Source organism: Trachurus trachurus (assembly GCF_905171665.1).
Source record: "Trachurus trachurus genome assembly, chromosome: 24".
Classification (NCBI taxonomy): Eukaryota; Metazoa; Chordata; class Actinopteri; order Carangiformes; family Carangidae; genus Trachurus; species Trachurus trachurus.
Window position 1 is genome coordinate 11382801 of NC_139910.1, and position 279151 is coordinate 11661951.

Genomic DNA, 279151 nt, shown 5'->3' on the forward strand with positions numbered 1-279151 from the left:
CCTCTTGGTCTGCAGGAACACCCCACTCGTGTTTTCCTTGGGTGAGTTCACTCCCAACTGTAATAACTCCTCCTTTTATGGTAACAATTAGATCCTGTCTGTCACTCCACAGTCAGTGAAACCTGAATAACAGGAAACCTGAATAACATAAGTTCATTCATTCATTATAAATACAGAAGCCATACCTTGTCGCCGGGGCGGGTTTTTTTTTTTTTTTTTTTTTTTCCTCACTTGTTGTGAGCTGTGACCTTTTACAGTCTATGGCTGTGACAGATATGCCGCGTGACAAACCGTCAGACCGTCAGTCCGAGGCGACACGGTAAGTTACCTGGCTGCCAAACACACCTGCAGTTAACTACAGGTAATTACCCTCCAGCTGGTGGTGGTGGACCGCTTTCCTCCTCGCTGCTTTCCTATCGCTCCCTCTCTCGGCAACAACACGCACACTCATTCACTATTTCTATTTCTCTGGCCTTTTAAAACGTGACTTTGTGAAAAACACTGCTTCATACCATTTCTATTTAACAACAGTCATGTCGGTGCTAAAACGTGGAGCTGCTGCGCAACCGGTTTATTTCTGCCTTCGCCCTTTGTCGCATTGGATTTAAAGGAGAAGTGTGCGCTGCTGGGAATTGGACTTAACTTATAGATACTGTAATGGTTGTCGGGATGTGCGAGGGAGGGAGAAAACAAATGATTGTCTCTAATCCCAGGCTCCGTGTCCTGCGGTGAATTTTTTGGAGACGGGACTCACAACTCACCCCCCGGCAGCGGAGGAAGTCTGTGCAGAGACCCGGAGAAGGAGCCCGCCGGACGGCTGTGAAGCGAACTGGAAGTCGTCCAGCTGGCAGGCTGAGCAGGTAGGATGAATGAAAATGAAACCGTGGGGTAGCACAGCAGCGATGTGCGCAGTGTGTGGGGTGTGCAATTTTAAACAGCGTGTGTGATATAAAGCCAAACCAGTTAGTATAAGATAAAAATCTACTTGCCTCTGATAGGGCGGTTTATTATGGGGAGGAAAATGAAATAACATGACTTGATTCAAAACTTCATTCACCAAATGGGCGGTTTAAAGTTGCGTGGCTCGTTGAAGACAGCAATGTTTAGCAGCCTATGTTTAAATTTCGATATATTTTTATTTATAGCCTACAGCATACAATTCACCAAGCTGCGCATATAAAAAATAAATAAATAACAGCTCAGACTGCAGATTTAAGTTCTCCTGTTAGCCCAATCCTCAATACTGAGGAAATCTGCGGTGATGACTCAGTGATAAAAAATGAAATCATTATGAAACATCATTGTATCATGGGACATCATGGGTATGCCAGATTTGTCTGGGGGCAACACCGGCGTCTTATCGGTGGGTTAATTATGGCGTGTAATGTTTGTGTGTTATTTATAACCACGTCAACCTTAAATCACTACATTGTCCAATGGGGTTTGGTACTGTAGACAATTGATACCTGGGAATCGGCCATGTGTGATAATAACGTCCCAGCAGCACTGCAGGGGAAGTGTCTGCACCTTCCTTCCTTCTTTCTTTCTTTCTTTCTTTCTTTCTTTCTTTCTTTCTTTCTTTCTTTCTTTCTCTCTCTTTTTTGAATGGATGTTACTATTTTAACAAGTCTACTCTTTTTTAAGACTAATATTTTTGTTACTTCATGTTGTACCTCTGAAAATTGAACAGATGACAGACATAACTGACACTATGATTTTTGTGTTGTATAATTTGTAGTAGTTGTTTTTTAATCAGAACATAAAACCAAATCTTATTCCTCCTGTTTTTTCTGGCTTGTTGTCATATCAGAGCTCATTAAAGACTTCCTGAACAGAGGTCTTGAGGCTCTTTTCTAGACATGTTGCACTCCTTATTTTCTTCAGGAGCAAAAGTTCAGTGGTGGTGGTGAGTCATACTCATTGAGGATGTATGTTTGTCCCCCCTGTCCAGGCAGCAGTGGGCTTCACAAATCAGAGGACACAGTGAAGGACACTGGGGCAGCCAGTCCACACGTCTCCTCCTGTTGGATCATGGGTAACCACACTGGCAAAGACAATCATGGCCCCACAGGTAACACAGCAACACAAACCCTCACACAGGTGTTTTTGTTCTGAATGAATGGCAATGATGGATTTAATATTCTTTTATACTTTTTTTAAACTGTAAAAGCTCTTCTTCAAAGTCCAGGTGACTGACGATATTGTCCTTAGTTTGTTGGACACAGCTCCCGCCCAGTTTTCTCTCACGATCTTCAACTGATACATTTTTTATATACAGTACTGTAGCTACTGTCGACTATTTTTAGGCATCGTCTTCCTGGCGCCAAGATAGAAAAGAGTGGCAGGTTTTTTTTTGTTTGTTTGTTTGCGTGTTTCATTATGTGTAATTCCAAGTGACAACAAACTGACTCACACTTGGATCAAAAGACCTGTGAAGATTTTATTCTTTTGTGATGTGGAAGAGTAGCAGGACATTTTACACGAGGATGGCATCGGCTGAAACTAGTGACTGCAGTAATATCATCCTAGGCTACTTGTAGATGAGAGGGGCAAAAAGAAACTTCCTCCAGTGAGCTTCTGTAGATTTACCCAGTTTGTCCAAATGAGATCCTGGCATGAGGGGCTGTATGATGACAGAAACATCTCTTGGCACATGGGAAGTGTTGAATCAGAGCTTTCAAAGGATTCAGTGAATGTTGAATCAGCTACGTCATATTTTTTTTTGGCTCCTCTCTTGGTTCAAAGCATCGCAGCCCAGCTGTCACTGGTTTAATGTGTGAAATTGCCGCTGTGCAGCATTAGACGGCCTGTTTTCTAACTGGAGACGTTCAGTTCAGTCTTCCGGCCGCTCTGGCTAATTCTCACTTACAGCTGTTTAAAATGCTGCTCCTGCCTTTGATCTCGGGGCTGTCAGTGCACAGGAAGTGGGCTCAAACCGGAGGATGAGAATAGCTCCTCTGCCGTAGCTGAACAGACTACATAATGCTGCTGCTGCTGCTGCTGCTGCTGCTACCGGGGAAATGATGAGGCTGCAGAATCCTGCAGCAAAACACAAGGGCAAGGAGGGGAAGCAGGGAAAAGATCAGAGTGGAAGCAGGTGGAGATCCGTGCAGCCCGCCGAAGTCTGCACGAGTTAATCAGTGCACACCATGAACAGGATCCTGTCGGCATCATACAGGAACCACATCACGCTGACATTAGTTGTCAAGGTGAAACTTTAGAGACTGCATCACAACCTAGAGACCGAGATAAACTCATAATAATAATAACAATAATAATGCAGCAACATTATGCTTAATCTTTGAAAATATATTTAGAAAGATGATGATGGATGTTTTTGCCTGGTGGAAACAGAGAGAGCAGCTGTTGGATAGTAGATCTGGGTAAAATTGCCTTTCTTCCTGGATCTTGCCACATGGGAGCTCTGTGTGTGTGTGTGAGTGTGTGAGTGTGTGTGCCAAGACATTGGCAGGACAGGAGAGGGTTTTTGCTGCATCAGTCAGCCCAGGACAGTAAATAAGGGAGTGGACACTGAGGGCTTACATCTGCATCGAGGGAAAGAAGAAGGGGGGGGGGGGGGCTTTGAACTCAGCACATTTTTCATTTTGTAGTAGATGATCTTTAGAGCTTAGAGCTGTGGTCTTTTTTTTCTTTCACCTTGATGCCTTTCTCTTTCTTCTGCTCCTCTTCTGTTGTACAATTTCCCCCCCTCTCAGGTTCTCCTCTAGATTTCTTTCACACGCCTCCCACCACGCCCTCGGAGGCAGAGCTGAATGCCATGGCCTCCTCTAATAAGCCACAGACGCCATCACCGGCCGACAGCACCACCCCCTCCTCCGCCACTCCGGTCGGAGAGTGGACGCAGAAACCGTCCGCTCCCGCAGAATGGGCCGTGATAAGCGTAGACAGCGCCACGTCCTCGGAGGCGAAGGTGAGCGATGCAGCAGCAGCAGGGAGGCTGGCGAAGGCGGCGGCAGTCAGCCCGGGCAGCCCAGCGTCTCTGCCCCCGTCCAGAGGATCGCCCTCGGAGCAGAGCTGGCAGGAGAGGGACAGCGGACTGGAGCCGCAGCCTGCAGCAGAGAGAGTCGGAGAGGAGATAACTCTGGTGTTACTCAGTCTGATGGAGCACTACAGGGCCTCCGTGGGCCTGACCCCCACCGCCGACGTGGCGACCGGAGCTGTCGGTAGGCCGTCTGTTGTCGTTGGTGTCCTCTGCACCTTTTTAAAAAACTATTGACTTCTTCTGTCTGAGGAAATCAAAAGCAGCACCATCTGTGTCCTGCTCCCACTTAAATATAAATGAACGGTCTCCTCAGAGAGACATGCTTTAAAAAAAATGTTAACTTTTACTTACTTAATGTCCCTTTGCACTCAAAAGTGTATTTAGTTTTTGTCACTTCACTTTGTGTTTGAGCTTCACTGTGCAGAAAGATGTGGAGTTTGACACTAAAAGGCTTTTTTCTATCTATTATCTATTGAAGAAGAAGAGTAGAAGAAGTTTTCTTTGAAGTGTTTTTTAAGTCGCTATTGAGCCGTTAACCCACAGATGAATTTAAAAGCATTAAAAGTCTTTGAATTTTATAGTTTTCATGAACTGGGTGTGTGTGGTTTGCCTCAGGGGTCACTAACAACAACAAAAAACCTGCTAAACCTTCCTGTTGTGAAATGGTGCTACAGTATATGATAGTAATAGTTATTGATATAGTGATTATAGGTGTCAGACTTTGCTTTCATTCATACTTTCTTGCTGTTTTTTTTGTTTGTCAGAGCTGCTCAGGAAGTTGATCACGGAGAGAGATGAGCTGGTTGAGGAGGTGGACACACTGAAGGACACACTGAGGGTGAGATGTTACTCCACATCACATGGTACTTTCACCTCTAGACATAACATTTCTTGAACCTCGTTTTTTTTTCCCCCATGTAGCTTAATATTAGCTTTATTTTAACTTTGAAGATAAAGGACAGTTTTTGTGTTGGAGAAATAATGAAATTTTAAATGTCTAATTCAGTTTAGTTTGCATTTTTAGTCACTGAAGCAGACTTATTCAAGTAGCTGAAAAAAAAAACGTTGATTACTTACTTGTGCTTTTGATCTCTTATTCTATACACATTGTGAAAATGCAACACTCAGAGGTATCAAAAACTACAAAGGACACAAAGAGCCTCTCTGAGAAATATCATCTGTTAAATTCATCTAGCAGTGTTTATTTTCTCCTCCACAGATGGAGAGGCTGGAGTGGCATCAGTTCCAGTGTGACCTGCAGGTCGCCGTGTCTGTGGCCGACCGGCTGCGGGGGGAGGCGGAGCAGGCTCTGGGTTTGCTCCAGCAGAGCCACAGGGCCGTGGAGGAGCAGCTCGCCCAGGCCCTCGGCAGACAGGAGGAGAGCGACAGAGAGCTGGAGAGTCTGCGAGCCGAGCACAGTGACGTCTGCAGAGAGCTAAGTGAACTCACCCTGCAGCAGCAGCAGGAGCGAGCCGAGCTGGACGCCCTGAGGAACGCACGCAGGGTGAAAGACGCGACAGATGGCGATGGTAAACGGGCGGAGAGACGAGACTCTGTGGAGGAGCAGGGGAAGGAAACAATGTGCAATGTTGTGGAGGAAACTGAAGCAGAGACCGAAACTACAAATGTGGAAACACAAGAGGAGCTTGCGGCGAGTACAGACGATGAAACTGAAGGTGCAGGTCAGGACGACCCTGAGGACGGATCAGGGAACATGCAGCTGACGGGGAAGGGGGTCGCAGAGGGATACCTTCGTAGTTTAGCTGCACTGGAGAAAAGGAAAGAGGAGGGACGTGGGCAGAGAGATCCCAGGAGGATTGTGATGCTGTCTGAAAGATCTTGGTGAGTCTACTCTACGTACATGAGCGTTCAGCCTCGCCACTTCACAGCAGCATCTCATCAAACAGGCGCTTTTTTTGTTTTTTTTGGTCTTTCAGGAGTTTGTCTCGTCTTCCGCTGCCCACCGACACCTCCAGTCAAAATGGGACCTTAAAAAACACAAGCACAACACTGCCACTATGCAAGGTGCAACAGCCGCTGCTGAACATGTTTTATTACAACACAACAATAACACGTCATCTTTATACGTATATATACTATAATGTATCTTGTTTCTAAATGACTTTATTCCAGAAAGAGGCGCCAACAAAAGGGAGAAGGATGGACCGGATTTTACAGCGGCAGGACAGTTGGTCCAGCTTTTATACAGGTGAGTTTAAGTCGACCAGTGCACTATTGTGTAAATGTTTTTTTGTTTTTTTACAGCTGAATAAGTTCATATATGTATTTGTGTCCCGCAGGAAAACAGGATGACGACCAAAGTTCAGATTCCTTCAAGTATGTCACTGCTAGCTCCTTTTTATTTATTTATTTACATATCATCAAGTCACATTCAAACCAAGCCACAATCTTAGCACACTTAAATCTGCAGAAAAAGGTTTTTCTTGCAGTTCTTGAGTTTTGATTTGCATTAAACTAACTTGCATGACTCCTTGTCTCCTTATTGTCATTTAAAATGTCATTATATCGGGTTTTACTATGTAATTTTACTACGGTTAATTTCTTTTTTAAGAGTCTGTAGTTGCTGTAAACTGATGCTTAGTTGAAATGTTTTTCTCGTCCCTCAGACCTCAGGATGGTTTCAGTGCTCTGCTGCGGCGACACGGCGGCTCCAGAAGAAACTCCCTGCTGCGCTGGTGCCAAAATCGGACACAAGGTTATAAGGTGAGAAAAGTGTACTTTTTTTAAATCAGTGGGATCTTATTGAGATAAATGTCAAAAATCCATTTTACACATAAAATCTGATCGTCATCAAATGTGTTTTTATAACAGCATATTGAGATCACCAACTTCAGTAGCAGCTGGGAAGACGGTTTGGCGTTCTGCGCTGTTTATCACACATATTTACCAAATCACATCCCGTATGACGGCCTCAACCCAGAAGACAAGGTAAAACTGCTGGTGGCTCTCCAAACAAAAACATGTAATATATGTATAGATCAAAACCATATCAGCAACCCAGGCGTAAATATTGATCGCATCTAAAGTTGTGAAATGAGGCATACAAGTGTAACGAGTTAATCAAACCTCAGATCAGATCATTACCAGGTTATATTATTCAAGCCAGTACAAAACAGAAGTTCAAAACACTGTTAAGGCAGTATCTTATAATATTTTATGAACTGCGATTGGTTTGTGAAATACTGTTAACTTGTATTTTCTTATATATTTTCCTGTGCACTGTATTTGAGAACTTTGTAGGTGAACTGTTGTGTCCATTGTATGTTGTGTAAGTGGTTTGTATTGGACCCCAGGAAGTAAATCCACGCCATTGGGCAAGTGTATAAGAAAGAAAGAAAGAAAGAAAGAAAGAAAGAAAGAAAGAAAGATTAAAAAAAAAAAATCAATAACTCACTGCAAAACTCCTCCAGATGTGTTGGATCCTAAACTCAAAGAATAAAATGAAACATCACACTGTTGATCATTTGTTGAGGACCAAGCACTGTTAACAGAGTGAGAACTGCAGGTTTGTTTGGTTCTTTTACAATAATCTACACCTGAAAGGTACGTCTCCAGAAATGTTAGTCGATACCAAAGCTGCTTCTGACTTAACGTTAACGTTGTTTCTACAGAAGGAAAATTTGGACCTCGCTTTTAGGACAGGAGAGACTGTGGGAATCACAGCCGCACTGGTGAGACTTCGGATTATCTAATTATCTATCATCCGTTCCATATGAACAGAATATTTACTCAGAGTTTTGTGCGCTTTGTTCTTCTGACCTTTTGTCTTTCCGTGTTCACTGTGACAGACAGTGGAGGAGATGCTGAAGGCGGACGGACCGGACTGGCAGAGGGTACTGGGTTATGTTGAAAGCATTTTCCGTCACTTTGAGATGTGAAGTCGACTCCTCTCGTCTTTGCTCTTGGTTCTTTCTTTTTTTTTTTTATAATAATGACTGACTTAACTGGAAGGACTAAACCACTGTTGACCACAAGAGGGAGCTCTCTTCATCTCGAGCTCACCAGCCAGGATTTCCACTGTAGCAGCAATATTATTAGACTTATATGATTTTATGTGTTGATACTGTCTCCTCCTCCACACACACACAGTAATGGCTGTTGTGTAACACTTAGATGAAGGAAGCTGGACTGTGTTTTGGACTTTAAATAATTTTATATTTCTACAAACTGTACATTACAGTCACACTGGATTCAAATGCTGCTGGGTGAATATCCACAGGGGACAAACAACTGTTTTCACATTTGTTACTGGGTGCTGGGTACACTGGTTTTTGCACTTTGCCTTTAGGGGGGAAAAATAGCACTTTATGATGTATATTTAAGTGAATGATTTCATAATCTGGGACACTTGTGTTGTAGCCTATTTATCTTGACTAATAAAATACTTAGTTTTAGTCATTAACCTCTCCTGCCATGATGCAGTGCTGTCATATCCGCATGCACCCAAAGTTAAACAAACAAAACAAACGGAGGGGGAGGACGTGAAACCATGAATTTTTATATGCTGTAATGATATTTTAACCTTAAAACTACAGAATGTGTAAAGAAAGTTGCCTTTGAGTAAATGTATATATTTAAATGTGTGTAATCGCTTCAGTATTTTTTAAAACATATGACGTTGTTGCTGCCAAAGTCTGATTGCAATAATAAAGTTGTGTATACTGTAAAATGTTTTTTTTCCATTAATAACACACAGGTTCACAGAAAATCTTTCAATTTTAATATACAACAAAAATGACATTTGACAACATTTGACAGAATATAAAAATGGTATAAAAGAATGATATAAAAGATGGCATTAAAGGAAATGTTTAATGTTCAATGACAAATGTAACCGTGTTACATAACAAATAAATATTGAAACATTTCAAAGGCAATAATTTAACAAGTTTTACAAGAATGCTTTAAATGAAACCATGGTTTAGATAAAGGTATGTGTTTAATCCTCGCTGGAACGCATTAGTGTGATGAGTTTTCCTAAATCTCTAAGACACGGTAATGGTCACACAGATCCAACGCAATAAAAGAAAGTAACCCTGCAATTGAAACAATGCATGTAAATAGTTTCTATGAAGCTGGAATGGCGCCTCCTATAGGTGGCGTTGACAGAGGAGGCAGGAGGAGAGACTTGAGCTTCACTGACATGGCTGCAATTTCAGGGTCCTGGGTTTCATACATCTTCACCAGTCTGGCAAATTTTAGGACGCCTGGGAGTAAAGCAGAGGCAAGATGATAAACTGTGTTATCTGTCTTTAATGCTGTCCATTTATCAATATTTATTTCACTGTGATACACAAGCTCATAAAGTTATGTGATTGAACTGTACTGCAGTATTTATGACCCACTTCCTAGGGGTAAATAATATTCCCCTTTTCAGAGTGGTGTTTATGCAAAAGGATTTATCTGCATAACACACAATCATATAAATTAATGACTTGGCACCAAAATCTACAGGTCAGAGCTGAGAAACTGCTGCTTTACCCTCTCCCTCGTTGTTGAATCCGTAGGCTTTGATGACCTCCTGCTGAATCTGCGTGGCCACAGGAAGCACGAGCTGCAGCATCTTGCCCATGTCGTTGCAGGCGCTCTCTCGAGCCTCCTCCATCCTCGCAGCGTTTTCTGGCACTGAGAAGGCCTGGATCACCTCACTCAGCACCACTGTGAAGCAAGAACAACATCAGGTACTCTGGGTCTACACTGTTTATATATTATACAGTATAACTGTAAGGCTATTTAAAGGGATAGTTCAACAGTTTGGAAAATTTGCCTATTGCCATAATCCGTATAGTCATAGGAGTCATAGTTCATTACCTTTTATTATCGGTGCAATGGAGGTGAATGGTACAGGTCCCCTGTCTCTCATCAAACTCATCAAATACACAATCCAACAACTCCAAAACGCTCTCATAGAGAAGTTGTGACCTGCACATTCGTCATGCTATGAAAAATTCATGTATAATTACGTAACATTACAACACACGAAGCAAATACGTCTTTGAAATCGCTCCGCTCAGCAGCCATGTTCGAAATGTAGTTCCGGCTACGCATTTGCCTTGAAAACAACTCGTAATGTTACATGATTATCTCATAGCGTGGTGAATGTGCAGGTCACAACTTCTCCACGAGAGCGTTTTGGAGTTGTTGGATTGTGTATTTGATGAGTTTGATGAGGGGCAGAGGACCTGTACCATTCACCTCCATTGTGTTCGCTGAGCAGCTCGAGTCTCTGCCCCGTGGATCTCAAAACACCATGCACCGATAATTAAAGCTAATGAACCTACTGCTATGACTATAGGGATTATGACAATGGGCGAATTTGCCAAAATTCCCTAACCCTAACCCAAAACTATTCCTTTAATATTACATAAGAAACCGACTTGGTGTGCCTTACAATAAATGCATGTGCTAACACCCACCTACACAAAGACAATCATAAACCCACATCATTGCACAAACAGAGGCCTGAACATTTATTCACAATCAAGCACCTCAGAAAGAAAGAAAGAGAAAAAAAGGAAACTTGCTCTTCTTACCTCTGGTCTGCTCAACCGTCAGGGTCGGCTGCTGCGCTGGAGCTGAGGCCATATCTGTAGAGGAACAAGCAACAAAACAACAAGATATTTATACAGTGATCAAAACAAATGAACCCAATCTGCTGCTGTTGGTGGCCAGCTGGATTACTATTCATGTAGAAAATCTCAATAATACTATACAAACATAATACTCGTCATTCTCGGAAAACATTTCCCAAATGTTCACTAGTTCCTTCCTGTTCTTGTACAAATAATTTGCTGCTGAATTCAAACTTAAATTTCAAAATTATCTGTAGGTCTTGTACTTGGACATTATGTTGAGCTCTGACAAACTGTGACTCACATTTTTCAGCTGACTTGTTGATATCTTTGTTAAATTAAGCGATTGATCTGTCAATCCAGAATAACACTGCAGGTTAATCAATAACAAAAATGACTGTAACAAGCTGTATTTTCTATTTTTCAGGTATATAAACAACGCTGGAAACAGTGTGGCACTGGCAACAAGAGTTAAATTAGAGTTAAAGACACTTTGTTGTTACAGCAGCAACAAACAAAAGACCCCATACACACAACATACACAGAATACACAAACACAAACATATTATACGACTCATTCAAAGCATGAATAAATAGATAAAAGCAGTAATAAAGATTAAAAAGGGCAGTGCCACAGATAAAAGGAAACACAGGTTACTGTAAGTTAAAAAACCAAGAGGTGAACCTGGATCAGGTACTGTAATTAAGTAGTAGTACTCCTACGTTACTTCAGTATATTCATCTTCTTAACCAAACGTCAACTAATGATCCACAATAACGAGGCGGCATAAAGGAGACGTGGTGTTGTTGGTGTCAGACGCTGTTTACGAGCTTTCATCGTTTACTTCCCTTATTGATAGATTACAAACTAATCAATCTATTGTTCGCTTAAAAAGACAGATACACACATCGATAAGATCCACGCCCACGTATATTTATGAGATGAATTATCAGCCACTGACAGATTAAAGTGTGAAGGTGAAGAAACTCACCGGTGATGATGAAAACAACCTAGCTTGTAGCACAGCGGTGGGAACCAAACGACGCCTTTTACGACAGCGGAAAGCGGGTTTACGACAGACGAAGCATTTTTTTACGACATGACCTCCCTCCTTCCGGTAAACGCTGACGTAGAAGGTAAACAAGCTAGTAGAGCGTGGAAGTGGTGTAAAATGTAGTAGTTTAAAGTTAAATACAGTCGATATAAGCGTATTGGATGTGTTTTAAATCTCATCTAAAGCGAAGGGGGTTTTATTTTAATGAGCTCTTTTGAACTGACGACAGAGGATATTTATTAGTGTCGATGGAGCAGAAACTTGCAGATTTCAGAGCTCGACGAAAGGCAGAAAATGTTCCTAAAAGGGACGAGGAAGCTGATTCACAGCTCAGTGAACCGACAGGAGCTGCTCAGCCCGAAACAACATTTACAACAACATCGACAGCCGAGAGACAAGAGGCAGAAAACAACCGAGCTGCACCTCCGAGCTCCACAAAACAGGTTAGATCAACAACAACACTGTGAATCAAGTAGGAAGTTGATTATATGATTCATTATTGTAATTTGCTCCAGTGCATCTGTGTGTTCAGATTTTAAACTTGGCAGTGGAGAATCAAGCCATAATTTAAGAACTAATAACTCCACCTACAATATGGATTTGAGAGGTAGCTGTCAACTCAATTGTAACAATGTTATAACTCAAAAAGCACAAGATGTCACTTTCTACGTGTAGTGAAATAGTTAAATAGGTGCTCCAAATTTAAAGTGTTTTAATAACCTTAGTAGATATATAAATATATTCTTATATATGTGTGTTTTGCACCATTCTCATAATCCATGCCCCTGGCATTGTATTTGCCCCTTTTTTAATCATTATTTTATTTATTTATTTATTGTTTATTTGTGTCATTTCCCTTTCTAATGTTATTCCAGCACATTACTAATAATGTCATCTCAGCACTGTTATGATGTTTGTGTACATTTTGTGCAACAAATAACGTTTTTTGGGGAAAAAGTGTAGTATCCTAGACAGTGAAGTATGTTGGAGAAAAAGTAGCCTAACTTTGCTGATTGTTTTGTTTTTTTAATTCGTATTTTCATTTTATTTTCATTTGACATACAACAATAAACACAGAATCAACAACGACACACGACAGCAACAAGAACAACAATCATAACACTGCTGATTCATCAGTTAATCTGATTCATAGAATCATAACTATTTGTTTATTTAACATTTTTTTCTCTATCTCTTTCCTGTCCTCTTAGTTGTTTTTCATATACCTTTAATTACACCATAACACTTCATAGGGGTCCTCATCCCAGGTACTGAGCCGGATCATGAACTTTACATTATTTTTTACATTATTTTCTGCAGGACGGTACCGACTGGCTGCTGGACAGCTCTCTGGGAAGATGGCTGGCATCGAAACAATCTGTGATCTCAAACGTTATCTTGCTCAAAGTGCTGCTGTGGCTGGTCCTGCTTGGCCTGTTTGTTGAGCTGGAGTTCGGCCTGCCCTTCTTCGTCATCTCCCTCTTCTACTGGCTCTACGAAGGCCTCCGCAGCCCAGCGGCCCGGGAGCCCGGAGAGCTGAGCGCTTACTCTGTCTTCAACCCAGACTGTCAGCCACTGCTGGGCGCCCTCACTGCCGAGCAGCTGGAGGGAGAGATGGGATACAGACCTCTGGCAAACAGGAGATGAAGTGCTTGTGATATGGACATTTATATGAAATAATCAGGGATGGTTTTTTTCCTGAATGTTCAACTTGGATTGACTTCAAATGTTAACATCAACTACTCTTTGTATCACATAAAATTTTACACTTACCACTACTCCATGCTTCATCATGAAATATCGGTTTAAATTAAGATTTTTGCACTTAACCCTTCACCCATGTTTCTCTTTTGAAGCAGTCTAATAAAGTCTAATTTGAGGCATGAAAGTTGGAGGTGACAAAACACTGATGATAAGATGCTGTTAATTTAAATGAGAAAATACTGTTGACCTGACAATAAGGCTGTAAATGGTTAATAAATTATTTTTGAAACTGCCAGCATTTGGCTTTAGACTGATTTTTACATTTTTTACGTTTTTACATCTTGTTTGGCACTTCGCAGTGATATTTTCACTTCTCTACTTGTTGAAATTAGTGTTGTGTTAATTAACATGAATTAAACAAACAGAAGTTTCTTAATAAAAATAAAAGATTTGAGCTTCAGATGAAAGTGTTGTAGTAGCTCTTCATCCTTGCCAACCAAACACAGCGGGCGCTTGGACCCGGTTTCACAAAGAGTAACTGTTGAACTGAACGAAGCGAGATGGTTCCCTCCTCTTACTTCCGCATTTGCTTCAAAGCTGCCAGGCCCTATGGCCAGGCCTAACTTTCATATGTCGTCTAAAATTAGTCCAGTTAAATATTAAATGTATCGGTTCTACCAAAGCTAAGACACGATAATAGCGGTTTAAAGTCTAAGTTTGTGTAAAATTTACAGTTTTTTTTAGTATTTCTTAATAAATACCAGAAGAAGCGATCTTATGAGCCAACACTTTAGCTTCGGTAGCGGAGTGAGTGAACTATCTTGTCGGTGCATGTATGATCTTTGGAGGTCGAAGTTTACGTTTCCCACTTCTCCCAATTTCAAGTTGACTGAAGCCGGTGTGTGTGCGTGTTTGTTTCTGTCGCTCAGTAAGTAATGACCACTGGTCACCACTTTATATGACTCTGTAGATGATATTTTGACATGTGTAAAGTAATATTTCTGCTTCAGCTAGCTACCATCAGTAGCATGTGAGCGAATTTGCCAGAGTTGTTGAACGGTTTCAGTTCATTCAGTCTTTACAGGCTGTTTATTTTTTATTCACCTCTGGCCCCATTGCTGTAAAACACAAAGGTATCTACTCCATGCTTATGATGACAATCTCATTAGCGACACATTTTAGTTAAGTTAATATTAAGAAAAGAGAGAGAAGCTAAAATTCTTGTTTTATTTGAGTATTTGCAAAAGAAAGGATGACATTTGTATGTTCAGAACATGCAGTGGCGTTGTTTATGTGATTAATATGTCAGTATACCTACTACAACAAAACTATCTAACTATAGTCTGTGATGTGGTATAGGTATGAACAGTGTACCCACCTAAAAAGCAGTAAACCCACACAACAACATAGCCTACATGATCATGTCAGCTTCATTAACATCCATTACATTGTAGTGCAAAAGAGTATTAGTGATGTGCTTGAATGTGCTGGTTAAATGTCTGTCTCACAGTCATGTCCGGGAGTCCTGCTGCTGTGATGCGGCTGGTGGCCTCTGCCTACTGTGTGGCTGAGAAGGCCGGGGCCATTGTGAGGAGGGTCCTCCACAGTGGAGACCTTGGCATCGTGGAAAAGGTAGTTAAACTCCTCTATGCAGTATGCACACAGCCTGTTGGCCATAGTGCTCTCTGCCTTGTATGTTATTGTATTAACCTTTCTGATTTTCACCATGAACCCATTCTCAGACAGGAGCTAATGACCTGCAGACACTGGCGGACAGACTCGCACAGCAGAGCATCTGTGCCTCACTGTCCAGACGCTTCCCAAAAATCACCATCATTGGAGAGGAGGTGGGTCGAAAGAGGGCACTGGGAATTATTCTGGTTTTTAATGCTGAAGATCAGGGGTGTCTGTGGGCCAAATCCGGCCCCGCAGGATGAATGAGAGACAAGAGATATCATATTGTTTAAATTGTACATAGTTTTCTCAAGGAATTCAAAGTCAAAGTGCCTTTATTGTCATTATATTGTGAACAATACAACAAAATTAAAAGTGCTGCTCTGTTAGGTGCCACAAATAACAGATTCACACATCACAACAATCACATCACACTACTCAAATTTCAGGTTGTTCCCAATGTTTTGTAAAAGGATGGTTCATTAATAATGTACTTGGACTTCTTTGCACTAAAACAAAGGTAAAACATTAAACGTTCTTGTTATTTAAAGGTTAATATGCAGTTGTTTTACTGGTCGGGTACCAACTGGAGATGAAATTGCACTGTATGAGGCCCCTGAACTAAAAATGAGTTTGACACCCCGGCTTTAGATCGGATAGTGAGGATAATGGCAGGTGGTGATTGAACGTGTCATGTTGTTCATGCAGGAGCTTCCGTTTGAGGAGGTGAAGGAGGACATGATTGAGAGTGGCCAGTTGGAGGAAATCCTCCAGAAGAGCTGTCCAGCAGAATACAGTGGACTGAAAGAGGAGGAGGTACGTACCTGTATATCCTCAGGAACAGTCAGAGGGGATATCTGAATACCTTAATTGAATAAACACATTACAAAATGCACATTTTAATGTATCAGTATGATGACTAAACTGGTGTAGCACAGTTGTTTAAGGCATATTGTTGTGTTCACTTTCACTGTGTTTTGCTTCTGAATCTCAGCTCGTGGTGTGGGTCGATCCTCTCGATGGCACGAAGGAGTATACTGAAGGTAGGCTCTCCAATGTGCTACGTGTGTGTGTGTGTGTGTGTGTGTGTGTGTGTGTGTGTGTGTGTGTGTGTGTGTGGGCATTACAACTGCTTGCATCTTGTTTTCTGCACTGTGGGCTGAGGCGAGGCTTCATCGTGAGCTATCCAGATATTTAACTGAATAACAGTATTAACTGAACAAGTATACTGTATGCAAACATCCAGGTTCCTCCACCTGCTTTTCAACTCTGCTGCATGCCGTCGCTGCCACTCCAACTAAACTAATATTTGACCATAGAGGTTAACGCTTAACAGTGTGGTTGTTACAAAGCAATAACCAATAAAAGGTGCATTTACAATCTTTTTCTTAGCATGAATTAAAACCAGAAGCAGCTTCTAATTTAACTCTCTGGCAAAAATCTGTGTCAGAAATGTTATGGCATTGAAACTAGTCTCTATTGCCATGAAAGTATCTTTTCTGGGCAAATTGAATCGTAGGCAACTGGACCTGTATTTGTCCATTTCCCAGACAAATACACGTCCAGTTGCCTACGATTCAATTTGCCCAGAAAAGAACGATGACCTGGAATGAGAATATCCATAGACATGAAAGTATCGTAACTTACTCTAATAATGAGTTGATCATTTTTAGTAACATTCTCTGTTTTTTTGGTATGACTCAGTATTATTACAATATATCATGAAAATCAATGATTAAAGGAAGAGTAAGTTCATTTAGCAAATAAGTACTGGAGCATTACCGTGCACTGTAGATGACCTACGTAATTTTTATTTTTTTATTTTGGAACATCTTGCACATTAATCATTTCTTTGTTTGGCTGATAAAACATAGTTATTATTATAATTATTCCATGTTGTTATTCAGTTGCAAAAAGCTTCCTGTGCATCCGTTTCTTTCTAGCTCTCGTTGCTTCACTGTCACTTTCACCTTTTTTGTGTGTCCCTGCTTCTGCTGCTTCCCTCTCTCTCTCTCTCTCTCTTCCCCTCTTTCACCCTTTCACTCTCTTTCTCTCTCTCTTTCTCGCTCTCTGCTGACCCCAGCGTCGAGGTGTCTCCATCACCAAGCTGAGGTCCAGACACCACACAAAGACTTGACCAGCACAGCTCTGTGTATGGGTGACAGATAAAAGGCAGCAGCAGGAAAATGACAGAAAAAATTGCTCTGTTGAATATTAATTAATCTAAACATCGTTTACACATCAACTCTTGATTGCCCCAGAGCAGTTTAGTTTTTTAATGTTTACTTTGTGAATTAACAGTAAAAGATCTGACTGTGTTAAGCTAACATCCTGCTGTTGTATCGGCTTCAGGGCTCCTGGATAACGTGACGGTGCTCATAGGTATTGCATACGGAGGCAGAGCTATCGCAGGTGTCATCAACCAGCCTTTCTACAACTACCAGGTACAGACCAGGCGACTAAGTGATGACGTCATACAGTACATCTGTGTTGTGTTGCAGTGGAAAACCCCCACTCACTGTCTTAACCTGCATGATATTTAATAAGAGTACAACATTTCGGTCACTGGGACCTTCATCAGGTAATGTTACGGTGTGACAGAGGAAGCATGTTAAATAGACTCCCACACCGTAACACATCACAATCAAAAATACAACACTATCATATAAATATACATAAATGGACAATGAAGGAAATAAGAGTCCATTAAAACAACTGTAAATACAAGAGATGCATATATACAGGTGCATCTCAATAAATTAGAATATCATGGAAAAGTTTATTTATGTCAGTAATTCAATTAAAAAGGTGAAACTAATACATTATATAGATCCATTACACACAGCATGAAATATTTAATGTCTTAATTTATTTGATTTCTCTTATTTGTAACGATTATGGCTTACATTTAAGGAACCTAAAATTTAGTATCTCAAAAAAATTTGAATATTACAAAAAAACAATAAAAAAAGCATTTTTTAACATGGAAATGTTGGCCTTCTGAAAAGTATGTTCATCTATATACACTCAATACTTGGGGCTATTTGACTTGAACTACTGGAAATTGACTTTTCCATGATATTCTAATTTATTGAAATGCAGATGCACCAGCAGTACGTCTTGTATTTACAGTTATTTATAGTTCTGTTGCACGTCGTCGGCTGTTCTGGTCCACTCCCACACACCTGTCTGCCTCTGAGGGTGTGTGCATAAGTTTTGAGTGTTTGATACATCTGTGTGTTAATGGTCGACACTCTGGTTAATCCGGTCTTTTTCAGCTCGGAGCAGAGGCAGACTTGGGGAGAACGATGTGGGGGATGCCGGGACTGGGCGCCTTCGGGTTTCAGCTGAAGGAAGTTCCAGGTGACAGACGGATCGTCACCACCACCCGTTCCCATAGCAACAAGGTGGTAACAGACTGCGTAGACGCCATGGAGCCGCATGAAGTTATTAGAGTGGGCGGCGCTGGAAATAAGGTGAGATGGATTTTGGTTTCAGCGCTGCCTGTGAAAACAGCACGTGGGCTGTTGTTGTTGTTGTTGGTCGTCCAAAAGCTGCGTCATGTGTTTTTGTGATTTGTGCATGAAATATATTTCAGATGCATTTGTTTTATCTGATCCTCACTCGACTGAACCTCAGCACACAATCAGACATGTGGATTTTAGTGCTGCTCTTCGCCTCTTAAGAAGTGAAGAATTGTTGTAAATGTAAATGCTGTGTTTATAGCAACTGACCATGGCATCTTAATGCTTCAAAATGGAAAAAAATCTGTTCATTTGTAATCAGCATTTCTATGGTGATCATGTCGAATTTATTCTCTTTTCATTGCCACATTAATGCAATTTAATACAAGTTTGACACGAGTTTGCACTGTATTGATCTTTTCTGTACTGTACAGCAGAGTGTAGCAATATTTCCTCACAATGTGGATAATTAAATTAGTGCACATAATGTAGCCATATAAGCAGCAGAAAAAAAGTTTAAAAATAAAAAATTGCAAACATCTACATATTACAGCCCACAACCTGATAAAAAAAAATATATTTACCTACTATATTGTAATATTACTGTATAGAGCAGGCGAGGTGACCAAATTCAATGTTTTTCAACACCTGCAGATAATCTGAAAATCATTTTATCTTCCTCGAAGTTACATAACACAACATTTGAGAATTTGATGTCAGCAAACTAACAGATGTTAAGTAGTTTTACAGTAATTTAATTATCTCTGTTAATGGTCCAATCGATTAACTGGAATGATATTGTTTTTATTGGTTTGTTTCAGTTTTATATATATATACGTATTTTATATACAGCAAAGTATTTCTGTAGAGAGACGTGTCTTGAGAGCGAAACTGAGCTGGGAACTTAAATTTTACAATGAAAATGAAGCCATTTTAGCACAAAAACAAGCTGATGTGTGAGGAACAGCTGTTTATCCACTTGTCTCTCTGCAGATAATCCAGCTTGTTGAGGGAAAGGCGTCCGCTTATGTGTTCGCTAGTCCAGGATGCAAGAAGTGGGACACCTGTGCACCTGAAGCCATCCTGCACGCAGTTGGAGGTAACAACTGTCCACTATATCTCGTTAATAAAACTAGCAGAATATTTGGTAACCCTTTCATTTACAGGCCGCCAATTGCGTGATAATTACGAGATAATGTCAAGAAATAACGGTCAATTTCATAGTAATGTCATGTTTTTCATTCTTCTCTGCTATTTTTCTCGACATTGCGATGAAATTGACCGTTATGTCTAGGCTATTTCTTGACATTATAACGCAATTACTTGTTATTTCTTGCCTATCTTGACATTATCACGTAATTAGCGGCCTGTAAATTAAAGGGTTACTGAATATAAACTGGCTGAACACTTAACCTCACTGCTTTCCTCTTTTTCCTCTACAGGTAAACTGACCGACATGTACGGCAATGCATACTGCTACGATGCCAACGTTAAGCACATGAATTCTGCCGGTGTTCTCGCTACGCTTCGCAACCACGAGTACTACGTCGGCAGGGTGCCTCAGTCGGTGCTGCAAGCCCTCAAGTCTGACTGAGGTCTGTGTGTGTATCGGGAAACACTAATGCTCCTCCGCACAAAAACCAGCACATATCAGTTTCAGATCCATCCAAAGACAGGGAGGGTCCTGTTTGTCTGAACACGTCATAAAATCAACTTTTTCTTTTTTACATTGAAGCTACTTTTTTGTACTTCCTTAATACAGGGGTGTGTAATTTCAACCGAGGGTAAATGTTATGTTCATAGACTATGACACTGTGTTTATTGTCCTGTTGGAGATTGAAGATGGCAACTTGAACACACAACAATTAATTTAGCAGAAACAGGCAAGAACCAGGCTCAACAGCACTTCCATTTATTTCACTCGTTTGAAACAAGCTCGTACGAATCTCAAAACGTCTTCACACACCGTTTCCAACTCGAAGACCAAAAGATGTACAAGGCAAAAGGCAAGATCCAAAATAAATAAAAAACACATCGGTTAAATGTTCATTAAGTGGAAATGATTTACTGTACTTCATTCAATAACCACTAAGTCAGAACGGTGTGATATAACTAGCATAATGCCAACAACGAACATTACTGTATTGTATTGATGATGAGTTTGACCTCGTTACAAAGTCATGCGACGACTGGAAGAGCAACATGAGAGAGAGGTCCACGATTACTGATGAGAAGAGCTAACGGGTTTCCAAGTTGTAAAAATGAATTTACTGATAATAATTGGTTTTTAGTCTTCATCACTTCATCTCACTTCCCTCTCTTGCGTCGGCACATATTCATCTCTACGTTTCTACACAACTACTGTACACTAACTCAAAGTTCTCACTGATGTTTGGTTCCCACGTTTCCACATACATTTAATTTACACCAGAACAAATAAAAAAAGAAAGAAAAGAGGAACCTTTTACACTACTGCATTGTTTTTTTCCCCCTACGTCATACCAATAATGGAAACTCTGCTCTTCAACAATCACAAATGCCTGTTCGTAGATGTGAGAGGTAAAAATAAATGTTGAGAGCTGAGGCTGGAAACACTTAATATAATGCAGATAACCTGTTATCTATGAATGCCCTTGTAAAGAAACAGTAAGAATCGTCAGCTGTGACAAGTTTTTAAAGTTCAAATAGGCTTTAACGGCCTTTACAAATGTTTTTTCTTGCCGTAAGCAAGATGCCTGGTGTTATTTATTGCACTTTTATCATCAAAATCTCAGGATTTTAGTGATATCTCCATGTGGAGGAATAACATTCTTAAGTCGAAGCAAAAGCAAATTAGCTTATTTCCCAAAATGTCAAACTATTCATTTTCTCGTGCCGGCCAATATAGTAGAGAACAGTGGCAGTAATTAGGTAAATTACATGGATATTAGACGAGTAAATAGCTTGTTTTTTTGGGAGGAATTTACATTAGCTATGGCAGAGAGCCCATCTCAGTCTCATACATGTGCATGCATTCACAAAATCACAATGGAAGTTGTTAATCTAAAAGGCAGAGAATCATCTTTTCTGAACACCGTGTCCACTCCACAAAGGGTTTGGTTTTAATATCATATGAATGGACGAGAGTAGTAGAAATGAGAGCTGAGTTGATACATACCATGGTGTCAAAAAAATGCAGAAAAAAGAATACCACTTGGTTCATAAAAAACCCACAGAACAAGCAAAATACACTCCTGGAGTTTCTGTTTACATGAACAAGCTTACTGAGAGAAGGCTGGAGTGTTTGAGGCAGCCTGGAGGGGCGAGGGCCAGAGACCAGCCAGCAGGGCGGGGGTGCGGCGGGGGGGAGCAGGAGGGTCTGACCCAGTCGCTCACCTCTTCTTAGGTGCCTGAGCGGTGCGAGGTGGGGTGATGGGGCGTCCTGAAGTCACCCCTCCGTACTGGTACTTTGCTTTTTTTTCTGACGGCTTCAGAATCTGAGCAGACAGGAACGACGGTGGTGATAAAACACACTAGACAGACACATAAATCAGAATTAATGCGCCGCAACGACAAATAACTGAGGCGTGTTACCTGAAAGGAGCACATGAGGGACTCGTCCACACTCATCATGCCGCCTGCGTTGTCAAACTCCCCGCAATAGTTTGGGGCAGAAAACAGCGTCACCAGCTGTCGCTTGGCAAAGAACTCGTATCCGTCTTCTACGACCTGTAGCGGGAAAGATTAGAGCTGAGATGATCAGTGTATCTAGAGAGAATTAATTGACAAAAACTTTAATTAACTGTATTTTTAAGCAAAAATAAACAGAATATCATAGCGATTTGGACTGGATCATAGACCATTTCAGGTCTGGCCTCAGAGCTGACTTCCATATCTTGTTATTTTATCACAATTTGTCTGGAACAGAACTGTGAAAATGAATTTCCCCTCGAGGACAATAAATCATGAACCTGAATCTGAATCTGAATTCCTCATACATCTAAGAGAAATGCATGTGTATTTTAAATGAACAGAAAACTGCCTTCATTGATGTTCCTGTTGAAAACCTGCATTAAAATGTGTGTCTTTTTATCACATGTAATCAAACCCATCAAACCAAACTCAGTCATTATGAACACTATTTCTTCTATATGTTTCTGTATGTGCTGTGAAAGTATTCTTCCAAGTTATTTGCCTTAAAGAAGAAATAATAAAGTTGAATTTTCCACAGTATCATGTTGTCAAGTCAAGTCAAGTCATAGTCTTAATAAATCACGAGGCAGCAGGAGCGTTACCTGATGTGCTCGACAGATGAGATCCAGGTCGTGGCGGTTGAGGAACTTGCTGACCACGTCGGCCCCGAAGGTGAAGGAAACTCCCCGATCGTTCTCCCCCCATCCCTGCACGTCTTTGTCTGGGTCCGACCACAGCAGGTCACACAGCAAGCCTGGAATCAATCAGGCACTGGTGAGCCAAGATACTCATGCTGCGTTCAAAACAACTCGGAGGTCGGAATTCCCAACTCGGAAATTTCCGACTTCCGACATCATTGCGTTCATGCTGCAGGAAAAAAAACATGGATACCTGAAGGAAGTTTGGCATATTGTGGCTCATAGCTGAATACGAAAAATAAATGCAGCAGTAAATTATGTTTATTTTGGAGGAGAGGAGACGCCACAGATGAGTGCACATATAATGTTACAGCCTTGATAACAGTTAAACGTTATTTCCGTCACATACGAGGACCACAATTTCACACCATACAACAATCACAGCTTAATATAAACGTATTTCATATAGGCTACTGCAATAATACACAAAAATATGCATTCAAACCTCAACAAATAACTTAAAATGTATACATTCTAACCGTTTAAGACGAGGGCTGCCATGTTTTGATGTCGTCGTGACGCCAAGTCGGAAAGTCGGAGCTCTGATATGATACCCGAGTTTCCGACCTGTAATTTCCGAGTTTGACGCTGTTCAATTCATTTTTTACAACTCGGAGCTCGTTTTTTTCCGACTTCCGAGTTGTCTTGAATGCAGCATCAATGCTCACTGACCAACTCCAGGTATCCCACTAACACTGATGCATCCAAACAAAAGGCCTCTCAATCTAAAAGCTACCATTCATTGTCATATGCTAGAAACCCCTAAATATACAAATACAAATAATACCAATTCATGTTTTTTTTTCAAAGGACATGTAAAAGAAAGAGACAGAAGAACAGACCTGTGTCAGGAACATCAGTGGGTCTCATAATGCGTCTAATTTGTTCCATGGACTGTAGATCAGGTGAGAGTCCTGAGGAGAACAGATGATTGTATTATTATCAGCGACAACACACTGTAAAATGAAGCAAAGATATAACATTAAATGGCTTTAAAATACATTTTGACAAGCAAAATGACAATGTAGATGATATGTGATAATAACACCTGAAGTACTTTAAACAGATTATGTTTTACTAATGTGAAAAAATATTATTTTAAATCATTCAACATTTTTATTACACAAAACATTACACCCTGTTATCAGCATTGTAAATGGTGATATGTGCGGAGGTAATATCAGATTTTAATCATCAGATTTTTTGGCAGCACACTTCCATCACATAGATAATATACCACATTTTCTGAGCAGTTATAAAACAGAGGTACGTCACAAACCTCCATGGCAGCAGAAGATCTTCTCATCAATAATCGCAGCGATGGGCAGGCAGTTAAAACAATCTGTGAACGTCTTCCAGAGCTTTATGTTGAACCTGCGCTTGCCTGAGGAAAGAGAAATGAAAGGCTATTAAAATATATCAGCAGATTCTCTGTTTCTTGACTAAAGAACAATGTCTAACGTTTGCAGATGATCACAGGTTTTTTCTTTTGTTAAATGCAAAACTAATAAGGACTTCAAGGTGAACTATATACTAAAAAAAAAGGCATGGTTTTCAATTTACACTCGTCGTAGAAGCCATAGATGCGATTGATGGAGGCACACTCATGGTTCCCCCTGAGCAGGAAGAAGTTTTCTGGGTATTTGATCTTGTAGGCGAGCAGCAGGCAGATGGTCTCCAGCGACTGTTTCCCTCTGTCCACATAATCCCCCAGGAACAGATAGTTGGCCTCTGGAGGGAAACCTCCATACTCGAATAACCTCAGCAAGTCTGTGTACTGTCCATGGATATCACCTGCAATTATATGTGCAGGTATCATGTTATAACTACATGTTCAAGTGTCACCATCATTTCAATAACGACTGTATTGTTGCAAATATGTTCTTACCACAGATTTTGAGTGGAGCCTCCAGTTCTAGCAGGATCGGCTGACTTAGGAAAATCTCTCTGGATTTGATGCAGAGCCCCCGCACCTCCGCCTCTGACATCTGTACAATCTTCCCTGGACGGCATCCTCTCACTGCAAGTTAAAGTACAACGAGGTCGAGGTCAGTACCCATTATGCGTTAATCTTTTAACAGGGATGAGTAAGTATTAACCACCAGATTCATGCATGAAATTCAACACACAGTAACAACAAGTCAATCTTCTTATTGCAGGCTAATTCAGCATCTTTTAGACTGTATAAAATGTGTAGTCAAATATATAATCAAGGTTTGTGTTCAGCATTTTGGGCATTTCTCAACATACATACATATCGCAATTATTATGAAAGTGATAGCAGTTTCCAATTGTGTTTTGGTGTTAGCTACCCCTTTGTTTACATTTGCATCGCATTCAAGAGAGCTGACTATTGCATCTGCTTTGCTACCGGCTAGACATGTCATTTACTCCAGTCAACACGAGTTGTTGTGAACTGGCAAGTAAAGGAATGGACAGCTTGTTGGCTCAGCTGGAAGTGTGTGAACATGGGCGGTGGGGTCCAGGAAGGACACAAAGTCTAGAGGACAGATCTATGTATAAAGAATAAACAAGCTTGTCGAGTCATGTGGTAGCTGTGGGCATAACTTCATGCTGCTTATCTTTAGATACTTAGAAACAATTAATTTTCAAATTGTTAGGGTTTCATCATCACAACAGCAATGGTTGCAAAGGAAAAGAAATTAGAACCAAACTAACATTTAATAATTAAAAATGTTACAAAAAAGTTATAAAATAGATTCATACTATTCTAAAAAAAATAGCAACAAATACAGATAAAAAGTCATAATAATGCAAAGTGAATAAAATAACTAGTTCTGCCAAGACAGCAATGTTTTTTATCCTGTTTGTTTAACATGCTATTGATAAAACTATCAATAAGAAAAACATAGAGTACCTCACGTAAAATAACAACAGCCCTACAGTATTTAAATAATTAATTCAATTAAAAATTAAGCACAAAATTCTCAATTTAAATTAAATGTTTCACGATTCAGTTTGTTCAATACATTAAGATTTTCAGCCCATACATTCAGGATATGAAATGTTTAAATTGCGGAGGTTTCAGCAGTGCTCTTCCATATAAGGGGGTGTGTCCGGCCGAGGCACTCTACTAGCAACCTGCCATGCCAACGAGAACAGTTAATGTTACTTAGCAACAAACAGCGTTCCAGAATTCTTTCTCGTTCCATTGCATTTCGTCCTCAACAGAAGAGAGAGAGAGAAAAACTAACGTGCCTTTATTACTCGAAAACTTTCATTGTCACGACGTTACGTTTTTTTTTGTACTACTTAACGTAGTTAGCTCTCTTTGTAGGGAAGCAGTGAGATGATTTTTTTTTGTTGGAGTTGTTTTTCTTCCATTTTTCGACACCATAGGTCGAGAACAACGTTAGAATTCGAACATAAGCCGTGCTCGTTCCTACTGTGACATCACTGTAACGTTTACATCCAGAGTGCAGCGCTTTGAACGCGACGGTTAGCTTCACTGGTCGCTGCTGATAGACACACATACACACACATACATAGCTAGCGATGCAAAAATGGCGAGATTATTTTATTTCAACACGTCGTAAAGTTACTGGTTACATAGAAAGACGCAAAAGTCGGTCGTTCTCTCTACGAAGCAACACACAACAAGACACAAAAACACAAAGCTCTCCAACCTTCAAGTAATCGAGAGATGAGGCTGTCAACGTTCAACTCGCTCTCCGCCATGTTTCTCATACTCGAGCAGGCAGAGACGTTGTGGGCGAAGTTGGCCCCGCTAGTTGACTTGAAGGCTCACAGGAGTGCCAGCCTTCGGGTGTGCACCATACACATAGCAGTGATATTACGAACCATCTGGGTAAACGATGGTGGATATAATCTTTTTTTTTTTCCAATTTCAAAGTATTTGTTTCTTTTTCTTTGCTCGCTCCCTACATTTAAAGAGGAACTAGGAGTTTTAGCTTAAAGGTAGGGTTGGAAATCTTATTCTGGAGCATTTTTTTTTTTTTTGCTTTATTGCTTGAAATCCTCTTAACACTCCAACTGCAACCAATTAATTGAATGCTTTTTTAACAAAAATGAAAAAAGTCAGTCACCTGCGGAACGGACAAACCTGTAAAAACTGCATCCAATCATCTTGAACACCACTTTCAAGTCGATTGGTTCGTGATGTGTCAGTCAAACTGCCATCTCTGTTCCTCCCTCCCTCCTCTGCGTAAACTGCTCTAGAGCACTAATGGCATGCGTATTCAGTGTCTAGAGGAGTTATGACCGCAAAATAGACAATGCCAGTTATCCAATGTACCTCTGAGATGGATGCTGGGTGGTTTATTATGATGTTAGGTGTTTTCTTTCACGTGAATAAGCCATGAGAAAAAGCTGGCGATGGAAAGTTAGTGATGCTGTGCAGTGACACGCGACGCGACAGTATCGCGGATAGCCGCTGAAGTATATTATCCTCTTATTTTGAGTATATTATTCTCATATCTTGTTTGAGAATGTTATCTTGAGTATATTATCTTCTTATCTCCTTTGAGACTGTTGTACTCTGCAAAACCTTCTTTGAACCCATGTTTTAGGGTTACGGTTAGTGTGTATTTTCAGATCTAATTTCTGCGAACCGCGACAGAAACTCGCCCCGTAACCCGTAATCTCTTGTTTATGACAGATAAGACTATATTGTATGATATATATAACGTTATGTACCTCTTTCTATGAATTGATTTCTCCCCAGCTTCCTTGTAAATAAATGCACATGGCTAGGCGGAAAAGCGACCAGACTTGTATAGTTCCCCTTTAATTGTAAAAAATGTTGTTGTTTTTTTACTCTTTGACAGCTATAGTAAACTTTACTATTTTATTTTTAGAAGTTGAAAACGTAAGCAGACTGATTAAAAAAAACAAAACAACACAACCATAATAGTAGAAAAAAGAAAATTCTAATAAAATAATTCATAATAACCATTAAAATATAAATTGAATATTGTAGCAATTTTATTTTTTGTTCATAAATAAAAAATGATTGGAGAGAAATGTACATCATCTATGGATTCACAGACATTGACCAATTACACATAGAACATTTCACAATTTTCACACAGTACAAAAAAGTACAAATATTTTACATAGTTGTGTTGTGTTTTAGAAATATTTTCCTAGAATTTAATTGAGCACCTGCAATGCAGAAAGGTTACTTAGGTCACTGCCAGTCTTGCCAATTATCTCCATCCCAGCCTGAAGCACTTTGCAGATTTTATTATTTCTGTTTTATTGGTGCTTGACCTGGATAATTTAAGTAAGTGCTGGGCTCAAATAAAATTGTGAACAGCTGCTCCTGCTATGCAGACAAGCTGTTTACTGCTTGTCTTGAAACAACAGACAGTCAACAAGCAGCTTGTGAAGAAAGTCAAGCATCAGGCAAAACAAAGGAACCCACATGTGTTTGTTAAGGACTGGTGGACCAAACCCTGGCTACAGAAAGACAGAACACCTGCATTCAACAGGTGGCAAGAAAGAGGACTCTGGGTTGGTTGTTACGTACTTCTTGAGCTTTCTGCTCTCTGCCCTCTAGTGTTCAGATTTTGCCAGATGGGGCTTTAAAGCTTAAATATACTGTTGACAATAAGAACAACTGCATTAAAAATTAGTCCCTTTCATGTTTTCTTCTCCACTCTTTTTCCTACGTTGAGTGCAGGAGAGAAGATACCAGGCGGCGGTAATGCCAACCAGCAGACTGACAACTCCCACGACCACTGGCACCCATACAGGTAAAGGAGTGGGACACTTTGGCACAGGTGTAGGTGTTGTGGGTTTCGTGGTGGAGACTGTGGTGGAGACTGTGGTGGGGAGAGCGGTTACTGGCGGAGCTGGAAGGCTGTTCCCCTTAGTGAAGATGAAGGGACCGACCTGTGGGAAAGATAATATAGTTAGAAATCTAAAAATGTTATTAAAGAAAACATGAGAATATAAATGAGACAAATAATATAACGTGTTTGATATTAAATAGATAAGACATTCTGAAAAAACTGTATAAAAAAAACAGAGAAAATATACAACCAGTATTGTTTTAAATATACCCAATATTTATTCATTGTTATATCGTCCTGTTTTTTTATCCACCAAAAACAAACATTCAATCCAACATGAAATATTAACAAGAAATAATATGGTATATGAGGCAAAGTGGCAAAGCACAAAGCTGGATAGACTAAAGCCTTTGTATTTATTGAAGCAGAAGTAAGCGGAATGTTTGTGTTAAAGGGACAACGAGGAGTTTATATTCGGTTATAAAAAAGTCTCACGTTAATGTGGATGAATCTCCGCTACCCACACTTGTTAATGGTAACATTTTCGATAAATATATCGTTCTGTCTCTATCGTTATTTTGTTATTATTAGTGGTGGCGGAAATGCTGGTCGAGCCGACCAGCGTTTCCTTAATGAGAATAACGCAGCTGAATCGCCGTTTATGGTCGGAACTACGACAGTAACTGAACCTCTTTGAACCTCTGACTTTAATTCTTGATGAATGAAAACATGAGTCCGTCTTGCGCCGGTCAAAGAATTTTACGGTGCGCGCGGAGGCTCATAAATGTAGTGTGAAAACGCTTCGCTTTTCCAAAACTCCTCGTTGTCCCTTTAATATAAGTCTTAAATAGTTATATCTAACGACGGCAATTACTTATATAGAGTGTTTGGTCTGAAACACGGGTCTGTCAGTCACTCTGCTCTGCTGTAAGCCGAGGAGAAAACTTTCCTTGTATCCTACAACCTTTATCCAATGAGGAGAGAGAGCGGCATAAAGGGGCGGTCCTCTCTGTGTGTGCAGCCAAGGGATGCGCGTGAATGTGGTGACGTAGGGACGAGGGCGGGGACTGCTAACTCCATCGGCTGACAAGAAGTTAGCCAAAACGACCGGATCGCTTACTTCTGCTTTAATTGTTGTTTAAAAACAAATAGTTCTAGTTGACTGATCTCCATTCTTACCTCGGGACAGTGAATTTTGGAGCGATCATAGGTGAAGTTGTTGTAGGCCTGTTTCCTGCCCACAGGCTCCAACTGTTCAGAAAGAAAGAAAAAATATATAAGACCAGAAAAAAACTAACAAACCAAAACAACACTTTTGGTCCACTGTTTCCCATTTCTCACCATGTTATTCCAGAGGGCAATAGCCATCTCTGCATGAGTCCGCTCACTGATGTGGAAACAGTCGACAGAGAAGAAACTCGTGTCAGCTTCACCTTCCTGGTTAAAACATCAGAGTTTCAACTTGGTTACATGTCATTATTTGTATACCGATGCTTGGTGCTTTGATACATTTCTGTCTATAACTTACTCCAGTGCGAGGGATAAAAGAGTTGTGTAGAAATGGTTGGAGGACAACAGAAAAATCTTCTTTTCCATCATAACGGTCTCCAGAAATAAGATGCTGGAGCTCAGCCTAAGAAAAAAAATTGACCGGATTAAGAAATAAGACAAATGACAAAGGGAGGGATCAAAGCATCTTTCCAAGTTGGATATTTAGAAAGTCTTTTACCTGATACTCAAGGTTGACTCGTTTTATTTCTTCAAGTTCTGGGGAGTCTTCCGAGGGGTTGATAACACACGGGCATCTGGTCCTGCAAATACAGAATCCCATTGTAAAGGTTATTGAAAATGGAAAACTAGAACTCCAAGTATTAAGATTTGTGCTTTGCCAGATATGATTAGTAGTAGAAGTGTGTAAAAGTCCCATTTCGGTTTTTTAAAGATTACTTAAACATTGTTTTAAAACATTATAACTATACAATACACAGATATATCCCCAATAAACATGTACATGACAAACCTCTGCAGCAGAGAACAGCCTAAAGTGTTCTTCTGAACTGTTTTCAATGGATAGATTTGCATGATCTCCACAACATTGACCAAAACCCGTGGTACCTATAGACACAGAGAAACAGTCAGAAACATATGATCCACCTCTCACAAAGTCAGATTAGATACATTTTTCATACTTTTTTAATATAACTCACCTCTTTGTAAAGCATGTCCAAGCTCAGCATAAGATTGTGACTGTAATTCTTTGGTGACAGGTTGTTCTGCAAAGAGAAGTAAAGCATTTTTTTTTAATTATAATTCTAGTGCATAGAGAAATGTATGTACCGGTATAGTATTTATGACACTTACTTGGTCTGTGCAATAATGGCAAAGATCATTTCCTCCTACAAATATCGTCACAAGTTTCCAATCCTTTTCAAAATTCACCTCCTGTGTAACAGTCATAGAAAACAGCATTAAGATTGAATTGCTGTTTCAGTTAGACACGAAGGGAAAAACATAAATCACATAGATTTGATATTGAAATCTCACCTTATGGTTTTTCATGGCATCGATGAGAGCCTGCGCTTGTGCTGGGATATCTCTGTAGCAGAACAAATCCAGACAGGAGATGTTAGAGAATTAACGGCTGGAGGTTCAAAAGTATTTCTCAGGTGGAGGGACCAAAAAGAAATGTGCACTCACGAGGTCTTAGCTCCAGCTGCAGCCATGTTGAAGCCCTTCTTTTTAAACAGACCATCTGTAGAGAAGCCCTTTAGACCAGAGTTGAACTTCCTCAAGATATCTGCAGAGGTAGAAATGAGAAACAACCAACTTAGAAAGATCACACTGCAGTGGTCTATTAACGCTTCCTGTTGTGATCAATCTACCCTCAGTGGAAAGGAGTCATCATTTCTGTATTTTTTTTTTCTGTATTAGTCTCTAATGCCAGAAATCACTAGCTTAGCTTAGCTTACACCAGGGAACCTGGAACAATAACACAACTGGGAATAAAAAATGTATTTTAAAGCAAAGCAGTCCGTGAATTACAAAAGACAGAGACCTTCACACATTATGTAATAGTAGTAGTAGCAATTAAAGGGCTGGGGTGGAAACAAGGAAGCACTGGGACCATTTTTATGGGTTCTATGATTCCTGTCAGCCCTTTGCTTACTGTAGGGTTAGGGTTATTTTTCCAAAAATAGAGAGGGGCAGACTGTCTTAAAATGATGCAAATTACATGGCTGGATGTTTGTGAACTTGCTTCATGAAAATATGAGGAATTATAGGGACAGTAATGATTCACTTCAGGATGAATCAGCCCCATAAATGGCCCACAATTAAGATAACACATTCCCACAATAGGGTCAAGAACATCTTGCAGATTTCCAGCATCAAATACTAAACTAAAGTGAAAGCTCTTCTGCAGACTTCAAATGGATATTCTGAGTACTTGGCAGGAGAAATTGTAATTTCTGTGAGATATAATGACTCAGATAAATTGGGTTTTGCCAAACAAGCAGCATGAACTCACTTGGTAGTGTTGTGACCTTCTCAAGAACCTTATCCCCTCCGATGCTGCAAGAAAAACCAAGCAAACATTGGTGTCGTTTGCAAAATCTAAGAGTTACTGTAACCTGTACTGATTTCCTCTAAAGGCATGTTTTACCTCCAGGACACTCCTTTATAGTCGCTGAAAAACAACGGATTATTTGTTTTGGCGCCAGTGCCCGTCTGCAAGCAAAGAACAAACAGGCCACATTAGACTATGAAGAATAATACTTATTACAGATAGTTAGACACAGACCAAGATAACTCTCACATCAAAGACCAAATACCAGAACATAAAAGAGGTGACCATTTATCATGCAACTATCTGGCTGATAACAAATTGATTAGAGAGAGTTCATAGTTCAATGACTTCAAATAACTGATAAAAAAAAAACTGGTTCACAGTTGGGCCAAATGCCACAAATGTATCATATTATATGAAAATACATAATTATTACTTGTTATTTACTTTATCTTATTGTTTAGTATAAAGCAGCCATTTATTTATTTATAGATATGTGATTTTCCAGTATCATCTATTCATCTGTACCGTTATGGAGTCTCCCAGTGCCGCCACAACCATGATGTCTGCTGGCCTCAGCTTGTGAACTACAGATAAAAGACATAAAACAGACTCAACTCATTGATAAATTAGAATAAATCACAAACATGCATATTTAACTCTATTTCAGGGAGCATATTATGTTTTTGTCTGTTGGAAATTGAGACAATGCAGGTGACAAATGTCTGATGGCGTACTTTATATAGTTGTGTACCACCTTGTCTAGACTTTGTGTATTTGTTTCTACTTATAGTTTGTAACAACATAGGACACAGAATCTCATCTCTCATCTCATTGTCTGTCTGCTGATAATGAAGTGATGACTGTGGTCTCACCTGATGTTGGCACAGTATTGGATGGACCAAGGTTCACACAGGAGAAGTCACTTCCCCAGTTCTGGAGTAAAAGAGAGTAAAGATAGAAATTGGTAATGAATGGGATTAATCCTATTCTTACGGATACTGCTCAGTATTTTTTTTTCTGTCAGTTACTCCCTCATTAGTAATAATATTACAAAGTGGGTTAAACATTACCTTTGAACCTACTGTTTTAGATTTGGCAATTTTTCTGTGAAAATTTACTGTTAAATGTGTATTATTATCAGCTGATGATTTCTTTGAGTTTCTATGAAATTCTTGCTTTATTCAGATCTTCAGTTGTGAAATGTATATTTTTCTTCGACTGTCACCTCCCAGCTACACACACAGATGTGAGATACTTACTGTAACAGGTGCCGGTGTTGCAGGGGGATCACCATATATGTAGTTGCTGTTGTTATAAGTGCGGATATATGGTGAAGCCTGTGGGAAAAAGAGAAGAACCCACAGCAGTCAGCAACTGCACAGCTTCCGTCCATTTTCAATATTTTCTTTCTTCAAAAATTTAGAGACAATAATATAATTTTCATAGCAGTGATTTTCAATAGGCCTATAATTACCTCGGTTGGACATTTCAGATCGATGTCTTTCATAAAATCCTGTTTGGACGTCTTTTTGCCCAGAGGTTCCAACTGGGAAAACAGAAGTCATAGATGCCATCATTATTGGTAATATAATTTACAGTAATAATTTTACACAAGTGTGATGAGTATTTCCATCACATCGTACCAAAACTTTGTCATTGTCATTCAGTAAAAATTGAGCCGCTGAGCAAGTTGAACATTCTGTTGCCATAGCAACCACTGCCAGCAAAATTCCACAGCTAACTGACAGCAAAGCTAAGCTATTACTATCGGTTTCTACGGTTTCTTACGGTTTCTAAACCGTCTTTGCTGACAGTTACATCCCCCATTTTGTCTGATGATTTGTGTGACTAAGCAAAAATATCACCCTCATTCTGTTATCTGTAGGTCCTCTTTTGTTTCATCCTCTTTTAGTCATTTGCTAATTTAAAAGCTAACAATTATACTAGCCTTTTGAAGCTAATATGATGCTAATACAACATTCTACTACTAGCCTACTACTACTTTACTAGCTGTTCTGTCCTGTTTTGGTCTTTTTTCATGATACAGACCAGTATTTCCAGGGAGAAAGTAGTTTACCGACAAAACATCAAGTTATTAATGTATCCACAAACGATTAAAAAAAACACAGATGCTGAAAACACTGTATAAAATCTTCTTTTGTCTGTCAGACACCACGCACCATGTTGTTCCAGAGTGAGCGAGCCATCTGTGTCTGGGCCCTCTGGCTGAGATGGAAGCAGTCAGCACTGAAGAAGGAGCGATCAGGACGGCCATCCTATGGTAAAGATAAAGTAATCAATCAGGGCATTTAGAGAGAGTTTTAAATCTATTATCTACTATTTTGGCAAATTTATTATGTTTTAGGCTGCAATAGTTGCCACTTGCCAGAGCGTTATAATAGGACAGAAAAAGAACAACTGTAGTTTGTCCTTAGTGGTCATCACTACTGCTGTAAAATGCATTTATTCTAATCAATTCCAAATTACACAGTATTAAACCCTATTCTGGTGATAATCCTTTGGATATGAGTAAGATGACTAATGGCACGGTTTCCCATGGAGCCTTTGTGTAGTGTTTTTATTGTTACTGACCGGCAGCTTGGGTACAACGATATCTCTGAAGAAAGGCTGGACTACCACGGTGAAGTCTGAGCGTGTGTCATATCGGCCTGTCTCCACAAGCTCATGCAGTAAACGCTTAAAGAAAGAAAGCAGAAAGGGTCAGTGCATGACGGTGAATTGAACTGTTACTTTACCCATCACAGTACAGTGCGCTTTCTGTCCGTCCTACCTGATAGTTTCTATTGATGTTCTCAACCATCTGAAGAGCTTTAGACCCGCTCTTCGGCAAGACAACACAAGGACACAGGATACTACCAAAGGAGAGATAACATGGTATGAAATCAGTGTTTATGATTATTTATCAGACAGTAACTGGAGGAACATGGAGTGACATTGCAGCAGCATATGAGCTGGATTTAAACCCAATGACCCCCAATTCCTCTGTAGAAATTACACCACATGTTTCAAGACAGAGTTTAAAGTGTTACTCACTTCACCAGCCAAGTTGGACATTTCAATGAAGGGTCCACATGCATCTCTCTCAGGGGGGTAATATGCAGAGGCTCTATTAAGTTTACCAGAGCTCGAGGCACCTGACAGGGAGAAGCTCAGTTAATGCCAACAAATAATCAACCAAATGATCGTACATCTGATGTAGCAGCCTCTCTGCAGCAGGTTTATTTACTTTACCTCTTTGTGTAGGTAATCCAGGCTTTCACGGACATTACGAACATAATTCGCTTCTGAATAGAGGAGCTGTGAAGAAAATGAAAGGTTTTCACGTTGTATCTCTGATTGTCTTAAAAATAACTTTCAATAACTATGTTTCAGTATTAGTAGACTACTCACAGAGTTGTAGCAGTGGTCACAGATGTCATTTCCACCAATGAACAGTGTGATCATCTTCCAATCTGATTCAAAATTGATTCTCTGCACAAGAAAGACAAATCCATAGACTTAAAATATACAGTATGCTTAAAATTTTGAAAAGGCCATTTTCACAATCAAAACAAGATGTAGCCTAACATATTTAAGTGCTGGAGGTTTTCATAGCCGAATTGGCAGTTTAGAAAATAAATGAAGAACAAATGTCCATAAACTTACAGAGTCGTTCTTCATCCTCGCCACCAGTGCTCGCACCTGTAGTGGTACATTCCTTAAAAGACAGATGAAATTAAAGATTTCATATGGGTGATTGGAAGCCCACATTTCCAAGTTTGTGATTAAAAACTAGTTGTTAAAACTCACATGCTTTTGGCTCCGGCCACAGCCTGGTTGAGGAAAGCCTGAGGAGTGTGTTCTTTGCCCTTACCAACAGAGAAGCCAGTCAGGTTCTGATTGAAATACTTCAAGATGTCTGTGAAAACAAAAACAGGTGCAGTTAGATAATGAAGTGTGTTGTGTTCAAATGTGACCTCACAGTGACAAAAACAACAGTTTTCAACATGAAGTTATGAAGAAGGAGACTCACTGGGCACAGTGGTGACAGTGGTGAGGTTTCCATCTCCACCAACACTGGGAAAAAAACACACGTTTAAATTACTTACTGATTAAATTTGACAGTGCTGCATTAATACCAAGACTATAAGATGTTTAACAGCAGTGGTATCGAGCAACGTTGTGTAATGACTGAGTTGTGTTGAATGGTGTTGAACTCACCTCCAGGATAAACCTCTGTACTGACTCAGGACGTCCAGGACGTTGCTTTGGCTGGATGCAATACCGTTCCCTGCCTGATACAAACAGGACAGTGTTGTAGTTACATGAAGATGCAGCGCTGCAGCTTTGTTACAGTTCATAACATCCCCCCAAATATATAAGTGCTTGTAGTTATTATTCTTAAATGTCCGAGGACAATCCTTCAGCATACTGAACAAAATATAACATTTTAGATTGTACAGTGCGTGTTTTGTTCTAACAGTTATCTCATGTAATCATCTACTTATCTAAAACAAAAAGAAAACAAGGACAAAGCAACTCACTGTCAGAGAGTCTCCCACAGCAGCCACGACTTTGATATCTCCCGGCCTGAGTTCATGGACTGTGAAAATACAGAGGACAGCAGAATTGTATCAGCTCCAGACTTCATTAACGCATCAAAGTCAGAGCAACTAGCAACTATATAATGATGTTAAACTCAGAATACATGTAAATAGCCTGTAATATAGTAACGCAACTTATTAGAAATACTGTAAAGCAAATTTAAAAGTCTTTGGAAAGTTTCTGAAATGTGATAATTGTGTCATTGATTAGGGGATTTAACAGTTTCAAATCAGTTGTTTTGGATGTAAATATGTGGTATGTATTTCATGTGTGCTAATGTGTCTTTTATATTGATATGTGATGTAAATGAGATTTGGGTAACCCTTTAATTTACAGGACGTTAATTACATGATTATGTCAGGAAATAGCCAAGAAATAAGAATGAATTGCGTTGTAATGTCAAGAAATAGCCTAGAAATAACGGTCAATATCATAGTAATCTCATGTTTTTCGTGAAGGCAAAAGATTACACATGCTTTTCATGCTTTGAATTTTTTGGGAAAGGCCAGAATTTTTCTCCACCAGTCCTTGCAATTGAAAGATATTTCTGGGCTATTTCTACACAATCAATCGTTATTTCTTAGCTATATTTTTCGGCTGTATTTCTCAACATTACTATGAAATTGACCATTATTTCAACGCTATTTCTAGACATGATGGCGCAATTTTTTGTTATTTCTTGGCTATTTCTTGACATTATCACATAAGTAATGTCCTGTAAATTAAAAGGTTTGCAGTATCTCATCAATTACATTCAACCAGTTGGTGTTGCAACAATTCTTGCAAAGAAAATGACACATTGATTAAGCGTTATTTGACTGACGAGCCTTTAGTCCTACCTGAGGTGGGTGTGGAGTCGGAGGGGCCGAGGTCCTCGCAGGGCATCTCTGTCCCTGTGAACTGGGTGGACACACAGAGGACATCCACAGTCAGGACTAAACAGGAGGCGAATAAAGCCGCTGCCATCGATTTGACACCGGACAACAATACTCACGAAGGGAAGGGGAGGAGAAACTTTGCTGTGGTGATATGATGGAGAGTTTCCCTCTGTCCTGAGGAAGGGCCGGTCCTTAGGGAGGGACACAGATAAACAGAGGAGGAGGAGGAAGAGGAAGAGGAAGATCCAATTATTCACTACTGAATATTAGTGTGGCACATGATTATTATTAATATTTTCAATTATCACACTGTCACACTGACTTATCTGTTGGTGTTTCCTTTTTAGCAAACTTTCTCACCTCAGTGGGACACGGCAACTTGACGATCTGTCCATTGTCCTGTGTGTTTTCTTGGCCAACTGCGGGCTGCAGCTGAAAGACAGAAACCCCATTGTGTTCATGTTTGCCAGAGAGAGAACAACAACAGCAGCTACTCATGTATGTGCCATGTCTGTGTGTCTGTATTAGAGAGAGACGGAGAGAAGAGAGCGGGAGCTTGCTGTACTAAGGCCTCACCAGGTTCGTCCACATCTGCACCGTCAGTTCATCCGTTTGCTGCGTAGAGAGAGACTTCCCACTCTGTTGGGAAGAAACGGTAACAATATTGTTGTGTATGTTAGATACCAGAAAAAGTACATCTTCACTTTCCTGCACTGTGATAACTAGGACACCGTGTCTGTTACTGTCTCTGGGGATAGCATCACCTCAGGAGAGACAGAAAGCACTAAAACACATAGCCAGTTGTTCAGCAGCTCTGCATCTGTGCACTTTTCTCAGATTATCTGTTTTTTTTACTCACAGTCATGTCATTTATGTAGCATGTGGATGTGGAGTACAGGGTTGATTGTGGTTTGAACAGGGAACAGGTTTTTAATCTGATTAGCCACCAAGGTAACTGCTGTAATCCTGAGTTACCAGTAAATTCAGTATTGCTGCTTTTCTCTGCTGCCCACTTTATTTTATTTCTAATTGTGTTGTTTTGTATTTGAAATCCAGTCGTCTGCTTCTAAGCAAACCTTTAGTTTTCCTTTCAGCACTGTGCACAGTGGCATCGGCTCCTACTATACAACCCCTTTCCCCTTGAAATGATTGCATGTAAGTAAACTGCAAGAGTTTTTTAAAAGGAAATATAATTGGGACTGGATCACCATGACAACTCTTGCTCTGAAAAAACATACTCTCTAGTCTGTAGTCATGTTCACCATGGTGATTTCTCATTAACCAGGAGTCGAAGACCGGCTGCAAGACTTTGACTCATGTTTAAAACGTAGGAAAAAAAATAAGTTCCCATCAATGACCGCTGCAGCACTGATGGAAAATAACTGGCTACCTGAGTCTATTGTGAAAAATAACCAAAGATATATGGATGCAAAATGGTGCAAGTCAAGTGAAGCGATTGTCTGAGAGCTGAATGTAACTCACGGTGACGGACGACAGGTCCGTGATGAAAGGTTTGTCCTGCAGAGTGACAGTGAAGTCGTCTCTGTCTCCGTACCAGTGTCTCTTCACCATGAGCTCGTTCAAGGACTCCTGGTTCATAAGAAGAAAGAGTTAGAGAGTTAGTGCTCCACCATCGCTGGTCAAAATGTCACAGCAGCTGAAGTAATCAAAGGAATCAAATGTAGTATCGCACTACACGTGTACATGTATACATGTGAGGGTGGATAATAACAAACCTGCAGAGCATGAGTCAGCGTGGCCCTCAGAAGTCTGATTTCTCCTTCGCTGTTTGTTTTCATACACGAGCACATCCTGCCAGGAAAATAAGATTCACTATCTGCACTTTACCAGCCAACACAGTGTGAGGGATGATTTTAGGGACGATGTGAAAGAGGCCAACAGCAGAGAACTGCAGGCAGTTTACAGCCTCATAATACACGTCAATGGTAAAAGGTCATTTGTTAAATGTGACATTATCAACCATATAAAATGGAATAAAAGATAACTTAAAATGACAGCTGAATCAAAATAGAAGATAAAAGATAACAGAAAATCAAATATGAGTTGGTCATGGTTCTTGATATGAGAATTAAATGTCACATTTGCAGAATAGTAGCTATCTGTAAAAGTTCATAGTTACATACAGTATTAGTTAGATGTTATGCTACTAAAACTGAACAGGTTTTTCACACACTTTCCAAATCTTGTTTTCAGTTAACTCTCCTTTCCCCCTTCGTGTTAAACTCGAGACATTGTCGAGTATGAACTTACTTGTGCTGGAAAGCGTTGTGCTCTCCATCCCACAATACAACACTGACAATGGTCCGCTTTAGCTGCAGCACAGTGAAGTGAAACAGAGTGTCAAGTTTGTCAGTATACTGCAAAAAAATAGTTGCAATAGTGTAGGAAGAAAAAATACTGTGCGTTATGTGAATTATACCTGAGAGTGCAGTAACTGAAGAGCATCATCCACCTCTTTAACCGCTGCCTGGATGCCAGAGTGAACCTGCACAAACACATCAATCTGAGGCTGCAAATAACCGTCTATTTATCTCTCTAACAGCAGTGTTTCTTATAACTAAATGTCTCCACAAGCAGATACTAAAACACTCGAGCTCTGTAACTTCATAGAGTTTAGAGAAACATAGAAGAACAAGTGAATTTGAGACATAATACCGTCCGATTTCTTTATCTTTCTATATTTGTGACATAATGACATCACATATTTACCTGCTGTTGATCGCAGGCACAGAGTTGATCCACCTGAACAAAGAGAAGCACTAGCTTCCAGTCTCTGTCCATAACCTGGAGAGGGAGAAATAACTTCATATAACCACCACAACTGTTTATTTGACAGGTCTGTAATACCTGTTTTATTTTCTGTTAATTCTGTGATTTTGTTTCCTTTAAAGACCTTTTTAATTAAGTAGCCTACTAATTATAAAGACATTAGAGAGCATTGACTGGTCCAGTTGTAGCTAATTAGGTCCAAGTGTAACATCATCAAGTCTTTTAATCAGTGCACAAGAAATTATTCATTACGTTTAACTGCCCATAATTTAGGGCAGTTAAATGTAATATTAAGACTAAAGTCTCTAGCAATACAATATGGGAATTCGCTGTTGGGTTTTAAAAGAGCAACGATTATTTAGTAGCTACAGGAATGAAGTCAAATATAAAGTGTGATCAAGCTGATTTAAAACCAAAGTTAGTTAGCAGCTGTTTTTCCTAAATCTCATACATGACAATGCCCTGGCCTCCGTGAGCTATTAATGCAATTTAGAGGTAATTTTAGTTCAATTTCAGCACAGAGTTGGACCCAGATGTTACAGTAAAACACCCACCTGACTGTTCTGGAGATGGAGGGAGATCTCCTCCGCCTGCTCCACCAATGTACTGAGAACAGAGAGAAACATGAAAATCACTGGCTGCAGCCTGAGTCGATCGTTAAAAGAGTGAATTTATGTTACATATTTCTGTCGTTACCTCTGCTGACCAAACTGATAAGCGTACAAGTTGGATTCGACTGACTCAGGACTGAGGAGTGCAGGGTTGAACAGGGACATCAGCTCTGCCAGATGCAGATAAACACAAATTTAACTCTTACTCAGTTTGTACATGTCTCCCAGACATAACTGATCAACAGTACTTCCCCATCTCATTCAATTCTGTTGACTTTATTAATTACATAATGCAGGAAATGACCAACTAGAGTTATCAATAATGTGATTTGATATCAGCTGCAGCCCTAACAAGTTGGATTAGACCATGTGAACATTATATTTTTGTGAGCTTCACAATAATTCAGAGCAGTTTCTGCTCATCAAAGCTGCTAATCATCATTAGAAAAATCCAGTTGTTTCTTACACCATTAGATATGCAATAATTTATCATAAGCCACCACCTATTTTATCAATAAAGAAAACCATCATGTGACAAATTAATCTAGTGAATATCTAGATTTAAATCAAGCTAAAGGATGAATATTACTGGATATGACAACAAGGCTACAAACATGGGATTAAATTTTTTAAACCCTTTAATTAACAGGCCGTTAATTACATGATAATGTAAAGAAATAGCCAATAAATAACGAGTAATTGCGTAGTAATGTCAAGAAATAGCCCGGAAATAACAGTCAATTTCATAGTAATGTCATGTTTTTCATAAAGGCAAAAGATTACAAATGCTTTTCATGCTTTGAATTTTTTTGGAAAAGCCAGAATTTTTCTCCACCAAGTCCTTGCAATTCACCAATTTCTACGCAATCAATCGTTATTTCTTGGCTATATTTCTCGACATTACTATGAAATTGACCGTTATTCCTAGGCTATTTAATAATTCATTTAATTTCTAGACATTATAACGCAATTGTTATTTCTGGGCTATTTCTTGACATTATCACATAATTAGCGGCCTGTAAATTAAAGGCTTACCAAATACTTAATCTGGAGAAAATACAAGGTAAATCTCAACTGATCTCAACGCAACCCTGACCTTCCTGCTCCTTGTCTGTTTGAATCACTGACAGTATATTTTTTATTTCATGGATGTCTGGTGTGAGAGAAGTGTATTGGGGTTCATTGTTTCCAGTTATCACAGTTGGTTGAGATATCAACGTAGTAAAGATAGTGCACAGTAGTGTAATAGAAGCTCGTATCAACCTCTTTAGATGATTATTGAGACCCGAGGCCAATTCTAATCAAAGTTAACTTTTTATTAAGCATCAGCAAGGACACTGGAGTTTTTCCCTTTAAGCCTTTTGGAAAAAATTAAGAGGAAGCACAAGGAATATGAGGACACCCCAGGAGTGTAGTATAAAGATCTATTGAAGATAACTAAGCACATTAATTAATAAACGTTTCGCTTTGGGTCCTGTGAACAAAATAAAAGTGTAAAAACGTACCTGTGAGTCTTGATACCACGGAGGACAGTTCGGTGCTGCAGGAAAAGATAAAAACACACACGATGTGAGTTTATTTCTGAGCTGTGAAGCTGCGTGGCTGAAGCTCACCTGCTGACCATGTGCTCACCTGTGCATGTGGAGTCCAACAGAGGAGAGCACGGCCACGTCGGACGGCCTCACACTGTGAACTATAGAGAGAGAGAAAAAACAGTTATAGTAAATGTTTCTCCATGTTTTTTGTTCATTTACTGTCTTTAATGTGAATCTGGTCTCCACCCGACTCACCTGTTGAAGGAGGCGGCTGAGAGGGAAACATCTGGGCACAGGGCAGTCCACTCACTGAAACCACAACAAGATGATAAACTGTAAATTATTATTACATAACTATATAGTATATGTAGTTTAAATTCAAAGGATTGTATGTGAAGCTTATTGTAACAAACTGCACAGAATATTTTGATTTGCATCGTTTCGTTACTAAACACCCAAAAACATCACGTGCCAAATCAAAAAATTATACAAAAGAATTAACATGAGGATATTGGTATTGGTATTGTGAGCATATTGTTTCCTCTTTCATGTCAGTTTGTTCTCATCCAGCTTCATGCTCAAAAACCACCATTAAAGGCTCAGTTTTCAACCCTTTGAATACCTGATCATCAAATAAATAAATAAATATAATAAAATCCCCCCAAAAAACTGTAGCTCTGACAGTGGAGCAGTGAAGGACAGAGACCTGTTGTCCATGTTGTCCCCAGCAGTGTGACGAGAACCAGCCGCAGCAGCATCTTGTCTCTGAATTTGCTTGATTTTGTCGCCCTGGATCAGTTCTTCGTCGCTCCGTGGCGTCTCGTCTGTCTGGCAGTCAGACGTCTGTCCTCGTGATTATCAGCTTTACCTGGCCAGTAAACTATCACATCATGAATATTTACGGAGGGGAGGGGTCGGTGTCTTTGTCCAAAGGACAGGGCCACAACGTTTTATAATGAATCAATGACACTGATAAGATCATAATGACAGGTTACTCCAGGAGATGCTCGTGTTTCTCCAAGTTTGTCCCTTAGAATTAATCATATTTTAAAAAAATTAGGACAACTACAAGTTGCTCATAGAGTTGGAATAATTTTGTTTTCAGACACACTCCTCTTCTTTATTCCTATTTATACACATCAGTAATCACCTTTGACCAGGTGCCATGAGTCCCAGTTACCAGTTTTGAGAATATTTACACGTGACGTTATCTATCAAGAATAAATCATATTGTCACAATCATTTCATCATCACATCATCAAAAATACATTTTATCCCAACTTCATGGGCAACAGTGTATTAATGAGGTGGTTAAGTGATTGAAGGTTGTCAATTTCATGTTGTTCATATTATATATCTGTTAGTACTTTGAAATGTTAGAAAATAAACTTTCACTGGGTGGTTGAATAAATAGTTGGACAAGCAATTTCAAAATTTCCAGAGAATATCTTATGTTCTGTATCAGTGTTATTTAAGTGCATTATTTAAGTTATATCATGCAACAGATACATTAGGGTAAACTAATTCACTTTAACTCTCACATGAAATAAGTCTTATTCCATGTTCTTCGATTGTGAAATATAGTAATTCTTGTCTTAGTGTAGGGATGAGAGTACGAGCTATGCATAAAGACTGGAAACAAAGGGAATCAGTTAGCCTACACACAGTGCAGATGTATCATTACAGGATCAAAAACTAAAATGTGGTTTGATGTTTATTACTTATTAATGACAATTTGACAATTTCACACCATTTCACAAACTTGTCAACTCTTCTCCATGTTAAACAAGTCCTTCACCTGATGATTTGACCTCTCACAATATAAACGTCAGGGATCACGCCACTTTGTTGACTGACTCAGACTGACTGACTGACTGGTTATTATCGGTGTGACAGGTCAAAGCACCACAAGTGCAGGGGAGAAAAGTTCATCTCAGTTATTAGCACAAGAAGTTGACGCCATCTTTATCTTTACAATTTATGGGTAAGGTGAAGAAAAATATCAGTTTCCTTATAACTGTGCTCCTTGTTAGCGCCACATCAAATGAGCCAGTTGGTGAGCGATGCATTAATGTGAAATACAAGTTTGTTTAGGAAAACAGCAACATCACACGCCACTTAGAAGAGCAATGGCAATGTTAAAACGTTTTGGTGCAATGTTGAGAACAGTGTACGGTATGTATGTTACTGTACATTTAATATGTTTGATAAATATAAGTGGAAATTGTGCTTTTTGTTTTTTTTACTTTTAAATCATAAGGTGAATGAAGAAATATTTAAAATCTACATTATGTCACCGCTGCACTAACTTACAGCTAAAGAAAGAGGGGCTTCAGTTATAAACCTTATCATCTCTTATCTCTGCTGATTACAGAGGTGAGGGTCTTCGCTAACACTGTTAAGAAAACAACTAACCAGATGTTCACTACTGTCTTCACTCTCATGGAGGACATAAATTCTGCCTCTCGTCCGGGAAACACTGCAGAGTCAAACCACGTGGAGCGTTTCACACACAATCAAAGATGCTCAAGGTCGATATCCTGAGCGTTTAAACGATCCGTCCAGCTGACAACAAATATACAGTCATGGTCTCTCCTGAACACTCTCACTAACCACCAATCAAGATGACTGTAACACTGATATGAGGTCGTGCTGCCTTTATAGTCCGTTATCTCACCTCAAGGACATTAACTCTGCATGAACCTCCTGCTGAAGCATGGCTTTTATCTCCCTGATCAACACTAATCTTTGAACAGGCTCAGCTGGGCTGAACAATTTGTTCTGTGGTCACACTCCACGGTATGTAACAGCGGAAGGACATTTCCCATGATCCTCCTCTGCACAATTTTAAATTGGCTGACCTACTTTGACCTGGGAACTGAAGCACCATCTTCCTTCTTTGTCCCAAGAAATAACTGTCTTAAAACACCTTCACCATTTCTTTATGTTAGTTCTCTTACCGAGAGAACAAGATGTTTCAGGTGAAGCTGCTGCAGCTCAGAAATCTGCACTTGAATAAATGTCGTACTAATCACAGTTTATTTTCCTTTAGCTTCAAATTCTGTGAATTTCATTTTACTTCAACCCAATTTTCAAATATTTTGGATATTATTTATATTACATTGAACAATAGGCTATGGCAGGTGATCAAGGTTACTTTTGAATTGAGATTGAGATTGAGCACATTTTATGAAGACTCTTTTTCCTTAGTAAAATGTCTTGAGGTTTAGTCAAACCTGGCATTGGGGCAAAAAAAAAAAAAGGCTACACAAGGGAAATGAATAGATATTACAAACTGCAGAACAGACGGATGTCAACGTTTAGGAAAATTGGCCATGGGATCAAATATGGAGATGAGGTGAACAATAATTTGGCCACTTTGAGAAAACCAGGAAAATAAAAACTCATGAAGTTTGATGAGTTTTGTTGTTGTTTTTTACAAAAAGCAAATGACTGTCCCTGATTAGTTTCATGGAGAAACAAAGGGAGGGGCCGGAGGAGACGACAAGAAAAAGTGCCTCCACACATCCCACCAACTGGAGCGACAAACACCAGATGGATGTTACTGATCGCTGCTCCTCTGGCTCCTCAGAGCAGACAAACACGATTTGGCACCAGATGCAGTCAGTCATCCGGGAGGAGAGAAATCTCTGTGTGGTATTCTGGGAATCTGCTAATGCTCTTGGCCCACCGTCATTACAACTTAAGGTGGAAAGCTTTGGGATTTTTTTTTTTTTTTTGAAAGAATCAGTTGAAACTTACTGAGCTGCTGGTTTATTCATCTGTTGTCTGTAAGTTTTCAGGAAGATCACATTATCTTGATTTTGCTGATTGTATAGCCTCAGTTTAATCTGTTATTATCGATTGCAGAATTTTTATAATACATGATGATAACTTGTTCAGCCGGCGATGGCCTTGATCAATGCCAGACTGTCATAATTGCACACCACGTGCACTTCCTTAGAAATGGGTAAAAACGTCACCTGTCTGTCTGCACCTGAACTAGACACAAATGAAAACTAAGCTGACCAAACATGGATTGATCTGAAGCCTTTCTTAAGATTTTTTTTTTATATATCCTCCAGATATAGTTTGTGAATGCAACCAACCAGCTCTGAACTACCTGCACCTGAGTAATGCCATTTTGTGCCACATGTTCCTGTTTGTTTGTGGCTTTAGTGGCTCTTCATTACTCCCAAGATTCACATAATAACTGAGTTTATGATGACTTCAGAAGAGTTATAAAAAAGATTAAAAAAGAAAAAACACACCATGTGAGTTTATCTCTGAGCTGTGAAGCTGCATGGTTGAAGCTCACCTGGTGACCATGTGCTCACCTGTATGAAGTGGTTACTGTAAATAGCTCCACCTTATTTTATCGATGATATATTAAGATACTTATCACTCATTTCTTTTAGTTTGTCAGCCTACCTCTGCAGATTAATTGTTTTATTGCATGTTTTTACTGTACATTACCTGTATCCTATGTAGTTTTATTGTTGTTATATGTTTTACTTGTGTGTTGTACAGCACTTTGGTCAACTTGGGTTGTTTTTTAAAAGTGCTTCATAAATAAATATGTTGTTGTTGTATGCAGGGCTTTCACTTATAATGAATTTTTTTTTTTTTTTTTTTTTTTTTACACTTAACCAAATGCAAGTATACATCTTTATAAATGTCTTGGTGTATATCTGCTGCTCCCCTGTGGTCACTACTCTGAACTGCATCAAGCTGCCACAGTTTCATGGGTAACATAGGGAAGGCATGGCTTTCAAAATAAAAGCATAGACCTTGTTAGGCAGCAGCGTACCTACTCCACCAAAGACTATATTCAGATTTTATATTGTATTTGTCAGAGGTTTGTACCACTGATGCGTACAATATATCAGTCATCGTGGATCCTCTATCCACTGTTGGGGTCTCGTCTGGATTAAAGGCATCATTTGAGTCTAGCTGTTTAAGACCTCCATATTGAGCTTTTAAACTGTGTCTGGTTACTTTGCTTTTTCTGTGTAAAGCAGTTAACAGAAAAAGAAAAACCCTGGGACAGGCAGCATGATAACACAGTGACTGATCTACAATCATGAAAGTACTGTACTGGAAGGCTGCAACCAAATATTTCTATTATTAATCTCTAAATTGGGTCATGATTTATTCAATCTAAATGTCAGAAAGTAATAGCCTATGTAAGTAATAGCCTATGTAAGTAAAGCCTATGTCACATAATGGGCTACTGGTTCACATCCAGGCTTCAAATGCACTGGCATGTTATCCTGACCCTTTTTGTAAATGCTGTCTCATATGTGCTTTATTTATATGCATGGTTTGTGTATATTTATATGAAATGTTTTTTTCATAGCCCTGCTTGGTGACCTCTCCTCTTTATCAACCCCAAAACATCTTCAAACATTCATCCTCATCTCTACAACCATGGCCGAAAATATAATTTTAACTCAATTGGAAAGGCAGAACAAAACTATCACTAAAACACTGGGACAATCTGCTAACCAATCAATTTTGGAAAAACTAACATTCACCATTAAAGATAATATCACCTTGTTCTGTCTTAGTTTGTTTATTCTGTAATTGCCCCTTGTCTCATACTGTTCTGTACTTGTCTAACTGCCCTGTAAGGTGTGCATAAATGTTCAAATACATTTGTATTTTTTTTTTATGGCAATGGTAACTTATGGTTAAGTAGCCTACTGTACAGTGTACTTCCTCCCATTCTTTGTGTTGTATTTTCTTATTTTTTTTTAACTATCATATGGACCACAGAAAACAAAACAAGAGAAAACGTCAAATAAATAAAATTCTCCTATGATGTTTTATTGTTTTCAGTCAGTGGAGGTTTATTTTGAAAGTCCCGAGCGGAAGTCGTCGTCCTCATCTCTTCACATTCACATCAGCTGCTCCGAGTTGGACCACAACAATAACAACAGACGGGAAAAGCGACTTTTTGTTCAATTATTTCGACAATTAAGACCAAACGACGGATAAAAACACTTTGGTGAGAAACGTCGGTGTTTCTTGGTGAAGATCTTCGACCTCAACAAACGTTTGGTGAGAAAATAAGACCTGATTTTAACCCTTTACTATTTGCCCCGGTGGTCGTTAGCTGTTGTCCTCTGTGTGCTCGTGGTGGCGAACCTGTTTAACCTTTATTTATTTTTAATCATCCTTATTGAAACCTTTAGTCGTGTTCGTTTATGACAGGAGGTTAAATAACTGTGTGTTTTTGTCGTGTAGTTTTTTTTTAATCGTTGTTATTAACGCACCAGGCCTGATGATGCGTTCAGGTGCGTCCGAAAGAAAATCCGTTATCCGAGTGCTATCAGTCGTAAATATTTCATTTGCAAGCCAGTGGGAACAAAATGAACCCCTTTTAAATTGTTACAGGAGGTTAGTTGGACTGCAACTACTTGCGATTGCTTTCAGTATCGATTAACCTGACCCTATGGAAATGTAGCCTAATGATATTGATTATTTTTCTCTCTGAATGACAAACCAAAACCACCACATATTAGGATAATCAATTTATAATCATATCAATCAGAAGAAAAGCAGTAAAAAAAAAAATCTTCACATTGAAGAAGCTACAGCTAACAAAGGTTTGGCACAATTTTGATGACTGATTGAATGTTATTTATCAATGTTATTTATCAACAAAGCTGATTTTGATTTTTTTTGTTGTTGTTACTGTTTGTTATTTTTGCTCAGTGTATATGACCAATTAATTGGCCAGCCTAAATGATTGGGCCCTAATGTTCAATTTTGGTGCAGAGTGAGGAGTAATGCAGAGTCATCCAGCATAGCTTAGCTAGGTGTTAAAAATGTGAACACAAAATACAGTAGCTACGTCACTTTGACCACTGATTTCCCACAGAGAGACTGAGACTGAGGTCTCTCATTTTTCCCCATCAAACTCAACCCAACAATGTCAGAGCTTTTAGAAAATACACTGAAAAAAAAAGTCTGAATAAAACTCTTCCTTTTCAAATACAGTTTTATATCATCATGATCATTGTGATACCAAAAAGTGGCATTAATCAGAACAAGTCAGACCTGCTCTTTGATTATGCAACATTACTCTAACTGGGTAAACAAATATAACCAGAAATATTAAAGTTGTCACTGCAACACTAAATAGTCCAGCAAAATCTCTCTGACTAAAAGTTATACAGTCTTATTGTGTACACACCACAGTAATAGAAAATACATCATCAATGCATTATCATCTAGCACAGTGGTGTCAAACTCATTTTAGTTCAGGGGCCACATACAGCGCAATTTGATCTCAAGTGGGCCAGACCACTGAAATAATAGTATAATCACCTATAAACAAGGATAACTCTAAGTATTTCCTTTGTTTTAGAGCAAATGAACCCTCCTTTTACAAAACATGTTATGAGCAAACTAAAATTTCTTGAGAAAAATACTTGCAATTTCAATGATATTATGCCTCTTCTGTCTTATGTGATTTTTAACACAGATTGGACCCTCTGGCGGGCCTTTTGTTTGACGCCTCTGCTTCCTTCCTTTCCTTTGCTGCAGGTTGTTTTTACCTGGTGGTCGGTGAAATGGGGCGTATCTTCTTGGATCACATTGGTGGGACTCGCCTCTTCTCCTGCGCCAACTGTGACACCATCCTGACCAACCGAGCTGAGCTCATCTCCACGCGCTTCACCGGGGCCACGGGCCGAGCTTTCCTGTTCAACAAGGTACCTGAACTCCTTAAACCTGGTGGGGAAAAAAAACCTGTCATCATGTAGTAAAACACTTGATTGTAGTTATTTCCATTGTTGTGGCAGGCTAATCCACAACTTCACCCCAGTCACAGAGATGTACATGCTTTTTAATGTTGTATTTAAACTTGGTTGTTTTAAGTTAAGTTCCTTTGTATATTGTTAAGGAGAAAATTATTCTTTGCTTTGTATATTATCTGTGCAGTTTAAATTTTCTTGCTGGAAATTGTATGGGAAACCTAAAATTTCTACATTAAAATGCTAAGTAACTTAAATTTACAGGCCTCAAATTACGTGAGAATGTCAAATAACACTTTATTGCGTAATAATGTCTAGAAATAGCCTAGAAATTATGGTCAGTTTCATAGTAATGCTGAGAAATTTAGCCAAGAAATAACAATTGATTGCGTAGAAATAGCTCAGAAATATCAATCAATTGCAAAGGCTAACCTCGAACCATGAAAAGCATGTGTAATCTTTTGCCTTAATGAAAAACATGACATAAATATGAAATTGAGCGTTATTTCTAGGCTATTTCTTGACATTACGACGAAATTAATTGTTATTTCTTGGCTATTTCTTGACATTATCACGTAATTAGCGGCCTGTAAATTAAAGGGTTACCATGTGTGCTACCCCCTTCAGGTGGTGAATCTGCAACACAGCGAGGTCCAAGACAGAGTCATGCTGACGGGAAGACACATGGTGCGGGATGTCAGCTGTAAGAACTGCAACAGCAAGCTGGGCTGGATGTATGAGTTCGCCACGGAGGAGAGCCAGCGCTACAAGGAGGGCCGCGTCATCCTGGAGAGGGCGCTGGTGAGGGAGAGCGAAGGCTTTGAGCACGTTCCCTCCGAGAACTCCTGAGTTTCACCTCCGTTGCAGCAGTTGCGATGCTCATTCCATGCAAACTACAGCTTTTCCTCCAGCAGCAGCGCATGGACATGCATAGACAGTGTGCCATTTGTGACTAGAGCTACACCAAAATAATATCACAGGCTGGCTGTTTGTGGGGTATTTAAATTAGAAGTGGTGGATGTTTTTCCCATAAGTTTAAAACGTTTTATCCTAGGAAGGGAAATAACCATTGCTCCTCTACCCATTTAAAACCACCTGCATCTTCCATCTGCGCCCAACAGGCTGTGATGTTTGTCAAATTGTGTTGGTGGTGGGGGGCGGGGGGACTGTGGCCGCGGTCAGAGGCAGAGGATTCGCTCCTGTGTCCCGACAAGAAGCTCAAGACAGATAGATGATTATTATGCAAGTTTTAAGTACCCAAAAAACCACAGCAGTGATGAACGCTGGCGCTGAAGACGGGAATGTTGGGTGTGACTTAATTAAATGAAATTGTTTTTTTCTTAAAGAGAGAGTGTCTGAGCAAATGTGCTGGAAAATATTCTGTTTCCAGAAAGTGTTAAGTGTGATTTTTTAATTTTTTTTATTATTATTATTATTTCAATACTGTATATTAAGTTACCTTTCTTTAATTTTGGCTGCACCTGAATGAAAGAATAGAGACTTGGAAGGGGGTAATTTGTTTTTTGTCAAAAAATAAATACATTCAAACAATATCCATGAAGTGAGTCTGTTTTTCTTATGTCTGTCCATGTTTACATTATCACACAAATTAACTTTAACAAAGGCAATTTTACTTATGAAATACTTATAAGACTGTTGCAATGGATTATATCACAGCTTCGAGATATTTCTTATTTCTCTGATGAGCTGAATTTCCCCTAGGGGACAATAAAGTTGAAGTTGTTACCTGATTTAACTTCTGTGATACTTCTACACATATGCTTTGTGTCTGTAGGTTTCTAAAGTTTTATTATTGCCCTGTTGCTATTTTCTCCTGAAGGACAGGGTTTTCCTTTTTCTCAGACTGTAGTTGTCATTTTAATAACACTCAAAACGAGATTTGTTGTGTGTATCATTAACTACAATAACAGAGAAAGGCTTTCTTGTTAGGGCTGCATGACATGCAAAAATATAATATTGCATACATCGTTATTTGCTAAACTCAACAGTTTAGCCAATAACGATGGCTCCAGTAACAATTTTAGAAAAATTATAAATGTCTGTAAAGGTGATTTTGTAAAATGGTAGCTATTTTATCATTTTAAAGGACAATTCCAGGCAAATTCAACCTGGGGCTATAGCTTCCTAATATTTTAGGTTTAAAAGAATGAATATGAAGATTTTTTATTATCTTTTTAATGTCTCCTGTCTGTCCCCGCATCGCCACAGCACCGTATAATGGGAGCAGACAGATCTTAGGCTGTTTACATCCCACAAAATCACTTTTTTTTGACAGACAATGTAAGATGTCTATTGAAAAATACACCTAGGGGTTTGTTTACTTAAAGAAAGCAGACATGTTTGTAAAAAGAGCTCTAACACAAAGTCTTGTGAAGTCTCGTGCAAAAGTGAGGTTGACGCGATTTCTTGGATGTAAACAACCTAAGCCTAATGCTGCGTTCAAGACAATTCGGAAGTCGGAAAAAAACGAGCTCCGAGTTGTAAAAAATGAATTGAACGGCGTCGAACTCGGAAATTACAGGTCGGGAACTCGGGTATCATATCAGAGCTCCGAGTTTCCGACTTGACGTCACGACAACTTGAAAACATGGCAGCCCTCATCTTAAATGGTTAGAATTTGGACATTTTAAGTTATTTGTTGAGGTTTGAATGCATATTTTTGTGTAATATTGCAGTAGCCTATATGAAATACGTTTATATTAAGCTGTGATTGTTGTATGGTGTGAAATTGTGGTCCTCGTATGTGACGAACGTTTAACTGTTATCAAGGCTATAACATTATATGTGCACTCATCTGCAGCGTCTCCTCTCCTCCAAAATAAACATAATTTAGCCTACTGCTGCATTTATTTTTCGTATTCAGCTATGAGCCACAATATGCCAAACTCCTTCAGGTATCCATGTTTTTTTCTTCCGAGTTCCTGCAGCGTGAACGCAATGATGTCGGAAGTCGGAAATTTCCGAGTTGGAAATCCCGACCTCCGAGTTGTTATGAACGCAGCATAAGATCCAACTCAGAATGTATAAAAAATATTTGCATTACATGAAAAGCAAAAATGCCCTAAAGTTATTTTCTTTGCTGGACTTATTTACTATTGTGGACTGAGACCCTCACGTTCTCTTTTCTTTTTCTTTTTGTTCTCGATTGATCAAGATAGCTGATTCAGCACTGTGAATTTATCCATTACCAATGTGCCTTTAATGTTTGTATTTTGAAGTTACTTCAATTAAAAAAAAAAAAAAAAAAAAAAGCCTAAGATCCGTCCAGTCCCATTATAGCTGCTGTGGCGATGCAGGGACAGACAGAACTACTGCAAAACAGGAGGAATTAAAAAGAAAATCTTCAGATTCCTTCTTTTAGACCTAGAATATTAGGAAATCATAGCTCCAGGTTGAATTTGCCTGGAATTGTCCTTGAAGTACCTACTTGAAATTACACCAAGTACCAGCTAGGGATCCGAGTACCACTGGTTGAGGTGTAGAAAACAAACCCACTCTTTGAGTTCATCGATTCCCGCTGCATTGTGGGAAATGGAGGCGGAATGACGGTGGGGAGGATACTCCAAATCGCACTAGTCGTGTCATTAGTAGTTTCAGGTCCGATCACATTCCTCAGTCATCATCACTAGTGTTTATGCGTGTGTGTGTCTGTGTGTGTGTGTAGGCTTTCATGGCATATAGCGCCAGCGGAATAACAGACTTCTGTGGGACGCGGACGCAAACAAACCGGAGCAACAATGGCCGGTAAGTCAGTCAGTCATCATGGCAACGGCGGCGGCGACACGTTAGCGAGCTAGAAGCGGCTAATAACTGTCTGTTTCTGGCCGTTAAAGAGACCAAACCGTCAGAAAAGAACGACTGAGCATCGTTCGAGAATGCCAAGCAGCTAGTGACGTGTCATTTACATACATAAGACAACGGCAGTTACGTGTCGTTTGTAACCGTTAGATATGGAATCACGTCGCGTGCATGCACATGATGAGCCACCCGTCCAGGGCCGTTATTATTATTATTATCTGACTGTTTTTAAAGGACAATTCCAGGCGAATTCAACTCTGGGGTGTATTTTCATATCATTTTAGGTCTAAAAGAATGAATCTGAAGATTTTCAGTTTAATCGCTCCTGTTTTGCGGTAGTTGCATCTGTCCCCGCATCCCCACGGCAGCAATGAATGGGAGTGGATGTAAGTTCCGCTGTTTAGGCTGTTTCCAGCCCTCAAAGCCGCAATTTTTTTCCACAGACAGCGTCAGATGGCGACTCAAACATGCACCGAGAAGTTTATTTACTTCAAGCAAGCCGACATGTTTGTAAAACTAGATCTAATTCAAAGTCTCCCGGAGTCTCGCGCGAGACCCAGTTGCCGTGCGCGCGTATTCAGGTGCAGTGGGAAAAGCTACCGTTTGTGTCATAAACACAGGAATGTCAACTCTTGACTTGCTTCAAGTAAAAAAAACTTCTCGGCGCATGTTTGAGTAGCCACCTGACGCTGTCTGTGGAAAAAAATGTACACTTCAAGCAAGTAAAGAGTTGATATTCCTGTGTTTATGACACAAGCGGTAGCTCCTACTGCGCCTGAATACACCAGCACTGCAACTTCGGGCTCGCGCGAGACTCCGGGAGACTTTGAATTAGATCTAGTTTTACAAACATGCCGGCTTGCTTGAAGTAAATAAACTTCTCGGTGCATGTTTGAGTAGCCATCTGACGCTGTCTGTGGAAAAAAAATGCGGCTTTGAGGGCTGTAAACAGCCTAAACAGCAGAACTTACATCCACTCCCATTCATTGCTGCCGTGGGGATGCGGGGACAGATGCAACTACCGCAAAACAGGAGCGATTAAACTGAAAATCTTCAGATTCATTCTTTTAGACCTAAAATGATATGAAAATACACCCCAGAGTTGAATTCGCCTGGAATTGTCCTTTAAGTTTTAACTGTGGTCGCCTTTTTTTTTACTTTACTGTACTGCACTGTTGCATTATCATTTATAATATGGTCCCAGTTTAAATAGTATGTATTTGTATTCTGATCTATGGAAGAGATAGGTATTTATTTATACCTGTTCCTAGTGTCATGGCATCTTTGTGTGACAGGATGTACAGTAAATGTTTTGTGATGATTCAATGTAGGAGCTTGATATTTAGTGTTCTTCTCAGGTGTGTATTTGTATTTATTAAGTACTGGTATGTGTCTTTTTATATTTGGTATGTATATCAGACTCCCGGAAGGGGGTCATTCCTATGTTCCCACAGCCCTATGTTCCCTCATTTCTAACTTTTGTTGTCACTGAAAATTAGGCCCTATGTTCCCTCAGCCCTTTGGTCCCACCATTGGTTGGGTTTAGGCAATGAAGAAAGGAGTTGGTTAAGTTAAGTAAAAAGACCAGGTAGAGGCTAGATAGGCCAGATAGGTAGAGTCCAGATAGGTAGAGAGAGTCCAGAGGGAACATAGGGCTGAGGGAACATAGGGCTGTGGGAACATAGGCACGCTCCCCCAGGAAGTATAGCTGCTGCTTTGCAAAAGCTAATGTGGATTTTAATAATAAAACTAATGAACTGAACTAAACTTTTTGTCCCCCCTCACAGAAAACGTGGGTGTGTTTTTCAAGCTGTACTGCCTGACAGTGATGACTCTGGTGGCTGCTACCTACACAGTGGCCCTGCGCTACACGAGGACAATCTCATCCGGAGACCTGTACTTCTCCACCACGGCAGTGTGCATCACCGAGGTCATTAAGTTGATACTGAGTCTGGGGATGCTGGCCAAGTAAGTGCTCTGAACTGGACTGAACTGCGTTTACTGCCATCCCATTGGAAGTAGTAATTTGTTGATTCATTTGAGGAAGCCACAGACAGGGACAAATTGTGTGAAATTATTATCTTCACCACTGATTATTCTGCCTGTTATGATGATTTTGGCCCTCAATCATAAAGTGTATTAATTTAATGTTAGAAAGCAGTACCTATTCATCAAATCTCAATTTGGCATCTTCAAATTCTCTTTGTTTAACTAACTAAAAAAGGCCTGTACATACTCCACAAGAACAGAGAAATTTGTACTGCCTCCCATGGCTGCAAGAAAAGAATGATGTCTTTCTTTTCTTGCAGCTGGTTCTTGACACAACATCTGGGCAGAACTTTTTTTCTTGTATGGTGTCCGACAACTATTGTGTGAACTTCTGCACTTGAGTTTCACGTGAAGTATGAAATGTCCTGGCCAGAACTAACTTTGTTCTTGCCACCTTGAGAAAATGAACTAATTTCTCTGTTCTTGCGGAGTATGTACAGGCCTTAAGAATGTGACCAAATTTGTTGATTCATAATATTTACTTGAGGAAGCTGCAGACAGGGACGGTGTGAAATCATCACCACAGATTATTCTGCCTGTTATGATGATTGTGTCCCTCAGTCATTAAGTGCATTAAAAGTCAGAAACCAGTACCTAATTATCAAATCTCAATGTGGTAAATTCTTTTTGTTTAACTAAAAGCTCCGATGGTAAACTTTTAGTTAGTTGTCACCACAGCAAATCCTTATGATTATGAAATATGATAATTGATGAGGACCATACTTGAACATTTCACAGTAGTTTATTTTATTTACATTTTTATAGCTCAGTGGACTCCCCAGTGTCTGAAGTGACTGACAAGCCGACAGCAAAACAATTGCAGATGGAATTTATATCTATCAGCACTTCCTCTTCTTTATCGGTTTGTTTTTGTCTTCTCTCCCAGAGAAACGGGAAGCCCCACCAGACTGAAGAACGCCATCATGGAACATGTGGTCTTCAGCCCGAAGGAGCTGCTGAAGCTGAGCGTCCCCTCTGTTGTGTATGCAGTGCAAAATAACATGGCCTTTCTTGCCTTGAGTAACCTCGATGCAGCGGTATATCAGGTATGAATCCATGATGCCACGCCCCCACAGACTGTTATGGTGGTGACTGTAAACAGTGTGCATCACGAAGACAAATTAATACTAGATGTTTCACTAATGAATCATAGAAATAAATCATTTTAACTGAGGAACAATCCAAAAACAATTCATCTCCAATGGAATAAAGTAGACAAGACATCAAGTCCTCATATTGGAAAAGCTGAAAAAGCTAAAAAAAAAAAACTAGGATACATTCAGTAAAACACATACCTCCATCATCTGTGTGCTCAGTCCACCTTCTCTTCAGGAGTAGGTGAACACATGAGTAGCTGGTAACCCTGACCTTTGTTCCCTTGTGTAGGTCACCTACCAGCTGAAGATCCCATGCACGGCCTTGTGCACAGTCCTCATGCTGAGCCGCTCTCTCAGCCGCCTGCAGTGGTTCTCCGTCTTCATGCTCTGCGGGGGAGTGACACTCGTACAGTGGAAGCCTGCAGAGGTCACGAAAGTCCAGGTAGAGATGAGATGAGTTGGATTACGGTGATTACCAGTGTCACAGATTTGGCTTTTCAAGGTAGGAGATATTTACCTCTCGTCTTTTTTCTTTTTCTCCCACAGATTGAGCAAAATCCGTTTGTTGGCTTCGTCGCCATTGCTATTGCAGTTATTTGCTCTGGATTTGCAGGTAAAATTATCATTAAAAGTAAACTAAGATTCGTTATTTCGTTATTATTTAACATACGCAGCAAAACATACTTGTACCTAACAGTTTTGTGTCTATATTCTGATTAAGGTGTGTACTTTGAAAAGGTACTGAAGAGCTCGGACACATCTCTGTGGGTAAGGAACATACAGATGTACCTGTCCGGCATCGTGGTCACGCTATTGGGTGTTTACGTGACTGATGGTGAAAAAGTCCTGGAAAAAGGCTTCTTTTTTGGGTACACTCCCTGGGTGTGCTTTGTCGTGTGTAAGTACAATACAACCTGGGATTTTTTTTTTTCTATATTTAATGTCATTTTTTCCACAATATATCAACTGACATTGACCTTTTTTGTGTTGCCAGTTCTAGCCAGCGTGGGAGGTTTGTACACGTCGGTGGTGGTGAAGTACACAGACAATATCATGAAGGGCTTCTCGGCCGCTGCTGCCATTGTTATCTCAACTGTGGCATCTGTCCTTTTGTTTGGGCTACAGATCAGTAAGTTTCTCATCACCTCATTGTCAGTATTGTATTGTGGCTCATGACTTCCGTGTTTGCGCATTTTAAATACAAGAGTCCGTTTACAAATACATAGTGAAAGTTTTAGTGAAGTTTTAGAAAATAGCATTATTATTGCTTTTTCACGATAACATTTACATTTAATTATTTTGTTAGATGCTTTTGTCCAAAGCGACGTACAAGTTGGAAATGCACAAATTCTGAATAGGTTTATAGTGATCTGAAATGAAATGCAATGTATCTGTAAAGCAAAAGCAAAGGATTAGGTGTTACATTTTGAGAACATGAATGGTACTTTGCATTTCCTGATGGCTAACCACGATGCTGATGATGTTTTGCCTTCTACCCCGTCTGTGCAGCAATCACATTTGCCTCTGGCGCGCTCCTCGTGTGCATCTCCATCTACCTATATGGACTTCCAAAGCAGGACACATCAAAACTGAGCCGACAAGACGCAGACAAGGAATTGAAACAGAAACTGATCACTGTGTGAGTGGCGGACCTCTTGGACTACTGTAGGTGTACGTTGAGGTTTTCCAGGGACACAAAAAGAGCTCCTGCACTGGAAGGATTAGGGAGCCAATCTTTTTCAGATGAACTCTCAGTTGGGCTGTGTCTGTGGTTAATCAATCTAGCCCAAACACGGGACTGGTGAGATTAATTTTCTGACTTTTTTTTTTTTTTCCCCATTTAGTAACTGTATGTTTTAAACTGTGCAATGTGAGTGTTATATCCATATCACATGCTGATTCTGAATGTGCCCTAATCTCAGAACATATTTTAAAGGATGACAACTTTTTGCACAATGTGATTATGTTAAAAAAATATCTCTTAAGTGTCTTTTATTATTATTATTTGTATCAGATCTGTGCCAGGTATTGCTTTAAAGGTAATTTTAAATATTTTATTAAATTGAATGGAAATGTGTGACAAACAGAAGTCAGGGTTTTTATTTTTTTCTTACATTATACATCCAACCCTACCAATGCTGTTGAAGGGTTGTGTTCAATGTCTCCCTCAAAAACAGCCTGTCCAATCATAGTTTACTACTTGTAACTAAGCGTAGGCTGTCAAGTTTTGGATTGTTCCACGTGCTTAAGCAGTTTATATGGGGTGGTAAGTAAAAACAAAAAAATGAGAGTATAGCTTGTGCTATTGACAGTTTTCACGTGAGTAGTAAGAAACCTACCTTTGTCTACCTGTGTGTGTGTGAACTGCAGCTGTTTTAAGCACCTGCTGCTCAAGTTTTTTCTGAACAATGGACCCTCACGGCCCAGCCCTAACCATGGGGACACGGCTTATCGAATGTTCAATCGTTGCGTTTGTAAACCACTCGTCACACTGTAGCAACTAAACAATCATCTGACCATTGGCACAGTTGTGTGGTATTGGAAAAATTCAATGTATTTATTTTTGACAGCAGTTGAAGTAGCTTCTTGTCCTGTTGTCTTTAAAGTTGAGACTAAAAATGTACCCTTTTTGGTTTGTTCGTTTGGAAAAGGTCAATTTATGATTTTTCATTATTTCTTTGACCTGTTTTTACACAAAAAACATATATGCCAAATAAATGTTATAGCCTACACTGAAATCGACTAACACGGAGGCGAAAAAAACTGTAGACATTAAAGCAACACAATGTAGTTTCTCTACCTCAAAGTGTTTCTAAACTCATTGAAGTAGTAGAAAAAAGGTTAAAGGGATACTGTATTCAGGCGTAACTTTAACACATGGTCTAACCCATAACACTGAGTAAACCCACCCCCACCTCGAGAGATCAACTTGGACGACCGCAAACTAATCTAATTGTAGCGACTTCAGAACAGACCACACAAAAGCAAAATAGTGCTGTCTATTTCTCCACGAGCCAACCACGATCAAAAAAGCCACTCATAGCCACAAATACTGCTCAGAAGCACCAAACTTTGTCAACTGTGCAAATAGGGTCCCAGCACATAATAATACACACATAAAGGAATTGTTGATGGAGCCGTTGCTGTTACTGGTGCCGTCGTTGTTGCTGATCCTGGTTTGTAACACACAGGCTGCATTAGGCTCTAGTTATGTGTCATGCAAATAAGGGAGAATGGAGCTGTTGGTCAAAAGAGAAGGCAACAACGGCACACTGATGCGTGTGATGTTGGCCTCAGGCTCGGCTGAATCTAGCACGACGTTGGCTGTGGAACTATTCCAATAAAAAAAAAAAGAGTTCAGGTGTGTCGCACAGCATCAGGTAAATTGCACAGCGTTAAGGTGTGCCACACAGCATCAGGTATGCAGCAGGACCAGTGGTACAGCCTGTCCTCCCGCCACATAAAATTTAGGCCGGTTGCTATATCGGAGCAGGGGCGGACTGCGAAAACAAATCAGGCCGGTTACATCGGGTTACACATAGATATAGAAACATTAAACACGATATATCTATGGGGTTACATGCCACCATTTAGACATACCACCATTCCGGAATACTGCTATTCCGACATGCCACCATTTAGACATACCACCATTCCGGAATACTGCTATTCCGACATGCCACCATTTAGACATACCACCATTCCGGAATACTGCTATTCCGACATGCCACCATCCCATAAATATAAACAATAATATCAGCTTCCCTCCACCCACCACGTTATGCTCTGACAATGAAACTAATAGGTCAATTGGAATCTAAATCCCACCAAACCAATGTATAGAACCAAAAACTATGTTTCTATGTTTCATCATAAGTTGTTCCAGTTAGTTTCATGGCGGCCATCTTGCATGCCCCTGTACAACATTTCACACAGCTGTTATAACAATAACAAAAACAATACTTATAACAATGTAATGAAAGACCCATGAACTACTTTTGACTTTTGCTGATTTTGGACATATTGGTACAATACCCGGAAGCCATCTTGAAAAATGGCCACCATATTGAATTTTTTGGAGTGGCCAGCGCTTTTTTCCAAAAAGAGTGACCCTTCAAAAGTATTTAATGCTTGTATCACAAGCAAGTGAACGATTCTTGCCATAATCTGCTCCACCACACTGAGTTACACCAAACCAGTCTTGACTCATTTTGAACAATCTGACCATGACAGCATACCTACCACTGTGGTGTGTTGTTACCCTTATCAACATGCAAAATGAAGAGACGGACAGAAGTAACGTCACACAGTCACAATCTACGCGAGTGGAAACTACCTGAGATAATAGAAGAAAAGGCAAATACTGAATTCAATTAAGGAAGATTATTTTATTTAAAAAAATTAAGGCTCCTTATTTACAATATAAATTAACTATAACTGTATGGTACCTGCAGCAGAGACAAAACAATGATGAACAATCTTTGAGTTTCACATTTTATCAACAGCTGTGATGCCGAGGATCTTCATCCCGTTGGCCAGGACTGAGCAGGCTTTACTGAACAGTCTTAACCTTGCCTGTTGACATTCAGAAAATGAGACGACAATTAATATACATTTGAAAAAATATATATAAACGTATTTTCAAATTACAAACTAGCCATTAGCAACTTACATTTTTAAATACGTAGTGACCATCTGTTAAATGGAAATGTTGCCAGCAAATACAATGAGTTGACCTTGACTACAATATTAAAATACTGCTATGGTCATGCCAGTGTGTGCACCACTATGTATAATAAAATAAACATGCGGGTGTTTTTCTTTTCACCTGTGCGACATCCTGAGGGCTTCCTTTCACTGGCAGCTCCCTGTGTGCCGAAGCAATCAGATGGCTGGGAGAGAGATCGCCATTAACGCACTGTCAAATTACCACCTCTACCAACAGTTCCTGTGAAGTACCAGGTAAACACTGAACCACCCAATCCCTTAGGACAAACATCCTGTTCCTTACCACAACTTCAACAGAAAGTTGACCAGGTGTTTGGGTTGCAGATCCTGAGCCGACTGGTACAACACCTCATCGTAGCTGCGAACAATTAGGGGGAGGAACATATTTTTCCATCTTGCATGAAAAGCAAACATTGATTCAACATGGACATGGTCTCGCATTTCACAACGTATAAAGGAATCATGGGATAACGTCTGAATAAATATTCTGCTTACCGAAGGAGGTGCTGCAGGATGGTGATACTGGACTGCTCAAGAAGAAGGGACGGGTCGAACGCAGCTGCCTCTATGCCCTCGTTCCTCCGCATTAAACTGCAGTAACATTAAGATCTCCATTAACTTCCTAGTAAGACTTGTTGCCTCTCTTCTTTTAATCTTGTTGTGTAAAGAGAGAGTAAAATGCATCTAGTTGTGGTATCTTGTTTATCTAATAATCTAATAATCTTGATTAATGGATGTGTATTCTTTTGTTTTATTGCAAACAAACACTTCACCATCACTGAAGGAGATTTAGTAACTGAAATCAGTGAAGTGAAGTGTTGAAAATAGACATTGGTGATGTAAGATTGTACTCAGTGTTGTTATAACCAGCCCAGCAGCTAACATATTGTATGATAATCTGGTCAACAATAGCTGTGTGGTAATGTGAACACTGAAGCAGGTTCTGCTTGTTCATTCATTGTTGAGAAGAGGGATCATTATCTATGTTTTCTTCCGTTAAAATTCCTGCTCGATGGGGCGGTGTGTGGCGCAGTGGTTAAGGCGCATGTAGAGGCTACAGTCCTCAACGCAGGCGTCCCCGGTTCGAATCCCGCGTCGGGCAGACCTTTCCTGCATGTCATTCCCCCTCTATCTGCCTCCCCCTTTCCTGTCTATCTATATACTGTGTGCTATCAAATAAAGGCAAAAATGCCAAAAAAAAAAAAAAAAAATCCTGCTTGATGTTAGTGTCCTGAGCACAGAAACGCCGACTGGGCTTAAACAAAGAGGGAATTTCATCCTAAAAAGACACGTTTGGTAGAAGTAATACTCATATTAACTCTTGCATTCACTCATTTTGTTCTCAAATTACGGAAACAGATTGAGGAAACATAATTCGTCTCCCAGCAACCAATGTGAACAACAAAAAAACCTGTTTCAGTTTGAACACAAGCACCTCCTTTTGTGAGAGCTTAGAGGAAACACAGGCCTGTCTGTAAAATACTTTACCTTTATCAGACAGGATCTTAACAAGTAAAGAGTTTTTTCTTCTTAACTTTGGTATTTCTGCTTTTAGGGAATCTCAGTAACACTCGCATCAGAGATTTAATGTGGCTGCTATGAACTACTCAATATAATTTAACATCTTATAAAAACTGTCTCTTGAAATCAGAGCTGATAAACATCCCTTCCAATAACAAATAGAAAGTTTGTGCTGTTGTAACATACAAAATAAGACAGAATAATATGCAGAACATTTACCAAATTTTTTCCAATCTTTTTATGAGCTATTGATAATGGAAATAATTTGCTGCCAACATTGCTTAAGTGGCACTACACAACAAAAACACAAACCTGCAGAGTCGAGCGTGTGTGTACTGGAGGAAGACGCCTGTGTCTCCCTGAGCCTGCAGCATCCTGTCCCAGTCAAACTTGTAGTCTGATTGCAGAGGACCTTTGAAGTCCTGAAACAAAGTTAGAGGAGAACATGAATGAGAAACAGATAACCAGCTGAAAAAATGAAAGATGCGAGTAGTTGAATATTAGAGTGTGGCAAAGTTTTAAAAAAAATAGTTGTGATCATTTACCTGGACAATTAGGGCACCAATTCCCACTGTCTCTGCTGTGACCTCTGGGTTGTCCATCTCCTTTGTTGCTGTTGAAAGAGTTAGCACTGGTGTCACTTTCTTCCACACATACAAGCTTATTATTCCCACAGTAGGTCCCTAACATCTGTTGTTCCTTTTAAAATGCAGGATGTGCAGGATGAATTTGTAATGTTACTCAACTAGCTCACTTCTATGATAAATGCTGCACTGGGAAAAGAGCGCCATCTTGCTGTGTTGAGGTGTAATTAGAAAATCCCACTTGGCTCTACAGCAGCAGACTGGCACACTCACACTCTAACTGAACATTATAAACTCTTAGAATAACAAATATATAATATATTTGCATATTGCTTACTAATACTTGTGGCTTAAACAAGGTTTTACACTAAAATGCAAAGGAAAGAGTGGAAAAATCAATGTTTTCGTTTCTTTTATAAACTCGTATAACAATATAGTGTTGAGGTAACTATACTACACTATAATACAATACTATATCGCTTAATAACTGCCTAATATGTGTGACAGACTGTACTTTTTGACTGTTTCATGTTGTCCAACATCCTGGACTGAGCTTCATCCAGCACGTCCTCCAGAAACACCACCTCACCGGTCCGGGTCTTCATACCCTGCACCAGGCCAAACGGCACATGCCGACACCTGCAGCCAGTCAATATATCATTTGCTGAAGTAAAAAATGTCAAACCAAAAAAAAAAAGAAATATATATCCCAGGTACAAGTATTCAAACATTTACTTTAAGTTAGCCGTAAATTGTGTATAAAACATTGTGTGTTGTATATTTCCAGCTACCTGTCGGCCCAAGAGTGTCCCATAGCGAACAGGATCTGGAACAACTGGCTGAAGTGATTTGATTGACCTTTATCCGTCTGAAAATGAAGAACAAATATAGAAACGGAAAACTGATTTTAAAAAGTGTAATGATGAGCAGTGGGAGAGTGTAAATGGAAAAATAAAACATAAAATGGATTTTATGTTTTCTATGACTGTCTCCAAATTCTCATATAAACAAAAGTCTAAAGAGGGTAAAGGAGGATGGCAGGACTGACATCATCATCATCGCCATCGTAGACTCATTGTAGACAAATTTAAATCGATAACACAGACTGTTGGTAAACAATCTCCACATATCCACTTTGCTTTTGTAGAAAATACAAATATCTCATTTTGTGACAAAATTTTCATCATAAAAAAATCTTGTTATATCTTGCAAAATAGGGGTGACTGCAAATGCTACTACTACTGCTGTTAACACTATTACTATTCTTTGTGTTGTGCTTGAATGTGTTTTGTACTTTGTATGCATTAAACTGTCTTTAAAAGATGGTGACAGGTGAATAAGCATTAATGTCCTTACCACATAAATCATCTCATCAAAGTCGTACGTTTGTTGTCGCTCAATTGCTGCAGCAATATCTCTGGAAAGAAAGAGAAAGGCCGATGTTGCCAGGATCACCTCTAAAAGTGTAGGTGCAGCTGTACATTTCTATATTTTGTTACCTGGTGATGTAGAGAGTCGTGCCGTCGCTGCGTAGCACAGTACAGACGCTGCTCATGTCTCCAGCAGGGGAAAGATCCACCACACCTGTTCCTTTCCTGTCAAAACGTCATTGAACTTCAGTGAAGGTAGACTCAGGTCTTTTTTAAGTATTATATGAAGATTTTTTTATAGCAAAAAAAAAAAAAGTTGTATTCTAAAATATTAACACTTAAAAGATAAAAAATAAATCAAGTCGTCTTATCTTGCTAAAAAAAAACATCTACACAACTTTAAATAAACTTCCTAGTCTTGTAAGCTGTAAACTGGGTGTATCTCATAACCATCTCATACTGTCACATACTCAGAGGTTTTCAACAGGCCTCGACTCTGCAGCTGCTGCACCACTTCTTGGGCTTGATCTTGGTGATTAGACTCCCCGGAGTAAACATCAAAGTGAACTCCTAACCGCTGCAAAGATCAGATTTTCAGTCAATGAAGAGTTCAAATGAAAATTGAAATGATATTTCATTTTTTACACGTCAAGTTTGCACTTTAGAGATTTTTCAATCTTGACCACAATGCCGTATTTATCTGGTTGTACCTTGTAAACTTGTTGATACTCGTGCACTGTGATGTCTCTGAACTGTTGCCATAACGACATAGCCTGGCTCTCACGCTGTTCCAGCTGTCTAAAGAAGTCTCTGGCAGCCAGCTTCATGTCCTCATTGTGCTCTGCTTCCTTGTTCACTTGAACATAGACCTGCAAGACATAAATGTATGAATCATTCACAAAAAATGCAGGCTGGCCCGTTTACAGCATTTAGACCATTAAAACTGTACTGAAATTGATATGGGCAGGATGGCACTTAGCCAGCTGTTTTTATATGCAAACTCACCTCAAACAAATGCTGTAATGGATTCTGTTTTAATTTCTCCTGACACCCAAACTGGCCAAATCCTGCTCCAAGTAAGCCTGAAATCCAAGAGGAACAACTAGTGTTTGGGACTTAGTGAAACTGGAAGACATGTGTTGAATATTCTGCATATTATTTACTCACCAAACTGCATACCCCAGTCTCCAAGGTAGTTCATTCGAATTACGTTGTATCCAAGTGACTGCTTTAGGTTGGCAATGAAGTTACCTGGAGATTGAATTTATACTGTTTTACGAGCTTGTGAACAAACAAGTGGTGACACTGTTTCAAATCATATCTTTGGCATTTCAGTACTTTCTTCTTGTCATTTGAATTATATACCAATGGTGATGTTGGCCTAGTTTATTTATAAATAAGGCTCCAATTCATATTAAATGTAAATTATAAATTTACTCAATGCATAACTCACCAATAATTGTAGACCGCAAGTGTCCAGCGTGGAATTTTTTGGCAATATTTGGAGAGCTGCATCATACAAACACATTAAATCCCTCTTTCAAACATCTATAAATTTAGAAGTATAAAGTGATATAACGTGTAAAAGAATACATGAACAAACCTGTATTCTATAAGTGTTGTTCCTCTCTTGAGAGAATTAAAAATTTCACTATTTAACCCAAATCTGTCATCCTCCTGTGTTCCAACAGGCTCCAGGAGTTTCTAAAAACAGTCAAAGCAGAAATATTATGAAAAACAGCAGAAGCAATTTGGACTTTTAGTTTATCACTGTGGGAGTGAACCTTCACGAACCTGCACAAGAAGCTTCCGATTAACAGTAAAGTTGATCGCTCCACGATCAGCAGATACGTCTTCCACCACACTGTCGAGCTTCAACTGCAAGATTCAACATGAATAACCAATTAAAAACAAAGCTTTTGTTTAATGGGGTCACCTCTTAGTGAGTCAGGAATGTGAACACTTAGCACATCTATAAAAATACACTGCATAACCAAACGTATAGTAGACCTGTAGTAGTTACTCAAAAACAGGAGACCCATCAACATAAGCTTAGTTCAATCTGGTAACTCTGCTCTGGTATTAGCCTCTCCAATTTGAAAATTTGGACAAAACGACACATTTGATTATGTCTCCCTGTGGCTGTAGTGTTTCAATTTCCTTGAATTAGAGCGCAGACAACACAAAGCTGTCCAAGACCGACAGTAGACATCAAATACTTCAGAAAAGGAAGATAAAATGTGTGATTATCTGGGTCAAATGCAGTGTGTGTAAGTGTAAACACATGCCAAAGAGTGCATACTTCTACATTATCTGTTGCTGCCTTATATCCAATGTGATCTGTCTCTTACCTGAGAGGCCAGGTTCTCTGTCTGCAGCTGAATGTCCCCACTTGATGGTAAAATCCCTTTGGCTCGTAAAGTGCTGATGGGCAGTTTGAAGTCAGCTGTCTTCCTGAGGAGGAGAACAAGACCAGAGAGCTCTAACAAACTGGTGAAAGACAAACACCAGTGGAGCAATCTGACTCAAAGTAGCAGCAGATTTACTATAAACACACTTAACTGTTTTTTAAAGACTGGAACCGCTGACAAAGCTGGTATCAAGGCATCCTCAGACTGCTGCAGCGTCTTACCTAACTACACATAAACACACACACATGATAAAACATGTCAAACAAGACAAGTTGTTTTGACTTATCCCAGGGTCAAGGTGTATTAGCATTATTAGCAGGCGTCTCTTTAATTTTCAAGACTTCAAGCTTCATTACCTTCGCTGCAATTCTTCTTCTGAAAAAACACGCCATGTTTCCTAAAAGTGCAGACCCAACATAATAATTAAAAATTACACAAAACTAGACATTTCTATCCTACATACGTCCATTCACTCTGATTTTGGCTAACGTGCTTCCTGCTTAGACACGCCGCTTCCGGTCGGTTCGTCCAATCACAGGCCTCATTCCCAAACAACGTCATCCACCAGAAAAGGGTTCGTTTGATTATATTGTTGGCGACTCCCGACGGGGAATATTCGACGTGCGGACAATGAATCACGCGGACATGATCAAACTCTTAAACATTTTCCCCTGATATTGAATATGCACAAATATACAAGCTAGTTAGTTACAAGATACAGTTACTACCAGTCGAAAAACATCATTGTTTATCATTTATTTGGCTTTAACTCTGAAACCCCGCAGTACAAGTGAATGCCGGTTTATGAGGACTGTGATGCGTTTCCCTGGCAACAAGCAGGAACAAAGGGTACCCGGACAACCGTTGTTAGGCACCAAATCTTAAAGTTCTAATTGTTCCAAAAAGTTTGTAAATTCATTTCATACGTGTTGAACACACTTGTGTTCGTAAAAAAAAAAAAAAAAAAAGAAAGAAAAAGAGCTACAAAATACTGAAACACAATTTACTTTGATAATGTGCAATGCTAGAACAGGGTTCATTAACAAATCTAAATTTAAATCATCATGCATTCCCTGCTGTTGATGTCAGAATATTATTCACGAGGACCTTATTTCTTGAACAAGACTTCTATACTTTATAATAGTTTGTCATTTTTGAACACCACAAATTAAAATAGATATATAATATTAAAATAACACTGAACCGACAGCATATCTCATTAACAGATGTTATTATGATGGCAACTGTTACTGTGTGACTGCAACGATATTACCCAAAAAAAAAAGAAAGAAAAGAAAAACGTGGCAAACAAACATTTGCTTAAACACTTTATTCGTTTCACTTTTCTTGAATCATAGCCCCTTGATACCTACAGCAAATAAAAATCAAGAAATTTTGGTACAATAAACAAAAGTCAAGCAAAAAATAAAAAATACAGTGTATACAAATGTAATAGCAGTAATCACCAGTACAGTTTTAAAACAATATTTTAAAAAAAAAAAAGAATTTTGTTTCTCAAGTCCAGTCTGAAGTTGGGCTTGGTTTGCCCACCTCTTAATGTCCAATCCCTTTTTCATAATGTACATAAAGAGAAGCTGCATGACTAACAACCCTCTGTGAAATAACTAAATCGGACTTAAAAACAAAATAAAATCAGAAGGCTAACTGTGTGGTAGCAGTCAGCCTTTTATGAAGGCATCAGAACAAAGCCAAATAAATATTGACACGGCGGTTAAGAGGCCACTGGTAGAGTCACAGAAAGTCCTCATACACGTTGGCAGCAGGAAGCTCTCCTAACTCTGGTAGACACAGCAAACGTGGATGCCACTAACTGATGCCTGAGGCAGTAAGTCCACATAGCGGCGATATGGCACAGCTAGGAGAAAAGTCCAACTAGATCCACTCAGTCCTCGGAGTAGCTTTGCAGCTAACGGTAATCCCCGACATCCAAAGCCAACACTCAGGAAACATCTGTGAAGGAGAACAAAGAATTAATATCAACAATAATACCAGTATCAATACATTTCATGTGAGGGGTTAGCTTTAAAGTGCCCTCCTAAGAAAATAATCTTTCATCTCTCCCATGTTAAAGGGAAAGTCAGCGTTGTAGGATCCCACATTCGAAACAGTGCTCAACTTGATTGGATTAAATAGCTTTATGAATGTAAGTTGGGGCCGCTCTATGAAGATTTCCTCCCAGAGTCCAGGGACATGTATTGCGCTTTTAGAGTATTTTAAATTTACCTTATAGATATGCACTTTACTTATGTATTTTTAAATTACCATTTAGTTTTTATTCTATTGGACTTTAGTTATGTATTTTATGGTATTTTAATAATGGAATTTTTTATTTATCTGTACAGCACTTTGGTCAACTTCGGTTGTTTTTAAAGTGCTTTATAAATAAAGTTTGAGTTGAGTTGAGGAAAGGTTAATTGTCAACTTCTTTGTCTGTCCTCTCTCCTTCGGCCATTTGATGGACTAGCAACCTGTTGACAGCCTCATGACAACGACTAGGTAAAGTGAATACACTGAATTCTTACAGCATACTAAAGAAATGTAGTGTCATATCAGACGGTTAAGTGTCCTCCCACCTCTGACAGCCAGCTACAGGTCTGCTGTGCAAAATGTAAATAAACACACTGACTTCTTCGTAACTGGTGATGTAGCTCGATGAAACACAGGACCCAGCTATGCAAATATTGTCTTTGGCAGTTACTGTGAAAATGTTCCCATGTACATGTTACAACTCATTATAAGGAATGTGTCATAAACCCTGACGACTAAATAGACAAACCTGCGCAGGGTAAATTCATAGACAAAATTAATGGGCAACAAGTGTTTGACATTAATAATATACTCACAACTAGCAGGCTGTTCTCCAAACCTTCGCATCAGTTGGTCATGTGTGAACTTGACGAAAGCATCATACTGCTCTGTTAGAAGAAAAACCAAAAAGAGTTACTCAGCATTAATATTTGTGTGTTACAAATAGTTTTCTCCAATATGTTTTTTTTGTTTGTTTGTTTAACATACCTGCAAGCTTTGTCGTCAGTATCTCGTCGTACTCTTCACGGATTTTGTCCTCTCGCTCCTTCAGTAGTCTGTCACAGATCATTCCAACTTGCTTGAGGGAAAATAAAGGCTGCTCTTTCCTGGTGGGAGAAGAGGCACCTGAGGATGTACCTGTCAGGAAAATAAATACACCACGGTTGATTATTTAAACACAGCAAAAGCAGAGCAAGAAATCCGAATTGCACATAAAGTAGGTTCCTTATGGATGACAGATGGGCTGTGTGTGCTGGAAAATGTCAGTCAAATATTGGAAAAGCAGATGTCTTTGTACTTAAATCTGAACCTAACGTTTTCCCTCTTCACTCTTCACAGTATTAAATCAAATCTCATATTTATATAACCCAGTAGCACAAACATGCCTGGGATCTTTATACTAAAAGCACAGAATACAGTAACCACTGTGGAGAAATCCCTGCAATACCTGACTGTATGAACACGACTACTTTTCCACAAAGTGGGATGAATAAAAAAAAGCTCTATAATAAAAGAAAGTGAAAGCCCAGGGGGATTTTCCATGTCTACTATTCTTCCTTTGTGGCGTTTGGCTAAAGCTCTGGGAATTCCTATGGTTGTGCAATTCAAACATTAAAACAGAAAAATCAGAAAGTCAATACCAGCTTATTGACATCAAAGACGATGGACTAACAAATGACATGTCAAATGATAAGTCACCGTCAGACTGAATAAATAGTGTGTTAAAATAGCCACTCTGAATGTAAATGTGTCTCTTAAAAACATGTGCCATCATTGATTTATAGATGTTACACTGAAGTGAACAAGTCAGTCACAATATGCTTGTGACACAATATGCTTATGACTGATGGTACATGAACCACGTTCTCAAGTTTTGTGATGGTAACCCACTATTACTTATTATAAGCAGATAGCAGCTTACTTTACCCTTTACATTATTAACTTAAATATGAGGTTGAGGAACATTTAAAAACTAGTTAACATCTTCATTTTATGGGGTATGTGATGTTACCTGGATGGACAGATCCACTGTGAATGTTCTGCAGGTCCAGAGGACAGCAGCCGTCCGCCTGCTGGAAAGCACTGTCCAGGTGTCGTCGTTTCTGCAGCCGCTTGTATTCCTGTTTGATGTTGTGTAGAATTTGCTCTGAAACAAAGAAAAACATTTGCTGATTTGAACACCTGACACCTCCAATACAGTTGCTGCACTGGTATGAAAAGAAAACCCACTCCACAACTCAGAGATTTGATCATCTTTGTTGGCCACGCCAATGTATAGTCATGTATGTCATGACTTGTGGCATTTAACAGGATGCGACAAGTCATCGTCCCATTTAGGGAGCATCAAACTCTACAAGCAGCACGATCTCCTCCCATTAATTGCACAACAGTGTCATTAAAAAAAGGGTAATGGTTCCTACGATTCCAACTCTTCACTTCCCCAAACTACCATGCCCGGATAAGAGCCAAAAAATAATTTAATTAATAGGGCCTAACCCAGCAGTGTCCCTGGTCCTGTCCCTCCCTAGTTGATTTCTGGTCCTCCATTTTTGACTAAATCTATGCAACACATTCATAAAACCCAATCCGCTCACTGCTACATTTGGAGTCTCTACTTCAGCTAGCAAAAATGTGTATTTGTTGTGACACATACAGAAGAGTGTTGTTTCCCTTTGTGGAGTATGTGAAGAGAAGTTAAATCTGGAATTAATCATCATGTTATCTCAGTGCTTTCTCTAGTCAGCCTGTCTGACTTGCCCATTGTTACACTTCCGCAGCATTGAATCTTTTTGGTTGTTTGTTTGTTTTGTACTCTTGGTCCCAACGGGGAGGGTTTCTCGTACGGGATTATGTTTACGATAATTGGTATGTTTGCATATAAACTTATGTCTATATAAGGTAAGATGCTAAATCAAGTTTAAAAAAAAATGTTACAGGGCCTGCCGAGTTCACAATTGGTAGTAATAGTATTTCAAATTAGCAATAGTATATGAGTGTAACTTAGAAAAAAAACCATTAACAGCAACATGGCTTATTTAAAGTGGACACATTTTCTATTGATCTTTGTTTGACCCACATGAAAAATTCCGGTACACACTGGGGGGGGAGATGCTAATGCTAGCTCACGGATAAAAAGAAAAACAGCTCACACGATTAAGAAAAACAGGATTTTACACACACATGTGTTAATTTCAAATATGGTTTTAAATCCATTACCTGTGGTGAGTCTGGACGACACTTCCCCGAAAGGTGAGGGCTCCATACGCAGGTACTTCTGTGGGGAAGACACCGGCGACATGACCGCGGCGCACCTCCTCCTCTTGGGAGAAGCCTGGCTCATAAGCGGATCAAAGTCCATGGTCCTCTTCAGAGTAGCCCCGCAAGCCATTACGGTACAAAAAAAATGTCCTAAAAGAAAATCTAAAGAATGAAAACCTTAATAAACTCCCTGTTAAACTGGGAAAGTCACAGACTCGGGGCCCCGGTGTCTGCTGCTAATGCTAATGCTGCTAATGCTATTCCGGGATGTTAACAAATACGCACTTTTTCCCGTCTCTCGTTGTTTTGTGCTGAGAAATCTCACCGGGGTTAAGTTATCGAATATATTGTGAGCTAAATTCAAGGATAAAATGTAAAGTAAAGCCTGTGTAAAATCAGATGATTGCAGATTTCTCCTGCGCTACTTCTTATCGGAAAACCAAACCGCAACGGTTGGAAGGAGTACCTTTAATTCCGACTCGTTACATGTCATCAGTTATTGGGCATGCGCAGCAGAACGATGTCGTGCCGGTAGTTGTAGTTTTTAGTCTCAATCACGTCCATCATTTTATAAGCTTGAGAAACTACATTTCCCAGAAATCCAGAAAAAGTCCCCTCTTTTTAAATTTGTTTTGTGTACAGTAACAAAACGCCCAAAACAACGGCAAAGTTAGGAAGTCTTTTTTTTTTGTAAGCAAACGTATTCGTTTTATGTTAATAGTTTTGTGTTTTGTCTTTTTGGACCAAAAACTACAAAACTTTATTTAAATATTGCACATTACTAAGGTTTTCATTTTCAGGAATACAACTTAGGCTACCTACACATATCAGAGTCAGTGACGGCTAAAATGTAAAATACAAAGGGGTGGGGGGGCAGTATTTGGCTAATTAATGTAATTTCTCTGTTGAAATGTTATTGATGAGGCTACAGGATCAATGCTCTACTCCTGTTATGTATTATGTATAACTCTCTGTAGCTACAGCTTGTTTTTGATCTGAATCAACCCCGCCTCATCCCCAAAAGTCTGAAACATTTAGTAGTAGACCTACCACTCCCTCTACCACCCCAGACATATTTTAAACTGTACGAAACTGGAGGAGGATTCACATAACTAATGAAAACTTGTTCTCAAGACAATCAAGCAAAACACCACATAGCCTATGACAGTACAATAAAAATTGTGTTTTTATGCTCCAGTGTCAAGCTGAACCTATTTGAATTCAGCATAAATAACATGAACATGCTACAGGCTATAGGAAATATCTGCTAGCATTAGTGTTATTCATTGATCTATTTGCTGAATATTTTATCAGTTAATAATTTCCATTATTATCAGAAAATAATTGTTAGCTTTACCAACAGTCCTGAACCCAAAGATCTTAAGTTTACCATCCCATAAGAATGGCTGTAAACAGTTAAATTTTGAGGATCAAGTTAGATACTTGGTCTTTTTTGCTTTAAAAAAAAATCAATTTTCTGTCAGCTCCCAACCCAGCTTCTTTTCTCTTTTTTTTCAAATCTAGGCTCACTCATGTGTAGCTACACTTGAGTATTTGTTAGAAGAAAATCCAGTTGACATCTGTGTGAACAGATGCTGCAATTTTCCCCAATCCCTCTTAGCCAAGGGATGAAAAGAACAGAGCAGATGTTGCTGTGAGAGGATGCTGTGGCCACCGTTTAATCTCACTTTGTCACTTGACGGGTTGCCTACAAGAAATAACCACAGTAATATTAACAAAGCTAAAGTCTGTGTAGAAATGTCCTCTGCATGCCTCCTAAGAAAGGCTGCCAGTATTAACAGTGTTGGATCTTCCACAAGGGGGCACTAAAACATTACTAATGGCCTTGACTCAGTAGCTATCTGTTCCTGTTGAATCAGTGATTGTTGGATGAAGTAAGCAAAATGTGCTGTGCCGTTTTGTCTACCTATCCGTCAAGCAATCAAGCAATCAAATAACTGCAGGCGAAATGACAACCAACTGCAACTTTATTCAAAAGTTTCGATAACAGCAATACTAAAAACACTTGACTGATTGTGATTTTTTAAGTCACAGATTCCTCATTATGCCACCACTGTGCAGAAGCCACTTGACAGTTGACATTTTGATCTTCAATACTCAATAATACAAGAGGCAGCAAAGCATACTGATAAACAGCTGTCTATAGATAACTTTACACCAAGATAAATGATTACAGAACAATTGTGCTGTGAGATTTCTAGATTAAAAGTACTACATCATCATCTATTAGAAAAATCACATCGTCTCAGATTCTTTTGTAAGGTCAGTTGTCGATTCTCCACACGATGCATACCTACACACAGACTTTCACCATTCAGATCGTCAGCCACTTAAAACACCCTTGTGTCTTTGTTTAGGTAAGTAAAATTAACAGCAGACATATTTGTTTTCATTTAGAGTTACGCCAAAAGTACTTCACTATTAGGCCTGTGCATGGGTTGTTTTTTGTTTTCTGAAATTATGCCCCTCTGCAACAGTAGCACTAAAACAACTCACTGCAATGATGAAAAGGCATGATGGGGGGTTTGGAAATATATCACCAAGTCACAAGGTATCACACGCACACACACACACATACACACACACACACACACATACACAAGGCTGAATTCAGTTAAACCATACATTTGATAAAAGCAGCTATTGTCAGAAACCACCCCAGTTTGTTACAGTAGTGACCAGCACACTGTGTTCAAATTCAGTTTTATTGGCCAGAAGGTTGTTGTTGTTGTTGTTGGGTTGTCTGTCTGTGTAGCTGAATGACTTGATTTCAACATTTTATTTAGCAAGAAAACACTGTACAGTTTTGTTAGGTATACATTTGAACAAAGACACATTACGCCAAGGTCTAACAGCTAGCGAGTAAAGAAATGGACAATAGGGGACGATCGTCATTCTGCCACAGAAAATGCCATTTCTGATTTCACATATAAGCTGTGAATTCATTCACTTCAATCTCACGAGAGTTTATTTTGTCATGGTGATACGTTTTTTTTTTCCTTTCTTTTTTTCTCGAGCATGAATCACCTCTCGTTTCTCTTCACACATTTGCCACTCACTGAGTGTTGTCAGAAGTACAAAAGTGACACGTTAGATGACGATTTTGGAAATGAACAATCAGAGTCATTTGTCTTTTTTTTTTACCCCCCTCCATCGGTTCCTTATAGAAATGTCTATACGCAACATGTACATTAAGCCTGTAGAAAGTCAAGGCGCAAGGATTTATTATATTTATGATGCAAGACATACTGTATGTTAAAGTCTAAATGACACAGTAAAACATCTCGAATTAAAAACGTCAGTAGCCCCTTGTCCCATAAATGAAGATATATTCTTTTCAAAACCTGAATTCACAGTACAAAAATATAATATGCCTTCACTAATTGGATATCATGAAGTCTATGGTAAACAGCAGACTTGGGATTGTCTGATAATCCTTTCAAATCATGAGTCCTTTGTATGACCTTGCAATACCATTTGGCACTTTGGCACACTATGTACTTACACACAAACATAAAATAATGCAACCACTTAAGCGTCTATGTGAGGATGTAAGTCGATGCTTTCAGGAGAGCATTTAGCTTTTTTTTCTTTTCTTTTCTTCTCTGGAATATCTAACCTCGGCTTTATTGGATCGAATGGCATTGTTTGGGGAGGATGACATTTACACAGTTCCCTTTGTGATGGCCAATTAGACAGCTTCTGCAGAAGTTTCAGTTGACACAGACATTGTTACTTTGGCTATTTTCACAGTGGTCTTCACGCAGCTCTCTGCAGCCCTGTTGGCAGAAATGTGAGCATTTCTGTTCTGGCAGTCTGACTCGAGGCTATTGTCCAACTGCTGGCCGCTGCCCCTGCAGGCATGGCAGGAGCTGAGGAAAGCGTGCCGCAGGTCCTTGCTCCTCAGGGCGTAAATGATTGGGTTGACAGTGGAGTTGAGCAGGCAGAGCATGCTGCAGAATGCAAATATAGTCTTGATGTCATCATCCATCCTCCAGAAGAGGTCGTAGACCATGATGGCGAGCAGTGGGCCCCAGCAGATCACCAGCACCACCAGGATAAGCACCAGGGTCTTGGCCAGTCGGATGTCCATGCGTGCTTGCTCAGGACGTGTGGTCTGCACTTTAGTGCCGTCTGCTGAGTAAACAACGAGGCTCTTCTGGGAGGTCCGGCTCAGCATGCGCACTGCATGGTGGTGCGCTTTCCACAGGATGTATATGTAGGCGTAGAAGATGAAAAGCACCAGCGCACTGGTTACTCCGATCCAGAACATCAGGTAGTTCTCATCAATCAGAGGGAATATGTCTGAGCAAACAGAATTGAGACGTTTACAGTTCCAGCCCAGCAGAGGTAGCACTGCGATGACGATGGAGATGGTCCACATCACGCAAAAGGCTATGACAGCCTTGGTCCGTGTCACAATGCGCCTGTATGCCAGAGGCCGGTGTATGGAGATGTAGCGGTCGATAGCCGTGAGGAAAAGGCTTCCCACAGAAGCCGTGAAGGACGCTGTGACTCCACCCAGCTTGAAGAGGAAAACATTGGGACTGTCCTTCCTGTGGAAAACATGGAAGTCCAGAAAGCTGTAGACAAAGATGACGCTGCCCAGCAGGTCAGCTATAGCCAGACTGCCGATGAAGTGGTAGGACGGCCTGCAGCGGAGGGTGCGGGACTGCAGGATGACGCAGAGCACCACCAGGTTCTCCAGCACGGTGAAGGTGCCCAGAGTCAGAGACATCACAGCCACAGCCAGCTGCTGGCCGGGGGTCAGGATCATGAAACACTCCATGTCCATAAAGTTCTCCCCACATTGTATCTCAGAGTCATCTCTGAATGTGCTCCTGTTGCCGAACAAGTCTGTGGCATTGGTGGGGAAGAAGGGGATGCCCTTGAGGATGAGCTCCTCGTCTGCAGGTACTTTGTTTGCGAAGGAGTTGCTGCGGAAAGCAGACAAGGGCTTCTGCAGAGAGAAGCTGCCCTTGAAGTCTACATCATTGAGGGGGTCGTCATAGTTAGCGTCGTTGGAGCCCAGATACTGTAAACCAGATGTGATAGTCCGGAAGGTGGTGTCCGCCACACCATCCAGCACAGATTTCATGGCTGTGTCTGAGGGTAATACTGCAGTGTAAGACGCCTGGACAACCTACAAATTAATGAAAAACATTTCAGACATCTTTTCAAATCTGATAAACCTCAACAATCAATCCCATGCAAATTCTCATTAGAAATTTCCTAATATAGGTATTTGCTGCAATGCAATATTTGAGTCTATGCCTCTATGCAACAATGCCTTTAACAGGCATTGCAAATTTAACAAATTAATAAGAAATGCAATCTTTAAAAAAAAAAAAATTGCACAATGTCTGATTTTTTTTTTCTCACACATTACACTGATTTCCTGGAATGGACACAAACCACATCTGCTCCCTAAGAGCCAGTGTACTTATAAATACTGTATCATACACCCTCTTCCTATCAACACATATGAAATTATTTATCATGAGCTTCCTCTGTTCAGAAACAGGAACATAGAAACAAGAAGCATGAGAGTGAAAATGAACACACCTCTGTCTGAAAAACAAAAAGATAAAGAATAAAGGGCAAACAGGCAAAACACTACAGTTCATCTACACCTGTGACCGGAGCACTGTTGCAAAACGAGCCCACAAGATAATTTCAGATTGGGATGGTCCAATTTACTGCAACAGATAATATATTTTTACATAAATAGCGATGGGAAAAACTGAAAAATTGGCTATTTCAGCCTATGTAGATGTAGAATTTGTAAATTCTAATATTAGTTTACTGAGAAAGTCTAATCACCCACTATATGCACAAGTGTAGGTTTTTTTTCCTTTCGCAAGAAATTGGTTCAGCAGTCCGCACATCAACAACGGAGAAAACACTGAGACTTTCATAAGCAAGCAACACAAAGCAAATTAAGAACTGATAGGTGGGGAAACAAAAGTGAGAGCTTAAATGAAACATTTTAAAGAGAAAAAGTGCTTTTTTACCTTACATAATTTTCCCAAGTGCGCAGAACCGCCCTTTATCACCGCGCGTTAATCCAAGTCAGAAGCGCATCATCCAACCAACAGCTCTTACATAAAAGGAGAGTCAACCAGCCTGCGTGTGTTAGAGTAAAGTCACCACTACTGTCATAATCATTAGTTTCTTTTTCTATATGTAACATAAGGTTTTGTTTCTTGTTGTTATTGTTGTTGTTTTTCTCAAATAGTCTGCAGAAGTCTCTCCTCTCGTTTGGAGTGCGCTCCTCCTGCTCCGTGGATGCGCTACAGGCTCCTGCTCCTGCTGCTGCTGCTGCTGCTGCTTCTGCTGCTCCAGTGTCTCTCCAGCGTTTTTCTCTCTGTCTTCACACTTATGAAGCGTCGCTCCTACGAGCCCCGTCACGTGTTTCCATATTGCTTTATCTGCCCAACCCATGAGGCCGTCAGTGCGGTGCATAGGAACAAGGCAGACGACAGTGGTGGCGGAGGCTTATAAAAAAGGATCTGATTTGAATTCCCAAAGCTCCTCTTAGCAGATGATGTGCTCGGACAAAGGAGCGGCACAAAGCACCAAAAACTAGATTAACTACATCTTAGAATAACCGTTTTATCTTCCAAATTCATGAGGTAAAACTGAATTTCTACATTATGCAGGACAAAAAAAAGGTGCGTTTTTTCCCATTGAAGCTTCCAACCTTTTAATGGCACTGATTTGGGCTTTTCTTTCATTTCCACACATTCAGTTCTGGATATCTGCAGAAATGCCTAAAGGCAGAAAGAGGTTGCTCACTCTGGCTAATTGATAGTCAATGCATGTCTGTTTATTGTGTGAATAATTAACCAAAATTGAAAATCTCAAAGCACAGAAAGCACTCTTCCATCATGTTGATAGTGGTGGAGCTGCTAATGTAGAAGCTGCATCAGATACACCACATCTTTTTTTTTTTTTTTTTTTTTTACATGTTGCTTACTAATTGTTTATACTATATGCAAATGAGTCAGTGTTAATGTTGAAAATGAAAGGAAAGGAACATTTCAGGGTAGGCCTATAACATTTCATCAGCTGACATGAAATACATCTATACACGACTGACTGGTGACGTGAAACACCAAATGGTTCCCACACATTTCATTTGCTGTTCGTGCACTTCACTGTCACACCCTGACCTCCAGACAAACCTACTAGTTATCCACACATCCAATCATATTACACACCACCAAATTAACAAGTCTGTTCTGCTGTGAATCACAATGTCACGATGTGGCCTTTGCTTGGCTGTATTAAAAAACAGATTCAATTCACTGATTATGAATGATCTAATTTCCATTTATTCATTTGGCAAACATTTTAGTTGGTGTTTTATTTCCCCCCTCTCCTTCAGACTGTTTTACACAATGGCAAAATCAGTGGTGCAGGCCACAGGAGGCAGGGGTTGAGTGGCTGTATTATCAGATGAAAATCTGAATATTGTGACATTTCGTGGCCACGGATTGCCTCAGCAGACAGAACATTAGAAGTCATTCCCCCCCTACGCCCTGACTGAAATGAAGCCATGGCTCTATAATCAACACAGGTGTAATTATGAATATCACTCAGCCATGGCAGCCATCTATGTCTGAGATGAACAAAATGTTCTCGTTCACAAAATGAGAAGACATTAACGGTCAGGAAATGACTGAAGAATGTCTGAAAGAAAGAAAGAAAAACCCCCACACAGATCTTGTGGAGTTAAAGGCTCATTCTTCTTTGCATTTATTTCTCTTTATTGGCAAAACGGACAGCTGGCAGACTGTCAGTGTGAGCAGTTGATTTGTTTGTAATTCTTGGCCAAGCTGATTCTCATTCATCTTTAAGCAAACGGAGAAGTAACGCTTTGTTTACAATGATGATCTGCTGCACTGGATACAGACAAAAGCCGAGCTCAACGCACTAATTCAGACCTGAGAGCATCCCAAAATAAAAGCTCTCCTCCTCAACTGTTGATAACTGATTAGCTCTAGCAGAGTATAACCGGCAGATAAATGCCTTGTTCAGGGAAACATCAAAGGAAAGAGAGAGAGAGGGTGGAAAAACAGAGCTTCACTTCCTCTGCTCAGGGTTTCTTGGATTGCTCAGAAGCTGGGAGTAATGATCTTCCACTCTCCAGTTTGCCTCTTAAACCCTGGGAGGAAAACATAACCCACAGGTGCACCTTTACTGTCATATCAGGCTGTCACGTAGCAGTGCATTCTGGGGGTTATGGTTTGATCATGTCGTGTAGTTTATTTCTTCTTTGTTTTTGTACTTTCAGTCTTCAGAGTCAACTTCTAGGTTTTGTTTCCTATAGCACTTCTTTCTGTGAACATCTGCCGACAGGTCATGAGGTTGTTTCAGGCAATTAACTTTAAAGGGCTCCATCTTATAGTCTCACTAGGAAACCATGCAAACGAGCAGATATGACTACTGCTGTGTTTATTCAGACATTTATTGATTATATTTATTTATGGGAAAAAAAAAATCCATATCTGCCAGCCACCTATATGATGGATTTCTCTGTGTTGTGAGTTTGTATCCTGAAAAATGTATAAGAAAATATAGGCCTATGTTTGGAAAATCCATAAAGGGACTGTCACCAAAATGTACAATCATAAACAAAGTAGTTATTACTCATGATGATGTTTGGCGGTGAATACCAACAAGACCGAGAGAGCTACAGGTATGTTATGTTGCGCTAAAAGTTAAAGCAGAAGTGAGTGATCCGGTCGTTTTCGCTAATGCTGCGTTCCAGGCAGGCTTTTGAAATCGTAAATTACAGCTTCAAGTCACAACTTACGACTTTGTAGCGTTCCAGGCAACCCACTCGTGTTTTTCCGACCCGTTTTACCGGTGAAAGTCACTATAACTGCCACTCGTAACTTCCGACCGGTGAACTCGTACCAGATCGAACTGGTACCACTTCACGGTTGGAAAAATACGAGTTTCCTTGAACGCACCATAACAGTCCTCGTCGCTACGTCACCACATTCACGGCGTTCCTTGGCTGCACACACAGCCCTGCATGCCGTTCTCTCTCCTCATTGGATAAAAACTGTAGGATACGATAAATGTTTTCTCTTCGGCTCAGAGCAGAGCAGAGGGACTGAGAGACCCGTGTTTCAGACCAAACACTCTATGTAAGTGATTGCTGTCGGAAGATATAACTATTTAAGACTTATATTAACACAAATATATCACTCACTTCTGCTTTAATATCAGCAAACATGTTGGTGTTAAGCAGAAATAACAGTTATTATATTCAATATAGCTTAGCATATTATCATATGCCAATTAGCAGACAGGGGTATTTGGTCATAAATTATAGCATTGACATATTGACCTGATGACGGCATTAGATGAAAGGTCAGGCCGTCATCCTGTGGGAGACTTTAAAGTCTGTATCACTGTTCTGTGGCGATTCATCAAGCAGATGTTGACATATTGGCAGGATAAGTGATTTTATTTTTTACTTGATTTCTGTTAAGCTCGATTTAAATTCCTTGGCAGCACATTCGAATGCGCAGGGGTTGTTTGACATCTGGGTTAGCTACATGTAATTTCTGCAGAATGCACGGTTAAGTAATCACATCCATTTGATGGACAACCAGCAGCAGCAGCTAAATACGTCTCCGTGAGACTGGTGTCCATGCAACATGGATAGCTAAAATCCTCTGTCACCAGGGTGCCGAGCAATTGATTATGTTTTATGTCTTCAACATGCATGCAGCATCTCTAAATATAACACACATCTGCCATAAAACAGTCTCCAGCATGGAGTAGGAAGCACCGGTCCTACTCTGTATATAAAAACACCTGATATAGCCGAAGTACCAAATGTTCCAGCAAAACATGTCGTACATAATTAGAACTTAATCTGCTTTTTATTCTGATTCCAGCAACTTTGTAATATCCACCACATGGAGCATTTAGACTTTAGGCAGCACCGTGTTTTTTTTGTGTGTGTTTTTTTTGCCAAAGTGACTGGTGTACAGTGACAGTTTTCTCTGTCTCGGTTGGCATGCTAACCTGTGAGTGAGCAATGAGTGATGGCTAAAGCAAAGCTCACGGCCATCTGCGTTTCAGTTGTGGCACATAACATTTTGTCCCCCAGTGACTCACACTGAGTCCACGGATCGGAGAAAAGAGCCCAGGGGAACAGAGAGTCTTATGTGAGCTCCATGCCACTTCTTCACAGGCTGTTCGGAGGTTACACTTTACTGCCAGCTGAGCGTAAACAATAGCCTACCCATAAATCAAACAAAACACATTGGAAAACATATCATCATGTCACTGTGTAAGATGTCAACATTAAAAGTTAGGCTATTTAAAAAAGTTTACAAAATGCAGCAGCATTCACGAGGTGTTAGGCTACCTTTAACTAAACGAGCTAAGAGACTAAATTAACGTTAGCCTTCTTTGATCTGCATGTGGCACTAAATGGTCGACATATCTCACCTGACACTTCCCAAGCTTAAAACAAAAAAAACATAGCCATGCAAACTGCTGTATGCAGCTTTTTCAACTCGCTATCTTACAGAATAAGCATTTTCTTCAAATATTGTAATAAACAGTGGAAAATGTTGTAACTGTAACATACCTGACCTAATACTTGATCAGAACACAGTTTAGTGACTGTATTTCACCACCACCCATCTCAATTTTTCTGCTAAATTTTCTGCTAAATTGACTTGACAGAATCAGCCTTAGCTTGTTAGGTTAATCACATTTAGATTTGGGTGGTAGCCTAATTGCAATCTGACACTTAATCAAAACAGAAACAGAAAGTTGAAAGACAATAAATTACATCTCTCAAAAAGAAAAAAGGCCTAAAATTATATATAAAGGTAACTTCCCACATTTGTTCATATTGAGTAAACCATTATTTTCATTTCATTGCTAGTCCAAGGTTTTGGAGAGAAGTTGGTTGACTGCGTGCACACAAACTTGTAGAGAGGATGAATAAATAGCCGGTGGACTCCAGTCCAGCAGTGCAGCTTAAATCCATGAGGCACTAAGTGCTTCTTAGCTTCACATGGTTCACATTACAGAGGTGCTGGGATGAGAAGCAGATAGGAAGTTCACTCAGGACTTGTAATGCATTTTACACCAGTCTAACTGTAATATCCTGACTCCTGCATGTTGTCCCACAGTCAAGGCTTTCTTTTAAATTTATTTCAGGAAACCAGAATTTCTCAGATACCTCACTAATGCATCAGGGACAACCTCATCAATATGAGCGGCCAGGTTGAATAAACAGTATGTGTCTAGGATACCTGCATTCAGCCAAGCTTTGTTTCCCACTGGTATTCCCCTCATCTGAAGCTTGAAACCGCCTCTCTCTGTGAGAAAAGTGAGAGATCAGTTGCTCATGCTGTTAATAAATAGGCAAAACCAGTGATTAAGGTTATCACATGGCCAATGTATGAGTCAACTGCTTCTGAAAATAGGCCACATGTAGCTACTGTGAGCAGATACTTTTGCCAGTAAGCAGTTCAGCTAACTTTGAGCTCATTTTTCAAACCTATATAGCACTTGCTCATAATTCTGTGTGAAATGCTGAGAAAACTATCAAGACAAATGAGCCTTTGTGCAGTGCGCCTCTGCAGCTGCACCATCACTTCATATCAAATTACAGTTTACCCAAGTTCAACACTGAGCCGTGCTGAACTTTTGCTCAATTATATCAAACAATGAATAATCATCAACAATTATGACGCATGGATTTGATTAGTTTCAAAACAGTAGTTAGGCGTTATCTGTCAATGAGTCTCACCTGTGTTTACAGGAGCTGGAGAAGAGGGATTACCATGGTCTGGAGGTTATTGGTAGATAATGATGTTTCCACTGTCAGCCCTTCTTCGCCCTCGGGGGCATCTGTTATTTCAGAAGGAATCATATTGAAATGATGTCAGTCGAATACTGGATTGTATGCGCTTTTATAGATTTCAGTGTGTGTGTACAAATAAAATGACCTCACACCAGAGGCAAAAAAAACAAACAGACGGAACATATTTTGAAGGCTGGCAGAGATGGTAAAAGAAAAGCAGCAGTGAAAGATCAAACAGATAATTTAAATGTTTCCTGAGGGGCAGTTTAATCAGTAGGAACTGCGTCATGCATTCAAACATATTTCTCTTGGTATATGGGTAGATAAAACATTGCCTAAGACAGCACTGCAATGCAGAGTTGCCATCCTGCAGTGTGTTTTGCAGTATGAACTTACATTATCCTCTCTCCTGAAACAGTATCATCAACTTTTTGTCTTCAAAACTGTCTTATTTTAACCACTTTTGCAGCATATGGCTCAAACAATTTGTTTTATGTCATAATAATAAAGAAAACTTCAATTGCGTTGACAGAGTCTCTCACTAACCTGATGTTTTCTGACCTGTGGCGTGCAGCCGATCCCCAACAACACAAATATATGGAACAAATAAACTGTCAACATTTCTGTTGTGTTTTTGTTTTTTAAAACAAATGTATTTGCTCTGCCAAGTATCTCCAGATACAAAATGTCAGTACATTCATGGTACGTGTCTATACGTCAGTATATGGTATCGGTTTGTGAGTAGTCAAAGTAATAAGTCAGAGTGGAGGACAGGGATGATGGTAGTGAAATAAAAAATATATTTTTCGGTCCTAATGGGAAGAGAAAAAAAGCCACATCAGCACTTGTTTATCTCCCTGTTCCTGTTAAACTTATACAAAATGCAATAAAGTCAGAACGTCTCAGTTGAGTGAACACTGCAGCTCTCTGATGATGCTGCTTTCGAAAGCATCCTCATACACTTTTTATGAATCATAAGTCAGGATCATTAATGTGAGTGAACACGCTGAAAATCAGAAATCACCAAAAATAAATAAAAAAATGCACACCTACTTCATTTAATCGAAGAAAAGCTTCCATTGACTGTATGTACATCCTATAATCCTAATGAAAGAATCACATGTTCAACTCATGAACTGCACAGCAAAAGGCAAACAGAGACTGATGCATGTTACAGTACCTCACTTACTTAATTTATCTAAGTTTGCAGCTTTAAGAACAACCGTTTATCTTCTAAGCTGCTTTTTACAAAAGTACATCAATTTCTAGCAGGTTCGGCTTAGAGGCTCAGAGTGGAAAAGGGGTAAATCTGTCTGCAGCACCTTTAAATCCACTTATTCACACATTATGTTTCATTTTTAATACGTTTAACAGCCCCAGTGTAAAAAAAAAATTACACACTGTACTACTTCAGCAGTGGGTAAGCTGAGCTAACTGTCTCCTGACTACAACTTCATATTTCACTGTCTGTTCCTTCAAAAGGAGACGAATATGGATGCAAACAATAAACTGTACATGTTTGCTGGATATGTTTGTGGATCTGTTGAAATTATGATCATATGACATGGTCTTGATCAGCAGACGGAGTTAAAGCAGAAGTAAGCGGAATGTTTGTGTTAATATAAGTCTTAAATAGTTATATCTTCTGACAGCAATCACTTCTATAGAGTGTTTGGTCTGAAACACGGGTCTGTCAGTCACTCTGCTCTGCTGTAAGCCGAGGAGAAAACTTTCCTTGTATCCTACAACCTTTATCCAATGAGGAGAGAGAACGGCATAAAGGGGCGGTCCTCTCTGTGTGTGCAGCCAAGGGATGCGCGTGAATGTGGTGACGTAGGGACGAGGGCGGGGACTGCTAACTCCATCTGCTGACAAGAAGTTAGCCAAAACGACCGGATCGCTTACTTCGGCTTTAAGGAAGACTAAAATTAATGAACTCATGAACATAAATTTGAATATCCACCTTTATGTGACATCTTAAGTGGAAAAATCCATGTGGTGATTAAGATAATTAAATATGATCAACGCCTCAAATTCACCCATCTTGTTTTATTACAACATTGGAGTCTGCACAATGCAGAAGACTCCCGCTGTGAAAACTGTTTATTGTCATCACAAATACCTGCAATTAAAGACATTGTTTTGCATTTGGAGACTGAAGTGTGCAGCTCTTAATGTTTTCGGTCTTCACTCGCCTTCTGTTCAGCGTCTGATTTTATTATTTTCGGTACAGTGCGAGTGCTTTTTCTTCTTTCATGCACTTTCATTTATTCGTGATGTCCTGTCAATAAAATGTAGTAAAGGCTCCTTCTGGCTTCACTGGACCATGATGCTCAGAGTGCACTGAGTCACTAAAGCGTTTTCCAGCTTGATGTAGCGACGGCCACCTCTGAGGCCTGTCCCGTCCAGGTGAGAAACACAGTGAGGATGGCTGCAGGCTGCAGGCTGCAGGCTGAGCAGGGCAGCTGGTGAGCGATGCCTGCTCAGGGCTGCCTCCTGTTTGGAAGTTGTCCAGGTGAGACTGACTGGGAGGAGACCTGAGGGCAGACGCAGGAGGACACACCGGAGAGACACATAGCTCATCTGGACTGATGTTGCCTCAGGCTCCAACTCATTTAATCTTACTACTCACAACAATAGCTGCATGTGAATCAGATTTCATGTTGCATTTAGGTTGTTGAGTCTATCTATGGATATAAATTAACACTAATTAATTAGTAATCGGTGCTTGATTTTGAATATGCATTTATCTTCAACACACAGTGGGTGTATTGGGATCTTTGCTGTAATATATGAAACTAATATTCATGATGTTTGGGTCCAACAAACAGCGCTTACAATCACAGGCTTATACCCAGTGTAATCTCTGAGTGGTGCATTTGCAGGTGATGATAAATCACCCATGAGACTCATCATGGGTCACGACCGACTTTTAATAGCAAAAAAAAAAAAGAAAAAAGTCAGGCTTGAATTGAGTAATTTGAATTAAATAATGGATGAATATCCACAGCTGGTCCTCACGAGGTAACCAGCAGTGATTATAACAACTCTTAGTGGTAATATTACACCCAGCAACTTTTATTGATATGCAATAATATCACCACTAAGACTGAGACTCTATGTTTTGGGACTGTTCCAGGATAAAGCAAGCAGAAAATAATCTATTAAATAATCCAATTTAATTACGTCTAATTTGCATTTAATGCCTGTTTGAAAAGTTTTCAAAATTACCAAACTGAGGCTGCACTAAAATTTTACAGCAGGTTGTGTCTCACACTCTCAACTCCTCATCACGAGTTGAACATAAATTTTGAGCATTTCTCAAACAAGTTTGTTTTCTTTCTCTGTTTAATTTTGATTTTAAATTCTACTGAATGTACCAAGGAAAGCAGATACACTGGGCTGATTTTTTTGTGTGAAAAATAATAACAACTCTCTAACCTTTTAAAAGAAAAAAGAAAAAGTTGGAAGCTGCATGCAAAGCAAATATATTTGACTAGATGTCAGTCAAAATAAACTGAATTTTAAATGTTTCCTCTCTGGTTATTCATCTCCTGACCTCTCTGAAGTGCAGCATCGACAGTAACTTGCCAACTTGTTGCACAAAATAACAAAAAGTACGACTGTGAGGTGAATTACAAACGACCTACTACTGCGTGCACCTGCCTACTTGTCTGTCTGTCTCTCTGTCTGTCTGTCTGTCTGTGAAAGTGCAAGCATCCCAACCCCTCCACTGAACTGGCACGACCGCCTTTAGATATACTGTTGGCATGACAACCGGTGAGGATTGAAATGACTAGTCACATGACACAGCCAAGGTTGAGCACAGACAAAAGCAAAGAGAGAACATAATCATTTTTTCCATGGGGAGAGACTTAACAACAGAGCGCAACCAAATAAAATGAAAAAAAAAGAAGAAAAAAAAGAAGAAGGGGCCAATAACATGATGTTCTGTGCCAATTATCCCAAGGACATCCGGTGGGTGCATGGCTGCCTCCTGTGCAGCTGAAGTGGGTGTATATTCCAGCCCAGCACATCGTGATCTGACAAGTGTTCCTGTGCTGCTCACAATTGGAGCGTTACAGCTCCTCGAGGGGAAGGTGAGGAGACGAAGAACAAAAGAGGAAAAAATGAGTAGAAGACGGTAAACATCTGCTATCTGAGCACAAGGCTATAAGGCTCGGGCCGGGCGTCATGGCAACTGAGTCCCCCCCATCCACCATCATCCCACACCCCCCACACCCCTACCTCACCTCAGTCTGAATGAGATGTTGTTGGTGCCTGTCGCTGCTGCACCGTGCGGCTCGGTGGCAGCGGCCCCTGGACAGATGTGGCCATGTGCAGAGCTGAGCAGCGCTGAGAGGCAACAACAACAACCAGCCAGCCGCCACCACCGCCGCCGCCGCCGTCCCCTGAGAGCTTCACACGGCCGCAGGAATCAATACTGAAAGAAACACAGACAGACCTGAGGCTTCAGTCAATACAAGGTGCAACTTTGTGCACAGCTTTGTTTTTAAAAATGAATATATGAAACACTAGACCACGTCCATCGTAGTGTAATACTGGTTCTATGGTGGGGAAATAATCATTTTTAAAGCTTTACAGAAAAGAAGAATGAATTTGATTCCACTCTGGGTCATAAAATTAGTGTAATAACTCATCTATCAGATGATGTAGGCCAAACTTAATAAATCCGGGATGAAAGTGGGGTAGTTTTTTTCACATTGGATAATGCAGGCGCACAAATTATGCATCACCCTGCTCACGATTCATCAGCCACTGATATTGGATCCGTCATCCATCAATCAAACGTCTGAGACACACACACACCGAACTCGGTCTCGCCCCAAACATTGAATATCCCGCCCGCTCGATAATGACCAATCATATTTGTTTTCCTTACTCAGGTAAACTCGTGTGGAAACTCGTAGAAACTCGCGACAAACAGGACAAACAGGACAAACGGCCATTTCTGAACACCTTTAAATAGTCTATGCATACATACTGTATAAATGATATGTCTTTATTACATTTACCTGATGGTCATGGTTATATTGTTTGGTTTGTTTTCTGTTGTTTTGTGCTCTTTTGTGTTTCTTTTTCTGTTCAGCCTTATTTGTTATGTGCAGGATAGATACATTCTAGTTTTTCTATGTGTACGTTGGGGTATAGGACTAAATAAGCGTTACACTTCCTCCTACTCCTTTCCAGGCTTTTTGTTATTAGGAATCATGTTGTCTGTTCTTTTATTTGGTTTTCAGTTCATGTTGTCTTGTGTCACATCAAATTCATATATAAGCTCAAAATAAAAACAGCTTATTGCTTTTATTGTCGTGGCTGATTGGTTTATTATATCCATTTAATTCTGAATCATTAGTAATTAGATATGACACTTAATTTGTCGTTGATTATTTTCACAGCATTAAAGCCAGCTATATGTCAGGGCTGATCTCGCACATACCACCGAGGAACAAAAATCTAATGTTTCAGGTTGTCTTTTCCATTTCCAGAAACCTTGGACATGATCTCAGCCATGAGCCTCATATGAGCGCTGTAGCTGCCTTAACGTTTGGATTTGTGTGCCTTAATTTTGAAGGTCTCTGTGTCATTGAGTTGAGTTATATATTAATTAATTTTTTTTTACATTCAACACACAGTTCTCTTAACTCTCCTCTTGATGTATATGACATTCGACACTATCACGCCGCGCTTTGCTAAAGTCAGTTGTCCCCTCAAGGTAAAGACAAAGGACACATGACTGTAATGTGGAAGCGGTTGGTTATAACACACACGCACATGAGCTGCAGTGTTTGCTGCTTCGTACGTGATCCTGTCTGAATGTTTAAAGAGAAACACCATCGTCCTGTGCTCATTTTCTTGCCAATATAATTCAACAAACAAACTGACTTCTCTCTCCCTCTAATTCAGCCCCACTGGCACACACTCAAGCTTTCAGGTTTAACACACAGGTGGACATGGTGATTATAAAACCTCTGGCTCTAAACTTTGCCAAACACACACGCACACACATATAAAACCTAGCTTCAGACCTGACAGGGTAATTTTTTTTTTTTTTTTTTGCACTTTGGCAGCTCCAAAATGGTGTAAGAGGGTAATTTTCCCAGAGATCAGTCCCTCTGAACGCTCTCACAGGTCTCTGGAGCTGGAAGACGGTTCGTGTGACTTTTCATTTACCGTCTCTCTCATTGTGCTCCAGAGTCACATTTGAGCAATGTTTAACATGTCAGATATTTGGGATGAGGCGCTTGTCTCACTCTGATGCTGCCCATGCATCTTTGAAGTCAAGGCTGAGTTTTTGTGTTGAATTTTCATCTTCTTTTTTTTTTTTTGCAAAGAGAGAGAGAACAGCCTTTATATCCCGTCTTTGATCCGCACCGCCCTCACGTCAGTAATACAGACAAGAAGAAGCTTATTTCAACATAAGACAAGACGGAGGGACTGGCTGAACCAGGCTCTGCTCAACAGGTCCTCCAAAATAAAAGCCCTTGTCCTTGAGAGCCATGCAAGTGTTTTCTGATCTGAAGCCACTATCTACACACACACTAACACACACACACCTGTAACATCAACAGATTACTTTCTTTGCTCCAGTTGTAGTTATTACAGCTGTGGGTTATAATATACACATCTGGTTTATAATATATATATATATAACCATATCACCTTTCAGCCACACTGAAGCTCAATGATTTATCTGTTTTACAACAGGTGTTTTGTGCCAGGTTGACTCTTTGTCCTGGATTAAACACAGTTGTATAAGTTGTTTTAGTTACTGAGTTTTAAAGGGATAGTTCACCCAAAATTCAAATTGCACTCATTATCTACTCACCCTCATGTCGACCAAGGGCTGGGAGAAGTTTCAGAGTTATCCGTGGCTTCTCTGAGTTACAGGGGGTCTCAGCGTAGCAGTGCATGTCCATATAACGGTTGCAAATGGATACCACTTTTCTTCGTAACAAAAAGACACACCAAAAAACATCCAAATACCTATATAATGTCCCAATCTCGCGCGATTTGCGCCGCCGTCAGTAATCGCACTGACGCCGGCGCAAATCGCGCGAGATTTAGACAGACCAGGAAGAGGAGCTTCCGCTACAAACAAACTTATAATATAGACTTATTTAATGTATTATTTAAAAATGGATACAGTTGGTATCCATTTGCAACCGTTATGTGGACATGCACTGCTACTACACTCTGTAACTCAGAGAAGCCACGGAGGACTCTGAAACTTCTCCCAGCCCTTAGTCAAAATGAGGGTGAGTAGATAATGAGTGCAATTTGAATTTTGGGTGAACTATCCCTTTAAAGGTGCTGGTATTAGACAGAACCAGGCCAGCTGTTCCCCCCCCTGTTTAGAAAGTTTATGCTAAACCAGCTTCAGGGTCTATCCTTAATATTTACCATGCAAAAATAGGTGTAACATCACTTTTCTTATCTAACGAGGCAATGGAGCCGACAGATGTATTTCTCAAAAATGTCAAAAACTATTGCTTTAAATTCATAATTTTTTAGAGCAACTGCGGGGAAACTTTTAAAACACCTCTGTGCTGTGGAGCGGATCAAAAACATTTAGCTTTAAGGTGAAATTTTGAACTTCAGTCAGTGGCACAAAGGCTTGTTTTCTCAGCTGTCGTTAGTATTCACTTTGCATTCTCACAGATTGCAGATGGCAGATTGGGTCTGTCCACATAACAGTAAAATCTGATTCTTCTCTGCTGAAATGCAGCAAAAGATAAGGTAGAAATAAATTAGTCTTTTTATGGGGGTCTTGGGGGCAGAGGAGGAGGAGGATGGAAGAGGAGGAGGGTCCTATGATGCAGCAGCAGTAACTATCACAATAAAAAAGACACAATAAAGAAGAATCTACATATGAATGGATTTCTGAATTTGGACCATCAGAGGAAAACTTCAGCTATGGAGCAAGAAGAAGATGCATAAGGAGCAGCAGCAGAATCTATTGAAAATGAAAGAATAAGAACAAAACATAGAAGAAAATAATGTTGCAGTGATGAAAACACTGGTCGGACGTGAACCTGAGCTTTGATTTAAACCTCCATGTTGTACCTGAATGCAACAGAGCAGTGAAACAGTATGTTGGGGCAAACTTAATCTAAAGGATATGAAGAAAAATGTGTGATGGGAGACGGCCAATGAACACAGGATATGAAAAAAAATATGTATCGTGCTGAGGTGAAACCATCCATAAATAATCGGAGGTGTCTCCTCCGTGTTTGGACGACGCGTCTTCCACATTAGCAGACACCTTCGCAAGAAGTATATTTACATCAGACATTCAAGACTGTACAAAATGTACATAAGATCCCCTGTCCATCATTCTTACACCACAGCGGGAAACGGTGCACAGTGTGAGAAAAACCATGACATGCTGCAAAGTGCATTAGTCTGTTAATAATCAAAATATTAATCAAGCGGGCTACTTTTCACACAGAGACGAGACATGAAACCATAAAAAATCATAGATGAGAGTGAAATAACAGTGAATAACGATTCAACAAATTGAATTAAATCTACAAATCATCTTAGCACCATGTAACACAGTGACACAGATGTTTATAATCCAAGCAATATAGATTGAGGAGATAGAGTCTTCTACTGTCAATACAGTTTTACTGTTGGACTGGATTCTGTGTTTTGTTCAACTTTATGTAAATGATTTAACACATTTTATTAAATCTGCAAATCATTGGTACATATACTTAACATAGAAATTCTGATCTCGCCCCTCCTACTTTACTTTATTTATTTAATTTCTTCCCTTCTTCTTTATCATTCTAACATTTTACTCTGTTTTGTCTATTTACTTATGTTGCTATATGTTGCTATGTAACAATTTGGTTGTTTACTGTGACTACATCTGACCTTGGCTGTCGGGAGGGATAATGGGATTCATGTCGGGGTTTTTTTTCACTCCAATGCAGACACTCTGACGTAAGGTGAAACTGATGTACTTTTCTCTACTGTCTGCAGAAACTGAATAAAGGAATTTGGAAGAAAAAAAAAAAGGTTAGTAGTAACATAAAAAACAACATAATATCTGTGAAACGCACACAGTTTTAGGTTTGCAGTCTGCAGTGACGGTGCAGGTTGGTGCAGCAGGAGAACCTAAACAGACTCGGAGGGTGGGAGGTGTCGTCAGAGACCGAGTTGCAGGCTGAGTGATGCCGGCTGCTGGTGGAGCCTGCTGGTGTGGGAAGAAGAAGAAGGCTGAGGATGTGAGTGATGGACGAGCTGGAGGAGGGGAGAAAGGTCTGTCATCTCCCCCCTTGTGCTGCTATATTTACATCTTTTACTGAATTTGTGCGCACATCACACCAGGTTGTCATGGCACAGTCACTTTTTTCAGTCTTTTCTTTTCTTTTCTTTTTTTTCTTTCTTTTTTTTTTAAACTTTACAAAACAAATGAGGAGGAGGTTTGACACAATTTGCAGAAGCCTTGGCTGAGCTGGCAGGGAGTGAAAAAAATAAAAGTTGAAGGGTGCTCATTTGTCAGATTTCATAAAGAAAGAAACACCAAGGTTATTACTGGGGGGCGAATATTATAAGTCATAAGTTTTTCAAGCACCATGGCTTCTCTTAAGGGTTTAGGAAAGATCAGTGAACAGTGGGAAGCGCCCCAGCATATTGAGGAGGGTCCTAAAAACACTGGGAATAAAAGTTTGTTTTTATCTGTAATTTGGGAATTTCACAGTATTATCACTGTAAGTCAACTTTTACTGTTGCTTGACAGACTAATCCTTCCTAAAAACAATATCGGAGGCTCACAGGAGTGAACATGGATTAGTCCACTCCTGCAGTAAAGAGGACAAATTTACATTTCTTTTTGTGTGGAAGCCAGAGACTCTAAGTAAAGTTTAAAAGAACTATGTAATTTAGAAATAAGAGTCAAATTAAGGGCTAATAAAATGAGATATAAAGACAGGAGGAAAAAAAACTGTGAACATAAATTGCTCATAGTGTTTCACATGGATTAACATTAGTGTTGAGCTGATTAACATATTATCATAATAGCTTGCTGATTAATGAAGCAGAATAACCCTTAGTACGATACCAACCTTGTTCTATAGATAATAAACTGCGTCTTTAAGTTGTATTATGCCACTTTTACTTTCCATTTTCTTGTACTATAGATAAAATACAGTGTTCGGCAGACAGTGGGATGGATTCACACCTTTATCTTAATCTCAGGGTGAAACGAAGACTTGAAAACTGTGGTGGTAAAGATGTTATATAACACTGTGAAATCTTAGCTGTAGTAGTAACACTTTGTAACGCAGCCAAATACTTACATGGTCATTTTGTTGTATGAATCAGGAACAAATTAAAGCCAGAAAAAAAATGTGTTCAGGCCCGAACCGCATCAGCTGCATAACGCATGAACACTCATTAGTATGTAGTTTATAAATACAGTTAGTGCTAATCAATGATGAGTATAACATATAACTGTGTTTATAAACTACATACTAATGAGTATTCATGTGTTATGAATTATGCATTTTGTATTTAATGCTTAACTAATGCTTAATAGTGTGTACTTATTATAAAGTGTTACCTTATAATGTACAAAAGCCAACTGTATGGTTATTTAGCCTGTAACTGTTGCTCTTGTATCCCTGAACAGAAACATCAGTTGTTACAGGAGAGAAGAACAAATGTACCACGACCGATTTCTTCTGAAACGCTCAAAAGCTTCTCTCTTGTTCACTCTCTAGTCTTGTTGTTTTTCCACTGTGTTAACATTTAAATCCCAGTGGGAAACAGTAAGTATTTACGCAGTACATGATTCATACAGTAAAAATGAAACTGTAAATAGCCATCCCACAAATTCAATTTATATACACGACTTGACTGCGATGGTAAATAACATTTTGCAGAGAATTAAAACGTTGGATAATGCTCATGATCATCTTATACTGTTGAATGCATTAATAATAATGAGGCAGAAAATAAACACCATGTTTGATAAGCTCTGTATCAACATATTAACACAATATGTAAATGAACGATATACTCATTAGAAAACATAATCAAGTTGCAAATGCAAAAAAAGATATTTGCAATTACTGTGTTCAACACTACAGATGAACGTGTCTCTGGTTTTGTGCTTCTTTGTGCCGAGGCTCAGACAAAAGGCAGGAGCGAGCAGTCTGTGTCTCTACAGGTGGAGCCATATATACTTCACTGACAGGTTTTCAGCTTTATGTTGGACTAATCAATCAATCAATCAATCAATCAATTTGTTTATTTCGGGCATGTCAATTTAAATCATCATCATCACACTTCATCTTAGTTCAAATAATACAATACACATGGCCAAAAGGGAAAGCGGGAGAAGCAAAAGCTTATCTAGTCCCGCCCCCATTAAACAGCTATAGCTTAAACAGCAGCTCTGAGGCGTTTGTGGTCTCAAACAGTGTCCAACTGAGGAGATAAAGTCTGCCACTGCCAATATCTTTAGAGAATGGAGTCTGTGTTTTGCTCACAGCTTTTAAAACCACTTATAACTCAAAGTAAACGTCTGTTTGGATGTCCCTGAACAAATTCCACCTATTGTTGATTTTTTAAGTGAAAACCTGCAATAATTTAAAAAGTTTTTTCAATTATTTGATTTTTTTTCTCTAAAGGTTGAGGAAATGGATGTGGCCTGTGCCAATGTTTGTAAAGTGCTACTTTCATTAACAGGCTATAACTGATGCATTAGGTCTTGTTACTGTCATAAAGTAGAGCATTCACATTTTAGGACATTTTAAATCATCTGTGCTGTTTAGTATTTTTCCCCTTACACCTTGGGTTACCCGTCCTTTCACCTTCTTTTTTTTCTTATTCTCTCTCTCTATGGAGCCTCAGGGGGTAAAGATGCTGCTATGACAAGTCTAATCAACAAAATGTTGAACCCACCATGACTCTCAACTCCACAGGTTCCTCACAACTTGACTTTCATCTCTTTCTAGATCCACAATTGATTCCTTCCCTCATGTGAGACCCTTATTTCATCTCGTGTCCGGCCTTTCTTTGATCCCTCCACTCAGTTTCCATAAGCTGATCAATACGATAAGTACATTTAAGATAATTAGCCGACAGACATCTATACCCTTAAAGGACAGATTTAGAGCTATTCTATAAGTAATCAAGATCGATAAAGTCCATGAAAAGACAACCAACAACTAGCCTGTTACATCTCAGAGCTCCACTGTTATTCATAAAACTATTAAAAACACATCAGTGAGTCACACCCATGCATGTTTGACACGTTCCTTCATTATGACCACGGACTGTGTGGTTAATTATGAGTCAGTCCCACATACTGCACTTTGTCTCACTTGTGTAAATACTCATTAAGCAAAAAACTGCAGTATTTATTGCTAAAGTAAATTGTTCATCTTTTTTAAAATTACTTTTAATGAACTTTTGCTGCACAACTCCTTGCAGTTATTATAACAATAAACACCAAGGTCCCGTTTCTCTACATAAGCCCCAGTGATGTCCCTCACTTTGGGTAAAAGTGTTGAAATAATGAGTAAATGAAAGTGTGAATAAAGTTTAGTGGATGCAACTTTCCCTTTACCTTTGGATGCTTCTGAAGCCGGGTCGGCCCTGGCAGCGTGAGCGCCTTGGATGACATTCTTGATTGTAACTAAACATTGATAATTCGCACAATCATGATGAGTGTAGCTTCTATATTGTTCTTTCTGTTGATTCTGTCCTTTTTTTTAAAATTAATTTTGCAGCTGCAGACCTCTAGACAACAGTCTCAGATGGTGCATTGTATATATATTACGCTTGTATTTGTATTTGCAGTACAACATGACCGAGGCCAGTGTTTATTATGTTATCAACTCATGACTGACAGTTCAGGGACACAGCATGTCCTTCGTTGTACCAATGATTAATTAAAATATGTTAGAGCAAATTATGCTGTGCAAGAAAACAAAAGTGACACTATTATATTGTCTAACCTCTCTTGTGGTGCCCAGTCTTGGCATTTTGTCCCTAAAGGCGACTGTCTACGTGTCTGTCTATAAGAGCGTCTCCACCGCAGGAACTTTGGGGCAATTTTACAAAGATTACATCGCCTCAATAGTCCAGTCTGTCCTGCTCTGCAGCGGAGACACGGCAGCCGAGAGTGAACAGTTCCTGTAAAGTTCCTGTTGGGTACTTAAAGCAGTGCTTACCAAATTCAGAATTAACTTTGGGCACGTTTAATAAATAAAACTTGTTGGAACATAAGCAGTAATTGCTTTGGGATTTGGAGAAATAATTACATAAATAGAGAGTTGGACCTCTGCGCAAAGTCTTCTCCAGCACATCCCAAAGTTTCTCAATGTGACTCTGTGGTCACATTGGACCGCATTTCTTCCTTGAAGATGATGGTTCCCTTCCCCTTCCAGCTTGCTTGATGCATGCCAATAATTTGACCCTTCTGAAACAAACACTATCTTTTTCACGACCATAGGCATCAGTTAGGTTTAATAAGTTGTTGCCAGCTGAAACATAATCATCCATGCAGTAATCATCCAATGGGAGGCTCTTACCTATTAGCTCAGTTAAATGCAGGTTTGCACTTTGCACTGTTGTGCTTTTTACTTTTACTTTCATGTTTCTGTTTCTTCTCTGTCTGAATGACCTCTGTGTATGATCACGTGCTCTACACATAAATTTGCTTTGCAGAGCTCCCCCAAATCATATGGGATGAAAACATAGATCCATCATCAACCACTATGTTTTATCATCAAACAGTGTGCAGCTGCTACGATCTGAGTGTGACAGAGTGTTGTCGGATCCGAGAGCGTCGCTCAGCTGGAAAAAATCTAGCAGCCTGAGCGTGTACTCGCTTCTTCATCTGAAGGATTTAGTTGTTGTTTTAAGAACGAGGTAATCCCAAGCTGTTCAGATACAGAGAGAGAGACGTTCGTTACTGCTGCCCACTATTAGTTGGAAGCTGTACAACACAGAGCCTGTTATCCCGAGGTAAAAGGGGACTCATTGATGTAGCAGGAGCCAATATTTTCAGGGAATGTCGCCTCTTAAATCCTCACAAAATAACGCCGTAACTCATACTTGGCTGCTTTTTGTGTTGTTGCCTCTGCTTGAAAAGACAAAGAGCCAGTGAGCAGCAGTAGCACAAAAGCTTTTTTCCCCTCTCTTCTGACTGAAGCTCTCATTTCAAAGCTTTTCCCCGAGCTCCATTATATCAATTACATACACCCCCCCTTCATACTAAAATCCTGACTTGATTTTCTGCTCTTGAATTTGAAAAATGCATAATTACAAACAGCAGCTGGGGTGCAATTTCCAACATCAATTTTCTGTGCTGCCTGATGGCCTAATAGGCCGATTTAAGGCAGGGACTTGTCTTTTTTGATGCAACAATTTTGAAATGTAATATATTGGTTCTATTGTGTGAGGTTTCTTTTGAATGAATCGTAATTTACAGCAGGAAAAAGGGGCCTATTATTTGCGTCTCCCTCTGTCCGGAGAGATTACAGTATGAGACACTGTTGTATATTTTCCTTCACATGTCAATCACTCCTTTTCAGGCCTTTTGAAAGTGTCAGAGTCGATAAGCAGAGTGCTGAAAACCATAAAAGCTACTGTTGGCTAAATGAAGCTTGCAGTTTGCCCACTCTAAGCGTCTCATCCTCTGGTATCAAATACTTTGCCAATGACACAGTCATGTCATTAGTGTAGCTGGAAGCCAAGGGGAGGAGGAGCTCTCGGAAATCAAATGGATCCCTGTGGTGACAGCTGGAGAGGCTGAGCAGAGCAGCACCAACCTGCAGCACTTCAGCTACAGTACTACATTAGGAACGGTTTCTATTAAAGCAGCTGCGAGGACGTGCGACAGACTTAGTTAGCCCCCAAATTATCTACTGCTTTGAGTTATAGGGGCCTGTAATTGACATCAGATATAGTATATTCATGATTTTAAATTAGAGGTCGACAAGTTAACGAAGAGGATTCGAGGTTCAGGAGGACTTAAGAGGCAAAGTCGGTCCGATTCATCAGAGGATGTCCTGGTTTAAAGAATAAGATAATAAGACTTCTCTTTTTTGTGTTATTTCTACACTATGTTACTATTTTTTATTCTTCCTTTTCATCTAAAGGAAATAAAATTGAAAATATCTAATTACTATGTGCTATAGAGCTACTTTTGTGGTCAAAAACTATTAAAAACACTTAAGATAGCCACACTTAGCCTTAGCCCTCCACTATGCACATTTCATGTCAGGTCTCCCAGTTCCCTTTTGGATGAAGGGGTTAAGGTTAAGGGGTAACACAACCCTTCACAAATAGATATCTCAGGATCGCACTATACAGATTAATGGGTATGACAAATTTCCCACCAGAAACACCAACAAGATGGCTTCACAAGCAACTAGAGAGACACATAAATGTTGTGTTTTCACCACTGATACAAATCTTAAAACCACATCAACCACTTTATAATCCATTCAACCTTGTGCCCATATTACACAACCTCATTCTTCATAGAAACACTTTTAAAAAATGTTGGTCAACGGAAATGTTTTTACCAGTGCATTATGATGCACATGTAAAGTAATGGTGTCTTACTGTACTGTATTAAGGGAATACTACTGGTGCAACAGGTAGGTGAAGGTAGAGGGGCATGTATGAGCAATGAGATTGGACCTTTCTATAGACTTCACAAAATGATCCTGAGCATTTAAATGTGGGAGTAATTAAACAAGAGTAAATGTAGTAATTGCACTGCCTGCAGGTGTTGTTTCCTGAATATTTTTCTTTTTTTTAATCTGGTGCATCAGAAACTAAAAGTTATACGTTGGTGGAGAAACAATACTTATGATACTTCAGTCTTACTGTACGTGAATTTTGTGTGACAGGAAATGCAATAATTGGAAGCAGGGATGGACTAATCAGAGTGACTTTACATGCTGAAACTGAGTAATAAACACATTTAATCTTGCCACAACTGGCAGTTTTATTGAATTACCAACTTTTTGTTTGTAATTTTGTGTCGTGGCTTATGCAAAACTACGTCTGTTGTCTTTCACAGCTAAAGCAGAATTAACTCAATGAGACAATTTGTCCCGGAAAACTAGACAAGTAACATGATTCAGTAGTACACACTCTTCTTTTTTTATTGTGCGCCAGTGTAATGACTCTGCAGCAGCCACTCGTTGTTTTGTTCATAAAAAAGGAAACATAAAGGGAGATTTGCAGACAGAGATCGGAGGGGTGAGATAAGTCTTGAGAGCATAAGAGACGTATCAATAATGTAAAGATATTTCATCAGCGTGAATTTGTCTTAGGTTGGCAGCCAGAGAGCTACTTCACAGGCGGCACTGCAGCCCAGACGGATCTCTGAAGACAACAAAGTCTTTCTCTTGTGTCAGATTTGTCATCATGACTGCAGTCCAGATCGAGGAGCCTCTGCCGGGTCTATTTCCTTTTACAGCTCCTCATTGGACACACACAAACATTTTCCCATATACTGCTGCTGCTGCCCCCCTGAACATAATGAGGTGTGGCAAAATAAAATTGTACCTTCTGTCGTTTCTTCAATGAAACTTTGTGGTGGAGAAAAGTAAAGTATGTGGTCATGCCCACTGAGGAACGACTGCATCATTAAAATACAACAGTAGCAGAAGCAGCATATGCTCCTGCAGCTATGTCACATGAAAAATGACTTTTTTTTGTGACAAAACCTAACCAGTCCTTTTTCACTTTCACCAAAATCCAATTTACTCGTCACACACACAAACACTCTTCCCGTTCTTTGATTATGATAATCTGGAGATCTGCAAGAACTGGTCGATGAGATAATGTTTGGGACGATTAGATCTGTAAATTGGGGAAAAAAAGCTCCTTGAATGATAAACACGTTTTATTCCTTTACTCTGGCAACAGCAAATTCTGCAGAGATTTAATTAGAGGTAAAAATGAGTCACATCGCTCACAGAAGAAGACGACACACTCCTTATATCCAGAGTATCCGTCTAATAACGGTCTGGTCAACATGGAGCCTCCTAACCCCATTAACTGGATATTAAAGCTGCCACTGGCAACTTGATACGTCAGTTAACCCAAAACAGCAGCAGGTGGTGACTGTATGGCCGAATCTAAAAATGCAGACGTCTCCACACTTGCAGAATTAATGGCCGCCCTCCCAGTGAATCATGGATCTGTCCGGATCTACAATTCATACGAGTGCACGCCTCAGGAGCCTCAGGCCACAGGGCCTCGTGTTGGCTTCCTGTCAGTTCGCCTTGGGGTGTAAGCTTTACAAAATTAACCATAATCAACTGCATTGTGGATGTGAGGGTATTAAAAAAGGAACATAAATAATGTTACGCATGAAACAGCGGAGCAACTAATCTGTAGGCTGTAGTCTATTTCTATTCTCGACTGGCTTCAGTAATCTGATTAGTCAAAAATAAGCAGTTATGTGCATCACTGAATTACAATGACAACGAATGAGCGTCCAACATTATTAGTCAATTATTTCTTCTCCCAGCCCGGTGAAGGATCTTTGTGGAAAATCCTAATTTAAAAAGGAACTATGCTAAATTTTTACCTTAATTAAACAGCTTTGGAGTAATTGTGATGGTTAAATAAATGACACGTTACTTGTTACAGGGAGAATGGAGCCTCTCTGCCTTCCACGTAGCGTCTCTTGGCTGGAAACCAACCTTGCAAGATCAGCGCGTCCGACACGGTGTCCCAGATCTCGTCTCGGCGGCACTGCAACACAAATATACACATCATAACATTGTATACGACAAATAACTTTATCCACTGCTCCGTGGATTGATTTCTCGCCGGCTTTGTTGAAAACAAATGCACATGGCCAGGAGGAGGGTTAGCAAAACAGCAGAAAAGCGATGGGACTTGCATAGTTCCCCTTTAAGACATTTATAACTTCAGTTTACATTGTCCTCATGTTGATAACTTCATAAATATGCCAGAACCAACTAATCCTAATGCTACCTAATCCAGGGATGGGCAACTCATTCCACAACAGGCCGTCGTGTCGTGGCTGCAGGTTTTTGTTCCAACCAAGCAGCCGGCAGCACATCAAACCTAACTCATTCAATCAACTGATCTCAGTCTTCAGACAGTTGATTGGTCAAACTGTTGAACTCTTGATTGGTTAGAATAAAAACCTGCAGCCACCGCGGCCCTTAGTGAAATGAGTTACCCATCCTTGACCTAATCCAATCAGAGCAGCGTCAGCCTTCTCTGTCTTCAAGAAATTTCTTAAAACTCATCTTGTTGGCGAGCACCTCACCTGAGGTCCTTATTTGTTTTTAACTAGCACTTGGCGGCGCACGTCCTTAATGAACCGTTTTGGTTAATTAGGTTGGAGGACTAGTTCACAGAGTACGTCTGAAGCTAGAAACATCAAAATCAAGTTGTGATAAACCACAGCGTGTTGGGTTTGAACAGCCTCAAACAGATCAGCAGCTTTGTCGGACAAAAGGTATCATCACATACACACACACAGCAACAACATTAAAAAGCTTTTATGCCAAGGTGCAGGTGCTGGTGCGGCGTTAACGACTCCATAAGATCTGTATAATGTCATTCACAAAATAAAATTAAAATGACACCCAGTGGCTAAACGCGCTGCTCCACCTCTTGTCCTCCAGTGCTTTCATACATTTCTAACACACACTGAAGTTAATGGCGTATAAAGAAAAAGCATGAATCACTTCCCCATTCTTTAATTTTCTGGGTTTTTAACTCTCTGGTAGCTAGCGGGCAGAAAAAATCATTGACTTTATACAAACTTGGTGGAAGTGCAGAAAAACTTATTGGAAAAGTGATTTGATGTTGATTACAGCGGTTGGTGTGCTGAAGGAACAGCGCTGTGTGTGTGCTATAGTCGCCGGAGACATTGTTGAAGAAGAAAAAAAAAGAGGGTAAATTCAATAAAAAAACTGGCCTGACCTTTTCAGTGTAAATGCAGGCAATCGTTGGCGCTTATTTCCCCGCCGCGCCGCATCCAGTCACCGAAGCTTTAATGGAGCCGGCACTGAGTAAATGATCTGAGCAGGGGGAAGCAGCGATGAATAGCCTTTCAAAAATAAATGTGCAGAGGAAAAAATGTACTCCTCAAAGTCAATTTACTAGTCACAGCTCATATTTCACCACAACAAGTTTTTGTTTAGTTATTGTTTTCACCTTGTGTGTGGGTGTGTGTGTTAAAACTGGAGACCAACACACCAGCCGCAGATCCAATCAACATGTTGATGCTCTGACCCAGTAGTGCTCAGTTCTCATTACTACATTATTACCAGCAGTGACAGCCAGGCTGCTCAAGTGTGTGATGACAGTAAAATGTGGTCCTGGAGGCAAAAACTGTATCTGGATCTACCCCAGAGACGCCTTTGACAAGTTTGGCATGAGTTTATGTGTGTATCTGTGGACAGATCTATCTATCTATCTATCTATCTATCTATCTATCTATCTATCTATCTAGCTATCTATCTATCTATCTAGCTATCTATCTAGCCATCCATCACATATATCTTCTATCTATATCCATTGATCCATAAATCTATCACATAGAGTACAGTAATTACAATGCAGCAAAGGACCATTAGTTGGATTTGAACTGACTGCCTGAGTTTTCTTTCTACTTGTAGAGTCACCATCCGTTTGTTTTCATTTGTTACTGTAATACAGTAAAAAAAATCTAAATTTCTTGAAAAGTTTTAGAAAAGTTGCCTCTTACTTACTTACCTAGTATCAATTACCATTGTTTTTGTTGATGAAACCAAACCGTCTTTGATGAAACTTGATAATTTGCAACATTACAGGTGCTCTCACGTCTTCGTAGGTGTAAAGGAAAACTTCACACATCAAGAAGAGTTAAGAAGTTGTAGTCAGAGAGAAATACTTCTGTTCTGTACTTCTGTTTTTCCATGCGTTGGCCAAACCTATTAAAACAAAACCCAATTAGCGTTAACCTTCAACGGTATTTATAAGTCTGATGTTCTTTCTCTGACTCACCTCTGTCACGATCACGGTGTGTGCTGTGCAGCCTCGTCGCTGTGCTGCCGCTACAAACAACCACCTCCTGATTACTACTACTTGTGATGGAGACAGAGGACCAGCGCTGCGGCTCCATCACCATTCATCCCAAATGGGAGTCATTTGTTGCCACATGGCATCGCGCCTGAGAGGAGCTTATGAGAAGGAGAATCTGCGATAATAGATTTGTGGCGCCGCCATGCCTCCTTGACTCCAGCAGCTGAAAAATTTATGCAATTAAATTTCTAATTTCAGCGGGATAATCAGGTCAGAACTGTCTGACTTCATTATGAAGAGCAAAAGCTTGTTATTAAAACTGGGCTGTGTGAATGATTAAGTCGCCATGTTAGCTCTGTGTACATGTGCGAGAGTCTGTGACTAAAAATCTTTGAAATTAACTAAACTGAGTCATTCAAATCAGTAAAGTGATTAATAATTTATATAATATTGAGTTTAGAGTCACTTAATGACCTGCACACACTTGTTCTTTGGTAAAAATTTCTACAGGATTGGTTTTAAATTTAGCTATTGCTCCATAGCTAGCGTTAGCATGTTGAGAAGAAACTTTTAGCATCAAACTTCATAGTCGCTTTATTTCCTTTTTTCTTTTTCCTCTTCCATTTTTGTTGTTCTTTTCATAGTTGTGAGTGTTGCTATTACATAGAAGTAGGCTATATCAACTGCTTACTTACCAGAGAAGAAGATGTTGCTAGTTTATCAAATTTCATATTTCTCCTTGGCTCCAGCTGTAGAAAACAACACTAATGTTAGTATACCTCCAGCCTGTTATGTCAATTTGCAATAGCATCAACTTTCAATAAGTAGCCTAGCACATTTGGCTACTGACAAAAAAACCATGTTTGGCGGGAAACCTACCCCTTGAACCTCACTCAGCTCATTTGAACTTTAAATTTCTATTAGGCTACAAGCGGAACAAAGTATCTCCCTCCATTAGTTTTCCTTTTCCCCAATTGATTTCAGTTGTTTAAACAGTTAATAAGAAATGCAGCCTATGTTGTAGGTTTTTTTTTATGACTAGCCTATGCAGGTGTAAGAAAAATGGCACATATGGGCAAACCTGAGACTATACGCTGGTGACGTTGTTCTTTTTGCCACTGACAGGCCCTGACTGTCTGATGACAGTACGGAGAGTGTCCCTTCAGGACTCACAATGTTTTAAACCATAAACAGCTGTTATATTGCTCTGTTCAAAGTCACCACACATTCACAAAAACATCATTTTACTTGTCCCCTCAGTCCTTTGGATTTTCAACGGCTGCTCTGATTCTTACGATTGCTCACAATGCCTCGTCTCTCTCCATCTGCTTTTTTATTAGACTTGATTTGAAATCAGCCCGTTTTCTAGTAGCCTACATTTATGTTCGCCAACACAAGACTAGAGCTACTACAGCAGTGTTGCTTGCCAGATTTCTGACACTTTTCTCCCTTTAATTTATTAGCAATATTACAAACTTGTAAAGACCCAAATGCACATGAAAATAGTTGCACATTGTAGCTACGTTGTGATTTTCACGTCACTTAACATGTTTTTACAGCAGCCCATATTTATGTACCTACAACACTTTTGCCAGAGCGCTACTAAACCACAGTGATTAAGAGTACATGTAGGTGTAATGTTTGTACTGAAAATCTTGTCTAGTAACAACGCAGCCTTTTTTGCACATTATGAAATATATGTGTATTAAGGCATTAGTGTGACTTTGATTTCAACTAATGTTTAAAAACATTCAGCACATTGTTTGGTAGAGAGAAATTTCTTGGAGAACATTTTGTAATTTCTTGCCATTACTGAATTTAAAATGTTGTGTAAGAATGGTATTTACTCAGCTTTAGGAAATAAATAAATGGGAATTACACTTGAATGGTTTCAAAATAAAACAACGTACTGATGTGCTTAGTGTTATTATGTCTAGTATGAGACTTTTGGCCTTTTTGTTCTTTCAAGACGATAATAAAAATGTGCAATTTAAGTGGGCACAAACAATGTCAGTAGTGCACAGGCCGACTTGAGCTCCACACTTAAAACACATCCTTGCATCTCTGATTGCAGAGACCAAGACCCACGTAAATGCATTATTCAAAATGCAGATAATACTGAGATGATAACGGCCTTCAAGTCGTCTCTGCTGATTTAATATCCTCGTGGAGCTCCGCCGTCTTCCAGCCTCCAACACCTGAACCAAGAGAGAGATGGAGAGAGAAAGAGAGCGAGCCTTATAATCGTAGCTGCACCACCTGTGCTCATGCAAAGAAACCAACACATCCAGATCTGTACAGTCACAGTGAACCCCCTCACCCACCCACCCAAACACCACCACCACCAGCTTCTTACCTCCAGCAGTCAAGGGCACAAATGCAAGCAGAGAAAACACATTATTGATGTTCTTGGATGTGTCTTTTCATGTGCTTGTGTGTTTTCTCCAGCATCCATCCCAGCGGACTGATGCAGAAAGAAACCCCTGCACAGAGAAGGTGTTTTGCCAAAGGGGCGGTGGGGGTAGGGGTGGGGGTGGGTTTCAGTTAATATTAGACCAGGCGGCCACTATGGCTCAGTTTCAGGAGGATGAAGGATGAATTTAAGTGAATGAAATTTTAAGAAGAGGGAGAAAAATAGGTATAAAAGTGTCTTTTTCTGCTGTTGTGGATCCTGCACCTGCAGCACGAGTCTCGGCGGCAACAACCTTCACGACAAAAAGGCGGGAGAGGCTTTGATGAGAATCAGCGCGGCTTTCATGTGCAGCCAGAGGGGAAGAGAGCTCGGGGAGTACAGCTCATCTATCTCTCCTATAAGAACAGTCGCCTCAGGCACCAACAGACAGGAACTTGAAACACACATGCACACGCACACACACATGAACAGGCTTGATTGTTATACTCCACTGACTTACATTTACTGCCTAACTCCTGATCTAAATTCTCCACTCCGTTATGACGAATCACCGCCGTCACCCCAACCTTAAAAATAAGCTCGGATTCTGACTCCCGAGCCTAAAAATAAACCTTTGTGCTGCAGGGGAGGAGCAGAAACGCAGATTTCAAACAAACTTCCACAACACAATTGTTTCTAAAAACGCACACTTTTAGTCGAAGACAGAAAAAGACGGTTGAATCATCTCATAGCATCATCTTCTTCTCTGGGAGCAGAACTGTTAGAGACATAGTTATTGCTCGGTCTAAAGCAAACCAAGAATTTTTATGCACCGGACAACTCTCTCTCTCTCTCTCTCTCTCTACAAAGTCTGTGCTGCATGTGAAAGCAAAGCAGTGAGTAAATAATTTCTACAAACACTGTAGTGGGTGATAAAACCGTGCAGATGGGCAACACTCCTAGCAACAGGCAACAACGTGGGCACCAGGATAAGAAGATGGGAGAAAGAAAAAAAGAGCTAATGTTCCCTGGCAACAAGGTTTTCCAATGGGATTTAAAAAAGAAAAGAAAAAAAGAAAGAAAGAAAAGATGATGAGTGTGTTTAGAAAATCAGATGGGAAATTATCTTGGTTTTCTGGCCCTTCACTGGGAGGTCAGTGGTTCACGGCGAGAGAGGTGGTGAAGAACTGTTGAAGAAGAGGATCCTTCAGGAGAGCAGGAGCTCGCTGTGACGCAGGTTCATGTGCAAGACGTTTTTTTTTTTGCAAGTGACACGTTTTCTCCTGCACATTTCTGTCAGGAGCTGCAGCTAAAGATCTGTGTGTGTGTGTGTGTGTGTGTGTTTGTGTATGTGAGTGTGGAGGCTGACAGATATTCCACGGTGAAATTCAATTTTACAGATAAAACTTTTGGAGATATCAGCAGTGAGGCTGGTGTTGGTATCCGCCCCCCCACCCAAAAAAAAAAAGAAAAAAGATTTGACTTTTATCCTATAATCCTATAACACAATATGTATCCTCATGAGATAGTCTCCACTCGCGGGCGTTGAAAGGTCACCGACTGTTTTGATCTGCACCACAGACTGTGAATAAAGACTGACGCAGCCTCTGTTACGTCACCCACTGGTTTTCTGAAGAGCGTGTGATGCATGCGATAGACAACCTGTCACTCAAAGAGGCCACGCCCCCTAATCACATAAAATTTTAAGCCTAAATAAAATTTCAAAGGGATGATATATCTAAAAAAATCTCACTTGGACAGTTTTCATGAAGGCGGAAAGTAGAAACCAGGCTGCAAACATGTTTGTTTCTGTTAAATGTATCATTTTAACATGTGCGCCTCCTTCCTACACCCTGGCCATTTGCATTTGTTTTCAACAAACCTGATGGGAAGGCAATCTGTGGAGCAGTGGATAACGTTATATAACATATACGTGTTACGACTTAGTAAGTAGTCTTATCTGTCATAAACAAGAGATTATTGGTTGTGGTGCTGCTGAGACGAGAGCTGGGACACCGGGGCGGAGACTCGCATCTTGCAAGGTTGGTTTCGGTCCCTTCCTCCCGTAACAAGTAATTTAACCATCATAAATACTGCTAAGATGTTTAATGAATTAATAATTTAAACTTAATAAAAGGTAAAAATCTTGCATAGTTCCTCTTTAATTGTTGACTTTCAGCCTTGAAGGTTGTTGCTTGATGATGTTGGACATGGCCCTCCACCACCACCACCATCATCAAACCAATAACATGTCGACACTTTCCCAGAGACAATATTAATCAAGTCATTTTTACGATAATGTATTTTGTTTTTAATTCGTCACCCATCTGTAGTTTAACTTCACTGCTTTCATGCCTTTGTTTGTTGAGACTGTGTAATCGCATCGGCGTTTTTATCTCCCCTCCCACCCAATGTGGCTTTTAAAGACGCAGTCCACACAGATGGACTTCCTCTGGGATAAACTTGATGTGTTCAATGTGATTCCTGAATATGAAAACATACGGACGCCGCTCTGACTGAGCTTTAGAAGAAATATCAAATCTAAACTGACTGGATCCAAAAGCAAAAAAAAAAAAAAACCCATGCGGCTTTGTGCTAATCTAGATGAGATCTCTGATGTTTGAAGTGTTGTTTCCTATTTTAAATGCATCACGACAGGAGGACGAGCTTTGATTATGTTTACTCCGTCAGTACAAATTAAGGAAGTATTCAGCAAAAACACAAACAAGGTCGGTTTTGTCAGGTGTTATTTGTAGCCGTAACAGCGTCCCTGTTGATAAATACCAATTAGCTCAATTTAGAAAACAAATAAATAAATAAAAGATAAATAGGAGAAAAAAAAAACTAAGCGTCATGTTTTTCCATTTTAATAAGAACACCAGCAATTAAAGCTACAAAGAAGTCTACATGATAAATCAATGATGTTGAGGTGGTCAATGAAATCTCTCTCAAGTCCTCACATGTACAGGCTGGTAAAGCAAATGTGCTGAGGGGGGAGGAAAAGCCTTGAAATGTCTCTGTTGTCGGATGTGGCTGGTGAGTGTGGATGTACACAGTGACCGTGGAGCAGTCCGGAGGGGGGAGGGGGTTGGGGAGGGAGGGGTGGGGGCTATGGGATGGCCCGGTTGGGTCTCTTTGGAGGGGGAGGGGGCATTAGCTCAGAGTCCGGGTCCGGCGGGTGTTTCCGGTTCTGGGCTTGGACGGCCTGAGCGCAGCGGTCCACGTACTCCAGCAGGATTTCCTTCGTGACGGGCTCCTGGATGCTTTTACACACAGCTGGGGAGGGAGAGAGAAGAGACACACACACACACACACAGAGGAAGACGGACGTTACTAGGGATACAGACGTGATGGTGAGAGACTCTTTCAGCTGCAGTTTCAACAACACGCGTTTCTCCACATTTTTAACTTCTCAACAGTGACGAGACTTCGGTTAAGAAGGACAACACTTGACTTTACAAGAGTTTCTTCAGACATCTGCAATCTGCATGCATGACTGACTACTTTAATCAGAGAGGCTGAGAGTGTGTCGCCACTTTAAAGGGATCGTTCAACATTTTGGCAAATTGGCCCATAGCCATAATCCCTATAGTCTTAGGAGTAGGTTCGTTACCTTTAATTGTCGGTGCAAGATATTTTTAGAACGGCGGAGCAGAGCCGCGAGCTGCTCAGAGCTACGCTACGGAGGCTAATGGGATTTCTTGGTTTCCCTCATCAAACTCATCAAATACACAATCCAACAACTCTAAAACGCTCTTGTGGACAAGTTGTGACCTGCACATTCACCACGCTATGAGATAATAACAGAACGTTACGAGACAGAGTTGTTTTAGAGGTAAATTCATGCAAAACCGCTGATGCGCGTTCCTGTCGGGGGCAGTTTTTTGGCAAGCAGTCTCTGCACCGACAATTAAACAAACAACCTACTCCTAAAACTATAGGGATTATGGCAATGGGCCAATTTGCCAAAATGTTGAACTATCCCTTTAAGAGACCAGCAGCAACAGGTCTGAGTCTGTTCACTCCAATGGGAGACGTGAACTTGGCCACAGATCATCACTCATTCTTTTGCCCTGTTGTCAATGAAATAAAAATCTTTTTTTTTTCACGAGCCACAGATCCTACGAACATCAGAAAGACATTTTCAGACCCACGGATCAGGAGAATAATTCACTTTTTTGTGTGTGTCTCAGCAGCAAACTCCCATGAGATCTCACAACAGAGCTTTAGGAATTAAAAAACAATGAATTAAAGGTTTAAACTAAAACAACACATGTATATCTTTGGTTTACAATACTTAGAATGATTTAATCTTGTTCTGGGTTGATCAGACATTAAGCAAATGGATAAAAACAAACTGTATCTAGTGACGCCTTATGCCATTATTGCTATTTTCTTTTACATGAACAGGAAGTGTAAACCATTTAATTTCACTGGCGCCGTCTGTGATGATGAGTCATCTTCTGTGTAAAGTATCTTTAATATCCACGTTAGTAACCAACAGACTTCACATTCTGTATGATAACTAATCATTTAAAATTGATCACCTGCTGTTTGTGCATCACATAGAAAATAGTTTATTAGTCGTTATATGTTATGTCATTATGAACAGATTAGTCATGACCTCTCTATATCCATCTATCCATCCCTTTATTTTACGAAAAGCATATGAAAGCTTAATAAATTGAGTGACTGATTGATTGATTGACAGTGGCTGAAGACCTCGTCACGCTGGCGCTTTGCCCTTCTGGTTCAAATTTTGAGAAAAAGCTCTTATTTTTTGTGTCAGTATTGTCGGGGTGGTGAATATTTCAAAGCCCCGTGACGTTCGGTCTCAGTGACTGAGGAGGAGAAGCTGGTCGTAGTTCAAATCAGAGCTCAACGGCCAAAATCAAAATGAGCCGTCGCTGCGGTGCCACAGTCGACGAGAATCCAAAAGCGCAACGACGTGAGCTTCTCCTGCTTCTTCAGCCCCTCAGACAAATCATCTGTAGCCTCCACCGACTGTTTGCAGAGCATGCAAGAGAATTTTAAACTCAGTAATTGGACGTTTCGTGCTGAAATGCTCACTGGGAGTTGTACTTAACTCATCACTTCATGTTTTTTTATGTACGCAGGCTTGTACCCTTGAAAACGGATGAGATGTTTACACTGATGATGCATCCGGGAGAATTTAACTCTCTCTATATACTGTATATGAAAGATCAGAGGGACTTTCTGCAGCAGCAGCCCAGACGTGGCTCTTCCCACTGCAGCGGCTCCATCGCTGCATTCATGACCAAACCATGACACCAGCAACATTTCGATGACTATGTATTACTCTCCAAATGGAGCAGGGTGTTGTTATCAGCTCGGGGAGAAATGCGGTCTGTCTAGATTTTTATATAAAGGGCGTTTTTTGCCATCTGGGCTCCGAGGCTGCAAACAGCCTGCCTCAGGATCCAAAGCTTAATAATTCAGGACTATCTTCTCTATCTTCTTCTATCAATTCAATTCATTCTTTAAATGTGTTTTCTCTCGCTTTGCGCTTCTTGTTTTTATTGCTTCAATTTGTACTTTTATGTCCTTGTACAGCGCTGGAAAGTCAGCATTTAGGTAACTGCTGCACAAACAGGATTTATTACTGTGGCAAACTATTATTTTTTTCGCGCCATTATTCCTACTCCATCTACTTTTGTTTTTCTCCATTCATCTCGAGAAAGCCGTTACGGCTGCACAATTTTCATAAGGCCGGTGTTCGGGATTGAAAAAGAGTTAATCACTCACTCTTTTTTTCTTTTTTCTTTTATTGAACCACGGAACTTAAATTACTCTAAGATGAAACAGCAGCTCGGCAAATACGTTATGAACTTTTACAGAAACTTTGAAAAAACAAAACATTTAATCAGAAATACTTCAACTAATTCATATTTAACTGTAATTTAAACCCATTTTTACAGCACTGCAAAGTAAGCATGCCGATTATGTTCCTACAACTCTGCCCTTTTCCCACTTATTTTACAGTATAATTATTATTATTCATATTCAAAGCAGTGTTAATTACACTTTTTTGCATCCCTGGGGACAAGTGTAAACAAAACACTGACATATCACCACTGTGTGTTTGCCAACTCCTTCTTGTTTAAGCTTTCAGCAGCGATGGAGCAACATCTTCACACATTTGGACTCTCCTTCTCTTTTTTTTATTTGCTGTTGTTTTGTGTCCGTCTGCTGTTTGGTGCTGGGCAGGTTGTGTGCAGCGGGTTTATTAGAGCAGCTCTTTGCTGGAAACAGCTGCTCGCTGAACTGATTAGAGCAGCATTAAAAATAAAACCATTAGAGCTGCAGGTCACAAAGTCAGAACAATAAGCGAGGGAGACTCGGTGCAGCTGAAGGGGAAACGGCGATAACGACACGATAATTATCTCTCACATAGGTGCTATCAATTGATCTATTCTTAATACAAAAATAATAAACAGTGCAGCTTTAAGATAACACATGTACTGTAATGGCTGATGGGAGCTACAGATAAAAACGAGCCATTAATCGCAGGGTTTGTTTCGTTTATTTTTAGAGAAGATGCTGCTGCGATCTTAAAGAGATACTGTAGTTTGGCAAATTGGCCCATTGCCGTAATCCCTATAGTCATAGCAGTAGGTTCGTTACCTTTAATTGTCGGTGCAAGCTATTTTTAGATCGGCGGAGCAGAGCCACGAGCTGCTCGGAGCTACGCTATGGAGGTTCATGGAATTTCTTGGTTTCCCTCATCAAACTCATCAAATACACAATCCAACACAACTCCAAAACGTGTATTTGATTTGAGTTTGATGAGGCAAACCAAGAAATCCCATGAGCCTTCGTAGCATAACTCTGAGCAGCTTGCTGCTCTGCTCCGCCGTTCTAAAAATAGCTTGCACCGACAAGGTAACGCACCTACTGCTATGACCATAGGCATTATACTGTAGCAATGGGCCAATTTGCCAAAATGTTGAACTATCCCTTTAATAAATAACGTTGGTGGACTCACCCATGGCCGTTTCGTAGGAGTTGGGGAAGCTCTTGTCCACCCTCTGCCTCATGAACACCCAGGTGTTGCTGGCGAAGGTGCACTCGATGATCTTGTTGTCGTACTGTTTCAGCTCCTTCGTGGCCTGTGCAGACAAAAGATGAAAGGACACAGAGGGTTTTGTGCTTTTCCAACATGGGAGTCAAAGAAAAACTCTTGTGAGGTTTATTATTTTGTTCCTGTTATTGGTAATCGTGGAGCTAAAACTGTGGCGGTGCTGGCATGTGTAGCTGCAGCTTCAAAAATGCCACAAATAGTATCATTATCTTCACTTTGCCTTTTATGACTTACCAATGGACACTTTTAGTAGCAGATAAAAAGGCAAAATGAAGCTTCAGGCAGCTTGAAAGGAAACATCAGAATCCAATAAATGAAGTTAGGAACAAAGTGGAAATAGTGCAACAGTGACTGATGTTCAAAATCAAAAAGAATAGGACGAAATACTATAAATGTGAATCCCGTTATGATGGTTTTTATCGGTTCTGCCAGCAGCTGCGAATACATTTGCTAGTCTGTCATTTTCGCCCCAAAAAGACAAATGTGACTCTGGTATCCACGTTTATATCGGCAAAGACAATTTTTGTACGTTTTGGCTCCAAATGGAGGCAAGAGGATTCAAAATAAATCAAACTTTGAGGAACCAGAACGGTTTGATTGATTTGTTCCATCAACATGTTCAGATTGAAGATATTAAACGTTATCTGAGAACCTAGAAGCATCATATACTAAAAAAAAGGTGATTTATAATCAAAGTTTTATTTTCTGTTGGTAAATTACGTATTTACTACTTATACTTGTGTATAAACTGTTTATAACCTGTTGTTTTAAGCTTCTTTTGTCTGTAGTAGTTGTTCATAAGTCATGTACAGTTCACATTTTTGAACATCGTACCTCCATTTCTGCTGTTGTGCCACTTGAGCTTCTTTCTGTTGTGTCAATAAAGTTTATTTGATCAAATGTTTCAGCACTACACTATAACAAAAGGGGTATTAAGTATTTACAACTCATTCTGACTTATTAGCTTTTTTCAGAGCTTTCCACCACATCTCAGATTCAGACCACAGAGGAAGACCATGGGTTTTTAAGTGAAATGCCCAGAGGACAGAAAGCCAGTAAGGTGATATTGAGTTAGCATGATTATGTACGACATTTTGCAATCAAAATTAAGATTCAATATAACACGGATATGTATGAACAGCAACACCCAGAAGTGAGTGTAGTGTGACTTTAAGGAGGAGGAAGAAGAAACGCTGAGATTTTAAGGTTGAATAAAAACAACTATTAAAAGAAAGAAGGGTTATTCAAGCAGTTAAATGTATTTCTTTCTTTGGTGCAGTGCTGCTTAAGGATTTAGGCTGAAAGTGATGAAAAACACAGACAGACACTCGCACAGTGCGAGCATCTTCATCTCTTTGATGTAGCCCCCAACAAAGCAGAGCAACAGAAGTTCCTGCTCATCCCACTGAGCTACACGGGATCACTGACTTATTACATCACGCTCTGCTTTGAAAACAAAATCAACTCGACGCACCGAGCTCGCTGCAGCGCCGAGCTCGAGTGTATGAAAATGGCACATGATACCGAAGATCAAGCATGAGTCAAAGAAGACATTTGAGCATCTGTTGTTTATTTGTCGAGGGACTGTGTCTCACCGAGAGGATTCTCAGGACTTGGAAAACGCAAACCCAAAGGGGCTGCTGGGAAGCGAAAAGTGCAGCTGAAATAGGGTAATGGTGGGCTTTCAAACGAGTCAAACAAGGGGGAGTCATTATCCAGTCTGTGATTTTCAGAAGGGGACGAGCGTGGAGGCTCTGTGGGATAAAGCCGGCCACCCTCGACGTGGCCATGTCACCTGCTGCAAAGGTCAGAGTGGAAACGCTGCTGCTGCTGCTGCGGCGAGAGAAAGAGGGAGAGGGAGAGCGTCGGTGTTTGGCATGTTGCAAAGAAAAACACCACAAAGTATAAGAGCTTGTCTGATCCTGGAGTGTGGGGCATCTGGGCTCACAGCAGGAGGTTGGAAATCACACAGGAAGCAAGAAAAGTGTGTGAGAAAGGAAGACAAAAAGGGAGAGAGAGAGAGAGAGAGAAAACACGGCAACGAGAGAAATTCTGGACGTTGGATTTCATGCGACGACCTTGAGGATTCAGCGCTCGCATGTTGATTCGTTGTCATTTGTTAGTTTGATTCGTCTCCAAAACCAACTTCCTTTGATCGTGTTTGCATGTCGATAAAAGACGGTGAATCACACGTTTATTTATTTGGGAAGAAGAGAGCGGACGGACGACGATTGTAAAGCGGCGGCGATGACAGAGTCTCTAAGCAGAAGCTCCACGCCCCCCCCCTCCGCTCGCCGCCACAGAGCCGTGAAAGGGCGGCGCAGGCGGGAGGGACGAGCTGCTACAGTACAGGCTGGGATCTCTTCCTGCTGCCGAGGGGCTGACGTGTTGGCTGCCATTTTTCCATCGCCACTCGGTGCTTTAATCCGTCCAAAATCTACCTCATTATGGCGGCGCACATGTGTCACCAGTTATCGGGGACTTTGTCGGTTGAACTCTTCATCAGCCAGTGTTGCACTAAGGCGACAGAGAATAGTTCAGTCTCTCGGCTTTTCTCTTCCAATATACAAGATTAGAATATATCATAGGGATTACTAATGAGCCGGCTGGTCCTTCAACTTCTTCATTTTCTTTTTCAAAATGCAAAGTGAAACTACTGAAGTGTCACTTTTTGAGAAAAGCCTTTTTAATGTCGACAGTGTCGAACAATATCTACTGACATACACTATTTGTGTGCTTCAATTCACACACTTCACTATGCAAGTCTGGACGTTTTTTTTTCCGTTGTTTTGGTCGCTTTTTTTCTCTCCCCTACAGTTTTTGCATACCGTATTTTCCGGACTATATGTCCCACTGGAGTATTAGTTGCATCTGTCAAGAAATATGTTGCAAAAAGGAAAAATACATATACTGTATAAATCGCATGGGTCTATAAGTCACATTTATTTTTGAAACATTCATTTCATAAGAATTCTGCCGTCTCTTGTGGTCTTACATAGATGAACATGGCGTAAATTTTTGACATATAAATCGCTTCGAATTATAGGTCGCATAACCAGCCAAACTATAAAAAAAGTGTGAGTTTTAGTCCAGAAAAGATGGTACACAGTGCATATTTTCACTGTTGTAAAAACTGACCATGTTCATTTGTTTTCAACGCAGTGGCGGGAAGCAAATCTGTGGAGCAATGTCTACCGAGGTGGGTAACGTTAACAAGAGACTACAGATTACCAGGCGTGTTCGTGTCGTAGTGCCGTATGCAATAATCGTGACAGGCCTAGATGTTATACATTATGATGTCATTATGAGCAGATTACAGAAAACAGTAGTTGTGCGCACATCCAATCCTGTTTTGGGCCAGGTGCCGGATGATCAGGGGATCCAAACAGAGAAAAGAAGGGGACATATTCATCCCTTGTTAAGCACTTTCAATTGCGAGACCTTGTAAGGTTGGTTTTTCGGCCAAGCGTGGAAGGCAAAGAGCCTCCATTCTCCCTGTAACAAGTCATTTAACCATCACAATTACTAGATGTTTAATTAAGGGGCAAATCTCGTATAGTTCCTCTTTAATATAAAAGGGCACAGGAAACATTAAAAAAAAAACTAAAAAAAAACATGTTCTGCAATTAGGGACTTCATTATTGTGCATTAGTTTTGACACACAGGCTCATGTCCCTTCAAACACTAATTGTTCCTGATGTGTTTGTGTCGCTGCAGATGCAGATTCACATTAAAGCACAGACCCACTGATTTATTTCTTCTACTTTAATAATTACCGTCTCTCAGGAAACATTTTTTTTTTAGAGCAATTTTAAGCAGAACTGCATAAAATTAATCCTGAAACAATGTTTATTCAAATTGTCTAAGATTTTTGTGTCACATTTGTCAGATTCTGGGATAAAGTCGACACAACAAAATCCTGAACATAACAAACTACATAATCGTCTGGTACTTACTAGTTTTTTTGGCTTCAAACTGGTTTTAGCAGCAAACGTTTGACTCATCGAGGGAAAAAAGTACAGGTGTAAACAATATCAAGGTCAGACTCTGACGCTGACGCAGCTAAATGCGATTCAGCCGTCATTACTGTTGTTATTATTTACACCAGACCCTTTCTTTTTCTCTCTTTTCTGCTGCTGTCACATGTCAAAGTGTTGTGTGAAAACAGGCCTCGTTGTTGACAGGTTGTTTTTGTGCGCTGACAAACAGGAGGGATGTGACGTTCGCCTGTCGGAGCGCCTCTCGGTACCGACGCTTTTCACACTTTTTCTAAGGAATATGTCACAACACAGCTGGACGAGAGCTGACATTTAGTTACTGGACGGAGACAAAAAAGTACATTTACTTAAATAGTGTAGTTAAATACAAATTTGAGTAACTTGTACTTCACTGGAGCATTCCCACTCTACGCTCCTTTACCTCTACTTTACTACGTTTATAGCTGGAGATACTGGTTTTTGTGTGTAAATATGATTGATCTTCTGAAATGTAATGCGTTTTCTTTGATTAAACTAAAACATTAGTGTTGTTCAGATTAGGTACCTGTTCCTGCTCTGTATATTATATTTATAAAACTGTCTGAATCCTTCTTCCACCACCGGTTATATTAGTGTAACAACATCATTTTAAAGTCTGACAATAACTCCAGCTGCAGCGTTAATGATGTTTGGAGGAGGCATCGTTGTCTCAGCAGAAACAACAGTCTGTGGTGCAGGAACGCTGCCACAGACACACACACAGGCAAACACACACAAACAGACAAACACACACAGACATACTGGGTTTCTACGAGTGTTTTTAAAGATAAGAGGCGAAAGTTTTTGGCGAGCGTTCTTCTCAGACAGAACCGGCATCCAGACGTTACAATTTACCCGAAGACGAGGACGACGAGACCGGCGTACAAAAATACAGCCGTTACATGGAGCAGTGAAGCAGAAACTGGAGCCAAGAAAAAACAAAAAACAAAAAAAACAAACAAGTTACTGAGAATTCATGACATCTGACCCTTTTTCACCAGCCGGAGAAACAACGAGGACACTCAACCTGCTTCTTTATCAAATATTAGAATCTGTGCGGGCTGTTGTAGCCTACGAAGACACTTTATTACAGCGCTCTCGCAGAGAGATGGCGACACGGATGAGTAAACATTCAGAGTTTGCAATTTCCTTGAATAGCTTGATTTGTTTTTTTTTTTTTTTTTTGCGCGGCCTACTCTTTGTTTCATTCTCGACTTAATCAGAGCCGTCCCCGAGGTCTGCGTCGCTGCAACGCTCGGGTCCATTTTAATAACGAGAAACTAGATGAAAGAATATATAAGCATAGAGGAGAGGATGCAAAAACGTACGAACACGGACAGACAACTCCCCTCAGAGGGAGCTGATGCAAAGTATAAAGACTAATGTTCAATCTTTAATATATGCTTTCAAAGAGAATGCATTAGATGTCCTCTGTCCATCTCCATCAGCTCCGACTGAAACATACACATGTCTGCAGAGTGACTCAGCAAACCGTTTATTATAAAAGTGAAAAATAGTCGCCTCACATGCAGCAATATCCGTTATGTAATTACTCCAGATTACAGCTATACGTGGCCTTCAGTAGCTGTGTCACAAAACAAGCAAGCGTGAAGCCAGGCGACTCAGCGGCTCCTCGTGAACCCATTAAGACTCAGGTCTCTGGCGAATATGTATAATACCGATCATTACCCCCACGCGTTCAGATGGGCTGTCACATCAGAGCCGGGGAGATCTCGCAGGAGAAAAACGAGGTAATAACGTGCGACAGAGATAAACGATGGGGAAAGCTGACGTACGTTGTTCAGGTTCTGCCGAGTTTCAAAGTAACAAAGCACAAGAAGAAACGAGCAGAAAAAACAAAACTTCCACCACATGACTCCCTCCAACTTTTAATTGATTTGTTTGTTGTGCAGCTCGATTAAAAGTGTCTTTCTTAAGTTTTCTCTTGGCAGCACATTCAGTTCCTGGCAGGAATTGTAGTGTTTTTCAATCCCACATTTCATTTCATTTCATTTCATATAATGGACAAAAAAAAAGCTGGTGGGAGACAAATACCTTTAAAAAAAAAAAAAAGGAAGTGAATGAACAGAATGAAAACTCACTTAAATATTTTAATTGAACTTCAACGGAGGAAAGTGTCACGGTTGATTACCCGGGAAAAACACTTGGTCTCGCTATCGCTTAATGATGCGCTCGGAGTCGGACAAATTGGGGGAAATCATTGAAGGTGGAAATCAGTCGGAGGCATTTCAGCGCTCGGGAGGTGGAGCGCACGCTGCCAAACTCTCCCCGCTTCATCAAAGCCGGCGGTCTTTGACAGAGAGCTGCTCTTATCTCCGTCTCTGGTGACTGCATCTGTCAGGCACCATTCAGATTATTTATGATTAATGAGCTCGACTTGCAGGCCACATATAGCTCGGCGCAGGAAGCCGACTCCATCAAAGTGTGGGACTAAATCGGCGGGAATCAACAGCCATTACTTAACCCAGGTTAGTCGGTTCAGCTCGTACTCCAAACAGCTGACCCCTGTCATCTGGGATCTGGATATGAATGATAATATAAACTAAGATGACTGTTCACTGTTCACTGTTCACTGCAAAAACTCAAAATCTTTCCAAGAATATTTGTCTTCTTTCTTGTCAAAATGTCTCAGTTTTAGTCTAAACTAATCTCTTTCCACTTAAAATAAGACTCATCACCTAAAAATTAACTTGTTTTTAGACAGTTTTCACTTGTTTCAAACTAATTTTCAATTGAAATAAGTAGAAAAATCTGCCAGTGAAAGCAAGTTTTTTGTGCTTGTAATAAGAAAGAAAAACTTGATCCACTGTCAGATTTTTCTACTTATTTAAAGTGGAAAATTTGCTTGAAAAAAGTAAAAAAGTGTCTGAAAACAAGCTACTTTTTAAATGTGATGAGTCTTATTTTAAGTATAATTAGATTTATTTTGACTAGAAACGACATTTTGACTAGAAATAAGGCAAATATTCTTGGTGAGATATTGAATTTTTGCAGTGTTGTTTGGTTATAGTGTGAGTACAGCTTTTCAAAAAAATCTATTTAACTGCATTCATTTGGAGGAATCTAAAACTCCTCCTCCTGAATGGAAATCATTTACAGACCATCATCACTGGAGTAATGTTTGTGTTGTTTTTCCAGTTCTGGAGTAATGGGTAAAAAATAATGCTGCTCTGAACAGCCTGTGGGCTACAACGCTAACGTCATTATACAAAAACGCCACCGGGGTTCAGTGGAGGGGAACAAAGTATTGACAAAACACTTTAATTTTTTTGGTGCATCCACAAAACGTAATCAACTCATGTCACAAAAATTGATTTGCAGCGTCTGTGAATGGATTCAGTATTAAAGATGATACGAATCTCGACTCTAATGTGAATCGTTTTTCACCCACCTCTCATAATGTCTCTAATCTTAACGCATTGTGTTTATATATTTTATTAAGGCCCAGCACATCCCTGTAGGTGTCTTGGAGGATGTTACAAAACTCTACGGACCAGTAAGAGAGAGATATTTGTCTTCACTGCTGCAACTAAACTTACAGAGGTGAAATCGATTGTCAATCAAGACACTCACACACACACACTAAGAGGAGATCTCATCAGACACTGAGTGAAAACACAGAGGTGAATGGACTGTGGGTGAAACCTTTTGGACTGGGTTACAGATGCACATTAAATACAATCGATACTTTTCCACTTTGTGTGTTTTAATGAGAAATAGTCCTTCACATTACGAGGCTTTTATTATTAAAACTTCAAGTGCTTGTAATGAGTTTCACCATAAGTTAACAAAACTGCACTTTGCAAGACAAAACGTTTAAATGCACAATTACAGCTCGACTAAAGGCCGTTTGATTGGGCTGCTGCTCTTGTCGCAGTAACAAGCAGAGAGAACGGGAATCGAATTATCGACCAAAGTATGTCCGACTCTTTGTATTGAGTCTTTTTTCAAGTTTGTTACTTCACAGACTAAACACCTGACAAACAGATTAGTTAGCAGCAAACTGGTAGCATGTGCAGCAGTGAAAATATGGACAACATTTCGTACATGCTGCACACTTTACGTCTTCTTAGTCTTGTTATGCACTTTGTTCAGCTGTGGAGCATGTGCAGAGTGAGTGCCTTGGTCGTTTTGTGTCCGATTGAGAGAGGGAAAACACATTGTCTGGGTGCATTGGTCCATTTTTGAGATACCGATTGAGTACGAGCTCAGTCGAACTAACATGTCCACATGTATTTTAAAAGTCTGGTTTAATCTGAACTAACACAATGTCATATAAACGTAAGATTTTCAAAACTGAGCACACTTCCATCACATGTTGTGAGTATAAAAGGCAGAAAAATGATGATGATTTATCACACAAAGCTCTCGCAAAACTACAGCGGTAACTGTGTGTCAGACAGAGACGTGATGGATTGTGTCATTATTTCATAAACCTTCAACAGGCAAACTGATTCTACATCGTCATAAAAGAGCTTCACTATGAGAAAAAGACTGAGAGATTGGGCATCAGAAGCAAAACTGGAGGAGAAACAGTCAGATTAGTGAAACATCGGTCCAACAGCAGCAGAGATCAGACAGGTCGTAACCCGCTGATCTTTTAGCCAGCGGAGCTTCAACGTTATTTATAGGAGAAAAAAGTCTTTAGTGTGTTTGATAATCCATCATCACAGCGGAAAACCGAGGCGAGGGGTGTTTACAACAGACCGCCTGGGTCGTTATCCCGACTCTTCGGAACAAGTCTACCAACTAACCAACTAACCTGGGAGACCTTGTGCGCCCGGTCGGAGCGATACGTAGCGATGCTGCTGCTGCGTTTTTTCCAGATCTCACTAATTACTTTGGTGATTACAATGCGATTATAGCCGGTGTAAACTATGGCTGAGTAATGCGGCGGCAGAATGTGCTTCAGCTGCAACATAGCCTACATTATTATGTTATGAGGAGTGATGAACAAGCAGAAAGAGGCTGCACACGCTCACCACGTTTATATGGAGATGCAATGGAGATACAATCAGTGAATCTCTACACCCAACCAGACATGCTTTTCATAATTAAACCATTTTTTGGGAGGGGGGTAAATGCTCATGAAGTCCAGACACTGACCAGACAGCAGAGTCTCACCCAGCCTGCTCTTTCACAATATCTGCTCCCTTTTTCGAAAAAGGCTAAGCCGATAAAGCATCGTGAGAGCTCCCCTGCAAAACTCAGTTTTGCAATTCCCTGTAGGTACCAGCAGTGTAAGAAATACAACAACACGGAGCTAAACTGGACGGATTGAGCCAATAAAAGAGGTTTTCATGAAGATTACAACATCTTTCTAATTACAGGAAAAAAAGTTGGTTTCATTCCGTTATTTTTTCACAGCAGCTGTGAAGCTTTGAGACGAGGCGGCGGCTGAATGTGCCACAGATTGCATCTAATCGACTTCCAGTGATTTCCAACTTGCCCCTGAGCAAGGCAATGAACATCAAAACTCCTCGTGTGGAGAACTGCAGGCCACAAACACACAAACACACAAACACACAACACAACAGCCTGTATACAGAGGTGGCACTACACTACATGTCAGATTTATCGAGAACACATTATATACGCAGGCAGCAAAAAAAACGCAGGTCGCCATGTTCGCACTCGGACCGACTGTAAAACACACGTTTCACACCGAAAATAGCAGCACGAGTGATGAGAGAAGACGACGACCTCGGGGCTGCGGTGTTTCTGCTCCGTCTTCCTCAGATGAGCTCGGAGACCGAAACAACGGAGCCTGAGCCTCCACCACCTTGTTCAGTTATGGAGCCCAGGGCTGAAACATGGGAATCTGGCACAGTGAGAACGGCACCAGAGGGAACAGAAACTCTTATTCACTGTGACCGTGACGGCTGGGAAGCGGGAGAGTCATTTGGTCCAATGTGCCAAATTTAAACAGCATTAAAAGAAAAGCGCATGAGGATGGAAAGAAGTGAAACAAAGTTCTCGTCACTGCCCCCAGACCAGTGGATTTCCATAAACAGCCTCCTGTAACATGGACGAGGTGCTTGTTACTGTGGAGTGTGCTCGACTGTGTATCGCTGTAGGTCAAAAGTCTGATGCATCTACAGTAAGTGTGTGATGACGATCCCAAACAGCACAACTACACACTCAGACAGACAATATGCAGCTCTTGAACTCAGTGTCGTTACAGTAAGAGCAGCAGCTGATGATGACGAATCCCTCTGACGGTGCAGAATACACATTAGCTTGAGGTTAATGTGGTTAATGCATTGATTAGATGCTTGATAGAAAATTACTCGGCTTCTATTTAATAACCAAATAATCACTGTAACCTATTTAAAGCAGAAATTCGCAACTAATTTGCTAGTTGAACCTTCTTAAATGCTTTTTTTAATAATGTCTGATTATTAACTGAATATTGTTTTTGAAGTCTTCGGGCTGTTTCTCAAATAAAAACAAGCGACTATCTGAAGGCATCATGTATCTTGAGCTGTGGGAAATGACAGCGACACTTTTATAGACAAATGATTCATCAATTAATCAAGATAGAAAATAACCGTTTGTTGCCGACCTACAGTAATGACAGTGATTGATCAAGGAATAATTATTACACTGACACGAGTTCAAATGAAGGTGTAAAAAAATAATTGTCTTTGTAAGCAGTACTTACAGCATAATGAATACTTTCTCCAATTTGATAATATAATGGGGGCAAATGTTTTCATAAAATAATTATTTTGTGTTTTTAATCACAGAAAATATCCAATTTAAAACGATGTAAAACAAAGAAACTCCTCACTATTTTTGTCTTAAAACTGTTGTTGACCAGCACAAACTTGTTTCTTTTACGTGCTCGGCGTAGAGGAGGCACCAAACACTTTGCTCTGCTCGTCTCTAAAGGGGAACGAACACTTTCCAGTTCAGCAAACATCTGTGTGAGGAGGTGTTGATTTTTTCACCGACGGAGCTTCAACACCGAACAAAAAAAAAAAGATCAAAGTGCGACAGACCGGCGGGAATCAAAAAAATCCTTCACTTCCGAGAGCTGAGCAGCCTGACTGGAATTAATTAGTAAGCAAAGAGGGTGTTTAAAGGTGCTTAAAGAGATAAATGAAGAGCAGTCGGGTGGAGGGAGGAAGACAGGGTATGAGGACGGTGTCATGCTGACGTCCATTAATCTGAGTTTACCAAATTAATTTAAGGGAATAGGATAAAACGCACCGATAACACAGGAAATAAGGCACCGTGGGGGTTCTCTAATAAAGAGCTAGTTCTCTTGTGTGAGAATTTACATAAAACAATTAATTGGGAGCACAGCTGTTAAATACTGGATCTACATGTCACAACTGCATCTCGTGAACCTGCCTTCAACAAGAGTGAAATCTGGAAACTGGAAAAAGCACAGGAGGGAGGGAGGGAGGAGGAGGGAGGAGGGTGCAGTGGGCCTTCAGCGGCTTGTTGTCATCAGGATGAACTCAACAAAACAACACGTTTAGTTTCTCACCTTCATCTTCGCAAAGGGCCTGTCATAGCTGCCGACGTAGAGCAGGCCGACGGTCTGTGGAAGCAGCCTGCAAAAAGACAAAAAAGACCACGGTTAGTTAACACACACACACACACACACACACACACCTGTGCAACGCGGTGTGTAATGTCTGAGTGGTAACGGCGGACAGACATCACTGCGTCACTTCCATTTTCCATTTTTCCATTTTCCAGCTAGTAACAGAACAGCAGAGATGTGAGATTACACCTCCTATACGAGCCCGTCTGTCTCCGCAGGCGGCGTCGTGCTGCTAAACTTACAGCACGGACGTGTTCAGTGGCCAAGGCAATAATATTAACAACGATAATAACAATGTATAAAGAGACTGAACACAGCGCTGTGGTATTATAAAGGTTATGGAACCAGTTAACATGCTGGCAATAATAAAGGTTTTTATATTGGATACACAAATAACTGTATAATAATGTATGTGCCTTGTGTCTTGTATACTTTTTCATCAGTAATGGGCTGGTGAGACATGGACTGCAAACATTTATGATGATAAAACTTGAATATGGTGCTGAGAAACAAACATATAAACCCAAATATATAGTCTTATGGTTGAAACTGGACAGTATGTATTGTATTGGCTGATATAGAAAAAGAGTTTCATTTTGTTTTCTATCATCCTTTCTACTTAGAAGTGAGCATAGTTTTGTTGGTGAAATAAAAGCAGATATCGTTTCATTACACAAGGAAGACGGACCAAGATTAATTTAGCTATTCACATCTGAAACATGTGGACTAGGTAGTTACCTGGAAACATGGCAGATGAGAAAACAAACCTCTTTATCAAAATAAAATTCATTTGAAATGTGTTTTATCTTCTTATTTTCTCTCTTTTTAAGAATATTGGTCACCGTTTATCTTGCATCTTAATCTATTTTTGTGAACTAACCAATATAGTGTAGCTACTGCATCTCTCTGCACCATGAACATGTGTCTGAGCAGTGGGATCGTGCCCTTGCAGATGTCTTAATCACACACTGTCTGCAGACACGTTGCGAGTGCCAGATAGACCGACGAGCGCACGGCCCCCCGGTTTCATATCAGTCCGCCACTTTTAGAGCGGAAATAAGGGGGGCTATTGAGCCAAATTGATGGCTGAGCTGCAGCGCCTCTACGTAGTCTGAGGCCCCTCATTCAGAGATTTCAATTGGAGCTGAAATCAGAGACAGAGATCTTCCCACCCCCCCCACCACCCCTCCTCAGCCCCCTCCTGTGTAATGATAGCTAGCAACGAGCAGGAAGGAAGCGGCAGTAGACATTAAGAGAGCCAAATAGCCGTGCAGTGATGGACACTGTTCAGACCTTTACAGCACCAACTCCGTTCCCGTCACTGCTTCTATTAATACTGCTGATTTGCAACATTGTGGGGTTAAATACTTGAACGTGCAAGAAGATCATTGCAGCACCAGATGATGATGATGACGCCACAAAACAACTGAACTGTCTGCAGCAACATCAGTGAGATTTCACCAGAGGCGGCCGAGCAGATGAGATGAGGAAAGAGACTCAGAGGGATCAGATATCAGGGTGCTTCAGAGCAACGGGCTCTTTTGTTTGTCTCCTTCTCGACGCTCCGCTCAAAAGCCTGAATGTTTGAGGTTCATGTGTAATTGAGAGACTCCTGCTGTCTTAAATTACATTGCAATCTTCCCTCAGCGTCGAGGTCAGATGAATTGTCTTCAAATGAGCGATCTTAACAGCACAGAGCGCTGATATAAATAAACACTATTTTTTTGGGGTTTGTTTATTTAAAACAATCACGAAGCTGTTAAATGTCACCGTATAGTGTCAGCAGCATCCAGTCAGACCTGTAGCAGCTGTTAAACGATTTGTGAATTCAAAAACATAAAAAAAAAAACACCCCCGTGATGTTAAAAATAGAGAACATGAGGTACTGTCTTCGAAAACGAAATGTTGATTCTCACAGCTTTCATGAAAGTAAGTAGTAAATCACACATTTGTGGAGCTCTGACGTTCACACACTCTCCTGTCAGGCTGGTGACACAAGTCAAAATGATTTTCTCTGGCAGTTAGCAGTCAGTCGTGTCTGTCTCTCTGAGCTCCTCATCATCTCTGACAGCGGTAATTCTTCACTGCTCAACTGAAGACTCGGCGGTTCCCCGGCGTGTTTCTGCACTGAAGTCGCCGTCCGGGGACGCGTTCAGCTCGTCATGAATTTATTCCCTCCACGGCTGTAAAAAGCTTTTACACGAGCCATCAGACGTCTGGTTGAGCTGGGATTCACCGGGGGGACGACGAACTTTAAAAGACAGGGGCTGGCGTCGCAACAATACGGCTGCAGCCAACCAGTGGTGGACAGGAACGGAGTAAATTTACTTGAGTACTGTACGTACTTGAGTACATATCCAGAGGATTTGTACTTTACTTGAGTATTAGCTTTCTTTGGTACTTATTACTCTTACTTGAATACATTTCCAAGACAAATATTTTTACTTTTACTCGAGTTAATTTCTAGGAAGGCTGAAAAGTACTCGTTACTTTCAGGTCTGCTTTATTTATTTATTTTTCTAAAATACTATTGGACACACTTGCTGTGTCCCAATTCAGGGTCTGCATCCTTCGGAGGGTGGATTTGAAGGCCGATTACGTCACAGCGCTGCGCGAAGGCTGTCCCAATTCGTGCATGCATCGCTACTATCCTTCGCGGCCTCCCGTATCCCAAGATGCTTTGCTGCACCGTTGTTGTTATTAGCAACCTAGCCGTTAGCTATCGAACGTAGCAGCTCTGTGCTGTAGCCATGGTAACCCGGCTCTGCGGCCGGCTCGGAGGTGTGGCTGCCCGCTGCTGAGCTCTGCTCTGCTCTGGCTGCACAGGTGAGGAGCGGAGGTGTGTGTGACAACTTTTAATAAGAAAGCTATGAAAACACATTACTTGTGCTCTTTATTCTCTATTCACTTAATAGCCTGAAGCCCCCCCCCCCCCCCGGCTGCTGTTCAATGGTTTGTTTATTAGTATATTAATGATAACTGCCCTTGTATTGATTCTACTTCTTGAAAAAAAAAAAAAAAAAAAAAAAGGAGGAGGAGGAGGAGGAGCGGTAGAGCCGTTACAAGCGGCACTTTTAAATGTTTAACGTCCGGCTGTTGTTTACGTTCGGCCGTTGTTTACGTTCGGATCAGGAAATGCTCTGAAGGCTAGACCGTCCCATTTACCGACCGTTGATGCAGCCGACGGAGGAGCCTCCGAAGCCGTTGCCTCCGGAGACCGCGTAGGCTGGGTCCTCCGAAGGCTGCAGCCCCTGAATTGAGACACAGCTACTGTTTGTCAGAGAAGGAAACCCTAACACTACCCCTAAAAGCAGCACATCAGTGCAGGTGGTTTCAAAGAGTTAATTCTCAGAAACAAGAGTTAAAAGGTCCTGAAATTCATTTAGAAAAAAAATATAGTAATTCATTGATGTGAAAAATAAGAAATTTACTCTTACTCTTACTTAAAGCAGAAGTGAGTGATCCGGTCGTTTTCGCTAATGCTGCGTTCCAGGCAGGCTTTTGAAATCATAAATTACAGCTTCAAGTCACAACTTACGACTTTGTAGCGTTCCAGGCAACCCACTCGTGTTTTTCCGACCTGTTTTACCGGTGAAAGTCACTATAACGGCCACTCGTAACTTCCGACCCGTGAACTCGTACCAGATCGAACTGGTACCACTTCACGGTCGGAAAAATACGAGTTTCCTTGAACGCACCATAACAGTCCTACATAAAAACTGTAGGATACGATAAATGTTTTCTCCTCGGCTCAGAGCAGAGCAGAGGGACTGACAGACCCGTGTTTCAGTCCAAACACTCTATGTAAGTGATTGCTGTCGGAAGATATAACTATTTAAGACTTATATTAACACAAATATATCACTTACTTCTGCTTTAAAGTAAATTTAAAAGCATGTACTTTTGGATACTTACGTACCTTTAAAAGCAAGTACTTTTTACTCTTACTCAAGTCACATGTCGACTGAGCTACTTTTACTTGTAACGGAGTAAATTTTGACCAGTAGTATTTGTACTCTTACTCAAGTACTGGGGTCGAGTACTCTGTCCATCTCTGCAGCCAACCCCCATAATGCAACAGTCTTCACTGAAATATGACTGAACTGTACATACAGTACTGCTCAAATACAAAACAACTTCTTCTTTAACAAATTTTCCTGGATATTTTTTTTTTCTTCTATTGTGTGGCTTCATGTTTTTTTTTTCTTACACAATCCAAACATGCTACATGAAATTAGTGGCAGAATGATCAGTCTGATTAGGAATTGATGAAGTCGTTACTCGTTCTCTTCCCCAGTGCACTCCAGTTTATTTTGACACAATCACCCACACACTGAGTCTCGATGACGTTCGTGCTCAGTAACGTACCATGTGTGTATTAATCAGCCAGGTCGCCAACAACATGTTCAAGATTTTCTGCTGTTTCAGTAACGTTTGCCAACACCCACAAGGCCCAGCTGTTTTAGGACATCACTGCCTCTTTTTTTAGAAATAATTTAGGTACATTGTGAAGTCGTCATCTGCAGAGGGAACAAATGGGCTTGGGGTTGAGTTGCCATGGAGCGAAATACAGTAAGGCGCCGTTTCATTAACCCTATCTGTCCGTTTGGAGGATCAATACGTGGAAGGCTTCACCCACGGAGCTCAAGACGAATCATAAAGCTTTTATAAATGGAAATTAGTTAAGATTTCATGAAGGATCTGGAGCTCTAGGGTTGGTATTTAGTTGTATTGTGTTGTTGGCGATGTTTTCTGCAAGGTTTGGCTGTAACTACTGTGCTGTTCTATCAGTTCATGCTACAAACTTGTAAACGTTCAATAAATATTGAGAGATTGATAAATGGTGGTGGTTGATTTTGGTATTTTTATGCATTTCTTGGCAATAATGAAAATATATTTTTACCAAAAACCATCCTTTAGATATGCTGACTACTATTGGCCAGTGAGGCATGTTGTAAAAGATTAACAACATTAATGACCTATAATTATCCATGCTGCCAACGTGGGTTAAAATAATCATAAGAACCCAGTTTAGCAGCAGAAAATTAGACGCTAAGAACCATAAAATGTGAACGCTGGAGCTCAGCCAACACATTCCCTGTGATATGATGCCAGTTCGATACAGCTGGGCCAACGCCAGAAATCTCTCTCTCCGTCCATACAGAGGCATTTATTGATGGGGTGGCGGAGGTTCAGCCCAAAGACAGGCTGCATGTTTGTTCTGCAGAATCCTTCATGTTTGTGCTGACGGCAGAAACTCTGCGAGGGCTCACTTGACATCTTTGACCCCCCTCCCTTATTGTGAACTTCACTACACAAGTGCAGTGAAATGTCTTCCTCACCCTAAATCCTTCTCTGCAGCTTATAAAATCGGTCTGTGCCAACTGTTTGCATCGAACAATTGAAACTGCAGAAATACTGTATCTTCACGCTTTATAAGACGTTTGGAGTTTCACAGCACAATGCACAGAGAATAAAGTTTGTTACTGACATTTCAAATGGTGTTTGGCAAAATGTGGGAAATTAATTCTTTATTTCACCAAATGTGACAAGTAAAAGTGTCCTTATGGATTAATCCTAATTATCATTTACTTTGTGCACTTTAATATATGTCTTATATGTACTATGTTAATCTATTTCCATATTGATTTCTATTTTTTTGTCCTTGCCACTTCTTCATTTTGCTTTTTCGTCTTTCGTCTCTTTTCTCTGTTCTAATGGATGAATGGAGTAATGTTGTAATCTTTTCCTTCCAGAGTTAATCAGGATTATTTGTGTAATATGTGAAAACAAATTAGAAGATGAAATAACAGTTTCATAGACATCAGGAACGATTTTTGAAAATTAAATATAATTTAAGAGATTAAGAAACTGCGATGGAGTGATACTATGATATTTGTTTCTTACTGTCTCTTACTAAAACCCCACCGACAAAGGGTCAATTGATGAAAATGGGAAAAACTAACACATCCATTCACATTATCCAACCTAAAAGAAGAAGATGACATCATAATGGCGCAGTAATCCAACTAACTGCAGGACTGTATGGATGAATGAATTTCCCCCAAAACCTCTGAATCATATGTTGCACTTAATGTCACTTTGGCTCTTTTACATCGGCGATGAGGAGAGTGAGTACCTGAATTGTGAACAACACTTCACACGGAAAAATGGACTGGGATGCCGTAATGACACTCGAGTCGACAGAGTAGAAGGACCGGTAACAAGGAGCGGCCTCCTGGGAGCTAATCCGAGCCAGACGTACAGTATCGTTCTCCGTTCCCGGGCCCTCGAAGTCACTACACACCTAATGAATGATGATGTAACCATTAGTCACCGCCTCTTCAGAGAGATTCGCTGGCTCGAATTATCCCCTGGTTCAAGCGATCCTAGACAATACTCAGGACTGTTCAACTACCAGATTTGGGAGGGGCGCTACTGTATCGTTGCCTTTCTGGGTTTGCGTCAACTTTCCATTTTCATTCTTCTCTCCTCCTCCTCTCCTCCTCTCCAGCCTCACGATAATCACTGTCTGCCTCTGTTCTCCGTCTTGGAGAAGGTAATAAGACTTGCAAGGCTGTGTGCCTCGGTGGTGCACAAAGACATGCTCAAGGATTGATTGTGTGGGCTGGTGAATAAACAGTTGTTACCTACTTGTCCATCTCTCTCTCTCTCTTATTCTCTCCCTATCACTCACTCTCTCAGTAACTAAGGAGAGATCTGAAAATCTACATCGAGCGAGATCTGGAGAGAGTGCTCCTCTCCCTCAAATTCATCTTTCAGCGAAACGTCTGAACGTTCTCAAATGGCAACAACAATCGCCTGTGCTCTCCCACACAGCAGGGAGGAGGAGGAGGAGGAGGAAGAGGAGGAGGAGGAGGAGGGAGGAGGAGTCCAAGAGCTGTCTAGCTGGCTGCCTGGCTTTGGAGTAGGATGAGTGGCTGTGCCGTGCGGCCGTTGCTCCTCTCAGTCTGTTGCTGCCGGTGGGTGAACGGTGGCTCAGGCTCGTGGCTAAAAAGCTGGGACAGTCAGTCAGTCAGTCAGCAGGGAGGTCACCTGGCTCCCGGGGGGGGAAAAGAGGCGACGTGAGCAGAGAGCCGACAGCTGTGGGTCTTGTTTGTTCGCGGCCAGACAATGCTCACAGTTGAATAGCAGCAAAAGTACACAGATCAAAAAGAAGTGCATTGTGTTGCTGACATAAAAAAACAAAACAAAAACCCAAGGACGCTACTGTAGCATCTCTGTGAGTCTGTACTTTAGTGCAATAATCCTGACATCAGCGAGTGAGCAGGTACAGTAAATGGATGATTGAGTGCTGCTCTATCTTATAATTTTCCTCTTATTCACTCGATGTACATGACAGCAGTTGAGAGACCATGTGAGGCTCTGGCCTCCCCACAGCTCAGTGTCTCGCCCAACTACACTTTGACATGTGGACAGAAGGAGGAAGTCAGTAGTGCATGGGTTGCTCTTCTGTTTTTTTTTTTTTTGAATTTAGCATATTAACTCATTTTTACTTTGCACTGTCTTTGTCGGCACAGTGCTGCTTATTGTGAACTATTGATTGTGGGTTATGTGGCCGGTTTATCAGGTTTTCTTCCTTTTTTACTCTTTTTTCTGTAATGTTTTATCTGTAAAGCACTTTGTGAAATTGCTCGAAAAGTGCTATATAAATAAAACTCATGATTATTATGATTATATTAGCATGCTAATCAGTAGCCTACAATCACACTATGCACTCAAAAAACTTTTTTTAACCCGATGATGTCATTAGATGAAAATTAACACCAAAGGACATCCTATCACAGGATTTCTAACAATTGTGGAGACATTTCACCAAGATGTGAAAATATCAACCTGCTACGGGAGGGAAAAACAATCGCTGCTTCTGATGTGACGTTACTATCAAACAACAAACTTAACTCACTTCCACCTGATTCGAAAAGGGAGAAGTGACTCACAAACTGTACCGCAAATTTAAATTACCAGATATTCCTGTCCCGATGCGATTGTAGAAAAATAGGAGGTTTCACTCTGTCTTATCAACACTGGAGCCGAGATGATGCAACATCCCACTTTGTTGTTTCTTTACTGTGACAACACCGATACACCTGAACATGTCACAATGTCCGAACCTCCATCGCCACCGAAGCAGACATCACTATTACCGCAGCTATCTGTTTGTCCTCATTACTGATCATTACTGGTCTGATGTCTTTTACAAACAGCAGGTAGTCACATAAAGAAAAAGCATTTTTGATGCATCGAGACGTATGGATAATCATTACCAAAGACATTAGGATTCATCCCTTCGGGGGACATGAGTATTTGTGGAAAATGGAGATGGTAATCCAGAGCTGGGATGGAAGTGGGAGCATTTCACAACAGGTTTACTATTACATGACTGCATCTGAAACTCTGAATACTCGTGTCCAAGGCCTCTAATTACCAGCAGGAAATCGATTTGTCTTTTCTAGTATAGAACTGTTTTTCTGCAGATTTGTGATGTGATGTCTACCAGGAGGATGGGGACTACTGTACTGTAGGAGGAGCACTGGGAGATGTGAATAATTTATACTACAGAGGATAAAAAAAACACAAACATAAAACGGGAGAAAAGGGGAAGGGTTTGCACATATAGACGCATAGAGCAAGTCAGATTTTTTTTTTAGGGAGGGGGACTGCAGTCAAAAAAAACGCATATGTAGGTGGGATGATGGTGAAAGGGATGAGCTTTTGCAGACTGTAGCAACTTTACTGTTAGAAGAGACTGAACCCCAGAGAGAGAGAAAAAAAACATAAAGGTATGAAACAGAGGAAGATGAGTGTCAAAGAAATTCGGTTCATTTCTTTGAAAAACATGCCTCACACAGAAACTGTACGTGAGCATGTGTGTGCATGTGTGTCTGTGTGTGTGTGTGTATCCATGCATCAGAAAATGATAGGTGCTATTAGATTCATGAAGCAGAGCGTTTCCCTGGCAACAGCTACTTACCCTTCTCCTCCGACTTTGGTGATCTTCAGGCGAAAGTCCACAGAGTTGAGGTTAGGGGGCTTCCACTTGAGGATTTCATCACACCTCCCGGGTTTGTACCTCTGCAGGGACAACGAGAAAATCACATTACATTAAATCACATGGGGGAGGTTGTTGGGGTAAACGAACACAAACACAAAACGCTTTCATCGGAGCGAGGTTGACAACCCTTAACACGGCAGGTTTTTAATGGCTGGGTAATTTGTGAGCCGAGCAGAGAACGGCTGAGCAGCAGTTTATGGTCTGAAAAGCCTCGAACAAATTAGGCTCCATTATGATTCACTGTTGGTATCTAAGTGTCTGGAGCAGCAAGACGTGGAAGCGAAGAAGTGATCTTCGGTTAAAAATTAGTCTCTGGGTATCAACCGTGTCGTGAAATGCAAACAAGTTCCCCGACAAAAACAAAAGGGAGCTAATTAACGAATTTGTTCAAGGACTCTGCGTCTGAAATGAAATGATTATAAGTGGAAAATTGCACGGTAGGAGCGTATTAGAACAGACATGTAAATATAATTAGAGGCTGACAAACTCTATGATTCAATGCGATTGCAGTTTTCCCCCCCATGCCGTTACTGCCGTGGCTGAGCACCGAACAGCGACATATGACGCCCGTCACACAAAGAGCAGCAGCTTCTCCTTCTCCATCGTTTGGATTATTTATGCCTGTGTGCTTGACATTTAGGAGGACGTGAAACAAGCCGGCGCCGCACGGAGGGAACATGAGAAATGTAAAGGCATGACGGGTGGAGGCGGGAACAGATGACCAGATTCTGTCACTGTCAGGTTGCCCGGTAACAGAAGTCTACACTCCGAAGGAAATGTGTTGGAAAATGCCAAGACAGGATTCCTCGGGAGGACCTTACGCTGTCACAACTCATGACCGGACGAGGAGTTTTCTTTCTGGCTCCACCCACGTGCAGGCCGGTGGCAGGACTTGAAGGAGAAAAAGAAAAAGAAAACTCCTCCACAGACACACGGTCGCTGCTGCTGCTGCTGCTGAGTCGCAGCCTGACACAAAACTTTCCCTAATGGCTTTCAATAAACTTTAGGGTCCGGCCCCGGTATCGCTTTTAATTATTGTCAGTTAGGTCTGTTTTTGTCTGATGATGTCAAAAGTGCTGTGACAAAAGTTCTGGGTGTCTGTCGAACCCAATTAAAAAAACGGTACTGTATCTGACAGGTTGAAATAACAGCAGCAGCTGATGTAATCTCAAACCATGACACGACAGTTTCATCCACATCCTGGAATATCCTGGCTCACAACAAGGAAGTTGCTGTTTTTTAAATCACCAATTTAACTGGTAAAAATGTGACTCATGAAGGCATCGGCTGGAGAGAAGACAGAGTAGGGATGGCCTTACAGAAAAAACACATGAACTTCACACGTGTAAAATTTTGCACGTGGGAAACATGTTATTTGCACATGGGAATCATGTTATTTGCACATGGGAAACATGTTATTTGCACATGGGAATCATGTGGTTTTGGCCCAATTTTATGTGAATCACATGTGAACCCCATTTTCCACATGTGATAACATGTTTGACACATGTGCTCTACATGCGCCACAATTAGTTAATCATAGAGATTCCTAAATACTGTCACTTTCCAAAAAAGATTATGTCTGAACCATATTGGCAGATGTGCGCCAACGTAAAGGTAAATGCACAGATACTGGTCCATTTACGTGACATTGAATTGGTAGGAATTTAAATGTTAGAGTCTCATTTGTAATTTAAAAACATTCATCAGTACGGACACCAGCTTGAAGAGCGTTTAATTTAAATTTAACTTTGGCCTGATCAGCTTAGTCATGGAGCTAATGTTAATTAACAGGTAACGGAGGTTGATTTGTCACCAGCTGAGTGTTTTGTTCACCCATCTTGGCTTCAAAGAGGAGAAATAACAGAGTTGTTAGAAGATCCAGTCTGCGGTTTTGTTTTGTTTTTTCCGTTTTAGCTTTCACTCACACTGCACCGTGGAATAATCAATAAGGAGAGCAGCACTGCAACGCTGGATTGCAAATCAATACTGATCCCTGTCATCAGTTCAGGACATCTCTAGCAGGTGGAGCAAAGAGCCTGCCGTTAAAGCCTCCTCCAGGCCGCCTGCCTCATCTCCATTTCTCTTCAAACACCAACAATGAATATGTTAAACGTCTCTTTTCTGGTTAACTTGGTTTAATTGTGGTAAATTTGTTGGGCTAAATTGTGTAATTATCACTTGATCGTCCATTATGGCTTGATGAAACGATCACTCAGTTGACCAAAAGTTCAGCAGATCAATTCAGCTGAGTCATCATTAAGTTACATGGGAACAATGTTGGCTTTCTTGCTGATTCGTCCCAGTATGCACTGCATTTAAGTTTGAAACTTCTTGTTAAACCTCATATCTATGATATAAAATATTAACCTGATGCATGCATTTTCATAAACATAAACATGTCTCTGGGAAGTCAGATGGTCTTTCCTCTGATCAGCATTACAATTATTTTATAGTAAGTCTGTAGTTCACTTCACACACCGTCTGCAGCCTTGTTGTGCAACATAAGGAGTCTGGTAACTCTTGTTCACGATGAAGCAAAAGGTGCAATATGAAAATGAAAACAAGTGTCTACACAATGAAGGATTGGAATAAAAAAGTAATCAAAGATTGATTATTGGCGGTAATCAGAAGAGAGTCACTGTGCTCATCACTTAGCGTAGCCATAACCGGCACCCTTTATTGCAGGATTTCAGTACTGATGCTTCTAACTGTAATGGCTGGTTGACTTTGTCGTCTTCGGTGTAGACTGAACACGTGCGTGGCCTTCGGATTTGTCCACGGTGGAGCTGTCGGTGTGGGAGGCGGCCTTCGTTCCCCTTTGAAACCAGCACGCTTTACAAAGGCTATTCACCGCAGTTAGCTTGAGAGCAGGAAAGCAGGGCAGATCTCTTTTTTTAAAGAACCTCGACTGAGCACATCTTTTCTTCTGAAACGGTGAGAGTGAAAGGGAACAGTCTTTGATGCACTTAGTTATAGCTGTACCGCGCAGCCAGGCATCAAAATAAACTCCTCTAAAAAAAGAGACTTACTCCACTTATGCAGCTCTTATGTGAAATAAAGTCCCTTCATTAATGATCTGGGTGAGCCAGAGCTTCTGAAGGGGGAGAAAGTCTGTGCAGAAACAACAGCACATGTACAGCTCAATTAGTTAAAGCAGTTTATGCAACAGTCAGCCCTCGGAGAAGCCGATGCTTCGGAGCTGAAATGTGTATGCTACGTTTTAACCCAAAGTAGAATTTGCTTTAAAATGAATCCAAGCCAGTAAAACCATAGCAACAACCCGATGAAAAGCCAATCAGACGGCAGATTAAATAAATAGGCGACCTTCAAATTCACTCCAAAATGAAAATGTGCTGCCAGTTGTACTCTCGCTTTCATTGCTATTGTTAGTCTTGTCAATAAGTGACTGCACATACAAAAACAAGGAGCTTCATTATTGAAGTGCAAAGCAGACCTCCAAACCCGACCTTGCATTCAGGAACACATCTCTCATCTATCAAATTCATTTTCATGTAATGATGTTCCATTGCATATAAATTGCCTGCTATTTCAGGTTAGAAATGCAGAGGCTGGGCTGCCACTGTCAGACTGAGGGGAGGAAAAACAGAGGCCGATGCACAGTGAGAGTGCAGCTGTGTAACTTCTTAAATTAAAAAAAAACAAAAAAAACAAATAGAGAGAAAATGTAAAAGCAAATATAATATGCAATAGTTATTTCTAGGGAATGGATAACTAGACAGAGGTTGTCGGCTCTAATAAAAATGAGAAGCACTAAAGGGGCCTAAAAATGGGACCAATGGAAGCTGACACTAATGCTGTTATTTCACATTTTACACCTCAGGAGTTGTTACTCGTTAATTTACACGGATCACTCCACCTCCCTTATGAATGTACTGTAGTGCTTCGATCAAGTCCAAAAAATCAAACGAGCCCATCCCATTAGCTGTATTTATGAGCCCGAGCCCGATTTAAACCTTACATTTATCAATTAGCTGGCTGCTATTGTTCAAGTTTTACACAACAATTTCTGTTTTTTTTCCCCCGAAATCTGTTCAGATGAGATCTCGATGAGCAACACTGAAGCATGAATAATAGAACAGAACAGCAGCTTTATTAGGATCCTAAAAAAAAACACGGAAAAACAAACTAACAAGAATTAACTTTAGATAGCCTTCGTCTAACATAATATAACATGGTTTTATAGCCTCATATAAAATATTCAGTAAAGAAAATGAATGATTAACTTTTATCTGACCTCAGGACCGGACTCAGTGCAGCCAGGGACCAAAAGGAGGAAGGGAGGAGATCCGACCTGCCCTGAATCAAGCTCCAGGGCAGAGATGGGGCAGATAATCAAAGCTCTGATTTACATTTCATACACACACAATACGCTGCTGTGCTGTTTAATAGTAGACGCAACAATGTAAATAGTTGGTCTGTGCTAATTCCTGAAGGAAACAATCTGGCTCTTTAGCTGCTAAATCCTCCACTATGTTCAGTTTGAGGGAGAAATTTGAGCAGATTACATATTTTGTGTGTTTTGTGTGAGAAGAAGAAGTAAATATAAACCCAGCAGCAAACACACACAGAGAGAAAATGAGCCTTTCTTCAAACGGCCACTCTTCACTCACTCACTCCTCTTCACAGATCCCTTTAAAAGTCCTGAGATATTTTTTCGACTGTCCTGGGCACACAGCGTGTTTAAGACCTGCCCTCTCAGATTTTCAAAGATGTCAAAGTTGGCAGCGCTAACAGACCGTTCCCCCAAAGCTTCGGCTTGATTTCAGTTTTAGTGTGTTTGTTCACGGTAGACTTTGGGCTCCGCTTTGAATCACTGCTCCTCTTTTTTTGGGGGGTTTCACTTCACTGGCTGCAGGACATTTGCAGCCCACATTTGTAGACATTTATTGGAATCAATTCTTCCCTCTATCTGCGTCCATCTCTATCTTGAGTATTTTGGTTCACTACATCTAAAGTTGAAGTTGTTATCGAGTTTAAACAAGGTTGCATCAACGCATCATCATTTACTCCTGTGTTGCTTTAAGTAGCTTTTTGTCAATTTGTCAGCTGCCTCTGCTGTGGAGTCTGTACATCTCCACATTTTCTTCTGCTTTGTTCAGCCAATGACTCTATAGGTAATAATAACAATCATTTGTATGCAGGGGCTGCAAAGTGTCTTACTGCAATATATTCATTGCTTTCATGCAATCCTCAGGTGGAAATGGTGTACTGTATATGCACCGAAATACCAATGTATACAGACGACATCCCCTTTTACTTCTATTGGAGTAAAATATCTCGTAACAGACTCCATCTCTGCTGATGATGATTAATTGGTAGGTAAACAAATGGTAATGGTTACCTTAAATGCGATGAGTACGTTATATTTACATGCGCCATGCCTTCACATTCAAAAACCTCATACCTGTAACCGAAGCTACACCGCTAGACGTAACGTAATATAACGATGGACTTGCGATGGGTCCCTCAGATACCACGGATGAAATGCATTTACGTGGCATTGGTTTGTACTGGCATGATTTCTTGTGTTTAGTCAACTTATAATGTTTGAAGTTTCTTTACAGCACGGAAGATTTCCACATTGTCTTCTCCGTTTTTTGTGTGGCAGTGTTACAGCGCCACCACAGGCCTGGTATATGTACTACAGCGTTTTGAGTCATTTTCAGTTAGCAGGGTTCCTACTAAAGCAGAAGGACACAGGAACTTGCGTATTTATCGCAAGTCTTATCGTCATCGCAATATTGAACAGTGTCATCACACATCAGACATTTTGCTGATATCGTGCAGGACTAATTGTTGGTATCTATCTTCTTCTCTACCTAGTATATATTTGCAGGTGCAGGCAGCACCAGCACTGCAGCTACGGCTTTGAAAGAAGAAAATCCTGATCCATCCATCATGCTTAAACAAAACTCTTTTTTGGCGACTGAGATAAATATTGAAAGTAGTCCACAAAACAATATTTAACTTTCAAGAGAACTGTCAAAGAAGCTCAAACAGACAAGAAATCCACAACACAGAAAACACACCCACAGTGTTTGTCCAAGCATGAATGGTACCATCACAGCTCCTCAAGGAACCAGCAGCTCATGAATAATAACATGTTGCGATTCATCAAAACAACAATGCATTACTCTTTACAGCACTTGACAGGCTATCACACAACCAGCTGTAGGGGCGCTATTTAAAACGGGGCCTCGGCTGACAATCAGTTTTAAGTTTGTTGTGATTGATAGAAGAGGTCCAAACTGTAGCCCCCTCTCTGCCGACAGTACAGAGGAATAAATAACCGTGGGTGGGAGGTGGGGAGCACATATGAGAACCAAGGGAAAGAACAGCAAACAAGACAATGTGACAAGTTATTGAACGGCGGCAGGTCTAAGATTTGTTACCCTTTTAAAGTCCAGAAATAGCCAGGTTGTGTTTGATCTAACGCAATCCATATTTCCACCAGGAAGAAACGGTTCCCTGTCATTTTCATTGCGCCTCAGAGTATGAGAAGAAATGAAAACGTAGAAAACACAGAAGCTGAATACTGATAGATGAGGCAGCTCTTTGTACACCAGAGTAAACACAACCCGCCAGAATAAAAGGTCAGTTGTTGGTTATTCTTAAACACATACTCCTAAAGGATTACTATTGATTAAACAATCCTTTTTGTGCTTTTAATACAACATTTGATTGCACATACTGATCCTGACTGCATTTTTTTTTCAAGAGCAAACCACACAGAATAGTAGACTTCGTCTTTTAACGAGACAGTCTGCAGCCAAGCCGGCGGCGACTCCGAGTTTAAAAATCCAAAACAGAGTTACGTAAATGACTGTTATCTAAACTATATGTATTCACCACTATGTTTGCTCTTTGCTCCTGTTTTCATATCCTTTGCAAAATATGCAGCGCTGTGTCTAAAAACCACTGTGGCGATTTTAAAAGCAGGTTTACTGTGCATACATAGATATAAGTATTAAACCTCCCTCTTGCTATTGATTTGAAATGTTTTCACTTTTGTGCAAACAGAGAAAGAGATAAATTGTATTAAACACCAACATTCATTTTAAGAGCAGTTTCAGTTTTGAACTCATTATTTGGCAACGACAGGAGAACAACAAATGCTGCAGCTCAATTATTCATAAACCATTATGAGCCTCTTTACCGTAAAATGCACGATTGTCCGTTATTGTATACATATCGTTGCAGTTCACAATTGATACCAGAAGCTGCCCATAATAAACACATGCCTAATGAGTGTAGGAAGTGTAATTCCACTGAGGAAAAAGAAGACTCCTTGAGGGTGTGCTTTAAGATAAGTCCTTTGATTACAGTGTTTTTTTCCCTCTTTTTCTCTCTCTCCACCATCTCATTTCAATAACAGCTTTTTGCTCCGAGGCAGACTTATTGTTTGAGTGTGCTGCGGATTACAGACAAAAGGCTGGACAAGTCCAATAAATCTGTTCCCCAGAGAAAAGCTCCCTCTGTTGCAGCTCAGACACACTGGCCCATTTCTTAGAGAGTCACATTGACACTTCCTCTGTGTGTGTGTGTGTGTGTGTGTGTGTATATCCTAAAGGGTTTGGTGTAAATGGTGCTGTGGCATAAAAGATTAGTCTGAGAATAAACAGGGTTGAAGGATACAGGGACAAGAGGGCAAATTAAAGAAGGAAATATTGAGTTGACACGCAAACAAAAGAAGAGAATGACCACATATTTGGTGGTTATTCTCATTCATGAACGCCACAAAATGCGCAGTAACCAATGACCTGCCCTAAACTCCCCATATCTGCCTTTGATAATCTTTCACAATATGATTCAAAAGCTTTAACTTCAAAACGGATATAAAAAAAAAAAGCCCTTCTGTACCGACTTGGCTTTTTGAGTGGAGTCAAAAGAAATGACTTGAGATTGTGAAGCGAGAACAGAAACCTCGTCTTTGTACCCTTTGTGCAGAGATCACCATCTGGAGTGCTCTCTGATTAGCAATTCTGCCATCTGCGGCAACGGTTCTGTAAGAAATCCCTAAAAATCTTTCCAATGTTCCCTCACGCAAAGAAAAACATATTCCAAGGACACCGTGTGTTGGGCGAGATAACACACACACCCACCCAGAGACTGCGGCGCTGCTGCAGTGGAAACCAAACCTCTGCTGCTCATATATTAATGGACCTTCACGGCCGCGGGACCCCGACTGAGATTAACCTCGGGAGCAACACCTAATCCCATTCACACGACAAGATCTTAACACCGCGTTGGTCGGTGCAGAGGTCAACCAATATCGATGACTTCTGGAAACCAATCTCAGTGTGAGGCAGTGCTGCTGACCCCCCCTACACACTTCAGCGTATGCATGTAGTGTTGCTGATGAAATGATTTTTATTCGTCCCCACTGCTGCATCTGCTGTGAACAGACCTTGCGATATAAAAGTGATGAGTTTGCAACAAGAGTTTTGGTTTGATGTTGTAAAAGAGCAAAGATCAGAAGCCTTTCGCCTCCTCCTATCGATTTAAAGTCACAGCGATTTCTGTCTGTCCACTACCTCAACTTCAAGTATCCACAGATACTTACAGATTAGACAACAGTGGTTTCCTTGTTACAGGGTGTGGCTCAATCCTTTTCATTTTTTCTTTTTTACTCTTATCTTGTTATCCAACGTCCCTTATCTAAAGAACTCAACATGTTTGCTCCCACTGCTCAGCATCCTCCACAAATAATGGCTTAGCTACATGTGCTGGCATATAAAAGGGGATTTCAAACAAAGAGCACCCAATCAATAATCCAATGACTCAGGCTAAAGGTTGAAAAAACTAAACACATTTTAAAAAGTGAATTAATTCTGTAAGCCACCGTTACGTTTATATTCACGGTGGCCGGAACAGCATGGAAACGTGGATGGTTTACAGACACACTGTTTGACTTTGGGTGGAGCATTACGGGTGAGTGGCTTTGAGTGCGTGCTGGAGGTAAAGTAGATGAGAAGGGGCTGCAAACATACAGCAAAAAGCATTGCAACATTGACTATTTTCATGATATGAATATGTTATATTTATAACAATGACAATAAAGTAAAGTAAAATCAAATGTTTTCTATCATAGTGGCAACATGTAGACACTGTAACACTGGATAAGACTTGCACACTATTTGGTTGGTAAAGTTGCCATAAATCTGCTGCAGTAACACATTGGCACTGATTACTTTTTAATTACAGTAGATTTACAAAGCAGCAAACTAAAATTATTCCTATTCCCATTTTATGTGTTATGTTGTTTGTGTAAAAGTCTGTCAGCCAGTGTTTGCAGGCCTGCGGTGGTTACGGTTTGTTATTTACTGTTTAAATGAATCTTTTTTTTTTTTTGCAGTATTTAAGTGTGAGGCTCTTGTTGTGACGATACCCAGACCACTGTCTCTGCTGCTCTCATTAGCAGAGAGAGTGTGGTTAGATGCATGTGAATAAATATGATATAGTCTAAGTAATAACCACAGTAGAGTTAACCCTGAAGGATCAAGGATCAAGGATTTGTTGATTCAATACCATTGACGTGTTCTCCGTCTATCAATTGTGCAGCTTGTATATACAAACAGCGCTGTCCATGGTGCTGTGACACTCGACCTCTGAACCGGCTGTACAGGCGCTGATGCACATATCATGGCCACACAATAATGGGACAAACTCATACACTCGTCACTACACTGTCCCCAAAAAGAGAGACGGCGATGAATGTCGTGCAGGCAAGCCTTATTGAGTGAGATCAGGAAAAAGATGCCATCTGAAGAATCAAATTTGGTTTATTTGGGTGTTTTAAATCTTTTCTCTGGAGCGGAAAAATATGAACAAATTAGATCATGAATCAAGACAACATTATTTGACGATTAGACGACTGAAAATCTTTAGCCGGGAACACCCCGCCCTCGTAATAACTGTTGCTTTATCGCAAAAACTGCTTGTTTTTCTTTCATTTCCGTCTTGACTCTTTCTCTCTGTCTAGACTCTAAAGCATATTCATAAAACCCTCATTAACAAGACGTATAATTGTTTAATGTAGACTCTGTAATAGACAAGTAAAAACCAAACACTGTTGCATAACATTTTCTTTGGTAATGTCGTATCAGATGGCTGACTATTTGCATCATCTTTCAGTCACATTAGACGTGCCTGCTTTTCCAGCCCGGCCCATTTGTCAGAGCAGACAGGGACCGGCTGCGAAGCTTCAGGAGTTCAGAGAGATTTCCTTCTGCCAGGTTCATAAAAACTGCTGAAAAAAAAAGAGAAAAGAAACATCTTCATGAACGATGATTTGATAACAAATCACACTGTCGACAAACAGCTAAAATGAGACGCATTGAAATTTGTGTCTGCAGTGGTAATTTCTGGAGATTAACTGTATCTTGTGCACAGCCTTGCGGTGCTGTGATGGATTGTTATCTACAAGTCCAGGATTATATAAGAGGGAGGAAAAAGGCACCTGATAACAACGTAGACTCGTCTGAGGGGGGGGGGGGGGTGACCTGTCCGTGCAATCGGGTTTCAAATTGACAGGACATTTGCGCATTTTCCCCGGCTGATTGTATTCTTCTACCATTGTTGAACAGCAAGTGTGAAAAGCTGCTGTCAAAACAAATCAAGCCCTGGCTGACGGTGCGGCCCTAATCCATGACTGGGGATGTGGATGTTGCAATTTCCTCAGATGGCTCAATAAGAGCCATATACACCCTAACATCAAGGGGACCTCTGTGCTTTCAAAAGCCTCTCTCCTGCCCAGATTTTCCATCATCAGATTTACCGCGGCAACGTGGCAGAATATGACTCCAAATCGATGACGGGCTGCATCAAAGGCAGCAGCCCTAAATCCCAAAACTATTTCTAGTTAGATAATCTGGAAATTCAATAAAGCCTCCAAAAATATTCTCAAAGGCATCTCTTGCATAATGTGCAGCTAAAAAAAGAAACCAATGATCACACCCTCTTTAGATAATTTAGACCCCCCCCCCAAAAAAAAAAAAATACAGTAAAAAATAATTTCCCTGCAGTTCTATAAATCAGTATCCAATTGTGGAAGTAGGACAAATTAACAAACTAGACTCATCATGTAGGAGAGACATGCAGCAAAACAAGCACTGCCTCAAAACCACCAAGACAAGAAAGACACAAAGAAGAGAGTAAGAAACATCTGCAAAAATACAACATTTAAGCCCACGTTTAGGTATTGATCAAGGCGTTGACACTTCAATTAACCGGCCTCGTAGTCACGCTTGTTTGGAAATGCAGATCATCTCTGTTTGTGCTGTGTTGGAGATAAAGTGCAGCTGTGCAAACCTGCCGCCACCAAATTTCATTGCCAGCTCTCCTGAGAGCTGTTGCTACCTGATGGCTGTATGATAATTACTTCACAAATCACAGAGAAGAGCTGATATTGCCCAACAAGAGGGGAAACAAAAACAAGAGCAGCAGCAGCTACTGTATGCTATTTGCTTGAATCAGGGGCCGACTGTGAAATCACTCCTTCGTTCACTTTGCACACTGATGTGACACTTGGTAACTTTCTATCCCATCCTGATGATTGGTAAACTCAATCTCTTAGTGCCAATTTAAATGAAGACGAAGCATTTCTGATAGGGAAGTACCGAATCCTAATTTTTGGGGTTCTGCCGAATACTGAATCCACTGTTTAAGTTTTGGCCGAATCCGAACCGAATACCGATTCCGACTCCCATCATCGACCCTGACAGTAAACATTGCACAGTGTGTTTTATTCTAACTGTGAAAAACATTGGGCAATAACCTTTGCCACTATTTTGCATCTGAACAGAAAGCGAGAACATCACCGATCATTTAAGCTTCAAGTCATCCAGGATACAGGCTTAGTATTTTTTCCTAATTGAAAACAAGAAAGAAAAAGACCAAAAAGTGAAATTATTCCCACAGAGCAGAGGAAAATATGCCTGTTAGTATTATTGTATGTGTTACTTATGCCATATTTATGTTAAAATAACAGCTGTTTGTTGGTTTATAATGACCACAATAGCAGTGCTAATACCCGTTAGCCCGTCTATGATGTTTGCCATTATATGTTAGCATTGAGTTAGCAGACTTTATATTAAGTTTGTGATAATAGCAGTTATGCTGACTGTGCTGAGAGTGCTTTGAACCTTTATCATTCATTTCTGATGCTTTGCAACCTGGTCAGACTGCTGAAAATACGGCTTTGAATGGTCCAGATTCACCGTTGCTCGCCACAGGGCATGAAGTATGGCTCAGCATGCAAACTGTACCGTCAAGTTAAGTCGTTGTGTCTCACAATGCACATTCGACACCAAAGGCCACTACAGTTCTGCTTGTGCCCCCGACTGTTTCCTTGATATATGGGCAGCACTATCAAATGTCTGACCCCTTAAATCAGACATGGGAATATAAAAGCCTCAAGGTAACATCTACAGCCACTCAAGCAATCTCCTCCCCGGCCGTCCGTCCCTGAGACCTCCTACGGACCCAACAAATACCTCCTGCGGTAACCAGGTAATTCTCCACATATCTGAAAACATACAGACTGTTCCTCAGTCTTTTCCTGAGGTGTCTCGAGTGCCATCTAAAATGACTGGGTACAAAAAACTGGTAGAGACTCAAAGGACAGTGCAATACTTTTGACAGAACAATTTCCTCACAATTGCCAAATCTCATTTTGCACTGGAGGAGAGGAATAGTCATGACAACGGGGCGGCGGACCCAGAGAGCATCAGCTTGTGCTTTGAATTTCAAGAACTATGATAGATCCCCCATCGCGCAGGTCATGGTCTGGCCGTGCTACACTCTGCCTGGTACTGTATTGCAGTGGTTCCCAAACTTTTTGTGGCCAAGGCACACCAAAGGACAAGTAAAAATCTCAAGGCACACCTATTGTTCAAAATAGCCTTCATAACACGTGTTATCACTTATATCATGTAAAATATCTGTAAATGTGCATAATTATTTAATAATGCCAAATAAAATGTGACAAAGACAACTAGGCTACATTACTCACGAAATCATATTTATTAACAAAATATTTCAAAAATTAATTTGAAACTTTATCAAATTAGGCTTCATCAAAGCAGCAATACAACCATTTAAACCAGACAGGTCACAATAAGGCAAAGGAAACTTTGCAAAACGTCATCACAGAGAACTGTCAATGCAAGGAAGCTGCACTGTCCATGGTCCTACAAATTGATCAGCATTGAAACATATTGTGCGAAATATGGGGTTCTCTTTGAGGATTTTTTTTTTAAGAATTGTTTTTAGGTATAGAGTTTGCCTCTGTATTATGAAATGAGCGCATACAAAGTACTGATAGTAAATTAAAAATAATTATTTTTTGTGTAGTTGTATATTACAATAATAATGTATGGTTGTCACAAAATCCCACGGCACACCTGGGCTTGCCTCACGGCACACCAGTGTGCCCCGGCACACCGTTTGGGAACCACTGCTGTATTGAACTTACAACATTTCACAGACTGTAGCATCTAGCACCTTCTCATTGTTTTCTCCAGGCACTTAGTTGAGAAAATATTGGATCTGCCTCTTGAGCACCAAGTGTTGTTGTTAGGAATTACTTCGACTATAAGCGCCTTTAAGTGTGTTTAATCTGCTGCTTTCGACCTTCGACTTTTTATAGAGTAATTATATTATGGTTATTAGGTTAAAGTCCTCCTAAAGAGGCTTTGCAAAATTTGTAAAAATGCTCAGCTATTACTATTTGTGGATTAAAATTGCTTTCCCACAAAGAAGTTGTTTAATAAAACTCTCAAAGAGGCTGAAAATACTTTTACTATTTCTCCCTCATTGAAACATCCAGGTTTATTCATGAGTATGCAAATGCATCAAGACTTGTACCCGCCCACCGCCACCATGTTGCTCGGTAACGGCGGTTCACGTCAGCGGGGGCAGGGGAGACGGAAGGGCGATGTCAAAAAACTTGAGGCTCGTATTGAGATTCGAATCCTGGTCTCCCGCATTCAAGGCGGCACGTCAACCAATGATAGTGATATTGAACATCTAGCTGTATAAGTAGATGTGAAGTGTCACCATCACAGTGAACAACAAATGAGATGCAAAAAAAAATCAACGGGATTGGTTGCTAGGGATTCTGGCGTATTGATCCTGATTCCCGACTGGGTGCTGAAAAACTGAATCCAAGTTTTTCAGACTCTGGCTTTGAAACTGCATTTTTAAATCTAAAATGCTCAGTTGTGGCGTGCATTACCGACTTCGCTGCTGAAATGTCTTGTCGCAGAAACCAAACACTACGTTGACATGTTAATCATTTCAAAAAATCTTTTTTTGGTTTAGGGGGACTTTAATAATTGATCAGAGTTCCAAATAAACAGGAACATTAAACATGATTATCTGTTCCCGTGTGAGGACGGTGGTGCCCCTCAGGATAACTTAGCCAGTAACTGATGAACCACATAGGCCCCAATATAATGGTGCCTCCTGTGAAGCACCAATGCCGAACACTGTAAGTGTACGATGGTGATATTTGATATTCTGGTGGCGTTCAGTGAGAGCATTCCTCCTGTTATTGTATCCAAAAGGAGAAGACAGACAGTGTGCTGTTCTCTACAGAGTAAGCTTTCACACTGACAATCTTTTTTTTATATGGTGGTGCTATAGTGAAGCCACAGATACAGTTCATACCAAGTGTTACACTCTACCTGAACTACTACCTGCTGCTGCTGACAGCGATGCATGTCATATCAACAGTGAGACAACATGTGCCTAGTCAAACACACAGTGACAGGCCACTGTGACGCAGCTCACCATCAGCCACACATTTGTCACAACATGGAGTCTCTCCACTAACCCATCACACCCATCACCGAGCCGTTATCTGACCTCGCCTGCGATGTGGCTGAGTTGCTTCTGTCAGTTGTCAAAATAACACACCGATCCGACGCACACCGAATGAGCACAAGGGGAAAACATCCACAACTCTGTTGAGTGTTATTATGACCATTAAGCTTCAATTACACTCCATTGCTAACACGGAGATAGATACCTGTGATCGCCAGATGCTTATTCTTAGTTTATTTTACTTTCTAGTCCATTTTGAAGACATTTGATACGTGCAACAAAGCATTTAACACACTGTATTTTCAGTGTAGTAGAGTGAGCAACTGATGTTTATTTGTCATTGTCTAGAAGTCGGTATCGGTACAGATCATTAACGACCCGATAAGCCAATAATTATTAGTCAAAATACAGATAAGTCTGATAACTATAGTATGTAATAGTTCTGCAGCATTGCATTGCTCATTTTTAGTCCATTTGCCTTCTGAGTTGTTTTGAAGCAATAACAAATGTTGATTTTTCAAGAGTCAAAAGTGTTCTTGTTTTTGTTGTGATTACAGTAGTAATGTTGGTTATATAATGTTAAGTCAGAGGCAGAGCTATAAGGTTAAATCCATCTTTACTCACTACATCTTAACCTTCCTTAACTTCTGGTGTCTATATTAAAAATGTTATGTTATATGTTCGGCTAAAAAACAGTTATCGTGCATCCGTATCTAAAAGCTTTGGTTCTTCTTTGTCAGCTACATCCTCTCATATCTTAGCAATCCTTTTAGCAATACAGGGTTAGGAAAGAGGTTCTCATGGTGGAGAACAGTCTGTGTACTTCAGATATTCACTCGACACTGATGGAAAGCTACTGTAGGTGGCAACAACTCAGTAGCAGTTGTACATTGGGAGAAACATGTTCCTACCAAATCCAACACTGTTGCAAAATGTTCTTTTCAGAATCAACAGTCAAGGGTTCAATGTGATCACGGTACTGATAACCACAAATTGAAATGGTAGTACTGTATCTCTTGTGTGCAAATCAAGCAAGCTGCGGCACCTACGGTATGTTTTTACTGCTTCAACACGGATCTCAGTGAACATAATCAATACACGTTCAATGAATTCCACATCTAACAGTGATATAACATAATGTTTACAGGGAATTCTTCACATTTTGAATGTAAGAAGCTCATTTCATCCAGGGGAATAAGCTGAAAGTTTTTTTTTGTAGCAATCCTTGTAAACATCAAGACAGCAACAACCAGTAACTTTTCTTTTCACCACAAACACACAAGGCACGAAATCTCTGTAAGCAACATCTGTGAATTAAAATTAATGTTGTGCTTAAGGAAGCACAGCAACCAGGAAAGTCAAATCCTGTGTGGTGCCACCTGATGCCAGCTGTGGATTTGAACTGCAGCCAGATCAGCAATGTGCTTGAACTACATCCTACACCTGAGCTGTTACTCTCCCAGTTGTTTGGCTTTGCCTGAAGAGATACACAACCTTACCAGGGTCAATTTGCAGGTGTGCACATTTTACTGGATTCAATCCAGCCAAACAACACATTTTCCTGCTTTTGGTGCATTAATAAAATATTACCTCCCCACTCGAAGGTGTGCAAATACAGTACACAAAAGAAGCTTGGGTGTAAAAAACAATACTTTAAATAGCATCCCATGACACAGAGCGGGATTATTTGGCGTGTTTTATACTTTGGAAGTCAAAGCTGTACTTGGATGTTGCTGAATGCATTTTCATTAGAACACTGTTTTTTTTTATTGTTTGCATATTCTGCTTGTGTATTTCTGCCCTTTTCCTTCCACTGCACTTTATAAACTGGAAAGTGTCTTAAAATGTGTGATTTAATTAAAACATGACCTTCTGGTGGCTTTAACAATAACTTGCAATATGTTTTTCCTATTAGAGATACGAGTGAACATATTTCCCTGAGATTTTAAGAAGACACAAAGCAAGTAAACAAGTAAAATGAGACAGATGCCTCAAGATAAAAGTAATCTACAGAGATTAGAGACTGACTTTGATACAGATGCTTCACATATGGAGTAGAAACTGGAAGTGCATGTGAAAGCTTAGTTTTATACGGAGAAACCTTCTCTCTAGGATAATGTGATTACTTTCCCTCAGCAGCATTCAAATCAGCAGCTTTATCCCATATCTCAAATACCTTAAATATTACTTGGCTCTCACATCCACCGCAGATACCCGCCTGTCCTGGTGCAATAGCAGATTTCATATTCTACAAAGTGGAATGTGAGTCCTTGAGTCCATCACAGGAGGAGAGGAGATGAATAGTAGCACTGTCACAGATAAAAATGATTTTCTGCTCTTCTAACCAAGTAAATTGGTCTTGCAACCAAGGCCGCGTCTGTCGTAACACACACACACATAGATACACTGCCATGTGTAGGCTTTAGTGTGCAGCATCTAACGCTGAGGTCTGTGTTTATGTGGATTCATGTAGGAGGCTGATTTCCTTTAAAATAACAGAGGGCAAGGCTGATATATGGAGCGACAAACAGCGGGTGGTAGTGACAAGCTGTCTGGTTCTCATGTAGCAGCTCGGTGGAGGAACGGCCGAGCATGACAATCGACTCGTGGCAACGGGGGCTACGGCTTTTTGAGAAAAGTAAAAAGAAAAAAAAAAAAATTCAGATTGCCATACAAAGATGGACGCTTACCCCGCATGGCTGGAAGATAAGCCCGTCGACTTCATGGCTGACTTGTGATGTGAAGCTGCCTTCCAATAGCTGTAAAAAAAGACAGAAAAGCAAAGGAGAGCAGAGTTTTAGGCAAACCAACAACAGGTGACTGACAAGACGCTAGAGTGAAATAATATTGATTCATGAAAGTGGTTAGAGCTATAGAGTGTGCCAACAATACCTGAGCCTCCAAAAGTAAAGACAAGTATTGAATTGAAACATCATTGCAAACCTCACCCCTGACAAATCCTGCAGAGTTAGATGCACAAGTCTGATAACTTGCTTTTCATCCACCTAACCCCCGAATCTAAGCGCTTATCTCTTTGATTGATAATGCATGACAGAGAGATCAATATCTGGAACTTGACAGACCAGGTTGAGGACAGGAATAGCTACAAATCATTAGGTTCCTGATGACTGGAAAGAGTGGGTTTCATCTCCTCCATTAACATCAACCATCAAGCACCACGCTCTTGTGGAAAAAAAACAGAAAAAACAGAAGGGAAGTCACAGCATCGTATCATATGAGGGATTCCTAGGGGACGTGGCAGAGGTACCGCACAATGAAAGTAGATTTTCCACATCATGAAGCACATCAACAGCCACAGAAACAACAACTAGGATATTAGAGGTACTAAAATAAGACTGGATATAATAACTGCATATGGAAACGGATGAAGACGTTCTCTCTCTCTCTCTTTTCACCCTGTCTGATGGGTTCAACTCTCCCACAAGAAAAACTGAGGTGGCTTCATTATTGTATGTGAGTGGAATATTTACCATTTTCCAGCAATGGAAACTATGCTTAACAGACCCCTGACAAACTTTGTCACCTCAAAGCTGGATAAATTAGACATCCAATTTTAAGTCTTTTTTTTTAATTATTCATAAAAAGTTCATGATTCCTGTGTTAAAAGAAAAAAAAAACTTCAGGTCTTAAACCCTAACCCTCGAAGGAGTCCATTAAGTAAAAATCATTGGCAACCCTGAATTTTAAGTACATAATTCAGAATGTCTTGAGAAATAAATGCAAATGAATGAATTTTGTATGACCAGAATATTTTCTATGAAAGGGATAGTTCAACATTTTGGCAAATTGGCCCATTGCCATAATCCCTATAGTTTTAGGAGTAGGTTTGTTACCTTTAATTGTTGGTGCAAGCTGTTTTTAGAATGGCGGAGCAGAGCGTGGTGAATGTGCAGGTCACAACTTGTCCACCAGAGCATTTTGGAGTTGTTGGATTGTGTATTAGATGAGGTTGATGAGGGAAACCAAGAAATCCCATGAGCCTCCATAGCGTAGCTCTGAGCAGCTCGCGGCTCTGCTCCACTGTTCTAAAAACAGCTTGCACTGGCAATTAAAGGTAACAAACCTACTGCTATGACTATAGGGATTATGGCAGTGGGCCAATTTGCCAAAATGTTGAACTATCCCTTTAAAATTTCTAATATCACAAAACAAAAGGGAGGAAAAATCAACTGCTGTATAATAGTGAGTGCAACAACCGACAGCTCTACCTGGATCATTTTGATAGTGAAGACGACATGAAACCTTGATCATTTTCCTATGATCTCTAAGCACATTCACAGACACTTAATCTCCAGTGACATTGAGGATAATGATGATAACCACAGGAAGTTTAAGTCACACTGCATCTCATAATACTCTTGTATTGTTGTCATAATGTGTTTTCAGATTCGACGGAGTTATAACGCCAGTAAATATTTTGATCCACCTTCACCTTTCTTTGAATTTAAGTCTTTTAAAAAAAAGTGTCACTTTGTACTTTCTGTATTTGTCACCTTGCACATTCTTCAACATGTTTCACAGCGTGTTCTTATGGATTCATCATGTTCTCTGTTGTGCTGGCATTTTTATGAAGGACGGCGGCGGGCGAACCGCTTTAATGACTGTGAAGTCGGGTTTTCAAAAGGAGAAGCTAAATTGTACAATGTCAAGAATTCTAGGCAGTCAAGTATGAATCTGAGGACTTCGAGGCTTTTATGTGTTCAGACAGAGAAGAGACAATGTGAAGACGTCAGCCAAGGTTAGTTGAATGCCCCATCTGCAGTGATATTTGAAAACCAAGAAGCTGGAATGCAAGACCTTCAAATCAATGTTTTGAGAGTGAATATGAGATATGAGATGAAACTCCAACTGCATGGTAACTCAACCGTATCCCTTTCACCAAACTAAAACAGCGTAGAGTTTAATGTGATGTTGTGCTCTTAGTGATGGATTACTGAACTGAAACGAGTTTATTTGCATACTGCGCTGCGTATGAAGAAGAAAATAACTTGCTGCTGCTGCTGCTTGAGTGGTGGGAAATCAATCTAAAAAGGTTTCATATGTCTTAGAAAATGTTTGGCTATAATGGAAGAACGATTTTGATATATGATCACAAATAACTACACAGAGCAGAATCAGATGAAAGGGTAGACAGTTACACAGATTGCAGGCGGTGTTTACGAGAGCTAGCTCAAAGGTAATTTCACAAAGATTCAAATGAAGTACTTCACATTCATTGGGTCGCAGTTTCAAACTTGAACTAATTTCACAGTCCAAAAAAATGAATTAGTTCATGTTGAGTCGTGTCATATTTTTTTAAAGAGTTGTGCACAGACTGTGTATACAGTGAGTTTGACTTAGGAGGAGGAAGTTTGGGGCAGTCGGCTCGGCTCATGGTTCTCCATTCAAATTACATTTCCTTTATTTGGCTGAAGTTTTTATCCAAAGTGAGGATGAACATCACTAAAGCTTCGGTGCAATCGGAGACATTTGTGAAAGTAATACATCTATTTGAAGGGGAACTACCGGTATGCAAGTCCAGTCGCTTTTCCGCTGTTTTGCTAACGCTCCTCTTGTCCATGTGCATTTGTTTACAACGAAGCCGGCAAAAAATCAATCTATGGAGCGGTGGATAACGTTATATAACATATACGATGTTACGACGTGTGTATTTGTGTAGTCTTAACCATCATAAACAAAAGATTGCCGGTTAGCCTGTATGATTGAATTCAGGTATGTAGGTGCAGGACAAGAAGTCACTCTAGAAGAAGTCTAGAAGAAGAGGGTTTAGGCTTGAATTGAATTGAATTTATAAGTGCCATGCACCAATTAAGGTGCCCAACCTACAAGACACATTTCATATTTAGACAACAAACAAAATCATCAGTACAAACAAAACAAAAAACACATGGAATTCACATAAATAATTCACTTTTTCTTAGTGTCCAGGCACTTTTTTTTAATGAAAGTAGCTATAGTAAAGACTTCTTTTCTGAAAAACCATTCCAACTTTACCTCTTGCGATCAGTCATTCACAGAGACTTTAAAAAACTTGCGAGACACTTCAACTCAATATGTTGTTTTGAATTCAAAACTGATGTTTGGACTTGTTTTTCCAGACCCAACAGACACAATTTGCTCCCCCGCCCCCTCCGCACTGATTTGTTCGTAAAAGCTGTTCAAATATTCATCTGGACTGGCTTCAGCAGTACCAGTAGCTGGTATGTCGGCATCCACAGCCCATAAGTGGCAGTCGGACAAACATCCCCAAAATTGTAATGACATATATATTTTTTAAAGTATATGTCCATCTTAGTCTGGAGTGCTTTAGAGAGAAATTGGGGATGAGTCATGAGTAGTCAGAGAAGCTTCATCATTATTCTCTGCGGAGGTACTCTTTTCTTTCTTTTTTTTTTAAAAAATCATTCATGCGAAAACTTGACAACCTTTCTTTGCTATTCTTTATGTTCATGCTGGGTGTAAATATCTTAAGGCAAGCAGGAAATGGTCAATAAAACAGAGAGCAAATGCATTAGTGCACTACAGTGGATATCAGGTATCATATAGAGCCCATCAAGAAGACCTAAAGCAGAAAGCAGTGCATTTTATCCATGAGAGACGGTGCTGAGTGGAAACGGCAACGTAGCTCCAAATCACTATATGTCTCGGCTCTGTCTGAACGATAGAGGCAATAAAGTGAAATTATGAATTTTTAATCAACAATGCCCGTTATCGCTGCACTCGTTGTCCGGCTGTGTCATTTCAATCAGCAGCCATGGTCACTGTAAGTGTCTGTTGACTAGGAGATAGTGAAGTGTGCAGCAGATATGAAGACTGTCAACAATGATCAGAGCCAAGACACATTCACTGTGCAGGAGATGACAGATTGTCATCATCTGTCCCAGTGCTGCCTAGAGACAAACTAAATTATATCCTCAATTATACATACAAGAAAGCGTGTAATATAACACAACTATATCTGTACTTAGTGCAAGACTGGCAAACCAGACTAGGCCTTCCTATGAAGGTACCTCTGCTCTGACCCGTGCATTTTGTCCAGCATTAGAGCAAATTGGTCTGTTTCAGCTGCTCTCCGGACGGATAATCTTCCATGATGACACATTTTGTCCTTTGCAAAAATTCTCTTTGAAGTGAGCAGATAGTGCAGTAATAGTACATCAGATAATATTCCCTGCAAAAGTAGGACATTTATTCATATTATGAAAGGACTGCGGACACAAAGAAAGATGTTAAAACACACAAAGATTAAAAGTTCTGATGTCATGTCTTCAACTAGCTTCTGTATCTCAGTCCACCAAGCATTTCTATCATCCATTTCCTGGACCCGTCATAAAATAAACTTGATCCTTACTTTCCATTTTCTACGACATATTGACATCCACCACATCTGTTATTATTAGAGGTCGAAACCTTTAATCATTTTGACCAAACTGGAGGTGCTTCATGGGCTCCTCTTGTAAAACAAACAACATATAATGTGCGTTGTGTTTATAATTGACTTACAGTCTTTATCTTGGCCCTTGTGACACATCTAAAGAAATTCCCTCAAGGAATTGTGGAGACATTGAACCCAAAAACCATGTTTTGTGAAATCACTGTGACCTTGACCATTGACCACTAAGATCAGTTCATCCTCGAGTCCTTTTCAATGTTTGTACCACATTTCCAAGTTCCGTCAGGATACCAATAAGAGATTGTGTCCACAAGGTTAGGACACAACACTGTACTGATGATACTGACAAATGTGAGATTGCAAAAAACTATTTTACCCATTTAACTATAGTTTTTATTCTTTTTAACTCACCAACCAACCAACCAACACCTACCTACCTACCTATATATCCATCTACCTATCCATCCATCTAATCATCCATCCATCCATCCATCCATCCATCCATCCATCATGTGTGCAAAAATAATTTTAATGACTTCTTGTCATTTCTCAAACAGAACTTGGAAGGTCTGGATTCACTTTGCTGCTCCGTATACTGGGCTTGGTGAAGCTCTCAAGCTGCAGGGTTCAGACTTCACAACAGTAAACTAACCTCTGTCTTCTATATTTATACCAGTGGATGATTTCACATTTCCACAGAACACTTTCATGGTAAAACATCACTATTTTTTCCCACAGTGCGTCCCAGGGAAGTGAGTTAAGTCATCTGCCCCTTAACAGAAGAAGTGCCACATACATTTATCTATAGCAACAACATCGACGACAACAAAAAGCACTTGCTCTCGGTCGCATCTGCAACGAAAGCGGAGCAACATCAGGGCTCTTCAGGATGATGAATGAGTCACAGCGAATCACACAAAGCTTGACGATCATGCTGACATGGAGAAGGCAGATAGCCAGACTAGAAAGAACCGGCGCCTTTATGAGCGAACGGCACGTAGGCGTCAAGATCTGGGAGTTCCATTTCAGTTCTCCTGCCATCTTAGCACACCCACCCACCACCTTCGCCGAGCACAGTGAACCTTGGAGGGAAGAGATGAGCTGAGAGAAGACTTCCACTCACACATCCTCCTACATGAGGAAGTTCCTTGGAGCGATAACGCAGAGAGGGGGCAGCGACCCTGCTTTCATGGTAAAACCCTTTCAGGAAGACAACAACACAAAGCTGTGTGCTGCATGGGTACAGTAGGACTGCGTAGGTGGAGGCGAAACAGCAAAGCCCCATTAAGAGATCAAGCTTTCATTGGAGACCCCCCGGGGCGGAGACGGGACAACGGAAGCACAATTCGACCGCCGACACGCCAAGCAACGTTTCCCCCCCTAGACAGTTGAATGTGAATGTCAGGGTGATGGAAGTCAAAGCATTTTCCTTTCCACTGTTTCATGTTGGGGATCATTTGACATCGGGACACGCTGATGAATGATATCTGGCTTCATAATAGTCTGACAGCACAGACACGACAGGAGGTATATGTCATTCACCTCCGCTCTCACTCATGATAGTCTATCTTCTCCTGAGCAAAGGCTGACTTTCATTTGCCAACGCCACAGAATCAAATTGCTCTCCATCAATTCTTGTTGTCGCTTAAATCATGAAGATATCAAATAAAAGAAGACAATGAAAGAAATATTGTATGAAACCTCACACACACAAGCCAAGGAGCCAAAGAAACAATACAACAACACAGAAATGCACTAGCAGCAGTTACTTATGGTAAATTAATCATCAGATCTATGTGCAACCACAGCTACTGAGTACTTTCTTCATCATTAATCATTTTCTTGTTTAATGATTGACCATTTGGTCTATAAAATATCAATGAACCATTCCCATTAACTGATCTTCTTTCCATGACTTTGTCTGTCTGATCAACACTCCAAAATCGATAAATACTCAGTTTTGTTTTGTTTTCCCATCAATCATTGGCCCCGAGTTTTGATGACTTTACTAGCAAATATTCTTTATATTGAATAAATGATGAACAAATCTGAAAACACTACCAACAAAAGAGACAAAAAAGAAACAAACAAAAAACAATAAAACCCATAACTTCCCCTGCTGTCCTTGATCAAATAATAATAGAGCAATAATAATTATTCTGGGGTGATTTCACTGAATTTCAGCATCTGGTTATATTGTATAGGCAAGTCTTACACAAGTGAAGAAGCCAGGCTGGTTGGTTCTGCAAAGACTACTTTCATTGCTTATGAATATTTTAAGGACTACAAGCAAATGCTTTGAGGGCTTTGTGTTGTGCATGATTTCCATAACTCTGCCTTAATGAAGTTACTCTTGTTTTAAATAAAGTATTTCTTTCGTTTTAAGGCTATTCAAATGTGTCTCCGTTTCAACATGTTTTTCCAAACACAAAAGCCCATGTGTGAAAATTACAGTTTTGAACTTGACTTAACTTTGAGTGACCATTTCCCATTGTGGTTCAGGATAATAGGCTGCACAACAGCCACTCAACTGGAATACATAATCAGCTAAATTGAGTGTAACAGAGGATAAGATTTCTGCTCAAGGTGAAATCCACAGGATCGAACAGCAAGGTAACAAGAAACAAGGAGCCAACTATGGTGTGCTATAGATACTTAAACTCTTCATTCAGTGATGCACAACTGGCAAACACTTAACTGAGGAATGTCACCACCACCGCAACAAATATACAATATTAAAAAAGAGCAATGTGTTATACTACACGAGTGAACAATCCATTTCTGTAAAGGCTGATGGAATGACTGGATTTTTTAGGTTGCGCATTTCAAATCCATCGTTAGCATGCATTAGCTTAGCTTAGATCAGGCTGGTTTACTCTACTATGCAATTTGCCGATTAAAATAAAACATAAAATAATCCATTTTGAAAAAGAAAACTCACCTACAGTAACGCCAATTTTTGCAAAGACCGGGAAATTGGGAGTTGGACATGAGTCATGCGATATGTGAGTTAATTTGGTCATTATTTAAAATGAACGTGTACAGTATCATGATACATAATGTATTGTGGCCTCTGTATCAGGATACGTATCATATTGTGAGGTTGTAGGCAATACCCAGCCCTAAATCTATATAATATATGTTGTATTGCACAGCCTAATACAAACTGACTGACTAAATTCTGAGTCAAGAACAGCCCCACATACTGGAGCATTTCGAGTTTGGAAAGCACAACTCTGCTCCTGTTGTGCTCTTTGCAATTGAGTGACTGGCATATTCAAAATATTTCTTCACCTTAGAGCCTGTTACTCTGCAGAGTGCAATGTGCTCTCATTAGCAAAGCAATGTTGTGGCTCATTTCCGATGCAGTGTCACACGCTTTTCCTCGGCACACCTGGACTAATATGATGCACTTTGTATTTTCCTGCCGTCTGCTCATCCTCGTCGCTCTGAGGAGGTTTAGGTGCGGGGGCTGAATCAAAGGCGGAGAGGATGGATTGATATTCCAGTCAGACCATGGGGCTGTTGCTGGAGGCTCCTTTCAAGCCTAATGTGAATGGCCCTCTGAAGCCAGTTTGCAGTTCCCTATTAAACGCAAAAGCCCACATCAGAGCGAGCCGGCAGGGCTGCTAAACCACCGGCTGGCCCCGAGTCAAACAAGGTTACGCAGTCTGGAGAAGTTAAACGCCTTGGAAAAATTGTCTTTTGATTGATCCTGGTGGTTTCATAACATCAGCGATCCAGATCAAATTTTATACATTCATTTGCGGTGACAGGCGAGAGATGAACAGAGACATTAACGCTCAGAGGATTAAACCAATAAGGGATGGAATGAGGCTAGAAAAAGGCCAGGATGATGAGATATAGCAGGGCACAGCGTGAAACTGAACTGTGGTGTAATAAAAACCTGTGGTGAACTGGACAGGTGTGTTGATGAGTGACTGGAATTAGCTAACTTAGCCCTCCTTAAAAACCCTTAAAACTTGAGGCATGAAGAAATGCACTGCACTTATACTGATATAGTTTGAGTTGATTAGCATTTATTTAACACGTTGTTAGATTAGTACAGTCATTTTTTTTTGCTGCTTGAAATAAATGAATCTATTCAAGAAACAGTGGATTAATTTTCAGTCCACTGTCAGAAAATTAACGCGGCTTATCCTCAGGGGTTTTAAATTAAGTGTTTATGCCAGTAAAAGCAAGTGGAAATAATAAGTGAAAGGTCACAGCTACACATTATTATGTGTATATATCAGGTTACTACATGCAAGATAAATCACTGCTCACCCACCAGGCCAGCTGAGGGTGCAAATACTGGTGGGACTGAACATTGAAATGGATATAATATGTGTAATGTCAATGAAATGAAAAATGAAAAACTACAATCTTTAGTTATCACGTTGGAGGGATGGGACTTGGGCCTGTGCTACAGCGAGACCACTGCCAGAGCCACGCTGCCGGACTGTCTCCGGGAGAGTAAAGATAAACCGAATCCACAAACGCACAGGAGTGCCGAGCACAGCCCACACACTCAGACACATCTAGTCACACCGATACAGACAGCAGACAAGACAGTCAGTGTGAAGAGGCAACAACCAGGAGGCAGCCCTTCACTGGGCTCTGACAGCATGCTGGCCGAGCTGCAGAGGGAGAGGACTGAGTCTGTGCTGAGCTAAAGATGGTGTTTAAATCTGAGTTTAAAGACGCTTATTTTACAAGTGAGCTAGGGATTTGGAGCTGACTATTAAAGATGCACTGTATTGATGTGCTGAATTAAATCATAACATTGTTCCACTACTCTAAAGACCATGAAATGCTACGTTAAAGACTGGATCTACGACTGACTATTCACCTTCATCAGTCCAAATGTGGATTATTTTCTCAGAAGAACCACTAATCCTCTAGTCAATAAAAAGATATGAAGTTCAAATATACCCACTGTGACTGCCTGAAGCTCTGTACTGCACTGTTTGACATTTTTTGCTTGACAAAGGTTAGAACAGCTGCAGATTCATTTCTATTAACTATATACACATGATGTCAACATGATCTCTTTTGGTTATCACATCTCTCTATACACGAAGAATTGCAGAAGGACTTTATATATATTTCTGTGACTCCACTACACTAACTGTATCCATTACTCACTAAATTAAATGTTTATTTCTTGCAGTGGTAGAAAAATTGCAGAGCTGCTTCTTGGTATGTAAATGTACATTACCACTCATTAAAGTGCAGCTTCGTTCCAACTGTGTTACATCAACTTTACTGCCAAGTGGATCTGCATAAGGCTGTGGGAGATTATATTTCAGACACAACTCTAAATGATCAAATAAACATTAAGTCCTGCATTTATAAAAGTGATTAAATAGCAAATGCATGCCATTAAAAAAAAAAGGCTGTAAACATTTAACAGGTGTTTTGAATACATTTAGTTTAATTTATTGGCTTTAACTTAGCAGTCGAAAGAATTCAGTGGATTTTACACATTTTTATATTTTATTGCAAGTGTAATTATTAGTCAAAATCTGAATTCATTTTCCTAACCTCACAGACAGTAGGACCTCTATCCTTGTATTTGTCCACTTTAAGAGAAGAGCTAGCTAGCCTAGACTTTCCAAATTTAACACTTGAAATTTGTCAGGGGAGAAAAGGCTGCACAGCTGCTGGTCAATGATGCTAAAAGACAAGTGAATAAATCGGCCACCAAGGAGGAGATCTTCAGTTTGACTTAACATAAGTGGAAAGCTGCCTGACACTATTAAAAATGCAATACTTTGAAAAAACTAAACCTTCTAGAAAAATGCATCTGGGTATTTCTGGTACTGCAGCAGCTGTGCTGCTAATTTCAAAAGGATACACAGGATTGTTCAGATAGAAGCATGTCATGACATCGCCACAGGTCAAACAGAAAAGGATGGACAAGAGGCGGTGGCGAAATGGAGGAAAAAAACCACCAAGAACATCTAAAGAAAAAAAAACAAACAAAAAAAAACACCTGTTGACCCGACCCAGAGGACGCGCATTCCCTTCCTCAAGTACATCATCTCTGAGCCTGCGAGGCACGAGGAGACCAGGCAGGCAGAACAAATAAAACGAGCCACTACGCTCCACACTGCCACACGTTCAGCCCCTCTCCCTCTCCGGTGGCGTCGACCTTTACTGTATGGATGTGCCATGCATCATCAGACGTTGCATAATGTCTTGGAGGCTTTGGAGAAAACTAAAAAATCTCAAAGCAACTGAGGTAAACAAACATTAGTCATCGAGTCCATGTCGTGTGTTCTTCCAAGCAGCATAAGCCCTTACACAACAGTCAACATGTTTCCCTCTGTGAGTGGGTGCAGCAGTAGCAGAGAGAGAGGGAGCGAGAAAGAGAGAGAGACGATGCAGGTGATAAAGTGCAGCTTGTTCTTGATCTTAACTGTGGAGGATGGGTGTATTACCGAGGGCACAGGTGCAGGCTGATGAATGCTTTATTGCATTGTGTATTTCAGAAATTAAGTGGGACATGCGGTTAAACTGTGAGATATCAACTGTCTGTGCCAAAAGAACCCACATTCTTTCTGTTATTAACAACAACAACAAAAAATACACTAGGTTTGCAGGCCAGTATGGCAGATTTTACTTCACTAGTTCAGCCATTATCCACAAAAAGGCTTTTTAACAAGACTGTGAAGAGACCAAATCCCAGATAGTTTAAACCTCAAAGCACCTTTTATATCTTAATTTATATTTGGGTAGATACGCTAGGAGAGGAAACACTAAAGTTCGATGCAAAGCTCAGGATAATAGCAAACCTTGACTTCACTTTGTGAAAAACACCCACGCAGAAGAGACCGAGCCGATGGAGATCAGCGGGGCCTTGCTTTTTCCATCTTCAACAGCTGGAGACTTGACAGCTGAGGAGGTGTGAGGTCAGTGAGCAACAAGGAACCTGCAGACCGACAGCAATCAGGTAATGAGACATGCTGCTCGGGAGGAGGTTTCTTTTTTTTTTTTTTTTTTTTCCCTTTTTCCTCTTCAGGCCAGGCCACTGCAAATCTGCTTCTATGAGAAAAGCAGGACCTTGACTCATCATCGGTCTGGGTATAGAGTCAAGAGGACATTTACATAGAATCAAAGGCTGTTTCCAGACGACCGAGTCAGGAGAAGATAAAGAGTCTTGTCATCACACTTGCTCCTCTGGCTGCAGATAGTCAACACACTGTCTGGGATCAACACTCCTGCCCAGGCTGCTACACCTGAGCAATCACTTCTGTGTTACCAGTGTGATGAAGGCAAAAGCTGAATGCAGCTGCTGTGCACAGGTTGCAGCTCTATAAAATGTAATTATGTAGGTTAGAAGTTATCCAAAAATGTAAACATGGCCAGGATGCATCTGTCCTTGCAGAAATAAAACACTGGCTTGACCTAAAAATAAATATGCATTAGTTTGTCTTTAGAATTAATATTTTATTTCTTGAATGTATAAGAGACAGCCTAGGATGATCTGGTCTGACTGTCAGCACTGATTCTGCAGAAATTTGGAGTTGGATGTTTTTCGCATCTCAGTGTTAAGGGTGTAGGTTCATTTTGCCCGTTGTCTGCGTTTCTACTGCGGCTGAAGGTCTTGGGAAGATTATGCAACCTCATACATATTTTGGTGAAGACCTTTTTTGTTGCGGATCACAGATTCCAATTCCTGCTGGATATTTTCTTCTACGTAAATGCCTTCACCTTAAAGCAGGTCCATCTGTTGTACAATTTCTTCTGGGACTCCATGTTGAACCACAGTGAAGAAAACGGTCTCGAGTCAAAACAAAACAGTTGGATTGCGGCTGCAGGCTTCCAATGCAGTGGATGAAATAAAATGCAGCAGGTACTAGATCATTCAGAAATATTCAGTACACACTACAGACCACAGCACCAAAGTCGGCTAACTTTTGGAAAGTTCTACCCCACCAGCAGGGAAATGCACAGTACTTGTAAAGGTTTCTAGTTGCTGGGGAAAGTCCCTGCAGTCAAAACGAGGCTGATGTTTCCAAAGGCAAAGCAGCTTGGCATGGACTTGAGTGTTCGCCAGAAACACACAATGAGAAACATGAAATCTGAAAATGTCAGGGTATAGAGCTTGAGCTGGTGGTTGTGGTACTTCGGGAATCTGATTCGGACGCCTTCAGGGGGGAAGACCCAGAACTTACTTGTGGGATTACATGACCCATCTGGTCTGGGAATGACTCCAGGTCCTTCGGGAAGAGCTGGAAAACGTTGCTGGGTAGAGACAAGTCTAGAATAACCTGCTTCGACCAATGCCGGATGGATGGATGGATGGATGGATGGATGGATGGATTTGATTTTATTAAGATCCCCATTAGCTGCTACACCTGGTAGCAGCTACTCTTCCTGGGGTCCATTGGATGGATGGATGGATGGATGGATGGATGGATGGATGGATGGATGGATGGATGGATGGATGGATGGATGGATGGATGGATGGATGGATGGATGGATGGATGGATGGAGTGACCTTCAATCCTCAAACAGGGGTTGACCTTCAAGCTCAGGTATGGACTGATTTCTCATCCAAATATCTCAGAGTGGTCAGCGTGCAAACCAAATATAGCAGCAGCTTTTTCAATTAACTTGCTAATCCTGTCTCGATCATTGGCAATAGGCTATATGCCGCTGGCTGAAATCCAGGAAGTAGTGGTACTTCCTGGTTGGTACTTTCTGAATTTCAGCCAGCCAGGTGTGTCTGATTATTGTTTTTTAGGTCAGACACACCGGAATTAATCAGTTTGGCCAATCATGTACAACAGGAAATAAAGGAGCTGGCTGAAATTCAGGTAGTACCAACCAGGAAGTACCACTACTTCCTGGATTTCAGCCAGCGGCATATAGCCTATTATGGTAACTGGTGAAACCATATGTCCATTTGATTGCATGCCGTCCATAGGCAGCAGTGACAAGAAGAGGGAGAGAGTGAGAAAAGAGCGCCAAAGAGGCATTTCACTGGCTAGGATTCAGTTATATACTCATATATGTGTGAGGAACCTGCAGCAGCAAAGTGGCCCTCCACAAGGCAAGATAAAGTAAGTGTTACAATGCACATCAATGAGTGTGATTTCATAGAGCAGTGGCCCTGAAACCTATTCACTTCTCTATTTACATTCCCCAGCAAGTCTATTCTCTCGGCTGTTTAGTATTCAGTATGTATGCTACTACACCTTTATCTCGCCCACTGTGATTAGGTTTGAGCTCTGTGAAAAGCCTGCAATCGCAACAAAGGATCCAGATAACTACTTTTCAGGTCTCTATTCAAATTCAATCTCAAAAAAAGGTATTTCAATACGAAATGTACTCCCAGGTAGAGAAAAGTCTCCTTCTCCATCCCCTCAGCCCCACCGCTATGTGGACGCCTGGAGGTAGCTGGGTGACGACGTCATGGGGTCAACTGGAGATATCAGTCTCACTCTCACAAGGGGAAAATTTATTCATCTTAGGCCCTAATCTCTTTACAGGTGTGATAAATGAGTAAAGGGATATTAGACATTATGTGCAGGACAAAGACAAATTGGCACTATCTAATTTCCTTTTGCAATTTTGATGTTACCAAATTATGACTTTGTTAAATCTGGACATGAGCCACGATAAGTCAGTGTATGTAAATGTTGTTTTTTTCTTTCAAGCATACCTTAGTGTTGTTGTTTTTTTCCGAAGAAAATAAAAAATACACCATCAGTCATAAGTTCTGCAATAGTTTTTCTTTATTTTATTTTTTTATTACATTCTACATTGTAGCTTCATACCTAAGACATCAAAGCCATATGGAATTATGTAGTAAACAAAGTAGCCACCTTTTGCTTCGATGACAGTTTTGCACACTTGACTTTCTGTCATCAGCTTCATAACGTCGTCACCTGGAAAGGTTTTCCAACAGTCTTGAAGGAGTTCCCAGAGCTGCTCAATTGGGTTTAGGTGAGGTGACAGAAAGCACTTTTGTTTTACTTAACACTTTTTTGTTTACTCCATTATTCCATATGTGTTCTTTCATAGTTTTGATGTCTTCAGTATGAATCCCAAAAACCATTGGATGAGAAGGTGTGCCCAAACTTTTGACTGGTACTGACTGTAATATCTCCCATTTAAAGTGTCTCTTGTTTGGAGCTTGATGATTTTAGTTGGGCAAAAACGTGTAAAAATATGTTGTACCTGTAAATTCAGGTGAATAATTAAACATAGACATTACTGTTCAGATGAAAGAAACATATGAATGCAGCTAACTAAATTAGAAGTTCATCGTATCCACTTGGCATTACAGCTTGATATTAAAGCTGCAACTAGCAGTTATTGTCATTATTTACTGATATCTATTATTTTCTTGTTGAACCAATGAATCATTTATCTATAACAGTCAAACAGTGAAAGAGGCTCAATGTGACGTCTTCAAGTATTTTTTTTGTGTGCAACCTACAGTTTAAAACCCAATGACATTCGGTTTATGAGCTAACATTCACATTTGATTAGCTAGGACTGAAAATTATTAACAGTTGCCAATTGATTTTCTGCCACTTGTCTGTTGTTACAGCTCTACATGTAATTACATTGCCATTTCAGCGCCCAGGTAAATGAAATATATTTGTTCAAACTTATCACATTCAATTAATCATTTTACAGATTTTCAGTCCTGATGATTTATCCTCAAGATCAATGAGTAAATGTGCCATAAAAAGGCCCATTTTATTTCTGCGTTAGGATTTTCACTATCTGGAACAAAAGCACAAAAACACCTGACAAGAAAAGTTTCACTTGGAGTTTTTTTGGCTTGTTAAGCCCACTTTCTATGGAAATTGCGAATATCAAAGTCTTACACTCATTCCCATAATCCTGGGGAGGGAATAAATGAATTTCTACCTCAAACAAATTCTCTGTGCAAATTGCCGGTGCTGTTGCCTTCAGTGAGCAAGAAAATGACCAGAAATCCCAGTCTTGACTTGATTCCTAATTCCCTGAAAGGAATACACAGATCTGCCAAATACACTCTGTCTAACTTACCACTGTCCATCACTGTCAAGAGAGAAATTTCATCTCTATGTATCGAGATCGCTAATGTGCAGGATCCTAAAGCCCCAAATCCTATTAACACAATTATACAAGTGCACTACATTGAGAAAACATACTAATTTCCTTGTTGGCACACATCGGTGAGTTGACACAAGAGCTTATTTGACAACCAGTAAGGGTTTGCTCATAAGAAAGAAGGAAACGTGAGCAGCATTACAAGTGTGTCTGCAGAGCTCAATGTGCAGCACTTGAAGGTACAGACATTATTTGCAGCCCTTAGTTTTTTTCTATACTTCTAACGTTTTAAAGCCTGACGCTAAGAATCTCATCATATTTAGTACTTTGTGGACAAAGACACGTAATGCACAATAAAACTGGTAAATGGGATTTCATCAACGTGACTATTGTGACTGCAATGAGGCTGCATGTTGCCAAGGACGTCAGGCTATGATTGGATTTTGATACTATGGGTGTCTTGGATGTTACTATGGAAGAATCAGAAGGTCTTAATAAAACAAAAAACAAGCTAAATGAGGAACAAATGGATTTGTCTGCCTCTAGTGCATATGTCTAGAGTACATCCAAACAAGCACATACTGCTTTATAGGTAGGTGTAAATCAGAAATAGTGAAACCAGTAGTTTTCCATACTGGAGCAGAAACCCAACCTGACCAGGGGTGGACTATGGATGCTGCAGTAGCTGCTGGGATTACCAAAAAATTTAAATCTGAAAAAAAAAACAGTCTGTCATGGCTGCCATCAGCTCATTTCAGCCATGATAAGCTCCATGAGGTTCATGCACCCAAGCGCCGGCTTGACTGTCAGTTTTCATTGGTATTAATGATGCAGTTCGAAAAAAAAAAGAAAAAAGAACAGACAGATAAAGACAAAGATGCCTCACAACTCTACACCTCCTCATGAAAACTAATGACACCTACTTTACATTTAGTTTTGACAGGTTTATGAAGTCCTCTGCTGGAAAACACTAAAATGCAATGTAGCTCTTCATTGTGTTTCTCATGATTTGAAGTAAATCTGTCAAGTAGAATTAACTTTTTGAAGACAAGATGGTAAATAATTATCTTTTCAAGTGCATACTTTTTCATTTAATGATTACAGTGAATACATGCACATTTTTTTTCTTATATAGGCATTTTAAATCTTCGATTATTTTCATCGGTACTGCAGCAGCAGTATCTGCTGTAAGTGAGAGGTTTGGTTCATGTCTGTTACCAACAAAGCCACCAGTTAGTGAAGTAGAATCTACCAAATTGAAGCAAGTATTATTGCAACCAAGGTATAAAATTAAACATTGTACCTGTGATTTACTGTGGAACAGGCACCACCAACTGGGCTCAAGTTTTATTAAATTGGGGGAAATTCCAAAAAAGAAAATCTGGTTGTGCCGACATGCAAATTATGTTGTACAAAAAGGGATCTTTGTAAGATAATTGGACCGGTGGAGGAAGCAAAAGAGAATGAATGGTCCCAAATGGTGGGGAAATGGCGGCATGAATGTGTATGTGTCGGAGATGAAAAACAGCAGCCTAGCAACAGACAAAAGCCATCATACAACTCCAGCTTGAGACTGAAATATCCCCAAAAGGAATCTCTGGTCGATATGCCAGGCAGTGCAGTGTTGTGCTGCTATGAATTAATGAGCCAGATTCCAGTTTTCCTCTTTCAATGTCCCGTACAACAGGGATATGACTGTACAGGGAGCAGATGGTCACCGCACGAAACAATAGAGCAGTCAGAAACCAGACAGAGCTCCAGTGACTTCATTGCTAGAGTATCATCAACATGGAGCCCAAAGGGTTGGGGGGTAACTCTTTCATAGAGATTCTTAGAGGAGTGGGTAGCACAGGGGTTAGATGGGAGATAGCCCAACCATTCATACCAGGAATTTTACAGGACACAAAAACGCCACAACACCAGTGTTGGCAGAAGAACCCATGTGACAGTATCATAAGAAATCCCCAAAGCTTCACTCCCAGTCCCTCCACATACTTTGATCATTTTGTGAATGTGCAGGGCCAAGAGTCTGGACTGATCTGGGCCCAAGCAGAACATTGTACAAATGAATTTGACTCTGACCTCCCACAGACCTGACATCAGGGCACGAGTACAAGCCTTAAAGGAAGACTTAACAGTTATTCAGGATTATAAAAGCTCTGCTGTCCTCAGACTGGACAGCACAGAAGTACAGCAATACAAAAGGCATTCTCACATCTAAAATGAAAGCAGTTGGGGAAAAAAATGACTCAATTATCATAAATACAATATGCACTTGTTCTTGCTATTATCAAGTAAATTACTCCAATACCAGGAACAAGGCAAGGTCCGATAAAATCTATCAAATTGTGTCCTTTCATTTCCTACACCTACCACTTCATGAAATGCAGATTCTCATCAGCAGTGTATTGTAAGGCTTTACTCCGCTGTCATTTATTCACATAAACCTACTTGCACCTCATGACAAAGGCATGGGAAGAGGCAGTCATTGTCAGTTGTAGCCTTATACACACACACACAGCGGAGATTCATGGTCAAAGCTCAATGTATGTGTTCCACCAATCAATGATACACAGTGCTGCAATCTACAGCAGTGCAGTTGCTGGGCTACTGAGAGCATTAACCACAAAGCAGGAACCAGAAATGATATTTAGACAAGCCTGAGTTCCTAAAGAAACATTACTGGATTTCTGGAACATGGTACTCCACTGAGAAAGGACATAAAAAAAATCAAAATCGACCTTGTTGGAGTTCAAAGTCCAACAGAAATGAAGAGATTATATAAGACTTCATACAGAGCTGTCACTAGAAAATAGCCCACAGCTCAATTTTAACATCCACAAACTAGAACACATCATGGACATGGTTGTTAATTCACGATACATGTAGAAAATGAAAACCTCAACCCTCCTTAGAAAATGGCAGGAACCAACTTCTAGGACAGTGGCGTAAGTCTGTCCCTGCAGGTTTTGAGCGCCAGTTTCCACGGGAAGAGGTCAAAACATTTAGGACCCTACTTTTACCAATGAACTCAGTGGCTCATCGCAGCGACTACTGGCAGACAGACCAAGTTACTGGCCACTCGTCGGGAGTTTCCCTGCCTCAGGCCCGACTCCAGAAGGAGGTTTCCTCCTGGACTCAAGACCTAAAGCAGAGAAACTCCAGGCTCCAGGTTTCCCTAATGTGGAAAAGACTGCTCTTCCCAGAAGACACCAGCACAAGGATCTTTCTGGTGCTCTAGCCCATCACCTGAGACTAATTTGCCTTGGAAGACCCTACGAAGAACTATTGCCCTAGAAAACACATGATCCCAGGAGGTAACTGGGGCTTTACTGACTCACGAATCCCATTGGTAGATAGAAAATTTGGGATTTCAGTATCTAAATTTTTAATGGATTTTGGAATGGATTTTGGCTGGGTCACAACCGTGTAAGAAATGGAAAGAAAAATGAGCTTGGAAAGGGGAAAACAAGGCTTTGTTCACATTACCTTTCGTGACGCATGAATGTCAAAGAAGGGTTTATTCCGGACACTGAAGGGCTCCTTGGTTTTGTCAATTTGTCCGGTCTTCATCTTCTCCATCCGGGGAGAAATGATCTCCTTCTCTATGCACAACAGCCGGATATTGAAATCACACTGGCCAACGGGCTGTGCCTGAAAAACAAAGAGACACGCTCATTTCCCTAATGTGACCTGGGAATGTTACTCAATCAGACATGCGTGTATAAAAATTACATTCACACTTTGCTAGAAGAAAGGTCGTCATTATCGATATTAACGGAAAAGAAAGAGTCTCCAGATGGGCTGTTCTCCACTGTTACACTGTTGGCACACATCAGACATACATACTAAAATAAAATATCTTTTGGAAAAACATTTTACAAATTATCCAACATTAATCAGCTGCCAATTCAACACTGTTAACAAACTTGTTACAAGGTTGAAGACGAACACTTTTGTGAGGCTGAAGAAGACGGGCATCTTTAAAAGTAGACACATAGACATCTACACCGCTGCCAGGCCAACTCTGATATACACTCTGTGCAGATTTTCCTTTGGAAATATTTCATCGGCCGACATGTAGGAAAGCGGTGATGGAAATAGAACGAGTGCTGGGTATGAAATAATTAGTTGATGAAAAGATTAGTCAGTAAGTCAGTCGACAGAAATTAGATTGTCAAATACAGTTTTTTTCAAACAGATAAAACAGGGAAATGCCCTCAAAGTGGTAAAATTAGCACATTTTACAAAACCACTGACATTTTAATCAAGAAAGTGATCAGAGATTAATAGATAGTGGGGAAAATAAATTATATTGATTAAAGGGATAGTTCAACATTTTGGCAAATTGGCCCATTGCCATAATCCCTATAGTTTTAGCAGTAGGTTCGTTACCTTTAATTGTTGGTGCAAGCTATGTTTAGAACGGCGGAGCAGAGCTGCGAGCTGCTCAGAGCTACGCTGCGGAGGCTAATGGGATTTCTTGGTTTCCCTCATCAAACTACATTACATACAAATACACAATCCAACAACTCCAAAACGCTCTGGTGGACACGTTGTGACCTGCACATTCACCACACTATGAGATAATTACAGAACGTTACAAGACAGAGTTGTTTTAGAGGCAAATGCAGAGACTGCTTGCCGAAAAACTCAGGCTCATAATGTTCTGTTATTATCTCATAGCGTGGTGAATGTGCAGGTCACAACGTCCACCAGAGCTTTTAAGAGTGGTTGATTTGTGTATTTGACGGGTTTGAAACCAAGAAATCCCATGAGCCTCCGTAGCGTAGCAGTGACGAGCAGAGTGGAGTGTATTTGGGTTATTACTTCAGTCATTATCTACATTACAGTGAATGAATATCAGATGCAAAAATCTTAAGGTGAACATGTTATATTTTTCTTCTATTACTGTATATGCAGGTTTGATGTGTAATGTTGTTGATAAAATATGTCAGTGTCGACTGATGGACTTTGTATTTCTATATTCTGATGTGATAGAGACACTTTAACCTAGTTCATGGAAAACAATCAACAGATGAGTGTAGCGTGTAAATAACTGTTTGCTGCAGCGCTTTATATTTTCCCTACAAAACTTCAGCATCCACAGTAACACCTAGTGTGTGTCTGAAGCGCCGTGAGTACAGTACACTAAGCCACAGCCAATAAGACCTTGGCTTTGCTTGAGCTCATGGGAATAACAACTCCAAAGGTACACGGTAGAGTTTAATGAGGTTTTTTCTTGTCACTATGACAACAAATCCACACACACACACACACACCTCCATCATTTGCCAACCACACACAGTTACACACTCACACACAGATGAGCACAGCAACCTCAGCCATCACTGCCTCTCAAACAGAGAGGGCCACTTAAGCAGAGCAAAAGGTGACACCAAAACCATCTGGTCGACCACGGTGACTGTGGCAGAGAAACACACACACACACACACACACAAAACAACAAAAAACAAACACACATGCAACACTACTTGAGTTCTTGCCCTTAGGCTATAAATAAAAACACTTAGAAGAAAATTAGAGCAGCCAAGTAACACAGCTGAGCCAAACATGACTGCATGACTACTTTAAAGTGTTAAATGGTGCAGAGGAGTTGTGATGAATCTCCCTGGTACAGCAACGGTCAAACCGCCACATATCTCCGATGCTCAGTTGACAAAGTTATTAAACATAATGACTCACAGATTCCACTTTTGTCAGCACAAAAAAAAAAGGAAACTCACTGACAGAAGAAGAGGAAGAGAAGAAAAAGAAGGAAAAAGTGAGTTCTGAAAGTCTGCCAGATGGACCAAAAGTATGACAACAATTTGACATTTAATATTTCTCACAAGTTATCAGAGAGAGGGAAAGAAAAGCAGCTCAAACTCAGCAAAGAAGCTGACATTTCTTTATTGCCAAGAGAGAAGAGAGAGAGAGAGGGAAAAGTGTCAAATGTTTTATACGTCAGCTGGAAAGAATATGCTTTCTTACAAACTTTTGCACAATTGTAATCGATCCTTTCAGGCAGAAAATTAACGTCTTCGAACCACACAGAATGATTTTCATGTCCCTGTGATTGCTACATCCAGTACTACATGCAACACTTTAATCAGACTAGAGAAAGCTATTGAAAACACTATTTGCCAGTTTGGTAAAAAAGAAAAACTTAAGTCATTCAGTAATATGAATAGAGACCTTAATTACATTTTTTTTTTTAAAAGGCAGGATCAAGTTTTCAACACTGTTAACTCTAATTTTCATCACAAAGGGTTGGGAAACAGCAGAGAAAACATCATGTGTGATTCCTCAGCTCATGAAATATTATTGATCTATCATTTTGTCTATAAACTGAAAGAAATTGGTGGAAAACACCCGTTCTACTATCCTTTTACCAAGGTGATGTTTTCAAATGTCTTGCCCAACAAAGACGTTCAGTTTAGTGTCACAGACGAGACGACAGGTGAAAACATCAAATCCTCATGTTTGTTTCAAGCTGAGACCAGGAGATGTTTCGGATTTTGGTTGAAAGGAATAAGACTAGAATAATTAATCAATACTTAATTGTTGAAGCTTCTGGGTTCTTCTGGAAGAGCATTGCCCTGAATTGGGAAATCCCATCTTATTTCTGTCTAAACTTTATTGTCAACAAAGAATAAATAAGTTATTTGATTTTTTTTTTTACTTACTGAAATGAAATGAAGCTAAGAAATATATGATGAAACAATTTCACCTTTATTGCGTCTCTACACCGGCGGGTTATGGATCAATATTTCCTGATCTGTATCGGAAGGCACTGAGCGGGGGAGGGAGGGAGGAGGGGACTCGGGTGCATTTGTATTCTGCTTTGCTGCCGTTTGCTAAAGGCCACTTCTCTAGAGCTTTATGTGGGATTATTGGAGATGAGGGGAGGGGAGGCAGGAAAAAGACTTCTGTTCAAAGTGAATGAGGAGGTGGATGACCAATAATTAGTTAAGATTAGATGCAATTATAAGACTGTGCTGCCTTGTGAGTCATAGATCAGAGAATTCTTTTAAGCACGTAGTCTTATGTGAGCAAGTACAACAAAAAGCCTCGTGGACACATCCTCAAACAATTACCTTTCATTTATAAACGTACAACTACAACAAAAGACACCATCATTACTATTCAAACACGCTGTGAAGGATGACAGCTTTCTCACTTTCCTTACTCTTTTCGATTACTCATATTATTTCCTTGAAATACAAAGTCTAAAAATGTGGTCCTTGGTCAATATTCAAATGTTATTAAGATCCAGATTGTAGGAGAAAAAGATTCAGATTCAGATTCAAGGCAAAGTTTGGAGACCAACTAGCAGTTTCACCATCAAGACGACATAATATAACCATTATGGAACTTAGGAGATAAAGCAAATAGTTGATCAGAAAATTATCCAACATGATTATGATAAGATAAAATTTTAGGTCATTTTAAATGCAAGCAGCTCTCTGGCTACATATTCTCATGCCTGTTGATTTGCTTTTCCATCTACTAAATGTCAATGTAAATTGTAAAATCTCTGGGTTTTGGATGATAAACTGAGAATCAGAAAAACTATTTAGGAGGGTTTTCACATTGATGAAGAAAAACAACACTTGAAAATGAAAACAATTGGGTATTTGCAGACTTTATTTGGAGTTGCTGCTGGTTAAATTGGGGATTGTGGTTCAAAACAGTAAAATAAATACATGTATAAGTGGTTATTTATAAACAACAAATAAGTTTACGGGTAAAATTAAGTGTCACCTGTGACTTAAGGATTACTTTGAGGACTTGTATTAGTTTTAGGGTGTCCGCAGAATGAAACCACGGTGCGTTATCGTGGAGCAACAGCTGGTATCATGTTTCACACGCTCTGCTCCATCTGTCAGCTGTGTCATCCGGAGGGAACAAGATGTAAGTGACGTGTGGGTGATTCAGGGCATGTGCTGCTGCCCATGCCTTGTTCCACAGGAAAGCACAGCAGATACGAATCTTGTTAATCCAATGTTACTGGGAATAAGGACGATTATAATTGTGAAATTATCATTCTTCTTTTTTTCCCCCTCCAGTGGTTCTTGTTGTGTCTCTCTCCGTAGCTAACCATAAAGTGTACAATACTGTCAACTCAAACTTGTGGCTGCAGCTCCATGTTCACTTACTGTCGTCACCGAAGGTTTCTGTGCACAATGTTTGACACGAAACAGCAACAAACAGCTGATTCTAATCTTTAAAGTCAGATCACACTGTGTCAGAGCTCAGAGAGGAAAATACTGCAGGTGTTTTGGAAATCTCAAATTTCTACATTTTTTTTAAAATGCCAAACATTTACTGGTTCCTCGTTCATAAATGTAAATATTTGCTGGTTTCTCAAGATGTATATAACAGTGGGGTGTCATGTAGCTCAGTGGGTAGAGCAGGTGCCCCTATACAGAGACTATTGTTATTGCTGCATGCCATTCCCCCTCTCTCTGTCTCTTTACTGTCCTATCCATTAAGGGTCCGAAAGCCTAAAAAATATACTTATAATAAAAAGTTTTATATGGTAGTAAACTTTTATCTTCGGGTTTTGAATTATTGGCAAAAAAATAACAAACAACTGCAATATTTCATTTGGGCTCTGGTAATGGGCATTTCCCGCCATTTAATGACATGACACGCAAACTAAACACTTAATCAAAAATATAATTTGCAAATTAATTGGATAATGGAAGCACAACCATTAGTTACACCTGAAAAAAATCCAAATTAGTTTAGGAGAGAGAGAGATATCCTTTAGTCCAAACATTACCTTGTAGAGCACTATGTTGTCATTATATAAATAGATGAAGTTTATATACAATAATAAAAAATATATATATTATGAAATAAAATATAAGATTATCTGTTAAGATTGCATCAAATCCACAAAGATACAGATCAGTGCATCACATAAAATCCTTTGTGGGTAAACTGAACAGAGCGCCTAAAGAATCTATATATATACACCACAGATTAAAAGTTAAACACCAAAGAGCCACAGAATCAGAAGCTGGAGAGGCTGAAGGATGAACCCAAGAACAGAGCCACAACAACAACAACAGCAACAGCAGCAACAGCAACAGCACTGGGAATACTGTTGAAAGCTTTGTGACCACCTCGGATAATTTGGGATAAATGGCATTATACACTGGTGACAAAAATCAGTGTTGGGGCCGGTGAACAGAAGCTTAATGTGCAGCTTCCCTGGGGACATTTCTAACAAAAACATTTGAGGCTTTTAAGCTGTTTTGGCCTAAAACTGTTATCAGGCACACAGTCTGCTTATCTGCCTGCATCAGAGAACCACCAGTGATATTTCCAACAAATATCAGACCCACCTGTTTTTACTAGCATGTGGTTTATATTGTGATGAATGCCTCTATATACAGTCGTCCTCAAAATTATTCATACCCCTGTCAAATACAAGGAATTTCTTAATTTTGTCAGTCACAGATTAGTATTTCAACTTGATATGAATAGGACATGAGGGAAAGTCTGCAGCCATGACCAACTTTCTAATATCTGAACTCGTGTTGTGTTGTGGGATGAGGTCAAAATGACTAACTAACTAAATAAGTAACTATCTAACTAACTAACTGACAAACCGAGTGAATAAATTGGCATTATTTAGCCCAGATTGCAATGATTGGAAAATCAATTTTATACATGTTTATATACACACTGTTCGAAAAATAGAAAAATAAAGAGTCGTCTATATTGGTTGCCTAGCAACGACTATTGTTATTTTTTGTAAAGTGTGTGTGTGTATATGAATGTGAAGCATTACTATAACGTGTTTTGAACTGCAGTCCATTTACCATTTTTGCATTAGAATGAATGGAGGTCAAAATGACCTCTTGGCTGTTCTAGGTAAAATCACTCTTTTTTTCGTTCTCTTTTATACTAGAATCGTGAAAACGCATAAGATGATGTAGAACACACTTTTAGGAAAAGTCATAGACTGGGAGACATAGGGTTTTTACGCAAACAGAGTTACATGCATTTTAAGAAGCGAGAGAGGTCAAAATGACCTCACGGCGGTTCTAGTGTTAAGTAAAGTTACATTGTTAAAGGTGTTTATTTGAACGTTGAACAAAAATGACCATGTCCTCACTGAGCTATCTGGTCTTTGCCATAGCAAGTCTTGCGTTGACATGAAAATTACTGAAATGTCACAAGCAAGTCAACTTTTATAGTCAGAAAACTGGTCAAAAAACTCCCAGAAACATTGAAAATAACTGTAAACACTTTAGACCCTTAAAGAGAATGGTTTGTTCGAACATCCTAAGGCCTTTTGTCTTGGTATCACTAGGGTATGAATAATTTTGGACATGGTCATTTTTGTTATATTTTACTTTGGTGTTTACTTGGATCAATACATCAAGACATTTCGCAAATTGATGACGATTAATGAAAAGTTTCCAGCATATTTCCAGAAAGTTTTACATGCAGGGTCCAAATAAGGTGAACGACCCACACAGAGGAGCTTCTTTATTAAAAGAAGCTGCTCTTCTTCTTTGACGTAAAAATGTAGACTGACAGGTCGTAGGTAACAATTTATGACTATAGTCTCACTAGTTATATCGTAAGCGCCCTGAGGCCAAGTGTTTCTGCTCCCGTATGAGTCACTTTGAGGCGGACAAAGGCTTTTACCTCTCAGATACGGTTTCAAAGCAGCATCAAATAAATAATAAATAAAAAACATCTTAAACACTGCAAAGAGCTGTCTGATCCCTGAGAGAGACAAAAAAAAAGCTTTAGAATCAAAATTCAGATTCATGACTATTTTTATCTCAAACACTGAATTTATTATCTTCATATGGTTAATCCAATAAAGCAACACGAAAAAAGGGGAATAACAGGCTTTGGGGGTGAATTGTGCTAAATAAATAAAAAGGCAGTGGAAGTGGTGGTGGCTCCCAGTTGATAACCAAGTACATTAGTATTCCTCAGAAAATCCACCACACAACACAAACCTGCAGTCCTGCAGTGAATGTTCAAGCTTTGTTGCTTTTCACACGGAGAGCGAGGACTCCACAGACACATTTTTGCTATAATTACTTCCACAATAACCAATTATTTCCTTAATCGACGTCCGCGTTGAGCGACCACATGTTCAACATGGAAATGAGGGCGGAGGCTGATGTGGTAATCAAAGGCAATAAGGCAATGAAAGTCCCACCAGTGACTGTGATTTAAACTAACGTGACTGAGGTGAGCTGTAGAGTCGCTGTTAGCCAGCTGCTGAAGGACAAATCTACAAACCCGTTCAGCATCAGGATCAGTGTTGATCCACTCGAACCAACCTGCTTTTATCTGCTTAAAGGGATAGTCCAACATTTTGGCACATTCTCCTATTGCCATAATCCCTATAGTCATAGGAGTAGGTTCATAATCGGTGCTCGTGTTTTCCGATCTGCGGGGCAAAGACGTGAGCTGCTCAGTGAACGGTACAGGTCCCCTGTCCCTCATCAAACTCATCAAATATACAATCCAACAACTCCAAAACACTGTTGTGGAGAAGATGTGACCTGCACATTCACCACACTATGAAATAATCATGTACAATTATGCAACATTACAACACACGAAGCAAATACTCTGCTTTTGAAATCCCTCCTCCCAGCAGACGTGTCTGGAATGTAGTTCCAGCTACGCATTTGCCTCAAAAACAACTCTGTTTCCTAATGTTACATTATCATTTCATAGCGTGGTGAATGTGCATGTCATAACTTCTCCACCAGAGCGTTTTGGAGTTGTTGGATTGTATATTTGATGAGTTTGATGAGGGAAAGGGGACCTGTACCGTTCACCTCCATTGTGTTCACTGAGCAGCTTGTGTCTCTGCCCCGTGGATTAAGGATTACTTTGAGGTAATGAACCTACTCCTATGACTATAGGGATTATGGCAATAGGTGAATTTGGCAAAATGTTGAACTATCCTTAAGTACAAATCACTCCGTCCATAGGGAAAGAGTAGATGTTTATGTACTTGTAGGAGCACAAAGCTCAAAGGATAAAAGTGGGGTGAGCCAGCAAACTACTGGTGAAATGCGACTGCGGAGGAGCGGTAGCATCTTCAGAGTGATGCAGCCCAGTGACTATTCTTAGGGTGGAAAGTCCTGCAGAGCTACAGACTGCACCTGCAGACAAACTCCTCAAGCAGAAGTAAATGGAGCTGATGTAGGTAAAAACTGTCCCGATCCCTGAACAGATGAAGTTTCTGCGGTGAATTCTTTAAGCACTTTCTTTGTGCTCAGTTATTAATTTGATTGAGCCAATTATCTTGTCTAATTGTGCACCTAAAAGCGTAACCAAAGTTACTTTGGCGAGATGAGCGATAACAAGGTCAATCAAAGTGTCAGGAGATAGACGGCGATGTCAAACTCAAACCTCCACAGCTTCATTATTTCAAGATAATAGCTTTTCTACTGGAACTTGAAAATTAAGGACATATGTAATTGTTGTTGTGTGTTTTCATCACATCTTGTCAGTTCTCCCCCACAGTGGGGGAGCTGACAGTGACTGACAAGCACCGGAGACTTTCAATGAAGACGACAAAAAAAACAAAACGAGCCGTTTTGAAGGGAGAGCAGAAATAGAAACTTCCCTCCATGTGTCAGGGTGACAGCCAGAGTCAATCAGTCACATGCTTGGAGAAAGGCCATTCACGTCAGCATGTAAAAACCTCTGTAAGGCTGACTTATAACAGTCTTGACACAACTCATTTGTATTCATCAAAAGCCACAGAAGTTAGTTGAGTCTGACCGGTCGCACGCAGCCAAATCTCCCATCGCAGAGCGAGGACACAGACTCCTCATTACTCTCTAATCCCAGAGCACACTGCTATTGTGTTTCTCTCGACTCTCCAAACAAGCGAGATGTCACGTTAGGCCACGGGGCCTGGCAGGTGGTGCCGTCTCCCTCCCCCCGCTGCATTTCCTATCCTCGATCTCAGGATGAGGAACTTTCGGGTGCCGGGGAGCGGCCCACCACGTAATAATGGAGGAGGCTAATAATGGCAAGCGAGGATCGATACCGCGGCGCTTCGGTGATGGCTCGATGGGAGGAGCCGTGTGGAGCTGCTAACCTCTGCACCGTCTTACAAAAGGCGTTCCCCCTCGCAGCGTGTGGTCCCTCTGATCGGAGGAGGGAAGAGGACAAAAAAGGATGCGACACACAAACATAATCGCCAAAGCGTCCCCTCTCCACTCGCCCGCTTCGTCTCGAGGTATTCATCAAGTTTTTAACAGCGAGGGAGCCAGAGCTGGGGGGCAACACTGTGAACTCATTCGTCTGTCTGCTTTGCCATTAGCAGCACGGGATGAATTAATTTACAGCTCGGGAGAGTGTTAACAGTTAACAGCCTTGTTATGCTGTCCTCAGGCTGTTCAAGAAAATGGGCCGAGTCAAAATAATATAAGAGGAGAAATATGCTATTACACATATATATATATAAGAGAAGACTGACGGACCAAGGCGACTACTGCAGCCAATCTATAATGCACCGTAATGTTATGACTCCGACAAGTGAATGTAAAGATCGTCAGAGAAAGAATAGCTCCAGCACAAGCACCAAAACGTCATAAATATTAGATACGGATCACATCCAGTTCAGCCGCTGTGTTGTGGTTAAGGTCAGGCTGTAGTAAAGCCCAGTGTGCGACAAGGTGTGGGGTCAGACAGAGTCATGCTCTCCCCCTCCGGCCTGCGGAGCGCTCGGCTTCGGCCTTAAAGGAACCCAACCGAGAACTTGATTTCCCAGGTTTGAGGATGAGCAAATCCCAATCCACCTTAATGCGTTTTCCTTTGATGCACGGCCCGGCAACTCGGTCCGATTACATATGGTAGCAACGGCTGAAAGGCTAGGACCACAAAATTACATTTTTTTCTGTTGAACTGTGTCAGACAGTGGGTAAAAAAAGAAAAGGAAAAAGGGAGACCTGCTGATGGACCACAGTGTTAGGAACATCCTCCTCTATCTGCTGCCCGTTTAGAGATCTGGACATGATATATTTTCAGGATTGACTGGTTATAGCAGGGGTGTCAAACATGCGGTCCGTGTGCCAAAACTGGCCCGGCAGAGGGTCCAATCCGGCCCTCAGGATGAATTTGAAATTTCATATTTTTATCAATACGTCAGGTTGTTCATAACATGTTTTGTAAAAGGATAGTTCATTAACTGTAGAAATATCTTTATAATGTACTTAAACAAAGGGGAAAAATTAAAGGTTCTTTTTATTTATAGCTTATCATGCTATTATTTTACTGGTCCGGCCCACTTGAGATCAAATTCTGCTGTTTGTGGCCCCTGAACTAAAATGAGTTTGACACCCCTGGGTTATAGGAACAGACCACACGTTCTCTACTCACATTGAATTTGATGATGTCGTATATCAAATAGCGGGGGACGGGCTGGCCGTTCACCTTGTCGATGATCATCTCCTGCAGAGATAAAGACAAGAGCCACTTCAGGAGAAAGCAGGAGAAAAAATAAATACAATCACAAAGAGACACAGACAGTTACTGGGAGCGGAGATGGATGTAGAAAAATATATATACCGGTAGAAAGAAAGTTCCTGAATGTGTCTCTTGACGTGACAGCGAGTTGAAAATGACGCTTGTTTGAAAGTAGTTATGCAGGATGGGACACAAGGGGGGTGGGAGTGCTCTCAAGGGGATGTATGTTCAGAGAGGGAGATGCCTGTGGCAACGGGGAAGGATAGCAGGAAAATGGGAAGGAGTGTGTGTGTCTGAGTGTGTGTCTAAGGACCTGAAGCAGAAATAGCCCTGCGCATCCATTATGCAAGACTCTCAAGTTGAGAGTCAGGTGCAGCGCTGGTGCAGGACACCCCAACGGACACATGATTACTTCTGAAAGAACTGTTACGCAACCGCACGATGACGAGACAGCCGAGATGAGCGTTGCAAACGTCACCGCAGCTGAAGTATTGGTATTGTCAGCGGAGGTACGGTCGCATGTCGCACCTCTGATGCCTTACCTGGCTTAAATTTGAAAGTTAGCATTAGCTTTTTTAAACTATATTTATTACCTTTCCCGTCATTAATGATTAAAGTGGATGCACTCTGTAACCGAGAGGTAAAGGAGCAGTAGGCAACATGATGGTCTTTTTACTTCAGACTAGAGTTACTTCCTCGTGGTTGCACTTGGGTCAACGTGAACTGGCAAGTAGCTGGAAATACATTATGGTCACAGAGTTACATCACTGAGTAACGGACAGAAAAGTCTAAGTAGCACGTTATGAAGTGAAGTTGACCTTTGAATATGTTTATACAGTACATACATCTCATTTTATCCTGTTTGACATTTGCACAGAAAATTGCCCCCTTGGGAATAATAAAGACTGATTGAATTGAATTGAATTGAATTGAATCGGTGTTAAACTGTGTCAGGTCACCATATGAACCAAACTGTGTTTTTGTAAGGTCACAGTGATCTCTGTCTAGTCAGTTAATTCTGGGTCCAAGTTGTTTGTGCCAACTTTAAAGAGACTCCCTTGACGAACAGCTGAGACATCGTGTTCACACACACACACACACACACAGGACCCAAACTGTGTTTTAGAGAGGTCAACGTGACCTTTGACCACCAACATCTAATGATCAGCTCATCCAGTCCAAATCAATGTGTGTGCCTAATTTGAAGCAACTCTCTCATGGCCTCCTCAGACATGATTGCACGTAGCAAGATTAAAGCAGAAGTAAGTGATATATTTGTGTTAATATAAGTCTTAAATAGTTATATCTTCCGACAGCAATCACTTACATAGAGTGTTTGGACCGAAACACGGGTCTGTCAGTCACTCTGCTCTGCTCTGAGCTGAGGAGAAAACATTTATCGTATCCTACAGTTTTTATCCAATGAGGAGAGAGAACAGCATGCAGGGCTGTGTGTGCAGCCAAGGAACGCCGTGAATGTGGCGACGTAGGGACGAGGACTGTTATGGTGCGTTCAAGGAAACTCGTAACTCGTGTTTTTCCGACCTGTGAAGTCGTACCAGTTCGATCTGGTACGAGTTCACGGGTCGGAAGTTACGAGTGGCCGTTATAGTGACTTTCACCGGTAAAACAGGTCGGAATAACACGAGTGGGTTGCCTGAAACGCTACAAAATCGTAAGTTGTGACTTGAAGCTGTAATTTACGGTTTCAAAAGCCTGCCTGGAACGCAGCATTAGCCAAAACGACCTGATCGCTTACTTCTGCTTTAAGAGAATATTTAAAAAAAATCAAATGTGTCCTTAATCCGATTGTTTTCATTGTATATTTTATAATTACATAATTTTTTTTTATCATGTCATTATTTAAAATTAACAATGAATGCAGCCTTCCTTTGGGCAAGCTGACATTTAAATCAAGCCGTCAGTATTGACAGCAGGTTTCTTCGGGCCCCGGGGACTGTGCTATAGAGCCCGAGCCGGATGAGCTTATCATAAATATTGCACCGTGTTTGACTGCATTCCTGGCACTGCTGATTAATGCCCCATTTTTATTTCATTTCCCTACACAAAGTGGCCCCAGACAGTAGTTTCTCTCTGCTGGACCTGTTACATCCAGACTACTGCTGCACCATCTGTGCTCAGAGTTGTAATGTTTTACGCTCCAGCCCTGTTGAGCTGTTAGAATAATTATGTTTTATTAAATGTTCCTTTACAAACATACTAGGCTATATTTGTTGGATTAAATGTAGAAGAAGTACTGTATATATATATACACAGTATTTTTTCTTGTATATTTTCAAAACAGCCAGACAAGACGTGTTGATTACAGCTAATCATATTCTGTCTAAACCAAATTAGTATCCACACAAATATTGCTCTGTGCTCTATTTGTGTCGGGACCATTTCCTGTGGGAAAACGTAACCTCCACAGTTTTCATCAGGGCTGACTGAGGCCATGTCAGACTCAGCACCAGTCACTTCTGCAGTCTCTCCTTGTCTCCACAGTCTCCCTTTGGGCCCTTCCAGCTGACGGGAGCTGATACTTTGGGACCAAGAAGTCGATGCTGAAATTCTAAAAACGTAGCAACGCGCGTTTTTATACGGTTCCATAAATACAGTAAATGCGGCGGGTACTCTTCTGGCGCTGAGGAGGCAGTTTAATAAGCCTATAAATGTGCTAGTTTGACATCAAACTTGGTGAGGGGAAGACAGGTGCCGTAAAAATCAGCAGGCAGCAGGCAGCAGGTACAGCTGACTGGTGTTGAAGTGTGTATGAAGATATTTTATATTTGACACAGATCATCAGTGACAGGTTATAGCCCAAAGGCCAGGCTGCTGACGCTGCCACAGAGCATTTCTGATGAGGGAAGGAAACACCTCGTTAAGCAGCTACAGAATTCAGGCTCTGGAAATTTCACTTGTTAAACTTTTATTAAATGTCCTGAAATTTTATTTTGTTCGTGTTTTATCCACGATACAATCCCAATGTTCACAGAGGCTGACATAGCGACAGCTCATAGTTTTAGCCTGGTGGTGGTCACAACATTATCAGGCTACTGTCACTACTTCAGTCAGTGTACAAATATAATTAGAGGTTGGAATCTGCCCCATGAGACAATACTTTCACAATACTGAAGTCACAATATGACATTACTGAGTATTGCAACAACAGTGTGATACATTTGCAATTTGTGACTTTCTTGCAACTAGCAAGTTGTGTCCTCAAGGGAAAACATCCGTTTTATCTAAGGTAAAGTTCTCCGTCTGCTCATCTTACTTAAATCATTTTTATTCTTGCAAAATAGGATGGTCAAGTCATAAAAAAAAGTACTGTGTTGTATTAAAAACTTAAGTAATAAAAGATCAATACTCAGAGTTCATGTACCGACACAATATTGCCACACAAAATAGTGTGATTGTATGAAATATTGATTTTTCCACCCACCTCTGAATATGAGAATGCCTTTGAAATGGATATTTTCACACCATGGGGCTGTCACCGATTTAAACTACTGCTGTGTATGTGTGTGTGTGTGTGTTGTGTTTGACTATTTTTCTTGTGACGTGATGACATCCCCTCGTCTACAAAGGGCCCAAACCGTCAACACTAAACAGGGATGCACTGGAGGCGGGCTCAGCATTAGAGGAAGTGTTAGAGATGTGAAATGATGTCATTCCAGGAGGTTGCTATCACTTTGCATCTGGTGAACTGAAACTATCACACACACAAACACACAAACACACACACACACACACAGGCATCGGAAGAACACATTAATATGACCAAAGGAAGCTGCCGGGGAGTTCAATCAGCACTGCGCACTCATCCGATATCGGACCTGGAGTTGATGTAAAGCTCGTTATAAATTGTAAAGACAAAGGCTTTGGGCTGTAGATGAAACATATCAGACGATGCAGCTGGGCTTTCTGCAGGGCTACACGGCCTCTCTGAGCTGAAAGCCAGAAGCATTGCAGCAGATAGATGAATGAATGAACAGGAGTCAAAACAAAGCTCGTGGCAATCCAAACACACTTCCGCACCGATACACTACAATTAGACGTCCTGTCTAAGTGCGGGGACTGAATTCGCCGTATCACTCAGCGACTGTTAAGCCGAAGAGGAAGCACAAACCTGTTTTAGATAATTCTGCTAAAAAGGGGGCGGCAGCAAAACAAAAACAATGACGCTAAACTTTATCTGTGATCTCCAGGACTGGAATAAGCAAACACAGGCAGCGCCAGATGTTTCTAATCCAATCTGCAGCGATGACATGAGCATTTCCCTCGCCTATGTTTTCAGTTATAGACGGTGATAATGACTCATGCATGTGTGCACCTGCTGCCGGGGAGAGCTGGGACCTGTGTGACCTACAACCGCCCAAACACGCCAATAAAAGAGTCTGAGCCTGGTATTACAGGGCGAGGATAAGTCACAGGCCCCCGCCGCCACCTGGGGAGCTCGCTGCTGCACAACGCTGACTGTAAAAACATTTAATTAGCAATTTGCCCTGGACGGATATGATCATTTTCCCCGTCACTCCGGTCTTTGACACTCCACCGTCGGACTGAAACATGCTCCTCTTTCACCCTGGGTTTTTTTTTTTGGAACCGATGTCAATTATCTGCAAGAGTGAGCAGCGGGGGCCGGATGGGAACACGCTACAAGCCCGGAGATGGAGGCAACATGCGCTTCCAGTAAAAGAGAGAAACAGGTCAACTTATAAGAACGTCAGCCAAGTTTCAAGAAAAGGCCTCGGGGTCACAGTTTCAAAATAAAAACAACAAGAAGAAGGAAAAAAGTAACACTCACCCCATCCAGTAGAGTGTTTGCTAAGTGGACGCGTGGATCCTTCCGGAAAGGAAACTCTAGGTTTGCTATGTGGAAGATGGTGTTGTCTCTGTCGATCATGAAGACTTCATTTTTCCCGTTGATCAACATCATGTACCTGCGGGAGGAAGAGGACGAACAGTTACGATGCGGTTTGTTTGACTCACAAAAAAGGTAGCAAGTTGTGCTTGTTGTGCCGGTGCTGTTGTTATTAAAAAATGCCATCTGTGGGTTTGATGTCGTTGTGTGAGTCATTCCCATTTACATTTAAGGAGGAATCTATTAGTGAAGACGATGTGGCATTGAGCTGTGCCCCCTTTAGTTATACTATGTTCCTCAATCCAGACAGCATGAAAAGAGCTGGCGCCGTCTTCTGCTGAGTGACAGATTTTATGAAAATAAAAAAAAGGATTTAAAAGAATATTTCCGTGAACTGTAGCACAGAGGAACTTTTATAAAGAAATTTGGCAGTGAATTAATGTTCATGCTGGATCTCATCATCACTCATACTTATAAGCTTATTGAGAATAATTATTATAGAGAATATGTTTTCAGGGCCGTTTAAAGGGGCTTTTCAAACTCTGATCAACTAGACCTGAATGGATGTAATTTAATTAAATTAAGGGTAACATGTATTTTTTCACAGCAAGGTTAGTGTTAACTTTGTATCTCTTTTGGTTGAGAATGTTTCTTTGAATGTAACTTTTTTTAGGGACAGTTGGATGATGGTAAATGTTCTGCACGGTGTAAGAGCTTTTCTAGTCTTTTCAACCACTCAAAGCTCTGCAGCATTCATACAGCACTTTTCTTACACAGAGCACTTTACCCTGCTCATGCACTGGCAAACAAATGAAATGATATATCGGGCGGCAATTCAGTATCTTATCCAACAACACATCCAAATGCATGATTTGTCTTCTGTGTCATCCGATGTACTGTATATGTCTGACCGATCAAGCATAACATAATGAGCACTGACAGGTGAAGCGAATAACACTTCATCATGGCACCTGTTGCAGGGTGGGATACATCAGGCAGCCAGTGAACATTTTGTCCTCAAAGTTGATGTGTTAGAAATAGGGCTGGGACTTTAACGCATTAATTACGATTAATTAATTACACAAAAATTAACGCGTTAAAAAAATTAACGCATCTTAATCGCACTTATTTAAAAAAAAAAAAAAAATTTTTTTTTTTCCTCACGTGTGTCTACGTGCGGTGCGCCCGCACACGAGAGAGGCGGCAGTTTGAGAGGCTGACTGGCAGAGATGAGAGCTGGTGAAACGCTAGCATGGTTATTTAAAACACCATCTCTGATCTCTGCCTGCACATAGATACACAGACACGGGCGCACGCTAAGCTCAGCTGCAGCGCTATATCTATGACCTGTCACTGTCACAGGTGCATCTCATCTCATTATGATAGGACTTCATCCTCAGAGCTCTGTCTTCAGACTGTCCTGACCTGTCCCTGAACATCACACAGGGACAACATGGAGCTGCCTGTGTGATTGGTTACTGAGTTTTATTAATGTTTACATCAGGCTGAGTTCAACAAATCAGTTTATGCTACTGTGATTTAAGTAGCCTAGTTAAATACTACAGTAATCATCATAGTGTATTAGAAGGAAAGACCATTTAATCTGTATGTATCAAATATCGATTAATGAATTCATCGATAATTGGCATCCCTAGTCTGTTGGTCTTGGTTAAGTACCACCTTGAATGCTTAAGCTTATGTATTCAGTCATTCAATGGTATACTAAAATCCATGTGAAAAAGAAAATGCTTCTCACTGTTCTCAGGTCAAATATTTATATGCGATTAAAATGCGATTCATTGCGATTAATTAATTACAAAGCCTCTAATTAATTCGATTAATTTTTTTAATCGAGTCCCGGCCCTAATTAGAAAAATGGGCAAGCGTAAGGAGTTGAGCCAGTTTGACAAGGGCCAAACTTGGACGGAAAACAGGAAAACTGCAGCTCTTGTGGAGCGTTCCCGGTCTGCAGTGGTGCGTGTCTAGGGCTGTCACGATTCTGAATATTATAGTTGACGATTAATTGCCATTCAAATAATTGCAATTAACGATTTGATTATCTTTTGCATTTTAAGTTAAATGCTGTTTTTTTCAACCGTATTGAACGGCTGCATTCTTTGGCTATATACACCGCGTTACACTGTCTGCTAATGTGCGCCATCTCGCTTCAGGAATAGACAGAACTGCAGCTGCGACTGTCTTTCTAAGTTTGGCTCTATGGGTCGGGTTGTGGATCCGTAATGAGATGATGTCATTAAAAGAGCAACAGTAAAACCTCAATCGGTCGGAAAATAATGATGGAAATATGACATTTCTGTTGGTTTTATCCACCTGTTTTTATACTGATGACTGAACAATTTTAACAATTATGCAAAATTAATTGTGGTCAGCTCAAATGATTGCCAGCAGTCACATAAGTCACATTATTTCACAAACAGAACTTCAAAAAAGGAAATACAGACTGGAGCAGCTTCACTTCTTTATGATGACGAGGGCCCAACGGATTTAATCATTTGAGCTTTTCTCAGACATTACAATATCAGCAAATTTGTACACAGACTATATAACATCTGTGTTTAACTGTCATCATATATTACACTTCATACAGTAATACTTTCCTCTGATAAAAATGCATTCCTCTGCATCAACAACCCTGCCTATCATTTTCTTAATTAGTTTATTTGGAGGATTTAATATGTTAATCTTACTTTAAAACCAGACTGCTGTAAGCAAAGAGAAACAACACTTGAGACTTGGGCTCCACTCAACACAACAAAACAACAAAGCCTCTGTGTGCATCTCTAATGTGCAAATTGGTTGTGCCGAATTCCGAGTAAAAACAAAAAGGAGAAGGCGTAAAAGCTTTTCATCGTGTCTGAAGAGAAGAGGAAAGATACCTGCTAATTACGACGTATTACCAAAGCAACCGCTCTTTAATCTGGCAGCGTTTCACAGGATCCATCATCGCAACAGAGAGTGCTTTTGGTCAGAGTTACTGAGGACTTTCTTGGCCCATAGACACTCCCTGAAATACAGCCTTGTGTTTAAAATGTTTCTCACATTAAACTGTAGGCAAATGTTCTTTTCTACTCTACTATAGTCTGCAGTTGCTTTGCCCCGTCACCAAAAAAAAAACCCTTTCCTTGCAGGAGATTACTCTATCTTCAAATTGCATACATCACCAGGGGTTGAGTGAGTTTTTTTTTGCATTAGCATGAAGCTCAACTAATCCATGGCCAGTCTTTGCAGGTAAGATTAAGTCTTAGAAAAAGGGAAAAAATATATTCAGTCCCCCACAAATTTAGCCTCTGCAGCAATGCAACAATGAAATACTGTCATGAAACAGCAGAAGGTTTCCGCCAACATGCAATGACATCAGCACCGAGCACTTTAACTAGCTGTAGTAGCACTTTAGCACCTTATAATATATATTAATATTTCTCTAATTGTTGCCTTTTTTTAGATGAACACCAACCTGCCTGTCGCACTACAGACAGAAATTAGCCGTGGCACAATCTTAAACATATTTACATGAAAATGTTCATTAACATGTGTGTCCCATATTTAAAAAATGAATACATTTCAGTTAAATATGGACATTCAGTCGCCACCAGTTTTCAACTACAGTATATGAATCCAGGGATATCATTTTGTCCAGTGCAACACCACCTTTAACTATAAAACCATTGATAAAAATGTTATTAATGTTATGTTACACATTCTGACAATAACATTTCAAACTGTAAACATCGCAAAGGTAGAGTACATGTCTAAAGAGTTTAAATCAGATGTAGGCTACCTAAAAAAATGGCAACAGACTTTATACCATTGTTAAGATTCAGGTGTTTTCTGTTGGTTATTCTTGAGCTCACTGCCACTGGATCATCCGATGCTGTACATTTCCCTGTTCTGGCTTCAGTGAAAGTGGAATAAAGTAGACCCGAAGGAGAAACTCCAAAGACAGTTTAACACGGGAAAATTACTTTTTTTCCCCCTCAACAAGTGCACTCGACTGAGATATTCAAGAACTTGAAGGCCGTGATCGTTGGACTGTTAAAATATCTGTCAAAAACAGGCCATGCAGTTCACCCGCATTGGTCACGACGCGAGCATCTGGTTGCTGTTAATTTGACTCCACCCGTCCTGCATGCAACGCTCACAGGTGTGTAAGGTTGCTGGCGCATGAAGCACAATCATTCAGACTCTCACACTTTGCTTTTCAGACCGTTATCAGCATTGTTCTTCCCCAAATCTCTGCTCAGAAGAGGCAGGTATCTTTTAAAAACTTCAGGTGTGAACTCAGATCTACTTTTTGGGATAATCTTCTCTAATCTGTTGACAGTTCTCATGCCATATGTGCTTATCTGTTCAAATACAAACAGCCCATCTGGACAATAGTCAAACCATTTGAAACCCAATTACAATTTGAAGCAATCATTCCTCTCTGCATGAGCTCCTCAAATTAGAACGATTAGCCCAATACGTAATGGGATGTTTCGGTTTGATTGCTGCTAAATTAAACTATGCTAGATGAGTCATTAGAAATAGGTCACTTTGTGTAATGCCGACTGTTCGTAATGTAAAAACTAATAAACAAAGGGCTTAGTTATTTTCCACTTTACCCCCACTGGGGCTAAAAGTGGAACCACAAAATCACAGACATAATCCCTGATCCTCCCTATTGCTGGTTCAAACTGAAAAGATAGGCCACACCCCAAGAAAAAAAAACAGGCACCGTTGTTGGCTTCTGTCCTATCCTCTGAAATAGGCATCAAGTCTAAACAGCAGCAGCAGCAGCAGCAGGAGGCATTTACTGCTTCATTAACAACAATTTAGGAGGTTGCATGGATTTCTTACTCTGAAAATGATAAGCATTTTCAAAACAACAACGATAATTTGCATATGAATGTATTTGGGTGCTCTGAGCATAATGCTGTGTAACCCCAGAACTGTTATTAACCCGTTGTCATTCGTCATTCATAAAGACTCATCAGGTGTGGACTAAGCCTGGACACAATTTACACCTCAGAGGTCGGCGAGCAACTCGCCATCATGTCCACCGATGCATCAGAGCGACAACCAAACTGGTGACCAATTACGCTTGTTTCAATCCCCCCCTCCCTCAGGAAATGGGAGCACAGCTGCTTTATGCCACATAAAAGTACTTCAAACTAAATGGGAGGGAAACCTGAAGAGAAAACTGCCCAAGTAGTTAGCAACAAAGGTTTATTTCCATTATGAGTAAAACTGTTTTTTGCCCCCCTACTGCAAATTAGCCCATCAACTGTTTCGTTTACAGATGTCATAAAGAAAAATGTCCTGCCTTGTTTTGACAGTTCAAATCTTGAAGATATTTGCTTGAGAAAACCAGCACATGTCTGCCATGTTTCACTGGAGAAATGACTTGAATAATTAACTGACCTGATAACATGACTACTTGTCTTCCACACTAATTACACAGCATGGTTTTGTTTTCTGGTTGAGTAGCTACGACTGGAGGAGGCTTGTCTTTGTAAAGTCCCCTGAGACACACTGCTGTCGAGGAGGGGCTGGATTATAGTGAACCCAGCTCGGCTGTGAGATAGATAGATAAATAAATAAATAAAAAGTCTATTGACAAATGTCCGTGTTAAGCAATCTGGTGGCTTCATTACACACCTTTCATGAGCCCAATTACACTTTGCAGGCTGCCTGCTGCTCTTTCACACAAAATACCAAGTGGTGAATAAAGTAGGATGAACTCGTGTTCTAATGAGCAACTACAGTCCAGCTGTACTTTGAAAGGTTAAGTATCCAAATCAATGTAACTGACAACCGAAGCTAATTATCTTGTACCTTTAGCCTGCGATGTATTCAGGCCTGTTCCCTTTGTCACATTTTATTATGTTGCAGCCTTCTGCTAAAATCCTTTCATTTCATTTCCCCCCTCATCAGTCTGCACTCAATAGCCCATATGCCACGGCGAAAAATGAACTTTGTCTTCTTTTTTGCAACTAAAATGTCACATCGAAATACGTATTCAGACCCTTCACTGTGTTCGAAGCTGAAGCACCTGTGGCAGTGATTACGGTCTCGACTCTTTGCTCTCGTGTGATGCAACGAGCTCTGTTCACCTGGATTTAGGGATTTTCTACTATCTTCTCTACAGGTCCTCTCAGGCTCTGTCAGGTTGGATGAGGATTGTCTGTCAAGTCTCTCCAAAGTTTTTATTTTTTCTGAATGGGTTGAAGTCAGTCAGGGCTCTGGCAGGGCTTCTGAAGAACACTGACATGGTTGTCCGTAAGCCCCCTCTGTCTTGTCTTGTCTCGGCTGTGCTCCTAGGGGTGACTGTCTTGTCAGAGGGTGAACCTTTGGCCCAATCTGAGCTCCTGAGCAACTCTGGACCAGGTTTCCACTGAGGATATCTCTGTACTTTGCTCTGTTCAGCCTTACCTCCACTGCCTGATTTCCTCCAAACACGATTCTTAGAATTGAGGCCAAACAGTTCAAACGCAGTCTGCTCTGTTTGGCCGTGAAGCCAGTTCAAGAAGAGTCCAGGTTGTCTGAAACTTGTTCCACTTGAGAATTGGGGAGGTTATTGTGCTGGAGTGGAAATCTTCGATTCGGAAATGATACTTTTGTAGCCTTTCCCGAGTCTGTGACATGACACAGCTCTGTCTCCAAGTTATCCAGGCAGTTCCTTCCACCTCATGGTTTGGTTTTCGATATCCATTGTTAGCTGTGAGACCATACCTGTTTAGACCGATATGAATCTTTCTAAATTATGTCAAATCAACTGAAATATCACAGTTGTACTCCAGTACTCCAGTGTTGACAAATCTCAAGGATCATAAATAGAAATGTGAGCCATAAGCCTTTTTAATGATCAATAGGGTGCAATAAGTTATTCTTATCTCAATTAGTATTGTGTTTTATTTAATGGTTGCTGTTTCCTTTTGTGTCTGAACGAATGTTGCTACAACAATTTCCTTTACGGATTGATAAAGTATCTTGACTTGACTTAAATTCTAGTGTCACAGCAAAACCTCAGAACACTTGTGTCAATGTGATTCGCTTTGAGGTATTGAGTATTGATTGGAAAGGGGAAAATTCTAGATTTTAGCACAGGGCTGCAACATTATTGAAGCTTTATAGAATTATTCATGCTATCAAAATGGACAGTAAGCTTTGATGGTGAACAAACTCAGAAATAACACAGACCAAGTGAAAGTGCAGCTTTCAGGAAAACAAAGTCTGAAGACAGAGATGGATTTCAGATTAATGACTTCCCCGCTGACAAAGCTATGCAATTCTCATACCTGCTGTGTCTCTCCGCCATTATCACAGAGGGATTAGATGCAATAAATATGCCATCAATACCAGCTGGTTGAAAGCGGGAAAGTTGACAAGCTTCCAGGGATAAGTACGTGGGCATAATGCAACGCCAGCTGACAAAAGTCTGCATTGTGAGCAGAAACGTGTTCCTTTTTACGAGAAGTGTACTTAATAGTAAACAGTTTTTCCATTGTAAACATAAAGCTACAACTCATGATTGTTTTTACTGTTGATCAATCTTCAGTTCACAATGCCCCAGAAACTCATGCCAATTTAAAATTGGTTATTTTTTTGTCCACTTACAGGTCCATAATGTATGCAGTTTATCACTATATACACAACTGATAAAAGTGGAAAATCCTCACAGGAAGTTGTAAAACTAGTTTCAACTCAAGTAAAGATAAACTATGATGATTTAACTTCAATAGGCCAAAACTGAAATGTACTGCACCAGTAGAAAGAGGTAACAACATGCTGATAGATATCTCCAGTGCTGCTGACAGTGCTTTAGTTTGTAGGTCTTAATTCTCATTTGTTTTAATTAATTTGAATATGCTGCTCTTCATTAACTTTTTATACTATTTATTCTATTGTATTGCTTTTAGTTTGAGAGCAGCCAAACCAAATTTCACTGTTCAATATTTTCAAAACAGTGTAAAATTTCAATTCCAAGCTGCATATCAGGTTTAATATTTCACCTCAAATACTGTGAAAAAATCACACAATACAACAGAAAACCCAGCAAAAAAGAGATCATTTTAAATGTTAAATTAAAAACTATCCATATTTTTTGTATTCCCTCAACAATTTTCTTTTGGCATCACAACATGCCACCAAACAGACAAAACTGTGCATTCCTTTTTTGCATGTCCATCACTTTTAAGGAGCAGTAAGGTGTAAAATTACAAACTAGCTCTGAGGGAATTACTATTTTCAGCAGCTAGCTTGGCAGCACAATTTTTCAAAATATCAGCAAATATGTAGATATCATTGTGATGCTAGGTAGAGCTGTGTAGGCATCACAACACAGCAACTGTCTCCAATTAATTTTGTACCTTGGGGAATAAATGTGTAGGTAGATGGCACTCCCTGTACTGTCACGTGTGATTGCAGAGCTAGACATATAACCTAATTGTTTCCATTAAGTCGAATGCTTCTCAAGGATGCGGGGCCAAGGAAAAGTGGTAATCACAACCCTCATCGCAACGCTTCTGTTGACAGATGAGTGGAGAGCTCAGAGCTATGAGTTTCACCCTGTCTGTCCAGTCATGACAGCAGAGAGGAAAGACAGAAAACACCAGCCTCAAGATATGACTCGGGGTCGTTTGAAATTCTTGTTGAAACTGCAGGGAAGAAAAAAAAAAAAAAAAAAAAAAAACGTGGGAGGAGGAGAGGGAAAAGAATGATGAGTGGGCCAGATATAGCTGCACTTACATTTTTCGGGGTGGGAGTGGACCCACAATGAAAGCATTAAAAAGACATGCAAGCAGTGAGAGGCGCACCGGATAAGAAATGGAACAGGAAATGCCTGAAAATGTTAAAAGCAAATGATGATTCCCACAGACATGAAGGTCCTCTTGTGCAAAAAAAAAAAGGGATGATATAATTCTTTATCTCAGAGAAAGAGACGAGCGTGTTAGGGGATCAGACAGACAGCCCAAGTGTCACAACAGCGCAGATCTGTCAGCCACTATAAGGACACAACAGGTCTGTGCAAAGCAGCGGTTCCTCTGCTGTCTAATTGGCCGGTTAGCCACGGCAAACGCTGTCAAATACGTTCAGAGGGAAGCGGGAGGAGACCATTAGGACGGTCAGTGTAACTCCCACTTGTCCTATTCTTCATTCCAGCATCGCCTTCATCTCCCAGTGCGTCTGAAGTTAAGGTAACAGAAGACACAGAGGTTTCTTTTTATGACCAAAAGGAAAATATTCAATCTAATGTGCTGCTTCATTGACGCCCCTCCCCTGCTGCCGGCTCACTCCCTTTTTCCGTTTCCGTTCTGATGATGGGCGCTGTGTGAGAATCAGTTCTCATTCTCATCCCCGAGCCCTGTCCCCCGAGCACTTTAGCCCTAATGAGGCACAGACGGCCATTGTGTCGGCTTTGTCAGTCTAGTCCCGCAGCATGACTGGCAGCAGCTGAGCTCCGGGGGGAGGCCTTAGATCAGATCCACAAGCTTTGCACATCATTAGTGGTGCTGGTGCATCAACGGGCTGGGCTGAATCTCTTATAGTTAGGGTTGATTTCTCATTTTAGATCACAGAGCCAAAACAAAACAAAACAAAAAACGTACAATGTTGTGGAGCACAAACAATATCTGATGTTAGATATTTATGATGTTGGTTTGTTTTTGAAGAAGAAGCGACAAGGGAGCACATGAGAAACACACCTCGTGGGTAAGCTGCATTTGCCCCAAAGTCCATTTCTGTACAGGCAGTAATACATTTTTCATCAACAGAATAAATTCATTCTACATTTGTATTGTGAAAACTGCACTGACAAGATTTCTGTTTATTTTTCAGGGGAAAAACAAAAACATATGGGTCTTAGCAAAAACTCAAATCATGAATCACTGCAGAATAGAAAAATATGTAAGACATGCCACAGATTCACCCACATTCAACTGGAACTGAAGCAGACTAATGACAAAACCTTGTTTACATCAGCCCCTGACTTGGAAGTCCATGTTGAGGAAACTGGGACTTTCCAACTTCACCAAAAAAAGCACTAGGGATAAACTTTTAGTAGAAGCAACACAAATGCGCCACTGCTCGAAAATAAAATGTCATTAACACTGATACAATCCGTTCAGCTCATGTTATAGACTTTAAACCGTTTGATTCCTGTCTCACACCCCAGCAAACTGCTACTAATATGTATAAGAGCAAAAGATGCCACTTGAGCCTGTTTACATGGTGTAGCATCATGTCACATCTTGTTCCTACCATTGTGACAACAACACCTGAATGCAGCATTATTACCCAGTTTAAGGTGCACACACCTTGTGTACTTGTGTCATAAATGCTGCATATAGAAAAGCTCCCAGCAGTTGAGCAGGTAAATCAGATGTGCACCTACCGACCCATTCAGTTACTCCTTGTTTTGTCTTGTGAGACCAAAACACATCATCTCAAAATACGTGTTGAGTTTTGTATTTAATCCTAAATACATTCATTCAGCCTTCCTTTTACAGCTTTCTTTGATGTTCAGGCTATTATTTCTTTGGTATACCTTGACAGTGTCGACTCCTGCAGTCTTCTTAGGAAGAGTCATATGATGTTTATAGAGTGGAGTGAGGTGTCACACATGTATGCACTTTGCACTTTCCACTGCTATCTATCTATCTATCTATCTATCTATCTATCTATCTATCTATCTATCTATCTATCTATCTATCTATCTATCTATCTAGTCTGCTGTGACGTCGGAAAACTGGACAGTGCGTTCCCCCTACATCGGATGGACCAAGGGACAGCGGAGAGCCATGCCCCCTGACACAGGGGGCACCGTCAGGTGAAATGACGACACAGTACAGCAGACATCACAGAAACATCCTGTGACTCTCCTGAAAAATACTGCGGGAACAGCAGTCAAAACTGTCAAGGTGTAACAAAGAAATAAACGCCTGAACATAAGAACATAAAAAAATGAAGTGTTGTGGCCAAAGGACATAAAATATAGTTGGATCTACAGTTGCAGTGAGTCAGCCAGGCTGCTAAACCAGCTAATAAACTGACCTTAACAAAAATAATCTGTTCAAATTTCAACCAGAATGAACTTTGCATCCGATGTTGCATGTGATACTGAACAAATGTCTCTGCCAGTGGAGAGAGTGACAGATCCAGAGAGAGGTGCAAACCGTCTCCTAACCGCAGACACACATCTAATAACTAAAACACGTTCTGTAACTCACATCCCCTGTGGTTCCCCTGACAGAACAGGTGTAGAAGGAAACGAGTGTGTAAGTATTGCCGTTTACAAATTCCCTCGTTTTTTACCATCTCTGTTTTTGTGAGCTGAGAATTCAGCAGCACAAAGCTTTAGTAGCAACATCACATCAGCCTGGATATGGTAGAGTCAGTCTGCTGTCCTGGCTCACAGCAGAGGTACAAACACTATGAGTCAACTAAATGAGTGTAAAAGACAAGTGACAAATCACCGACCAATAAACCGAAAACAACCAGTCGGCAAACTACGCTCACTGCAAAGATCTAATCTGGCGCGTCAAAGAAAACAAGGGATTATTGATTTCTCATTGGAAATGAGTGACTGCAGAGTTAGTTCTGTTGGCGCAGAACACCGAGGAGAAAATTAAGAAAGCCAGAGTCGAATTTCTTTAATAAAGTCCAAGTTGAGCAGCGTTGTTTGTTTAAAGCCCCAAGGACATAATTGGCTCCTCCTTTATCCTCTTCATCCTCTTCATCCTCCTCCTTTCTGGGGCTCAAACCAATCTAACCCTGACAGAAGACTCTACAACAAGATGAGTTACAGCCCAACTCTGCCTGTCATTTCCCCTCTTGGCAAATCCACTGATTTTGTTGTCCTTTCCAAAAGCCCATTAGAGGACACCTTCTTGGCAGTTTCTCCTCTGTATGACTGCTCAGTGTGTCATGGATGACTGCATAATGGTTCTTAGGTGAGCGAGGTTGCTGCGGCACTTTGTCACCGTCTTTCTTGTTATTGTGCAGCTGAGCAGACGTGGTTTAGGAGCCAGAGCTGTGAATGCAGGAGTCGTTCATGTAGGACTGGAGAGTTAAGTATTAAATGAACATTAACCTTTCCCTCTTTAAAAATTTACGCTGTTCTAGGAGAAAAAAAAAAAAGCAAATTACTCATTCTGAAACTACTAATGAGCAGCATCACAATGGGAAACTTTATTATCTTCAGCAGAATGACAATGGAAAGCTGGAGGGATTCAGAATATGTCATAACTTGAGTGAGAACTTCTGGTAATATGCAAAAAGAGAGAGAGAGAGGGGGGAAAAGATCTTTCTAGACCACCTTGAAGAGACAAATTTCCAATTAAAAATCCATTTCAGGTCCTCAGGTGCCCCTAGGGTAGAAAGTAGGACATTTAATAAGAAATGTTCCGCAATGCATGCAGAGAATGACAAACTGAGATCACGCCTCACCCCACTGCAATCAGGAAATCTCACTCAGTCGGTATACATACAAGCTCATTACTCAGCAACACCAGCTGATGGATTGTAAGTCATCCACACATGAGATGATATTTTTCATCATTGTGGACATATTTGCATGTACAGAGGCCCCGAAAAATGGTTACAGGTATAAATGAAGCAGTACGATTTTATTTGTGTTCACAGTTTTGGTGTTTTTGCTCTAATACTTGGACAACTGATGCCTGAACAAAAATCCATCTTGGCTTTCACAACAGTTTTTGTTGTCCTTCAACCATCATAAAATTTCATATCTGTGGGATTTTTTTTTTTTTTACTTTATTTTCCCATTAAAATGTCTCTCATCATCAGTTTTGTTTGTGCAATTTCAATCTCACACAAAAGCCAAACTCAGATGTGTAAAGGTTTATTTTCTGGATAAATTAAAAAAAGAAAAAAAACAGGTGGTTCAGGTGTGACACTAATAAGGCAGCACAAAAGGCTGTGATCCATTTCTCGGGGGTTGGTGGAGCGCAGTAATAGGAGAGGTAATAACAGGCCCGCAGCCTCGGAACGAGCTGTCCCTCACAGACAATGCAGCCCCTTCACTTTACTGCGCATATAAAAAAAGAAGAAAAAAAAAGCCTGAAAGCTTCCCCCAAATGAGCGCGCTGTCTTATTACCTGCATGAAGCAAAGGACACACACAGGCTACAAATGCTGCTGTGGATTCTGAGTGGAGAGAAGCAACAGAAATGCCAACAGGAGACCGATAGATACGACGCTGACAAGATAGACACACACAAAGGAAATCATCAAAGTTTACCGTCGACAGAATCAAACCTTTTGCTATGTAAATACTGCCGAGGCGCAGGTTCTGTGGTTGTTTACACACACACACACACACACACACACAGAGGAGGAAATGAACAGCGGCTTCAACCCTCTGTAGTGGAGTGTCAACAAACTTGAGGATATTCTACGAGGAGTTGGGAGGAAAAAAAAATCTTTTTGATGAGACTGGGCGCAGCGTGGTCTCACAGGATCAGAGACAGTGTCTGCACCTGTAGCACCTTTAGTTTGGTAAAAAAAAAAAAAATAACAGGTCCAAGAAGAAATGAGTATAAAAACCACAGAGCATCACTTGGTGAAGAAGACCCAGGCTTTACTAATGCAACACACTCACTCACCCACACATACGCATACACAACCGGCACTGATTGAATTACGCCTAAATAAATTAGTCTCTCCCAATTAGACTGGGGCACAATATGTTCTGGTGAGACTTAAGTCTAAATTGTTCTGGTGGGTGGGACTGCTCGTGTCACAGAGCTCATATTAGCTCTGGAGACACAGAAAGTCATTAGCATTCACCTCAGCTCCAAGCAGCAACATGTCCAAACCAGCCTCAGCCGAACTAACTCAACAAGCACCGACTGCATCAGGTCCACGTGGAGATCTGCAGTTGACACCTCATTTAAATATCATTAAAACATGGTTTATAAAATAAACGGCAAAACAAATCTGCACAATTTTCATGGCTAATTACTGTGGTGATCACTGAATCACAAGTCTCTTAAAGGGATAGTTCAACATTTTGGCAAATAGGCCCATTACCATAATCCCTATAGTTTTAGGAGGTTCATTACCTTTAAAGCAGATATCAGTGGAATGTTTTTGTTAATATAAGTCCTAAATAGTCCTATTTTCCGTCAGCAATCACTTACATGAAGTATTTCAGCCTAAACACGAGTCTCTCCGTCACTCTGCTCTGCTGTAACCCAAGGAGAAAATTTTCCTTGTGGGATACAAGTGTTATCCAATGAGGAGAGAGAACGGCATGAAGGGCTGTGTGTGCAGCCAAGGGATGCGCGTGAATGTGGTGACGTAGCACGAGGACCAATTGATGCCTGACAAGGGCGGGGGCTGCTAACTCATGGTGCGTTCAAAGAAACTCGTACTTTGTGTTTTTCCTTCCTGTGAAGTCATACCAGTTCGATCTGGTACGAGTTCACGGGTCGGAAGTTACGAGTGGCCGTTATAGGGAACTTTCACAGACAACAGGATGGTAAAAACACGAGCTACGGGTTACCTGGAACGCTACCAAGTCGTAGTTGTGACTTGAAGCTGTAACTTACGGTTTCAAAAGCCTGCCTTGAACGCAGCATTAGCCGAAACGGCCGTGAAGCTGATATCTGCTTTAATTGTCGGTGCAAGCTATTTTTAGAACAGCGGAGCAGAGCTACGAGCTGCTCAGAGCTACGCTACGGAGGCTCATGGGATTTCTTGGTTTCAAACTCATCAAATACACAATCCAACAACTCCAAAATGCTCTGGTGGACAAGTTGTGACCTGCACATTCACCACGCTATGAGATAATAACGGAACGTTAGACAGTTGTTTTCGAGGTAAATTCATGCAAAACCGCTGATGCACGTTCCCGTCGGGGGCAGTTTTTCGGCAAGCAGTCTCTGCATTTGCCTCTAAAACAACTCTGTCTTGTCACATTCTGTTATTATCTCATAGCGTGGTGAATGTGCAGGTCACAACTTGTCCACCAGAGCATTTTGGAGTTGTTGGATTGTGTATTTGATGAGTTTGATGAGGGAAACGTTTATTTAACGATTATGGCAATGGGCCAATTTGCCAAAATGTTGAACTATCCCTTTAAGATTGTGGCATAACAGGATCTGTGGAAAGATTTTAACAAGTGGCAGCTCACTTCAATCCTCTTTTTGTTTCTTTAACCTGACAACATGAAGTGTTCCTCACTAATTACAAAGACTGCAACTAATGATTACCTCTATAATATTCTCATCAGTTACTTTGATGACTGATTGGTTGATACTTTGTTTATAAATCGGTGCCCACTCACATTTCCCCACAGACCCAAGGTGTTGTCTTAAACCTCAGTAGATATTCAATTTACCGTCACTGGCAACAGAGAAGAGCATCAAATACCTAATTTCAGGAACTAGACCCTGCAGATGGCTGATAGTGTAGCTTAAAAAAAAGACTTATATGATTACTCTGATCAGGCTTCATTAATTTAGATTAAACCTAATTTTCTGTTGATCAACTAAATGATTAATAAACCTATCCCGGCAGCTGCTGCTCTATTACAAACCCACACTTTCCTCTCTGGGATTTGCTGCTGTTTTGATTATTATGAGGAACATCTCATGTGCTTTCATCAACAAATAAATAATTCTATGTTGCTGTTTTTTTTTTCCCCTTATAAAAAAAACAACTCAGGTTAGCTTTTTTCCAATTTCTTTAAATATGAAGAGAAAGTTGGACATCCTATTCTCAGCATAGTGGATATCCTGCAGTGGAGGGATGAGTCATACCTAACATACTCTGGCGCTATGCATGAAAAAAAAAAAAAAAAAAAGACATGAGCTATGACTGCTCTTCAAGGCTCAGGTGTTGCTGCAGGGCAAAAGAGGGTGAAGGACAAGAGCTGGAGTTAGCAGAGGAAGAGCTCGCCGTCACTCTCTATTCAAATCTAAAAGAGGTAAAACTTTGCAGCAGCGCTTTGTCAGAGATGACGGCAGTCGATTACACACACCAGCAGCAGCACCTTGGTCAGAGGCCAGATCTCTGCTCTGCTCTGTCTCGCTCCTGGAGGAAATTAAAGCGCAGATATGTAAAAATTCTTGAAATTGTCTGCAGTCATTAAATATTCACCAGCACACGGCACATTTGCACCAGCGAGAGAGAGAGAGAGAGAGAGAAAGAGAGAGAGACATCCGACTACTGGCACATTAAAATGCCTTTCCCCCCCTCTCACCTCAAGCTTTTGGCAGCGGAGGCATAAAATTAGAGAAAACAACAAATTCCCACCCCAAATGTGACGCCTTATTGCATTTCCTATTCTACACTGGACGCAGTCGAGCTGTTTCCTCTGTGCAGTTGATTTATAATCCAACCTTTCCACAGCTCCACAGCTCCACAGCTCCACCATCACCACTCAGGTGGATATAAGCTACACGATTACCTACTAAAGCCTAATAAGACGCAGTCACGTTAGCGTTACCTCTCGATCTTCACTAACAAGCCGGGGGAAAGTAAATGAACACCTCTGATGTACACACAACCTTTATAGACAACTCCCATGGCCCTGTGTATTGACTTTAAGGAAAAAGGAGACTAATGAATGCGGAGGAGAAAGCCATCGGTCCAGTCCGAGACACAAAGAGCGATACCTTCACTGACAGCTGTGGACGAGGAGGAGAGTATTTGTCGTGAGGACGTTTGTTTGAACAGGCGGACCCACCGTGTGCCGTCGGCCTTCCAGCTGACTTTGTATGGATTCTGTTCCAGGAAACGAAGATTTTGTCGGTCCATGGACACGGGCTGCGCACCAGGGAAACCAGACCTGCAGCAGCACGGAAAAGCACAAGAAGTGACGTTTATCTATCAACAAAAGTATTTACACATGGTTACTTATTCTCTCATCTGTTAGGAGTGACCAACAGAGGCAATATTCATTTTCTGGACCCCAAACCCCAATACAAAACAACAAAGTGTAACGTAATATAACGTAATGGATTCAGCACAGGGCTCCAGACTGCATCTAAATGGAGGCATTTTGTCCTTAAAACTTGAGACAGTGCAAGTAAATTACAATCTACTTGCACTGGAGCCCTGCAGCATAAATACATTATATCCATAAGAACAACAGTTTCTATTATACAATCTGCAATATGTATAGAGCTGCTCTGGAGGCCTGCTATTGGGCCGATTCAGCTCCCTGGAGGGGGTGGGGGTGAATATTTGGGAGATATAATTGTCGTTACTTAGAGCATCTACACAGAACTTTCATTTTGTGTTGATTTTGGCGTCCCCTGTGGACAAAAGCGGTTGTGTTTTGCCGGAATGAAGACTGCCTTTCCCATGAGCTCTAGCGCAGATTGTCGCAAAGACGCTTTTCTGGCTTGCGTGCCATGAATTATTTCGTCCGGTGGACCGACCCGACCACTGCCTCCCGAAGGTACAAGAGTTACACTACTTGGAAACAGCTTATCTTCCCACTGATGGCATCATTTGCTGTTGTAGGTCACACAGAGACATCAGCAGAAACGAGAGACTTTTGTAAATCCAGTTAAAAGTTCTTTGTAGTTGCTTTAAGTCCAGATAGAAATTAATTATCTCAAATATGTTCTGACATCTATCTAAAAAGGGGAAAAGGTGACGTCAATGTCGCCTGCAACCTGAACTCACTGAGCAGCCTGGCAGCGCTGCGGAGATTTTTCCTCACTCTAACCTATCGGAGAAGGCCAAACCTTAGGGTCGGAGCTCATGGCTGTCAATCAATATTTCACTGCATAATCAAACAGGTGCACAATGACTGTATGAGCTAATGGAAAAAACATATTGAGGAATATGTTTGCAGTATTTAGAGAACACTTTGTCTTATGTCTGGTGACAGAGTGCCACAAGGAGAACGGCAGATTTTGGATCTAGATAAACAACAGATCCACTGAAAACAGTCATTGTATGGAAATAACTGCATTCACAACTACATTTGGATGTCATATTAGAAAATATAGGCGCACACAGGTAATACCAACAGCAGGTTAATGGAAATAGCAGCTCGCTCTGTTCCCTCTGCTCCAACAAAGACGGAGCAGTGGAGCCGTCCACTCCACTCTCTCTCTGCTGCTGCTTCATTACAACATGATGCAGCAGCAGCACATTTTCGCCTGGAAAAGGAAATATCTATTCCTGCCTCTGCCGGTTGTCATGAACGTGTCATAATCTTCAAAAGAACAGGTCGATTGGAGACGAAAGAGTCGCTCTGAATAAACATTTATGTACAGGCAGATGCAAAGAGTTTCCCCAGAGGTGCACGAGGAGGAGGAGGAGGAGGAGGAGGAGAGCGGCTGTTACCTGTCCCACTCGGCCATCTCCTGAACCTTTCTTTGGATCTCGCCTAGTTTGGGTTGTGTGGTGACCTGTGAGACGCCTTTCACCGTGATGCCCTCGAGGAATACTGCACCCTGGGAGGCAAAAAGATAAAGAAAACAGAAGTGAAGTTGAACTTGGATTGATTTAGGGAAAAAAAAAACCAAAAAAAAAACACACAAATCCAACCTACACATACAAGAAATACCGGTGATACTTTCCAAGCAGCTGCTTCTTTGCTTTATGAATCCCTGTGTGCAGAAGCAACAGGTTGAAACATTATAAAGTCTTTCCTTTTTTGACTTCTACACATTTAAAACCGTTTTAACTTTAATTATTTTTTTATGAATCCACTTTATAAAAATCCTACTCGTCCGCTTCAACTCCCAGGAAACTGGACTCACTCTACCCACTCGCTCCCATTTATGGTCAATGCAGGAATCCACTCATCACTCCTCTGATAGAAACGTTGGCAACATCTGTGGCACTCGTTTCCTAATCTCACTTATTTCTCATTTGGCCTGACCTTTCTCGCTCTCACTCAGCCCGGCTAACTGGTGTAACATGATAATTTATGCCAAGTGTAAATGGCTGCGGCGAGACGAGAAAAGCCGCCATCATCTCATATCGCATAAATTAATTCGCCACCTTTCAATCCAGACAGGGCTAATGCAGCGCTACATGCTCGGTCTCATTCATCTGCCTGAAACTCAGGGATCATTCACATCAGTTCACCACCAAGGACGGTATTCATTAGAATCATCTATTACTCAATGATCGCTTTTTTTTCTTCTTCTTCCAGCAGCATATAACAATATCTCCTAACGATGTAATTTAATTAACATGGCCTGGGCGCAGATAGGCAGCGTAAAGAGAATAGATGGATCAACCACTGACAAGTGATTAATTGAAGTTCATTTCAGTCTTCACTCGTCTGTGAAGAGTTGTTGAGCTGAGTTTCCTCGCTCCTGTTTACCTCAGGCGGAAGTGAAACTTTACAAGTAGTGACGGAAGTACTCAGATTCTTTACTCAGGTTAAAGGGATAGTTCAACATCTTGGCAAATTGGCCCATTGCCATAATCCCTACAGTTTTAGTTGTAGGTTCGTTAGCTTTAATTGTAGATGCAAGCTGTTTTTAGAACGGTGGAGCAGAGCGGCAAGCTGCTCAGAGCTACGCTATGGAGGCTAATGGGATTTCTTGGTTTCCCTCATCAAACTCATCAAATACACAATCCAACAACTCCAAAACACTCTCGTGGACAAGTTTTGACCTGCACATTCACCACGCTATGAGATAATAACAGAACGTTACGAGACAGAGTTGTTATCGAGGTAAATTCATGCGAAACCGCTGATGCACGTTCCCGGCGGGGGCAGTTTTCGGCAAGCAGTCTCTGTATTTACCTCGAAAACTTGCAGCTCTGCTCCGCTGTTCTAAAAACAGCTTGCACCAACAATTAAAGGTAACGGACCTAATGCTGTGACTATAGGGATTATGGCAATGGGTCAATTTGCCAAAATGTTGAACTACCCCTTTAAAATGAGTAAAGGATCTGAGTACTTCCATCACTACTTGTAAAGTTTCACTTCCGCCTGAGGTAAACAGGAGCAAGATAAAGTACCAATGCTGCAGTCTCAAAGTGCTCCAAAGTAAAAGTTCTCACTCACTTTACCTACACAGTATCTTATTTTACAGTATATGTATGATGTATTTGGATTATATATATGACATTTGGATTATTATTACAGAAGTATAAATATTTAAGCAGCATTTTAATGGTGAAGCTGGTGGTAGCAGGCCTATTATATAAAACCACATGATATGATATCATTGCGATTTTTGAAACATTTTGTGGTATCTTGGGTAAAGGTATTTTTATTTGTCACTCCAGTGACACATTGTTTGTACCCAAATGTAAAACTTTGTCAACATCTGTTTTATCTAGTCAGATAAAGCTCTCCAGTCTGTTTATCTCACTTAAATCATTTTTATCCTTACAAATTGGGATTGTCAAGCAGACCAACTGATCAACACAGTGACAGAAAGGAGTTAAAATTAAGATTCGTATTTGCAATTTACACAATAAAGATCATTTTTTGACACAATATTGCCACACAAAAACATCATAACACTATGCTGTATGGTTTTTTTTCCCTCTACCCCCAGTAGAGGGTTGAAGTAGTTTCTTGGACCACAGACCTCGGCCACGGCTGCATCTCCCAGAGCAACAGAGAGGTCTTGTTGGGCTGGATTAAAGTTTACTTTTGATGAATGTTTGATGCTTTAGCAAAGCCCCACTGGAACAAGCTCCAACTTTCGCAAATACATGTCAGCTAGTAGCTACCATGTGGTGGTTCAACAACCTGGCCATCTCCTCCTGTGTTGTTTTGTTTGGGCCCCGTTCAGACCCGGGCCGATCGATGATTAATCTCAGTACGTGCTGTCCAAAACAGCAGAGCTGCATTTCTACTTTTCAAAATCAAAACTCTGTTTCATCCAAGCGGACTTTGTGACATTTCTCCTCCTAACAGCCAACTGGCCGCCGACCAGTCTGACTGTGAGGCGGGCGCTCCACTCAACCAAGAGACAGTATTGCTTAATGGCAGTGAAGTAATGCAGCCTGCGAGAGCTGCTCTTTCTTCCACGACCTGTCTGCCGTATCACATTCTCAGCTATTAGATTTGCCTTGATCCAAGTTTTCGGTAATAACGGTGGTAAATAATCCGTAAAAAAAAAAAAATCTATGTCCTGCTTTACTTTTGTTGTTTTTTGTCTTAGCAATGCCTCCATTACTCTGCCTGCTAGGGATGTTGGCAGTGCCTTTTTATTATTCTATTTTATTTTTTTATTTAAGCTTCTTGCAACTACTCAAAATTATCTGGAAGAGAGCGTCAGCTGGATGTAAAGGGGAAACCTAATTATACGCAACTGGATATTATTCAACACTTCTAATTTCACTAAACTGCGCTGATGAGAGCTTTACATAAAGGATATGACTTTTATCTAATTAAAATGATACCTTTCCCTGCGGCTGAGAGGATGTAAAACTTCATTTTATCTGAATACGAGACTCAGTTTGTTGGATTGTTATATATAGTTGAACATAAGAGTCTTATCACTTAGGAGGGAAGCCTCCCTGGAGACCCTGCGTGAGGCCCGTGTCGTGCAGATAGGGGGCCGACAGATATCCACTTAACAGTCCATTTCCTGCAGCTCCCCGGAAGTCTTACCAGTTTTAGCTTCTCTTTCTTTCGTTTGCCCGGCGCCGACCCGGAGGAGCTGGGGCCCGACTCCTGGCCGACCGCGTTGCCATCGTCGTCCATTTCCCCGCCTTCGTCCTCGAAGCACCATTCGGGCAGCTCGGGGGCTGGGGGCGCGTCCTCCTCGTCCCCATAGCGACGGAAAAGCTCTTTGAGGTAGTCTCCCTTATAGATCCCTGGGGCCCGGGCCTGGCCGAACGCAGCCACGGCTGCTTCGACGCTGATAAGAGACAGAAAACACAGACAAAGAATCTTTTTAAAAGCTTTAGTCTTTGCATTTGATAGTGCACTTTCTAATATTCTTTACTTGGACAAAATTGAAAAAAGGAAGTCAGTGGTATTTTAAAGGGATAGTTCAACATTTTGGCAAACTGAGTGAAATTCATGCAAAACCACTGATGCGCGTTGCCTTCTGGGGCAGTTTTTCGGCAAGCAGTCTCCGCATTTGCCTCGAAAACAACTATAATCCCTATAGTCACAGCATTAGGTCCGTTACCTTTGCAAGTTTTCGAGGCAAATGCTTGCGCGCATGAATTTACCTCGATAACAAGTCTCGTATACTATCTCATAGCGTGGTTAATGTGCAGGTCACAACTTTTGGCGTTTTAGAGTTGTTGGATTGTGTATTTGATGAGTTTGATGAGGGAAACCAAGAAATCCCATTAGCTTCTGTAGCGTAGCTCCGCCGTTCTAAAAGTAGCTAGCCTGCACCGACAATTAAAGGTAACAAACCTACTCTTAAACCTATAGAGATTATAGCAATGGGTCAATTTGCCAAAATGCTGAACTATCCCTTTAAGGCGGCAAATTACAATTAATGAATAAAATACAAATTGACCTTCATTAAAAAAGGATATTATCAAAGTTAACTGTAATATTTTAGTGCAAAAAGGTAAAGTGTTGAATATTTGGGATTTTGTGCATCTCTAATTTCATCATCGTTATGATACCTGGTTTATAAGGTAAGGTAAAATTTCAATTAACTCCTTATCTGATTGAGACAAGAAACAATCAGAAAAAATTGAAAACATTTCATGGTTGCTGGTTTAAATGAGAGAAGTAGCCACTTTCCCTCGTCTGGTTACAACAAGAAAAGCGGGAAATCGTCACACTGACGAAGCGGAGAGGAGGGACACTCAGCATTTATGCCTGAACATGGATTAACTGATCGTCAAAATGGTGCCCAATCATCTTTCTGTCATTGAATAATCCATTAATCAACTAAATGTGTCAGTTCTCAAATTAAAACAGATCAAAATTTGTCAGATATTTTGAATTTAGAGAAAATTCAGCAAACTAATCAGTACTGAAAATGATTTTGATCATTAACAGGCTGGATATTTCCCCCCTCCGGCTGTATAAACACAAAAAAAGACACAAAGACAAAAATCTAAACTAGTTTCGATCACTTTAGTAGTTGAATTATCTCCCAACATGTGACACAGGATGAGGGCTGTAAAGGCTCTGCTCTGAGAATATTCATTACACAGGAAGAAGTGGGTGGTGGGAGGGTTTTATCAGCCTACCAGCTTCCAGGGAGACTCTGCTCTCTCAGACCGCTGCTCCACCTCCTGAGTGGAGACACATACCACCCGCCCACCCCACCTCTGCTCTGCTCTGCTCTGCTCTGCTGCTGTGAATTATTTAGACATCTCTGTGATGGGGAAATGAACTTGGTCACTGTTGAGAGGGCAGCTTCATGTTGGAGGGAGGGGAGGGAGGGGAGAGGGGTCACGCCATATGGTTTGTGTTACCATGCAAGACGTTTTTTTTTTTTTTTTTTGCAAGGATGAGTGATCGAAGGAGGTCAGCGCTTACCTCCAGTCCAACTTCTCCACCAGATACGCACATATCAGAAAGCCTGTGCGGTTGAAGCCGTGCGTGCAGTGAACACCTTTGGGAGAAGAAAGAGGAAAAACTCAGACAAAAAAAAACACAACACAGGCATTTTCAAAAACACTCTTCGACGTGTATTGATGGAACGTTTTGGGAGTCACATCATCAACAGCTCCTCTCTTCCCTCATCTCCACTCGGTGCCCTCGTGCAATCAGTTTAATGCAACATAATGTGAGCAAGGCGTCACAGTTTCGACAGCGGGTGGTGGTTCAGCAGCACAGAGTTCTCCTCTCACATCAATAACGTCAGGTCTCTCTGAGATGTGCGAAGGCTGTTTTGATTGAGTCACACAATCAAAAGCCTCGCAGGCAGCCCCTGCCTTTATACCCACATCAAAAAATAAAAAATAAAAAAAACAGTCCGACTGACACCCTGACACACAGAAGAAACCTAGAAATTGATGAAACATTCAGGAGATAAAGAGTGGAACAAGGGGGAAAACAAAAACAGCTCTTTAAAGCAGCTTCTGTTGAGGACTGGACTCGGAGCCACGGCCCCTCGGAGAAAGTGGCGTTCTCCCAAACCAAGCAGGTGCACAGCAGAGTTACAACTACACACAAAAAACAACGTAAAACCAAAAAAGCATCTGACTCTCGTGCTTCCGCTGCACAGGACGTTTGCCTGGCAACACCAGCGCTAATGAAGACAGAACGAAGCGGTGTCAGAGGACGAGGGGGAGGTGAGGGGTGGGGGGGGGTCACGTTTTACCGACCCAACTGTCTAATCTGGAACGCGCGTATCGTCAGGACAACAAAGCCCTAATGACCGGCTGGACAAAAGGCAGCACATGACGTTCACACATTCTGCTGCTTGCGACGTCTGAGCGCTCTGCTTCCCGAGGCCAGGCAGCAGTCAGTAGGTAAAGGAGGAGCGGGTCTGAGCAGGATTAGCAGAACAGACGCTAGAGGGAGGTAGGAGAGAGCGCCCTGCTGTCTGCGGCGTGAAAGCACACTTTCTATATCCCATGTGCACTTGATGGCGTCCCTCAAGCTGCCTTTGGGCGCTTTGTCCCAGCTGAGTGTCATTTCAAACTAACTAAAAAATAAAGAGCAAGATGTTTAAAAAACAGAACGAATGCAAATAAGAGAGAGAGAGAGAACCAAATTGTTCATTTTAATTGCACATGAGGATTCTTTTGAATACTCGCAACTAAAATAAATTCAATTTAATACAATTAATGAAACTGTTTTGGGGGATTTGTCGAGGCTGCACTCCGTGGCGCCGTTGTAGTGGATTTGCTGGCGTTTTACTGACAGGTGTTTCTGTTGTTTCGACAACTAAATAACACAAGACGCCCCTCTGTGATCATACAATTGAATCAACATGTCTCTAAAACAGTTTTAACAAAAGCTGAACAAAACTACTTTCATGCTGGGAGGATTAGCAGCTGGATTAGACTGCATCAGTCTGTGCACCTGCCTAGTACCTACTGAGTGGATAAACTGGAATAAGCACAATTTTCTTCTCTATTTTACACATTCACACCTGTGTTGTATAGTTTTGATATTCATGATAAGATGTATCTGCAGTTCTGAGGCTCTCTTCTGACTGGTTTCTAAGTGCATAAATAAAAAATGGCTATTGCAAATGCAAACTTCAGGTGAACACTCACAGAAACCAAAACCTGCAAGGTTGGATGGCCGACATATACACTGATACCAGCACATCTCTGATAAACTAATACTGTTGTATTGGACTTGAATGCACTGCAATATTCCTCTGTATATATATGCATCTCCTGTGCAGGGTGGAGGGTTAGGTAAGTATTACATATGCATGAAAACATCGACACTGAGCAATCAGCATGATGCCATTCATATTACCTTCATTTATGAGAAGCGCAGACTAAAAAAAAACATTTCAGCTTTTAATGATGTGCTGAGTAATGGATAGATGTAGATATACAATTTCAATGTGATTGAAAAAGAAAATACAAAACAGTTGGAGCTGCAAAAAAAAAAAAAAATCTGCCTACATATTAACTTTTAAACCAAACTGATTGAGCCACGTTTCACCTAGAAATCACCTACACAGTGCACTCCGTGGGAGAGAGGAGCTGAGTCTCATGTGAAACTCCTACATATTTATAAAAGCAAAAAGCAAAAAAACTGGTGAATTGAAAACGAAACTGTTTTCTGAAGGACATTTGTTTAACGGCCATGCACGTTTGGAGAAATGCAAATGGGGCTCGACTCGAGGGACGAAATGTGTCCTGACTGAGCAACATGTACAGCCGTTTGACCTCCAGCTGTAACACACAGCGACTCTGTGGCCGTCAGCGGGCGACTGGCTGCACTGGGAAACAGCCTGAAGTTAAGAGACGATGAGTGTAGGAGAAAAGAAGATAAATGAAACAAGTGAAAATAACCACAGCAGCTCATCTGACTTTAATTTGCACTGATCCAACTGTAGAGTAAGGCTGCTCTCTGCTGGACACACAGGGTAATGCTGCTCATAGGCCACTGTAGTTTTGCACTCAATAGACAAATGTTAAAATATAAATGTTATAGATGCTCTTTGCCACCATGAAACCTCAGGTTAAGATGCATTCAAAAGCTTTTTCAGTTCAAAAATCTTCTTTCACAATAGAAATAAATGTAGTCTGAATTACAGTCAAGTATCAAGTACAAACGGCTATACCATAAACTGGTTTTATGGTGTAATTTGAATGAATGTATTTACTTACTTAGCATAGTAACAAAATAAAATCAGAAACTGAACGAAAACTGTTCTGTTGAATTCAAGTTGCACACTGTTTGTAAATCAATAACATCACTATAATCATATCAGTGCCTTTTGATGCTTGGGTTCTGCATCAGTTTTAAGTCATTAAAAGCGCTCAGTAATTTAACTTCTGTGTAAAAGGACAGAGCAAACAAACCTTTAAAATTAAACTGAAATTGTGGGATACAGATCCATGACAATAAATGTCCTATTAATATAATGTATAGTTGGTGTTTGAGGCCACTTTAGGCCACTTAGGAATATCACATTGTGACTAAATGTATTAAATAACAGCCTGCTCAGTAAAACATTTGTGTTAACCGAACACCGAGAGATCGACAGTAAATGTTCTCAGAAATCAAGCGGAGGTGCTGCAGGTGCTTCTACTTAAGATTCAAGGTTTCTGAGACGTTTACTCCGACATTAAGATTCACGCTGAGCCTGATAACTGGAGGCTCGAGCGCCAGCGGAGAGTAGAAATCTGTGGGGTGGTGAAACATCACAACAAATATAAATGAGTTATCGCTGAGGCAAACCTCTTCCTACAGTCGGAGGAAAATGATTCACAGTGCAAAGTCATTTACACTCCCGACTGGTTTTATATCCACTGAAGGTCTACTTTTATGCATCCTCATATTCTTCCTTGAGCAGAGGCAAAACACAGAAAACCTAAATGGGTTTTAGTCGCTTTAAGGAGCTGAGAGGCAGATGAAGTCTGACGGTTTTCTACTGTTTTCAATGTATCATCGTTGGACTTTAACAAACATAAAACCCTGACGCTCTTCAACGCTGATTTTGACCATTTTAGTCACTGTTGAACTAAAGCTCACCATTACCTACTTACTAAACCTTTACAAGTAAATCCTTTGCTTATCAAAGACTGAACAAAACTCAAAAATGTATCAAGGACATAATAAAAATAAGTTCTGCTTTCATCCATGACATCAAGTTCACATAGGGTGACCGATTTAGGGCTGTAATCAACCAAAGAAATTGTTGGTCGACTGAAACCCTGAAATTACGACTAAAAATCGACCAATCGGGGGTCAAAAAACTAGTCCAAAATAAAAAAAATCTCCGTCGCCTGGAACACACTGACGAGGATATGATCAGAAACTCTTTCAACTTGTGTGGCCTGTCTGTGAAGACTGACGGGAGTGAATCTGACCTCCTCCTCTGCTTCAGAGAGGGACAGCAGGTCTCTGCTCCGTGTCTGGATCCCGGTCGGGACGGGAGATGGACCGCAGCACACGCTGTGAATATGCTATTGACTTGAATGGGAGTGACGTGCTACAGCGCAACATGGCCCGGACGCACTGCCCGCGGAACAGAAGCGCAGCGCCCTGGAGTGGAGGCAGTTTCTGATCAGCGCCCATGTTAACCTCTCTGACCGGCCGCACATCTCGGGTTGTGGGGCGCCGCTGCAGCGCTTCAGTTCGGTGTCTGTTCTATTTTTCATGCGAGCCGTGAGCGCCGTTGTCAAGCTCAGACAGGAAGTCGGGCACAGAAAAGGCGAGAGAATCCGGTCAATTTTCAAAATAAAATAATTAAATGCTGATTAATTAAGTTGTTGCTGTCCGTCTATAAATAGCCTATTTGTCAGTTGCGTCTGCACACGAGACACACACACACATCCATACACAGAGCTAGACACAGACCTGTGTGTGTGGAGTCGTATTTGACCGGCGCGCAGAGAGCAGGAGAAGCAGCTCCCTGTGCCTCCAGCCAAGCACCTGTGAGGACGCGCGCTGCGCTCCTGCGGGCAGTGCGTCAGGGCTGACCCAGGTCCGACAACCCAGCAAGGAGAACAACACGTGAGGAAGATGAAGATGAGCTACTGAACAATGAGGAGGGATTTAGAAATAAAAGTCCCCCTCAGATAAAAGCCTGCCCCAATAAAGGCAGGGTCTCCTGGGCAATTTTGTAAATAAAGGCCCCGGTCCTCCTGATGAAATTAACACGCCAAATAATCGACCAATCAGAATTTTGGTCGAGCCAGAACGTATCGACCAATAAATCGACCAGTCGACTAGGAGTTTACAGCCCTAGACCGATTAGTCCATAATTTCCAGATATTCAAAAAGGCTTGGTTCATATTATTACATAAGAAATGCAGTAAAACCAAAGAGGAAGGAAGTGCCGGATAAAAGCACGTAGTAATAGGTTTTTCAGTCTAACCCTCCGATTCAAGAATGTAACACACAGTAAATACGGTCACAATAATCTCAACTCTACCATTTTATATCTCTCCAGAACATTAAAGCAGAAGTGGTCCGGTCGTTTTCGCTAATGCTGCGTTCCAGGCAGGCTTTTGAAATCGTAAATTACAGCTTCAAGTCACAACTTACGACTTTGTAGCGTTCCAGGCAACCCACTCGTGTTTTTCCGACCTGTTTTACCGGTGAAAGTCACTATAACGGCCACTCGTAACTTCCGACCTGTGAACTCGTACCAGATCGAACTGGTACGACTTCACGGTCGGAAAAATACGAGTTTCCTTGAACGCACCATAACATCCCTCGTCCCTACGTCGCCACATTCACGGCGTTCCTTGGCTGCACACACAGCCCTGCATGCCGTTCTCTCTCCTCATTGGATAAAAACTGTAGGATACGATAAATGTTTTCTCCTCGGCTCAGAGCAGAGCAGAGGGACTGACAGACCCGTGTTTCAGTCCAAACACTCTATGTAAGTGATTGCTGTCGGAAGATATAACTATTTAAGACTTATATTAACACAAATATATCACTTACTTCTGCTTTAACTCCAGACGTCCCAAAGCTGTGATACAAGAGCTTGTTCACAGACATGTAACCGTGGTTTCTGTCACTGTGGAGCTGTGGTTTGCTTACCTATCAGTTCTGTGGGATTCTTCTCCAGAAAGTGTTCGCACAGCGTGATGAACATGGCGGTCGTCTCTTTCGAAGGACATTCCCCGTGACTGGAGCAAAAACAGAATGACATCAGAGTTATTACTTCACCTCTAGATGAGCAACAGCAAAACGATTAGTTCAACTCAAGGCAGCGACTTGGCCCCGTACGTACCCTTTACACTGAAGCTTCACGTATTTTATGCTTTCTTTTTCAATGTCGTTGCGGTCGTAAAAGCGAGTAGTGTTCGTCAAATCCACAAGCAAACCCATCTTCACCTGGAGGAAGAAACAAAAACAGAGGACAAGGTGAGTCATGGGATTTTCAGGAGTTGAGTTTTTCCCTCAGAGCTTCAGTCACCGAACGTGGAGTTACTTACTTTTAGACTTTTTAAGAAGTTGGACAGCATGCTCGGGTGAAACCTGTTCTCCTCTGCAACTTGCTCATCATATCTGGGACCCAACATTGTTTTCATAGGCAGGAATTTTCCTGTGAGGGAAAAAAAAAGCAATGGACCATTTGGCATACAGTTCAAAACCTCTGCACTACTAATGCGTTTCATTGATTATTTTATTGCAGAGTGCTGCAAAGCCCGGTCTAATAGAGTTTCACATTTTGTCCCCAGTTGCCATGATAACCACTCTTTACCATACCAAATCAAATTTTAAAAATAATAGAAAAACAATTATCTAAATTTGATCAACTGACAGACACAGTGTGGTCACAGAGGGGGAGGATTTGTTTTAGTTTTGACTCTGATTACATATGGCAATTTCATTATTTACCCTGCACCCTGGAAACCAACCAGCTCTCTAGAGGTGAAATTAAATACTGATCAATTGATTGGCTGATAAACAGAAAAACATGTTCAATGACGTAAGTCTGATCAAAAGGATAAATGCCAAAAAAGTGACACACTTGCTATGTCTTGTTTGCAGTCACAGTAAATTCAGTATTTTTGACAGCTGGTCAGACTACACAAGACATTCAAATATGTTAACTTTTTTTTCACTACACTTTCTGACATTTCATACACAAACACAAAACAAGCATTTGGCAGTTAATGGACATATTGCTTGTAAAGCTCTCCTATGTTAAAATAACATGACCTCATACAAGATTATTCTGTGTATACATGACTTCACATAAGGAGAAAAAAAAGACCACAATATAAACTAAAACAATTCAGATGTAAAACTCAAAACTCAAATTCATATAATCTATCTCTAGGAGACCTGGAGGAAGACTGCAGACCTGACATTGCTGATGACACTTGTTGTTTACACAGTTGGTCAGGATTTAGAACAGATTTGTGATCAATAAATTGATGCAGACCTTTGGGGCAGATCTTTGAGTCTGTTTCCCTTCGGCCTGCACCAAGGGAAACAACATGTTCCTGCCTTGAAACTGAATACCTGTCTAAATTAGTGCTCTGGTGTAACGCAAACGTAAGTGGAGATGCGTCTGGCTGGCTAGCTGGCAATGTTGTTGTCCAAACAAACATGTACAGACAGAAACACACACATGTTTTTGATAGATAGGAATATAACCACCATAGACTAACACAGACCCAGCTGCTGCAGCTCCAGCTGCTGCTGCTGCTGCACGCCACGCGACAGGCTCCGGTTTGTTTTGACACGTGACGCCCCGACAGAGAAGGAGAAGCTAACCAACTCAGCACTACTCTGCTCAACCACTTATTTATTCTTTTACTTTTTTATTTCTGGGTATATTAAGTTAAAGATTTATCCGATTTATAGTTTTTAAAGTAAATTACGGCTGAGTTTAGCTTTGACAACCCGTTAGCCACAGGTGCCAGGTCAGGCTGGGCAAAGCGCGCCTGAATAAAATATCACACTGAACTCCATTTAAAAACAACACGATGAATTCACTGAAAAATTAAAAACGTACGCACCGATTAGAAAGCAAATTTCACTATATACATTCATTAATGTCTTTTAATTAATTTGGCTTCCCAAATCCACACCGCAGCCTCATTTTATTATAATAAACTGGCCTCATGTTATAGACTACGATATAATCCACTTAACATTGCCATTTTGTGATGCTAACCTTAGCAATAATATATTTCATGCCTGATAATTGACCAGATAACAGCTCGGCAGCTATACGCAATTTTTAACTTAAAAGCAGAGGAAATAAAATACAATTTGTGATTAAAAGCAGGTTATAAGGTTTCAGATATATCATTCATCATCATCATCATCATGTTGCTCCTGTATCACAGAGCTGAGCTAGCATTAGCATTAGCATTAGCAGCTGGTTTATTCGTTTCTGCGCTCACCTGCCACCGGTTGTCCTCGTCTGGGACAGTTCCGCCACCGTGAAGGAGGTCCGGTGTGTGCCATGGTGTTCAGGATTCAGGAGGGGGGAAGGAGAAGGAGAAGGAGGAGGAGAAGCAGGTTTCGGTGCAATGAGTCGCTGGCTGGTTGGTTGGTGGGGCGGTAGGTAGCTCACCTCCCCTCCCGGTCAGACCGCGACTATCTCCGGCTGTGGTTCACTCGAGCACCGCGGCCTCAAGGCCTCGCAGCTGCTGCTTCGCCCGAGATCATCCAACGGATCTTATGCCCGGTCAAGCTCCTGACCTGGCCGGCAGGCAAAAACACACCGCTTATATGTTAGTAAAGACTCTCCGCGGATCAGCAGCAGCATCCCGAAAACAACAGGGTTTTTTTCTCCCCTCTTTCTTTTCCCTTTGAGTCCGTTTTGTTTTGATCCACAACAGACACCAGTCGAGCTAACTAGCTAGCCTGGGCTAAGCATGCTAGCCTTCTTCTTCTCCTCCTTCTTCTGGACCTCAATACACGACTTCCTGTGTCGTAGCGCCCCCTAGCGGCAAGATTATAAAAAAGTATACCAGGGGTCAGGCACCCTAGTAATTTACAGTACCGTAATAATTTTTTTTTTTTAATAAAAAAAATAAAGTGTATTATATTAAACTGTGCCAAGTGCCGTGTATAAACGTTTCTTGTTATTGTGCATAATGAAACGTGCAAGGTACAGTGAGTAGTGGGTGGCCATGACTGCCATTTATAAACAGACCTTGTTAACTGACACCAATGCTGATATCAACTACAGTATGTTTGTCAGTTACATGATAATCATGCACACAAGCGTTTTAAATTGACCTTTTTATTTGAAACATAAATGTAGAAACTACAGTAAAAGATATAAAACATTGTCTACTCAACCACAAATTCAACGACACCCCATCTCCACAGACCCTAAAAGACCTATGTAGAATAACTATGTAATAACTTTATATAACTATATAGTCATAAATAACTGTAACTATAAAATATATAAACTATAACTATACAGTGTCACCTTTTTTAGGACCATCCGTTCAGAGAGCTGAACTGCAATATTGACTATGTATACCGTATATAAATATATATATAAAAAAAACGTTTTTTAATGGACATTTTGTTTGTTTTTAAAGAAATATAGTAATTAATTTTTTTGTGCATGTGTGATCTCCTCTAGGCTGCAGGGGGAAGCAGCTACCTTCACTCCCTGCTAGACTGTATGAGCCAAGCAAAATGGCTTTATGGCACTGTCGTTGGGTTCTTAATAAAGTATGAACGATTTAATTAATATAATATAATATTGTTGCTGTGGAAATTAAAAATGTTTATTTTTGGAAGGTGGTAAAATAAAAAACTACAGTGAGTGACAACTTTATAGTCTAAAATATTTACTCCTTTTTTTAACAAGTGTAGGTATGAGTGATAACAAACAAGGAAGAACAGAGAACACCTTTATAATACATAGCTAATATTATGTTAACATTACTCTTCCTTTTTACATTTGCATGCACAACACAAACTTATACATTACATTACATTACATTATTTCAGTGTCTGCTGCATTATCTTGTGTGTGTGAGTAAAAAAACTACTTTTATTTACAGTGCTGAATGTTACATTTGGTCCGTATTACGTAGTAGTGCTGAACATACACAGCCATATGCACATCTAAATATTCTTACATCAGGTACATGCATCAGCTTGACTTAATAACACTGCTACTGTACTACTACACACATAAACATAACACATTTCTATCAACGAGGTATAGACAGTGACAAAATGTACATTTATTTACACATCTGGGTGATGAGAATGAGATGATAAGATAAGATATAATTATTCTTATTTAGGTTCACTCCACTTTGGACAACACCGCTGAGCTTCATTCAGAGCTAATAGTCTGTGTATCCTGTTGAATGTTTCTGCTACTCTCACCTACCTTGACCTTGTTCGAACATGTTCAGCGTCACGTACACAGTCATCGGTGCTGTTTTCTCCTGCTGTTTCCCTGAAATGGGCTTACATGGTTTAACTTTCTCGGGGGACTTAATTTCCACTGAACTCTGACTGCGGTACGGATTGAGTGAGCTGTTGTTGTTGTTAACCGGAGGAAGCAGCAACGCGGTGGATTCTCCAGAACCCACGTGCTCCGTCTCTGGGAGTTCAACTTCAGCTGGTTGCTCATCCTGTACGTTTGGTCCGAGAGCAGCTGGGTCGGTGTATTCCTCAGTTTGGTCAATGGCTCGGTTACAGCCTGAAGCAGGTGGAGAGATGGACGTTCCCTCAGGCTCCACTGTGTAAATCGGGTCACATACACTTTCAGATGGATTACTGAACGCCTGGACGGGGCAGATTCCGTGTGGAGAAACAAAAACACAGAAAGGAAGAACAATAAGACATAAAGCACTGCTGTTTGGTGATTGGGGTTAATTTTTATGTTTTTTCAAGAGATAAAAACTAGGGAAAATTATGAAATTGAACCAGATGTCATTAATCAACCAGATGAAGGTAACAATACAAATGTATACATGTTACTGATGGGGCCAGAGCAACTTTTGACAGTGAAATTATTTCCACATGTTGATTTGTTCTTTAACTGAAGCATATTAGAGGAAGAAGTATCCACGAAAAACATTAAAATGCCTCTGAAAACGAGGACGTCCAAAAATGTTAGGTATTTGGGTTGAATCCAGTATACAGTGTGGAGAAGTCTTAGGCGTTCCTGATAAACAGCTGCCTTTTTGTGACCTCCACACAATGGTTGTTTTTTGTTTTATTTTTTGGCTTTTCATGCCTTAATTAGATAGAACAGTTGAGAGAGACAGGAAAGGGGGAGGCAGAGAGAGGGGGAATGACATGCAGGAAAGGGGGACTGTAGCCTTTATACATTGGGCGCCTGCTTAACCTGCTGCGCCACTTGACACAACTCGACCTCCCCACAATTTAATGTCTCTGGCTTCTTTCAGACAAAAGTCCAAAACCACCAAGATTTCTATGTTTAGCTGTGTCTTTACTTTTTCTTTTTAAAAATCTCTGTGGCCTTGTGATTTTGTGGAGAAATACTACCACATACAATTTTATGATTTTTCATGACCACCAACTGTATAAACGAGCACTTGGTTAATTTTTTATTTCATTATTATTATTTTTTTTTTATCTGCTGCCTCAATATGAGGGCAACTCATTCCTCCCATTTCACCTTTTGATGATCTGACGATGGCCACAGCGCCAGAGAGCTCAGGCCTGGGTTAGGAACCGGCTTCTCCCTGAATTTCTTCCACCTACAGGGCAGATTTAGATGTAAGAGACCAGTTTTAAGATTGTATGGTTATTGATTCAGTGTTTTAATTCAAAATCAATCCTTATTGCATCATGACAGACACAGAGAGATTGAAACTTACTGAACAGCACAGCATAATCCAAGAGAAAACACAAGAAGTATAACGATGCTTCCAGAGATGCTGAGCGCTGTGAGGAGCCTCGGATCTGTCATAGAAAAGAATTTACGATCATGTTGCAGCAGTTCGGTGCGCACAATAAATTAATCACTTCCACAAAACTCTGTGAATTGCTTGCAAGGTATTTCTGCAAAAAAACAACAATGACTGAAACCATGATTCATGATCATTTCAACAACTACGCGCCATCAATCCAAACATGTTATGCGTCACTCAAGATACCCTTTGAGTAGTAATAGCAGTGTAGGTGAGTAGTATGAGTAATAATATGATTAAGCTTGTTGTTAGAGAGGGATTAATCATACAGCTCATAACATGACAATAAAAGTAAATCCTGTTACATCTGATCCAGTAATGACAGTTAATTTCATATATTGTATAACCACTAATCAGACTAATGTCATTTTACAAATTAACAGGCTTCAGTCAAATTTACTTGAGGCATCGTACTGTTTTACAAGCCCAAACAAGCTGTTGTTGAGTGCTGCCTCTTGTTCTTTCCAGATGTCATAACGCTAAAACTCAGCTTGCAGCTACTGTACTGCCATCCAGGGGTCTCTTTACTGTAGAGACAAAAAAAAACTTCCCTTCCTTGTGGCCTTCCATAGTCTTAGGTGTTGACACTAATGTCTGGAGCTTGGGTCATACCAGACTGAATACGGTAATGCCAATGCAGCTCAACTCAAGAGAAGCAGAGCGTTATTTTCTCTCTTACTCAAAAATGTGATTCACTTCAGAAGAAAAATGCCACTGGAGATTCTCACTCTGACAAAACAAACAGGCATGTTCATACCTGTTCATGGAAATTCACCAAAAAAAACATGAATACTTAGGAGACGTTCAATGTGTAGAACCAAGCTATCAATCCTCCCCAAAGATCATAATAAGCCACTCCTGGCAGATACATCTGGGTGGTAACATTAACACTTGGGCCTTAGCACAGCATCAGACATGGGTCAGTAATCGTATCATGATCATTCGCAGAAGAAACACAGATCGAGGTTTTAATCTAACTCTGGGTTGCAGAGTTTAGGTGATTGTGCAATGATCCAAAGGCCACATCTGCAAGCCTCTCTACCAGAACAGAATAGTACTCTTGTTCAAGAACATGGTCAGATTTCAACATCTTCCTTGTTTATTAACATTAACAACAACTTGCTCATGTTGAAGCCCTGCTGCCCGTCAGCCAAATATATATAACCGATGAGGGCTGCAGCTGTGCACATATTACTTATTTTTTTGTTTTGTTTTTTTACTTATTTTACTCAGCATATCAGCTCCTACTTACCAAACCTTTTAGTTTTAAAGAGCCTCTCGTTGCTTTGGGTGGTTCCATTATGAGCTGTGCCCTTGATGTAGATGGTGTACTGGGTTTCTGGATCCAGATCTTTTAAAGATATGTCACGTTTTGTGCTGCCAACAGTAATGTCTACAATAAAATCACAGAAACATAACAACGTTAAAGGAAATATATCACTTCAATCCATGGGCAATATTCATCAGAGAGTGTGGTGGACTTACTGAACGTTGGCCCTTTCTGTGTCTGGTAGAAGATTGTGTAGTTGTTAACAGCTTCACTGCATTCCTCCTGGGACTTGATGCTCCAGCTTACATAGGCAGATGTGTCATAAGGATGAACACTGTCAAAAGTGATATTTCCGGGATCTGTGAAGACCATGTTTTTAGGTTAAACTGTTGTTGTTTTTTGGTGGGTTTTTTTTGAGAGTCATAAAAAACCCTAAGAGTAATGAAATACCTCCTAGTGTGGCACAGACTGGCAGGGCGTCTGTGCCATGACCTGTCCTGTCATCGAAGAGGGGCGTTACCGTGATATTGTACGACTTCTTATCCAGCAGGCCTGCAAAGAAAGGGGGAGATCTGAACGTCAATTACAAGGTGTAGGCAAGTGATTTTCAGGCACATCAAGACATTGATCTAGTTGGTACCTCATGTTTGTTTGTGAGGCACTTTGGTGCAAAGACTATTTGCTTTTAAGGTGCTGTGTAAATGAGATAAACTTGAAACTTGAAACTTAATTCTCCCTCCACTAATGGCCCTGCTCAGCTTTTTATCCAAGCTATCAGATGGTCAGTCGTTTACAGTTTTGCTCCAATCTGACATGTTTTAAAAACGATGAAATTTTGTACAGACATCCATGTTCAAAACAGGATAAAGCCTTATAACTTTGGTGAACCTCCAACTCCCCAGTTACTGTACGACGGTGAGCAGGGCAAACATTACAAACCATCTCAACCATCATGTGTTGAGAAAACTCTAGACCTACGGGCATTTGCTGAGTCACTGCTGGCAGGGGAAGAGTCTCAAGTAAAGGCAGGCAAACCGGGCAAATACAGGCACTGGTAGAAACATGACTGTAATGTGAGAACCATAAGCGTGAGCTTGTTAGCATGCTGCACCTCGCTTGTGACACTGAAGTGTCCAAATGTGACCTAACACAGTCGCAAGTGTGTTTTAGTCTCAAACAGTTACTGACTGTTGTTACATAAGACCATCTGACATCTGAAATGGGAAAAGGTGTGTCACACATGTCAACTTGGTTGAATAAATTAATCTGAAAAGGTGCTGGTAATTAATAATTGTATGTTGTGTGTGTGTTTTTTGGTCATTAGTCACTTATTTTATAATAATTTTATTTTTTAATTCATTTAATCTGTTCTTTACTAATTGTATTTTAAATCTTATTCTGTTATTTTATTATTGTAATTTATTTTATTACCCCGTCTCTCGCCCGAAGTAAGCTGAGATAGGCTCTAGCTCACCCGTGACCCTAGTACAGGATGAGCAGAAAATGAATGAATCATCTGTTATTAATTCATCAATTAGTATCAACTGTTTTATGTTTGTTTTTGTTTTTGTTTTTTTGTTTTTTTTGGGGGGGGGGGCTGCATAGATTTTAAAATCTATTTTATTGTATTATTTGGTATTGTATCTATGTATTGTATGAAAAGTGCTATATGATTGATAGATGGGTGGATGTGAGCCATAGTTCTCAAACACTCAACTGTTAATCTTAAGATCTTTCCAGTGAATGTGTGTCAGAGCAGCTTTTAAAAGTCTCTCTCCACCGCTGCATCCATTATTTGCCCAGACAAATTAGTGATGGGCTTGATGAGTCACTCACTCTTTCCATGTTTTCACCCTATGACTCATTAAGTATTTATCTCAACATCCATCTCTCTATCTGACCCCCATTTACTCTTTCATTTGTGCTGTCCAACCTACCAAACAGTGTCATGTTAGTGTACTCAGTCTCCATCCAGTAATATTCATGTCCATTGTGGGTCCAGTCGATCATGTAACTTCTGACAGGTTCAACAGGAGGCTGCCAGCTGACCAGAATAACACCTCCTTTGGTTGAAGTCTCGACTTCAGAGACTTGAGGGAGGCCTGCCAAGTGAGAAGACGAAAACTGTTTGATAATGGACCACTAACATGCATTAAGATGAATCAAAATGATCAATAAAGTGTTAGTCATGAAACAAAAAAACAAAATCAATAGCATTACAACTCACTCTCTGCGATGGCTGGAACATAAACAGACTCCTCGGCCAGCTGGGTGCCATTACGGAAAACTGTGAGATTTAGTTGATGTGCCTGTTGGTCCACGTGCACATCACAGGTTGAACTGTTGCAAGAAGTGTCTGTAGAACTGACTTCAGTCTCGTGTTGGTCGTAGGCAGTCTGTTTAATAGTGTAGGTGAATGTGCCTGGGCATGTTGCAGGAAGCCCCTGTGTAGACAGTTTGAAGCACTTCAGGTCAGGAAATATCATGCAGCAACCATGTCTCTTAGGAAATGAAGGAAGTGAATTTCAAAAATATGTAAAAGCAGCATTTAGTGTCTTCCTTACCGTCCACATTGCATGAACTTTTCTGATTCCATTGCTCTGTGGTTTGGACACTTTTCTCCACAGCTGTAGCTTGATGTCAATCTCTGTTAAAGTATGTTCAAAATAGTTACTGACTGGAATAGACCTTTTCAGAGAGTATAAACAAAGACAGGTGTTACCAAGGATACGAATTAAGGCTCCATTCCATTCAGGCTAAACAGAGTCCCCTGGGTGCGTTCCGATCGCCCTCTAGTTCCCTGTGCAGTGGACTACACAGGGTGTGCCGCCATGTTCAGTGTGGTTCCAAACCGCAGGGAGCAGTTTGAAGGGAACTGTGAACTGTGCAGGAAGGGAGTGAACAACGGTTCCTCACTTCGCCCAGTTCACCGGATGTTGACAACCGATATTACCCATCAGCCATTGCGGTCCGTTTACGTACGTTACGTAAATTGGCAGGGCTAATGGTTACCTGTCTAACTTTAATAGCTCAGTGGCTCAATAAACGGTCCATGAAAAACATTTTTTTTCCGGCGAATATCTTAGTTACAACATGACTGAGCTAACTAGAGTAGTTTCATGTCGTGTCCGACAACGGGAGGGATTTAACAGCTGACGTCCTGGTGTTAGCTTAGCTACCGCCGTTAGCTTAGCGACAGCCGTTAGATTTCCTGTCAGCTGAGCCGCTGATGCTTTCTACACACCCTGATGCCCCGAAACTGAATAAATACCACGCATTGCAACACAAAACTGCTTTGCTTGTGCACACAGAAATAGTAATGTTTCTTAAATCATTTCAGATCTGTCTAAACGGTGATAGTGGCGTGAAACATTTTGAAACTTAAAGCAGATATCAGTGGAATGTTTTTGTTAATATAAGTCCTAAATAGTCCTATTTTCCGTCAGCAATCACTTACATGAAGTATTTCAGCCTAAACACGAGTCTCTCCGTCACTCTGCTCTGCTGTAACCCGAGGAGAAAATTTTCCTTGTGGGATACAAGTGTTATCCAATGAGGAGAGAGAACGGCATGAAGGGCTGTGTGTGCAGCCAAGGGATGCGCGTGAATGTGGTGACGTAGCACGAGGACCAATTGATGCCTGACAAGGGCGGGGGCTGCTAACTCATGGTGCGTTCAAAGAAACTCGTACTTTGTGTTTTTCCTTCCTGTGAAGTCATACCAGTTCGATCTGGTACGAGTTCACGGGTCGGAAGTTACGAGTGGCCGTTATAGGGAACTTTCACAGACAACAGGATGGTAAAAACACGAGCTACGGGTTACCTGGAACGCTACCAAGTCGTAGTTGTGACTTGAAGCTGTAACTTACGGTTTCAAAAGCCTGCCTTGAACGCAGCATTAGCCGAAACGGCCGTGAAGCTGATATCTGCTTTAAAAACTTTATTTTTAAACTCGACCGGAGACAGCTGTGACGTTGCAGGGTGTTCCGAATGGTGTTATATCGGTTAAGTGAAGTTTCCTACGGCAGAGTCCCTGTGCAGGGAGTAGGGAGTAGGGGGCTCTGTCCAAGTAAACTGTGGATCGGAACGCAGCCAGGGTGCTGCTGGCTCATTAGAAAAAGCTCTGCTACACTAAATGGAATGGAGCCTTAATTCGTATCCTTGGTAACACCTGTATTTGTTTATACTCTCTGAAAAGGTCAAAATACAGAAACAACTGGACAAAAATAACAGAACATGACCTGTTCTTTCCGGGAACAAAAACCAAAACAACTTTTAATAATAACTATGGCACCCGCTGCTCAGCAATTACTGTATGTCATTACCAGTAGTCACTGCTTTTGTTTTGGTTTCTGTTATCCTTCCGGGGAAAGTACCTCCCTACACGTGAACCACTAATTGTTTACAAGAATTATCTGGAACAAACTGTTACCAGACTTCTGGGTGACATTAAATCTATCCTATTCTATTCCTATTCCTGCTTTTCAAATCTTTATACTCTCAGAACCAGTAATAATGTTCCTGAATTTCAATTTTTCTTGAATTTTGTTTTATGCATACTGTAAATACATCTAGGGCAAAACCAATCATGGGTTTTAGTTGATTGTCTGTAACAATGTGCAACAATCGAAGCAACATTTGAAAATACATAAATATATGCTTGTTGTGTCCCTCCTCTTTAAAATAATATCAGTGAGGGTTTTTTGTTGTTCTTGTTAGGATCCCAATGCCAGTATCTCAGTGTTAGTTAGATTTCTGAAAACTGTGGGGTTGGTCTTTGGGTTTGACTATGACTGAAAACTCAAACCCAAAAGTAGATAATATACAGTATATATATTTGTAGCTAATAATCCACTGTCATCACGTCTGATTTTAATTTTTAATTTCTTTCCTCCTTTGCATCATATTATCAGATATAATAACCCCATTCACTTCCTGGTTCTTACCATTTAGTCCAGTCTGAGCTGTCTGTTCCCGGCTCCAGTCGCTCCAGGGAGCTTTGACTAAAGCACAGCGGGCCGAAACTTTGTAGGTACTGCAGGACTCCATTTTTTTCTCGACTATCCCATTTTCACCCTTGTTGAGAGTCCTATTGACCGTCGTCTTGAAAAAAGGAAAAGGAGCCATTCAGTCAGAAGTTTGTTTTGTTGAAATCAGAAACAACAACCAAAAAGCCATAATTATTACTTGCTTAGCCTAGGGTGCCATCACAAATAGCTGTTAAAGTTTACAACCTTCTTATTTCCACAAGGAGGGATAAAAATGAATAACAAAAACACAGTGTTTGCCTTTAAAAAATACTGTGTTGCTATGGTGACCACTGCCGTGTCTAAGCTCGAGTGCCGTTTATTGATATTGGACTGACAAATCTGTGATCAAACAATTAATGACATGCATCTTTTATCCTACAGCTATTCAATTGATGCTGGTTGTAATTTTGAGATATTATTACCAAAAAGCAATAAACAGTTTGCAACAAAACTGGGTGGAGATGTGGAGCATGGGTGTGGATTCAGGATTTCTTTTTTTTTTTTTTTTATCACATTCTTCAACATTTCCATATATGCTCTGTTGAGAGCTATTCAAGTTAATTTGTTTGGGACAAGGAAGAACCCTTAAAGTTTTAATTTAGATTTTTTCTGTGATCTCCATAAGGGGAAAAACAAACAGCCATTACGTTACCTGTGCTGATGAAGCTGTATTCATTTTGTCACATCAAAGTTAAATTGTCAGTTTTGACTTTGTGAATACCATTTAAGTCAACATCACCATACAAGAAGCTGAGATGCCCTTATTATGAAAACCTGCCCTTACCTCTTCAGTTCCATCACTGACAGCCTGGGAGAGAAAAAAAGAGAAACGATAAAAGCCTCATTTAGCCGTGAGTGCTTTTTGAAAAAAGAATCCAAAACAGCTATCCAAGCTATCACATTACGGTTGAACAAATCAAAGTTTGACTGACATTGCTACAGCCATTTGTTGAATCTGTTACCAATCATAAGACATTGGGCATCTTTTATCTACTGTTAAACATCATACATGAGCTATTTTATGACCGTTTATTGCAAAATAAATAGCTATTGTAATGTTCTCAAATAAACTATAGTACAAGCCAAGACATGCAGTATTTTCTCATATTTTAATGAATACATTTATCTTTATTTTATTCCCCATTCTTGAACTGGAACATAACGTAATTTCTCCCTGATGATCAATAAAGTATTTACTTTCATTGGGGATTTCATTTACATTTACATCCCAGATAAATTACTCATTCTTTTAGGGTTTTCTCTCAAGAACTGTAGCTACAGTATACATTTCCTACACTGATTATTGTGTCATGTGTGTACTTTGTTTCTTTCTGGTCTTAGCAATAATGAAACATATGGTCACGTTCTTCTGATTTGTAATTACTATCACCGAAATTGTGTTTTATACTCTGTTTCATAATTGCTGCATAATGCATCAGAGAAAAACAGCTGTCTTCAGTAGATTGTAGGACATACCTTGTTAAACTTGACTTCACAGTGACACTGTATTTCTAGAAATTGCCGTTCCCATTTAACCAGCAGATGATCAGACGAGACAGTAACTTTAATCTTCGGTGGGTTAATTTTCACTGAAGGGAAAATAAACACAACAGCATAATTTGAATGCAGAAATGTGCAATGTTGACATGCAAATAAATGATTGAGAAATGCATGTTTTCATAAAATTTACCTCACGTTACTTACTTATACTATAGCGGGCAAATTCATAAGGGTCAGACTCGGCTTTCCAGCGGTCAGTTCTGGCTTTCACAGTAACATTAACTGTGCTATTCCCTATTTGAGGTATTACATTTGCTTTCATTGTGCACGTAGTTACACTTGAGTTGCAGTATGCACTTAGAGGTGGTTGTAATTGTAATGAAGAGACACTGAAAGAAAATAGAAAGAAATATGTTTTATATTAAGTACAAAAATCAACAAGAGAAAATGAATATTTCTATAATAATTCTTATACAAAAGAAAATGTGGAACCACTCACAGCACAGTGTAGTTTATTTTTTGAGAAGAATTCATGTGATGCTTCCAGTTGCAAGTGAACAGATTTGGTAAACCCGGCAACGTCTGATATTCATAATGCAACATGCATGATATTTCACTGGGTTTCGCTGTGGGGAAAAACAGACGAGTAACTAGTAGCCTATTAAATATTTCATCTTATTGCGGGTAGCAGAACGATAGGTATAAGTCATCAAACTGGTTCTTACTGTAGGTTTTGATGGTGACGCCTCCGATGACTTGGTGAGTAGCAGCAATGTGGCATTGCAGTGTAGCACTGGGGTAAGTGAAGTTCTTCAGTGACAACGTCGTGTGGGAGGAGTCGATGGTTTTGGACAAGCTCTCATTGATGCGCCTGTTGTTCAGCGTCCAGAAGACTTTGCCACGGACACATGAGGACTGACATCTTACCTCAGTATCAGATCCAGCTTCAACGTACTCGTTTTCGGTGGTAACATTGCAGGTGTTTGCATCCTGGCCTACAGGGAATAAATACATCAGAAAATGTAAATGAAATCCTCACTGATAAGTCTTGAGTCTGTATAGAGCCTGGCTCTGTCTAACTAACTCATTAACACATCAGACTTTATCAGTCACCTCTGCATTTTGGATTTCATATGAAATAAACAACATGCCATGTTGTGTTAAAGTACATGTCTTTATCTGCTCTGCTCTACCAGGTGATCCCAGTCATGCTTTTCAGTTGCCAGAACATTTTTTTTTTAATGTTTATAATGAGTCTGTTGATAATGAGTCCTTCAGTGCAAGTTCACTGATTCTTCCTGCCTTGGGTGACTTTCTTTGGGCTAATAGAATGTATTTGTTTGTTTTGGACTGTTTCCAATGATTTATTTAACTTTGTTGACAAAAAATCAGTGCATTCCCCCATGTTTCTCTAATCCTGCATGCACCAGTTGTAAAAGAAAAAGAAAAGGAAATGCCTGTGAACTGTCCAACAATCATAAACAACAAAACGCAATGTGTTTACAAAGCCTTCTTACAGCTAGCAACACAGTAATTTAGTTTTTTCCTTTGTGTGAGTGGTCTAATGGATGATACTCACACTCATTTTATCATGAGTGGATTGGAAACTTTTACCATCCCACAACATCTGTGGTCTCAGGACTCTAAATTGAATTCAATAGTTGGCTTCTTGGACACAGAGCAGAACCAATGTATTGTAAAGTGCGATAAACTAATCTTCAAATGGTGCAATTACTTCAGGTCTGTGGGGACTTTCTACGGATGAAAAATGACGATTGAGAACATCTGCTGCAAAAGTTGTAGTCAGGCATTGAGTAGGATTATCGTACTGCTTTTCAGTGAAGTGGGGGAGTTATCTGACATTTTGATTCAGTATTGCTGTATTCACAAATATGTTTTAACTTAAGCGCTTTATTATGAGGGTTACAGAACAACCTGTAGACAAAGAGGATCTAGTAATAGTTTTTTTGTTTTTTTAGACACTTAAAACAATCAGTTTTGCATAATAGAACCAAACTGAGTCCATCTTTGTTTACATGGAAGTAAGAAATGCTTCTTTGCAATTCTTCAAATAATTCAACTGGTTACTATACTTAATATACTGTTGAATGATAATGATCACCTTATTATGCATTTCTAGACACTTTTCAAACTGATCCTTGTTTATTAGCCCACATTCACAACCATAATGAGCATGGTAGTATGAAACCAAAACAAAAACGAGCATTTCCCTGAAATCCAGCTAATTTATCACACTTAACAGAACACCAAAATGTTAAAGCATTTCTTACCTTTGCATTCGGAGATGACTGAAACTAGAATAAAGACAATTAAAGACGGATACATTTCCTTTATCCTATAACCAGGACTCAAAGAAGGCGCCTTTTAGGATACATTTAGGACTGAGGAGTTTTCCAGACGCGTTAGACGAAAATATTAAAAAATCGCCGCTGTTCTGCTGTAATGACAGACTGTTCCCCACACTGCACCGCATTTCCCCCAAGTCCGTATCTTCTTCACCAAGTAACGGGAACTGAAGAGCAGCCTGAAATAAACGGGAGGTGTTGCCCAACACACAACGAGCTAAGAGGAAGTGAAGTAACTTGTCGAGAGCTTCTTAGACTTCTCTGATATATCGTCTCTGCTAAATCCCCGGAGCAACGTATCCTACCTCCTGAGTAACGTTATTCACACGAAATCATTAATTATGTAGGATATGATAATGAGTTACACCTGACCGCAATATAAAAGTAGCAAAAGACCGACTGTAAATGTTCCTTTCTGGGATATAATAATAATAATAATAATAATAATAATAATAATAATAATAATAATAATAATAATTATTATTATTATTATTATTATTATTATTATAGTATTAATATTAATAATAAATGCATGAGTTAGGTACTTCTGCCAAGCATGTTTCAGAGCTGTAACGTTACAAAAGCACCCAAATAGCCTAACTAATGTCTGAATGGAATCAAAGGAACAAATTTCTGAGTCTGAGTAAATTGTAATTTATAATATATAATAATATAATATATATTATAATTAATAGGTTTCATGAGAATTGTTTTTAGACAAAAGGAGATTTTTTTGCAAGTCAATTTTTTAATTGCGCTCCTAAAATTATTAGTTAGGGGTTAGTAGCTAAAACAAGTGAAGCCCTGGCCTAGACCCTAACAACTAGGGTGAAGGAGAATGGGATAGTAAAATTAAGAAATAATGAAAAATAACCATTAACTCACATCCTCCATTAACTCACTCACGTCCAAGTAAACTTTAACCCTACACTGATGACATAAATTAAGATTCACTCACGTCCACCTAGTGGTTAAGAAGTTGTGGCAGACAAAAAAAAAAGAGAAATGTTTAGATACCCATATAGCCTATACTTAGCCGAACAACGCCGATATTGTACTCACTGAATAATAAAAGCATATATAATTTACTCTGTGTGAAGAAACATTTTTAAACTGGTGTTATGTTGTAATTAGTGAATTATCTAACGTGATTTGGTTAACTGAAGATACACCGGAAGTAGTTGGCGCAGCTAACGTGGCTAGCTTAGTTAGCTTGCTAGTTTGGGCTACTTACTTTGCTCCTTTGCCGCCGTTGAAGTGTTTGGTAACTTTACTGTCTGCCTTTATTTATTTAATAGCAGCCGTATGTTCGTTTTGAAAACTACAAAAAAAAACACGATAAAACAAATGACTACAATATTTTGTGCCCCGCTGGTAGTTAAGCTCAAGGGGGTGGATCTGACTACACGCAGGCGTAGCTCACAGTCGGCCATATGAGGACGGGCAACTTGCTCTGACTCTGGCTGCAGTTACAGTGCAGTAGATATGTGATCCAGTCATCTGCACTAAAAAAACGATTCATAACTCTGTGTAAAATAAATCAATATGTAGCTATTACTTTAACTATTTGCATAATGTCACTAAAATGTTACTTTTACAAAAAAATATATATTATTAAAATTATCCGTGATTCTAAATATGCTGCATCATAACTGCATAAACGTTCATAAAAATCAAACCGTTTTGAAATCGGACAAAAACTGAGTAAGTTGTGGTCATTATAGCAGAATATGCACCATAGGCTTAATGCTCTGAGGGAGAGAGTTGCCCGTTCCAAGATGGCCGCCGTACTGGCTACGCCGTGTCTTTGGGAAACAGCTGGGGGTGAGTCATCTAGTTCTTATATATATCTATGGTTAAGCTAACAACTTGCATAGCAACTGTTTCCGGGTTGGTTCTGTAACTAGGACACACTGGACCGTGCATCTACTCCTACTCCTCTCTGACCTGTGATCTGTCCCCGTCTTCATGTCGACTGCGGTGCTAGTTGCCGCTGTTGTCGGCGGAGGGGTCCTGTTCCTAATGCGCCGTTTGTTCCCCAGTCAGAAATCCGTAAAGCAGCTGCTCCGGTATCCAGCCGACACTATGCGGGGAAAGACAGTCGTCGTGACCGGGGCTAACTGCGGGATAGGCAAGGCCCTCGCCGCGGAGCTGCTGAAGCTCCGAGCCCGGGTCATCATGGCCTGTCGGGACCGGAGCAGCGCCGAGGAAGCGGCCGAGGACATCAAGAGACAAGCGGGACCAGAGCAAGGGGAGGTGGTGATAAAACACCTTGACCTCGCTTCTCTAGGATCAGTCCGGAGGTTTTGTGAGGAAATCAAAGAAGTAAGTTGTTGTTGTGATGTTTTGGGGGATAAGTTCAGACAGTTTCTCTCAAGCTGAGTGGACTGTTTGTTTACCAGCTACAGTGGAGTTTAGCTTTTGAAATGACTGCTGTCTGGTTCCTTCCTGCGATTATTGTATCTGGTACAAAGGAGAGTGTTACCAGTACTTTCTCTGGAAGGGGCTGTCCGTGGTGCTGAACTTTAGTAGGCTACTACCCATATAACAACAGTACCCCCTTCTCCTTATCTGCAGTACTACCCCTATACCTTTATCATTACCCCTCACCTGAAGTACTTTCCCTTACCTGAAGTACTATCCCTTAACTTCAGTACTACCCATTATCTTCGGTACCACACCCAATCACTTCTTTTCCACCCACCCCTTACCTTCGATAGCTACTGCTCCTGAACTCCAATAGCAACTGCCCACTTACCAATAGTTAACTAAAATAAGTTTTCACAATTAGTTTAAATAACCAAGATGGAAAATCTGAACTTATGATCAAAACCAAAATTATTGTTACTTGGACTTCATTTGAGGTCATCCTTTGGTCTGAAATAAATAATCGTTTTGTATAAGAAAATGTCCAACATAGTTTTCTGAGACCCGAATAAAAGTTTCACAGGTTTCTTGTTTACCAACAGTCAAAATGCACAAAATATTAGATGATGTTAATCAACTAATCAAGTCATAAACTAAACACTGTAGCTGTACACTCAATATATGAAGCATTTAGATCGGTTTAATTATTAGCTATACAGACAGATTTTTTTTAACACCCTCTACTCTAGTAGTTAATTTAAACTTTATAAATTTTACCATTTAATCTAGTCAATGGTGTCATGTAAATTACTTTTCATTTATGGCTGCATTTTAATAGGACTTCTAGATTCATCTCACAATTAATCCCAGGTGTATGCTGTATGGCAGGCCTCTAGATTTCCAGACCTTCCAGACCTAACATCATATAATGTTACTTGTGTTTTCTAGGAGTATTTCTCTAAAATATCATCAATATAAAGTATCGTCATCATGGCATACCAACATGTACCTCACCTCACCACTGGGTGTCAGGATGTTCCCAAAAGACCCGTTTATTGTCAACCAAAGGGTCCTTAGATGATAATGATTAATAATGAGTGCTTAAATAAAGGCAGATACAGCGTAATGGTATGCCAGTAAAGGATGTGTATGTTTAAACACAAAGACGGTGGTAGCCTCATTTGTAGGCAAATATACTGTATAATGAATTGTTTTACATAATCAAAGCTATTTCTCATATGAAGGCATAACCAGTTCCTTCCTTACCAGATTCTGTCATTAAGTCTTAAATGGTCTAAATGTCTTTTTAGGAGGAGTCCAAGATTGACGTGCTCGTCAACAACGCAGGTATCTACCAGTGTCCTTACACAAAGACCGAGGATGGTTTCGAGATGCAGCTCGGTGTGAACCACCTGGGCCACTTCCTCCTCACTCATCTCCTGCTGGACCTCCTGAAGACCTCCACTCCCAGCCGCATTGTCGTGGTTTCCTCTAAGCTCTACAAGTACGGCCAGATCAACTTTGACGACCTGAACAGTGAAAATAACTACAACAAGTCTTTCTGCTACAGTCAGAGCAAATTGGCCAACCTGCTGTTCACACTCGAACTGGCTCAGCGGCTGGAGGGCACGGGGGTCACGGTCAACGCTCTCACCCCGGGCATCGTGAGGACCAGACTAGGCCGGCATGTTCAAATCCCTTTCCTGGCAAAGCCGCTGTTCTACCTCGCCTCACTGATCTTTTTCAAGAGTCCACTCGAGGGGGCCCAGACTCCTCTCTATCTGGCCTGCTCCCCAGAGGTGGAGGGAGTGTCGGGGAAGTGTTTCGCTAACTGTGAGGAGGAGGAGCTGATGGTCAAAGCTACAGATGAGCAGGCAGCCAAGAAGCTGTGGGACATAAGCAGCAGGATGGTGGGACTCACTAACTAAGCAGAGTCCTGGTCGGCGGACGGCGTTTCAGGGGACTTTCGTACTCTTGAACAAGATAATTAATCCCTAGCAGCCCCACAGACTCTGCACAGGGAGGAGATGGCTTGTGAAAAGACCAATTGCCACCTTTGGGATAAAATCGTGAATTGACTGACATTGTGCCAGTGAAGTGTGTGAATTAGGTCTTAGATTTTAGACAATGTGAAAAATTAAAAAGATGTTTCTGTAAAACTGACGTTCCTCCACTTACACGAAGAACTTACATGAACTTGTAAGAACCAGGAATGTAGGTCTAAACAGGAGAGTGCACATACTTCACTTAAAACTATACTCCAGCTGTTTAAAATGATGTTTCCATTAAGCTAAAGAGATGATACCATCAGAGTTAAGCTTCAGACGACTTCCTTCAGAGCCACAGACGACATTATACAGCTTTTTCTAGAGGCTACGTTGTGCTTGTGATAAATTAGCTAACTTTAATGCGTAAAATTGGTGGAGTGCCTCTTCAATTGTACATTTCCCATTTAAAGTTAAGACTCTCATATTGTAATATAGCAAATATGGAAGTACCTCAGTGCCAAAAACATGCTAAAATATTTCCTCATGAATATAAAACCTAGATAGCACCTTGCTCTTATGCCACTGACCAAGATTTACACACACATCACGATCAAAAGGAGTGAATTCATCTCATAGCATTTCATCAAAGCCGAGCTGAGCTGTCACATTTTCCTCCACTGTGAGGTCACATTATTGCTTGTGCTGTGCAAATCCTCGGAGCGGAGTGAGGAGCGTATCCATTTCTGGTTCAGCTATGGCGTTTGAATGCCAGATTTGTGCATACTTTAGCATGTTTTTTTTTTTGTTTTTTTTGCCGTGTATAAAGCGAGGAGGCAGGAGGGGGCAGCTGTTAATCTAGTTTCCCTCTCCTGGTGTGTTTGAAGTGTAAATGCTCTCTGCTGTGTCTGGAGGAGCTGGGACAATAATAAGGTCGACAATGCAGATCAGTGAGCTGCTGCTTCGCTGTGGCTCCCTCCTGTGGATGGACTCAGCCTCACATGTAAATGTCCTCCTCCCTCAGCAGGTGAAGTAGAGGAGAGGGAGGAGATGAAGCAACACATATAATGTGAAATTCAGATGCTCAAGAATAAATGAAGACTGAATGTACTGTATGTGCTAATAAACAAGGCAGATGATGAACTAAATATGAAGTTGCAGATGACTGTTATTTCCATCATACATCACTGATTATTCTCACACCTCATCATTATGTGTGAAACATTTGAAAATCGAATTTTCCTGAAGCCCAGAGAGAAATCTTGTTAGTCAGTTATTTGATAGTTTGATAGTTATTTGATTTCAAGACAAAAATGTCAATTTTTTTCTAATTTAGCTTTGTGTTGTTGACATATTTTTGATTTTTCTGACATTTTGCTGAGCAAACAACTAGAAAATAAAATTGCCCCTTGTCGTCTTTTAGTCCAAAATGTCCAAATTTCAAATTTTAAGCCTGATTGAATTATCAGTTAATCAGCAAATCATTTCAGACCTAACTACATACATGAGACAAACAAGTAGGGTTTTTTGAAAATAGTCTTCAAATATCTAATAATTGTCAAAACCTACTACTATATTAGTGTAAAACAGGAAGATATCATATTCAGGAAACAGGAATTAGCATGTTTGGAGTTTCAACTATTTAATGTGTGAAAGGACCAAATAATTATCAAAATATCTCATTAATTGTCTTGACTAATCAATTAATCAGCTAAATGCATCGGCTCTAAAACTAAAAAGAACATCGGCTTCACAAAAATGCTGTTTATCAGAGGAATCATGTACAGCTGCTTCATATTGTAAGATAGTAGATACACCTTCAGCATATGCTGAGTGTTGTACTCTCAGTCACATGCTTCACTTCCTTATCTTGTTGTGTTTTTCTTGACGATGACTCTCCGGGACACACAAATAAACTTCCTCGCTGTTTTGCTTTTGCTGATCTTGGTGAAAAAAACAACAAAAAAACCCTCTCTACGAACCTATTTTTAAATCGACAACAGTGATGAAGCCGGGCTTCACGGTGACTCAGCAGGCACGCACCACATGGCTGCAGCAGTGTGAGTTTTGAGTGATGAAGGGTTCAGTCACTCGACTTTAACACCATGGATCGGCAGACGTCTAATTAACTTAAAAACAACCGATTACATGCGACTTTAAAAGCAGAGGGACATTAAAAAACGTGATGTCTGGTTCACGCCGTCGTAATTCAAATCCCCGCACAGCAGCACGTGAATATGAAAGGAAGGCTTGGAGCTTATATGTGTAATTTGTGCTTTATTAGGCGAACAAAACAACCAAAATATATAAACATGCATCGTAGTCAAAGAAACAAGGTTACAGTGGCTTAATGGGGTGTGGGCATCCAAATCTGAGGTAGAATGGGTGCAGGAAAACCTCTCCGTGGGATAAAGAAGAGCAAAAAACAAAGTAATACTGACTGCTAAGACAGATCTCAAAACGCTCCATCAATAACAATATAACACACCCATCAATACTGTCAACTTCAACCAACAGAAGAAAAACAAAATCTATGTTTCCTGTTGTTCATTTGAGTGATAAATAATTATTTTTGACGTCCTCTTATGTTTGATAACATTCACATTTAAATCCTCACAAGGCCAACACTGTGTTTTCAGTCGGGTAAAAATAATGACTGAAACAAATCTATATGCACTTTACTTTTTACTTTATGTATCTTTCTCAAATAGGTTTCAAATATAGTATTGGCAGTTTTTTAATTTATGTACAAGTTCCAGGTTTAATCAAGAAGATTTGCATTTAGTGTGGTTGTTTTGGATGTACAGTATCTCTTGCTGACAGCCACATACAAAATATATCACTCAATTTGTAGTTACAAGTATATATTTATACATTTGTAATTTAAATACATACACATTCTTACAAATTTAAGGGCTGCTCGAGCTCCACTTCTCCTCCTCTAGTCCCACATTCAACTGACTGATCTGCTCTGGACAACTGTTAATGTAAACTGTCGCCATCCACTGCCATACAATCTAAGCTTTTAGATGATCAGCAATAGTTTCATGTTCATGGTAGTGAATCGTTTGGCTCCTGGCTTCTACTCAAACCATTTTCTATCAAAATGGTTGGTCGTGCTAACAGAAGGTTGCAGCAGCAGCTGGACACGCGCCGCGACTTTTTGCGTCTTCCTCTACATCCTATCGAAGAATAAACCTGATTGGGAAAAGTCCTTTCAGTTCAGAAGCGTTCCGTAAAGCTGCGCCTTGGTCAGACTGTCCTTCCTGGAAAGTCCCAGGGAGCCAAATTTTTGGTTGTACGGTGGAGGAGGAGGGGGCGGCGGCGGCGGCGACTGGCTGGGCTGCGCCGGCAAGCTGTGCATCTCCGCTTGATAGTGCTGCAGCTCGGCGGCCATCTCCAAGGACCTCTGGTTGAGCGACTCGGTGGAGCTGTTGGGGCTGGGGTCTGCGTAGTCTGTGCTCTGGCACGCTCCGCCGGCCGCCACGTTGCCCTCCCTGTCTTTGGAGCTCCCTGAGTGGTAGAGGCTGTGCTCCGACCCCTGACTGTCCTCCGCCGCTCGGTACACGTGGGCCTGGCTGTGCGCCGGCCGTAGCCCCGGGCTGCACTCGGGGCTGGGGCTGGCCGCCACCCACACCGGGTCCATGGCGCCGGCCCCGTGGGGATAGTAGTCGCCCCCCTCCTGGAAGCTGCTGTAGAGGGGCCCCAGTCGGATCTTCGCGGGCCGCACGGAGAAGTGCTGCTCCGAGAAGCTGTAAGGTGAAGCTCGGCCCGGGCTGCGGTAGCTGTGGGCGCTCAAGTCCTCCACGCTGAGCTGTCTCCACCGACCGATCAGCTCCTCCTCTTCGGGCGCTAGTGTGCTACCTCGACGGCTGTCTCCGTAGGCGACGCTCGGGGACGAGGAGGGAGGCAGGGGCTCGTAGGGTTCGCTGAAGCACGAGGACATGGTGCGACTGTAAACGGGCGAGCTGCCGTTCTGGTGGTGGCTCATCTCCGTCTGCTGGAAGGGATGAGCGTTGGCGAAGCCTCTCGGACTGTCCCTCTCCCAGGACGAGTCGCTCTTCCTCTCGTAGTCGCCCGCATCCCTCCAGTCCATGTAGAGCGAATGATGGCGAGGGGACGAAGCTACGCTGCTGGGTGGGCCGTTGCCTTTGTCCTCGGACCCCCCGCCGCTGAAGCTGGAGTAGGAGCTGGAGCCGGCGCCCAGAGTAGCGGGGAATTTCGCGAAATGCTCCTGGGAGAAGCCGGCTCTCAGCCCGACCGACCCCTCCTCCGGGGTGCTGTCGGTGGAGTTCTGCGGCCCGTACAGCAGCTTCCTCTCGCCGTGGACGTCCATGCTGGGTCTCCGCTCGCGGTGCCGCTCATCGGGGCAGTACAGCGCCGTGTCGCTGCTGTACAGGTCGGATTTGTAGGCCGCGCGGAGCCCCAAGCGCCCCCCCGGGCCCAGGCTCTCCAAAATAAAAGCATGGTCCTGGGCTTGGGGGCTCGGGGAGCGGGAGGCCTGGCTGCTGCTGCAGGCCTCGTCCGGCTTCTCCAGCACTTTGGCAATGAGAGAGGCCGGGACGGTGTCGGGGTAGGTGTGGCAGAGAGGAGACTCCTCCATGTGCATGGTCAGTCGCTCCTGAAAATCAGCAGGCAGCTAGAAGCATCAGAGAGAAGAGAAGAGAAGAACAGGAGCACACGTGTTTAAAGAGTGGCTGTAGAAATTATGTACAATACCTTATGCTAGTCAGTGCATATAATTAGCTGTACAAAATGTCACCCTGGCCATTGGCTTAATGTGGTTTTCTGGTCAGGCGGCAAATTCTGAATCTGAAAAATGAAAACAACATGGAAGTACTTAAAACCTAAAAACTTCTTCAAGCCTGGCTCCAAAAACAAGTCATTCCCCATAGACTCCCATGTTAAATCCAGCTTTACAGCAGAGATAAACATGTTTACAGACACAAACAGAAACACTTTTGGTCTCCAGGGCTAATTTCCAGCTTTATGCTTTGTGGAGGGGGGTGGGGGGTTGGGGGGGTTATGTAACACACTAATTTAAATTTTATGAAGGCTTAAAGTTCTGCATAAATGAGGGCGTGACATTTTGAGTGGCAGATGTGCAAGCATATGGTTGCCACTAGCCGTCATGCACTTAAAGGGGACACATTATGGAAATATCACTTTTTGAAGGCTCTTTAACATGTATCTGGGTGATTGTCTTGCCTTCCGGCCCCTAAAATGTGAGACCTGACAAAAACATCTGTAATTTTTAGGCTCCACAGGTTGAAATCCATGTGGTTTTACGAGCTGTTCCCTCAGTTGGTTGCCAATGATGTCATTAGTTTTCAAATTTGCATAACCCCACCCCTACCTGGTACCAGTAGAAGGGGCGGGGCAAGCAGTGGCTCATTTGCATTTATAGGGACATGCACTGAAACCAGCCGTTCTGAACAGGGCTGTTTTGAGCGGATGAAAAGAGCTACGTATTTTGAATGAAGCATGTCACATACATGTCTTTAAGACACTTGGGAACTATTTTAATTTGTGGAAAAGGGGCATAATATGTCTCCTTTAAGTCTGGGCTCCACACACAACAAACCTTCTTTGCCCATTGGCGACAGCAGAACAGCCTGCTCTGAGCTTCAGACAGTGTAAACAGGCCTTAACAGGGATAAACACTCAATGAAAACATATTTATCAGCTCATATTACATTAAATCTTTTAAATCAATTACTCTGTAGAAATGTGGATTTCTACACACTTACTGCACTATGCGTGTCAGTATGTCACACAGAACACCAAGTTATTTCCAAGTATGTCACAACAACATATATTTGTGTGTGTTTAGTAAAGAAATAAAGTTAAAAAAAAATTAATAAATAAAAAATCAGTGCATCAACAACAGAGGAAAATAAATGTCAAAATGAAGGCTGAACTGAGTCGCCTTCCTCGGAAGAAAGACGAGTGCTATTCTGAGCATTTCCCAATAAAAAGCTTATATCCACTATCTGTGCCTCTCCATAGCAACAAGCATTAAGCCAACTGCAGCACATCATCAACAGGAATCTAGTCAGTTGTTCCTAATTGGCAATGAAAGGCAAGCTAATTATAACTTTGTAGATAGAGAAAAAGACAAATACCAGAGAGAAACTTTTTTTTTTTTTATCGCAACACTTTTATTACAACTTGGACCAAACTAAATGCCACTTAATTGCTGTCCACACATTTTTCATTTGGGTTTGTTTTGACCAAGATCACAATTAGCTTTTATGTGGCGTTCAGAAATCCCCAGCCCAATCATTCCGTGCCCCCTCTGCTTGTTTTGCAGCAAAACAAACGACTAAAGCACTTCAGTAGGAGCTGAAGAGCCACTGCACTTCTCAAAATGCTGCAGCGCCATTCATCAATATGCTTTCGATTAGCTTCCACCCACAGGACCGGCAGACATACAGTGAGCGCATGTATAGCCTCTGACCCCCATTATGTTTGGCAGTGAGCCCACAGAACAGTTTTTCACTCCATAATACGTCCTATACTGCGCATAGCCGCGGTGGTGTGCATGTGTTTGTGCAGTATATGTGCTGGGGAGGGCGGGTGTTTTATGTGCCTTACGTAACCAAATGTAGTTTGCATTGATATTTCCATTCAGCTATATGGGTAAAAGTGTGTGTGTGTGTGTAGAAAAAGGGGTGTGTGTGTGTGTGTATTCTCTAACCTCATGGACACTTGCCAGCTTTAAAATCTACTCTTGTCACATGGGCGAGACACAAGCTCCCAGGGCTGATGCAGTGGGAAGCGACGCCAAGCTGCTCTGATGTTAAAACACTTATCAATACTCCCATGCATTTCCAGCGCGATGTGCGACGCTGCGGTGCACTCTGTATTTACATTTCCTCTGCTATTGTAGATTCAGCCCCTTGAACAGTTCACTGCCTTTCACTTTTGTGCACAATTTGCCACAGAGTGGTTTCTGTGCTGCTCCGCGCCTAATCATTGTCAAACAATTACATGATCACCCAACTCAGTGCGGTATAATTACACTCTGACTTTTGCGACGCATATTGAGTGACAGGAGGAGAAAGACTTAAGAGCCCCGGTTTACTTTAGACTCCTCTGTCTCAGAGACGGGTGCAAACAAAGGACTGGGCTATTGTTACTTTTCATATCCAAGCCCACATGTGATTCTGTGAGCACAAGGCGAATGTGATAATTTCACTGTCTCAATCTGTGGAGTGAAGCTACACAACAGTTTTAATATGGATCTAAAACTGGCCAAACATGAACCATTTTAAAAACCTGGTTTTCACAGGGTGCAGGGATGATGGAGGGTGGTAATCATCAGGTGTTTTTAGTGGTTATTGTTTGTTTAATTATTAATTCAATGGTTTAATATTAATTCCAGCTTCTTTCACTTTTGTTTTTAGAAAATAATTGATGTAAAATGATATCCTTTCTACTTCCCACTTGTTGAACAAATTATTAAGTGTTTGAATTTCTTTGACAAATGTATCATTATTATTATTAGTAGTAGCAGTAGTAGTAGTAGTATAAGTATTTGCTGTTTGACCTCCATTCCTTAAATTTTCATTTTTAGTAAAAAAAAAATGTTATTATTATTTCTTACATATTTGAATTAAACATTTTCAATCAATCTATTAATCAATCAATCAATCTCTCTATTGTTTGACACACAAAAAGCTTGAAAAGATTATTATTGAAAACCAAAGGTATTTTAAATATTAAGTGGCCAGTGTTGAATTGATCAAAATTTGAATTTGACAGAGAAAATGAAAAGAAATTTGACTTCATGGTAGGAACGATCTCAGTGGTCTGGAGAAATACTACATACCATTCAATAAGCCAAAAGTATAAATGCAAATACATTATATCTTATATGGACATCAGACTGTTACTCCATTAATAATGTGGTTATGTGTCTACACTGTAGCTTGGTTAAGCTCTGTAATATTACACCTTTTTCTTTCTTCTAACAGGTGAGTGTTATTTAGCAGGAAAAAAAAACACCCTCTTCAGTCTGTGCCCTTCCTGCAGTGACCTACAGTAGTCATCGCTCCACCAAGTCTCCTCTCTTATCTCTGCTGCTTCACAAAGACCAAGATGACCTTCAGTTACAGTCGAGCCGGCAAATTTCTTTTTGCCCGCCTCACGCCAACGAGTTGAAAATTCAGCTTACTGCTGCTCACGAAACTCCTCACTCCTTACAGCTCATCTTTCCCGGTAATCACAGCTATTTCACCAAATATTTCCTTCTTACCCGACTTCCACTGTATTGAAAAATTATTGACTTTTCTCTTCTATGTAATTTTCTGGGTTAACATCAAATGTCAGTGCAAAAAGCCTGAAGCTCTTACGGGTCACAGCCTCGGTTGGATGTGAGCTTTGTGAAGCAAAAATTGAAATGCGGTCTGGTTAAGCTGCTCTGGATTAGACTGAAACCTGCATACCATGAAAGAAAAAGGTGCAGTGGATTTAACTGAAATAAAAAAAATAAGATCTGAGTTAAAAATGAGACTAAAAGACATGTAAAAGTCAGGTTAAGGCTCACCTCGGAGAGCTGGGCTCTATAAAGAGACTTGTTGCACTGGAGAAGCTGAGCAGCCAGGTTACAGTCCTTTCTGTACAGATCCTATGGAGGCACAGCACGACCACAATTAGAGGAGATAACAGGGATAAATGCTGGAAAATGCTGCTGATGACTCGTTTCCTGGTCTCTACTGAAACTTCTTCATCTCATCTCTTCACCTTCATTGTGATTGCCCTTTTTGTTGTTGTTTTTTAAAATCTTTTATTGACTTTTATTGACAATCCTGAAACCAAGATGATAATTTCTAGTTTTCCTTCTATAACCTTATATTATTAGTTACTGTACACATTTAATTTGGGGAACTTTCATCACTTGAATTTACTATAAATGTTGCTAATATCTGTAGTAGTATTGTTACTTTGGTTATTGTGTATTTCTAGAGGGATTTTATAAAATTAAACTACTACTATTATTACTGGTCTAATATATTAAATTGTCATTTTAAAACATGTTAACTGTTACAATTAGTTATCATTATAAATGTAAATGTTTACGCCCTCATTGCATGACAATAATTTTAATTCTGTTTTCATTTTTCAGTGTAACTGTATCAGAGCAGCAGTAAAGTCAAGACGACACTGTGAACTCTGAGAAAGTGAATACATTTGTGTTGAGCTGGTTAAAGACTATTGTGGACTGACGAACACCACCGACCACAAACTGTTGTAGTCCAGAACTAGAACAGAAAGGAGCCATGAAAAGAAAACAACAACAACCAAAACCTGCTCGGTTTGTCATTATTACGACAATATCTCGTTACAATGAGAACAGAATCTAAATCTAAGGAGAATTTACAGCTCATTTCATTTGTTGGGTTCGAGGACGAGCGATTCCTACTGGACTCTTACTCACATTGTCCTCCTGCAGCTTCTCGATGGTGAGCTTGGCCTCCATCAGGTGGTTGTTGAGAACGATGATCTCTCGGCTCAAGGCTCGCTTCTCGTCGTCATGGTGCTGGGACTGACGATAACAAAACAGACAGGAGTTGTATGAAGCAGCCACTTACAGCTCGACTTTAGTTATGTTTTTTTTTTCGGATGCACATTAATTAGGTTTGTGCTAAACATCTAAAGGGCCGGCTTTCCACTTTTATTCACACTGTGCATGAGAAACAACATGTGCCAAGAATCTTGAATATTACGCAACAAAGGTTTCTGTGTCCAAACCTCGGGACCTTGGGCGCTTCGAGAGAGCAAATCCGCTACTTTCAAAGCTCAACCATGAAGCTGTGTCCTCTGTCTGAAGCCGGGTGCATACGATCCTGGCTCTAAATATAAATACAGGATGAATACACTAAAGATACACTACGCAGTCTCACACACAGTCGGGGTTGAAGAGGTGGCAGGAGATGCTGCGTGCGTGCGTGGCTGTGTGTGTGTGTGTGTGTCTTTCGGTTAATACTGGTAACCAAGAAACTAAAGCATGACGTCAGTAAACCGAGCGCTCGAAAGAAGTAAGTTTTCCTTTTCGTTGGCAGAAATGTTTGTTTTCACTGAGCACTTTTTGTTTGCTGCTGTTGAAGAGACGACTTTGCATTCGGTGTGATGCTGCAATAATGTGAACACAGGCCAGATTGTAAGTATTTGGACAGTTACACTTTGAATGTGCTGAAACACACACGCCCGTGTTGCTGTAGACATTTTTTCTTCTGGTTTACTGTAGGTGTGCAGAAGTTTTTTTTTTCTTTTTCTTTTTTTTTTCTTCTTCTTCCGTCTCTCATTCCCTGGAAAACTGTGTCTGTGGGAGTAGAAGCACTCAAAGTACATCGCTGTGTTTATCTGTCTTGTAATTACATTCCCTATAGTTGAACGAGGCCAAGGGGTCAGATGGGTTTGTGGCACCTCTGGAGTAAACAAGCTTTACGATTACAGAGAGACTTACTCAGCACCTCTCTCACCCTTGAGGAGGGAAAACTACGTGAGATGAATCAATAACGGCTGATGAGGAAGCTTCATAGAAAAATATATTTATAAACTATAAAGCTGTTGGACTTTATTTAAAAAATGGCAATTTTTATTCCTACAAATACCTCGGTGACCTTCAGCTCCATATTATCCGTACCTGGCATCTCGCATTATAATCATGACGGTTGTGATTATTATCTCGTGCGGTAACAAACCCTCTCCTTAAGCGTTTTTCAGCCGTGTGCTCAACAGCGAAAAAAAGGCACCTGATGGTCATACAGTGTTCTCAGGCAGCGGGCTAGTTAATTGTATCTTTCCACCGGCAAAAGCAAATGTCTGACAAATGAAGTGAGGTGCGGTGAGCGGAGGAACAATGGGTTTGCTATCACTCTGCCACGGGAAGGAGGACAGCCAATTGTAATAAGCCATAATTAACGTCAGTGGTACCAACAGCAGGGCATTCATATTCAAATTGTCTCTCCAAGTGTTCTGCGCCATCTCTAAACCCCATGACTTGCTTACATGCTGCTCTTTCTTCAGTCTACAGGTACTTAAAGGAGAATTCCAGTCATTTTCTAAGAAACTCTCTACAGCTCTCGGTCACCGAGTTCGAAAAATATGTGCAGACCGGACCTAGCTCTCCTCCTGCTACACTGCGCTACACTGCAGTTAAACAGCAAAGTAATGGGGGCAGTTCTTCTAACCGCGACTTTGTCCTCTATATAATGCTCAAAATATCACTACAAATGCACTACAAAAGGAGGGGGAAATGATTTTGGATGGGAAAAAACGCATCAATATGAATATAACTGCTTTTTTTCCCCATCCAAAACCATTTTTTCCCTCCTAAATCCATGTTTTCCTAGCAGCTCAAAAGTCGACTAGTATAAGGTCTACTCAGGAAGCTAGAGTAAACAGAGGTACGTGATAAAAAACATACGTTAACGCTGCTCTCTCATATTAACGGAGTTATGCACACTCAGTGTTGTGTGGTAAGGAAATGGTGGATGTTGCAAAGCATTTGTAGTGATATTTTTGAGCATTATATAGAGGCCAAAGTTGCAGTTAGAAGAACTGCCCCCATTACTTCGCTGTTTAACAGCAGTGTAGCTCAGCTAGCAGGAGGAGAGCTAGGTCCGGTCTGCACATATTTTTCTCAGATTTTTTTCCTATGGTCGCACTCGGACCTAGAGCTGTAGAGAGTTACTTAGAAAATGACCGGAATTCTCCTTTAGCCTTCCTCTTGTGTTAGGGTCACCACTGACCCGTTTTTAGGTTTTTAATGCATAAAAGTACCACATGAGTTTGTTTATTGCATCAAGGCTTTTTGACTTTGTCAGGAACCTCTATTTAAACTAAATTAAACTTTTTTTTTTTCACAAAATTCTAAAATGCTCTGGTAAAATTTGCGTTGTTAGGGTCGGTTTTGACCCGGTTAAAAAGTGCAAAACCAACCATTTCATGGATAAGGAAGCCTAACAACATAACCAAGAGATGAGAAACAAATGGATCATGATAATAATTGTTTTTAATGTGTTTTATAGCTGATTTAAGACTCAGGTCAAAACTGACCCTAACACCATAGATGGTAGCAGAAAGCTGACAAGAGGAAGGTTCAATTGAAATCAGGGTATACTGACAAAAAAAGCCCCAGGGGCCCACACCACAAATATTAAAACCAACATTTTCATGGATAAGGACCAAGAGATGAAAAACAAAAACAAACAAAAAAAGTTTTTAGTGTATTTTACAGCTGGTTTAAGACACGGGTCAAAACCGACCCTAACATTCGCAGAAAGCTAACACAAGAAGAAGGTTAACTGCAAGCATATGACTGGATACACACACTCTCTCTCTCTCTCTCTCATACGCACACATGTAGGCACTTGAACACTTACGTCTCTGTGGATCTTCTCCTCCAGATCTTGGTTGATCCTCTGCAGTGCCGAGTAGCTGCTCTGTATTCTAAACGACACAATAAAATAAACTCACTTGCAGAGAGCGGTTTGTACAGTCGCATACAGCACCACGTGTAACCGTAGCAGCTGGAGACCTCTACAAACTCAGAATAAACTGTTTTGGAGAGGTCATGCACTTCATAGCACTTGTGGAAGTAATTTTCCACACCTCGCTGACCTCACTTTACTGATACGATGATTTAGTAAATGTTTTATTCTGTTATTTGGGATCCGGGAGGCAGAGAGGGCGAATAATAGGAATCTTTCTCTCTCTCGCGCTCTCTCTCTGTGACATGGAGCATCATGAACTTTTGTACAGTTGTGAATGGTCCTCAGAGGGTGTTATGCTAATGACTGTGCGCCATCGAACAGAGTAACTTTTCAACAACTGTTAATTTATTGAATTGGTGAAACATGCTCATAGTGGATTAAAAGCAAAACTTGTAACATTCCCACCAGCTTCAGTTTGATTAGTTTGTGTTAGACTCTTGGCTTTCATTGTGAAAGTTTGCATACTTATTTAGATTTTTGGTCTTATATGCATTTGACTGCCTTTCCAGTAGCCTCTTACATTTAATTTCTCATGATTTAATGTTTATTCTCTTATAATCTACAAGAGCAGTTCCAGTTAATTGTGTGTTTTTCTTTAGAAAGCAGGAAACCCATCCTGTCTGCGGTTGATATCCCAGTAATGACACTTGCAGTTTATCACTTTGCCTTGCGCTTTATGAAAGGTGATAAATCTCACACCATGTAAATAAGTCAGCTGGTTGTCATTAGCAAAAAATAATTGAATAACTCGCTGTCTCCTCCACAGTTTATTTAATCTCTTCTCCGTTTTAAAGCTACTGTTTAATGGTCCAGATGTCAAGATGTCTGACTTCAGACACCCATGGTTAAATGCTGAATTTGGAAAGTTCAGTGAAGCATTATTCTGTCTCATATAAATGGAGTGAAAGTAATTCAAACTTGGATGTGTTATCCCACTGGATCATTTTTATTAAAAAAAAAAAAAAAAGTATTGGCCTCTGTTTAAAAATATTATGACATGTTTTTGATGCTATTTGTGTGTGTTCTTATGTGTTATTGTGTCATCTGTCTCTCTGTGCTGTAATGAGGTTTCTGTTACAATAAAGATGCCAGACTCTCAATGAGATCTGCTAAATGAGATCAACTAAATCTGCAAACAACCCAATTTCTGACTAAATTGATTGGTGGTGGCAGGAATACTTCTACTCTGAGGAATATACTGTTCTTTACATCTGCTACATTTATTCGTCCGCTACAGTCAGACGTGACATGTCACCTTAAGAGTTTACAAGAAAAAACACTCAACCAGCTTCTCTCAGTTTTCTCTGGTTGTCTCATTTTAATATAAGTTCAAGGCTCAGAGAGGTAAGATGTCCAAAACATGAATAAAGATTATTGCAGCAAAAACTTGTCTTGACTTATTTATACCCCAATAATTACCCTCTGGCCCCTCTAATTTATCTTGTGACCCTCCTAAAGGAACCTGACCGCAAGGTTGGGCAATGCAGGATTAAATTAGAAGAAGGTTCCCAGTAGAAAGTAATTAAATCTATCTCTGAGTTTCTTTGCGGTATTGGTACTTTTTTTTTTTTTTTTTTTTTTATAAGTGAAGGATCTGAGCATTTCTTCCCCTTTTAATAAGTGTTGTTACAGTATTTGGGCGACGAACCTGCGCAGTTTATCAGTGAACTTGTCCAGCTCCTCCTGTGCTCGGCGCAGCTCTGTCTCCAGGTACTGCCGCGTGGAGTCGAACTCACTCTGCAGCAGCTCCAGCTTGTGAGTTGTGTAGGAAAGTCTCTTCCGTAAGTCCTCCTTCTGCTCCAGCAATGAGCTGCACACACACACCAACACACACACACAGAGTAGATGATTGTGTTATGGGCATGTCTTGGGGGGAAAACAACCTTGTAGCCTGGGTATATCCTTATCTAAATGAACTTATCAGGGTCTACATATCTTTTTAATGCACCCCTGAATGGCCATGCGGTGGAGATGAGAACATCATGAGAGGGTGATAACACCGTGAGTAAAAGTGCTTTGTATGTAGAAAACATGAAAACCAAAACACAGATCTCCAATTAAAAACCCAAGCAAGGATAGAGAACCTTTTGGATCATTAGATCTTTAACCATCAGAGCATTTTTTTTTTTTTCCCCCTTTTCTCCATCTCCAGTATTAAAGCTCTGCAGCACATCACAGAAACCCAATCATCAGTGAGATTGGTCCCGCAGAAAAAAAAGAAAAGAAAAAAAATGGATGGTGTAATCTGTGATGAAATATGAGCCAATGAACTCTAATACATCATATGAATAGACTGTGAAGGCTCGGATTTACCAAACAGCCAAACCCCCCCCCCGTCCACATATGCACACACACACACACACGTACACATGTAATTCAGTGAGACAGCACAATGATGACTATTTTTAGAGTATGAACGTTACCTGGGTTTCAATCTAATAAAAGGGCAAGTGTGAGTGGGGAAAGAGGAAATGTCTGTTGCGGTGATGGATCCGAGTGTGTGAGCGGCCGGGCCTAATGGACCCTGTATTGACGGACAGATGGAGGAAGGAGGGTAATGACTCTATCTAGCAGCCGGATAACAGATAGCAGGGAGTGGATGGAGATGTGGTCAGGTTGCTCTTTTCACTTCCTCTTTTTTTTGTGTCTGTTTCTCTCTTTTTTTAACACGATTATAGACGCGGAGAGAGGGTGGGGGCTGAGAAAGAGAAGAAGAATATCAGGGTCTGCTTGGTTTCAATGGGTTTTTCAGGTCTCACTAAGTGGAGGTATCATCCAGTTTCCATCTCATTAATATGAGGCCAGTGCGCACTTACAGCACTTCGCTCCGTTAGACTACACATTATGAATCTAGCTGCTTCTCCAGAGACTTGCCATTTTAGTCAAATTTTTTATTTTTTTTTGTCTTTAGCTGGATTATTGGTTACACAAATTCCTGATATCAATTATACACCCAGAATATCTAATAGTATAATAAAGCATTTGACACATTTTATACTATATTGTCTTTCTTTTGTTTTCTCTTGCATTTGTAGGATTCAAGTGCTGTCAGGCAACTTTCATGTTTGTGATAAATAAATACTGATATTGATTGATTCATATGGAGATGCAGCAAATACGTGCTGCAGAAAGAGTCTTTTCTCGGAAGCAGAGCTGCTCCGGAGGCAAAAGAGATCTCACTGGCCGAGTTAAATGTCGAAGGGCGAAGAGACGAAAATAACAGCTCTGGCAACAACAGGTCCCTCCTGCAGCCGGAGAAATCATCAGGCCATTTGTTTTGCAAAAATGACTGAAGTTTGGGCAATTTTAATTGGTTAAAGTTTGTAGGTGGCCGTCATTGTTTACAGAAACTTAAATTTGACTTTTGGGCAGTGAAAACAGAAACACCCCCCACACACACACTCTGAGAGGTTCAGTGGCAGTCTGATATTCACACAGAGAGAGATAAAGTCTCTGTGCAGCAGTTCACTGCAAACGAATGTGTGTTCAAATGCTAAAAGCTACTGATGCAACTTTTTCACAGGACATAGTCAGACAGTATGTAAAAGCAAATATGTAGCAACTACAAAATGCACAGTGGCTGTATTAGGTTTAGTTGCCCTGGTGTTCGTGCTGGTTCATTAACATTTGAATATTACAGCTACTGTTGATGTTACCTGTGCTCTGCTGTGGAAAAGCTATCGACAGTTTTCAGTATGGTGAATTTAGAGAGAAGATTTGGTGTAAAAGATTTGTTCACACTGTTCATTAAAAACATCAGCCTACTTCCGCATTTTCAAATGAGCGAAGACAGTCGTCATTTCTACAACTGTTAGAGTTTGCTTTTCAAAACAAGTCATATTTGGACATATTTGAAAAGTGCTTTTCCTACAAGTGAAATCAGAAATTATAATGTCTCGCTGGAGCCGGATCGTTGTTTACCAGAGTTTACAGGGGAGAAGTGCAGCATCTGCAAGCGAGTGGGTAAGAAATACCTGCCTACAGAGTGATTCAATGACTAGATGGCATTTTAGTGCTGCATTACCCAAAAGCCCCCACCTCCTCACCTCCTTGCTTCTCTTTGATTGGCATGGCATTAGCAGGGGAATACAGGTGTTTGTTGTTTGATAGAGGATGACTTTACGTGAAGTAGCTCCAGGGATGAAAAAATCCCCCATTAGTGACCTCCTCTGCGAGCGAGAGCTGAGTCAGACGTAATGAGTGCTTTCATTCCGGTGAGATGAGATGACGAGGCAGCATGACTCCTGGGCTCGGAGAGAGGCGGCATGAGGCTGCTTTAGCACCACTGGACGGCGAGAGGAGACACCTCGTGGGCGGGTGAACGGACAAACAGATAAAAAAGAACGAGGACGGATGGAAAGATGGCGTCTCAAGAGATTCGCTCTTACCTCTTTTTCGGATGTTTGCCGCCATTTCGGGGGACTTTTAAGGCGGTTTTGCCAATGTATATCTTTTTCATGGTTTGTCTGTGTTCCTTCCCTCTCATGTGTTTATAGGGGTTGACCACAGGGAGCCGGCATGTGTGTTAGTTTCCCCAAAGGAGAGCAGCTAAGTCTGGCCTGCAGAGTTACTGAGTGTTCTACCTGTGTTGACCCTGCCGAACAAAGAAAACAGACAAGTTGGCGATTAGTAACTACGGTTCAACCAGAGATCCTGCGTGAAGGACAAAGTTGGTGTTAAAAATTCTGGACTGATGCTGGCCAATGTTTTTGCAATGATAGTCCCCTTTAATGACAAAATCCCTCACAGTTTTGTCCTTGGCAGGAAGAGAAATGCTGAAACAGCATTAAACTCCACTTCATTTTGAAGGTTAGCCGCTCTTAAAAGGTGAAAATGCACAATTAAACACTTTGAACAATTGCTGATGTAGTTTTTAGGTTAATTTGACCGTTTTTTCTTTTTTTTAAAAATGTACTTCCTTCCTCATTATGTCCCACTGTGCTATTCCCCACAAAGATAAAGTGGAAGTGAAAATGAAAGTATATCAGACATCAGTGGTAAATGTCACGCTTTGGTCCCAATCTTTCAGACTTAAAGAGCAAGAGTTTCTCTCTGTTATGCAGCAAGGTTCAACATCATATGAGGAGAAATCCATTGGGAGCCAGACCGTATATATTCCATAGCTTACATCCTTATCCATTCAACTTATTTGCACTCATCCCTTAAATCTGGGTTTCTCACTTAATGTATTTAACATTTAAAGAAACTAGAAGGTTTTAAATCCCCTGAAAACTTGCCTTGAAATCTGGAGTATTTCACTATAACATTAAATATTTGTAACTAAATAAAGAACAATCAAAGAGAAATAGTTAAACACTCACAGACTCAGCTAATTTGCATCTACGCGACTGCGTGGGTGTGGTTTGATCCGATTTTGACAGGGCCTGACGACAAAAGCAAACAACCACAAAAAACTGTCATCGCATAGTGATTTTAAATATTGCAACATTTCTATCTGGTGACACTTCAAACCAGCCAGAAGAGAAAACAAAAAACACAGAAACTGTTCTAAATTTAGCAAAAAAAAGAAAAAAATTCCTTACACGTACCGTCCCATTACAGAACGGCAGAGTGTGCTTTCAAGGGCCTTTGAAATAAAATAAATATATCAGTTTGCAGAGCCAACACCCCCACCAACACCACCATCACCACCACCAGTACCATGCATCTCGATGACATCCGCAGAGCAGGTGCAGCCGTCAGCTCGCAGACAAATGGTGCACGTTATTGGATGAGACGGGGCGTCAAAACCTGATCAAAGCTCCTCTGATCCAAGCACTGGACTGTCCACTCAGGAAAACCAAACACTGGCAAGACTGAGGATGTGACTGCAGCAGCCGAGGACGTTCCAGCCATAGATGCGGCACACACATACAGTACACATGTGCATACCATGTGTAAAAAAAAAAAGTTTAAGATTTAAAAAAACAAAAAACAATGGCAGAGTAACATGGTGATCCACTGACACCCAGTCGTTGGGAGTTGATTTATTCTGCTGGCTGAGGAGAGAGAGAGACATGCACTCCTCCAGATGGTGACAGCTCACCACCGCCACTGGAGCCTTCACTCCAGCTGCTTCCCTCTGAGTCATAGCATACTTGGATATGTGTGTCTGTATGTGTATGTGTGTGTGTGTGTGTGTGTGTGTGTGTGTGTGTGTGTGTGTGTGTGTGTGTGTGTGCAAGATTTGGTGGGTGTGAGTATGTGTATTGTTGGTGACCAAAAGCTTTGTGGTTTATGGACGTTTGAATGAAGTGTTTATATATTTAGGTGCATACTACAGTAGCGTGTGTCTTTGTGTCCATGTGCTTTTGTTTGTTTGAGTGTGTACCTGCACGACACGTCACTCCTTTTGTGTGTATATGTGTGTGTTTTTTTTTGCTGCGGCATCGGCTCTGCCCATTCGATTCCCCTTCTCTCCTGAATGAAATAAATCAGCACTATTTAAAATAAAAGTCAAAATAAGGACAGCTGTTAAGGCAACCCATCTCAGAGCACGTCAGGTATCCGCTGTCAAACCGCCAAACACGCTCACTCCCTCGCTCATTCACTCACTCACTCACTCACTCATTCGCGTCTTCCTTTAGCCAATCCTCACACTGCAGCAAAAACCAGAGACGGGGCTCGTTCAGATGGCGCTGCCTGCCACCCACTCGTGCCACACTGACATTTGAGAGGAACTCGGAGCATTGAAAAGGAGAGGAAGGGGGAGGTGGTGAAGCAGGAGGAGGAGGAGGACATTAAAGTTGGGAAATGGGGAAAGAGGGAAAAGGAGAGAGATTGCCACCCAGAGTAGTTGCAATTTAGCCAAAGACAGGAAAAGAGGGAGAAGCCTTCGCCAAATTAGTGGGGGGAAAAGCAAAGAGAGTGGGTGTGAAGTCTCGACTGACAATCGTCATTTCTCTCTTTCTCTCTCTCTTTCCCCCTGCCTCCTCTGTCTATCTGCTTCTCCCTTACTGCCGCCCTGATCGCATCTACCTTGCAGATAGATTGGCTCTCAGGAAAAGCCCTTATCGCAGGCCCAGACCGCGTTAGAGCGGGGGAACCCGAGTGGCTGACTCATCCAGCAGCAGCAGCAGCAGCAGAGAGAGAGAGACAGAGAGAAAGCAAAGAAGATGCTCTTTCCACCCTGTATTCCTTTAGATTAACAAGGCGGCCAACCTGCAGCAGTCGCTCAGCTCCGATGACATGTACAGTATGACTCATTGAAAAAAAAAGAAAAGAAAAAAAAAAGCTCTCAAATTAAGGTAGACTATTCTATGAGTGAGCGCGTGTGGGTTTATGTCTGTTACTCTGTCCGTCTTTAATTAACTCGGGAGCAGACACCTAAGTAGTTACACACCAACTACCAACATCATTAGCAGCAGCAGGGGATAATGACCCGCTGAACGGATTTCATGTGCTGCTGATGGCACAAGGGGGGTTAGAGGGGGGGTGGTAATCACGACAACCATCCTGAGAGGATTTTAGGATGAGCAGAAAAGGTGACGGAGGCTAGCTGAGATCCAAATGCAAACACAAAAAATATGTCAGTTATATCTTCTTACACTGAACCCCCCCAAAAAAATCCAACACACATTATGAGATTGAGTCCCAATATTGACACCTGAGCAGGTTGTGAACTGCGTGTTTGGGATTTATACTTGGAATAGTAAAAGACATGGATGAGAAGATTGCTGCCTATTACATAAATAAAAATGTATTTATCCCAAAGGAAATTCAGTTTCTATGCTACACAATCAATCATCAACAAATCAATCCATAAAAAACATGCATGGAGTAAAAAAGTAATAGGTAATAAATATTAAATGATAAAAATGAGATAAATAGCCAATGATACATAAATATGAAGCTAAGTTGACCAGACAGTTAGCTTAGCTTAGCATAAAGACTGGAAACGGATGGATACAGCTAGCCTGGCTCTGTCCAAGTAATAACATCCATCTAGCAGCACTTCTTAAGGTCATTGGCATCTTATATAAATATATTGTAAGTGTACACAAGACAAGTTTTTTATTTTATAAGGGGTGATGCACTCAACTATTTCTTGGCTGGGTGCAATAACTTTCCTTTATACTTAAGACGTTTCACCTTTGGGCCGGAGCCAGGCTAGCTGTTTCCAGTGTGTGTATGCTAAACTAGGCTAACAAGCTGATGGATGTAGCTTTACATTTCGCTTACAGGCAGGACAGTGGTATTGATCTTTTCATCCATCTCAGAGAGAAAGTGAATAAGCCCATTTCCCACACTGTAAAACTGTCCCTTTAAGGTTAATCGGCAAAATAAATGTTAGCTGATGTTATATGTTAGCAAAAAATGTGAATCTGCCTCTACGTCACTGTGGCAATACAGAGGCCTCGCTGAAATATAACAGTTTTTCCCCCCTCTATTAGACCAATAGATCAATTGAATTGTTTTTATCCTGGGTCAGGCACTTTAAATCAACTTAGGCTATTAATGGTTCACTACGTGGCATCACTTCGTACGTGTCCCTATACAAGTAAACCAAAAAGAAAAAGAAAAGTCCCAATGGTTGTGTTTGCTACTGCAACAGGAAAAATGGTGTAAGACAAAGTGACTGTGTAGCTAAAACTTGTGTTTGTATTTTGTATGCCAACATAAATAAGACAAATACAAAATAATTTAAAATAATGTCACTAAAACTTTTTTTTTTCTTTTTCGACAAATTATGCAAGCTGAAGTAAACAGAAGTTTGGAGTACGGTCATGGCAAGAAAAGCCTTTGAGTCATAGAGAGCACTGACACAAAAACACACACACACACACTCTAAGCACATGCTGTTCTACAAAAAACAGCATCACCCTCCAGACAAGAAAACCATGTTACGGTGCCAGTGAATCCTACTGAGAGCTGTCCTAGGAAAGCTACTGAGACCTCAGACCTAGAATCCAAACACTTGCGCTGAAACAGCTCCCTAAATTCGAAAACTCAAAAGTTTGGAGTTTCTGGTAATTACTGTGTGTTACGAGTCAGTGGTTCTGGATTACCTAAGCAAGTCAATCTGTTCAGAAACTTCAGAGTTGAAAAAACACACACACAAAGAAAAAAAAACAACAACATCCCAAATCTGTCTAGTCTCTTTGTTCAATCTCCTCATGGTTTTTGCCTTTGCGAGTCATTGGCCGAACGGTAGCCTAATTCTCTGATAAAAATACATAGTTTCCTAAATATTGTGGCGTTTGTCTCATTTTAGCACAAAAATAGGAGCTGGTGTTTTGCTATTTTTTCAGCCATGACCAAAAACACAATGGGACACAGAGGAACACAAAGCTTTCTAAAGGGTTCAGCTCATTAAAAATAAAAGAGACACAAACACAGATACACACACACAAACACAGAGAGATACACACACACACATGCACAAACACACACATATACAGTACACACAGCACACCGCCCACCATCACAACATATTGTTTACGAGTGGAGCTCGAATGGACAGGTAGTGATTAGACACAACGCAGGAACCACCTCTGCAAATGTGCTATAGCCTGCAGCATACTGCTCCATGTTTCCATGTATCTGTGTGTGTTTGTGTGTCGTTACACACTCAGCGACAGTGATTTGGTGAGCCAACTTTAGACATTTTGGAGGTCCACTGTTTGTCGTGCCATAACTCATGATATAGTTACGTCCAAAACTTATTTTTAATCTATTTTAATTTTAGCCAAGAGGGTACCTGCAGGTGTTTGAGTGATAAAGTTCATACTCGGCACCGACTCTGGAGGGTAATGCAATGATTTTATCGAGTCATTCACATATATTTTTTTCATGGCTTGACGCTCCAGGCAGGCTTTCAGACTGAGACCTCTTATTTGACAAATTGCGTACTGAGGGAACCAGTCTGTTTTTGTCTCTCTGGAAGTGTCCTCATTCACTTTCTGTCGCAGGATCGGTTCTTACGGTCCAGTTACCAACAATGGAAAGGTTCTGGACCAGACATTCATTGCACCACTGGTAGCTACAATCACCAACATACTCGCCACCACACAATAAAGTCCACGTTTGACTCCTTTTTACATACTTTTTTAACTTTCCCTCTGCATATTGATTTTGAAAATACAACAAGTTGCTTGGGGATCAAACGCACACCCTCAAAACTTCTTCTGAATTATCCAGTTGCTTCCTGTTGCTTTTCCATAAAGTGGATTCTTAGGTCCAACACCCCAAAGTGAAGACTGAAAACCTAATGTTAGCTTTTAAAAAGTTCTAAAAAGCACGAACAAGTTTTGATGTAAAGGGTTTGATCATTGTAGTGCTCATAAAATTTTGCAGTGTCCAAAGAGAAATGCTTCAAGACACGAAGCTCAAATACTTTTGGTCAAATAGCTCAGAGGACCACCAGGTTTTGAAGTCTTTGCTTCCATCTCCGGGCATAGCAATGAAGTCTCTTAAAGAAACTTAAGATACTATCTGTCAAAGGTTCTGACAAATGTTGGTCAAGTGTCTTTTTATAACTAGCTCAGGGTGTTACAGTATAGGCAGCATGCTTGGAAGTTTTGAGAACGTGGGTTAGATCTTTATTATGCTCACTGAATTTTAATGTCAGGACTCAAATGTTCTAAGAAGTACAGCTGCGAAATCTCTGACTAAATGACTCAAGGTGTTAGAAGATTGCTCTGAAGTCTTAAGGCCATTGGGTTCAAGCTTTGCTGAATTTTCAAGGCCAATGCCCAGATGAAAGACCTAAGTCCTCTAAGAAACTCTCTGACCATATAACTTGGTGTGTTAGAGGAAGTTCTGAGGATGTTGGCTTGACGTCTTTATTCATAAGCCGATCCTGCTGCAGTGTCCCCGACCCTCTGGACGGACAGAGGCAGTGGGTTGTGGAATGGAAACCACAAGCCGTTCAGGTTTTATTGAAATGTGAGGTTGAGGCATTTTTTTGCTGTTGTTGAAATGCTGGGATTTTTTTATTTTTTATCTATAATAAAACTGTGGTACTGAGCTAATCAGCATTCTTTTAGCCAACGACATCAATAGAGACTTACATTCGTCGCATACATACTGTTTTTGATAACGTTGTTAAATGTCTCTTTGAAATGTGCCTTTTGGTCTCGCTTATCTCATGTCAACAGGGAGCAACACCACATTAACGATATTAGTTTACATACATTAAAATGCGATTAGAGTGGAACAGTGAATACTTAGCAAAGAAACATTAAATTATCCATTTTTTTCTAAGACTTCAAGAAAGCCATTGTACAAGCTCCTCTCTTTGATAGGTAGAAACCAGCCAGAGTTGCACATTTAAAGAAAACTGTGTAGGCAGTTTTGCCGTTGTATTATTAAAGGAGACCTTAAAATAAAAGTTTGATATGTGTTTTTTGTTTTTAAAAAAGGCTAGAAGTTATGGTCGCCAGTTGGGAAGGCAGGAATGTATGTGTTCGTGTGTGTGTGTGTGTGCGCACTCCATAAGCATTTGCCTTATGCTCTTATACACATATAGCAGGCGGCTCAGCTGTACTTACTGGTCCATCCATGACTCTCAAGAGGCAGTCTAAAAGGCCTCGACTCAGGGATGCATGAATGAAGTACTCACAAATAAAGACACAATACTGAGAGGATATAGAAAGCTATATAGCACTAACAGCTTTTCCAGCATACTGCCATTAATGTAATGTAGTGGCATATAAAAATAAAGAAATAAGTTTCTCTGTGACCTCAAGCTTGGGATCATCACAGTCAAATGAGCAACAGAGAAACTTTTAGGAGGCATTCATTTACATGTTTGATTTCCTTTAAAACTCCGTCACAGTTTGATACCGCTCATTAGGAGGGTCAGTGCAATTCAAATTTAAAAGGGTCACTTTGGTTTAAATGGGGATTTAAAGCAAGTTCAGCATTTTTGGAAAAATACTTTAACTGTTCACCTTGCCTGCTGTGCTTATGCGTATGATTTCTGTCACTCACGGACAGTTTATCTTTTTATTTAGCTCTAGGCAATAATGGCTGTTTCATAAAGCTATTTCATAGTATATGTCATTGTTTATAATATTTCCAAAGTTTAGAGGAGCGAAGTTGTGTTGTTGTTTTTTACACATAACTGCAACTTATGTGTTTTTCTCTCTTGTGTCCCACCGTTTTCATCCTAAGATACAAAAACCATCAACCAAAAAGCCAAACTATTTTAAAAGCTATTGTCCCTTTCCCTTGCTACTCCCATTTACTTTGATACAAACTAAAATGTGCCTGGTCCTTGTTTTCTGGTGTACACAGCAAAGCAAAGAAAACATTTAATTCAGTCCAGTCGTTTCAGGATGACACAGCTTGGTCAGGAAACATCACCAACCCTCTGGTGGTTCATGTTAGTCAATGTTGCAGTCACTTTGCTAACTTTAAGATCCCTCTCTGCTTATGTAGCATTTTAGCTATATGCTAAATCAGCCGTTAAGCATTTAGCATTGCTCTTGTCGTCACGGTGGCTGCTGTCCAGTAAAAGTTACAGTCTCACTTTAAATTTCATTAAAGCAGCGTCATTGTGCCCTTCTTTCAGGAGGGTAATTGACTCAACGCATACTGTAGATTAATATGTAAATATTCAACTGGAGTCAAACTGCCAAAAAAAGAAAATTTTGTTATGCAATGAAGCCTTTCAGGCATTTACATGGCCGACTGCTTCATCATCATGAGGAATAAAGCTGACCTGTAAAATCTGACCGCTGGTGCTGAAGAGGGCAAAGGCGAGGAGGAATAATGGGGTTGAGATGATAAGATACACTTAATGACCCCCAGAGGAGCTGTCAGTGCTTCAGGAGACCAACAGACAGAGTGGGAGAGAGGCTGACGGCTCAAACCACAGAGGACAGAGAAGAGCATTAGTCTGTTATACCAGCTCTGTCCACTTAGGCAGATCAAAACTAACCTCTAGCCTCTTCAGACCAGACCGCTCTCTCCCACAGCACTCTCACTCAAATATGTCTGCTGTTGCTCCTCTCTATCAACACTTGATCTAAAATCAGAGTGATTCAGAGGACACCCAATTCATCAGGGACGAAACAAAGGCTGAAGTTTTTAATATTTCTGGTTTTCTATCAACTGAAATTCCTTTATGCCAAATGCAATAGCTCAGTTGGAGCTGTAGCCATCGTTCACACTGGAATCCATTATTGTTTGTGTGTGTTAACCAGCCTGTGACAAAAGGGCACATTTTTCACCCCTGTGGACATTAAAGATAAAGAAAAAACGTTGTTTTCTTTGATCCGTACAAAAACTGTATCGTAAAAGTTGCTATTTCACAAGATGTGATGCTGCAGTGTACTGTATGTAACGGTTGATAAGACTTGGGAACAATTGCCATTTACGTAGTCTGAAGTTGAACCAGTTGAACTTGAGATGGCCACAGCCAGTCTTCCTGTGTTATTGCTTTTAACTCATCTGGTTGCCTGAATCAATAACAACAGTGACAAAGCTAAATAGAAAGACACAAAGGTCTTGCTGGTAAAAAAAAAAAAACTATATTACTGTCCATTCAATGCAGCACTGTATCTATTAAATTCAGGTGGAGCTTTCAGGAAAATAACATAATGTAGTGTAATTATGGATTGCATATTGATGGGAAAACTGTTAACTAGCAGGAAAACCATTATATTGTGTTAATATGGTAACTCCTCCTATGAAATGAAGTCTGCCAGACTGCAATCTTTATTGCTAAGCTAAACTAACTACCTCCTGGCTGCAGCTTCATGATTTACACAAACGAGACGAGTACTGACTATTTTATACAACTCTCAGCGAGAAAATGAAAAAGTTCATGTCCAAAAATGCAAAACAAAATACATGGGGGGAAATGACAGACTCAAAAGGGGTTTGAGTGGTTTGATGAGATTGAAAATGGTGTGAATTGTACAGTGTCACCTGAACAGTCACCAAAATATTCAGTATGTGCTGAAACGTACAATTGATGATATTTTACAATTAGTAGCAATGATATGCCAACTCGACCATTGCCAAAATGCAATTTGGATGAAAAACAAAACAGCGTCCGTCAATATTGTAAAAACTATAAAACTATGTTAAACTTTGGTATTTTGTTTGTCTTGCCACCAAAGTATGTATGACATTTCATCATCTCTGTTCCAGAGAGCAGCATAATAATAGTTCAGTTTGGTCTGTCAAACATCCCAGAAGATCAGCTCTTACAGTTTCTTTCTTTCTTTCTTTTTTGGTGCTCAAATGATGTCAATCTCAAAACACTTTAAATTGATTTGATTGATCAATTGATTGAATTAAAGCAGAAGATCAACATTTGACATTTGCTTGAAAATTTGCAACTTTAAAGCAGAAATAAGCGTAATGTTTGTGTTAATATAAGTCTTAAAAAGTTTTCTCTTCCGACGGCAAACACTTATATAGAGTGTTTGGTCCGAAACACGGGTCTGTCAGTCACTCTGCTCTGCTGTAAGCCGAGGAGAAAACTTTCCTTGTATCCTACGACCTTTATCCAATGAGGAGAGAGAACGGCATAAAGGGGTGGTCCTCTCTGTGTGTGCAGCCAAGGGATGCGCGTGAATGTGGTGACGTAGGGACGAGGGCGGGGACTGCTAACTCCATCGGCTGACAAGAAGTTAGCCAAAACGACCGGATCGCTTACTTCTGCTTTAAAAAAAAAAAAAAAAAACTATAAACATGTTTGTCCAACTGAAGTCTCCCCTGCTCTGCGGTGGAGCTCTGGCGCTTCGATGAGTCTACATGTAAAATTTACAGATCAATCTCAGCCACAGGCCCCTGATGCAGGAGCCCGGCCAAGGGAGGGACGGAAATTGCGAAAGAGAGAGAAAGTGAAAAAGTGAGAGAGAGAGAAGGAGAGCAAGAGCGAGAGAGAGGAGTGATTTCAGGACATTTCATCATTTAGACTGGAAGGCGTCTGGAGATGAGGTGTGGGTGTGGGATGGGGTGGGGGGTGGGATGTAGAGGTGAGGTCAGACCCCCAGGTAGATCTGGCTTCCTGTTTAACCTTGTCACGGCTTCTTCGGAGGCCACAGGTGACCTTGTTTCCTATTAAGCAAAGAGCAAAGGGGGTGGGAGGTGGGGGGGTGAGGGGGGGGCGCGTGGGACTACCCCCTCTTATCTTGGCAGAGCTGCTATAATTCAATTAAAGCTGTGACACAGAGGTGAGAACAATTGATGCCTCATATTGGAGAAACTCCCCGTCAGATTAATTACCCCTCATCGGCTCGTTAAATGGCTTTTAAACTGTAATCTGCCTGAAATCGTAATAACACCATCAGTAATCGAACACAAAAGGGAAAGCTCGGGATCTATTTCCATCTGCGCTAGATTAATAATGGTTCATAAGTAATAGTATTAATTAAAACGTATCTGCTGTAGGACAATAGGCTAAAAGAAAAAGAGAATAAGCGTAAGGGGAGGGGGGGGGGGGCTGCAAAAAGCCCACTCCTGCATCTCGTCATGTTTGCCTTGCTGCCTTAATTCCCCTGTAATGCAACTTTAATCAGAAAAGTGGGTGAACACTTTCAATTTTGTAATGAGCTCATTAAAATTTGTTTGTGAAAGCATCCGTTCAGTCATTACCTTGGTTTCATGTGAAGATTTTAGACTGTCGGGTTCATTAACATCCACAAAAAAAAAAAAAAAAAAATTAAATCACTAATCAGAGCTGCTATTGCTTAGTTATTCATACTGGTAAAGCAGCACTATCATGCAGAGCAATTCATTATTGTTATAGGTGCATTCCGACAGGTGACGCTCCGAAATCATGCAGAAGCGTGTACGCATAAGAGTCATAGATGGACATATTTACAACCTAAGGCCTACTATATTATAAGACTAATCAAAAAGCCCTTTTTGATTGATGCCTCAGACAAAAAAAAAGAGAAGCTTTTACAGTAACGCCACATATACTGCAGTGAATTTCAAGCCAAGAGGTTTCCTGCGTACAAACCAAAATAAAACACCCTCTCTTCTATCTTTGAACAAACTATCAGAAAAGCAGATCGTTCCTAACAGCACTGCATCAGTACACAGGAGAGCACGAACTGACACTGGCGAGCGCAGCCACATCACATACAGATGAGCACATTACACGCACATTCACACACACACACACAGACACACGCAAACACAGCCACAATCAAGGCAGCTTTTGTAATCCAAATCAAAGACGCAAAAAACAGTGAGGCAGTACCTTCCGCTCACGCAGAGCTTCATCCTGGAGAGACCGAGAGATAAAAATCCTGCTGCCTGAGCTGAGCCTCGCCGGGGGAAACGGAGAAAACCCCCTCTTCTGTATGCGATCTGGATTGGCTTACCCCAGCTCTCCCTTAAAGCTCAGAGAAACCCCGACACATGCACACCACACCACACCACACCACACCACCACCTCATCCACTGCCGCCGCCACCTCCGACACCACCACGCCACTCCAGCAGCAGCAGCAGCAGCAACAGCAGTAGCAGCAGCTGAAGCAGCAGCAGCAGCAGCAGTACTAGTTGTTGAGCCAGTAGAGAAGACAGAGAGGGAGTGAGAGAGAGGAAGAGAGAGAGACTGTGCAAGAGTAGAAAGACGGAGAGGAAGAGTGGGAGGGAAGGAGCTTAAAGGAAGAAGACAGGGGGAACGCGGGGGCGTGATGATGGAGCGCTGAAAGATATGTGCAGAAAGAGAGATGGAGAAAGAAAGAGAGTGAGAAGAGGAAGGGAGGGAGGGAGGGAGGGAGGAAGGGAGGGGAGGTTACCTGATAGTGTCTATATGGTCCACCTCTTCATCAGGCACCTAAAGGACAACAACAACAACAGTATGTGAGTGGAGGAGATCCATCAATTAAAAAAATTTAAAAAACTGGCCCATGCAGGAGCAAACTGGAGCACACATCCCAAAAAGAAACGAAAACATACATATTCAGCAGGCACGCTCTCTGTTTCCCTCTGTTTTTGTTTATGTTTCTCCCTCCTCCCTTCCTTCCCTATCTCTTTTTTTTCTTTCTCCCCCTGCTCCCTCATTCGCTCACCCCCCCACACTCCCCCCCCTCTCTCGCCTCCACTCCTGCGCGTGAGCGAGCCCATGCAACGCTCATCATCATCATCATCATCATCAGACTGCACTCGGCTGCCGTCCACATCTACGCTTACTTAAGGTGAGAAGAGAAGGATCATATCATAACCAAGAGTGTGAGAGGGTGAGAGAGAGAGGAGGAGGAGGAGGAGGAGGAAGAGGAGGGGAGGGGTAGGCGAGAGGAGAGAGGAGAGAGGGAAGGAGGGAGCGCGAAGGGAGAGCGGAAACCTCCATTGCAGCCAGACTGCAGATACATGGCAAGCCCCCCCATGAGGGATACTGGCAGCAACTCAATATCGAGTCGAGGTGCTGAATCTGAGAGAGGGAGAGAGGGAGGGAGGGAGGGAGGGGAGATGTGGACAAAGACAGAGGAAGAGGGGAGACTGGGGGTGAGGTGAGGGGGGGAACAGGTGGTTCAATCTGTTGAATCTTACATTTCAAGTCTCAGGCTGTTAGGGAGAATACGTTTCATACAAGTCTGTTGCTGCCCTTTTTTTTTTTTTTCTCTTATTCTTGAAGGCAATGAATTATGCATCATCTTGAGAATATTCTCATCTCCATTCAGACTTCGGGTGCAGGCCTGATCGAGTGTGGCATCTGCCGCTGCGGTTTGTCATTCGGCGGAGTAGGTTTAAAACATCTGTGGCTCTAAAAAAAAAAAAAGGCAGAAAAACGGTGCGTGTTCACTGGTGTAATTGATGAACGAAGAGTATAGTGGCGGTTTTCGCGTGCAGATTGTTTGATCTCCGGGGGTCAGAACAGAACAGAACAGAACAGAACGCGGGTAGAATATCATCGGCAAAGAAACGTTTTATGATGCTCGAGTCGACGGATTTAAGTTTGAGTCTTCTACTTCGGCGAGCGCACAGCATGAAGGTCGTGTGCCTGTGAAGAATGTTTCGTTACTGCGAGGACTTGTGTGAGGAGATGAAACTTTGCAGCGACACACACTCTCAGACTCTCTCTCACACACACACACACACACACACTACGGCGCGATGAACACCAACAGGCTCGCATGCCTGCCTCGCAGCCCCCACACCGCCCACCTTTTTTCAAGCAGTTGCTAAGGTGACGGCAAAGGCTGAATTTTAATCAGACAATAAATTAAGGCAATGTGATTTTTTTTTTTTTATTATTTAACGGCAGTGGGTCCTATTTTGGAGATCTGGTCAGGTGTGTTTTGGGTTTGTGGGTAAACATCGACAAGACTGGTAACAGTCGAATCGGTAGCTCAGAGATGCTTCCCATTGTTAAGGGAATGCAAAATAATATTATTTAATTATTTTTAATGATTGAAATAATGCACTTTTCATCAGTAGGAAATTGGATTATCTATAACTGCAATGACATTTCAGTGCTGTGATACTTCTGATGCAGTGTTTGCAAACTGTCCTCCTGTTACAAGCACAAGGAAACCACCAGTTGCTATTCCTGCAGGAAATAAAAACAGTTGTTTAAACAGGTTCTCTGCATCCACGGCCATTTTAGCAAGGTTATGTCTCAAGCTGAGTAAATAATGGATTGTCAGACAATAAATGGTGGTGAGTGGGCCGACTCAGTAAATGACTGCATTGTTCAGTTTGAGATTGTTTGTGTGGAGGAGCTGCTGATGGGCAGAATGCTAATGAGCACAACCCGAAAAAAAACAAAAACAATAAAAAACACTGTTCACTGGTCAGTAAGGAGCGCTCCAGCTCATCCATCTGAACCTGTTGAACTATGAGTAGCAGCATGTCTGTGTCAATCATCTGCTGGTTTTTTTTTTATCACATAGTTTTATATTTACCAGTAGGTCAAATTTGAAAGGGGTTGCTTGTCTTGACAAACCACAAGAGAATTTACAACAGGGCTGCTGCTGCTTATTAGCATCCTCCAGCTCATCTTATTGGCCCACAACTGCACTGTTTTTTTTAATTCACTCTCACTTCTCTCATCAGTATCATTTTAGATGCAGGAGAAGACAACAGTTATTACAGCACTAAACAGCAAAGAGTCAAAAATAGCTACTAACTGGGGAGCAAAAAACAACCAGCTAGTTAGCGGCCGGAGAACAAAAACAAAAGAGATAAAAGAGAGTGAAATGTGGACGTTAAAGGGCCAGATGTTCAGAAACTTGAGTCCAAATGAATGATAACATCTGTTTCTGCCAGATGTGGAAAAAAAGCAACTGTTCGCTATTAAATTTGTGTTAACTACATGAGGTTTTGCTAAATCAATATCGTGCTCACGGATTATTTTTGTTGCCCCCAAGTGGCCAGAAAGTTAAAAAAAGTAAAAAAAAAAAAGTAGCCAATACTAATAATATTCTTATTTTCTTTCATAGTGTTTTCTATATTTCTTGCATGTGTTTCTTCTCTTTTTGTTGTTGCTGATGCTTGTATTGTTTCCTGTACATTTTTGTTTGTCATACCCTGACGAAGATCATTACGGTCGAATCGTTGGTTATGTTTTTTGCATCTAAGGCTACGAGTGTTCAACATCCCCTCTCCATCTTCTGTTAGTCTGTATATTTTTGTTTAAAATCTTGAATAAAACAAAAAACTGCATTCGACAAAAAATCTAAATTATCTTACTCTTTTTTTCCGCTGCACCTCTTTACACTCTCAATAGTGCAACAAAAAGACCCTTGAAAAATCAAGTACATCTCTCTCAAATCATCCAAAGACTTCATCACTTCAGACTTTGGGAGGAAAAAGAGGAAAAATCAGATCCAATCACAACATATGTTCAGAGGCCTGGCTTTGATAAAAGACTGCATGGGACAGCTTTCATCACTCACCATGTTGATGCCCCTGGGCAGGGAGACAGATCTGTAGGGGTATCTGGGGAAGTCGCGGTAAAACTCAGGACAGGGACTCTTCATCTCAAACCCTTGACAGAACTGCAGAGGAGGTGGAATCACGTTTTTCTCGTCTAAATCCAGCTGTGGCGTCGTCGCATCCGCTTTTATCTCCTGATACTCCGGCTCATCATCATCATCGTCGGCCCTCACAGCATCGATGTCTGTCTCCAGATATGGTTTCTGTGTCAGGTCACGGGGAGTCTGCTCTTCTTGGGGCTTCTTCTGCTTGAGCAAAGAGCCGTGCTGCTGGGCCATCGAGCAGGGCGGCCTGGGGCTCCACTGACTCACCACTTGGATCTTTTCTTCAGTCAGATCTGGGTTTGTGGTGGTGGTGGTGGTGGTGGAGCTGGAGGGCGAAACCGGTCTCCCAAATGCCTGCAGGCTGTTTGGGTTGAGCACGTTGGACGACACCTCATCCAGGAACTGTGAAAACTTGAGTTTGGTTTCAATCTTTTCCTCCAGCAGCAACTGTAGTTTCACACTTCTGGTGCTGGTGCTGGTTTGCGCCGAGCCCCTCCCCTTACACAACCCACCTCTCTCTGGCCGTGCATGTCGTTTGTTATGATTATTGCCTCCTCCCTGATCTGCCTGTGGACGACCTCTGCCATGAGTCCATCTGGACGGACATGCTGCGAGCTCCCCCCACCGTCCCTCCTCGCTGAGTCGAGTTTGAAAAGCTTCCCGGCTCTGTTTCTTGATTGAGCTGTGCAAGAGGCAGGTCACTCCCGAGCTCCAGCTGTACAAGCTGCCGGTGCCTTCACCGCTGCTGCCTCCCGGGCTGCTGCTGCTGGGGGACGACTGATTAGAAGAAAGGCCTATCAGCTCCTCCAGCCAGACCTGGTCGCCATTAACCGTGGCGCAGAAGGGTGCAAAGGGGGCCCAGTGTCTCTGTGATGGCTGGCCCTGCTTGGCGCTGCCACTCTGGGAGTAGAGGCAAGCTGTGCTGCTTGTCCGTTCCATTGGTTTGAGTCCCGTCTGCACGGATGTGTTCCCCCTCTAATTGTCGCAACTGGCAGATGATCCACGGTCCAGTGGATAGCTCTGATTTTAAAGAGTTCTACCCCAATCCTGTCTCATTATTGTGTAAGCCCTGACCTAGAAGAGATCCAATACTTTTCACTCCAGGCTGAACAGATGGACTCCTTCAGGGCCAGGATAACCCCCTGCTATGATAGGCAAGGACATCCATGACTTAAAATTTCATGCAGAAAATTGTGGAGACACCCCATAACTATAGTTCGGGATAATAAAACTACAATAAAACTTTTACTAATGTACAAGCCGCTAATTACGTGATAATGTCAAAAAATAGCAAAGGAATAACAAGTAATTGCGTCATAATATCTCGAAATACCCTAGAAATAACGGTCAATTTCATAGTAAAGTCGAGAAATATAGCCAAGAAATAACAACTGATTGTGTAGAAATACAGGTAGCCCAGAAATATCGGTCAATTGCAAGGACTTGGTGGAGAAAAATTCTGGCTTTTCCCAAAAATTCTGAAGCATGAAAAGCAAGTGTAATCTTTAGCCTTTATGAAAAAAATAAAGGCAAACATAAACTCATATAAACACATATTTCTTCACATTATCACATAATTAGAGGCCTGTTAATATAAAGGGTTACCAAAACTACCGCTGATTCTTTAACATTTTCCCACAAACGTCATATCTTCTCATGATAATGTATTACGGGGTCAAAGTCAAAGCGAACGAGAATCACAGCGGCTCGGCTGTTAATCTGCAGAAGCTTCAGGTTTGAGTTTAATGAGAGTGAATTTTCATACAATCCTACCAAGTGTCTTTGCCGGCTGAGCAGAGCTTACTCTGAGGGTGCTGCTCTTAATTAGACTGTCTATTGATAGCAGAGCAGCCAAAGCTTTTTCAGCTTTTTCCAGGTCAGTGGTCGTAGAAGAGCATTGATCCAACAGAGCACATGGCAGCTGACACACAGACACACGGACTAATGGACGAGCGTGTCGAGTAATGGATTACGGTAATCTCATCAATATCTCTCATTAACAAAGAGAGTGGCGCTTATGAGAAGTCACTTAGATGTATTTAATGTTTGAAATGGAGGGACACTTTCTCTAACACCGCCTACTTTCGTTTCTATGTCAAAAATGTCTTTAAGTGAACTCATATGCTTTCTTACAGAGTGTTTAGCTGTATAAAGCTTCAACCAATCTCAACATACTGTAGTTTAACAGAAAGACTGGGAGAATTTAAAAATCTGCCAATTTGTGGTTTCACATGGAATTTGTTCACTATTTTTTAGAAACAAAACAAACAAAAGCCAGGTGTGCTGACATCCTAGACTCTAGAGGAACAGGGCATATTGCTGAACGGTTTTTCACCAATACCTTAAAACACATCTATAAAACCAAAAAACTGTTCCCTTTTCTGATTAAAGAGAAAATATGCAACATGTTGGTTAAAGGGATAGTTCACCCTAGAATGATATTTCGATCATTATCTACTCACCCTCATATTGACTAAGGGCTGGAAGAATTTTCAGAGTCCACCGTCCCTTCTCTGAGTTACAGGGGGTCTTGGCGTAGCAGTGCATTTCAATGCAACGGTTGCAAAGGGACACCAGAGCTCTTCGTAAAAAAACACACACAAAAAAAATTGATCAATTTGCGTGATTCGCAGTAACCGCACTGACGTCGGCGCAAATCACGCGAGATTTGGACGGACCAGGAAGAGGAGCTTCGAGAAGCTTCCGCTACAAACAAGCTTAAAATATAGACTTATTTAATTTTTTTCGGGACAATTACGCAATTTGGGGCTTCAGCACAAGACGGACATTACATACGAGCATCATGGAGGTATTTGGATGTTTTTTTGTGTGTGTGTTTTTACGAAGAGCTCTGGTGTCCCTTTGCAACCGTTGCATTGAAATGCACTGCTACGCCAAGACCCCCTGTAACTCAGAGAAGGGACGGTGGACTCTGATAATTCTTCCAGCCCTTAGTCAACATGAGGGTGAGTAGATAATGAGCGAAATATCATTCTAGGGTGAACTATCCCTTTAACCAAGTGGCTACCTGTCTCCCTTTGCTTTATAACTCTCTCCTCACTCCAACTTTACTTGTTGCAAAAAACGTTCCTAAAATGTTGAGTTATTGGGTAACCCTTGAATTTACAGGCCGTTCATACGTGACAATGTCAAGAAAGAGCGAGGAAATAACAATTAATTGCATCATAATGTCTACAAATACCCTGGAAATAACGGTCAATTTCATAGTAATGTCGAGAAATTTAGCTACGAAATAACGAATGATTGCTTAGAAATAGCCCAGAAATATCGGTCAATTGCAAGGACTTGGTGGAGAAAAATTCTGGACTTTCACAAAGAATTCAAAACATGAAAAGCATGTTAACATCTTTGGCCTTTATGAAAAACATGACATTACTATGAAACTGACCTTTATTTCTAGGCTTTTTCTTGACAATTACTACTCAATTAATTATTATTTTGTGGCTATTTCTTGATATTATAACATAATTTAAGGCCTGCAAATTAAAGGGTTATTGCGTTAAAGAAATGTATTATCAGTGTCAACATTATAGAGACTAAAACGGGTCAACACATGGAATTGATTCCCAGGATCTAACTCTCAATGTATTGGTAAGTTTCCAAATTTCTATTCATTTAAATGGCATATTCCCACTGAATATGAATAGAAAGAAAACCAAAGGTTAAGTTTGACCAATTTGTTCCAATACAGTATTATAATCCTACTCTCACCTCACATCATCAGCCTCTACTTTTTTCCAGGCACTTTGTGGTTTCATAACTTAATTGAATTGGTCATGACTGCAGTTAAATGCACAGTTTCACATTTTTGTTCTGCTACTACGTCTTCTAATTCTAAATTTAACCATCTATCTACGGATATGAATGCAATCTGTATAATGAAGACAGCTTCACTTTCTGAACCGTGAATTCATATGGGCATGCTGTAGCTGTAATGTTCATCAATATTCAGGTGGTTACATAACTGCATCGATAACACCCCTGTCAGTTGGTGCATGGGAGGGGTGTAAGAGATCAGGGCTGGCAAGTGAGTGGCAGCAGTTTGACAGAAATTAAGTGCCACATACCAAGCCAAGCTGGTGGCATCTCTTCAAAGAGACAAGTCAGATATTTTAACGCATAAGTTAAAACCGAACACTTGTACAAAAAACATCAGGGGAGAATCCACACAGTGCAACATCCAGTATTTCATCTAATGGTGTTCTTGAGGTGTCTGTACTGTAACAGTGTCTTTTCCTGCAAAAGACCTAAGTTGTATTCTTGGCTGCAAAGACTTCTGAACCAGAGAATTATCAATATTACATGCCATTATGATTCAATTTGATCTCAGAGCCTTAAAGACCACAGAGCAGATCTTCTTTAACCTGTTCTTCCTGTGCAGTCTCTCCCCAAGAAATCACCCTGGTTCAGACAGAGATAATACCCCGGCACAGTGCATCTTGTCATGCAGGAGCCAGACTGTTTTGGTCTCCAGGGATATCATTAACGCTGCATCCAATATGTGGGGTTTTTTAGCCATGACTGGGTGGCCTGCTGCTGTGCATGCATTCCTCCGGTCTTGGGGGCCCAACATACTGCCTGCCTGCTGTTGCAGCCCAACAGGACACCCAGGGGACCACCCTGTCTGGTGCCAGCCGGGGAGGAGCACCGAACCCTCAGCACGCAGACCTATACTGTATCTCTACATCATTTTCTCTCTGCTCCATCCCTCATTTTCTCCTCTTTCTTCAGGCCTTCTCCATTGTGTCGCCATTTCTCACCATTTTCAGACTTTTCAGACAGGCTCAGGCCTCTTCTATGATGAATGTCTTTAATAATCTCTTTTCAATCTCAGGAAGTGTAGAGGGGTGGGAGCCAATTTAGAACTATCGCCCTGACGGGAGAGACTGTCAGCCCGTGGCTGCCCAGAGGTAATGGTGCTGAAATGGATTCCTGCTACAAGCACAGAGGTGGAGATAATTGGTGATGCTTGCTTGTTCAGTGGTTGCACCCTCCTTTCCCTTTGCTTGGTTGACTGGGTTCAGCCTCTGCAGGGGCCACGCTCTGCATCCTTTACTAAGCCTGCACAGCAGACTAAATGCCATGGCTGGTCAGCTCCGGCCATAAAGAAGTATGGCCTTGCGCCGCTCAGTTGTTGCTGTGGCAGTGTTTTCCTTTTTCTTTTTCTTTTTTTTTCGCTCTCCTCGGCCTGCCCTTCTCATCAGACCAGAGGCTGCTCTCCCATCTGTCCACACCGCCTCATGCTAAACACTGGCCGGACAGGAGGTCAGTGGGATGCTACTCAAAATGACAAAAGACTCTTTAACTTGTGGCTGCATTACAGCAAAAAAAAAAAAACAGCAAGGAACATATATTAGAGATGACAGTGACAAAGAGCAGGTGGTCCCCTTTCTCACAGGCCAGATAAATCTAAAACGCTGGAAGAAAAAGTAATCTCCTATTTTCACTCTGCACCATTTAATGTTTTTACCCTTACAAACTGATAAAATGTGTCAGTGAATTAATAGCTTGTGTGGAAGCAACAGGAAGCCCGAGCTAAAACTTAAAGCAACATGATATCATGAAGATCCCTGCCTCCCTCTCCTGCTTGTCTTTCAAAGCAACAGGCAAAAGCAGCGATTGATCCCACACTGTTGGAGGCATTTCCACAGCATCACTTAACCTGTTCCTTTCTGTAGGTAGGTCTGCATATTGGAGGATTCGAGAATGGGGCTCACTAACTGTCTTGTATCTTAGCTAAGCCTGTCAATAATTGCAAACAGGTGCTCTTGTGTGAAAAGCCAAGATGAGGAAACAGCGTGTCGATGAGGCATCAGCAATCCATCTCATGCAGAGACACTTGTCAATGCCTTGGGACCTGTGGGGTCGCTTTCAGAGAATCACACTGTGCAATCAAATGAGAATGGGCTAAATTGAATAAGGGCCAGCTCATTCTGGAGGTGTAGATATAGGTTTCCTGGGATCCCTGCAGAACACACACTTAGGTCTGCAACAACATCAGTCAGACAGCAATTACAGAAGCACATAACACATACCACAAGGGCAATGAGCATCTGTTTCAAGCAGGAACCATATTGGCAAAAAAAAAAGTCTGGGTTTAATTTTTTACAAAGCATCTACCGACAGCTTTGTACTGGAAAACATACTCCTAAAAAAACATACTCTCATATGAGCTCTGTAGATTAAAATCTATAGCTTTAATTACTCTGTAGTATATACCCTGATTCTATAAGGATGTACGACAAGGGAGGGGGACCAGCTGACCTCAATACATGTCATTATCATACCACAGTTTTCTGTCAACAGACCCTGTCACATCACTGTGTGCGCGCGTGCGACACCAACTCAGATACACAGCAAATGGTGACTGTAGCATCGTGCAGCAGCTTCAGATTCACTGCGTTGTGTTACCGCGAGCGCTGACAAGATTTCACGGTTGAACAGTTCAAGAGATGAGCGCCACCTGCAAACTTCTCCAACAAACAGAAACTTAACAACACAGAGCGAGTAGATTCTCTGTGTTTCTTGAAAAGGTCCAGTAGTTCACAAAGCTGCAGACAATATAAGAAAAAACATTAGTGCAGCTTTAATTCTAAAAAAAAAAAAAAAAAAAAGATTGCCTTTGCTTTTGTTTGTTGTTTGTACTAAGCCATCTGTTCTATTATTCTCACATTAACCAATTCAATTCCTGTAAAATAGTGTTACATGCCTTCGCTAATTAGCACAGGACATCTGAGGCTCATGAGAATGACATTTGTTTAGCAGGTGTTTTGTTACAGACCAAAATACTCCACAATATGGATGAAAATTTAAGGGCTATGCACCAGATTTAATGGTAATTTATGCAAAAATGATAATGAATTGCTAAAAAAAAATTGATTCCAGTCTACGCTGCTCCATATAAACATTAGACAAAGTTTTGTGTTCATGTCATTTATCAATACATTTTAAATGAATATCAATTATCTAATTATGCTTCATAAATGTTCCCTAGATATTCACTATGTAGGCACGAAGGCTCCCACCAAGGTGATGCTGGTCCAAACAAATTACTTTCAGCAAACATCTACCTACAAGTTTCTGGCCACCAACCAAGAAAACATATTTAGAGCAAATTGCTTGTCAAGAAGATAAATGCGGCGGCAGTCTGAGAGTATGTTTCCTCTGTTATTTTTCGGTAACTTTTCTTGTTGCGTACTCTTACACACACACATATACACACACGCACACACACACGCGCACACAAAGAAAGGATGCCAATTATAGTAACTGTGTGATGAGGTTTCTCATACTGAGCCCCATGCTACCTTTGCCTCTAATCCTTTGTTATTAATTATATCTTCAACAAGCCTACACAGTTCTTGTGGTGTCAGCAACCAGTATCCATGGCAACAGCCGGTTAGGTCCCAGTTCTCAGGCATGCACACAAACACACACACACACACACACACACACACACACACACACACACACACACACTCTGATGCCTGACAAAACTGAGCCTCGCTCGCTGCAAAGACGAACGAGTGACGAGACGAATACATGAACTGTAGAAAAAAATATTATAAAATTAAAATTAAAATAAATCCCGACCCCCTCGAGCGTTGACTGTGTTGAACCTCACAATCTTCTCCTCCTCATAGTTTCTAGGTGCGGAACAATATTCACAGTCATTATTACCATGGTGACCAAATTGGTAAAGATGCCTGTTGCTGAAATTGGATCAAGAACACAAGACGATCACTAAAAATCTGTCTGAACAGTGCACTGCGGGGGACTGTAACTAATAAAAATGGATTCAGGCACACTGACAGTACTTCAGTACAAGACTATTTTATGCACTACATTAATGTTACAATATAATGTTTCACTCTCGGGCTGCAGTTAACAATTATTTTCATCACTGGTCAATCTTCTTATTAAAATGTCAGACAACAATGAAAATGCCCATTATGATTCAGTAACAATCTGCAGTAACACATTAAATGTGCAAAAACCCAAACATATTCAGTTAATTATCATGTATGTTCATATCTAAATCTTGTATACTAATGAATTATGAGCACAATGCAACAGCAAAATTCAATATCATCATCATAATAATCTAAAGTTATACCTTGAATATTTTAACTGCATGGTATTCTTACTTGAACCCCAATAAAGTGCCTTTCTTCTCCACAGCACGTATAAAAACATAAAAATACTTGAACATTTCTGAACTTTATATTAGGTGTTATTTTAGTCTGGAAGGATAATATTTTTAATATATCTGGAACCGCAGGATATCTCATTAACTTCCAATTAGGCCTAATGTTAGTTCACTGAGGAGAGTGATTTGCATTTTGTTTTTCTTGCTGTGCTTTGCAGTGATATTTCCGTACCTGGAAAATTGGGCCGAGTGGGAGCTCTGTTACGACAAACAGAGGAAATATATCTCTAAGCATTATACACTGTGAAAGTTAAAAATATTATTTTGTTTCAGGTTCCTTTTTTGGACTTATTTTATATTTAAGCTTAAATTATGTTCACCACATTCATTGATTAAGACTTCAGGAAACCTCATCTGGTTTAATCCTCCCAATCAATTTGAGCAAGAGCTCCCCCTTGTGGCTTTTTTCACTCAGTACTGACCAGATGAAGGGTGCTCTGCTCGCCATCAGACACTGAGGAACATACAGGGTTAAAAACAGGACAGATCTGCTGATATATACTGCTGACTTTATGGCTTCAGCTGGTTTGGACTTACAAGGAAGTGACTCATCTCTGAACTCAAGGACAATAAAGGTGTAGCTCAAGCATCAGTGTGAACAATTACAGCTAAACAGCACCATCTACTGCTGAGATGCACTAAAGGCCAGCGTTATGGAAAAACTACCCAAATTCTCAACTTGACTAAAGGTAACAAAACATACATCAGATGATGATGAAAAATCTTGCAATTTAAATCCCACTGGTTTTCCCTCTGAAATGTGAGGGGAGTGGAAGTTTAAATTAGCACAAAAAGGAAATATGCATGTTAAAGGAGAATCCCGGCCATTTTTGACCCCTAAATCGTTTTCCGGATGGTCACCCAGTGTTGGGGGGAACAAAAAACGCGGCTTAAAGCAGAAGTAAGCGGAATATTTGTGTTAATGTAAGTCTTAAAAAGTTATATCTTCGGACAGCAATCACTTATATAGAGTGTTTGGTCTGAAACATGTGTCTGTCAGTCACTCTGCTCTGCTGTAAGCCGAGGAGAAAACTT

At 40.7% G+C, this 279151-nt stretch overlaps 14 protein-coding genes across 17 annotated transcripts; 5 read left to right on the forward strand and 9 right to left on the reverse strand.

Moving 5' to 3' along the window:
• Window positions 1–8824: 8824 nt before the first annotated feature.
• On the reverse strand, window positions 8825–11638 carry grcc10 (gene rich cluster, C10 gene). Its single transcript, XM_084000428.1, has 4 exons — window positions 11589–11638; window positions 10558–10611; window positions 9506–9682; window positions 8825–9231 (listed from the first exon to the last, which is right to left on the reverse strand). Exons 2-4 carry the CDS (start codon window positions 10607–10609, stop codon window positions 9092–9094), a joined length of 369 nt encoding a protein of 122 aa, XP_083856554.1. The 5' UTR covers window positions 10610–10611; window positions 11589–11638; the 3' UTR covers window positions 8825–9091.
• A 68-nt stretch (window positions 11639–11706) lies between these two features.
• Window positions 11707–13643, forward strand: saysd1 (SAYSVFN motif domain containing 1). Its single transcript, XM_084000513.1, has 2 exons — window positions 11707–12094; window positions 12972–13643. Exons 1-2 carry the CDS (start codon window positions 11900–11902, stop codon window positions 13296–13298), a joined length of 522 nt encoding a protein of 173 aa, XP_083856639.1. The 5' UTR covers window positions 11707–11899; the 3' UTR covers window positions 13299–13643.
• Window positions 13644–14867: 1224 nt separating this feature from the next.
• Window positions 14868–20196, forward strand: bpnt1 (bisphosphate nucleotidase 1; the record flags this gene model as incomplete). 2 transcript variants are annotated; one of them, XM_084000915.1, is made up of 9 exons in its annotated part: window positions 14868–14987; window positions 15098–15202; window positions 15738–15845; window positions 16024–16072; window positions 17113–17181; window positions 17382–17473; window positions 18308–18505; window positions 19487–19592; window positions 19936–20196. In XM_084000915.1, 9 exons carry the CDS (start codon window positions 14868–14870, stop codon window positions 20085–20087), a joined length of 999 nt encoding a protein of 332 aa, XP_083857041.1. In that variant the 3' UTR covers window positions 20088–20196. The 2 variants fall into 2 exon arrangements, with proteins under 2 accessions (XP_083857041.1, XP_083857042.1); XM_084000916.1 differs by lacking the exon at window positions 17113–17181.
• A 1511-nt stretch (window positions 20197–21707) lies between these two features.
• On the reverse strand, window positions 21708–26582 carry LOC311007657 (serine/threonine-protein phosphatase PP1-beta catalytic subunit-like). Of its 2 annotated transcripts, XM_084000914.1 has the most exons (8): window positions 26511–26582; window positions 24752–24883; window positions 24427–24657; window positions 24143–24247; window positions 23706–23777; window positions 22768–22919; window positions 22067–22201; window positions 21708–21969 (listed from the first exon to the last, which is right to left on the reverse strand). In XM_084000914.1, the coding sequence occupies exons 1-8, from the start codon at window positions 26569–26571 to the stop codon at window positions 21865–21867; spliced, it is 993 nt and encodes a 330-aa protein (XP_083857040.1). In that variant the 5' UTR covers window positions 26572–26582; the 3' UTR covers window positions 21708–21864. The 2 variants fall into 2 exon arrangements, with proteins under 2 accessions (XP_083857040.1, XP_083857039.1); XM_084000913.1 differs by having other exon boundaries at window positions 21851–22201.
• A 1888-nt stretch (window positions 26583–28470) lies between these two features.
• Window positions 28471–43385, reverse strand: LOC311007152 (phospholipase B1, membrane-associated-like; the record flags this gene model as incomplete). The annotated part of the gene is made up of 42 exons (XM_084000240.1): window positions 28471–28740; window positions 29820–29891; window positions 29982–30077; window positions 30169–30273; window positions 30370–30451; window positions 30661–30755; window positions 30848–30913; window positions 31002–31082; window positions 31185–31236; window positions 31338–31437; window positions 32167–32210; window positions 32302–32366; window positions 32734–32792; window positions 33081–33141; window positions 33468–33545; window positions 33683–33754; window positions 34389–34484; window positions 34801–34905; window positions 35000–35081; window positions 35263–35363; window positions 35461–35526; window positions 35620–35700; window positions 35875–35926; window positions 36019–36127; window positions 36242–36285; window positions 36430–36503; window positions 36753–36811; window positions 37653–37713; window positions 37808–37882; window positions 38052–38123; window positions 38268–38330; window positions 39174–39281; window positions 39428–39503; window positions 39963–40024; window positions 40132–40197; window positions 40422–40496; window positions 41036–41087; window positions 41178–41262; window positions 42598–42632; window positions 42725–42785; window positions 42883–42936; window positions 43334–43385. The coding sequence occupies 42 exons, from the start codon at window positions 43383–43385 to the stop codon at window positions 28471–28473; spliced, it is 3264 nt and encodes a 1087-aa protein (XP_083856366.1).
• LOC311007239 (protein yippee-like 5) lies at window positions 38288–51943 on the forward strand. The gene is made up of 4 exons (XM_084000350.1): window positions 38288–38346; window positions 48469–48690; window positions 50182–50348; window positions 51018–51943. Exons 3-4 carry the CDS (start codon window positions 50208–50210, stop codon window positions 51237–51239), a joined length of 363 nt encoding a protein of 120 aa, XP_083856476.1. The 5' UTR covers window positions 38288–38346; window positions 48469–48690; window positions 50182–50207; the 3' UTR covers window positions 51240–51943.
• A 2018-nt stretch (window positions 51944–53961) lies between these two features.
• Window positions 53962–59374, forward strand: slc35a1 (solute carrier family 35 member A1). The gene is made up of 8 exons (XM_084000548.1): window positions 53962–54155; window positions 55997–56177; window positions 57145–57304; window positions 57645–57797; window positions 57902–57968; window positions 58077–58253; window positions 58350–58484; window positions 58865–59374. The coding sequence occupies exons 1-8, from the start codon at window positions 54149–54151 to the stop codon at window positions 58996–58998; spliced, it is 1014 nt and encodes a 337-aa protein (XP_083856674.1). The 5' UTR covers window positions 53962–54148; the 3' UTR covers window positions 58999–59374.
• Window positions 59375–61815: 2441 nt separating this feature from the next.
• Window positions 61816–68463, reverse strand: rars2 (arginyl-tRNA synthetase 2, mitochondrial). Its single transcript, XM_084000355.1, has 20 exons — window positions 68326–68463; window positions 68121–68194; window positions 67910–68012; window positions 67353–67436; window positions 67162–67262; window positions 67012–67067; window positions 66726–66809; window positions 66564–66640; window positions 66269–66427; window positions 66029–66135; window positions 65688–65783; window positions 65545–65605; window positions 64980–65056; window positions 64703–64827; window positions 64150–64217; window positions 63917–64026; window positions 62579–62674; window positions 62367–62441; window positions 62184–62247; window positions 61816–61930 (listed from the first exon to the last, which is right to left on the reverse strand). The coding sequence occupies exons 1-20, from the start codon at window positions 68359–68361 to the stop codon at window positions 61844–61846; spliced, it is 1740 nt and encodes a 579-aa protein (XP_083856481.1). The 5' UTR covers window positions 68362–68463; the 3' UTR covers window positions 61816–61843.
• Window positions 68464–69290: 827 nt separating this feature from the next.
• On the reverse strand, window positions 69291–73740 carry akirin2 (akirin 2). Of its 2 annotated transcripts, XM_084001043.1 has the most exons (5): window positions 73235–73740; window positions 72030–72164; window positions 71006–71155; window positions 70834–70905; window positions 69291–69940 (listed from the first exon to the last, which is right to left on the reverse strand). In XM_084001043.1, exons 1-5 carry the CDS (start codon window positions 73404–73406, stop codon window positions 69930–69932), a joined length of 540 nt encoding a protein of 179 aa, XP_083857169.1. In that variant the 5' UTR covers window positions 73407–73740; the 3' UTR covers window positions 69291–69929. The 2 variants fall into 2 exon arrangements, with proteins under 2 accessions (XP_083857169.1, XP_083857168.1); XM_084001042.1 differs by having other exon boundaries at window positions 69291–70905.
• A 1598-nt stretch (window positions 73741–75338) lies between these two features.
• cnr1 (cannabinoid receptor 1) lies at window positions 75339–79625 on the reverse strand. Its single transcript, XM_084000498.1, has 2 exons — window positions 79312–79625; window positions 75339–78440 (listed from the first exon to the last, which is right to left on the reverse strand). Exon 2 carries the CDS (start codon window positions 78393–78395, stop codon window positions 76989–76991), a length of 1407 nt encoding a protein of 468 aa, XP_083856624.1. The 5' UTR covers window positions 78396–78440; window positions 79312–79625; the 3' UTR covers window positions 75339–76988.
• Window positions 79626–110512: 30887 nt separating this feature from the next.
• Window positions 110513–219937, reverse strand: rngtt (RNA guanylyltransferase and 5'-phosphatase). The gene is made up of 16 exons (XM_084001120.1): window positions 219448–219937; window positions 217522–217631; window positions 217317–217420; window positions 217124–217212; window positions 211469–211544; window positions 209621–209870; window positions 206374–206483; window positions 204758–204859; window positions 187988–188123; window positions 183091–183162; window positions 172186–172350; window positions 152912–152980; window positions 135291–135391; window positions 126236–126302; window positions 114605–114728; window positions 110513–110874 (listed from the first exon to the last, which is right to left on the reverse strand). Exons 1-16 carry the CDS (start codon window positions 219509–219511, stop codon window positions 110708–110710), a joined length of 1806 nt encoding a protein of 601 aa, XP_083857246.1. The 5' UTR covers window positions 219512–219937; the 3' UTR covers window positions 110513–110707.
• Window positions 219938–220912: 975 nt separating this feature from the next.
• On the reverse strand, window positions 220913–233343 carry LOC311007011 (interleukin-31 receptor subunit alpha-like). Its single transcript, XM_084000090.1, has 16 exons — window positions 233060–233343; window positions 231494–231763; window positions 231268–231394; window positions 230973–231157; window positions 230745–230857; window positions 230053–230076; window positions 229185–229341; window positions 226804–226886; window positions 226467–226683; window positions 226177–226341; window positions 224690–224791; window positions 224455–224598; window positions 224222–224362; window positions 222877–222961; window positions 222675–222756; window positions 220913–221814 (listed from the first exon to the last, which is right to left on the reverse strand). Exons 1-16 carry the CDS (start codon window positions 233112–233114, stop codon window positions 221407–221409), a joined length of 2358 nt encoding a protein of 785 aa, XP_083856216.1. The 5' UTR covers window positions 233115–233343; the 3' UTR covers window positions 220913–221406.
• Window positions 233344–235048: 1705 nt separating this feature from the next.
• Window positions 235049–237648, forward strand: rdh14b (retinol dehydrogenase 14b). The gene is made up of 2 exons (XM_084001135.1): window positions 235049–235459; window positions 236812–237648. The coding sequence occupies exons 1-2, from the start codon at window positions 235103–235105 to the stop codon at window positions 237427–237429; spliced, it is 975 nt and encodes a 324-aa protein (XP_083857261.1). The 5' UTR covers window positions 235049–235102; the 3' UTR covers window positions 237430–237648.
• Window positions 237649–240703: 3055 nt separating this feature from the next.
• Window positions 240704–254475, reverse strand: LOC311007845 (brain-enriched guanylate kinase-associated protein; the record flags this gene model as incomplete). Its single annotated transcript, XM_084001203.1, has 6 exons — window positions 240704–242125; window positions 246038–246118; window positions 246929–247036; window positions 249879–249945; window positions 251638–251799; window positions 254378–254475. 6 exons carry the CDS (start codon window positions 254473–254475, stop codon window positions 240704–240706), a joined length of 1938 nt encoding a protein of 645 aa, XP_083857329.1.
• Between the last annotated feature and the right edge of the window lie 24676 nt (window positions 254476–279151).

Excerpts from the sequence above, each read along its gene's own strand:
- rars2 (XM_084000355.1), bottom strand. The coding sequence starts at position 68,361 with ATGGCGTGTTTTTTCAGAAGAAGAATTGCAGCGAAG. Across the intron at positions 65,057-65,544 it reads TTGATGAGATGATTTATGTG|ACGGATAAAGGTCAATCAAA; the intron begins GTAAGGACATTA and ends CTTCATTTTCAG. Across the intron at positions 61,931-62,183 it reads GCCCTCAGGATGTCGCACAG|GCAAGGTTAAGACTGTTCAG; the intron begins GTGAAAAGAAAA and ends GAATGTCAACAG.
- rngtt (XM_084001120.1), bottom strand. The coding sequence starts at position 219,511 with ATGGCACACACCGGACCTCCTTCACGGTGGCGGAACTGTCCCAGACGA. Across the intron at positions 217,213-217,316 it reads GTGAAGCTTCAGTGTAAAGG|TCACGGGGAATGTCCTTCGA; the intron begins GTACGTACGGGG and ends TTTTTGCTCCAG. Across the intron at positions 114,729-126,235 it reads GGCCCTTTGCGAAGATGAAG|GCCACGAAGGAGCTGAAACA; the intron begins GTGAGAAACTAA and ends TTGTCTGCACAG.
- rdh14b (XM_084001135.1), top strand. The coding sequence starts at position 235,103 with ATGTCGACTGCGGTGCTAGTTGCCGCTGTTGTCGGCGGAGGGGTCCTG. Across the intron at positions 235,460-236,811 it reads TTTGTGAGGAAATCAAAGAA|GAGGAGTCCAAGATTGACGT; the intron begins GTAAGTTGTTGT and ends ATGTCTTTTTAG.
- akirin2 (XM_084001042.1), bottom strand. The coding sequence starts at position 73,406 with ATGGCTTGCGGGGCTACTCTGAAGAGGACCATGGACTTTGATCCGCTT. Across the intron at positions 72,165-73,234 it reads GTCGTCCAGACTCACCACAG|AGCAAATTCTACACAACATC; the intron begins GTAATGGATTTA and ends TCTTTGTTTCAG. Across the intron at positions 71,156-72,029 it reads CAGTGGATCTGTCCATCCAG|GTACATCCTCAGGTGCCTCT; the intron begins GTAACATCACAT and ends TTTTCCTGACAG.
- LOC311007239 (XM_084000350.1), top strand. The coding sequence starts at position 50,208 with ATGGGGCGTATCTTCTTGGATCACATTGGTGGGACTCGCCTCTTCTCC. Across the intron at positions 50,349-51,017 it reads GAGCTTTCCTGTTCAACAAG|GTGGTGAATCTGCAACACAG; the intron begins GTACCTGAACTC and ends TACCCCCTTCAG.
- grcc10 (XM_084000428.1), bottom strand. The coding sequence starts at position 10,609 with ATGGCCTCAGCTCCAGCGCAGCAGCCGACCCTGACGGTTGAGCAGACC. Across the intron at positions 9,683-10,557 it reads GACGGTTGAGCAGACCAGAG|TGGTGCTGAGTGAGGTGATC; the intron begins GTAAGAAGAGCA and ends CTTGCTTCACAG. Across the intron at positions 9,232-9,505 it reads ATTCAACAACGAGGGAGAGG|GCGTCCTAAAATTTGCCAGA; the intron begins GTAAAGCAGCAG and ends CTTTACTCCCAG.
- cnr1 (XM_084000498.1), bottom strand. The coding sequence starts at position 78,395 with ATGAAATCTGTGCTGGATGGTGTGGCGGACACCACCTTCCGGACTATC.
- LOC311007011 (XM_084000090.1), bottom strand. The coding sequence starts at position 233,114 with ATGTATCCGTCTTTAATTGTCTTTATTCTAGTTTCAGTCATCTCCGAA. Across the intron at positions 231,764-233,059 it reads AGTCATCTCCGAATGCAAAG|GCCAGGATGCAAACACCTGC; the intron begins GTAAGAAATGCT and ends TATTCCCTGTAG. Across the intron at positions 231,158-231,267 it reads AAAATAAACTACACTGTGCT|TGTCTCTTCATTACAATTAC; the intron begins GTGAGTGGTTCC and ends ATTTTCTTTCAG.
- saysd1 (XM_084000513.1), top strand. The coding sequence starts at position 11,900 with ATGGAGCAGAAACTTGCAGATTTCAGAGCTCGACGAAAGGCAGAAAAT. Across the intron at positions 12,095-12,971 it reads CTCCGAGCTCCACAAAACAG|GACGGTACCGACTGGCTGCT; the intron begins GTTAGATCAACA and ends TATTTTCTGCAG.
- LOC311007657 (XM_084000913.1), bottom strand. The coding sequence starts at position 26,571 with ATGAGAAACATGGCGGAGAGCGAGTTGAACGTTGACAGCCTCATCTCT. Across the intron at positions 24,658-24,751 it reads GGCTCCACTCAAAATCTGTG|GTGATATCCATGGACAGTAC; the intron begins GTAAGAACATAT and ends ATATAATTGCAG. Across the intron at positions 22,920-23,705 it reads CACTGATGTTCCTGACACAG|GCTTGCTGTGTGACCTGCTG; the intron begins GTCTGTTCTTCT and ends GATTGATTCCAG.
- slc35a1 (XM_084000548.1), top strand. Across the intron at positions 57,798-57,901 it reads CAGAGGTCACGAAAGTCCAG|ATTGAGCAAAATCCGTTTGT; the intron begins GTAGAGATGAGA and ends TTTCTCCCACAG. Across the intron at positions 58,485-58,864 it reads TTTGTTTGGGCTACAGATCA|CAATCACATTTGCCTCTGGC; the intron begins GTAAGTTTCTCA and ends CCGTCTGTGCAG.